The sequence below is a fragment of the Spermophilus citellus genome (genome assembly GCF_964194105.1).
Source record: "Spermophilus citellus genome assembly, chromosome: 13".
NCBI lineage: Eukaryota > Metazoa > Chordata > Mammalia > Rodentia > Sciuridae > Spermophilus > Spermophilus citellus.
Genome location: NC_138193.1, coordinates 47901588 through 48189945, shown reverse-complemented (window position 1 = coordinate 48189945; position 288358 = coordinate 47901588).

The following is a 288358-nucleotide window of genomic DNA, read 5'->3' as shown; positions in this document are numbered from 1 at the left end:
TGTAAGGAGAAGAACAAGTTGCAGGCAGATCTCAGGAATTCGGTTTGCCATGGTCAGTGGGGCAGCTGAGTGTGGCAGATCTCAACAGATCAGACTGCCCTCACCTATGGTTCCTGCTCCCTGCACGTGGGTAACTGGGCTCCTGGAGGAGATGGCAATTTTTCACTTACCACAGTAGTCCTTCATTTGGACCTATTTTGTGCTCGATTTTCTCAATTCACCCCAAACATTTTCTTATAAAAAGAAAATACTCCTCTTAGGTTTCAAACAGTTGGACGGTCCATCTCAAGTTTCCTGTGGTGAGAGAAGCTTTTCTTTTTTTTTTAATCAAGCTATTTCAAAGTGAAATTTAGATATCTAGGAGAGTCAAATATCTTGTCCCAGAAGCACCACCCTACGACTTGAGTTCTTAAAGCATTTAAAACGGAAATATTTATGGAAAATTCTTGGGCCCATGGGATTGAAACAATAATAAAAGCAGGGAGCAAGGAAATAAATCAGTTTTGAGAATCATTTAAAATTTAAAGAAGATTGTCCTTACTCCAAATTTAGAGGGCATTCTAAATGAGAAATCCAGAAAAGAGAGAGAGAGAGAGAAAGAGAGAGAGAAATATTTCCACAAATAATTGGTTGATTATTTTCCTGTCAGGGGGAAAAATGATACTGTCAAAGGAGTAGAGGCTATTAAAGTTCCATAACCGGTTTGAAAAGAGAAGATAATAACCCATTAGTGTCTCTGGTAGTGATTTTGTTAAAATTTTAAAAAGGGAAACCTGGTATGAAGAAACATAATTGCCTCCATGGAATTCAGGGCGTCAATTAAAAGTCATCTAAAGAAACAAAAGTTCCCCAAGGCATCAATGATAAACTAAGAAAAGTGCTTACTAATATAGTCATCTATAGTTAATTAAAACTGAGCATTTCAGTTGGATCCGTCATGTCTTGCTCAAATATCATAAAGTAGTTTGAAAGAAAATATATTCTCTTTGTAGAAGTACAATTAAAATGTGTAGATTCTCTTAATTTTTTTTCAATTTATTTTTTCCTTAGTTTGAAATTTTCCAAAGAAATGTAATATGAATAGAGCATTTCTCCAAAAAAAATTTTAATTGCCTTGAGTGAAATTGTTTTATCTAAAAATAAATTCTGACACAATACCATAACTCTATTGATTCCATTTTCACCCATGTAAGTCTTAATCCTCATCTTCTTCTATATTTTTCCTTCAAGTGGATTTACCAAGCAAACCTAAACTTGTATTATCAGGGGAAAATTGCAACAATCCGTCCAGCACTGAACCCCAAAGAATAACCTCTAAACCCAGTGATAGAAATGACTTCATTTCTTTCCATCTTCATTCACCTGTCTGTGCTACTTTATTACAATACCCCTTACAAAAAGAAAAAGCCACAAAATCTCAAAAAGAAATCTCATTTAATAGCACTATGTATTAGTCCTAAAAACTTTAATTTCTATACTTACTCTTCCTCCCCCACTCTGATTCAAGTTAAATTCTAAATTCAATGGAGATATTCCAATGACTTGGAACTTTATAAAAACAAGAGATGTCATTATATTCTTGTCATTCTTACTTTCTCATCATTGTGTGTGAGAAGTTTTAATTGCTTGTTTGTAATGTTGAATGACATTACCAGGGAGGTATAAGCTAGTTGAGAAAATAATTAATCCTCATACAGTATGATGTGCCATATTATCTTTTTTTATTATTTGTTGTTCAAAACATTACAAAGCTCTTGACATATCATATTTCATACATTTGATTCAAGCAGATTATGAACTCCCATTTTTACCCAGTATACATATTGCAGATTCACATTGGTTCCACATCCACTTTTTTACATATTGCCATACTAGTGTCTGTTGTATTCTGCTGCCCTTCCTATCCTCTACTATCACCCCTCCCCTCCCCTCCCCTCTCCTCCCATCTTCTCTCTCTACCCCATCTACTGTAATTCATTTCTCTCTTGTTTTTTTCCCCTTTCCCCTCACTTCCTCGTATATGTAATTTTGTATAACAATGAGGGTCTCCTTCCTTTACCATGCAATTTCCTTTCTCTCTGTTTCCCTCCCCGCTCTCCACGCTGTTTAATGGTGATCTTCTTCTCATGCTCTTCCTCCCTATTCTGTTCTTAGTTGCTCTCCTTATATCAAAGATGACATTTGGCATTTGTTTTTTAGGGATTGGCTAGCTTCACTTAGCATAATCTGCTCTAGTGCCATCCATTTCCCTGCAAATTCCATGAATTTGTCATTTTTTAGTGCAGAGTAATACTCCATTGTGTATAAATGCCACATTTTTTTATCCATTCATCTATTGAAGGACATGTAGTCTTGTTCCACAGTCTAGCTATTGTGAATTGTGCTGCTATGAACATCAATGTAGCAGTATCCCTATAGTACACTCTTTTAAGGTCTTCAGGGAATAGTCCGAGAAGTGCGATAGCTGGGTCAAATGGTGGTTCCATTCCCAGCTTTCCCATGATTCTCCATACTGCTTTCCAAATTGGCCACACCAATTTTCAGTCCCACCAGCAATGTACAAGAGTACCCTTTTGCCCACATCCTCACCAGCACTTGTTGTTTGACTTCATAATGGCTGCCATTCTTACTGGAGTGAGATGGAATCTTAGGGTGGTTTTGATTTGCATTTCTCTGACTGCTAGAGATGGTGAGCATTTTTTCATGTACTTGTTGATTGATTGTATGTCCTCCTCTGAGAAGTGTCTGTTCAGGTCCTTGGCCCATTTGTTGATTGGGTTATTTGTTATCTTATTGTTTAATTTTTTGAGTTCTTTGTATACTCTAGATATTAGGGCTCTATCTGAAGTGTGAGGAGTCAAAATTTGTTCCCAGGATGTAGGCTCCCTATTTACCTCTCTTATTGTTTCTCTTGCAGAGAAAAAACTTTTTTAGTTTAAGTAAGTCCCATTTGTTGATTCTTGTTATTAACTCTTGTGCTATGGGTGTCCTATTAAGGAATTTGGAGCCTGACCCCACAATATGTAGATTGGAGCCAACTTTTTCTTCTATCAGATGCAGAGTCTCTGATTTGATATCAAGCTCCTTGATCCATTTTGAGTTAACTTTTGTGCATGGCTAGAGAAAGGGATTCAGTTTCATTTTGTTGCATATGGATTTCCAGTTTTCCCAGCACCATTTGTTGAAGATGCTATCCTTCCTCCATTGCATGCTTTTAGCTCCTTTATCAAATATAAGATAGTTGTAGCTTTGTGGATTAGTCTCTGTGTCCTCTATTCTGTACCATTGGTCCACCTGCCTGTTTTGGTACCAGTACCATGCTGTTTTTGTTACTATTGCTCTGTAGTAGAGTTTGAAATCTGGTATCGCTATGCCGCCTGATTCACACTTCCTGCTTAGAGTTGCTTTTGCTATTCTGGGTCTTTTATTTTTTCATATGAATTTCATGATTGCTTTCTCTATTTCTACAAGAAATGCCGTTGGGATTTTGATTGGCATTGCATTAAACCTAGAGAGAGCTTTTGGTAATATCGCCATTTTGATGATGTTAGTCCTTCCTATCCATGTACAGGGTATATTTTTCCATCTTCTAAGATCTTCTTCTATTTCTCTCTTTTGGGTTCTGTAGTATTCATTGTATAAATCTTTCACCTCTTTTGTTAGGTTGATTCCCAAGTATTTTATGTTTTTTGAGGATATTGTGAATGGAGTGTTTTTCCTCATTTCCTTTTCAGATATTTTTGTCACTGATATACAGAAATGCCTTTGATTTATGCATGTTGATTTTATATCCTGGCACTTTGCTGAATTCATTTATTAGTTCTAGTAGTTTCTTTGTAGCCCCTTTTGGGTCTGTTAGGTATAGAATCATATCATCCGCAAAGAGTGGTAATTTAAGTTCTTTTTTTCCTGTTTTTACGCCTATAATTTCTTTTGTCTGTCTAATTTCACTGGCCAGTATTTCGAGAACTATATTGAATAGAAGTGGTGATAGAGGGCATCCCTGTCTTGATTTTAGTTCAGTTTCATTTCAAATATCCAGCTTCCATTTTTCAGTTTCATTTTCTGTTTTCTATTTGGTGACCCTTCTCATAAACTTCTAAGTAATCATTGAGTGCACCAAAAATCACACTATTTACAAATATGAAAGTCATGCTGCAATCAACAAGTGTCATAGCAAGTTCTTAAAGAAAGCATCTATATTTTGATGTTACCACAGCATAATGAATCATGATGCATTTATTGCACCTCTATTATATGAAGATATGCTCAGTGTATGAGCTAGAACCTATACCATAATGTTGTTCATCTTTTATACAAATATTTCTTCCATATAAGTATTTCTGACCAGTTTTGTAGAAGCTGGATAGCAATATTAACAAACAAATATTCCCAGAACAACAAGACACTCAAGACTAAGCCTTGCACATTTGGGCTTTTGTGTTTTTAATTACTTGCACTCTTTTCAAGTAACAGATAAATACAGAAATGATTCTTTAAAAAATATATATTAGAAACCACATTTTACATGAATACCTAATTAACTAGAATCTGGGCAAATGTCTTAAGGTGATAACACATGAATTATACTATATTATAGGCAATCCAAATTAAGTAGGAAGGAAATGTATTAAAAGATTTGAAGTCTCCAATATATTACAATCAGCATTAAAAATATTTAGTATGCTTAATTTTCAGACACAGTTATCTTTAAATTTTAATTATATCTTTAAATTCTAATTAAATATTTATAAATCCTAAAGGACTTCTGAAAAAGTCTATGTTGAGTAAATTTTTCTTAGACCTGATCCATGTGGAGACCAACTGGAGCTCACCTTTGGTCTTGACCAGCTGGATCCTAGCTCACAGTCCTCCAAAGGACTGCCACATTCTAAAACCCTGCCTACCCACTGACTGTTGGTCCTGCTTACAGCTCTGTGAACAGTCACTATTTTATACACAACCTATTTCTATTTTTACAATTTTCCAGATTTAGGTCAATCTTTCTGGATGACTCAATATTCATAATATTAAGTAATATATAGCATGTATATAGTGTAATATTTAATACTAATGGCAAGATGATTAATTAAATTCCCATTTGTTTTATCAGAAATGTCCATTTAAATTCATCAAATGCTTTTGGCATCAATTAAGAAAAACATATTATTTCAAACAATTATCATAAGAAAAAATCCAAAGAAAGCCTGTAAATTAAAAGAAATACAAAATAGATAGCAAGAGGGCATAATTAATATGTAAAACAAGATAAGGTATTAAGTATAAAATATAATTTATTACAATTTTACAGGTGGATTAATTACATATTGGCTTTAAATATTCAAATATTTTTTGTGTATTCATCTGTATAGTATTTTCTGCTAAAATATACAGTTAAAACAATTCAGGAAGATTTGAAAAAGAGTTATATGTGTGAAAAATATTTCCATTTGAAATGAAATAATACCTTTTATGTATTCCTAAATCCCATCATATACTATGCTAGATTCTAGCTATCACTTCAGATATTACTGATCATATCTCCCAAAAAATTATGTTTTTTCAGAAACCAGACTGAGCAATACTATTTTTTCCAAAGCAACTGAAACAGCAAAAGTTACTAAATAGGTGTCATTCACTTCAACTCCTCACCCAGCACACCACTTACCTCCTTGACTCCATCATCAGCCAAAGATCTTGAGTGATTAAGGAAAAAACTGAGTGATTAAGGAAAGTATCCACCCACATAAAGATTTCCGCATGACTAAGTAGCTTTTTATCTAAATATATACATAATTACCATTATGAATACATTTCTTTTCATAAAAAAATACATTTTAAAATTTGAAGATTGTCATACATATTAAACCACAATGTTAAAATGCAAACATACATTTCATACAAAAGTCTTCTTTTTTTGGTCTCAGGTATAGTGGAAATAATAGTAGAAGCATGATTATTACCCCTCAGCTGCCTTATATATATATTTTTAGAAAAAATGATTTTTTGAAAATCTTTTTAAAGGAATATTTATAGGTCCTCAAATATAATAAGACATTTCAGTCAACAAATACACACAAGCTATATCTATGATATTAATCATTTATATTGTTCTCTTTTACTTATTTGGATTTGAAAATTAAATAATCTGTGAGAAGTTATTACTTTTCTCCAATATCTAAATAAAAAGAAGCATCTGAACAAGTTAATAAATAGTATGAGGTATTTGATTATTAGAGAAAAAAGTACATATTTTTCAGTCTGATTATAGAATTTGAGCCGAAAGTAATTTACTATTACTTTCCTCTTCCTTAGTTTATTATTTCAATGCATTTTGTTCTTTTCTCTTTTCAATAGCAGCAGCAATTTACTGAATTACTCCCTATGAGAATGTGTAAATCATTAGAAGAGAGACTTCTCAATCTAATTAAAGGGCAAGCAGAAGTAACCCCAGCTCTCTTGTGACAAAGCGCATACTAGTGCAGGTCAAGTTAATGCAGCCTAAAGAATATGCATTGATTCTTTAGAAAAAAAAAAGCCCATATTTATAGGTAGAATAGGAGCAGAGATTGAAATTAGGTAGTCAAGTTAGTGACTTCATGAATTTGGAACAGACACTGTCTAACAACCATCTAACTATTCCTTTCTACATCTTTCTATCTACTATTTTATTTGAATCATCTGATCTTCTGTGAGTGCCATACACATCATATTCCTATACACTATCAATATATTTTTTTCTGGCGGTGGGGTGGGTGTTTACCAGGGATTGAACTCAGGGGCACTCAACCACTAAGCCATATCCCCAACCCTATTTTGTATTTTATTTAGAGATGGGGTCTCACTGAGTTGCCTAGTGCCTTGCCATTGCTGAGGCCGGCTTTGAACTCGTATTCCTCCTGACTCAGGCTCCAAAGCCACTGGGATTACAGGTGTGGACCACCACACCTGGCCTCAACATCTTTAAAGATGTTTTCAGAGGCAAGAAAGAAACACATTTTTTTTTTGGGGGGGGGGTACTAGAGAGTGAACTAGGGGGAGCTTAACCACTTAGTCAAATACCCAGCCCTTTTTACATTTTATTTAGAGATAGGGTCTCATTGCGTGTCTTCGGGCCTCACAAGGTTACTGAGGCTGGCTTTGTGCTTTCGATCCTCCTGCCTCACCCTTCCAAGCCACTGGACCAATAAAATGTTGTCATCCACTTTCCTAATAGCATAGAAAATGCTATTTTCACAAATGATTATATGAATTAGGAAAATGACAATAGATCAGACTGTGAGTGGAAAATAATTTTAATGGTGTCTTTAACTTATTTTGCTTACATTTTCACTTATGTATGCTCAAAGGGATATATAAATCAAAGTCCATCTGAAGCATTTGAAGAACTACTTCATTAAATTTAAAATAAAATTCTATATGAGAACAATATATTTTGTCAGCACTTAATTACCAATAGTATTGCAGTATTACTGTTTTTTAAAAAGTATAGTATCTTAAAAGTATAGTATCTTAAAACAGAAGACATTTTATATTTGATAAAATGTAGTTATTTATGCTATTTTCCCCAAAAACCTCCCCTATTGATGATGGGGACATGTATGGTTAACTTGCCTGCACCTGACCTCTCCAGCTCCCTACCTCTATAGAAAATTGCTCTAAGCTGTTTTTGCTTGTATTTATTTCTTCTTATCCTTCCACTTGACTTGTGCCTATCTCATCTGATCACATAAATGCTGCTTTGATAATGTAGCATTCATCAGGAATTTTATCATGCAATGCCTCAAAGCCAATAAGCAGACAATTGCTTAGTGCTCATCACCCTATATTTTTCACTTCAAGTTCACGTTATTGGAAAAAAAAAACATTAGCTTTTGTACTCTTATCACTAGATTTTTCTCCCCATAGGGAATTTCATCCATCCACCCTACTTCTGCTTCTACATGTGTGCTAACATCATTAAAATCTCTATCTCATATTTTTTCCACATTTCTAACTTTAGGAGGTCTCTTTAATATGCTAAACTCAGCACATCTAAAGTTTACATTTTAGAAAACATTCAAATGATAAAAAAGTATAGTAGACTTAGATTCAAACATACTTTACTTATATGCCCTTATGCATCCAAAAATTTAAATTAACTGATTTAATTTTTCTTGCAAGAAAAAGGAAACATTAATACTTTGATTTGATTTAATCAATTCAAGTTTATTTTTTGAAAATTTTTATTTGTTATTTTTAGATATACGTGACAGCAGAGTGTATTTAGACAAATTATACATACATGGAGTATAAATTATTCCAGTTAGGATCCCATTCTTGTGTTTGTACATGATGTGGAATTTCATTGGTGGTGTATTCTTATATGAACATAAGAAATTTATGTCTGATTCATTCTACTGTATTTCCTATTCCCTTCCCTCCTCTCTTCCATGAGATACCACATGTAAAAGTGCATTTGAACTGCAAAATACTAGACACCTGGCATTTAATCTGGCATTCACACCCTTCTGTAACCAAAGCTGAAAACTGACTTAATCTCAACTTACTTTTTTTTTCTCCAAATCTCTATGGGATAAACAAAAACACTTTTCTAAACTGACTGACTCATTCATTTCTTCTACCAATGCCCTGATTCAATTAAACATCTCTTGCAATGGCTGAACTAAAACTTTTAAAATTTCTCTTTCTTAAATAGCATATTCCATCCAATTATTTCTCATGCACACATCAATTATCTGTTTTAGTTAATTTTGTATTCATCAGTAGTTCCTCATTTCAGATTACTTCATATTGTCTACATCTTTGTAAGATTCCTAAAACATTCAACTTTGTCCAACTTGTAATTCTTATGCAGTTTAAATATGTCTTACTCCATTGATCTGAAACAATTTGTTATAAAATTCTACACATTTGTTTAAACCCATATTAAGTGCTAATTTCTTCATAAAGTACTTCTTAAACAATCAAAGTTAGTCTCTAAAACATCTTCCTTATTTTTGAAAAGCATTTGTTGATCTTTCCTAATGCCTTTTATTGCATTAATCTTTATATCTGTTTCTCATTCACTAAATTCTAAAATATTAAAGGGCTTCAGAATTTATCTTATTTTTCCCTCCACAGTCTGTTCATGAATAAATATTCTTGTGTGTAACACATATTATACCATACTTTTATTTTATACCCATTAGATAAACATTCCTTCATACCTTTTACTTTAGTCACAAATTGCTTTTAAAAATGACATTGTGTTTCTTTTATTATATATTCACTGGGCTGAAACTGAAATATTACATCCTTAAGGTTAGTTAAATAATGTTTTTATATGACCCGTCAGCTAAGAATGTTTTTTTATATTTCTAAATAACTGAAAAAGATTCAAAAGGAGAATGTTTTATGAAAATCTTATAAAATTCAATTTCCAGAGTCCATAAACAAAGGTGTATTAGAACATAGTCACATAATTCATTCATATATTATCTTATATATGGCTGTTTTTGTGCCACAATGGTGAGCTAAGTAATTATTACAAAGACTTTAAGGGTAGCAAGTCTAAAATACGTACTCTATGAACTTCTATTAAAAAAAAAAAAACTCCCAATATCCCAAAAGATACATATTGCTCAACTAAATTAAATACTTAGAATGGACAATAAATGAGGCCAATTTACTGATGTGCATGAAAAGGAAAATATAGCTCTGTCACTAATCAGCCTTCTTCCTGCCTGTCCTTCCAGCTCCTAGAAGACCCCATTCCCCTACCAGGAACATGCTTGTCCCAGTAAAGAATATTCTCTCGGGGCTGGCTGTCTTCCTCTTTGATTGGCAGTACTGATGGCAGATATTATGCTAATGGCCCCTCTGAACCCTGTCATGGATCTGTGACTTTACATACTTGACTTCAGGGAGAGCTGAACAATGAGGTTTAAGAGTTAGCATATCACCAAGCCAACAGATTTATGATAATGCCAAACATACAGTATAAACTCATGATTAAGATGAAGGTATTCTAAAGTCTCTACTTCCAAATGTTAGCCAATTAAAACATAAAAAAGAATTCTCATTAGTCTCTTCTCCCATGACAGTACTTTAGAACTAGGGGTGTGTCTTACATTTACATGTACAATATGAAAAGGAGAAGCTCTGGTTACAATTTGCTTAACTTAATGAATCAAAAAGAGGCAAATTTAACAAATCATGACACTTTCTAAGTAATGTTGACTGTTTTATGCATACTTCATTTAATCATATATTCTGAATATTGTGTAAACACATAAAGCATAACCTGATTCTACACTTTTTTAATGCAGGGTTGGGAGAACCATAGAAGTATGGTTACTTTAATGAGGTTTATTTGTACAGATTCTTCTAGGCCTCAATTTCCTGTCCTTGATGGAAAAAAAAAATGGTACTGTATTTTTGGTACAGTAAGTATAGCTTTTACATGGGAATTTCATCTTCCATTTTCATAACCAAGAAAGAAGGTCAAAGTGTTCTCTCTTTTTTTGTAACTTGCTATTTTTTAAAAGTTTCTTTAAATACAAAATATTCAGTATTTCAAACAGTACATTGGGGACAGCATGTCCTGAACTACTTCCAATGGAATACAAGTTGGTGGACTTGTGTGTCACAGACGTTGAAGACCCAGCACAGAGACTTTGGAGGACAGAATTATAAAAGCTTATATGTTGGAAAGTATATATAACTATTTTGTAAAGACTATCATATTTCAAATTTATTAAATGAAGGTAGGAGCAGTATGTGGAGAGATTATACCCAAGACAATTCATGGAACTACAAACGTAATACAGTGGCAAATCCCAAGTTCATATCATTCCAGTTGCCATCTGTAATTGTTTCAAATTATAATTCTTTTTTTGTGGCTGTGCTTTGAGGTACTCTTTTATAAACCTTAATCAACATCAGACACTAACTGGCAACTCAGACACTAATATTAAGCTATCATGGGTCCTACAATCAGTTATAGCAAATTCTCAAAATTGACTTTTAGTGACTCCTGGGTTCCATATTAGGAGATGAAAATGTCATGTATCATACTTAAAACATGACCATAGTTGAAGGGAAATTTGTAAATAAGAAGTTAATTGGATTTGGAAATGACCACAAAGGAAAGAGTTGCTTTAGTGAGGTTCGTTAGTACAGATTCTTCTGAGTTTCAAATTGTTTTCTCTGATAGAAAAAAATGATAACAAATGTCACAAATGCAATCACATCAGTCCTCCACATTGTGGATTCAACCAATTAAAGATCAAAAATTCTTAAAAAATTGCATCTTTACTGACGTTGAACATGTTTTTCTTGTAATTATTCCTTAACCAAAACACTATAAGAAGCATCCACATGTGTTTACATTGTGTTAGGCATTATAAGTAATATAGAGATTATCTGAAGTGTACTAGAGAATGTGTGTAGGTTATATGGGAAGTACTAAGCTATTTTATGAAAGGGATCTGAGCATCCTTAGATTTTAGTATCTATAGGGATCCTGAAATCAATCTTCTGTGGATACTGAGAGATGGCTAAAATCTTTACATGCAGCCAAACATTTAATATTTAATACTTAATAGAGAAGTTCAAGGCACAATTAATCCTTTAACTAATGGACTAATGAGATTTGGACATACACATTCGTTTATATGAGAATCATATTTGATTTACAATCCCAACTTGTCATAAGGGGATTAAGGATATTACTTTATAAATGACAACCATTTAAAAGACATAGTTTGTTTCTAATACAAATATCCATTGAACTATCTGTGTATAGTAAGTTATTCAAGCAGCACTATATCTTTCTTTATAAGGAACAAAAAATATACCATGAGAAATATATCTAGCCATCTTTATTGTGTCCTCATATTGTTTTACATGACAGAAATTATTAAATAAGCTAGAAAAAGATGTGTTGCCTGGTTTTGCATGTCTTAGGATAGCTCAGAATATGTAATCACTGGCAAAGAAGTTATTTAAAGGAACTTTAGTAGCTGAATTAATGAGCATTTTTGGAGCCTTTAATCTCTGTTTTGCTTAATACGATGAATAAAAGTCAAGCATTCAGGCAAACAGTAAGCAACATGTTTCTCTTCATCTTGGAAATCCACTGAATAGTCTAGATTGTATGGAACCAGTGAGCGATATCAAAAGAAGTGTTGGATAGCAAAAATTAAAGTCGTTGTGTTCAGTCTCCCATGGAAGTTTTTTGAGACCTTTGAGAGGAAAAGAAGAGCCTATCTCATTGTGGACTATGATCTATTACAGAACATGCTGCAGAGTAACAGAAACTTCAGGTCTGCCTTGGTTTGTGCTTTCCCCACCCACTATGCAAAACAACTGCTTGTTTGTTGTGCTTGTATTTTGTTGTCAAAGATTCATGTTTTATAAATAAAAAATGAAGGAAGTGGGAACATGCTAGAAAGAGTACAAAAAAGCCTTGTGGAAACATTTCCTATAATAATATAAGAGCACATGGGCTTAATGCCAGATCAACATAGCTTTAAATCAGTGAAGCACAAAGTTTAGCATGCAGCAGAATGCTCTGAAAGAGGTCTTCTGTATAGTTTAAAGATTTTATACTTTTTGATAATATTATGAATAACTTCATTTTAATGATCGTCTCCTTGGTTTAGTTGATTTGTTCATTTAATTGATTTGGTCATTTATTTATTGGTACCAGTGATTGATCCTAGAAGCGTTTAACCAATGAGCAATATTCACAGCCCTTTTTTCTAAACTGTTTTAATTTTTAAATTTTTTATTTACTTATTATTTTATTGTTAATTTTTTTGGTATAGGTAGGTTAATCACTGAGCCACATCCCTAGTCATTAAAAAAAAATATAGAGAGACAGAGTCTTTCTAAGTTTTGCAGGGTCTCACTAAATTGCTGAGTCTGGATTTTTTTGAACTTATGGTCCTCCTTGCCTCAGCCTCCCAAGTTGCTGGGAATACGGGTGCATGACCTCATACTTGGCAGTTTGATTTTTATAAACATGTATTTTGTGTGAAAACTTTCCTAACTTTTCTGTAAATTGCAATGATTATATTTTTTTTCTAGGAGATAATCATTAATTATTTACTATAGTTATTTGCAAGTTTTGCAAACAATGGCCACTTTTTGAAAAATCAAGTTGGAGAATTCTAACATCTTTTTCTTATGGTATTAGACAGACTTACTCACACATTAAGTAGTAGTGATTAACTGTAACCTTGCTGTTCTCTTGCCTGAACCCTAAGGCTTTCTTTTACGTGCAATGCCATGGGTAAGTGTAAAACAATTACCAAATTAAAGAACTATTTCAATGTGTTGTCTCAGTAATCTACCTAGAATAAACTTATAGAGGAACTGCTACTACAGGGCCACATCTAACAGATAGAAATATTTCTACCTTAGATTGTCACACTCCACACAATCTGAAATATACTTGGGGTAGCCCATAATGGATTTGACAGCACTAGATACAAAGAATCCAGTGAAAGATCAAGAAGAAAGATCAATCCAAGAAAGATCATTTCAATAAAGACAGATTCTCCTCTGACCCAACTGAAAGCTAGTGCATACCTAGACACACCAAAGATCAATGGCAGCTACTTAGAATTTTATCAGTGGTGAGCTGGTGTGATCAATACCTCCCAACTCAGGAAAACTTAGAGGTAAAGCCAAAGAGTGGTAGACATCTTCTAAAATACAAAATACTAATGAAAACCCAATCAGAAAGACTAAATAAGATATCCCCTACTCAGCATGAATTATCATAAATAATAAAATGTTAATTTTGATTTTAGAGATATTAGTTTTTGTACTGAATTGCTAGGTGTTCCTTTTTTTGTTCAATATTGCAGTGTTGATTGTATTTCTTCTAATGTTTGAAAGATTAAATGAAATTATTCTATCTGTGTTTTCCTAGTCCAGGTTTATGCTTGTTCTTCTTAGTCTCTCTTTTCACTCTTGCATTACCTACCTGTATCTGTCTTAAATACCCCCCACTATTGTTTTCTTCTTTTTATCCTAATTTTTTTTTGTTTTTTTTATTATTTCTTTTCTATTTATTTTACTTTTTCCATTTTTTCTCTTCTCCCCTTTCAAACCTTACATAGTTCAAGAGTGATTTTACTATCTTTAATAACTAATTTCTCAATGCACCTAAAAATATTACAACAGCTCTATACCCAGACTAGACTAGGAGAACTGTGGCTAATAATTTCAATAACTTTTGTCCTCTAAGTTTATTAGTACATAGCTTTGCTCTGAAGTGATTGCAGTTATGAGGGCTAAGTATTTTCATCATTATGGTGCTGATATTGGGCAAAGCAAAATATACACATTGAGTAGAAACATCATTACTTAGAAATTATTCCAGAATAGGGCACTTAAGAGAAAGAAGCTTACTAAATAGTCTCTTGCATAAAAGTAGAATAGATAATCATTCCAGCATATGTGTAGACATACAAACAATATAAAAAATTAAGGTAACCTCAAACATCCCATATCACCTCAAAAATTTATTCAATTAGCACCATGGTACAGGAAATGTCAGATAAAGAGTTGAGAAATTTCATAGTTAAAATTTCCAGTGAGCTCAAAGAAGAGGTAATGAATTAACTAGGAGACAGAATACAGGAAGTAAAATATCACTTCAATTAAGAGATTCTAAAACATAACCAAACAAATACTGGAAATAAAAGATCCTACAAGCTAAATTGAGTATTTAGTTTAAAATATCATCAACAGATTAGAGCACATAGAAGACAGATTCTCAGTCCTTAAAAATGAAGTATATATCTTGAAAATAAGAGCAACAACAAAAATATGTTAAGAAATTGTGACCAGAATATTCAGAAAATCTGGGATAGCATCAGGAGACCAAATTTAATAATGATTATGGTAGATGCGTGCTCTGAAATACAAACTAAAGTACTGAACAAATTTCTCATTGAAATAATATCAGAAAAATTTCCTAACCTTAGGAATTAGATGAAAGTCCAAATACAAGACATATATACAATTATGATGCTCAGGAATATACATTATAACTAAAATGCCTAACACAGAGAATAAAGATAAAATTTTAAAATCTGAAAGAGAAAAATAGCAGGTCACATTTAGAGGTTAGCCAATTCAGATTTCAACTGATTCCTCAATACATACAAATCCCTTAAAGAAAATGATGCCAACCAAGATAAAGATACCCAGAAAAATATCTTACAGAATCAAAAATGAAATAAAAGCTTTCTATGATAAGCAGAAAATAAAAGAATCTCATAACCATTAAGCCTGGACTATAAACACGCTCAGTGAAATAATTCATCCAGATGAGAAATATCAGAGTCAGTGAATGAATAAATCTCACTAGAAAAATAGCCAACTAAAGGAGAATGAAGTCTGAATTAAGCAATAGAAATAGATCAAAATGGCAAAAATTAAAAAACATAATAGCACTGAATGTAAATGGTCTAGACTCTTGAATCAAAAGACATATATTGACAAATTGAATTAGAAAACAAGACCAAACCATATGTTATTTAGAAGAGTTGCAACTTACAGGAAAACATTTATACAGGCTGAAGGAAAAGGGATAGTAAAAGATATGCAATGCAAATGGTGACAAAAAGCAAACAGAGGTAGCTACTCTTGTATCAGGTAAAATATACTTCAAGTCAAACTCAAACAGAAAAGGGGGGGAAAGGTCACATTATGTTCATTCAGAAAATATTCCAACAAAAGATATAATAATTGTAAGCATTGTGCCCCAAACATCAGCACACCTATGTTTATACAACAAATTCTACTCAATATAAAGAATCAAATAGCCATTACAATTACGCTGGCTGACTTCAATAAAACTCTCTCACTGATAGATCACCCAGATTTAAACTAAATATTCTTCAGAATTAAAAGGAAAAAAAATACTATTAATCAAAACAGACATCTATAGACCATCTCATCCATCAACAACCAAATCCACTGCCTTCTCAACAGCACATGAAAAGTTTTAAAAAATAGACCACATTTCAGGACAAAGCAATTCTCAACAAACACAAACTCACAGAGAGATAACCCTTGCATCCTATCAATCATAATGGAGTTAAATTTGAAATTAACAACAAGTTTAAAAAACAGAAACTAGGATGATGGATTAGAGAAAACCTGCCCTTGTCAGCAGTCCCTGAGCTCAAGATTTCAAAAAGGAAAAGACTCCTCAGTGAGGTGGGTGACCAAGAAAATTTACTAAAATCAAACACTGGACAATAATAAATTCATGTAGGCACAGAAATTTAGAAACTTTGAACCTAAGAAATAATACTTTAGAGACACACCAGCTTGGTTGCTGGGAGCAGCAATAACATAAGGACACAGCTGGGGAGAAGGAGAGCACAGGAATAGAGAAAGTAAAGTGCAATGAATAGAATTGGCTTGGAGGAACCAGCAGAATAGAGGAGGAGGATAATCTTCGCTGATCCAGAGATGGTAAGGGAAGTTGTTGAGAAGAAAGCAATTGCTGAGCTGATGGGTGAAGATTCCAGCAAAAAGAGTTGTGGCAATAGGGATTATTTTTAAATGGCTACATGGCAATGAGCAGGGACATAAGATTGGAAACTTATAAAGGAAGTTGACAACCTGATTCAGCAGTATTCTAACTGGGGTCCAGAGTGTGCCTGGTTCAGCTTGGTTGAAACACATGTAGAGGACACTATGCCTAGGGTGATCTAGGCTGGGGAAACCAAAGGGAAAGAGATTCCTTTGTGCTGGTATCCCACATGATTCACTGGAGAGACACCGGAAACTGGTCAAATAGGTATACCTACACTCCAGGTTTGATCCTGGGTAATTCACATCCATGATGGTGAAATGTATGAAGTCTTCAGATATTTAGATGCTTCACCTAGAAAGTAGAATTTGGGGGAGGTCTCTAAGACCCAGACTTGCAGATTGGCATCCCTCTACCAAAAGGGAATGTGGATCAAATATTAAATATCTACCAACAGAATTCCAAAGATCAGCCAAGAATTAATCTCAACTGCTGAAATTTAGTACACTGCAACAGCCCTGGTATGGTAGTACATTACTTGTCAGCACATTTTAGTCTACCTATCCTATTTAGACAAAGACACATTAGGGGGGGAAAAACTATAGACCAATATTCCTGATGAACATATTAAAAAATCCCCAATGAAATATTAAAAAACACATTAAAAAAATATCCTGAAGGTAGCACACCATGATCTAGTAGGACAGAAGGAACTTACCTCAACACTATGAAGTCTATAGTGAGAAACTCAAGGCCAGCATCATACTTAACAACAAAAAAAACTGAAAATATTTCCTCTAAAGTCAGAAACAAGGCAGTGATGTCCACTAACACTACTATTATTCCATATGCTTCTTAAACTTCCTTAAGCTGTAGCCAGAGCAATCAAGCAAGAGAAGGAGAATAAAAGGATATAAATAGGAAATTATCTCTGTTTACTAATGACATGATTCTATATCTTCAAAAAAATTTCACTAGTTTTTTAGAGCTGATCAATGAATTTAATAAAGTAGCATGGTATTAGATCAACATTCATCAATCAATAAATTTCTTATACTTCCATAGTGATTCTGCTGAGAAAGAAATTAGGAAAATTATTATATCTATAATAAGCTCAGAAAAATAAAATGCTTTGCCATTATTCTAACCAAGGAGGTAAAAGATACCTACAATGAAAATTTGAGAACAATAAAGGAACAAATTGAAGAAAACCTCGGAAGATGGAAAGACCTCCATGTTCTTGGAAAGGCAGAAATAATATTGTCAAAATGACCATATTACCTAAAACAATATAGAGATTCAGCGCAAACCTGATCAAAATACCAATGACATTCTGCCGATGTCCGGCTGGGCAAAATAACCAAGAGGTGACAAGCAACTTGAAGGTTGAAGCGGGAACTACTTTATGGTGAGTGAACTCAGCGGGAACTGAGAACTCAAAGTAGCGGGCACCCGAGATAGAGATAGCAGGAGCCGCTTCTCTGCCGGACTGCAGAGGTACATATACCCAACAAATTACACACAGCTTAACTTAATTGACATCATCCAGATACAGCAGTCAGTCATTAAGGAATCCTCATCATCTTAATGGCTCGCTGGCATTGGCTCACAAACACTCCTCCTGGCATACTGCAAGGCGCCATCTTAACTTGGTTGTGGCCCTCAATAACATTCTTCATAGAATTAGAAAAAAACAGCCCTAATATTAATTTGGAAGCATAAAAGACCCAAAATAGCCAAAGAAACACTGATCAAGGAGAGTGATGCTGGAGGAATCATAATACCTAATCTCAAATTATACTGCAGAGCTATTGTAACAAAAGCAACGTGGTATTGACATCAGAACAGTCACAAAGACCAGCAACATGCAACCGAATACACAGAGACAAACCCACGAAGACCAGCAACATGCAACCGAATACACAGAAACAAACTCACATAGATACAGTCATCTGATGTTTAACAATGTTGCAACAAATATATGTTGGAGAAAAGACAGCCTTTTGAACAAATGGTGCTAGGAGAACTGGATGTTCATATGCAGAACAATTAAGCTGGATCCTTTCTGGAACCCTTAACAGAATTCAAATTACAGTAGATCAATTAGGAATTAGAAATTTTGCAACTGCTAGAAGAAAATATATGATCAACACTCCAATGCATTTCCGCAGGCACTGATTTCCTTATCAATACTCAAAAAGCTCAAGAAATGAAACCAACAATAAATGGGACTGCATCAAATTAAATAGTTTCTGTATGGCAAAGAAAATTATTAAGAAAGTAAAGAAACAGCTTAAAGATTGGGAGAGAAATCTTTGCCAGTTAGTCCTTCAACACATGATTGACATTCTGAATATATAAGAAATCAAGCTTAACACTAAAAAAAATTAAACCCACAAATAACCCATTCACAAACAGGCAGAATAACAAAATAGATATTTCTCCAAAAAGGACATGCAAATGGCTAACAAATACATGAAAAAATGTACACCATCTATAGGCATTAGAAAATAAAAATTAAAACTGTACCGAGAGCTGTGTACAATAGCACATGCCTATAATCCCAGCAGCTCAGGAGGCTGAGACAGAAGGATCATGAGTTCAAAGCCAGCCTCAGCAACTTAAGAAGGCACTAAGCAACTCATGAGAACTTGTCTCTAAATAAAATACAAAAAGGGGGGGGGGGCCTGGGGGCTCAGTAATTAAGCACACCTGGGTTCAATCCCTCATACCAAAAAAAAAAAAAAACCTACACTGAGATTTCATCTCACCCTAGTCATAATGGCAATTATCAAGGATAAAAATAATAATAAATGCTAATGAGGATGTGGGGAAAAACTTCCACATTGTTGGTGGGACTGGAAAATTAGTACAACCACTCAGGAAAACAGTATGGAGAATCTTAAAAAATAAAAAATAAATTAAAAAAAAACACTAGGAATGGAACATTCATATGACCCAGCTGTCCCACTCCTTAGTTTATAACCAAAAGCAGTGTACTATAGTGATACAGCCATATCAATATTTATAGCAATAAAGCTGACAATAGCCAAGTTATGGGACAACTCCCAATGCCCAATAGTTAAATGGATCAAGAAAATGTGGTAAATAGACACATAGAGTTGTACTCAGCCATAAACTAGAATGAAATTATGGCATTTTTCAGTAAATGGATGGAACTGGAAAACATTCTGCTAAGTGAAATAAGCAGACTCAGAAAATTAAGGATAGTATGTTTTCTCTGATATTCAGAAACTAATGAGAAATAAGGGGTGGGGTGCAGGATGGCAAAGAAAATTATTAAGAAAGCAAAAAAAAGTTTAAAGAATGAGAGAAAAATATGCAAAGAGAGGGGAGATCAGTAGAGTAGAGGAAGATGATAAAGGTGGAGGAAGAAAGGACAGGAAAAGGGAGGAGATACATAATGGAAGTCACCAAGTTATGCTATGTACATATGTTAATATGCCACAGTGAATTTTACCTTTATGTCCATCTATAAAGCACCAATTTAAAAACTATAAATAAGTAGAGGAAAGATCAGGTGAATAGAGCAAAGGGAACAGGAGTAAGGAGAGGAGGCAATGAGGAAGAACTGGGAACTAAAATAGAGCAAATTATTTTCCATGAATGTATAATTATGTACAAATTAACTCCAATATTATGTATAACAATAATGCTCTAATAACATTTTAATTAGTAAATTCCTCTAGTTAGTAAATTCCTCTAATAACATTTTAATTAGTAAATTAGTAAATTCCTCAATTAGTAAATTCCTTTTTCCTCAGGCTTCCACTCTACCCTCAAACCTCTCTAAAGACAACCACTACCATTATCTAAAGTCAAAATTACAACAAGGACAAGGCATAGTGGTGTATGCCTATAATCCCAATGACTCCAGAGTCTGAGGCAGGAGGGTTGCAAATCTGAGGTGAGCCTCAGCAAGTTAGTAAGGTCGTAAGCAACTTATCAAGACGGTATTTCAAAATTGGAAAATTACCCACAATAAAAAGACTGCGAGTGTAGCTCAGAGGTAAAGAACCCCTGGGTTTGATCCCCAATACGCAAAACAAACAAACAAACAAATAAAACAAATTTAGTTTTAGAATCTTAAATGACTTTTTTTCTTCATCCTTGAGTACAGCATCCCTCAAAAACAGAAAAAAAAAAAACCCATTGGTGCTTCCAATTATCATTGCAATGTAGTAAAGCAACTTTTTTTTTTTTCTTTTTGGTACCAGGAATTCAATCCATGGTGCTTAACTACTGAGCCACATCCCCAGCTGTTTTTATTTTTTATTTTTGAGTTAGGGTCTCGCTAAGTTGCTTAGGGCCTTGCTAATGATCAAGCAATTTTTATGGATGGAAAATGAAAGAGACATAAGGAACCCACTTAATTGTATGAAGCTTAGTGTTTTGCTTTACTTGACTAACCTGACCACCTGCAATTAATTGAAGTTCAGTTGCTATGATTGAATAAGACTCAGATGTTTATTACAAGAGTGTGCTCCTAGATTAGGCTTTCAGTTAGTCTCTGTAGGAAGCCAGTTTGCAGTTTTCCATTTACGAGTTCAAGTAAGAGGCATCTTCATGCTCAAACTAAATTTAATGCCATGAATACGGTGAATTATTTCAGTCCATATTTCATTATGATTATTTTTAAATAGTTTTATTTAGCACCTCTGTAAGGAAAATGGAATTGATCAGGATTCTTCACCCAGATGTCTAGCAAGCAATGACTAAGATATCTTATATAAATAAGAAATGAAAGCACATGAGTAATCTTACATAATCCATGATATCATACTTGGCACACTGCCTGCTTTAGTGTAATCCTGTACATAAACTGAAAGGGATATTCTGTTGCACAGATTGCCCACCCCTCAAATAAAGGAATGTCAGGTCTCCCTGATGGCTCCCTCTGTCTTCTTCAGGCTTCCTGAATCTCAAGTCAATCTCCCTGGGATAGAGCACTGCACTACAGTTGGTGTAGCTGGCAGGATTTGCAGCTGAGGCTCACAATGAAATGTTCTACACCAACAGAGGTGGGTATGGAGGGTGGCCAGCCACACATGTGGTACTAGGCAGGAGCCTCCTAGCTACCTACCTGCCCCCCAAATGGGCAGAGGTTGATGGTACTCCCCCATCCACCTTTTGAAAAAGGTACCATGCCAAATGGGAGAAAGTCTGGAAAAGCACAGTGTGCACACAGCTGCTGTTGCCATGGGATGGGGATTTAAGTTTCTGAGAGCAGAAGTTGATGCAGCTTTAGGAGACACTTACAGCCAAAAATATAGTGTGCCTAGTTGTCAGAGGAAAAGGTCTTCAGTTTTCTTGAAGACGGCCCCAGAGGACATAGTAGGACTTGCTTCTGACTACATGGTGGAACTTTAGCTGGAGAGAGACCTATGTCAAGTGGGATCTAAATTGAATGACTCAAGAAATACTGGGAAGAGATCCAGTATTGTCCATGGTCTCTAATAAAAGTAACTTGCAAATGGAAACTGCTCACCACATGACTTAACTGTTGCTGAGAATCTAGATAAGTGAGTGACTTAGATGAAAGCCAGATATAGAATGAGCTATATGGAGGGGGGTCTTGCTCATCTTGGGGAAAGTGACTTATGTATTAGTAACTTGCTATTTTGCCTTATATAGCTGTTGTGGATTATGAATCTCACCTTTGCCCTCTTCGCCAAGGGACCTTGGTGGAAATATCTGTTGTGTAGATTGAATGGTAAGGAACTCTCAAGGAATGGAATGTAAGGAAAATGCAATCAATCAGTCTTCCTCACCCAGGTGTCTAGGAAGCAATGACTCAGATGTCTTATAAGTCAGGAATAAGAGCACATGTGTAGACTCATATAACCCACAATATCATAATTGCCACACTATTGGCTTTGTTGTAATCCTGTACATAAACTGAATAGGATTTTCCTCTACACAGATTGCCTGCCTTTGAATAAAGTCATGTCAGACCTCACAATGGCTCCCCATTTCAAGTCACCCTACCTGAGATAGAGCAGTTGCATTACAACTCTCTCTCTCTCTCTCTCTCTCTCTCTCTCTCTCTCTCTCTCACTCACACACACACACACACACACACACACACACACACACACGGTAGTTTGGAATTTACAGCTCACTTACCCTAAAATATTCAATAGGCTTACATAATTTTGGAGAAAGTTATGAGTTTCTCCACCTAAAATCAACTTGAAGGGTACTCAGACAGTGAAGTTCTTCAGATGGACTTTGTGTTTAATTTAATGAGATGATTTTACTCTCTTTATAATTTTAATACTTTTACCATTAAGGATCATGTGTTTGGTTAATGAAGTCCTATGGGACAATGTAAGCATGCCCCTGAGCAGAATATGATTGTCAGGTGGGCCCAAGCAAAATTTTCTGTAGCTAGAAATGGGAGAAGAGTGAAAGAAATGTGAAGCATGGGAAGGGCCTAATAGGTTGTTGCCATCTTTGAAACTGAAGGAAGCCACTGAGAAGAAATTTCAGCAGGCATTAAGAATAAAGTGGCTCAAAGTGACAGCCGTCAGAAAAAAAGGGAAACAGACCTACAACCTGAAGAACCTAAATTCTGACAACATGCAATGGCTTTGGGAGTTAATTAGTTTCCATAGCCTCTAGATAAGAGAACAGCTCAGCCAAGATTTAACTTTGGCCTTTTGAGACTGGGCAAAGGATTTAGCAGATTCTTTCTAGATTTCTGACCTAAAAACGATGAGATCATAACTGGTTATTGTTTAGAGCCCCCAGTCTGTGATAATAGAAAACTAATATAAACATCAATTAAAATTATGGTCATTACATCTCATACATCCTGAGTATATCTATTATATGGAAAATTGTGTTAACTGATCGCTGTTAACTGTTAATTGTGTTAACTGGTCGCTGTTATGAATTCTGTTTTCTTTCATATGAAATTTTCATTTTTATTCTGATAGAAAATTTTTAGTTATATATCAGATGTTTTAGTCAGAAATCCATACATTAATCTTTTTTATTTATTATTAAACTATATGTTATTAATTTTGAATGACAGGAATCTATATCAGATGCAAGTGTTTTTTTTGTTTGTTTGTTTGCTTTTTTATTTTGTTTTTTAATCCTAATTATTGAAGCCTGAAGTTCACTGAAGAAATGCTAAGCAACTATTACAAATTTGGTCATGTTGTGACTGAGCTTGCTGTACATGTTACATGAGATGGGAGTAATATCACGCCTTTATGATATTAAGAACATGAGTGTCAGATTAGAGGTATTTTCCCATAGGAATTTCAACATCTATAGAATAGATTGGTTGCTCTCCTCAAATTTGGATATCCTTCTTAGAATCTGTAATGCTGGGGTTTTTTTTCTATATGCATGATCTTAAACTGTCTGTCATGGGCTTGGACTATGTTATGGTATGGATATGAGGTGCCTGTGCGAGACAATACAAGAATATTCAAAAAGGAAATGATTTCATCATGAGAGGTATAAGCTAATCAATGCATTACTCGAATTTATGGATTAATAATCTGAAATGACTACTGTATGGGATGGTCACTACAAGCAGGTAAGGTGTGGCTGAAGTAAATTGTTCAGTAGGGATGTGCCTTTAGGGTTTACATTTTGTCCCTGGCTCTCGGTCTCTACTCCCTGACTGCTCTGTCCTGAACTGCTTTCCTTTGCCTGGCCCTTCCACCATGTTGTCCTGTCTCACCTCGGGCCCAGAGCTATGGAATGTCAGTCAACCATGGATTCAACCTCTGAAACTATGAGCAAAAATAAACTTTTCCTCCTTTAAGTTGTTCTTATCAGGTCTTTTGGTCACAGTGATGCAAAGCTAACAAAAATAGACTACATAGTGCAGTTCAGTGTTCTGACATAGTTGAGCTCCACAAAATTCTCTTCCACAATCACAAAGTTTAGGATATTTTTCAAGGGATACTGTGACTTTCAAAAAAAAATGTTTTATTTGTATGTTTTGAATTCTAGCTTGGCTAGAACTTTTATCAATCCAGTCCTTGTGCTGATTCTTAAAATGTTCTCACCTATTTGTGACAACACTCCTGTTTTACAATTTTTATATAGATGTGTGTGTGTGTGTGTGTGTGTGTGTGTGTGTGTGTGAATGTGTATAATATTTTAGGGGGCATTTAGAAAGGCTGTATTTTGAATATGGAGATATATTTTGAAGAATAATTATTTGTTGCTTTTATTATTATTGCCATACTTATTTGAAGAAGTGTTCCTCTTACAAGATATTAGATATCCACATATGATATATTACCTCTAGGCACTAAATTTTAAATTAACACTTTCTTCCTTATATATATTGCAGATACTTTACCAGTACATTGCTTTTAAAAGTCCTTTTTTGGTTATTAAAGAAAATAAAAGTATAAAAACAATAATAGCTTAGTGTGTTTAAAATGTTTTCTTTTTTCTGAATTGAAGTATAGATTAAAATTAAACTTGCCTGCAGCCTACATCTTATTGATATTTTTAAATGTCATTTAATATTGGTGGAACATACACAAAATAGAATGAGTTGCAAAGATTTCATTCAGCAAAATGTTACTCTAAATAAGATTGACTTTTGAAACATCACACCCAAATATTAATATCAGATAGGGGAAGGAAAAGTGGAAAATATGTATAACTATTTTGAACATCTATATTGAGTTTACTCAGAAAACTTATATTTTTATTGTACTGCTCCCAGATACATTATTACCCATTTCCAACATTACTCTATCTGCAAAAATATTTGTAACTTTTTGGTTCAAATTTCATGTTTTATTTTCTAATTTCAGAATCAGAAAATACTTTTACTTTGTTTGTACCCTATTCAAGAATATAGAAACTTGCCTTTGGCAATGCACCTCCCCTTCTTTTTCTTGGGTCTAAGACAAAATATGTAGCTACTGGATAAATAGCAAAGACAGAAATAATTTCAGATCCTACTGCTATCTTGGGCAATTAGTCAACAAAATTTTCAAACTATCATGCAAATTAATATTGTGAAAAAAGTGACTTTAAATAATCTATTAATTCAATTTCTTACAAGACTTAAATATTAAAGAACAAAGAGCTTACTGCCTATTTCTCTTAACAAATGGAAATTTCAAATCAAGAAATTAAAATTTTGAAAGAAATTAATACATACTTTATGCATTTTATCACCGATTTTATTATCTAACCTTGTACTTCCAAAATATTCATCTGTTTGTATTAGAGGAATGCAAATAAATAAAATCTAATTTTATCTTCTGAAAGTAAATATAATCATTGACATATGGAGTTGGGATAACTAACAGTATGAAATGACTGCAGAGATGTGTCAAAGGAGTAGATATGGCCAAAAAGGTAAGGCTTCACCTCCCCTCTGCTTCCAACCAAAGTTAGTACATGTCACCGTGAGGGGCATATCAACATAAGCATAATGAAATTCCCAAAGAGTAGAGAAAGAAACAAAAAAAAAATCAAAAAATTAATGGCAGGAAATTTTCTTGATATGATGAAAAATTAATCTAGATATAAGAAAATTTTGAAGAATTCAAGTGGGAAAAAATATAAAAGAAAGCCCACATCACGTCCAGACGCATCATGATAAAAAGGTCAAAAGGCAAAGGCAAAGACAAAGAGAATAACTTGAAAACTTCAAGTGATAAACAGCTGTCACAGGCAAAGGAACCTAGATAAAATCAAAATTGATTGAATTCTCATCAGAAATAATAGAGGCCTGAGGCAAAACTATCTTTAATAGATGGGAAAAAAAAAGCATTCCCAGACAATGAAATACTGAGAGAATGTGTTGTCAGCAGACCAAACTTATAGGAAATATTAATGGAAGCAAGTAAACATAGCTGGAAATTCAATATATATACTGAATATATATTGAAATATATATATGTGTGTGTGTGTGTGTGTGTGTGTGTGTGTGTGTGCGCACACGCACGTGTTAGTGTGGTTTATTTTGTTTTTGTTTTTGTTTTTTGCAAATTGGTACTCTGATAAGGGACAATATTTTGCCAGTCATGTGTCTAGAATATAAAGAACCACAAAAACTCAAAAAAAAAAAATTAAAGAAGGTACTCAGATGGCTAATAAGCATTTGAAAAGACATTCAACGTGGTGAACCACCAAAAGAAATACTCCTCCATTCTCACCAGAATGTTTTTAATGAAAATGGATAACAACAACTGTTAGGAGGCTATGGAGAAATCAGGACCCTCATATGCTGCTGGTGGGATCATAAAATGGAGCCACTGCTTTGAGAAAGATTCCTCAAAAAGTAAAACTCAGTATTACCATATAGCACAGCTATTTCACTTCTAGGGATATGCCCAAGAGAAATGAAAATATATGCCCATCAACATACTGTACACATATGCTCATAGCAGAATTATTTATATTAAACAAAAATCAAAACACATGTACAGCTGATGACTAGATAAATAAAATGTGATATATTCAAATAATGGAATATTATCCAACAGTAAAATGATGAAGTATTGACACATTCTGCAACATGAATTCACCTTGAAAATATTTCAAAATGCTAAGAGAAAGAAGTCAATTACATAAGACTAAGTTATATTTAATTTATATGAAATATCCACATGATGAAATCTATAAGAAAAAAAAATAGTTTAGTGGCCTATGGCAAAGGGGGAAAGAGGACTAATGGGTGACAGCTCCAACATGCAGGGCTTATTTTTGGCATAATGAAAATATTCTAAAATTATTATGGCTATAAGTGTATACCTTTGTGGAAAAGCCATTGAATTGTTTGCTTTAATTGTGTGAATTCTATTGTAGATCAATTTTATTTCAGTAAAGCTGTATTTTTTTTTAAGAATGGAAGTAAATAGTTAATAATATTCTCTTAGATACTCCTTTGGCGCAAGTACTGTTTAAATGCTTAACTTAAATGTTAAGTAATGTTAATTCATGTAAGAGTATTGCATATAAGTATTTTATTTAATTACTTAATGTATTTTTCACATTTATCTTCATTTTACATAAAATCGAGGTTAGACAAAAAATGTTTAACTTGCTCATTTGATGTTTAACAGCTAACAAATACCAGGGCAACTTCAAAACCACAGTCTTATTTCTAGAGACTAGAAGTGTATTGCTTTTAAATAACTTTTTTATTATTATTATTTATTATTATTATTATTATTATTATTATTATTATTATTATTATTTTGCTTCCTTTATTCCCCTAAGGTGTGGCTTAAAGCAGTGGTTCTTAAGCATGCAGTGCTACCACCAGAAGGGACTTGAAGACTGTGGGCTTCCACTCCCTACTCCTGGATGTCTGGTTCTATCTGTCTGGAATGGAACTTAAGAATTACATATCCAAGTTCTCAAGGGTGCTACTTAAAAAGAAATCAGTAAATAGTCAAACCATTAAAACTAACTCATAGTTGGCCATGGTGGCACATGCTTATAATATGAACTACTCAGGAGGCTGAGGCGGGGGTATCACCAATTTGAGGCTAGCATGTGCAATTTAGTTAGCCCTGACTTAAAATCTCAATAAGGACTGGGGATGTAGCAATTGTCTACCACGGAAGAGGCCCTGGGTTCAAACACCAGTATTACAAAAATTTTAAAAAAATGAATTATTTATGAATAAATTGCTAAATTTCAGTGAAAATTTATTATTTAATAAATAATTTATTATTTAATATGAAGGAAATAAAAGTACATGACAGCATAACTTAGTGTATTTGTGTACAAAACCATATAATTTTGTAAAGAAAATTTTAAAAAAAGAAAATCCAAATACCTTGAACATCTTTACTCAGATATAATAGAGTCACTATTATATAACACATATTATATCATACTCTAATAATCATTCTACTTATTTAATCTTCACATGAACCCCATGAACTATGTCATATTATTATTCCTGTTTTACAGATAAGGGTGTAGAGCACAGCTCAATAGCTAGCAAACAGAGGAGTCAGGATTTAAAACTTTATGTAGCCCCCTGTGGAATCTGAACTCTTTATATCCTGTCTCTTATAAGAAAATATTTGGTATTATTGATAGTGATGGACAACTGTAGAATATTAACATAACCTACACTTAACAGATGGCCAGTGTAAGAATGAATTGTTTAAGAAGAAATCCATTTGTATGCACCATAATGGCAGAAGGTATTGGTGGAACCATTGTCGAGGATAATTTGGCAATATATATCAAAGACTTTTAAAAAGCTCATACTTTTTGACCCAAAATATAAAGCTACAGGGATAACCATTAAGGGAATATTTAAATTAGTTCATGAAAATATGCACTACAAAAATATTCATTTATTGCATTGTGTACAGCCAGAGAAATGAAAAGCTATGCTACATTTGTGTACAATGAGTTGAAATGCATTCTGCTGTCATGTATAACTAATCAGAACAAATTTAAAAAAATAGGAACAGAGGTTGTAGCTCAGTGGAAGAGCACTTGCCTCGCATGTGTGAATCCCTGGGCTTGATCTTTAATACCTCATAAAAATAAATGAGGTGCAGTATTCTGTCCATGTGCAACTCAAAAAAATAAAATAAAATTAAGAAATGCAAAAAAATCATTGAAATATTGCATTGAACATGAATCAGTAAAAAGATGGCATATGTCAAAAAAAAGGATGACTGAATGACTAAAATTTTCTAGAAAGCCACTAAAACAAATATGTATGTTTCCTTACAGTTATCATCACAGAAGATAAATCATCTTATTTTCCTCTTTCTTTCTTTGTACTGGGGATTGAATCCACAGGCACTTTACCACTGAGCAATTGAGCAACATCCCCAGTTCTTTTCATGTTTTATTTTGAGATATGGTCTTGCTAAATTGCTGAGGGTCTTGTAAATTGCCCAGGCTAATCTCAAACTTGCAATCCTCTTGCCTCATCCTTTCGAATTGCTGGGATTATAGGCGTCCTTACCTTATTTTCTCAAGATAAGAAAACATCCTGGGGCTGGGGTTGTGGCTCAGCAGTAGAGCACTCACCTAGCACGTGCAAGGCTCTGGGTTCGATCCTCAGCACCACATAAAAATCAATAAAGTAAAGGTATAAAAAATTATTAAAAAAAAACATCATGAAGAATATGTACAATGTAAGCATATATGATGTAAAATATGATACATTGAGTAAATTAATTAAAAATAAATCAAGGTAATTTAAATGGTTCATAACCTCCCAAATGTAGAGAATTGTAGCCATAACATAATTTAAGAAACAACAACAAAAAAATGAAAATACAAATTAATTACATAAAACCTCACCTCAGAGAGAAAATAAACACATAAAACCTCACAACATACCATAATTGAAAAGTACTTATTTATGGCAAGTTAAGTATTATATTTGACTCAAAAGACAAAACCCAAGTATTTGTTGTTTTCTTGAACCTTACTTAACACTAAATTTTTCAAAAAGCTAAAATATAGGGATAGGGCAAAGCATTAAAAAAAAAAAAAAGTAGGGCAATACGAATGACAACACCCACAATGGACAAAGTAGAATTCTAGGAAAATAAAATCAGAACAAACATTCCAAATTCACAGAAAGATTGAATCACTAATCACGTGCCAATTTGCAAGACTAGTATGTATTTTAATCAAAGCTCTTAAACAATAGAAATTTGAGTAACTAACATTGTCAATGATTTTTTAGAGTACAGAAACCAAAAGTCACCACTAGAGTAAGATTAAGAAATAGAAAACTTTTTTTTTTTTTTTCCCGGCTTGTCTTTGTCCTCATTGATGCCAGTTGCTGCAGTAGGACCAAACATTCTTTCCGTTGTCTTCAGGTGGCAGTAGACAGTGGGATGTCTCAGTATAGATCTGAAGAAAGCTGTCCTCTGATAAATCAAGCTTATATCAGCTATCCTCTGATAAATCAAGCTTATATCAGCTGTCCTCTGATAAATCAAGCTTATATCAGCTGTCCTCTGATAAATCAAGCTGAGGTAGAGTTAGCTCTACTAAAAGCCTGTAAAGAATGAGTGAAGAATGAGAGGGAAGAAATTACTAAATAATCTAAATAAGTAAAGGCACTTGCATCGTTGTACTAGTCACATTTGCAAAAACCAAAAAAATGCTTATGAATTATACATTTCTCATTACATAATGATGATTGAGCATCACTTATAAGTATTTTGCCCCACAAGTACTCTGTTCCAGGGCTCAAATTGAGAAGAAGAACATCTAGTTGAGACATCTCATTTTTGTGTAAAGGAAAAAAAGGAATAAAGAGCTAGCACAGAATCATAATCCCTTATAGCTTCCACTACACATAGCCATGAAAAAGTCTACTCATATTCTATTGGTTAAAGCAGCTAATAAAACATAACTTAAAGTCAAAGTGGTGGGAGGTCTATTTCTGTGCAAAGCATCACATAGCAGTAGGCAAGGATGTAATCAGCATATTTTCAGGAAAGTAGGAGAGAAGAAGTTTGTTAATTGTGAATGAGGATACAATCTACCACTTTTTTATTTCTTAAGATAACTCTATATCTCTGATCAATAAGATGCAAATATTAAATACTTTTTCTGGTTTTCTCTACCTCTGTCACTCTCCGTTTGTATTTTATCTCATTTAATTGATTATTTTATGTCACCGCTTCTCTTTGTGTTCTACTGTGTTCTAAATGCCTGACAGCATTTTTATTAATTAAGCTGACTCACTGTGCAAATAATCAAAATGGTATTTGTAGACTCAGAAATTTAAAAATACTATTAGTAGATAATCAAGAGAAAAACTAACATTACCATACATGTAGAATGTGAATATTTTAGAGTAAAATATCAGAATTGGCAAAGTGACCAAGTCAGCTTTCTTTAAACTCATAGTCTGTAATTACAAGATCAGTTCTTTTTCATCCTTTGAAAATTCAAAACACACACACACACACACACACACACACACACACACACAAACACCACACTATCTTTCTGTCCCATCCTGCAGCATTTTTCATACATTCATACAGGAGACAAGTTGCCACAGTGATATGCTTATCTTCACAGCAATTGATCATTCCATTTATGTATATGTCCATTGTTTCTTAATCAATAAATTATGAGCTTTGAGCTCAAAGATTTAAACTTTCAAAGAATTACAATAAAACAAAAAAAAATTCCTGCCCAGGAAATAATTTAAGTATTCCTAATAATACAACAAGAAAGAGCAAAGCAAAAGTTTCGAAAATTAATAGCTAAAATGGAACTATAAAAAGTACATGCTCTTAGGAAATGAAAGCTTCCAAATAGCTGTAAATGTTCAAAATGACAGCTTTCTCACAATATGTATGATGCAATTTAGTTTGTAGTTGTCTGTGTGTGGTTGAAATGATCCCCAAAAGAAAATGAGTCTTAAAATTCTGATCCCCAGAAATTCATCAGGGTAAAATTTGTCAAGCTTCTGGGAAAAAAAAAATTTAACTCATACAGAGATAGTTACAGCAGTGGCTAGGAATATGAGTAAGTTGGCAATTCTCAACCTCAACCTACAGAGCAAGCTAAAAAGGCCAGTGACTTCAATCTCTGGTGTGATTAGAAAAAATGACGTGATTTTACACATAAAATACACCTTTACATGTTAACTATGACAAAAAAATTAATCTTAGAGCATTGTCATGAATTCTAATCAATTCTGGGATGCAAGAAAGGAAGCCCCACCCCTACTCACTGACCTGATAGGAGGGCAAAAGTCTGCAACTCTTGGCAATTTACATTTTATCTTCAAGAGTAAGTAGCATTTGCTCTAACTTGCCACACAATTAAAACACTATTATATTCTTCTTTTTTAAAAAGACTTCATTAATTCTGTCAAATTCATTTGTAAAATTATTTTGAGATTTGATGGTCCATATCTAAGTGATATTTGAAAATTTAAGTTACATGAGGTGATTGGAAAAAGCAAATATATACAAACAAAAGTTAATATAATGTGTTATTATATTATTTAAATTATAATTATTTACTCTTATTATATTTAACATTATACTTTATTATTTATATTTATATTTAGCATTATTTTTGTTACTTGTATATTATTATTTACATATATTATACCTTATATATTTATTTTAAAATCGTTATTAATATGTAACACTAAATATAATATTATTTTAATTACTTATATTAATTTATATGATGTTTATATAAACATTATAATTAATACAAATGTTTTAATTTTTTAAAGAACTGAAATAGGTTTTAAAAAATCCCAAATAATGAAATTAGAAGATTTGGCAAGGGAATTAGAATAGCTTATTTTAAATATTACTTAATTCAAGTAGAAATAATTTTATAACAAAATTATTTAATAAGATGATAAATTTAAATGTTTTAAGAAACATATGGAAAATTACTTATTTCAATGAGTAGTAAAAAGCAAAAGAGTGAGAGAGAAAAAGATCTATTTTGTCATTAATTAGGTTCATAATGTTTTAGAGATCCTATACTCATCAAACCATCACCAGTTCATGGATATTTTTGTAATTATTCAAAACTGAATTAAAATTTTAAGTACTTATGTCAGACTGATATCTTGAAAAATATTTCTGATCATGATTTGAGAAGTTTATTCCTTGAGTATTTTCCTTATAGTTTTTTTTGCCGGGGGCGGGGGTGGAGATTGAATTCAAGGGCACTGGACCACTGAGCCACATCCCCAGCCCTATTTTATATTTTATTTAGAGACAGGGTCTCACTGAGTTGCTTAGCACCTGACTTTTTCTGAGGCTGGTTTTGAACTTGTAATCCTCCTGCCTCAAATTCTGAAGCCTCTGGGATTACAGGTGTGCACCACAATGCCAGGGTTTCCTTATAAATTTTTAGAAGCATTTTTTTTTAGTTGTAGTTGGACACAATACCTTTATTTTCTTTGTTTGTTTGTTTATTTATTTATTTATTTATTTATTTATTTATTTATTTATTTATTTATTTATTTTGTGGTGCTGAGGATCAAACCCAGGGCTTGCATGTGCTGGACGAGTGTTCTACCACTGAGCCACAACCCCAGCCCCAAGAAGCATTTTTAATAGGAAGTTAGCAAGTATTTCCCGTCCAGACAAAGCAAGTTATCTTTGTTCAATATGCGGACTGTTTATGTAATATTTGAGCAAACAGATATTTCTAACTTTAACAACAAATCCAGAAAGAAATGTGTAAGTTAAAAAAAGCACATATTTGCTTACAGAAAAATATATTTCCACCAAATTATAAAATATTTATTTACCCAAATATTAAGTAACTATCCTAAATATTTGTCCTTATTTTTAGGTCCACTACAGCATTTGATACTAATATTTGGGGGAAAATGTATGCCATAATATTTGATGAAGCATTTAATGGAAAGAGTTTATATTGGCCTTTTGGAGGCAAGTAATAATTCTTTTTCCTTACTTCTTTCTGTGTGCTTTTTTATCACTGTTGCCTAAATATGGCATAATATTCTGACTGTGCCAGAAATTCTATCAAAATATCATTTCAATAGATATACCATCACTTTCAAAATAGTGTATAATACAATTGAAAATAAACATCCATCAAAGAACACTAAAAATGAGACAAAAAAAGATAAGCTACCCTATTTTTATTTCTATGCATTGGGTAGGAATACAGGATATCATGAAGGACCAGAAATCTCAAATGTCTACAGATATGTTGTAGATTATATTGATTGCTTGGCATTGTTGATACATCATGAATCAGTCAATGACCCAGTTAATGTTTGATGCTGAAAGAGTCATTTGCTAAGAAACATTATGGCTCCAATATTAAGGACATGTTTCAAGTTCCCCTTATAAAAAAATGGAAAAAGTGAGAAGCTTATGAAGCTATATTTTCTCTGTGCTCATTTTATTCTTTTGTAATCCCAAGAGAACATACACACACACACACACACACACACACACACACACACTCACACACACACCACACATCTTAATGCATAGTGTCATTCAACTAAAATTCTTAATTATCTAAATTATACATACTCAACAGTAAAAATACCCATTATTCTCTTAACCCCATCTATATTCTCAAATATAATTTGAGATTTTCACAGATATATGTTGAGAGCCACAGTTTAGTCAGAATGACGCCTGGCATTTTGCTAGAGGGAATGGTTGAAAGGTGACCCTGCTCTGGGATTAGGGTGGATCCTGCTGGGATTAGGGCGAATCTTGCTGCCTCTGGTGCCCACTACTTTGGAGTTCCTCTACTTTTTTGAGTTCTCGCAGGGTTCCGAGATAATTGTCTCCTGGAGCCCAGTGGAGGGAGTGTATTCCCGGGAAGTGTGTGTAGATTGCCGGTGAGAGTTTGGGAATAAAGACTTGCTGTTTGAACCAACAAGGCTTTGTGGTGGCTTGGTTATTTTGTGCCCAGCCAGACTACGGCAGATATATCCTTGAGGTAGTATTTGGGGAAGAAAAGAAAACAGGATGCTGTTATTCAACAGTGTATACATTGTAACCAGACAAATTCAGGGAATTCAAAATTCCTTTCCAAGCTGAGTTTATAATTTTTTTTCAGTTATTAGAGTTAGAGTTCTTTAAGGCCTATATTTGAATCCTGTACTTGAAATTTTTATATCCTAATGAGTTAATAATTCTTCAAATTGGATATAATTTTTGTTATAAAAGCTCTCTTTCCAAGTATTCCTTTCTTAATTGATGAATTATAATTATGCATAATAGTGGAATTCATTATGCCATTTTTCCATGCACATAACATAATTTGATCAATCCCATTTACCAGTACCTTCCCTCTCCCCTTCTTTCCCCTTGATCTAATTGCTCTAATCTACTGCTGTCCCTTCAATTATTATTTCAATAAGTGCATTCAATTTATACATATATAATTTTATATATGCACCATTCATTGTGGTATATTTATATATAGATGTAGTATTATTTGGGGTATTTCATTCCATAGTTCTTTGCCATGCCCTCCCCTTCCCACTCTCTCAATCTCCTTGCTCTACAATGTTGGCTTTCCTTCTATTTTGTGAGATTCTCTCTCCCCACCCCCATCCCAAGTTCTCTCTCTCTCTCTCTCTCTCTCTCTCTCTCTCTCTCTCTCTCTCTCTCTCTCTCTCCCTGTCTTGTTTCCACATGTGAGAGAAAACATTGAACGCTTAACTTTCTAAGTCTGTTATTTTACATAGCATGATGCTCTCTAGTTCCATCAAATTACCACTAAAAGACAAAATTTCATGTCTTTATGACTGAATAAAACTTCATTGTGTATACATGATATACTATCTGTATTTATTTGTTTGTTGTCAGGCATTTAGGCTGGTTTCATAACTTGGCTACATTGAGTTGCACTGCTATAAACACTCGTATGAATGTATCACTAAAGTAGACTGAATTTTAATCCTTTTGGATAAATAATAAGGCTTGGCTTAGCTCAGTTGTATGGTAGTTCCATTCCTAATTTTGAGGATATCCATACTCCTTTTCAAATGGTTCTACTATTTTGCAACCCCACTAACAATGTATAAGTGTACCTTTCCCCACATATTCAAAAGAATTTAATGTTAATTATATTCTGGATGACTTTCATTTTTAAGTGAAGTTTGATGAAATCTCAGTGTACTTTTGATTCATATATCACTGATTGCTAAAAATAATATTTTTTCTCATATATTTGTGGCCGTTACTATTTCTTCTTTTGATAAATATCTATTTAGATTTTTCCCATTAGTTGATTGGGTTGTGAGTTTATTTATTTATTTTTGGTGTTAAATTTCTTGATATAGATATAGATAGACAGGTAGGTAGATAATATTAATCCCCTACAGAAGAGGAGCTGAAATATTTTTCCCATTGTGTAGGCTCTTTCTTCATGTTCTTGTGTCCTTTCCTGTATACAAGCTTTTTAATGTAATGTCAACCCACATATTGATTCTTGAGCATTAAGTTTTATGAAGGAAGTTAGGGTCTGCATCAGTATGTTGGAGTTTGACCTTATGTTTTCTTCTCGCAGTTGCAGTGTTTATAGTATATTTCCTGGGTCTTTGATCCACTTTGAGTTGATTTTTGTGCAGGTTAGAGATAGGGATCTAGTTTCATTCTTCTACATATTGATATCCAATTTTCCCAGCACCATTTTGTTTAAAGGCTTTAATTTTTCCAATGCATGTTTTCGGTATGTTTATCAAAGATCAGATGTTTGTATCTATGCTGCTTTGTCTTTGTATTTTCTGTTCTATTCCATAGGCCTTCATGCCTTTTTTATGCAATACCATATGTTTTTTGTATCTATAGTGCTGTAGTATAATTTGAAATTAGGTATTGTGAGGACTTCAGCATCACTCTTCTTACACAGTGTTGCTTTAGCTGTTTTGGGTCTTTTAGGCTTCCAAATGAATTTTAGGACTGTTTTTATCTGGTTCTGTAAAGAATGTCATTGGTATTTTGATGGGGATTCTATTGATTTCGTCTTTTGGTAATATGATCATTTTGACAATATTAATTCTTTCTATCTAAAAGCATGGGAGACCTTTTAATCATATATAAATTCTTTAATTTTTTTTTAGCATTCTACAATTTTAACTCTGGAAGTCTTTCACTTTCTTAGATATATTTACTCCTACATTTTTTGTTTGTTTTGCTTTGTTTTGTTTTGTGACTATTATGAGTGATTTTTTTTCCTGATTTATTTCTTAAGAGATTCATCATTGGTGTATAGAAATGTTCCTCATCTTTGTTGATCTCACATTGTTTGTTTGGCTAAATTTGTTTATAAGCTCTAGAAGTCTTCTGGTGGAATAATTTTGGATCTTCTATATATATGACCATGTCATTAGAAAACAGATAATTTGACTTCTTATTTTCTTATTTGAATATATTTAAATTCATTCTCTTGCCTGATTGCTCTGGCTAGTGTTTCAAGAACTATACTGAACAGGAATGGTCAAATTGAATGCCATTGTCTTGTTCTAGTTTAGAGGAAATGTTTGCAGTTTATCCCATTTGAAAGGCTTTGGATTTGCCATATATAACCTTTAGGATATTCATGTAATTTCCTTCTATCCCTATTTTCTTGTTTTTAATATGAATATATGCTGAATTTTGTCAAAGTATTTTTTATGTATCTATTGAGATAATAATGTGACTTTTGTGCTTAATTCTATTTGTGTGATGAATTATAATTATCAGTTTTTGTATATTGTACCAACCTTGCATTCCCTAGGATAAAACAAACTTAATCATGGCATACAATCTTTTTAATGTGATTTTGAATGTGGACTGCTAATATTTAATTAAGGGCTTTTGATTCTGTGTTTATCAGGGATATTGGTATATAGTTTTCTTTTTTTATTGTGTCTTTTTTTTGCATCTCTTATTTTTTATTTGTTGTTTTTACATATGCATACATGGGGTGTAAACCATTATACTTTTGATCCCATTCTTGTGATTGAACATAATGTATAGTTACACTGGTTGTATATTCGTATATGAGCATAGGAAATTTACACCCAATTAATTCTACTGTCTTTCTTATTCCCATTCCCACTCCCTTCCCTTCGTTGTGTCTTTGTCTTATTTTGGGATCAATATGATTCACAAAATGAATTTCGAGTGTGCCTTCCCTTCTAATTGATGGAACATTCTGAGGATAATTGGCATTATTTAATCTTTAAAGGTCTTCTAGAACTAGCTGAGAATTCATTTGGTTCAGGGCTTTTCTTTATTGGAAGACTTTTTATTACTCCTTCAATCTAGTTGCTGAAAATTTGTCAATATCTTCATCTACATTTTCTAATTTGTTTAAATATAAGTTTTCAAGATAGACTCTAATGATCCTCTGCATTTCAAAAATGTCTATAGTGATATCTCCTTTGTAACATACCTGATTTGGAGGTAAGAGAAAATATACTTGATGAATAAATAATCCGATACTAAAGGATTTAAAAGAAAAACAGGATTCAAGAGCAAAAGGATGAAGAAAATATATTTAAATAAAAACCAACTTGTATTTTTTACACTCTTGAAGAAAAGAAGGGAAGGCAGAAATGAAATGCAATGACAGAGAAAAGGTGGGAGAAAGGAAGAGAAGAAAAGACAGGAGAGAAAAATGGCACTTCCCAGAAATGAAAACTGGTTGGTATAACTTCAGCTTGGGATGTGAAAGAGAGTAAGAAACTAGAGATGGTTGGAGAAGTTAGTATAAAGCAGAATAATCCTGAAGATTTTTGAACTTTTTTTTTCTGAAAAGAAAGGGGTATCATGAAATATGGATTTTTTAGAAGAACATTGAACTGGCAAATAAATGTTGTTGTTGTTAATTAAGTAAGATGTGGGTATCTTGTGGGGTAAATACCTACAAACTACAGTAGAGGAGTTGCATTGTCATAAGAGGACATTCTACTGCCCCCTTCTTGTTTCGGCTGTGCCTTGTTGAATTGTTGCCACCAAACAATATCAACTCCACAGTGGCCATCAGGAGATTATGAAGGTCATATATAAACTGGTTGAAGGTCATATATAAACTGGTTAAAGTATACACAAATTTCACAAACCATAGTCCTTTTAGCTAAACTGTGTGGCTGGTAAGAAAGAAGGATGAAACTTCTTGGATGTTTGGTTGGGTAAAACAAATGTTATACTTTAGACTGTAATAGATAAATTTCAGGTAATTCTGCTTCCCCAAACAGTACAGAAAATGGGGCTACAGGTATTGGAAGGCTTTCATCCTTAAGGTAGCACATTTTTACAAACTATATAATTTGGGGGGCCTGGTGTGGGACTGAACTGACTGGCACACTGAGGTATTTAATCAACCCAAAGATCAGTAAAAAAGGCACAAGCCCTTGGGACACTAGGCACATCAAAACCTGCTAAGCTTTTGTTCATGAACTCTAGATAGGTTTGGATGGGGTGTATGGCAGTGGGTTAGGGGATATAAGACCTCCATTCTATTTTGGTCACAGTTATGGCAGGAGGGAAGAAGAATATTATAGTTTATTGGAAAAACAATTGTGTGTGACTTATGCTGCTGCTCTTGCCACAAACTCCATCACCATAGAAGCACAAGTCAAGATTGTGAGGGCCTACCCCATCAGTAGATGGCTACCGCAGGTCAAGGCCCCATAGGTAATTCAGATGAAAACCATAATGAAATTAGCTGAATTCTTTTCACAGCAAGACAAAGACACTTTTCCATTAAAACTTAGAACTTCAATAGCTTACCAGGTGTGGTGGCAAATAACTATAACCCCATCCACTTGGAAGGTTGAGGCAGGAGGCAGGAGTTCAAAGCCAGCCTCAGCAAAGGCAAGGCACTAAATAACTCAGTAAGACCCTGTGTCAAAATACAAAATAGGGTTGGGAATGTGGCTCAGTGGTAGAGTGTTCCTGAGTTCAATCCTGGTACCACTTCCCCCCCCGCAAAATAAAATAACTTCAATAGTTTCTGCGACTCATCACATGTGTAGAAAAAAATAATGAAATGTCACCATTATTTATGCCTTTTCTTCTTTAACCAAGATGGTCAACCTCCAACACAAGAGGCAGTCTGGTATACTGATGGATCATCAATAGGAATCCTCCCCTGACCCAGAGTGGAGGGCTGTGGTCTATTAACCAATGGCAAGACTCTGTGGGTGGATAAATGACAAGGACATAGCAGACAGTTGGCTGAATTGTGAGTGGTGTGGATGGTTATTGCTCATGAAAGTGGTCCATTAACTGTCTATTCAGAAGGCTTCCAATGTGGCTGCCTCAGTGGCAATAACAACAGGGGATGATTAATGGCAGGTCTCTGGAGAACACCACTATGGGAGGACATATGACTTTGTGTCCAAACCAAAGTTGGCATAATGTACAATGTGGATGCTCATTGCTCTCTCCAATTTCCAGGAAATGATGAAGTTGAACAACTGGCAAAGATGGGATGGCTGGAGGAAGACCCAAAAGAAGAAATTGCCACTTGACTACATCATATATTAAGGTATGCTGGTCAAAAGACTATATGGGCAGTTGGGGTATGCTGGGGCTGCCCATAAAGATGCCTGATGTCGTTTCTGCATGCCTGCTTTCAGCACTACCCATGATGATTAATACCATCTAGGGGAATATCAAGCAAGGTGATGTCCTCCTTCAGCAATGGCTGAGAGACTACCTCGGCCCTCTCTCATCATCAGAAGGATCCAAATATACATTGACTTGTGTGGACACAGTTCCATTTCCCAGAAAGGTAGACAATCAGAAGGCAACTATTTAAGGGATTGATATAGATGAGTGCTATATATGGCACACCACAGATAACTGACAGTGATCAAGGATCTCATTTCACAGGCCGTGACATACAACAATGGGCTCAAGACCAGAACATATTTACATTTTCCACTTGCCATATACTTCAACAGGAGCTGGATTCATTTAAAGAATGAATGGCTTCCCTCTCTCTCTCTCTCTCTCTCTCTCTCTCTCTCTCTCTCTCTCTCTCCTTTCTCACTCTCTCTTTAAAAAAAAAAAAAAAAAGAATGAATGGCTTGCTGAAATAAGCCTTCAGGACTGAGAGTAACTGTGCAGGACTCAGGAATGGAAAAGCTCATCTGCCTGAGGTATGGAGGACATTGAATTAAAAACCCAGACATAAGCACCCTTCAGCTATCTCTGTGGCTGCCAGCACTAAGGCTACAGATAAACACTTCCACTGAACATCTTCTTAAACCAGACTGGGGCACAAGTAACAACTTGATACTGCTGACTCCTCAATACATCGAAGACAATGATTTTAGTTGTTCATGGACTGCCCAAGTAAGCCCCCAACAGCTTATTGCCTTACTGAACCTTTGGGAGGAGGGAGAATGCTTAAATTTACAAGTAAAGGCTGCTGTGTTGGGAACCTGGCCCTCAAAAGTACAGATGAGGTTAGCCTTGGGTATCAACACCCAAGGAACAGATAGTATCAGTTTTAAACAGTTACATGTTTCAGAAGTGTTTCATTCTATCTATACCCTAAGGGTGAACAAAATGGTATGGTACACTTGCCCAGGCAAGCCTACTTTGAAGGCTATTTAACTAACACAAGATGGTTAGTTGTGTTATAATATAATATATACCATATAGTATACCCTGTGTACTGTCTCATGGAGCCTATTTGCCATTATTGGTTCCTATTAGGCATTTGTCATATTTTCCATAGTTTAGTAACAGATAATCTGTTCCTGGAGTGGACAACAGAAATTACACATTTACTAACCAGACTGACTGTTGGATCTGCTTAGAGTTCTCTGTTACTGAGAACAAGGACTACTCTGGAAGCCTAAGTTGCAAATTAGAAGGGATGGATATGCACTCACAAAAATGGGCATCATATGATTACACTAAACAAAAATATTTTGCATTGATTAGAGAGATATTAAATAGCTGCCTGATACATAAGCATACCTATGTGTGGAATGGGCTTTCCCAGAAAATACCAACTCAGGTTACAGTTAAAAGAATAACTTTCTTTTGCCTCACCCAGTATGGTCATGGTAGTAAAATAATAGACTTTCAGCCTGCCTCTCTATGTGAGACCACAGTTAACTCAAGAGATGTCTTCATCCTATTACCCCATGTTACTCACAGGGTTTCCCCCTTGCCATGGGGTGCACTGTGGCTATGTGGGCCTTCTGGATAGCCTCATGTACCTTACCCCTGGATAGGATGATGCACATGGAGATGGCCATATATTCCAACCAGGGTTCTGCCTTTGTTTTTAATCACACATACCTAGTAATTGAAATAGTGTAAAGGCAAGTTACATAAGGTCCTGCCTGGCCTCCTAGTGGTCCTATCCATTAGCTATTCTTTCCCTACAAGGTGCAGTGAATGATGCAGAAACTCAGGTCTCAGCTTTAGCCTCCCAAACTGCTTGGGACTAAACGTGCCATAGTATGCCATGGAATTCCATAACATGCTATAACTTCATGAACTGAGGAAACTACTCAGTTAAAAAAAAAATGGTTTAACAAAACAGGATGGCACTAGATAGGATTGTGGTTGCCCAAGGTAGAGAATGTGCAGTCTTAGAGACAGAACATTGTGTGTGTGTGTATATATATATATATATATATATATATATATATATATATATATATACTTGTTAATAAACACAATATTTCCCATGTATTACACAATTATCTAAACAAATTACTGGTACTGACACCTTTTTGATTGATCTATTCTCTAAATGATTAACCTTTTCTTCCCTTGACATGATGCCATATCACCTATGCTGTATTAAATGACCCTGGCATGCACACTGATAAATTCTTTCTGTTTGTATTGCTGTTATGAGGTATGAATGCAACATGCCTCCAGAGCCCTATTGATAGGATCTCCTGGAAGCCTAGGGATGGTCTGAGATTGTGAGAGACAAGAAGGGGTTTCCAAGGCACTGAAGGGGTGAAGTGTTGAGTTAAACATGAATCAGTGCCTAGGAAACTTGCAATAAAGTAAGTGAGCTGGCCACTTCCCTTATCTCCAATCTTTGGGAGAAGATCTAAACATAGTGACCTGGTTGTAAAATAAAGGAATAATGCTCATAAGACATCTGAGGAAATCCACCAGCACAGTGGGCAGGCAACCTATTCTTTGCATTCCCCCTGCATGTAGGCATGAGGAGGCCCTCCATTTTTATCCCTGCCTGTATCTGCCAAGGACTTAGTAAACAATAAAATGTCCCAAACCTCTCCATTCAGTTCCCAGGTTCCTTCTTTGGGACTGAAAACAGTCTGCAGGTTTGTTTGCAACCCTGGGGTTGAACAGGGGTTCATGATGTGGATCAGAATGATTTCTTGGATGTGACCTTAAAAGCATGATTAACAAAAGCAAGAATAAAAGTGTGGCACGATATTAAACTATAAATATCTGCACATCAAAGGAAATGATCAGTAAAATGGAGAGGCAGTCTATGAATTGCAAGTATGTATTTTCAAACCATATTGTCTATAAGGGGTTGATACATAAATGGCCAACAGTTAGATAAAAAGATGATCAATATTTGTAATCTTTAGGGATTGTTAGGATGCCTATCATCAAAACAAAATAAGAGACAACAAGAACTAGTGAGGATATGTAGAAATTGGAGAACATGTACACAGGGGCACCAGGAACAACTTGATGCTGCTGACTCCTCAATCGTTGGATCATAAAATGAAGGACCAATGGAAAAACCGTATGGAATTTTCTCAAAAAATAAAAAGTGCAGCTACTATATGATCAAACAATCTCACTTCTAGGTATGCATTAAAAATAATTGAAATCAGGACCTCAAAGAGATATCTTCACTGTCACGATCACTATAGAATTATTCACAAAAACTAAGGTATAGAACAACCTAAATATCCAGCAGTTATGGGAAGATAATGACAACGTGGTATATATACATACAGGTCTCTTTATCTTTTAATATAGGGGGTGGTATTGTATTTTGTCATAAATAATTGTAAATTGGTATACTTGTGTGTGTGTGTAGGTATCTCTGTGTATATGTTTTATTGTGATAATTATGCAAATTTATAGTTGCTTTTAGGTAGCATGAATAATTTTTGCCTAAAACTTTGTCTACTACTAATGAACATTTACTTTTATTTTGGCAATTTTAATACCTGCTACTTTTTTTGTATAATCATCTTTCATACACACATATATGTATATAGCAGTTATATATATATAAGAATATTATATATTATTAATATAATACACATAAGAATATATAATATATAGTACAAATAATATATAAGACTATTATACACTATAAGAATGTTATATATAAAATATATTATGTATGATACATTATATATATTAATATACATATTATGTATAAGATTATTATGTATTAAGTATATATTTTTTTTCAAATTTATTTATTTATTTGTCCTAATTTGTTATACATGACAGCAGAATGCATTTCAATTCATAGTACACGAATGGAGCACAATTTTTCATTTCTCTGGTTGTGTACAAAGTAGAGTCAGAACATTCATATCTTTATACATGTACCTAGGGTAATGGTGTCCATCTCATTCCACTTTATACCCTTGACCTCTCCCTGCCCCCCCCTTTGCCCTATCCAAAGTTTCTTCATTCCTCTCACGCTCCCCCACCTGCATTATGGATATTCTTAATTAAAAGATGATAAGATGATTATCAAAATGCCAGGACTTCACTTTTATTCTGTTTTTACCTCAACTGGTGTAACATCAAATGTGGATACTGAAATACAGTTCTGATACTAACCAACCAATGTTAGAGTTCCTCTGGCTGGCAGGCTACAAATATAGATGCTTTAACAGTCCCTGCATATTCAATAATTTGCTAAAACAACTTACAGAACTCACTGCAATTGCTATACCTACGGTTGTGGATAAGATGAGGTGAGATCTGGTAGGTTTCCCAACACAGAGCTTCAGAGACATCTTCCTGCGGAGTCAGGACATGTCACTTTCCCAGACTCCATCAGTATTTCCCAAGCAGGTGATTTCATTCACCAGCCAGGAGGTACTACTGAGCTTTTCTGAACTCTCCAGAGTTTTATTAGGATTTCATTGTGCAGGCATAATCATATTGGCCATATAATTGAGCCTAATAATTAATAATTAATTCTCTCTCTCTCTCTCTCTCTCTCTCTCTCTCTCTCTCTTTTCCCCAGGAAGACTGGAAGCTGGAATTTTCAGCTCTCAAGTCGTATGCTTGGTCTTTCTAGTAACTGTCCTGTTCCAAAATCACCTAGGAGCCCACCATAAGCAATATATTAGCCTAATAAAATCCTTTCATTTAATAAGAGCCAACAGTGTTTGAAATTCTATGCCAGAAAATAATGGGAAGAAAAAGAATGATATGTTCTTTGTCATACTGTGTTTTTTCCCACTCATTATCTATCCCCTTATCCCACCAGGAACAAGATTATTGGTTACCTCCTATTTACATCAAGAGCAAACAATACAGAGTCAAATAACACTGGGTAGGATTTTCTGGGCTTCTTACAAATCCAATCCTCATTCCTTGAAAATGTCTACCACCAACAACTTTATCAGTTAAAGTCATCGACTTTCTTAAATGACTTCTAATCTCCCTCGAACTAGATATCACATACACATTCTAAAGTCTAGCTATAGCCTCCTCCAATGTCACAAATATCATCACGTTTACTTTTATAAAGTATACTTTCATAAAATATACTTTTACAAATTACATTTCAATGATTTTTTTGTTGTTGTTTTTCCAATCTTACCATATTATAGCAAATTGTAAACAGAAACTATGTCCATTTCCAATGCCATCCCTGGGCCATGAACCTAAGTGAGATGAATGAGATACAAGAACAATGAAGGCAACAGAGCCTCAGAATTTAAAAGATTGTATTGATCATACAGGAACCATGACATGGGAGTCAAGTGTTGCCCAACATTTTTTAAAGAGGAAAGATGGGAAATTTGATCTGTTCTTCTTTCCTTGGAGTTTTGCTGCAAGGTCACCATGGCAACTCAGAAAAAGACAGCAGAAAAGATATTTGATTTAATCTTCCAGAAGCCTTTCTGAATCCCTTGAAATTACAAGCAATGTATAATTTTTAAAAATTCTTAAACAACTAGATTGTACATAATAAATAGGGAAAACAATATTGTTTTTTTTTTGTTGTTGTTGTTGTGGTCTGTAACCTTGCACACCTAGTAACTCTAGCTAACCACAACAAAATATTCTTCAAGAATTGAATGGTGATATCCTCAAATTAGTAGCTAGGATTGGGAAGAATTACATAAAATCCAATTTATAAATATATAGTATTTGAAGAAATATTCTCCTTAAATAAATAATGTCATTCAGTAGAGAAAAGAGGATAAGATATTTAAATTTTCTAGCTTATGGAATATATTCTAAATCTACTGAACATTAAACCTCCTTTTAAATTACTGGTAGGCAAATCTAGCATCAGACCTCTGAATTCTTAGTTTATTAATATTTTTAAACCCAATGATTCCTAAAAACTCTCAACTAAGTACCCTTAACACTTTAAATAACAGGGCAAGTGAGAAAATATAAATCACTGAGCCATCTAGAGTGAGGTTCAAATTCACTCAAAGGGAAGAGAAAAATCCCTATAGTTTTTAATAATTTGCCTTAAAATGCCAAAGTGTTTTTAAAATTTGAATCAATAACAACATGGTTTATTTTGCTGTTTTAAAAAATGGTTTTCGAGCTGGGCGTGGTGGTGCATGCCCATAATCCCAGGGGCTTGGGAGGCTGAGGCAGGTGAATTGTGAGTTCAAAGCCAGCCTCAGCAAAAGTGAGGTGCTAAGCAACACCTAAATAGGGCTAAATAGGGCTGGGGAATGTGGCTCCTTGGTTGAGTCTCAGCCCCTGAGTTCAATCCCCAGTACACACCCCCCAAAAAAATGGTTTACAAATGTCTTGAAATGCCTTGCCACAAAATCAGTTGGTGTTCCAGGACAATGTGTGTTTCTTTTCTGTTGTTTGACCCACCTTATGTATACACTGTCAGATAATGCTGAAAACTACCAATACTTATGTGTTAGAAGGAAATTAAAAGCCCATGTTCTTCAGAAAAGCATTCATCATAGCTAATGTTCTTTTCTTGAATGAGAAAGATATCATCTCATAATAGGCAACTCTCTAATGATGATAATTCCGTTTTGTTTTAGACATAACCTGAACAGTGGTGAGTAGGCTAATTTGACATGAATAATTCATTTGTATTGTCTGGATCTCTTTGAGGAAACTTTTATTCTCATTTTTCATAGTTTATGCCTTTCGTAAACACTGATTTCTGAAAGGAAGCAGATTGGAATTGTCTAAAATGTAAAAGACAAGATTAACAAGTGACCTGTGGCATTGACTTTGGGGTACTCAAGTACCTGAAAGTTTTTGCTATATCTAAAAAGAACAATTGGAGATGCAAAGGAAAAAAAAAACTTACAAGGTGTTTATTATCCATAATCATTTTGGTATGGGAATCACATTGCAAACAGAAACTACAGAAAAAAGTAGATGGAGGGTCTATGAAATACTTTAAGCAAAAAGAAAAGTATGTTAGCTTGAAAGAAGAATATTAGGCACCCAATAGTAGCAGAAAAAAATATATGCATTTATTAAGAGAAATTTTAACTCTTACAATGAATTTTATAATGATGCAAATGAAAGAAAATTAATAGAGGACAGAGGGATTTATCTTCTTGTAAATATTCATTCTAGGAGAATATTTGAAAAGAGGAAGAGGATCCAGGGGCAGATAGTCAAAGAGAATCATATTGGTGAGTAAGCAAAGGAAGGATTCAGAGTGGCTAGGCATAGGGTTTTGCTGGAATCCAGAAAGAATTACACAGAGGAGAGCAGAGAAGGTCTGGCAGAGAAGGTAGAGGTAGGCCTGGCCGAGGAAAGCCATATCAGAATAATACTCAAAAGCATTCTTGGAACGGAGAAATTGATTTTTAAGAAATGATTGAGAATTTCTCCCTTGATGATGGAAGAATTACCACAACAATCATAACAGCCAACATGCAGTGAAGGATCACTATTTAGTGAGCACTGTGCTAAGGCCTTGGCCTGCTTTATATCATTTAATCTTCACAGAAAATCTATATGCTCTGCAATCTTTACTGATTTCCTAGAAGAAAGAGGCCATTGATCAGCTTTGAGTCTTAAAGCTGACTTTCATGACCTCTTTAGTAGAGTAGTCTAGAGAAAAAGGATTTTCTAAAATGTATCATTCTGACCTTTATCACGAAAATAAAGGTAGTCCTGACTAATAGGAATATACTTGGAAGTGGGAGGAATGGTCCTAACCAGACTCAAAGGATTTGAAGAAAGCCAGAGCCCTTTCAATAGGTAGATTGTGGGAGGAGACAGGAGGCATCAACAAGGTCAGACAAAAGATTTATGCTTCCAACCTGTTAAGAGGACTGAGCTCTCAGGGACAGCAGTAGGAGGAACTCACAATATGGGAAACCTGAGAACTTTGAGGGTTACTGGCCTACTCTTAGTCCTCTATAGAAAATTATGCGGACTTTCAATTTCTCAGATGTTCAGGGTAATAGAACAGTAACTTAGGCATTTAAAAAAAAAAAGCTAGATGGATGAGTCAGAAAACAGGTCTGAATCTCTACATACTGGGAGTTGTGAGACAGGGATCTAGAAACGTTTATGTGACCAGCAAGGGGCCATATATGTATTAAGAAAACCATGGGTCAGTAGAGGGATGGAGTTAAAAAGAAGCATGTTTGTGAGTTGGAGGGGCTTTAGATCAAGAGGTAAATAGCAAAGATCAAGACTGTGGCAGTAACTGACAAAGTACCTGCAAGTGGATATGGATGTTTCACCTCAGGAGCTACCAGTCCAGGAGGAACCTAGATCAGACACCCTTGAGACAGTGCTGCAAGTCTACAGAAGACATCATTTTAATACAAACATCTGAAATTGATTCAAAGTCGCCAGCCCTTTCAAAATATGCACTCAGGAACTTGGAGAGTAGAATCAAAAAGGAAGAGGAGAAAAGCAGATTATGAGAGGCAGCATTTTTTCCAAGAATAGCTGTTTATAGAAAAAAATTGATTATATCTCCTGCTGAATCTAAATTTACCAAAATTCAAGTAAAACTTAGATGTCCCAGTTGCGACTGCCCTAAATCAACAGTATGGGGTGGGACTGCTTGTGCAATGGGTGGGGTTACCATGATATTAGATATGGTCATTTGGATTTGTGGTAGGCTTTTGCATTAAAAATCATGTCTTCACCTTCAAAGGGAAATATTATTTTGAAATTATCTATTATTCGAGATTTCATGATTCTACTGCAAAACTTCATTGACTGTCTCTTTGTAATTTTTTTTGATTATTTGACAGTTTAAAACAGAAATACTTGGTTACTTTTATAATCAAGTTTGAGTAAATTTTGATATTGTACTATTCTCGATGAAACCATCATCTAAATTTAGTTTCAACAGTTTTCTCCTTATTAATTTCCTTAATTTGCTGAATATTTTATTTATTTGTCAATATTTGAGTTGAACATTGTATTTTTCTTGTTTTTTTAATACACATGTTGGGTTATTCAAATAGGTCTCCAAATTTAATGATTTTAGTGAGTATTTGACTTCTTTTTTTTGTTTGTTTGACAGCATTTAGAACTTTGCAAGCATGTAGTTTTAAATCAAGGAGGATACATATCATGCTATTCAAGGACCTAGGTATCCTCTAGTGAGAATAATAAGTACTCTGAAATGTGTGAGTTATTCGATTTGTCTGTCAGAGATCAGGATGGTATAGCCCAAGATTTAAACATGCTTTTAAAGACTACATAAACAGATATTATGTGTTTACCTTTCTAAGGAAATTGCAATAATTCAGTAATTGTAAAATTTGATATTTTCACATGAGTTTCCAAAATACATTTTCATTTATATTTTTATTTCCCATTTGGATGATGTGCTAAGGGATTCAGAGCATTGGCAGTGTGGGCAGGTAGTTTTCTCTCTCTGTGGTTTCTGCTGTATTTTGGAGGTGCAGACTTCCAGCTATGTGCTACAGCTGCTATGGGTAGGTATCCCACTTTTACCATTAGGTAATCAAATAATCTGGGGGACTTACAATTTGGAAATATCCATGCATTCCCAAGAGAAAACTTTAATTGATCGTGTCTACTTATTATTATTTTACTAGATTGCCAAAATACATTTTCTGGTATTTTATTTATTCCTTGTTTCAATAGGTGGTTTTGTAGCCAAAAACTTCTACTCTACTACTAACATTTTATTTTTCTGTGTTTGTTGGACTAATCCAAGTTTATCTAGCACTTCATTCCCTTCCATGGTAGGCAGTAGACTCTCATTAGAACTAAGGGGGTCACTTTATTTAGAAATCTGTGTCAACCAAATGCCTACTGGATATCCACAAATAACTTTTCGTTATGTTTCTTAAAATTATTCCCAGCACAGATTTCTCCCAGTCTAACTAGTCCATGAGAAATCACATCTATGTAAATATTAGATTCACTAATAATACTGGTATTTTGGAAATCCTATCTGTATTCACCTTTGTGCTATTTATTTTTCAGAAATCAAAAATTGAATCAATCAAATATCATTTGAATTATAGCAATATAATTGTGACCTCATCTCCAAAATATATCAAATCACTGCTTATCTTTATCCCTCAATTTCAATTCTTTTTGTTATACTACCTTCAAGAAATGTCTTTTAAGTGTTCTCTCCTTAGATGCTTTTACTATTCTGAAGTGATGATAGAACAGTTTCCTACTGATTTTTCTTTAATATTTAAATAAATTTCGATCAGAATGGAAAATTAAATACTTTGGCACATCATGATGTTAATTGTGAATGCAGCTCCTTTTCCCAAGGGGTGCCAATCATTTAAATAATGTGTGACAATTTAGTATTGCCCAAGGTTATTTTACATCCATATATGCCTATACAATGTGAGAAGTGGAGCTAAGATAAACATTTTTCAAGCACAACTACCATCTAGTTTTATTGCTCTTCGATTTTCAGTAAAGCCTCTAAGATTTAACTATAAGAATGGATACACTGATACCTACCTCTCCCTTCCATATAAAAAGATCATAAACTGAACCAAAATATCTCCATCTTATATCCTTTCCCTCATTATATCCTAAACAATAAAGCAATAACAAAATAGCTAAATGCTTGTAAATGTCCTCCTTTATAACAGCTGCAAATCAGTTCTTAACATATATTTGACCCAAGAAAATCAGTTGGAATTATCTTGTAATACTAACAGTATAAAACAAAGCAATTTCTCTTGTTGAAATAGCAGCATACAAATATCTCCATGGTTAATTGAATCTTTTTTATTGGTTCTTTTTAGTTGTACATGACAAAAGGGTTCATTTTGACATAATCATAAAAGCATGAAATATATTTGTTTTCTAATTCAGTCCCCAGTATTTTCCCTTCCTCTCCTCTCTTCCCTCCCCTGTTTCCTTCCCTCTGCTCTACTAATAGGTCTGCTATTTATTTATATTTTTTAAAAATTCGTTTCTTGTGGATGTACACGGTGGTCAGATTCACTCTGGTCAGATTCACTGTGGTATATTCATACGTGTACATGGATAAGTTGGTCAGATAAACTTCACTGTCCTTGCCCATTCTGATCCTCCTCTCTTTTCTTCATTCCCTTTGGTCTAATTCACTGATCTTTCTTCTATTCAATTTTATCTCCCTACCTTATTTTAGATTAGCTTCCACATATTTGGCTTTTTAGGACTGGCTTATTTCAGTTAGCATAATAGTCTTCAGTTCCATCCATTTAATCTAATAATTATTTTAGGAAACATAATGCAAATAAGCATTCAGTATGTACAGAACTTTTTCCCCCTCTTTTTACTTCTTTCTACAATTAAGATCAGTAAGTTTGAGTACTATTTATATTGAAATAATTACATAAATGCATATAATATATTATGCATGCTTTTCATATAATCTCTTGTATTAGTTTTCTAATGCTGTATAACAAATTCCCACTGTTCTAGGTGGGCTAAAACAATACCCACTAGCTATCTCATAGCTTCCTTGGGCCAAGAATCTGAGTACAGCTTACTAGACCTGCTCTGGGGGTTTCACCAGGCTGAAATCAAACTGTCAACTAGGGCTGAAATCTCATCTGAAATTTGGAGTTCATTGTAAGGTCACTTGTTTGGGACACAATTTTAGTTCCCTACATTTGTACTGCAGAGTCTTCCAGTTCCCATAGACTGCCCACCATTCCTTGCCAATATGATAATCATAGAAGTAAATCCCCTCATATTCACAAATCCCACTTGCACACTCAGGAAAGAGGATCACACAGAGCCACATACTGGGGATGGGAATCTTGAGGACCATCTTAGAATTCGGCATACAACAACTATCTAGACAATAGGATCAAAAGTTTTCATTGATTACATGAAAATCACACACAAATTAACCTTAGAGGAATATGACTTAGATTATAGGTATGATTTTTTAAAAAATTCTTCCTGTATTTCAGGAACGGTGTCCTGTGACCAGGGACTAACTGAAACTTCTCAACAATCTTGTTATCTCTAAAGTTCAGATGGGTATTAATGGCTGTCCAGAGGTCAGATAGCAACTTCAACATCATTGCTTCTTCTGTATGAACTATCTTTTCAGCCCCAATCAAGCCCTTCCTCCTTGTAGCTGTAGAGGTAGGAGGGAATCAAATGGGGTCATAATTGATTAGAAGCCCTCAGTCTTAGGCATGGGAACAATTCAAAGAAGATTCTAAGGAAGGTAACAGCCTACTCAAGAGCAGTAAATGCTGCCCTTATAATGTGAATATTGGTTGTGTGCACCAGAATTGAGGCAAGTGGAGAGACAGTGATGCACTCTTCACCTCATGAGGATAGATTCCTTCTAATGGACTGAGCATCTGAGCTTTGGAACATGTTGTTGCACTGAGAGCCTGAGACCAAGGAGGACCCATAGCCACGTGTGCTTTGGGTTCCATTACTTGGAGAACAGACCCAGATTCAAATGTTTGAAGATGTGTGTTGTGGTGATCATTTCAATGGTATGGCCAACACTAAAACCAATCCAGACAAATGTGCCATTCTATAACACCAGTAACACGTCATATTTACCTCTCCAAATACCACAGTTGTATCAGAAAACTTAACAACTATGCAAAAAAAAAAAAAAGATAGTACACCAGGCAAATCACTGCAAGCACACAGAAATCTATGCATACTATTACAGACACAGAGACTACTTCAGAAATGTTCACTTTCCACACGTTGAATAGCTCAACATATTGACAATATGATGCACAGTGATGAGTCTATAGATATCAAACTCTGAGCATCTTGATTTTCTTGCCAAAATTGTCTGATAATATACTGGGAATCACTTGCCCAATTCAACTGAAATAGGGAAAAGAGAAGCAGACTGAAACTTCTTTGAGGCCTAGTCAGATCAATTATTGTGCATTTTGGTACATGAGACACATAAAGAAACATCTTCAAGGCTAATTGCTCTTATATAGATACTGCAGGCAAGGAAGTACAATTAATAGTCACAGAAAAATTAACTTTAATTAGTCAATAAGCATGATTCTGAAAGGTGAGAAATTATTAAGGATTTGCATGAAGTATATGCATTTTTGAGCCTTTGCTTAAAATTTTCTTTTAAAGTCATCTTAAAATTTCTATGAAGCATTGACTTCACTCTCCCCTTTTGAATTTAATAAGGGGAATGAGGTTTGATAGGTCAATCTTTTGTAATAATCTCCTTATCCTTCTCAAGCCTATATTTAGTTTTAGATATCTATCAATTGCTCTTTCAAGAATTTAATTATTGGACTTCATTTTGAGAATATTGAATTTGACACTTGTTTACAATGGAACAAATAATTAAATAGCATTAAGAATGTATTCATTTCTATGAGAGTGAATATGTAGCAGAAGTTACTTTTCTGCTTTTATTTTACAACAAACTGTTTGCTCCTAGTGTACCAGACTTTGTGGAAACATAAGAACTTTCTTTTAGGGTCAACCTACTTCTCCTACTTTATGATTGCTGGTTCTTTAAAATAATTTGCTACAATATAAAGTTTTTTGGCTTGTACAGTTTCTTTTTTATCCTGCTCTTTTCCTGCAACAATTTCTGAAGACCATGCATCTTGTTAGATGAGTGAGTTCTTTAAATAACATTTTGATTCTAAGCCTAATCCCAGCTCAGGTCAGATGACAGAATTGCTGTGGATGGTCCTGAATGTCAGGTAATTTCCTGAATCTTGTTGAACTGTGTCCTAATCACTGCCTTTAGGTGGTCTTCCCACACAGCATGTCATTCCATGACTCCACTGATTAATCTTAAGGTGACAGTGTGACACAATTAGAATCAAAGGTTGTAATGAGACTTTTATTGCATGTGTGAAAATAAGCATGTTCTGTTATGACTAGATTTGGAGTTGGGAAGAATTTAGGACTGCTGGAGACTGCTGAAAGGTAAGAATGAAGATAACAAAAAGAGAGTGCAGGGTTAGCAACTGAAGACTTGATTCTGAAGGCACCCAACCTGAATCAGGCCCCAAACTTGAACTTTTCTATTTTACGGACCACTAAATTCTCCTTCTTTCAGACTGAGTTGGATTATCTCAATTAAAAATAGGAAGTTGCCTAAACAGAATTTACTGACTGTAGCAGAGGAAATGCTACAACATTTCCAGTAAACCTATCATAAGTTGAAAATATCATGAGTCACAAATACCTTTAATATACTTAACCTACTAAACATCACATCTAACCACATGATACATGGTAGAGCATCAGTTATTTATCTTCATGATTGTGTAGCTCACTTGGAACTCTGGATTGGAGGGCTGCCCATCACAATGAAAGATTATTTTACTACCTATGACTATCCTGGAAAAATATCAAATTAAAATTGAGAGTACAGTTTCTACAAAGTATGTATCACTTTTGCACTAACGTAGTTAAAAAAAATTGTAAGTTAAATCTCTGTTAAGTCAGGGACAGTCTGTATAAAAGATTGCAGTGAGAATTCCCATTTTAAATTATAATCTTTATTCTTTTATCACAGGAATAGGTTAAAATTTGAGCACAGTTGAATGAATATCTAGATAAGTAAAATGCAGATTGATAGGGAGAGGTAAGGCATATATCAAGTAGGAATATCAGACTCCTTCACAGTCTACGTATGTTTCCCCGGAGAACCCATGTTTTTGCTTAAGATGTAAAAATATTTAGAATTTTCAGGTCAAGTCCTATAAGATAATATATTAATCCAACCAAAGGTGTCTACCTTATTGATTAAAACTATGTCAATGAGAAATTGGAATTACTTTTTATTATTACAGCATTAAAATATGAACAGATGAGAAAAGAAGCAGAATACATAGTTTAAATTTTCACTCCTAAAATCATTTTTCGAGATCTTTCATTTCCATGGAGTATTCACATCTATATTATCTTACTTCTCCTTTAATAAACCTCTTGAAGAAAGGCTTTATTATCAATCTCGTTCTAGAAATGAGGGAAACAAAGTTCAGAAAAGTGAAATTTCTTATTAATTTTGTCTGTAGCTGAGCAGGGACTAAAATAAATACATTCTATTCAAGGCAAAATATATTGAACATCCATGGTAATAAACTGGAAAATAGTGATGCTAACAGGATTAAAAGGCATTCATTCCCTTTTGCAAGTAATGTAACCTCCTATGGGTCAGGTCTAGGAAAGGCATGGTCACCTGCATCCTCATTAACACCAGGGTTGAGCGCCTGGTCACTCAGGCTCCTCAGCCAACACTCCCTGCCCATGTGCCCTTCCCAGTACTTCTGTTTTTTGGGGGGCACTTTATTTTTTTTTCATGTTGTCTATGTGTCTTCCTTTCTTGCAGTGTGGATCTGAGATATTACAATTTCTTCCCTATATTCTTATAGTACCCATGCAGATTGTCTGTACCTCACCTTGAGGTACAGATGTTGGGCTTCCAGACCCTGCTGGTGTCCCTCAATGGATGCTACTGCATCCTGGATCTGGGGCCTGCATAAGTTGGAGTGGTTGGATCTGGGCCTTTGGGCTTGACCTCCCATGGTAGTCTGCTGGTCGGAAGGGGTGGTCCTGCATCAGAGGCTCTGGGGAATGTCTGCCCCACCGGGAAAGGGGTAGGCCCAGCCTGCTGTGCACCTGGGACCCACAGAGGCCAGTGTGGGTGGATCTGGGCTGCTGGGCTTGACCTCCTGCTGTAGTCTGCTCACAGGAAGGGCTTCCCAGTACCTCTGGAAGCTGCAACCCAGAACATAGAAGTCATAGACTGTGGAAGCCAACAACTCCCCATTTGTCTCACTGAAGCACTAGGCTTTACACATAATATCAAGGGTTGGAAAGATAGATCATTTCCATTTCCTATCAGATTTTCTGTTTAGGATTGTGTGTGGGTCCCAGTAAGCTACATTGTGAGACAACCACACAGAACCAAGTATTCCATAGGAAACATTCTTTGAGAAGCATCATCCTGAAAGTCTTTTTCATTTTATCAGCCATTTGCTTTAGAGAAACTAAACAGCAACATTTGGGAATAAATTAGCAGCCGGAATAAAGAAATTAGACTAAAATTTTTTAACATGGTTCATCAATGGCCTAAGAAATAGATAGATTCATGCTTTAAAATAAAACGTGAGCATATTGCATAGGCTCTTTTTCATTTTCTCAATCACAAATGCCTGAAATTAGCTAACGCATTGCTTTTACATTTTAGGTAGGCACATCATCAGGCAGCAGTTATCACAGAAGACTTCACTTCTTCTGAAACTTGCCTGAAACTGCATCCACTCAAACAAAGAAAAATGAAATATCACAAATATCACTAAAATAGCAATCTTCAAACAAGACCACCTGTGTTTGTTTCTGAACTTTTGTATATATAAAATATGTGCACCAGCTTCTGTTATATACAGAAAGTACCACAAACATGCACCAGAATCCTTGTATATTTCATAACAGTGTTCGTTTACTAAAATTGTTGTTTATGTATTTTAGAGCCATAATTTAAACTCAGTCAGTAAATTCTGGTTTATTTCCACTTATTTGTGATAGCATGAAAGGGCAGTGATTTACCTGGATGCTATCAGTATAAATTATCTGAGACAGGACAGAAATCTAAGTACTAACTATTAATCCTTTTTGTGTGCATGTCAATGGCATGCATTTTGATGACACATTTAAAAGCTAACGTTTAGATGTGAATTTAGAAGTTAAAAATCCATATCTGAAAAAAACACAATAAAGCATTTTAAAAAATAGGTAAAAGTGAAATAGTCCCTCTCAATTTTATTATGTTTCTTATCCTTTCAAGGTTTAAATGGCTTTCGATTGAGTATCACATGTTTACAGAATATTCCAAATATTTATAATACTTTGTCATTCTATCTCTGACAGGGCCACTTAAACATTTCTCTCCATATCCCCATTCACTTTTATTTGTTTTGTGTCATTTTATAAGGTCATTCAGTTGCCATAAGCTACTAAAAATGTCAGAAGATAGCAGAAATAAAAAATTAGAACCTGCTTTTTTTCTCCCAAGCAGGCTTACTATTTTTATTGCATATTTAAATAGTCAAACCCTTTTATTCTCTTTTAAGTTGAATGCAATGATCATTAATATCTAAGTAAAACCATAATTTAAATCAAAATTAAAATAATAATCTATTTTTTTCTTTCTGTGTGGTTAAGACTTAAAGTAGAAAACAAAAGATACATGCTGATCAGCAGTGAGATGAACTCTTTCCCCACCGTTAGCAAGATTGGTTTTCAGTTTCATTAATCACTTTGTTGTTAACAACATGGTGGTTAAAAGGGACCAAGAACCAAGATGTCCTTCTTGTTTACCAGCATAAAGGTTAGAAATTTTCAACAAGTTGCAGTATCCTAGAATTTACTTTCCAAAGGAATGAACTCCAATAATTGTACCATTAGATCACATCAGAATATAAGCAAATCAACTAATGAAACCATTCAACAACAACAAAAATACAGGAAAAGTTTGCATTTCTGAAAAGCCATGTTTCCTTTCTCAATGGTGTTGTTGATCTGAGAGATGATCATCAGACATTAACTTGGAAATGTTCATAGTGATTTTGTTAATGGTAACATCTCTAGGATATGGGCTTCATGGAAAGCAGCCAGAAGGAGACTTATTAGAGAATGTTCTTGTATCAATACATGTAAAGGAGGAGTAGAGAAAGAAGGAAAACCCTGGAGAAATCGAGCTGAGATGGAAGCACCTTAGCCAACCATCCATAAAGAGCTCCCAAATAGGAAATCACTTCAAGGTTGCCCTGTGCCAGGTGAATGGAGCCAGGCCTGTATGTGCCTTTCTGACTGGATGCTGGACAACTGGGAAACAGGTGTAATCCATGCCAAAGCAACTTTTCAATTCAATTCCTTTAGGTATCAGGTAGAAGAGGTGTAGTGCTGAGTGTCAACGGCTTCTTAAACCTGGGAAATACATCTTTCCTTTCTGAAGGAATGTTTGAATAGAGTATCTACCCTACACCAAAATTCAAGTTATATGCAAATGATTGTGTATACATATATAGCCCTTTGACACAAAGCAAGTTACTGTAAAAGAGGCTGTTCTATATCTCTGTGTATACCTTGCACTGTATTTTAAGCTGAACAATTGTGTAGTTTGAAAACCAATCTTTTAGGGTCAATTTTCATCTACAAAAATAAATTTTCAATTAGAAATTGGATTAATAAACTTTTATATAAATGGACAGACAGTAAACATTTTTTTGTGTGTGTATGTTATGTAATCTTTGTCTCAATTTCTCAACAGGCTTCTGTAGTATGAAAGCCGTCAAGATTTTACAGTCACAGACTAGATGTCTCTACTGTATTTCCAATCACTAACATTCTACATTTTTATAATTTCTTTTCAGAATTTGATAATCTTTTTATAATTATATACATTACTATAGTTCTTTCTAGAAATAGATAGTAAAGAAGTAAGTTTTCTTTTTTAAAAAAATTATGTTTTAACTGTAGTTGGACACAATACCTTTATTTTATTTATTTTTATGTGGTGCTGAGGATTGAACCCAGGGCTTTGCACGTACCAGGCACACACTCTATCACTGAGCCACAACCCTAGTCCAAGAAGTAAGTTTTCAAAATTTGGAGTGCTTTAGTATATTCATTCCCAATTTTAATAACAAAAAGTATTTGTGAATTGATTTCAGTCACAAATAATACTTACAAAATTTATCCAATAGCAAATTGAGTTTTAAAATCTGGTATGTTGGCCTTTTCCACAGGTAGCAAAATTTTTAAAAAGAGCTCCTTTAAGGATGTACATTCAGAAAGCCCTGCTTTTTCAAGCAAGACATTTCCAGAAATAATTCAGTGTTGTTTTTTTCTTTAAGTCTTAGATTGTGCTGGAAAGGGAGAAGGCCATTTGAGTGGTCTGTGAAATCAGTACCCTCAAGTGCCTGATGGAAAACAAAATTTCAATGGAGCTTAAGAGAGAGCCTAGGTTTATTAGTCTCTCTTGACCTTAATTGAAAATTTAAGCTCCTTTAAGCAACTATTTGAACATGAAAGGACTGATATTTTGGAAAACATAAACATGTCTTTTCTTTTGCTTTTCTAAGTCTATGACCTTCTCTCCATTTGGTTCAAAGCATTAACCTCAAGTATTACAAAAAGCTCCTAACAAAAGGGATGCAGTGAGATAGGAAGAATAAATATTTAGTTTCTGACATTAAACATAAAATTTTTCAGCAAGATTAGAGTCTTGTAATATGGGATACTCTCTTGAGAAAGAAATTGCTAAATTCCTGTTTATCCTTCTTTATTAAATCAAGAAACAACAATGGAAGACATAAAAAATAGTTTTATCATTGCGATATAAAGATTACAATTTTTTGTTTGGTATTTTTGAAAATAGTATTTCCACATTAAGAGAGCTGGTATGAGGTTCGTTGCTATGTGAAAGGATAAATACAAACAACAATGACAAAATCCAACACTTACATACCACAAGAAGTCTTCAACAAACTAAAAATAGAAGGAAAACTACCATATGAAAAAAGAGCCTACAAGAAGACTACACTAATGATATACTTGATGGAAAAGATAGAGTGCTTCTCCTGTATATTAGGAAGGAGACAAAGATACCACTGTCATCACTCTTATTTAAAATAGCACTGGAAGTTCTAGTTTTCTCAAAAAAGGTGTCAAAAAGAAGTAAACCAATTAGAAAGGAAAAAATACAATTGTCTTAATTTATACATCATGTGATTTTCTACATAGAAAACACCAAGAATCTTAAAAAAAAAAACACCTATTGGAAGTAGTAGGTAAATTCAGAAAGGCCACAGAATGCAAGATGGACACACAAAATTGCTTTGAATTTCTTTATATCAACACGAAGCATGGAAAAAAAATAATAACATAATACCATTTATAATTGGTCCAAAATGAAATTATTACATGTAAATTTAACAAAATATGTATAGAATCTTTTACCTGAAAATTAAAAAAAAAAACATGAATTCAAGAAATGAAATAAAACCAAATTAATTGTGATACACATCATCTGTACAGATCAAAAGATTTGACATAGCTGAAATGTTAATTCTCTCCAACTGATTTATGGGTTCTATGCAATTCTTATGAAAATCCCAGTAAACATTTTTTTATAGACAAGCATTCACTGATTAAGAAATTTACTTGGAAAAGCAAGGGATCTGTGATAAATACAACATTTTTTGAATATTTTTTAGTTGTGAATTAATACAAAACTTTTATTTTTATTTTTTAAAATATTTATTTTTTTAGGTATACATGGACACAACACAATGCCTTTATTTTTATGTGGTGCTGAGGATCAAACCCAGGTCCCGCCCATGCTAGGGGAACGCTCAACCACTGAGCCACAATCCCAGCCCCAAAAACTTTTATTTTTATGTGGTGCTGAAGATCAAACCCAGTGTCTCACATATGCAAGGCAAGCACTTTACCACTGACCTACAACCCCAGACCAAATACAACATTGTTAATACGAAAATAAAATAGGAGGACTCAGACAACGAAATGTTAATGTTTACTATATTAGCACATTAGTCAATATGGTGTTTTCTTAATGGAGAAAGAGACATGTAAATCAGTGGAATAGAATAAGAAAAAGAAGAAATGGAACTGCAAAAATATGCCGCCCCAAATTGAACAAAGATAAAAGAATAATTCAATACAAGAACAAAGAACAAGCTTTTCAACAAAGTGTGTTGAAACAATTTTAAAACCGAGAGAAAAAAAAACCTCAACATAAAACTCTTACTTTACACAAAAAAAATTCAAAATGCACCAAGAATTTTGAAATGAAATATAAAATTATAAATGTTATTGTAAAAGAAAATAATTGGGACACAATATAAGGCAAAGTTTTCTTCAGATGATACCAAAGCATGATTCATAAAAACAAAATTTAATAATCTCTTCAAAATTAAAATTCTTAAATATGCAAAAACCTCTGGAGAATATGAAAAATATGTTTTACACTAGATGAAAACACTTGCAAACTACCTATGTATATCTAGAATATGTATATATATTTCAGAATTAAATAATAAAGATTTAATCTAATTTTAAAAATTGGCAAAAGATGCAAATAGAGGGGTGGAAACATGAAAAAATACAGGAAAAGATATTCAACATCATTATCATTAAGGAAATACCAAACTCAAGCAAAATGTGGTATCAGTGTACACACATCACCTGCCTAAAATAACACAAACAAGCAAAAATAACACCAAATTTTGATCAGGATGCATTATTCATATTGCAGCTGAGAATAGGAAATGACATAGCTACTCTAGAAGAAGTCACTTTTATATAAAACAAAGCTTGCACTTACCATAAATCCATTATTGCATTTATCTAAGAGAAATGAAAACCAATAAATCAGTCCACAAAGGTCAAATACTGCACAATTCTGCTTACGTACAGTATCTAAAGTAGTCGGAATCACTGAAGTGCAAAGTGGAATAGAGGCTGCCAGGATGATAAAGGCTCAGAAGTATGTCTACAACACTGTACTCACATCTAACAATACTATATGACACACTTGGATTTTTATTAAGATGGATATCACATGTCATGTGTTTTTTACAACAATAAAGAGCTTGATTTTGAAAGAAAGTAAAAGTATCAAAAAATGCCTAGAGTTAAACAGGCAGAATTCTAAATGTCCTCTTCAAACCCCCATCAATGTTCCATCCCTTAATTGCCAGGTACTGTGAACAGAAGGAGATATTACTCCTACAATTATTTTATGTGAAACAGTTGACCTTAAAATAGAGGCATTATCTGGGTGAACTGATCTAATTGTATGAACCCTTTATAGTAGACTATTTCTCCGGCTGGGAATAGAAAAAGACATCAGAGATTCAAAGCATGAGGGGAATTTCATCTGCCTACTAGTGGATTTAAAAGACCACAGCCTAAGGAATGCAGGTAACCTGTAGAAGCTATAAACTGACTCTGTGTGAGCAAGGCTATGGGAGCTCAAGGGTGAGGAACTGAGTTCAGTATACTATTGAATGAGCCCGAAGGGAGACTATTACAAAAAAACTCCAGAAAAGAACCAAGTCAGCCTATATCTGTATTTTACCCTTAAAGAATCCAAGGAAAAAAAAACATTTAACTTTCTTACGTAAGGAAAATTTATTATTTTAAGGCCCTTAAATATGGAAACTTATCATTCAATAATAGACAATGCTGTAGGGAATAGTGATAACTATAGGGAAACTCATATTCCATTAGAATCTAACTTTACTTGGAAAGGGACTCATGCTTGATATTTTCACTGGTGCATCTCAAGCACCCTTAGCAATACCAATACTTGACAAATTTCAGATACAATGCTTGAAAAATTTCTATTTAATGAATTAATAGATCAAAGAAGAACTTTTTTTTGATCTACATATATGTCAAGGGAAGAGAATTGCCAAGAAAGAGGCACAAGAAAACAGTGATAATGTTCGAAAATTTGAACTAGGGCAAGATAAAATCCAAAGGAACAGATAGATAAGTGATTAAATGTTCTACCATATGATTGTGTTTAGGGAAAGCAAGAAAGGAGGTACTTGATGTAAGACTCTGGTTAACATATTCAGAACAGGGACTTAAAGTGACATTAATATAAGAAGGGAATTAAAGAGATCTTATACACACTCATAAACTATTTCATATACTTTACTACTTTCTGTGAAGTAGTACACTATGCAATTCTCTCTCTGATAGCTAAAGTTGGAGGAAATGATTTTGAGGGCTTAAGAGCTAGAAAGATGAAAAGAATATGAATAATGTATGATATACTATGATTTAATATTTCAAAGTTATTGCAATTCTTGGTAAAGAAACAGCCCATAGAAAAGCTTCAGGAAAGGGTGATTAATATGTGTTTAGAACCAAAATATCAAAGGGAATGCATAATTGAGTTATTAGATCCTGGAGTACCTACCAGAATGGTAGGAGTGGATGTGGAATGACGACTGGAGAAAAGAAAACAATAAATGGGAACTGAAAGACTTTATGAATACAGGCTCAGACATTGATAGAAAATAGGCTAACACACAGATGTAGGAAGTTGTGTTTGTTTGATACCTGTTCCAAAAAGATAAGTTTTGTCCTTTCCATTTGCATGTAAAGAAAATGACTGCAAACCTTACTAAGGTAGAGGAACTATGAATGCTACCTGTGAACTTAAGACACTGAGACATCAAAGACTTTTGTCCTTTGCAAGGGCAAGGCAGGAAGAATTTGTAGACAGAGCAGAAAGAGAGACAAGAGGATCAAAAGCATGAGAGAAGACTAAAGCTTTTTTTTTTTTGCCTACTGTGCCAAGCTTTTACTTAATATAACCTTAATGATTATATGTACAAAAAAAGTTACATGTTGAATGGTCATTTGCCAACATCTGTTTGAAGAAAATGAATGATCTGCCTCTGAAAGTAAATATATGTTAATGAGCACTATGAAACTGCATATTTTTAAATACATGAAAGTTTTAGATATTTCACTTAGAAACATTAAAATTTTCAAGCTGTTGAAATTATATCAATTTTAAATTCCTTAAGTTGTAAATAAGATTTAGACAAACTATGAGATTTCAAACTTGAAATAAAAAGTCTGAAATGTTGATATAAATTAAAATTGTATAATAAATAAAATTCTGTTTCATTCCAAATTCTAAGAAATGAAGATGAAGCATACTATTATTAGACATACACTTATTCTTAAATAAATTATTTTTTCTTTTAGTATAGAAGCATATTTTAAAGATATAAATTATGTTTAAAATGTAACTATTTTTGAAGAGTTCTCTTTTAAACTCTACAAATACATATTTTCCCACCTCCAGATTGTACTTTATAAAATCATTTAATTTGAATCTTTGTTTTTAGAAAAAAAAGGTAGACTTGAATAGAAATTAAACTTGGAACTCTAACAGAACTTTTATTTTACAGAAATATAAAGATTTTTAGCTAAAAGTCTTTATTATGCTGTTATCAAAGCTGACTGCCAATTTTTCCATTTTTACATCTTGAGAAACTTTATGTTCTTTTTCTTTGATAACATGTTCATTGTTATAGAGTGTAATATATAGAAATAATTTTAAAATGCAATTTTTGAAAATATTATTTTCAGTGTCTTTTAAAAGAAGGAATAATGCAAGTAGACCAAAGATATATGTTACTTTATAAGGAAAAGCACCAAATACACTGGATAAATAATAAAATTAATATAATAAGAACTATTTGTCTTGAAGGCAAGCTTATAATTATATCCATAATCTATGTTATTTCTCTATAATCACTGATAATTTATATACTAGTGCATAAAGTAGTTCAATGCCTTCCAGTTTTAAATTGTATTTCTTTAGTTATGTTTGAAGTAGCACCTTCAGTTATTCATTTCAAAGGTAACTGTACAAAATAGAATTATTCATTAATGACTACATTTATTGAAAATTTACAATATGTCAGACACAGGTGTTGGAAAATCCATGATGTGTACCATAGGTCAGGTCTTCCCTTCAGTGGTAAACACACTCCTGGACTTTAAGACTAAAAGAGAAGTAAAATACAATCTGAAGCCTGGAAGGATGGCATGACGGGTGAGTAAGTTGAACCACAGCAGAGTACCAGATCTGGAAATGAAAGGGTGGTATCCTTATAGAGAAGAGAATCTTAAAACTACAAGATATAGAGACAAAGAGAGGAGCTAAAACTGAAGGGGTGAAGGAAATACACATAGGAACAGCTTGTATTTAGTACATATTTATGGAAGGGAGAAATGGAAGGATAAAGAAAGGCAGTGAGAGAGGAAGGAATGGAAGGCTAGGCATTTTCTAGAAATAAAAATTGGTAGGGATATCTACAGTAGAAATGTGAGTGAGAAATAATAGCAAATAAATAATACTGGAAAAGTTTGCATAAAATTGAATGGTCTTATTTGCTGGTAAATAGATAGAATCGGAAAACATCAAGCTAACTGAAATTAGCCAGACTCAGAATGTCTAAGGTCAAATATCTTCTTTCTCACATAGAAGCTAAACCCAAATAAGGCGGAAATGGTGGGGGGAGGAATCTCATGAAAAATAGAAGAGATATCAGTGCAGTAGAGGAAGGGGGTGAGGGTAGGGGAGGAGATGGGAAATGGGAATGAAATTGACCAAACTATCCTAAGTACATATAAGAATATGCCACAGTAAATCTCACCTTCATTTATACTTGTAAGGCACTAATTTACAAAAAAAGACTATAAATAAATAGAAGGAAATTCAGTAGAGGAAAAGGAAGAGGGAGTAGGAGAAGGGAGGAAAAGGGAAAGTACTGGGGATTCAATTGGAGAAATGCTTATATAAATATAGAATTTTATATGTTTTCATAAAATTAATTGAGGTGCATTATACATTTTTAATCAAAAGATAGGCATAACACTATTTCTAGAATATAATTGATGATAGGTATATTAAGAGGTATTTCTGCATTATTCAAGTGAGAATTATTTGCTGCTTCTACTTTTGCAGGAGTTTAGTGTACAGAGCAAACTTTTCAGATTTGGCAATAAGGACAATGGAGAGGACATGATAAATGAATGAGAAGAAGTCATATTAGCAACTGACCAGCCCCAGACTTCTGGCTCCAATAACTTAAGTTGTGCTCTTCACTAAGCTGTAAAATACAGATGACAGAGTTTGGTGAGAAGATTTGAGTCATGTTAGATGAAGTTCCTTTGGCATTTCTACAGGAAAATTGAAAAATCTGTGAAAACATTCATAACTTTCACATTTGAAGAGAAATTTTGACTGATGGCGTGAGCAGAACCAGCTCACAGGCCTATGACCTCTAGAGTGCTCACAGCTCCCTCCTCCAGAAGGCCTGTATGTTGAGTTAATGTCTTGTTGTTGCCATCTTGAAATTCTCAGTACTTTTATTCTGAATTTATGGTTTGTCAATGAAGCCCAATGGGATAATGGAGCACTCATGAGAGTAGAAGGATGTATAATATGTGGTCTGCTATATCTTGTTGCCCACTGCTGTTCTCATGAAGCATTTATGATGCCAGATAAGCACTGAATTCCAGTAGAAACATAATGTGTAGGAATTTAGCAACATTCAAAGAAGTACAAAGTAAGCCCAAATACGCTGACCAAAGATTAAGCAGAGGTGCTAACTGCACTGAAAAACCATACTGTATATTTAACCTTAGCTTTCTTCTAACACAGGAAGGAGGCAGTGCTAATCTTAGGGACATGAATGCCCAAAACCTTAATATAGCCTTTCTTTTTTATATTACTGCCTATATTAGGCAACTACTTATGTTGAAAGACAGAGAAGGAAAGGGGAAGTTCATAAGTACAACAATAATTCCCTTTTCTTTTAAGTCATTTCTTATTCATCAGCAAATAAAAAAGTAGAGAGTGTTAGTAGAAAGTGTATATCAAGATATTAGAAACGAGTTAGTTTTGTGTAATGTTTCCACAGTTCTGGTAAGAACAAAATGCATATGCATGTGCAAGCTATAAAACAAATTGTGTAATGGTCATTAAGTATATGCATTGATTTCTCTTGTATTTGCATTTAAAATTGGCACTGCACAATGTGAAGATGAGTGGCTCATTAGAATTGTGCACTATTTCAACATACCGGGTAAAAAATGAATATTCATTCCAGACAGGTAAGAAATAATTGTGCATCCAGAATTTGACATATATTTTGAAAAATGCATATAGAAAAGTGTTTTATGTGTGTCTAAGTAGATAATTGAATTTTTAAGCTGCTATTTTTAAGTATATGATAAAAAACAATATTAATGTTTTCCCTTAAAATAATAGAGGCATTTGAAAAAAAGACAAAATATCTTTTCTTCCAGCCCACATTTTTTCCTCCATTTCTCAGGCAAAAAAAAAAGAACACAAATCTAAACGTTCTCTGATAATGTGCTAAAATTATCTTTCAAAGTGATAATAAAATACTTGTCAATTTCATTTTCTCTTAATTTATTCCTGTCAAGTACCCTAGGAAAAAGTCAGATAAAGAGAAATGTTATAAAAAGTGTTTAGTGGGCACCAAATAGATAAGATTTGAAAAAAATTACATCAACTTTATATATTCTTTATTTTTCTTGAAATGAAGAAATATACACTATTCACGTCTTCTGCTATTTACCATTAATAATACACATCAATTGGATTCCCAAAAGTCTACCACTTTCCATATTGATGACTGAAAGAGTCCTGGATGTTTGGGTTTATTATTCTCAGCCAATTTTCTAATCCTGCTTGATAAACTGGAAATGCATAGGAATTATATAGATAAGTAGCTTGAATAGCATAGGAAAACAAAACAAACCTGAAGGGAGATGATCATAACCGAATGAATATTGAGACAAAATATGTATATTAATAGGTAAACAGACTAAGTAACCATTATTTGACACCAAACTCTGATAAGTGTATAAGAAATAATAACAGAACTAGGCCAAAACTAGTATCATTCCAAATCTTCTATGTTTATTGCTGATGTTTGCAGAGCAATATTTCTGTTTTCTTTATATTGCCTCACAAGAACAGAGCACATACCTCTAAACTTAATATTAAGACTAAAATAGAGGTATCACCTAAAAAGGAAAATTGTGAAGAGAAATATGCCTATGAAGTGCTTCTCACAACAGAGCTTAGATTTAAATCTGCTATTGACAATGAGTCTGGTGACAGTCCCTTTAGCATAAAGTCACTGTTATACCCCTAGAACCATCCTCCTATAACTAATGTAATGAAAAGTTCGTCTTTTAAATGAAATATTGTCGAACTAACACCACTATTTGCAGCAGTAAGGAGAAGCAGTTTATTGTTGTTTTAGAAGCTGTGGACCTGTTCCTGAAAATCATACATGGCTTTATTTTTCTGTCTGGATTTAAGGTCAGTGCTGCTTTTCTGATTTTAATGACTAAGTCATATTTATTCCCACTCAATAATACACTCAGTGCCAAATGACTTGGAGAACTACAAAATCTGAAATTAACATAGTTTAATCACTTGATTAAGATATAGGGCCCATAAAAGCAATTTATGGCTATTACTACTATAATATTTTTTTCACTAGCTCTATCTCTATTCCAACAAATCATGATTTCATAAATTAGAAAATAGGTAGGTGAACCTCAACCTTCACATACTCAGTAATCCATTAAATTATTTTTATATTCTACACTCAACCTCCCTTTCAAAGTTTCTAAATAATTACTCAAAATATCCATTACAAAGTGTGTCCACCTCCAGGAAATATCCAACAATAATGCATTGCATTTTTATCAGAGCTATGGCAGATGCATGATTATTTGCATGTCAAAAGATGACTCCAATAATGAAGGACAACTATGTTTAATACAGCCGGTTGCTTTAAAATGAAATGGTTACTGTATTCAAGAAAATGGATGATGAGATTATTTTACTAAAGAATTGGAATCAATCTTGAAAAAAAATTATGTAATTGAAACTCTAGTAACAGCATTACAATCCTGGATTTAGGAACTCAGTATATATTTTTAAATCAGCTGATTGGACAGTGCTGATAAAATTTACAGTGAAGGAAAAGATAAGGCTATATGATATATCCAAATTGATGCCTGGGGGAAAATATAGATTAAAACAAAGCAAATTAAGAGGGCATAAGATGCGCGCGCGCACACACACACACACACACACACACTTGTGCACACATGCACACACACATATATACATGTAGTCTCAGAAGGAAAAGAAGTGAAAAAATAGGAGAGAACTATATTTTAAAGGAAAATGACTAATATTTTCATGAAGCAGATGAAGAACACCAAGCCTGGTTGACTCCAAGTCGAATAGATGTTTCTTTTTAAAAAATAACAACAAAGCACACCATAGGAAATTATTAAAAACTCAGATAAGGAAAACAGTAATAAACCTATAGGAAAAAAAAGACTCAATCTTTAACTGAATAATAAGGCATAAAAGAATACCTGTGCAGGGATACCTGTGAGGAGGCACACAAAGAACAGACACAAACACAAATAGGGCAAGCAGACAGACAGGATGGAGCAGAGAGAGTGAAGTGGTGGAGAAGAAGTGCAGAAGTGAAGGGTCCGCTCCTTCCTGCCTGGGAGTTTATTAACTCAAAGAACACATACCTCTCCCGTTACCATGACTATATTTTATTTAGTACTTCTTTAACCCTAAGTCCCAGCTAACTGAGATAAGGTCAGGTTATAATAAGCATGGGGCCCCAATTCTCCAGGGGCAACACCATGGAGACCAAATAGTGCCTGCATAGTTGTCTTATTAGCTCAGAGGGAGGAGGCTGGGCATCCTAGGTCTGGGAAGCAAAGTAAACTTAAGAAGGACAATGCTATGGCAGCCAGACATCCTGTGCTTTTACACAGGAGTTTTCCAGTCCCCAGGGGTTACCTAGCAAGCAGCCAGGCATTCTGTGTCTTTGCACAGAAAATTCCTAGTCACCAAGCATGTCGCAATCATGAAGTTTGAAGACCCCAATCCCAAATACAGAATTCTTACAATAAGGATAACACAACTTTTTTAATAAAATGGGTAAAAAGTGATGCAACAAAAATTAAATGTATAATAACCAATTGTTGGTTTTAGAAGATTGATGTGTTCACTTTTAGTTAGACTAATTAAGGATAAGAAAATTACAAGTTACTCATATTAAGAACCTACCAACAAAATCACAACAGATCTTAATGACATTATAATTAAACATACCCCAATTGATATAAAGTAAAATCTTTAGAGTTTTATATTTAGTTAAAAATTAATATATAAATAAAAAGTTTTCTATAAAGAAATCTTCAAATTAAATGAATTTGGTGAATTATCTCAAACATTAGAGGAAAAAATTTTACATATATTTTTCAAAGAATAGAAAAAGAGAAAACATCTTCAAATCATTCATGAAGAAAGATTAAACCATGATAATCAAAATTCTGAGGGCTGGGGATATAACTCGGTTAAGTACTTGCCTGCATATATACACAAGGCCCTGGGTTCAATCCCCAGCACTACCAAAAAAAAAAAGTCCAAAAATGTGGGCAAGATGGTGACATGGAGGCACCAGCACTTGAGGACTTGCTCCTCCAATGGATAGAACAAAAGCAAGAAGTTTGTAGCTGCACGTAGAGAGGAGTGGCTGGGGGAGAACACTGGAATTCAACAGTGAGAGATAGATGTCTGGTAAAATCAGGAGAATAGGATTACTAGTATCCAAGAGAAACAGAGTCCTAGCACCTGCCACCTGGCACCAGGCAGGAGGAGGGAAATTATTTCCTCTGAGAGGTAAAGGTGAAAGTCCCAATTAGGTGAGAAAGCTTGCCCCTTGTAGACATGCACATAAATAAGAGTGCTGCTGTCTGAATAGCACGCTAGTTGCAGAGAAAGAATTTACTGTACCTGTCAGAGATTCCCCATAATGATATAGCCTGGAGACATCTAGAGAAGGATAATAGTGTCCAAGATTGTACTGCTCTGGGGGTCAGAGTCTCCAGCAAACGCCTGTCTCTGGGACCCCACAGATACTCTGCTGCATTGCCTAGGCGGGTGATAGACTCACCAGATAGTCTTAACACAAACCCACTGAGAGTTCTATGCTGAGGGGGGAGTGTGAGCCACAACACGGCAGCGGGGGAAGAGAGGGCACTGTCCTATGGAACTGGGGATTGGGAAATCTGTCCTCTGAGATGGGGGCATGACCAGTTGTGTGTGATTTCACAGGAGGGCTAAGACTGCCGGAGCCAGGACAGAGGGTAGTAGACTGTAATATTCCTTCTACTCCTGCTATTTCCCCTAACACAGAGCTTTTGGTTTAATTGCCCTGTATCTACAGAGGCATCTGGAGACCTGCCATAGCCACAGCTCTTGGCCATCCCCAGATGTTCAGTTTATAAGAAGCCTGGAAAAGAATATATACCCAGAGCACCTGCTTTTCTCACTAGTCATTCTAGTGTGGGATTTAACTGAGGAATTTTAATAAGCTGCTGCCATGGGTCACTCCCACCAGGAACCTGGCAGGTACCACAAATGAAAAATGGGGGTGAAGAAACCCTGTACAAATTCTCTGTTCCTGGGTCACAGAGCCAAAAATAATAGTGACAGAAACTTTTATTGTCATAGTCCATGATTATTCACTTGACTCAAGCACCCCAAGTAGAAGGAATTTCTTTCTTTCTTTCTTTCTTTCTTTCTTTCTTTCTTTCTTTCTTTCTTTCTTTCACGTTTTACTATTTTTTGTACAGTTTTTTTAGTTTTTATTTTTACAGGTTTTTATTTTTCATTTTTTTCTTTTTTCACTTTTGCTTTATATGGTATTGGGGATTGAGCCTAGAACCTCATGTTCATTAGGTGGGTGCTTTGCCACTGATATACTCTCAGCCCAGATGGGATAAATTTTACCTTGCTCTAGCCATTACCTAGTACTGTATAAAGCTTCACAAACCCTTTTACTTAAAGACTAGAAAGGACATAAGTGCATAGTTGTTAAACCATCCCCAGGTGGACACAGTGTGTGGGAAGTCTGAGGTTCTGCTCCTGTGAAAACACCTCTCAACATAACAGCAGAGGAGAAAAAAAAAAAGACCATTGATCAAACTGAACCTACATGGGTCCCGTTATATGTGTTACAAACGCATTGCTGACAAGACTAGAGAATTCCACAGTGGTAGCTGGGATTCTGCCCCCTCCCTCTCCCCATGAAGTACCTGGATATCCAACAGCATCCAGTCAGAAGACAAGAGCTTCAGACCTCTCACTGTGCCTTAATAATCAGAACCAGAATCATTTTCAAGTAACAAACCCAATATCAACAGTGTCTGTGGAAACCCCCATTACCTGATAAGAGCTACCACTCTCATTGTAGGAGTAACCATAGAGGGTACAATCCACATAATCTACTGCCAACGCCACACCGGCCTGAATTACCTGAGTGATTGAAAGGCTTTCTGAGATAGCAGATCTCTATGAATACAATAATAAACACTGTGTCCAAACACATGAATTGCAACACTATGGGATCAGTTGAAAATAACCTCAATCGTTATATGACAAAACAATACCCTGATAAACACTCTCAGGATAAACCAACTTAACAAGAAGACCATCACATAAAACTGGAAGAGATATTCATCCCAACATGCTATGCAAATTTTGACACAGAAAGAGAAATGCAAATCAAAACTCCTCTAAGATACCATCTCACTCTAGTCAGAATGACAGCTATTATGAAGACAAATAACAATAAGTGTTGGCGAGGATGTGGGGGAAAAGGTACACTCATACATTGCTGGTGGGACTACAAATTGGTACAGCCAATATGGAAAGCAGTATGAGATTCCTTGGAAATCTAGGAATGGAACCACTATTTGACCCAGCTATTCCTCTCCTCAGTCTAACCCAAAGGACTTAAAAACAGCATACTCCGGGGACACAGCCACATCAATGATTATAGCAGTACAATTCACAATAGCTAAACTGTGGAGCCAATCTAGATGCCCTTCAGTGGATGAATGCAAAAAAAAATGTGGCATACATACACAATGGAATTTGCTCAACAATAAAAGAGAATAAAATCATGGCATTTGCAGGTAAATGGATGGCATTGGAGAAGATAATGCTAAGTGAAGTTAGCCAATCCAAAAAAAAAATGCTGAATGTTCTGTCTGATATAAGGAGGCTGACTCATAGTGGGGTAGGGAGGAGGAACATGGGAGAAATAGATGAATTCTAGATAAGGAAGAGGGGTGGGAGGGAAAGGAAGGGGGCAGGGGATTAGCAAGGATGGTGGAATGTGATGGACATCATTATCCAAAGTACATGTATGAAGATACACATTGGGTGTCAACCTACTTTATAAACAAAAAGAGATATGAAATATTATGGTAGATATGTGTAATAAGAATTGTAATGTGAAAAAAAAACCTGAGTATATGTATGAAGATATGAATTGGCATGAACATACTTGATATATAAAGATATGAAAAATTGTGCTCTATATGTGTAATAAGAATTGTAATGCATTCCACTGTTGTGTATTTAAAAAATAAAATCAATTAAAAAAGAAACCCAAGAAATATGAAAAACTAAGGCAATATGGTACTAACATGCACAACTTTCTAGTAACAGATTCCAAAGATATCAAAGTGAGATGATGAATAATGAATCACTTTTAATAAGTGAAGAAATTCAAGAGACTACAAGCAGTTGAATGAACTAAAAGACAACATAGGACATGAATGAAACACTTTTAATGAGATAAATATTTGGAAAAAAAGAACAAAAAAGAAATTTTGGAAATAAAGAATTCAACAAGTCAGATTAAAAAAAATTGAAAGCCTCAAAAAAGACTAGATCAAGTCAAAGGAGGAAAATGATAGCCTGAAGATAAATTTTTATAAATATTATATTCAAGTAGTCAATAAGAAAATATTCCAGTTCACTAGCTCAATTTTAAAGGATTGAATATTTAGTTCATTGGCATACTCAAGGAAGAAGAATTAAATGTTGAAGGCATAGATAACCTACTCAATAAAATCATAGTAGATTATTTCCAAAATCCTGTGAAAGAAATAAAAATACAGGTATAAGATCATTCAGAACCTGAAATAACACAGTCAGAAAAGAACCTCTCTAAAACACACTGTAGTTAAATTATCAAAAGTACAGGATAAAGAAAGAATATTAAAATCTGTCAGAGAGAAGCAACAAGTCATATTTAAAGGCAAACCCACTGGACCAAATGCAGATTTCTGAACAGAAATCTTAAAGGCCAAGAGGGCATCAAGCGATGTATATTTTAATACCTGAAAGAAAAAAAAAACTGCCAATGAAGATTATCATACCCAGCAAGGCTGTGCCTCAGAATCAAAGAAAAATAAATATCTTCCCAGATAAGCATCAACAAAGGCAATTGGTAAACTAGCATTACAAAGATGGTTGAAGAAATCTTACACTCAGAATAAGAGGTAAAGATAATCCCATCATGAGAGCACATGAAATGAAAGATCTCATTTTTAAAAAAGTAGGTAGACAAGTGAGAAATAGGAAAGAATCAAACATTAGCAAAATGGTAAATCAATAAACCTCAGAGATGAACAATACAGGACAAAATAAATATACTTGAAACAACTAGAAACCAATTTTAAAAGTGACAGGAACGAGTCCATGCATTTCAATAATAACTGAGAATGTAAATGTTCTTAATTCTCCAATTAAAAAACACCGACTGGCTGAATCATTTGAAAAACAAATCTCAACAATAACCTATAAAGATGTACAGGACAAAAGTAAAAGGATGGAAAAATATATTCCAAGCAAACAGAATTGAAAAACAATTACAAAAAAAAATGAGCTTTAAGAAAATAATGTCTTTTTCAATGTCTTTCTTTAGTGTTCTGTATATACACACACACACACACACACACACACACACACATACATACACATATATATATACATACATACACACACACACATATATATATATATATATCACATATAATATATATCACAGTTTATATATATATATATATACACACACAGTTTATACACACACACACACACACACACACACACACGACTATTATTCAGCATTTAAAGAGAATAAAATTATGGCATTTTCAGGTAAATGGATGGAGTTGGAGAATATCTTGCTAAGTGAAGTAAACCAATCCCCCAAAACTGAAGGTCAAATATTCTCTCTGATAAAAAGGCTAAAAATAGATAATGAGGGGGGTGCATGGGAAGAATGGAGAAACTTTGGGCTAAGGGGAGGGAGAGGAAGGGATGGGATGTTGGGGCAGAAAAGACGGTAGAATGAGGTGCACATGGACATGATTACCCTGGTACATGTATGACTGTACATTACATACAACCAGATAAATGAAAAGTTGTGCTCCATTTGTATACAATGAATCAAAACACATTCTGCTGCCACATATAATTAATCAGAACAAATTTTAAAAATAAGGATGTCACTATATATTGATCAAGAACTAATTCATCAAGAATTATAAATTTATATATACCAAATCATGGTATGCCCCGTTTTATAAAACAAATAGTACTAGATATAAAGGCAGATATTGACCCCAATACAATAACAGTGGGGGACTTTGTCACCCATAGATGGGTTGTCACAAGAAAAATTCAACAAAAAAAATTAGAGATAGATCATACTACAGGTCAAAACGTCTTAACAGACATTTGCAGAATACTACATCCAACAGCTGCAAAATATACACTCTTTTCTTCAGCGCTTAGAAATGTTCTAGAATAGAACATATATACATTAGGCCACAAAGCAAGTCTTAACAAACTGAAATCATTTCTTGTATCTCCTCTGATCAAAATGGAATGAAAATAGAAATAAACAGCAAGAAATACTAGAAATGTCACAGACACATGGAGATGAAACAAGACACTTTCAAATAATCAGAAGGCCCATGAACAAATAAGAGTGGCAGTTAAAAACTTCATTGAGTCAAACAGAAATGAAAACACAGCATATCAAAACCTAAGTCATACAGAAAAAAAAACAGTATTAACAGGAAAGTTTATAGCAATAATTTCCTATGCCAAAGCAATAATCTAAATAAGCATCTCAATGTCTTAGTATAGCAAGAACAAACAAATCCCAAATCAGTAGAAGAAAATAAATAATAAAAACCAGACCAGAAAAAAATGGAAACTGAAAAGACAATACAAATTATTAATAATTGGTTCTCTGAAAGTATAAACAAAAATGACAAATCTTTAATTAATCTGATGGAGAGAAAAGGAAAGAAAAAGGTGAGACGAATAAATCAAATTAGATGGAAAGAAAAAAGAAACACTAAAATATACCAAAAAAATTCAAAGGACCATTAAGGATTATTTTGCCAACAAATTGGAAAACCTAAAAACAATCGACAGATTCCTGGACACATACAACCTACCAAAATTGAATCAAGAGGACATAAATAACCTGAATAAAATAACAAGTAATGAAATTTAATCAATAATAAAAAAGTCTAAAAACAGAAAAGCCCAGGACTGGATGTCTTCCCTGCTGACTTTTTTTTAACTTTTACTTATTTTTTTACATGAGTATTATTATTATTATTATTATTATTATTATTATTATTATTTGCATTACAATTCTTAATACACCTTTATACCACAATTTATCATATCTCTGTATATATGTTGACAACAAATTCACATCCTCATACATGTATTTTGTAGAATGATGAGGGTCTGCTTCTACCATCCATGGTATCCCCTTTTCCCTCCCTTTCCCTCCCACCCTGCTGACTTTTATAAAACTTTAAAAAAAACTAGTGTTTTCCTCAAAATATTTTATAAAATTAAAATGGAAATAGCCCTTTCAAACTTATTCAAGGTCAGCATTACTATGCTATTAAAAACCTGAGAAAGACTTAACAAAACAACAACAAAATAAAATAAAAAGAAAGAAAGATAAAGAATGTTATAGATCAATATTTCTGATGAGCACAGATATAAAAATCCTCAGCAAAGTACTTTCAAATCAAATTCAATAACACATTAAAAGACTATACACCAGGAAAGGGGTGATGGTACACATCTATAATCCTAGCAACCCAGAAGGATCTAAATTTGAGGCAGAATGATTATGAATTTGAGGCCAGGCTCAGCAAATCAGTGAGATCCTCAGCAATTTAGCTAGACCCTGTCTCAAAGTAAAAAGGACTGGAAAAATAGTTCAATGGTTAAAAAAAAAAATGCCCAGTTCAATCCCCAGCATCTCAAGAAAAAGTTTAAAATAAAAAAAAATTAATAAATCATACACAAGGATAAATTTTGTTTCATTTTAGGGATTCAAGGATAGTTTAAAGTATATAAATCAACAACATAATACAACACATAGATAGAATTAATATAAAAATTACATGATTGTCTCAATAGATACAGAAAAACATTTGATAAAATCCAACATCCCTTCTAAACATCTTGAAGGATTGCATATGGAATGATAATAATGCAACATAATAACTATATATAACACATCTATTTACAACATCATAGTGAATGTGAAATAACTGAAATGATTTCCTCTAAGATCAGAAATGAGGCAAGGGTGTTCACTCTCACTATTCTTACTCAATATCATTCTAGATATTTTAGTCAGAACAATTAAGAGAAAGAAATAAAAGATATGCAAAGGGGAAGGGGTGAGTTTAAAATATTCCTGTTTAAAGTGGAAATGATCTTATGCAAAGAAAAAACTAAAGACCCTGCAGAAAGACTAATAGAACAGATAAATTCAGTAAAGTAGCAGAACAAAATCAACATGCAAAAATCATATAGCTTTCTATGTAACATTAATGAATTTGCTGAGAAAGAATTCAGGAAAGTAATTCTATTCACATAAGACATACCAAAAATAAAAAATAAAAAACATGAAACAAAGCATAAAACAATAAAAAAAGGAATAAAAAAATGAGAAATACTTAGAAATAAACTTAACCAAGGATGTGAAAATGTCTACAATGAAAATCATAAACACCAAAGAAAGAAATTGAAGAAGATACCAAAAGATGATACTATGTTCATGGATTGGGAGAATCAACATTATTAAAGTGTTGATTTCAATAGAATCCCCTTCAAAATATCAATCACTTTGGGTGTGGTGGCACATATCTGTAATCCCAGTGGCTCAGGAGGATTGGGCAGGAGGATCATGAGTTCAAAGGCAGCCTCAGCAATTTAGTGAGGCCTTGTCTCAAAATAAAAAATATGTTAAAAAAGGGCTGGGGATGTGGGTCAGTGATTAAGCACCCCTGGGTTTAATCCGTGGTTCCAAAAGGAGAAATAAAATCACATGCTTCATAGAAGTAGGAAGAAAAAACCCTAAAGTTCATATGAAAACACACACAAAAAAAGCCAAAATACTAAGTAAATCTTAAGCAAAAGGAGCAAATTTAGAAGCATATCAATAACTGATTTCAAAACTTACTACAGAGACAAAGTAGTCAAGACAACATGGTATTAGCATAAACACTGACATGTGGACTAATGCAAAAGAATAGAAGACCCAGAAACGAATCCACACATCATCAGCCAACTGATTTCAACAAGGTTACTACATACATACATTGGAGAAAGGACACCTTCTTCAGCAAATAGTGCTGAATATCCATGTACAGAAGAATAAATATCTACCTTCTCACCCTGTACATCAACTCCATATGGATCAGAACTTAATGTCTCAACACAGTGGCTCACACCTATAATCTAAAAGGTTGAGACAGAAAGATCACAAGTTCAAGGTCAGCCTCAGCAACTTATTAAGACCTTATCTCAAAATAAACAAGAAAAAAAAAGACTGTGATATACCTCTGTGGTAAAATACCCTGTGTTCAATCCTGAGTATAAATAAAGTTAAAATTAAACTTAAAACATTTTAAAAGAAATAAAGTTAAAATTAAATTTAAAACATTTTAAAAAGAACTTCACGTAAGACCTGAATCTACTAGAGGAAAACACAGGGAAAGAGGTTCAAGATATTGACACAGGCAATATCTTTAATTATTTTCAACAGAAAAAAAAAACACATTGTTTCCAAAAGCACAGGAAACAAAATCAAGAATTGACAATTTAAAAACTCTGAACAGCAAAGGAAACAATCAACAAAGTGAAAAGACAACCTACAGAACAGGAGGGAAATATTTGCTAGTTATTAATCTGAGAGAGGACTGATATCTAGAATATATAATGAACTCAACAACTTAAGAACAACAAGTACAATTATCCCAATTTAAAAATGGCAAATCACCAGAATCCAATAAATATATGGCATGGCCCAATATCTGTATCCATAAGGGAAATGCAAATCAAAAGTATAATGAGACTCCATCTGATCTTAGTTAGAAAGGCTATTATCGAAAATTAAAATAAAATAATACTAGTAACGACCTGGAGAAAATGAAACTCTTATATACTGTTGGTAGGTAGGGTTAAATTAGTATAGCCACTGTGGAAAAAAAAAAAACTCATGGGAGTTTCTTTAAAAAAAAACAAACTAAAAATAAATCTACCATATGTTCCAACTACCAAACTCCTGGTTATTCCTGGTTATATATTCGAAAGAAATGATATCAGCATACAAAAAAATACCTGCATACCTATGCTTATTACAGCAGTATGTGTAATAGTGAAGATATGGAATCTGCTTGTGTGTTTGTCAACAGATGAATAGATCAGAGGCATTTGGTAAATATACGTAGTCTAGTAGTATTTAGCCATATAGAAGAATAAAATTCTGTCATATTCAGGAAAAAGGATAAACTGGAGGACATGCTAGGGAGAAATAATCCAGACACAGAAAAGTAAATATTGTAGGTTCTCTCTCAAATGTGGGGATGGACACACACACACACACACACACACACACACACACACACACACACAGTTCTGAAAGTACCAAGAGTAGAAACAGAGGCTATTAGAGGCTGAGAAGAGGGAAGGGCCAGAAGAAGGGCAGAAAGGGAAGAGAAGGGAGTGGAAAAAAATGGGTGAATGTACATGATCAGTGCACTATATACGTATGTACAGAAATATCACAGTGAATCCTATTACTTTGTAAAATCAATGTGTTAATGATTATAGTAAAAATATTTACAAGACTATTACAGGGGAAAAATACAAGCAATTTCTCTCATCAACATAAAGCTTTCTATGAATTAAGTTAGCTAATTAAAAAGTATGAAGTAAACTGCATACTATATCACAACAAAATTAGGTTTAATCTAAAATACAAGGGCTATTTAATATTAAAAAATAACTGAACAGTCACAATAGCTACAATTTAGAATCTACCACCAATGAATGAGTTGATAAAGAATAGGTTACACACACACACACACACACACACACACACACACAATGTGGAAATTATTATTTAGTCATAACAAAGCATGAAATCTTTTCATTTGCAACAACATGGATACATCTGGAGAATATATGTTAAGTGAAATATACTTGGAACAGAAAGATAAACTCCATATGATTTCATTGATGAGTAGAATCTAAAATAGTTAATCTCATAGAAGTTGAGAGTAAAATAGTATTTGCAGAGACTGGGGAGAAAAGAGAAAAGGGGTAATAGGGAGAAACCAGCCAACAGGCAGAGACTTATATAGTGAGACAAGAGGAAGAAGTCGTTCAGAGATTTGGGGGATAGGGGACACAGCAATGTAGAAAGGATTTTGAATGTACTCAAAAAAATGATGAATATTACCCTCAGTTGATCATTATACAATGTGTGTGTATGTGTATATATATATATATATATATATATATATATATGAATCAAAACATCACATTATACTTCATAAATATGTAGAACTACTATGTGTCAATAATAATAAGATTTATAAATATGAACAGTACTCAATGCAATTTTGCAAATTAACAAACAAGAATATATATATATATATATATAGTTCAATGCATGTGGATAGGCAAGCAGATTTTTTTTTAATTCACTGAGGAGGAAAAGTTACTTTTATGGTATTCTCAAGAAAAAATAAGGAACACAATTACATCATTAAAAATCATCAATGAAAACCAGATTGAGGGGCAGGATTCAAATTAACTTACTAGTGTTCTTCAAAAAAACGTTAAACTCATGAAAGAAAAGGAAAAACTGAGAAAGAGTCAGATGGAAGGAGACTAAGGAGACACAAAAAAATAATTGCAATTCTGAATTGACTCCTAGAACAGAAAAAGCAATATTAGTGAAAACATTTTAAAACCCAAACAAAATCTAATTTAGTTATTAATTTCATACTAATATTAATTTTTTAGTTTGATTTTATTTCCTATGGTTACATATTATTAGGGAAAGCTGTAATAAGGGTATATAGAAACTTTCCTGAAGTACTTTTGTGATTTTTCTATATATGTCTCAATTACTTTAAAATAAAAAGTTTTAAAAATGAAGAGAATGTTTTAAAATGAAGAGAATGTTGAAAGAATACAAGGGAAAGATACATATTGAGATAATATATGTACATTATATACCTTAAAGAAGGAAGTCTTTGGTATTTTTTTTTTTGAGAGAGAGAGAGAGAGAGAGAGAGAGAGAGAGAGAGAGAGAGAGAGAATTTTAATATTTATTTTTTAGTTTTCAGCGGACACAACATCTTTGTTTGTATGTGGTGCTGAGGATCCAACCCAGGCCACACGCATGCCAGGCGAGCGCACTACCACTTGAGCCACATCCCCAGCCCTGTCATTGGTATTTTATACTCAAAATTTCAACAAAATTAATGAGAACATAGACAATCCACTAAAGGTTTGAACAGCCATTTCACAAAATAGGTTACTCAAATAGCTAATGTATGTGTTAAAAATTGTTCAACAACATCCAATAACAAGATAATGCAAATAAAACCCACCATGATGTAGCACTACAAACCCAGTAAAATGGCTATAACTCAAAACAAACAAACAAAAACCAGACAAAACTATTAAAATCAAAAAATGACAAGGAAATGAAGTAACCAAGATACACATGGATGGTAGCAATAAAAATCGATTTCTGCACTTTGGAAAATTCTTTTGTAAATTCTATTGAAGTTTGGTATGATTCTGCCTTATGTCAATTAATTCTACTTCTAAGAAACTCAGATAAATGTCTATCAATAATTCAATGAAAAATGTTATGTAATTATTTATTTTATTTATGCAACACTATAAAACAAAGACAAGAACAAAACTACTGTACAAGCAGCAATAAAATGGCAAATGTCACAAACAACATTGAGCAGAGGATCTATAATCGCAAAATAATTTAATTTAAATAAACATAAAACTAGGCAAAATTGCTTTTTAGTGACAAAAATCTGAATAGTAGTTACTTGTGGGAAAAAGTATTTAGACACACTCAGAGGTAGAACACTCATTTTGTGATATTTGTATCACTCTACCTGTGCACCTGGATGGTGGTAGAATGGGTGTGCACATTTTGTGAAAATTTAAAATGCTTACACAAAGGATAGTTATAGAAATGCTATAAAAGTGATAATTTTAAATATTATATATCAAAAAAAACATTATTAACAAATCTTTATTCTGTGATCATAAAAATTCATATTTGCAAAAGTGAAACATTAATATAAAATGTAAACTTTACCATTAAAGAAATTATCATAAAGCACAATGTATAACCCAATTTGTGTGCTATACAGGGAAAACATTTGACTGAAAAAACACAAATTAAACTAAAATATATGTTTTACAACCATATATATTGCTTTAAAATTAATAAAATATATAGAGCAACTATGTTTAATTGCATTCATTATTTGAGCATCTTAATTGGATATGCTGTCACATTAAGTAAAAATTAAATAGGACCTGGTGGCACATGCCCATAATCCCAGCAATTTGGAGACTGAAGCAGGGGAATTGCACAGTCAAAGCCAGTCTGTACAACTTAGTGAGACCCTGTCTCAAAATTAAAATTAAAAGGATTATATTATAGCCTGATGTCCATCAAGGACTCCTGAGTTCAATACCATTGCCACAAAAATAAAGATTTTATTAATAACTGATTTCTAAATTGTTTTCATGTGTCATAAAATTTTTTTGTAAGTGTGCATTTGTTTGTGTTTATGTTGGTTGTTTTGTTCTGGTTCTATGTTGATTTTTTTTTAGCATGAATTGAACATATTCCTCCTTTTATTGACCTACCTTTGTTAGGAGCACAATAAAATAACAAGCACACAAAGGCTATGCTATTGATGGCTTTCAGTGCTCTGATTCATTATATATATATATATATATATATATATATATATATATATATATATAATTTATTTGCATATATATATATATATATATATATATTGAGTGGATAGATAGATAGATAGATAGATAGATATTTGGTCATGTTGGTCATGTTTTTGTTTGTTTGCTGAGGATTTATTAGGAAATTTTTCTATGATTGGGTTTATGCAATACAAAATCTCCATTTTCCAAAAGTAAAGCATTCAGTTGATGACTGGTAATTGACATCCTTGTGGGTTTTCACAGCCATGAAATTAAACCAAATTCAGGAGCTGATTGTGCATGGTTACCAAAGACATAAATGTGCACACATTTACACGGCTCTGTCATGAAGTGTTGATAGCCCTTGACTGCTCAACACTGTTGTCAGCATTACATTTTTGTTTCTTTTCCAATTTCAAATCAAGTCAAATCAGTTTTCTCTCTGCAGGGTATGAACTTTAGCTACTTTATTTGTCACGATCACATATTTGATTTATTCTTGCCTAGAGATATCTCTAATTTATTATTATTTTTTGTTTTTATCCACACATTTTAATTCCAACACAAATTCTTGAGTGGCTCTTCACAAAATGATGCTTATCAAGTTCTTATTGAATTCTATAACTCACTGATAAGTACCTTGATGTGTTCTGATGGAAAAAACCTACCACATTCCCCTAACGAGAGAACCTTGGTGGCCTTGTAAAGGAGAATGTGTTATTTCTTTACTGGTACTTCATATCAACAAGAAATAAATAAATACGAAGGCAAAGTTTTAAGGACATTTCCACATATATTAGTTGCAACACTTTTTTACTTCTGTAAAGAATTAAAAAGCTAGAATATACTTTTTTAGTTTAAATCTCTAAACTAGTGGCTTTCAATTAATTTCTGAAGATTGAATTTTTTCACTTATACAATTTCTATGAAAGAAAGATGAAATTTTTAAATGTACTTATTTTAAAACCTTAACAGAATGTTTCATGCCTTCAGGATTCTAAATTGCCAAAATAATACATTTAAATTTACATTCTGTAGAAGGACTATGCATATTAAGAAAAAAAAAGTAATGCTAATAGGACCTTTATAGAAATCCTGCATTAAAATAAACTTTAGGATAGTTTGTGGTATAGCTCAGTAGTTGATCATGTGCTTTTGTTCAGGTGGTTAACAAGAATGTGCACTTCAATTTTGACCTCTAGTTTCTAATGAGAAGACAGAGGTCATTTGAACTGTCATTCAAGTTTCTGAACAACAAAATTTGAACAACAAAATTTTGAACTGTTATTCAAATATAGTGATAGGTAATGAAAGGCTCATTTCTCTCTGGGTGCTTTCAGGATTTTTTTTTTAATTAAAGTTTCAGCAGTTTGTTTATGTCATGTCCAAGCATGAAACTGAGTTTGTCTATTTGGGCTGGTTCTATAAGTTTGTGATTTTTTTTGTCACAACTGGTAACTTTTAAGCTATTATTTCTCCAAAAATGTTTTTCAGTCTTATCTTTCTTTTATTATTCTTTCAGAAACTCTGATGACACAATTATTAGGTATTTTTAATTGCTACACATAATTTACTGTTCACTTCTTCAATCTGTTTTTTTTTCTGTTGTTCAAATAAGATAATTTTTATTGGTAGGTCTATCTTCCAGTTTACGGATTACTTCCTCTGTCATGTCTATTCTGCTTAAACCATTTAATGAGGTTTTTATTTTGCTTATTATACTTTTTTTTTAGCTCTAAAATTTCAACCTGCTACTACTTTATCAAGTCTTTGCCAAGACTCTATTTTATTTTAATTGTTCATAGTTGGTTGTTGACCATTTTTATCACAGCTTCTGTTTAAACTTAACCTGGTAATCCCAACATATATGTTACTCAATTTTGCTCTCTTAATTATCTTCTCACATTCAATTAGAGACATTCCTAGTTTTGGATTTGACAAACAATTTGGGCATGTGTCTTACATTTTTTGAGATTTTTTGTTTTGAAACTCTGATTTCTATTTAAACCTCCTATTTTCTTAGAAGGTAGTTAACCTATTCAGGTTCAAATTGCATTTGCTGGCCAATTATTGTTGGTGATGCTTCAATTGTCAATTTAATTATACAAAGTTTTGTGTTGCTATTCTGTTCAGTTCTGCTTATGTGCTACTGTAGGTATTCTGACCATGGAAATAGACAGGGAAGTGTTCCCCTGGTGAGCAAACTCTCAGGGGGTAACTGTTGCCCTGATTCCCACAATTGGAATGCCCAGCAATTCCCCATTGAGGCTATTAAGATAACTGCAAATGCACTACCTGGTTTACATTATGACGTCCTTTGAAGGAAAGAGGTTCTGTATTTGCATTAACCTGGACCTTATCTCAGTTAGCTAGCACTCAGGATTAAAAGGAATACTGGCTAAAGTGTAGTCATTGGTGGTGGATAATATGTAACTTTTTGGATTATCAAAGATGACAGCAGAGAAGGGTAAGCACCTTTTTGTCTGCCATCCTCTGTCTGTCTGCACCTTCCCTGTGTGTCTGTCCTTTGTGCACCTCTTTCACAGGTCTCCCCACACAGGTGTTCCTTTACATACTACACAGAAGAGGACAGGTATCCACCCACACAGCGTCCAAAGAAGCCAGTGAGTAGAGGCAATATCTTTGCTCTGCATTGTGCAGGGTAGAGATGTTTGTCAGGAATTCACTTTGCAGTCTCATTAGCCACACTAAGATTAGGATTGGGAGGGACACACCTCATTATCACAAAGCAGAGATTAAAGACAGGGCTCAATCTACAGACTCTACCACAGCGTGAGGTCACCCCTTATTTAAGGAGAAGATGAAAGATGATATGACAGTATTCTGTTCCTAATATCTGTAGCTAAAGTGTTTGATTGGAAGGAGAGGGATGCTGTCAATCACCTTTGAATTATTACAGTGGTCACTGTGAACTGTCAACAGATATCTTAAAAATGAATGGGTCCTTCAATAGCTGTATTTATATGAAAAAATAGGTGGTGAGTGATTCGGAGTTCAAAAGTACTGAGTTGAGCAGACAGACCAGGAGATTTTGTAAGATACATGACATCATAGCTAGAGCTTCATGACCTAAGACTACAAAAAGACATCAAGACAAAAATATGGTTTCCTTGTTTTGGAAATGTACTCAGTAATGAATGAGAAAACATTTTTGCATTTTAACATCTTTTATTTTCCAAAGAATTGTTAATTATCTTTTCCATTGTCAATTTTGTTCCCTTGCTTACTCCAGAATTCTATATGGATTGCTGTCCTAATAAATACAGATCCATTCATTCTTTTTACATGGACTCTTTTGCAACACAGGCACAAAAACAGTATTACTATTCTCCATTTTATAGTCAGTTGTGGAGGCAAAGTTTTGTCATAAATAGGAAATGGCGACTTTACATTGGCAGTCTTATTAATCCTGAATTAGAATTCTTTTTGGTAGTTGCCTGCACAACTACTTTATTACAAGCTCATAGAATAGTGAGTTTAAACATTTGAGTGACTCCATCAATCAAAGATATGGTTTAAAAATGGTTTTAAAATAATGCATTCTATTTGTTTTTTGTTTTGATCAAGGAAGAGTGATAATACCTGTGCAAAGTTGTGGAAAGTAAAAGGACTTCTTAAATATCTTAATATTCTAAGAATCAACTTAAGATATTCTAGAACACTAAGAAAAAGAGATGATCTTAATCACAACTCATATGATATTTCAAAAAGTTCAAAACATATATGCAATGCTTAAGGAATTGAAAATTTTAATACCACCCATTTTCCCTTCAGGTTGTTTAAAATTGGATCACACTGTCTTTGCAATGTTTAAGAAAACAAAATTAACGCAGGTGTGGTAATCTGAATATTTTCTTCTTAGCAGGAATGTTCATCATCCTCTCTGCCAGAGAAAAATAGTTCTCCATTTTTTAAAATAAAGAATTATAAACACAGAAAAGAAATTATCTGTCTTACTCCCTGTTGCTATCAAACTATTTTAATTATACTTGGCTCATTTTTAGTATTTTCAGCCAAAAAATTCATTCAGACTCCCTGAAGCACATTTCTCAGGAGGAAAGAACAGATTTCTTATTATTGTATAATAGCATTTAATATATTAAGATGACATTTGAAAATGTCAAGAGGAAGCAAATGTAACTATGTGTTTTTATGTGCATATGTGTATGCGCACACACACACAAACACACACACACACAGATGTCAAAGCCTGAAACTCTGAACACCTACAAAGTAAATCTTTTAAAAAATTATTACTAGCAAGTTTCAATAATTTTAAACATGATGAAATAAGTAGCTCATAAAATTAACTAACAAGTTAAAAACATGGTTCCTTCAGGAATTGTACTAGTGTTTTTAAAACAGTACTATATTTCATCTTTTGTTTCAAAAGCTAAACAATGAGAAAGAAAGAATACAAATTCAAATTCAGAAAAACTGTTTTTTATGGTCTCTACCAATTTTTTATTTATTTAAACAAATGTATATTTGAATTAATCTATCATTCAAGTGTTTTATTGAGCAATCACTATTCTCCAGATATTATTGTAGACCACAAAGGCAATGGAATGCAATGCAATATAATTTACAGAAGAAATAAACATTTTGATTATTCACAAAAGATTCAGTAGAGTGATTAATCCTTTTAGACCTGTGTCATTTTTTTCTCATGAACCACTGTGATCATGAGGTTCACTGACCCTTCTTTAAAAAAACATGCACTAAGGTTTTCATATCTGTAACATTATAAATAATTCAACAATAGTTATTAGAATTAACTCCTAGGTTATGTAAACATTTATTGTAATGTAAACTATACTTTTACTATAAACGTGTTAATGAATATTAAATTATTATTTCAATTTTATAGATACTTGCTAAAACACTTGAGAGTCTTTTGCTAATCTAAAAATCTCCATACATCGCTTCCAGAATTTTACCTTATTAACTTGCACAAGCACCTACTCAACTGCCAAAATAGAAACCTCAAAAAGACTTCCTGCTCTTTATGTTTGCTGACTTTGAAATCTCTATTTTTTTTTTCTACAGGAGATAATTGGCTACACTTTTGCTTATATTTCCATCAGGAGCTAGTAAAATGCAGTGGTTAGGAGCACAGACTGTGGAGCCAAAGTGCATGGTTTCCAAACCCAGCTTCTCCACTTCTGGCTGTGATGTTAGACAGGTCATGTCATCACTTTGGGATTCAATTTCAACACTTAAAAGATTAAGATAAAAGTAACTGCATCTCCCTCATTAAGGATTAAACAATAATACATGTAAAGTGCCTTGTATGCTCAGCATCTATTACTTCCTGATATCTTGGGTTTCTCTTTTTCTTTCTTTGATAATCCTACTAATTTCATCCCATCCATCTACTCTCTGTTGTTCAGGAGTATTTTCCATTTCCTAAAATCTTTGTAAGTTAATGATATGCTTTTGTATTTTCCAGCAAAATATGAAATATGATTTTCTCAATCCTACTTGTAGGTATATTCTCAGTGGGCAATTTTGAACTGATTTCCCCTTTAGAAATTATTAGTATTTTGTGAATTTCCCTTTTTTTTAAATTTTTTAAATTTAATTATTAATATGAGACAGTAGAATGTACTTTGATACTTCCTATGTATAATGGAGGATGATTTCTTACTCTTCTAGTTATACATGATGTGGAATCCCATCGGTCATATAGTTGTATATGTACATAGGGTAATAATGTCCAGTTCATCCTATTATCCTTTCTATACCCATACCCCTCCCTTCATTCCCCTCTACATAATCTAAAGTAACTATTCTTCCTTAGAACCCTTCCCCCTTATTGTGAATTAGCATCTGCATATCAGAGAAAACATTCAGCTTTTGGTTTTGGGGGATTGGTTCATTTCACTTGGCATGATATTCTCCAGCCTGTGTTCCTATCATTTTATGCCTAACACTTTCCTAAACCTGCCCTATAATATTGCAGTAACTATGCTTCTCCCCTTCCCTCATCCTGATATTTAAGCAACAATCTGGCTTACAATAGGCACTGACTAAAACAAGTATTATTTGAATTAATATTTTTTTTCAGAAAAAGAAATACCGAAATAAATATATATTATCTTCAACCAGCAAAAAAACAACTTCTGAAAAATGATAGTCCACCATACACTTTTAGTGATGATGGATGCCAGATACTTTTAGAAAGAAATAAAAGGAACATGTAGGAAGACTGTGCTAGTTAATTTACATTCATCACTTTCTTTCTATCAACTGACTCATGAGATAGATCTCTTTATCTTCCTTTTTCCAGGTAAGGCATTTAAAGTTCAGAGAGATTGTGATGCATCTCCATTAGGTATTTGCCAATCAGTCCTTATATAATCCACTGTTGCCGGCTGCCCACGTTGATGATCCTGTCAAAAGGAGCTTTCCGGGTTTTCAAGATATCCCTAAGCAGCCTTGTCTTTGTTGTATTAAAAGAAGAACTACCCTTAATAAGAACAGGTTCTTTTCTCAGAATATGTCACAACATGGTTTTAACTGTGGAAAGAAATGAAGACGGCTCAAATGTGAACTAGCAAAGGATTTTTTTTTTCAGAGCTTGCTTTAGCAGCCACAGGGGAGATATAAAATAGTGTCTGAGTGTACTGTTCAAAGATTATGGTATGGATTTGCATCTATGATATAGCCCAAATTAAATTAATGAATGCCCAAAGAAGGAAAAAGAAGTGGCTCTCAGTAATGAAATTTACAGAACTTAGAAAGGTGGGCTACCATGAGGAAAGAAAATCCAGTTCCTCTGTTGAGTAAAAGCATGAACAAACCCATCACTTTGATGAATCCACACCTTCATCTTGGGATTTCAGGTAGAAGTATGAAGAAATTATCATCCTAACAAGCAGGTTCAGAAGCATTAGAAGGCAGCTATAACTATGCAGAAATGAAGGGAGATAATTCAGAGGCAACTAAGGGGATAATGGTTAGAGATGAATAACAGCAATCTTGGAAGTTCATATAGTGAATGACACAGACCGGTGATTAGTGACAGGAAAAAGTGGTTTGCACTAAATCCCAACAAGTGAGGGGCAGGGGCTGCTGAAATGCTCTTCAGTCTCACTTGAACAGGAAACAACAGAGTCCAGTCTGTGAATTGAAAATCAATAGTAGCTCAGCTCTGGCAAACTGGAAGGGTGACATAGGACAATAAAATCATGGTTGAAAATATCCTCAATATCCTCCGTAGCAACTGCTTCTAACAAATTTTATTATTCCTGAGTAGAAAGCATGGTACCATTTTTTTTATAGTCCCATTTTTGACATACCAAAATAGTGGCAATTGTCATGTCAAAATGCCAGCATCTCTGATTTGGCCACCAATTAGCCACTTGGCTTTGAGTATTTTCTGACTTCTGCAAATATAAAAGCTATACTACATCTTCTCTATGATTTCATGAGTCAACAGATCAGCCACAGTCACTCCTAGTTCCATTATTTATTTGAAAGTACCATATGGTCCTTATTTAGTGTAACAGCAAGAAGTAATCAAAGATACTATTGAAAAACTCAGAAATTCAAAGGATGATGGAACTCAAATGACCATGAGGCCAAAGAAATCATCTGTGTGAGAAGAGAGGCACAAGACAATAGCCTGCTGAAATGTAATCTGTTAGCAAAAGAAGCTTGTGTTATTGGGTCTTGCTGCTTCTTTTTCTTTTATTCTAACCAAAACCAAATAATTTAGAGCCTTAGTGAATAAAAGCATTGCAAGAAACAGACTGGCTGTGTGAAACATTGGGGGAAACAGTAGACAAAATTCTTTTCATGCAATTCTTGTCAGGATGGAGTTTTTAAGGCAGAACTACTCTAAATTGTATAACTATAAGCAAATGTTTTGTGCGTAATATAGAACTGGAAGAAAATAAAAGATTTTTTTGCTTAAATCTAAAAATAATATTTTCTATGAATGCTTGCTTTCCAAAGGACTCTTTGAGCAGAATTCTCCTTTTTAATGCTCTCTCTCTCTCTCTCTCTCTCTCTCTCTCTCTCTCTGTCTCTCTCTGTCTCTCTGTCTCTCTTTCTCTCTTTTTATGGCATGAAACCACATTAAGTAAACATATATCACTCAGAAGAAGAATAGTCAACAACAATTGCATCCATATCTTTCCCCTGAGGCTAATTCAGAAAATAGAATAAATTGCCCAACAATCAACATATCATTACTGGGTCTTCAAATTTTAGGTTGCTTTTGGGAAGTGATGAAGTTTTTTTTCTTTGAATTTGCAATGATGTGGTATTATTTCTTATTGAATCCATTAATCATATTTTCAAAAGGTTGTTTAAGTCATCATTACTAGCTGTTTAGTAGTAAAACTATTGCAAGACATGACACTGAAATCCAAATTAAGTTGGCCCCCAAACTGAACAACTGATTAGTAAAACAATTGTTTTCTATTGTTTTGCATTTACTAAAACATCATGATTATTTTGAAGTAATTTACCATTTTTGGTCTAGTGTCTAACATATAAGATGCTGAATTTGTACCTGTACACATAAATATATGTTGTATAAATACATACATACCAAATTAAAATTGATATAAAATATACATCTTTGTATCCAGTATTAAAATGTAACATTTGGTGGGGGGGTGGGGATTAATTTCAGAGGCACTCAACCACTGAGCCACATACCCAGCCACCCCCCCCCTTTTTTTGTATTTTATTTAGAGACAGGATCTCACTGAGTTGCTTAGCACCTTCCTGTTGATGAGGCTTGGTTTGAATTCTCTCTCCTCCTGCCTCAGCCTCCCGATTGGCTGGGATTACAGGAGTACACCAATATGTCTGGCACTGTTTTTAAATATTGACTAATTTAATCTAAACCAAAGAATCAAACCAATGTTTTATTGTTTTGTTTTTTACAAAGTATGACAAAATTTTCTTTAGGTGAGTTTGTTTCATAATTTTATATTAAGATATAAAGTGAATAATTTATAAAGCATTTAAAATAGAACAGGAAGATAAATTACAAGTTTAAAATAATCTTAAAATATCAAGTTGTTATTAAATATTAAGTGAAATTTGTTATGTAGAAAGCTATGATATTATGACTCTTTCTACTTAAAATAAGCTCTTCATTGTGCTGAGCTTCCAGGCATCACTGTAAAATTGATCACTTCATATGAATCTTCAGAGGATATTGGGGTAGCAAAAAATGGTGTGAATATTTATTGCTTTAAGTGTGAAAAAACATATTAGCTGACACTGTGAAGAAATGAACCAGTATTATGGATTCCACAAGGGGCTCTACTCTGACTTAGGCACTCTGGGGATGGAAAACCCAAGAGCAAGTAAAGAACATCCCTGAGTGACCACTGAGAACCCTGCCATTGACAGCTCCATCAGACAGAGGTGGACAGACACACAGGAAGGGAAAAGCATCCAGGAGCAAAGTGAGGATGTCAGAGGCCTTTCCCAATTGAGGAGGGAAACGCCTTTCAGAACAATATACTCTCTCTGTTGTCTGGGATTATCCAAAATGGGGAGAAAGCACAGACCAACTGAGACATAGCTACACTTCCAATCCAGACATTTATGACTTGACACAGATTTTATTGATTTAAACAAATCCATTCAACTTATCCAACTCAAGTGTCATAGAGAATTTCATGCCTCTAACACTGGGAAGATGGAATTTTGACTGAATGTTTTTCTCTATTCATAAAGCTTTGATAGAATTAAAAAAATTCTTAGTAAAATTGCTCTAATTGACTGAGTGCCTGCTTTGTGTCAATGATGTACCGTTAACTGCAGCCTTCACCCATCCTGCAATACAGGAAACAACTTTATTTTATTAGTTTCAGAGAGGGTTCTTGTTATCTATTGCTGCATAGCAACTCATCCCAAAATTATTGCTTTAAAAAACATCATTCACTTTTTTTCTCTGAACTGATTTATTCATAAAGAGGTCCTGTGGGTGGTAACAGTTTGGGTGCCTCATCTAGTCAAAGCAAAATGATGGCTATAAGTGAGTGTTATTGGATGCTAACACTGGGGTTGTCTGAGCAAAACTTTCACCTTTTGGACTCAGAGAGTTGGCGCCTATGATTCTTTTTGTACACCAATGCGTATCAATTTAGACTTCCTTATATAGTGCCAGTGAGGCAGTGTCATCAAACTGCTCACCTGGGAGGTAAAACTTTCAAGAGTGAGTCTTCAAGCAGACAGTATAGGAACTGGGGTGCCTTTGTGTGACCTGCTCTCAAAAGGTATGTGGCACCATGTCACTTCTATCATTTCCCATTCCATTTCCAACATCACAAAATATGCCCATTTTCAAAGGGGATAAGATATATAGATACCTCCTATTGATGGAATGAGTGTAAAGGAATCCACGACTATGTTTTAAAAGCACCACACATAATGCATACAGCATTCAGAGAAATTGGTCTATGAAAACTAAGGGCTCTTCCAAGCCAAGGACTTCTCAGTTTCCAATGTGATCAAGTAAGATCAAGAGACTAAGTGAAAACTCTAAATGAAAATATCACTTTTTTAATAATAAGCCCATTTTCCTGATCTTATTAAGTTTTTTTTATTTGCTAACAATAGTGCCAGCTGCAGAAATAACACAGTATTACATAATCAAGTTTTGGCTTTGTTTTCCAAAATAATATATTAGAAATTCAATACAGATGCCCCAAATCGCAGAGTAATTTATTATAACTTTTAACACAAAAGGTCTCAAAATATGTGTCCTTTTCTTCCCGCCTTTGTCTAGTCCCTATTCTTTCCTGTTGTGCATTTGGTTTCCTGCTTCTTTTCAGGGCAGAAGAGACACACCATTGAAATCATTCTATTCTATTCTCTGCCTTTGTGATTAATGGTAGTGTAAGGTGGTACACAGCCATAATAAGTAATAGAATATAATTTCACTATAAATTTTTAAATTGCAAAGGTGAAACAACAGAAAGCCCCCTTTGTGGGAGAGCAACGTCAAGCAAATGAATGATTTCTGCACAGTAAAATGTAACTCAGCCATGAGTATTTGTCACTTCCTGTCAAAGGTGGGCATGTGAGGCATTCAGGCATAATTTACAAATCCGCTGGCTCCTACCCATTGTGCACTGACTACTCCCTCAGTCTCTATCCGCCAGCTAGAACAGCACAATAACTTCAGCCCAGTCTCCGTAATTCCCTTCTTAACTACCATGCATATAATTATCCGTATTGTAGCTTTCTCTTGAGACTCTGTTAGTTTTTCTTCCAGAGAAATCATATGACAGTGATTTTTTTTGTTTGTTTTCTGCTTTTCAACTTTTTGGTTCTTTATTTGCAACCTATCATGCCTCATTATATTTCAACCCTTGATTATTTATTCTTGAGAACTGAGTCACCAGATTCAGAGTTGTCATCCACTACTTGGAAGACACAAAAATTTTATTCAGTTAACAAAAACAGTCAAGACTACACAGAATATGAGGAAAATATTACATCAGGCCAGGCGATAAAAACATTCAAAATATTTTTCTGTATTATGTCAATCATGTAAATATATATTTCTGTATTATAGTAACAATTATTCTCTTCTCTCTCTCTCTCTCTCTCTCTCTCTCTCCACACACACACACACACACACACACACACACACACACAAACACACTCACACAGACTAAAACATGAAAAGCAACATGCAAATTTGAAAACAAGTTTCAGGAAGACAGTAACAATCTCACATTTTTCAGATAAGGACTTAATTACAAAGAATACAGATAGGACTTTCTATGATATCATAGCACAAAGTTATGACTAAATACAACTCACAATAAATGTATGATTTTTGTAAAAAATGCTTGACTCATGGGGATATGACCCTATTTTGACAATAGAAAATTAAAGATCAGAGATTCAATTTATGATTAATGTCAACACTTCTCTTGTTGTGCTGATTGAGGATTGCATATCTTTACAAATCAGTTAACTTTTCCACCCCATGTGATTCTATTCTTTTGGAGATAACAGGGATTGAAGCAATGGGCACTCAACCACTGAGCCACATCCCCATCCCTATTTGGTATTTTATTTAGAGACAGGGTCTCACTGAGTATCTTAGGGACTTGATTTTTCTGAAGCTGGCTTTGAATTTGTGATCCTCCTGCCTCAGCCTCCTGAGCCGCTAGAATTACAGGTGTGTACCACTGCACACAGCCACCCCATATGTGATTCTTATTGTAAGTGGGGAGAAATGGAAAGGAGGGTAATAATGACACACATTAATACAAACAGAAAAGATAGAGTATGAATGCAGGAAGCGAGTGAGAGGGGTACTTTCAAACACAAAGAATTATGAATAATTGCACCTTTACTTTACAAATATAAGAATCCTGGAATTAGAACATCACTGGGAATTATGAGTAGTGGTATAAATTCCTACTCAGCAATAATAATTTTAAGACAAAACACTGGGTATAGGAAGGAGTTGTGTAACTCAGCTTTTAATTCCAATGATCAAAACACCTGGCAAGAACAACATAGAGGAGCAAAAGTTTATTGTGACTCAAGTCCAGCCCACAGTATGCTAGAACATCATGGCAGAAGGGTGTGACAGAGTATAGCTCCTCAGCTCATGGTGACAAGGAAGTAGAGAGAGAGAGGGGAAGGGGACAAAGGGAAGATAAACCCTCAAAGGGCACACTCCAAGTAAACCACTTCTTCTAGCCACACCCAACCTGCCTACAGTCACCAACCAGTTAGTCTATTCAAACTAGGGTGAACTGATGAGGCGACAGCTCTTACAATCCATTCATTTCACCTTGGAACACTTCTGCATTAACATAGGAGTTTATGGGGGACACTTTGTATCCAAATCATAACAAAAGCATTATGCCATGAACATCTTCCAGAAACAGTTGTTACTCTAAGACACATGACTAGTCTCTTGATCATTCTGCTTTATCATAGTTACTTCTTTTTAGAGCCATCCTAACTCCACATCCATGGGATACAGGAAATGGTAAATTGAGAAGATGATTCCGGAAAGCAAATGATTCTGTTACATACTCACATGTGGGTATACATGTGTGAGTACACACACACACAAATAAGGATAGATTAACTTTTCAATGTTTTAATTTAAGGAACAACCTGCATTTTACAGTAAATATATTTTGCATCAAAAATCCCCAAATAGAAATACCTTAGGTATATTTAAATACCCCTTAACCAAACAATCCTGTTAGGAAGAAGCTGGATTATTTTTTTGGTTTTGTATATCTATATCACCAACATATAGAATATATAATTATATGTATTAGCTATTCAGGACACAATAACTGAATTAAAGAGTTCCCCCACATTTAAATTTATGCATTGAATTCCACTTAGTGTAGAATGATTCACCAGAATAAATTTGAAGAGTATCAAAAAAGATCTGTGGATATATTTTAGAATAAATATAGTGGGATCACAGGTATTTCCAATCTGTGTATCAAACTGCATTACATATGTATGTGCACACATTTAATGTTGAAGACTTTTTAAAATTCATTTGCATTTCTGTTAGAAGCAATTGGATATATAACTACTATGTGATGCTCCACATTAGAAAGCATGCCAAGAATACAAAGAAAGAAAAAACACTGGCAAAGAGGAGAAGAAGAAGGAGAGGATCACTATGAAGAGAGAGGGAAAAAAAAGTCTAGAGAGAGGCCCGCCCCCTCCACCACACCGTGGCCTGGAGATCTGCAGAGAGGCCCATGAGCCACCCACCACCTACTCAGTTCCAGTGTTCCTTATGCAGCAAAGCATGGCTCCATAGCCCACCATCAGGGTATATATAGGCTTGAGGCAACCACCACCATAAAACTGGGATATTCCTGTTTCTATCAAGGGACAACAATAAGGACCTGGTAAGATGTCAACAAGGTCCCTCCCTATGGGTTTAGCTGCACCAGAGGTTTCTCTACTAGGGGAGATAATATTTATTTTGTTGCTGAGGTAACAGGAAGTCTTGCATGGGGTTGCCTACCTCTTGTTTCTTCTACTAACGGCCAACTTCTATGATTGCCCTCTCATTAGTCATATAATCTAATACCTCCATATTCTCACATCCTACCTCATAAACATCTCAGCCAATCCCTCAGTTCTCCCTTCTACCATAAGAAACTGTAAACCATTATGCAAACCTACTGACTATATAGTAGAAGATAACCAAACTCATCATTTCTGATTATAATGACAAAACTATAAATGTGAAAATAGAAGCTAACTGATATAAGGCTGCATGTTGGGTACATTGAGTGCTATAATATTGATCTCTCCCTTAAAGGTGAGATATTGGTAACCTATAGGGACACTATAAGACAATATGGCAGAAGATGTAATACCTTTGATCTACACTGCAAGAGAGGAAGATACATAAACATCACGAAAAAACAAGGGAGGAAAGTTCCCCTAACAAACCAAGATACCGCAACAATAGAAACCATAGATAGCACAGTAGGAGAAATGTTAGAGGAGTTCAGAATATGCATAACTAAAATGACTTGAGAATTCAAGAATGACCTAAGTGAGCAGGTACAGGCAAAAATCGATCACACCAACAAGGATATAAGAGAGCAAATACAAGTTGCAAGAGATTACTTCCAGAAAGAGATAGAGCTACTATAAAATAAATAAATAAATAAATTCTTGAAATGAAAGAAATAATAAGCCAATTAAAAACTCAATAGAAAACTCAATAGATAACATCACTAAGAGACTAGATCACTTGGAAGATAGGACCTCAGACAACAAAGACAAAATATTCAATCTTGGAAATAAAGTTGACCTCACAGTGAAAATGGTAAGAAACCATGAACAGAACATCCAAAAATTACGGGATACCATCAAGAGATCAAATTTAAGATTTATTGGGCTAGAGAAAGGTTCAGAGATTCAAACCAAAGAAATGCACAATCTCTTCAATGAAATATATCATAAAGTTTCCCAAGCATTAAGAATGAATTGGAATATCAAATACAAGAGGCCTATAGGCCAACAAATGTAAAAAATTACAACAAATCTATATCAAGATACATTATAATAAAAACACCTAACATATAGTATAAGGATAGAATTTTAAAGGCCACAAGAGAGAAAAATCAGATTACCTAAAAGGGAAGACCAATTCAGATTTTAGCAGATTTTTCAACCCAGACCCTCAAAGCCAGGAGATCCTCGAACAACATATACTGAGCTCTGAAAGATAATGGATGCCAACCAAGAATCTTATATCCAGCAAAATTAAGCTTCCAATTTGACAATGAAATAAAAATCTTTCATGATAAAAAAAAATGATAAAATAATTTTACAGCAAGAAAGCCTGCACTACAGAACATTCATGGCAAAATATTCCACGAGGAGGAAATAAAAAGCAATACAATGAAAATCTGCAAAGGGAAGAACTACAATAAAGGAAAAGCCAACCAAAGGAGAAACCAAGTCAAGCTAAATACCAAAAATAAACAGAAATGACTGATAATACACAATTCATGTCTCAATAATAAACCTAAATGTTAATGCTCTAATCTCACCAATCAAAAGACATACTCTGGTAGATTAGATATTAAAACAGATCCAAAAATATGCTTCTTTCAAAAGACTCATCTCTTAGGAAAAGATGCCCACAGACTGAAGGTGAAATATTGGGATAAAATATACCATTCACATGGTCTACATAAACAAGCAGGAGTTTCCATATTTATAACACATAAAGTAGACTGTAAGACAAAGTTAATCAAAAGGGATAAAGATGGTCATTTCATACTGATTAAGGGAATCATACATAAACAAGGCATAACAGTAATAAATTCCACCATAAAACTTCTAAAACTAATAAATGAATTCAGCAAATTAGCTAGATATAAAATCAACACCCATAGATCAAAGGCATTTCTGTACATCAGTGACAAATCCTCTGAAAGAGAAACTAGGAAACCCTCCCATTTACAATAGCCTCAAAAAAAAATTGGGGATAAACTTATTATTGAAAGACCTCTACAATGAAAACTACAGCATGCTAAAGAAAGAAATTAAAAAAGACCTTAGAAATTGGAAAGATCTACCTTGTTCTTGGACAGGCAGAATTACTATTGTCAAAATAACCATACTACCAAAAGCACTATACAGATTCAATGCAATCTCAATCAAAATGCATGACATTCCCTCATAGAATCAGGAAATTCATCTGGAAAAATAAGAGAACCAGAATAGCCAAGGCAATCCTTAGCAAGAAGAGTGAAGCTGGTGACATAACTATTTCAGACATTAAACTATACTACAAAGCAATAGTAACATAATCAGCATGGTATTGACATGAAAATAGACCTGTAGACCAATGGTACAGAATAGAGGACACAGAGAATAACCCACATAACTACTGTTATCTTATATTATACAAAGGCACAAAAAACATACATTGGAGAAAAGATAGCCTCTTCAACAAATGGTGCTGGGAAAACTAGAAATTCATATGTAAGAAAATGAAATTAAACCTCTGTCTCTCACCAGGCACAAAACTAAACTGAAAGTGGATCAAGGGCCTAGGAATTAAACCAGAGACCTTGTATCTAATGGAAGAAAAAGTAGGCCCAAATCTCCACTATGTCATTATGTCCCAACATCCTTTAATAAGATTCCTATAGCACAAGAATTAAAACCAAGAATCAATAAATGGGATGGATTTAAACTAAAAAGCTTCTTATCACCAAAAGAAACAATCAGTGAAGTAAATAATGAGCCTAAAGAATGGGGGCAAATCTTTACCACAAGCACATCAGTAGAGCACTAATCTCTAGGATATATAAAGCACTCAAAAACCTTAACACCAAAAAAAACACAACAATTAACCCAAACAATAAATGGACCAAGGAACTGAACAGACACTTCTCAGAAAAGGAATATACAATCAATGAACAAACATATGAAAAAAAATGTTCAACATCTCTAGCAATTAGAGAAATGCAAATCAAAACTACTCTCAGATTTCATCTCACTCCAGTCAGAATAGCAGCTATTAAGAATACACACAACAATAATTGTTGGCAAAGATGTAGAGAAAAAAAAGCACACTCATACACTGCTGGTGGGACTGCAAATTAGTGTAGCCAATATGGAAAGCAGAATGAAGATTTCCTTGGAAAACTTGGAATGGAACCACCATTTGATCCTGCTATCCCACTCCTTGGTTTATACCCAAAGGACTTAAAAACAGCATACTACAGGGACACAGCCACAGAAATGTTTATAGCATCACAATTCACAATAGCTAAATTGTCGAACCAACCCAGATGCCCTTTAGTAAGATGAATGGATAGGGAATCTTTGGTATATATACACAATGGGACATTACTCAGCCTTAAAAGAGAATAAAATCATGGCATTTCCAAGTAAATGGATGGAGTTGGAGAATATAATGCTAACTGAAGTAAGTCAATCCCCAAAAAACAAAGGCCAAATATTTTCTTTGATATAAGGATGCTGATTCATAATGGTGAGGGGGATGGGGCATGGGAGGAATCCAGAAACTTTAGATAGGGCTAAGAGGAGGGAGGAAAAGGGAGGGGGTAAGGGGGTAGGAATGATGGTGGAATGAGTTAGACATCATTACCCTAAGTACATGTATGAAGACATGAATGGTGTGAAAATACTTTGTGTACAATCAGGCACTTGAAAAATTGTGCTCTATATGTGTAATATAAAATTAAGTGCATTATGCCATCATGTATAGCAAATTAGAATAAATAAATAATATAATTAAAAAAGAGAAAAAGAAGAAGATTGGATATAATAAAAAAAAATCATATACAATTGCAAACATTATTGAGTCCACCCCAACCCATGTCCTGGCAACTGAATTTGATGAAAGTTAATGGCCACTATCCATACACTCTCACTCTTTCATTTATTTCACTGACCAGAAAAAAGCAATAAAATATTTTCTCCAATAATACTAATTACTGGCTGCATGTCTCCTTTTTTTTTCATTTTTACACTTGGGTTGTTTTATTGTTCATGTTTCAATCAGAAGAGCTTTGGAGTGTCCTCTTTTCTCCTCATGTGACTGAAGGTCTCCTTGATGTGCTTTGTTTTTGCAAGAGTATTTCTTGAGTGGATGCCATAGGGTGCCCTAGCCCCCTTCCCCTAGTAATTGTATGTGACTTGCAAATCTGTCAGCAACTATTACAAACCCAGAAGGCTATTTACCTATAAAACATAAAAATGTACTTAGTTTGCTGGCTGAGTCTTTAAGTTTGAAATTGTCCTGTAATAGCCTAAAAAGAAAAAAAAACTAGAACTTTTAAAATTACCTGAACATATTGTTGCTTTTATCCAATTTGTTTTTGTAAAGTGTCTCCTGTAGACCGGTCAACCAGTCTTACCAAGTAACAAAATTTTGTGTTTCTGTGAGTCTGTGATAAAGCAGGCAGTTTATTATCAACTTTGAAAAATATGCAAATTTCTTCCCAGTGTTTCCTGACAGAATTTGGGGCATGAAACATCTTCATCATTTCCATTTCGCTGGTAAAATTTTATTATTTACCATAGGGGTCCAGACTACTGCTGAGTTTTATTCCATAATTAGACATGTGTGAAGTAGAACAAAAACAAAAGTCTCCTTCAGACTATATTTAATATTTCCTCTGATGGAAAGTTCACCAAATTAAGGGTCTCACCCTTCAACTACGAAAAGTAGAAATTGTGTTTTAGCACATTTTGCAAACTAAGAGGAGGATACAGGGTGAAAATTGAAGACTACCATAAAATAGTTCATGACCTTCTGTCAATTTAGGAAAAAGTTAATAGTTCTAAAGTAATCTTGTTTTCTCTATTTTTTCCATGATTGTTCATGATTAACATATCACCCTCACGTTTCATGCTATCTTATATTTTAGATTGGGTTTGGAAGTCAATTAGGCTACCTTCTACAAGAAGTATAAAAAGGGCCATGGTTTGATAACCTAGAGCTTGAAATCTGGCCTGTAATACATCACTACCAGAAACTGGGATTATGAAATTCAATATAATACTCCAAATAAATTCTCAAGGCTGGTAAACAGGGCTGTAATCTAAATTTTATTTTGTGAATTGAAGATGTTGGTTTTAACAGGAGTGGTACAGTTGTGTGACTTTGAAAAGACAATTAGTCTCTCTGCACCTCAGGACCTTATCTATAAAATTACTTACCTCATAAGGTCAATGTGAGAGTGAAATACAGTAATGTTTCTAAATTGCTTATCTTAGTCCCTAATGTATAGTAAGCAAATAGTGTGAGGTATAATTATTTTTAATTATTATTTTTTTTAATTTAAAAGTACCCAGGAATAGGGTTCCATAGAGGAATAAAATGCATGAAGAATGACATTTAATCACAAGTCAATCTTTATAAATTTGAAAGATTTTAGATATAATTTATTATTTTTACCCTTTAGATAAATCAATCCCAATGTTTCACTGCACCTGCTATATATTTGCACATGTCCTAGATACAGTGTAAGCCAAAGTTCAGCCCGTACACTACAGTAGTTCTAAAAATGTGTGTTACTTGTCTACAATGAAATAGGAATAAAATTGAGAACTATTTTTACAAACATATATAACAACCTAATGTCCCAACAACCAATGTGTGATTAGTGGTCTTGACTTTTGAAGTATTTAGTAAAAATAGCAATCTATAACATATTGGAAAGTAAAAAACAACAACAATAACAAAAAGAAAACTGATTCCTCACCACAGAAATTTGAGAAATATTGCTCCAGAGTAGATAGAATATATTGTCAACACCTTTTCCAGAATGTTTACACCTGGCCATGACCTTATATATGACATAGGAAGCATCTCAGACTGCTAAAGAAATAAACTAAAATCCTTAATTTCATCTAACCTCACCTTCCCATATTATAAAGAAGGTGCATCAAAGAGCCAAAATTATGATGATCCAATATGTCAAAGGGTGATTATGTGAATCAGTACACCAGTAGACAATTCAGAGGAGAATCACAAACTACTACAGTTGGGTTTCTATCGAAGTATGATAAGCAATCACTTAAAAATCATAAGATACCAAGGATGGGAATGGAGATGAGTATTAATAAAAAGTTCTCAGAGACTTAGGCAAAATTTCAAAATATAGTATTAAAGAGACAAGAGTTCTGAATCCACAAGTGAAGAACATAAATACATTATTAAAGTGGAGAAGTAAATTGGCAAGGACCTAGGAAATTCCTAAAAACTTTGCTATCAAGGGCTGATAGATACTAAAGTGCTGGGAGTCTGAGTAAAGCATCTGCTACCACTCTGCAGCTAAAGTGATGGGTGTTTTCAGCAAAAATGTGCACTTCACCTTAGCAAGTAAGAAATCAATTTTCTTTAGTATCTCCAAAGCATGCAATTTCTCAGTTCTTATAGCTCTTTTTAGATAGACTTCAATGGCCAATACACCTTGTTCTTTCCAAGCACTAAATTAAAACTCATTCTTTCTATGTTCAAAGATATGATTGGAATGTTTTAGTAAGGAAAGTAGATGTGAAAATTATGATTTAGGCAATATAAATGGATTGAAACTGTAAATCCTGGAGTTCTTATTTAGAGGCTCCAGATAGAGGTCATTCAATGACTTTTCTGAAATGAGGTTCTTAGGAAACTAAGTCTCCAGACTTATCTTAAAAAATCTCATCCTATATTTCTAATTTTTTGGAGATATGTTTGAACTACTCACCAACACCTCAGGTGCTTAACGTATTTAAAACAATCTGCTATTCACATCCCACACACATCTTGGCTCTCCTGAATTTCTCATTTATAAAACCGACTTCCCTCTCTGCTAAGCATCAAGAATGAAAGTTTCCAAGCCTTCTGTTTGCTCTTTCACCATCCCCCCCCCCCCGTGTCTCAAAAGTCACAAAGAGTGTCTTTTCTTTCTTAGATATCCATCCTTTGTTCCCACATCTGCAACAATACCCTAAATTTAGGCTCTTGTCTCTCTGGACTTGTGCCTCTTTCCTGGAGCAATAAAGTTCCTTGCCTTCTGCTGCCTCTTTATAATGAGAAGTTACATTTTTTTCCTATTTTTGTGCATGTCTGATGAATGAATTTTGGGAATGTTGTATCATATTAAGGTGATGTCTAGTCCATGAGGGACCTGTAAGATGAAGCCATTAATAACTAATATTAAAGGCTTCAGTTTTCTACAGCAATGAAATTAATTCTTAGTACAAGAGTCTCAGAGAAGATGAAAATAGAAATTGAAAAGATGGACCTTCTGATACTCAGGAGGTCTCAGTGTCACCCATCATTGGGAGAAGAGTCCCTTTGTCCAAACAGAATAGTTCCTAACCAGAGTGTTCCTTTATCAACTTATTAAGGATTATTACTGATTCTTAGTGAGGGATAACAGACACCAAAATGTAATGCATATCTTTTATTGGTAGTTGTAAATTATTTTGAATAGTAAATGCTATAATTATAGGTATATTTATAGTCATAATTATATTCACAGTCATAATTGCCATATATTTATAATTATGATTAAATTTATGATTATAGTTACATTTATAGTTCTTGTTAAGCTTCCAACTCCATGCTGTGATCTGCAACTTTAACCACTAAGGTTCCAGCACCGATCTTAGCACCTGGAACATAGTAAGTTATTCACAAATATATATTCAACACAATAAACCTCACAGTATAATTTTGCTAGTCTCTAAAATGAAAATTCATCTTGAGATATTTAGGAAAATTTGCTACCCCGAGAAAATGAATCCTGCCTTGTCAATTTAATTCTGACTTTATGGTCACCCTATAAATAATTTGGTCTTACCAACATCTTTCACAGTAAAAAGGCTACATTTTTGCCCCCAAATCTTAACTTTTCTTATATGCATCAGGATATTGAAAATCATTAAAAACATTTAAATGAACAAATCATAACACCAATGAAATGATAATATAAATATCATTTATTAATCATATATAATATGGTTTCCCAATGTAAGGTAACAGGCACAATCACATGTGTATTCTTGAGATTTATTTGTTTCTCGTTAAAAATTCTTATACCTATTCATATGCTCGCCACTATTAATCTTTCAACAAAGCAGTCCTGCTCTAATGATATTCCCTAAGCCTCAATTAGATAAGAAGGCAACATGCCTCATTGAGGATAGTTCTACAACCATGTGTCTGGGTGCGATGCTGAAGGCCTCATTCTGACATGTGTAGGGGTTCTGTATTTGGGATTGAGGTCTCTGATAGCTTCATGACTGTGGCATGCTTGGTGGCTAGGAAGTTTCTGTGCAAGACACAGAATGCCTGGCCGCTGGGAAAACTTCTGTGAAAAGACACAGGATGCCAGGGAATGTAGCACAGTAGTAGAACACCTGCCTCGCAAGCCCAAAGCCCTAATCCCAGTATTTTCAAGAGCATTAATGTGAGAATTTAAATTTATTATATTCCAACTCTTTCCAAACTTTCCAGCACTCCATGATATCTCAAATATATGCCTTCTTAATACTCATGTACATCTAATATATGAATCCACTATATAATCTTATGTCATAGATTTAGCAGGGATAAATTTTACTTCACAAATTTATGAGTGAAAAAATAAATATTATGTTACTTTGCTTCAATAAAATCAAATAAATCTGACAATGGGGCTTCCTCCTTTTAGAACAATGGGTTGTCAGAATTTAGTCATTTCACCCTCCCTGAGGTCACCTATATGGGCCTAACCCTTCACAGCGGCTATAGAAATCATCCTTGTCTAGGAATACATTGTCAAAGATATCTTCCTTGTCTAAGGGGCTGTGCTTCCATAATGAGCACAAATTTATGATTTTGCTTCTGGGTGCCACATGCAAATAGTTCCTTGCACTTTATAAAACATACTTCCTTACCAGGACCCTGGACCTGGCATATAGATTTCTTTGCCCACAGAATTTGAAGACCTCTGTTCATGCCTTGTCACTGGCAATCTAACCACTGCATTTCTATCTATTTTCTTCCCTCCATAAGCATGATCCCTGAGCCCTGTCAGACCTGCCCATTCCTCCCCGGCGAGGATGCCAAAAGTACCCATCTGTCATCTTGATAGGAAGGAAAGAGAACTGTAAGAACAAAAAATATACACATTAATATTTCAGTAAATTATCTTCCCACATTGCAATTTATCATATGGATAGGTAAAATAGTCATTCCTCACCTTTCCTGAAACAGAGGCAGTGAGGTATCCCAAGAAAATACAACATTTTTTTGCATGAACTTATTCAAGAGAAGGAAGAAAATGCAGATTTCTGGGACTGTATCTTTACCACAAAAGGTTTTAACCAACAGAAAAGGGGAAAATTCAAAAAAACCAAGAAATTCAGTATTTAGTACATTTTAGTTCTTATCCTAGCTAAGAATGCTAGTTAAAAACAAAATAACAAAAAAAAGTAGAGAGAAGAGACACCCGCTTTTCATCAAAGTTCATCTATTTCTATATTAATAGTAATTCCTCTCAAAATCAATATTTCAGCTTTGCATTAATCAGATTTCCATTGCTGTGATGAATATCTGTGAAAAATTACTTAAATAAGGAAATATTTATTCTGGCTCATAGTCATTGAGGTTTCCTTTTTTCAAAACATAGAGAATTGGACTTTATTTCATATTAGTACATTAAAAGTTGACATTAGAAAAACTCTTAAATAACTTTGAGTGTACTGGTTATAGTCAACTTAATCACAAACACTTGAAATTTGTCCTTCACGATTTTTTTTGTTTCTTCTCTCTCTCTTTTTAAATTTGTTCTAATCAGTTATACACGATAGCAGAATGTTCTTTAATTCATTGTTCACAAATGGAGCACACTTTTTCACTTCTCTGGTTGTACATGAAGTAGTGTCACACCATTTGTGCAATCATACATGTACCTAGGGTAATGATGTCCATCTCATTCCACCATCTTTCCTAGCCCCATGTTCCCTCCCCTCCCCTTTGCGCAATCCAATGTTCCTCCACTTCTCCCATACCCTGCCTCTATTATGAATTAGCATCCACTTATCAGAGAAAAGTTAACTGCATGAAGTTTTCTGAGGTTTCAATCAGTTTGGGCCTAAGGTGATCCAGGCATCATGACTGAAGGGCAACACAGAGGAAATCTTCTAAGATCCTAACAGCCAAGTAGCAGAGAAAGTGGGAAAGAATGCCCACATGCAGTAGGGGCCAAGGACAAGAAATAACAAGGACAAGACATAACCTACCAGTGCACAACACCTGTGTTGTGCTTTCTCCAACTAGACCCCACAGCCTACAGTTTCCACCATCCCCCCAAAATGTCATTCAAATTATTAATCCCTCAGTGAGTTAATCCATTGATAAAATCAGAACCCTCGTGATCCAATCCTTTCCCAAGAGTTCCACCTCTGAACTGTGCTGCATTGGAGATCAAACCCTCAACAACTGAGCCTTGGGGGAACATTCAGATCCAAACCATAACAAGTTTTATAATATAAATATCATTTTCAAGTTTGTTTATATTACTCTCCTAAACTTTCTTTTTGATTAATAATAGTGGTAGAACTTAAAAAAAATGAGTGTTTTCTTATCTTTAGGGAGTGTTGCTGAATATGCAGTGATGAAAATTCTATTTTACTGGAACAAGTAATAACAATATTTGTTAATTTATGGTTTAAATGTAATTGCCCTGAGATTTTTAACTTTGGCTAGAGATGTCAGCATTTCTGTGCAATTGGGGAGATACTGAATGCTTTCAGTTAACCAAATTATATTTAATTTCATATTGGGATAGAACTGTGGTTTGGCAACTACTTTGGTGACAATGACAAACTGGAGGAATATGGCCAGCTACAAAATTGCCACTTACTAAACTCCTTGTCAATTTACTTCTGCATTCTTTGAAAAGAGTGATTTCATAGCTTTTTCTCTACAGCCCTAATGCCCTTTGTAAGATAAATACCCTCCTAAATGATCACATCTGCTTTCTTTTGGCCCACAAACTGCTTAGTCAATGAAATAAGCCACCATAGCTACTTTCCTCACTTGACATTAAATCAAATTTTGTGGCAAAGGAACATTGAAGACCAAATTGTGTGTGCTAGTCATATAACTTATTTTGCTTCAAAAGTCATTTAATTTCCTCAAGGTCTTTAAGAACAGTTATCTTCTCATTTATTTATCCATTTATTTGTTTATTTTTGAGTTCATTCAAGAAATATTTATTAGGTTCTTATATATGCCAAGTATTGTGCTAAGCTGTTATAGACTAATAAGTCACAGTTTGGGCCCTTAAAGATTTATAGTCTGTTGTAGGAGACAAAAATAACCAAAGAATAAAAAATTAAATTTAGTTAAAGGGATAAGCTGGGGAGGAAATAAAAAGTGTCATCAGTTCTGCTACAGTCTGGGAATATCTGGGAAAGCTTTGTAGTTAAGTACCATCTTGAGCAGAGTCTGAAGGATGAACTTTTAAGGCAGGAAAGAAATCAGAAAGGAATTTTGGAATTAACAGGGAGTTTTACATAATACAGATGGAATGTGAGAGAAAATGTAATCAGGAATTGATGATGAATGAGGTTCAAAAGATTTGCAGGTGTAGAGATACTAAGGTTGTTCAGATGCTAAGGTGTTCAGATTCTGTCCTAAAAGAGACCGAAAATTGTTGGAGGGTTTCAGTGGAGATGCAGTGCAGCCTGATTTGCATTTTGACAAAGATTATTCTCACAGCAGTATGAAGTTTGTAGCCATTCTAGACTCAAGGAGAACAGTGTCCAGTCTTAGATCTGTGGATTCTTTCTAGTTTTTACCTTTTGGTTTCATTTCTATGAAATTTGACATTACTTTTCCTTAATAAAATTCTGTCAGAGGGGATGGGGCTGTGGCTCAGAGGTAGAGTGCTCACCTAGCACGTGCAGGGCACTGGGTTCAATCCTCGGCACCACAAAAATTAAATAAAGCTATTGTGTCCAACTACAGTTAAACAAAATTTAAAAAAAAATTCTATCAGATTCGATAAACCATTCTTTTGAGTCTCATCTTACATCTCAGCTATTTCTCATTTTTACTCAAATGATTTCTCTAATATTGAATATTTTTAAAAATAATGAATGTAAATATAATGGGAATATTAAATATGAGGAAAGAGACAATAAAAAGTCATCTTTATAATAATCAAGTAAATGACTTGTGGAAGTTAGTTGCATTATGTCTAAGAATGAGAGAATTTTTATCTTTGCGTTTTATAAACATTCAGCTTTCATAATTGGCTTTTAGATGATAAAACATCAAGGAAAAACAATTTAGTTATGGGTTAAAACATAATTTTATCGAGATATGTTTTTGTTTGTATTGCAAACAAAAATGCACCAGAGAAGAATTAATACATTCAATTTTTGTTGGTATTTTATCTATTGCATGTCATTTTCAAGATAATTTATGTATAACCATAGGCATTTAGTTCCTGTAATTACAGTAAAATTGAGAAGTATATTGATTGCCTCAGTCTCTAAACATCGATGCCAATAGAAGTTGATTGTGACTAGCTAATGTAGGGTTCCTCCAAATAAAGGACATCTGACCTTATAAAATAGCAAACCCAAAACTTTTTTATGAATTTCATGAAAGCAGAAATGTTAAATCATTAACTTAGACTGAAATTTTGATTTTATTAAATACATGTGAGATGTTAAAAAGTATTACTCAAGATTTTTATGATGCTCATTGGACATCCTTCCTTATTCTAGCCTAAAGCGAAGTTATGAAGCAAAGAATAATAATTTTATGTGATGCAATATGACTATTTCATGGATTTTAAAGTTTTTTAAAACTGGAATATTAAATTCCACTGTCTTTTGTCTGATTCTTTACTGATTGTCTCACTAATCTTTTATATGTATAAAGGAAAGAGGGAAGATAGATTTGGCTAATTAAAACTAAAAAACTGTAACAATAACAAAATAATAAATTAACAAGTAACATATTCAAAATATAATTGGGAAAACCTTTGCAATTAAACATTTAAGCAATAAAATGTATTAAGATAAACATTATGGTCCAAACATGCAACATAAAATAATTAATATGACCAAAAAGTATTTGACACAAAATATTCAATATCATGAATAATCAGTTATATAAAACATACAATTGCACTTTTTGTGAAAGAGTTATAGAGATGTGAAAGAATGGCATGCTCTTAGTAGCTCAACACACAACAGGTTGGATTAGAAATTGATACGACTTTCTTGGTGAGAATTTGACAGCAAATATTCAAAAGACTGAAAAATTCCCAAATCTCACTCAATAATTTTATTTTTTGAAAATTCACCTTAAGGAAAAATTTTTACAACTGCTCTAAATATATTTAAAGTGATGGTTTTTATAGTTATTTAAATACAAGACAAAATAGCTATCTGCTATGGTTTAGATATTAGGTATCCCCCAAATGTTCATATGTAAGATAATACAAGAGGATTTAGAGGTAAAATGTTTGGGTTATGAGAGCCTTAACCCAATCTGTGAATTAATCCCCAGACAGGATTAACTGAATGTACCAATAGGCAGGTAATATTCCACTATTAACAATATTAGGCAATATAGTTAATATTTTTATATGAGTTATGCATTTGCTTGTGTTCATTGACATCTGCCTTTTATTTCAATTATTTTTTAGTTTCTCCAAATTAGACCCCATTTTTTTCCTTTCTATTTAACTTAAATTTATCTTTTGACCAATATCTCCCCATCTCTTACCCTTCATGAGTCCTAACTTCCACAGATTCAACTGGAGGAGACAGGTCTCTGGGTGCATGACTTTGGGGTTTATGCTTTGTGCTTGTTGAGCAGAACTCTCTCTCTGCTTCTTGGTGTGATGTCCTGAGCTGCTTTCCTCTGTCACACTCTTCTGCCATGATGTTCTGCCTCATCTCAGGTCTCAAGGAATGGAGTCAGATATCTATAGACTTAGAGAAAGAAAAAATTTCAGGGGTCTCAAACTTATCTTGTTGGGTATTTTGGTCACAAGTATGAAAAGGCTAATTAAAATACGACATGAATTTAAAACATTAGATTAAATGAATGATTATATTCTACAAACAATAAAAAATGCTGTAGATATGTGGTAGTTCTTATGGTCACTTGTTATTTCTACTTAGTAAATAAAACTATTTAACAAGTCATGTATGGCATAAACTCATCAAAATTTTTTGGTTGGTACAGTGGCCTACACCCATAACCCCGGAGGCTCCAGAAGCTGAGGCAAGAGGATAGCAAGTTCAAAGTCAGCCTCAGCAAAAATTCAAGGCTCTAAGTAACTCAGTGAGACCCTGTGTCTAAATTAAAATACAAAATGGAGCTGGAGATGTGGCTCAATGGTTAAGTGCCCCTGAGTTCAAACCCAATACCACTCCCCCAAATTTTTTTGAATGCATGCAAATTTGTAGCTACAGACAAAATTTTGATTAGGTATGAATTAAAGTACAACAATGGTTATACATATAAGTTAGTGATTTTTTAAAATTACCTTTTCTTCATTTTTCTTATAATTTTCTGTAATGGTTATGAAATATTCATATAATTTTAAAGAATACCAGAAATCATTACCACCCCCCCAAAAAAAAAATAAAAGAAAAAGAAAAAAATACATATTGGAGGGAGAAGCAGAAAAAGGCTATGACCAAGGTGTTAAAAGCATGCCTAAGAACATGTTTAGGACTATCAATGGAAAATAGATTTTTAAAAAATTATAAGAATCACACTAAAGACCATAAACCAGACAGAAAATTATAAATATGGCTCAAAGATAACATATAGCAGTGATTAGAAAAAAATGTACCATCTAGGAAAAGGTCATTGAAATTCCCATATTTACAAAGAACTTGATTACTCAGGAAAAAAAAATGGACGTTAGTTAGAAGTCGAATTTTCCAAACAATGAGAGCTTTGAAAAGGGAAGTTATGAGAGCAAAGATCAAAATGTCTCTTCCAGCTTTGTCCAGGATGAGGGCACCATGGTTTGGTAATGAAGTGGGCTGCTCTTTGTGACTGGTCATGTACCAGTACTGTATCACTGAGAACAGGAAGAATGACAGCTATCTTAAAGAGCTATTATATGAAAAAAAGGAATTAAATCAATTCTTACAGTTGAAGGGAAAAATAAATAAATGTCAAATATTATTATAAATGGAACATTTACAAAAATCAACACTAATATATAATGCAATGAGCTCCTTTTTGAGATTGTAATTTTCATCTTGGTGAGATTGTGTTAGGGTAGAAGGATAAATATTTTTGATGTTGCCGGACATTTTTTTTAGAGAAGAGCATGTATTGGATAATTTTTACCTTTTCTTCAACTTTGGTAAATTACTTGACTCATTGAAACATAAAGAGAAAAAATCCAATCTTAGATTAAGCTAGAAGCTTAACTTTCTTAGATCAGTTTGAAAGAGCATACAAATCCACTCTATTAGAGTGTGTAGACTATAAAATCCCTTTTTTATCTCTTTATGAAGAGCTACAGCAGTGCTTGTAAATAGAAATATTTTGGTCACAATGACCAAATAACTTTGGTCACGATGTAATCATAAACACTCAATAGTTATTTTTTTTAAATAAAAGGAAATACATTCAATTAATTTTAGTAATATATTTTATTTATTCCTAAATACTTAAACTATCATCAAATCAATAACTAATCATTAAATAACTACCAATGAACTATTTTGAAAATTTATAAGGTAAATAGTTCATTTGTAGTTATTTTCTGGTTAGTTATTGATTTGATGATAGCTTAAGTTTTTAGGAATAAATGAAATATATTATTAGTTAAAGAATACTTGAATTAAATACTAAATTTTAATTGGAAATATTTGGTCGGTATTTAGATTTCACAAATTTACAGTTTAAAAAATAGATTCACATACATCAGTTGTTTCATAATTGAATTTAGCATTGGCTTCTAAACTTAAAGTAATTGAAATGACATAAAACTCAAACTTTTAGCATCACTAGCCCAATATCAACAACTCAGTCACTACCTGTGATTAGTAACTCCCTTTTTAGACAAAGGAATCCATGATCTTAATCACTGGCTAAAACCATGGAAAATTTCCCCCAGTTGGGTTACATTGAAAAAATTGAAAAGAAGGATATTTATAGAATGAAGCAGAGGTGGGAACATATAGTCAAGAGATATTATTACACGGAAAGTAACCCCTTCTGCTATCTTCAAAATGTTGTTCTATGTCTTTTATCTCCAGATGATTTATAGTCCTATTTATTGTGGAGATATTAAACCTAACCATATTTTCTATACAGGAGTTATGAAATCCCTGATTTTGCAATATGTGCTACCTAAAAACAAATATAAAAATATTTATTATTTATTATTAATATTCAGCACTATGTGACTGTTATTTCTTTTAATATGCATAATAAACCTGTGAAGTAGAACATAAGGAAATAGCAGCAGAGCAAGGTTAAGTGACTTAAGGTCACATGCCTAGAAAGAACCAGAACCAGAAATCAAAACGAGGTCACTATGACACTAAACTAGGTATAACTAGACCCTTGATCAATACTGTGTTATGATTTATACTGTGCAGATCATTGATCAGCCATGACCCACAAGAGAAGGTAATAGAATAGATCAGGTCTAGAGAATAAACCTCTCAATTTTCTCTATTCATAGCACTGTGAATGGTGTTGACTACCCACACAAATAAGAATTGGGGGATGAGTGAGATGGTTAGAAATGTTCTTAAACCAACACCTATGCTTGCACTGTAATAATAAACAGTTAACAGTGACATCTGTAGCCTACGAAGTTTTCTCTTTTCTTTACATCTCCCTGATAATATGGCTCAAGACAAAAATAGTTCAAATGAGCTGACCTCTTTGCAGAGGAAAAAAATTTTAAAACTGTTATGTTATATATTCCTCCTGTGATTTTTTCCTTCTGCAAATTAGATTTGTCTCTAAAAATCAACAGTACAATTATATCAATAAAAGAAAATAAATGGAGCATTTCCTTCTCTTCTGTTCTTGTCCGGTAGCCCAAAATGCCATATGGGGATTTTCCTTTGGAAAGAGCTCTCAGTTATATATTTCTATTTCACACAAGCAATTCATATTGTTGGGTTTTGCCTAGAACCATCCTAGGAAAGAAGACATTATGGAGGTGGAGGGGAGGCACAAATATACAAGTCCACCCAGAGGGCCAGATAAAGTTGGGGCTACATGAACAGAAAATAATGACAAGACCTCAACCATTTAGGTTAGAGTGTGTTCTATGATCAAGTGGACTATTTTGGAGCAGAAGCAAATATAGTATACACAAGGACTGGCTCCAGGACCTCTTGTGGATACCAAAATCTATGGATGATCAAGTTCCTTACATAAAATTACATAGTATTTGCATATAACCTATGAAATCTACCCATATACCTTAGATAATCTATAGATCATTTATAATATCTAATACAATGTAAATGTTATATAAATGCTTGCCATACTGTGTAGTTTAGTAAATAATAATCAGGAAAAAAAATATACATGTTCAGTACAGACAAAATATTTTCCTAAATATTTTCTATCCTCACTTGAATCTTCAGATAAGGTACCAGCAGATACAGAGGGCCTGCTGTAGCAGTTATGTGTTAAATATTTAAAATAATGTGACAATTTACAAATCCACATGAACCAGGCAGAAGGTATTTGGGGCTGTGTGTGTTATACAATATCTGTCACAACTAATTGACTCTGTCTTTGTGGTATGAAATCAACCACAGCCACAGACACCATATGAACGAAAGGTTATGACAGTGTTCAATAAAATTTTATAAAGTGATATGCCTGACATATGCATGGCACTGGATTCAATCCTCAGCACTGCAATCAATCAATCAATCAATCAATATGTCAGACTTGAATCAGCCCATCGTTAGCTGACATCTCTTCTAGTTTTTCAGGATCCTGGCATCTTTCATATACACATGGTAGAGATGTTCTAAACTCACATGAGATTGTATTATTTTCTAAAATCCACTTTTTGAGACTTCATGTTGGTAACTTGAAATTGGCTATGGTGGGAATATGTACACCATTCAATTTAGCAAAGCTATATTCAGGTATTCTATTTCCATACAGAAACCTTGTCATCGAAAATATACCAGCACATAATACTTATCCGTGGTCAGGAAAAAAACTGCCCATTGTTTAAAATGGTAACATAGATTTTAGCTATCATGGTGATAAGCACAGATACCAGTGCAACAAAGACTTGTGGTAAGATAGAAAGATTAGACTCAGCTCCACCTGCTGGACAAATGAGGATTCATAACCTAGGAGAAAGGATAGTATTCAGGGGATGGAAAATCACTAAGAGGAAACATTAAGGGCAATAGGTTCCTGGGTAAATTTACTTGGTGAGATTATTACAGAAGGCAGGACAGATGTTAAGATACTGGAATGTGGGCAGATACCAATGGTGACTTTTCCTAAACTGATGCAAGCAAGATAGAGAAGGAAACCCAGGTTTGGGCAGAGTGAATCAAAGGGTTTAGAAGAGACTTACTTAATTTTTGCTCAATGGAATTTTTCATTATTGCCACCACCAACACCAATATTGTTGATAAAACTTGGAACAAGAAATTACTGCACTTCTAAGAAGTCTATTTCTCCCAGGGCATCTGTTGTGCTGTCAAATAGCAGAGTTTCGATAGGAGCAGGGAAGGCTCCACATACCTCTTAGATCAATGATAAGAATATGTTTAGCATATTCTTATTTTGCAATGTATAGTAATGTTAATATTCAAAAAATATTTGAGTACTTCTTATATACAACACATTAGGCATATATCAGCAGAGAGGCTATATTAGTGGATAAAATAAGTGCTGTGATGGAAACACAGTGAACAAGGGAGAAGTGGAGTGCTTTTAGGTGGATTGAAGTTTTAAATAGAATGCCCAGAAAATGTTATGCTTAAAAGTAACCTTTGAGCATAAGTTTTAAATAGTTGAAGGAGAGGTATATTTGAATGAGGATGAGAAGACTGAATAGAAAATTTTAGGCAGAGTGAATAGCAAGCGCAAATGTGTAAGTCAAGTTTCTTCAATAAGAACAAGGTGGCCAGTGGCTGAACGCGAAGTGAGTAGGATGTCTGTGAGGGCAGAGGAACCAGCAATGGGAGGTTACATAGGGTGTGTGGGCCACTGGTGGAGTTAATCCTTCTCCTTCTTCCAAGTTCAGAAGCCTTCAGTACATTCTGAATGCCAGCTTGATCTAACCTGGTCTACCCAAAAAAGAACTATCGGAGGACTGGGAAATGGGGAAGGATAGAATAGATGTAACAAGATTAGCAAAATGTTGATAAGTGTTGAAAGCTGGTGACAGAAATTTATTATAATATATTTTGTAGATGTTTGAAAATAAAATGAAAGATAAATATGTAAATAAATAAATATTGTGTGATGAAAGAGAAATACTCGGAAATGGTGTTTACAAGGAAACCCGTGGAGGCCTATTGCAATGATTCTGGAAAGAAATGATCATATCATAGACAAGATCTGTGAATATAGATATTTAAAATAGATCCAGTTTCTGGAAATATTTTAAGCATAGAGCAAATAGTACTACTGAAGGAATTAAATGTATAAAAAATATCGTTTTCTCAACTTCAATACATTCCTTATTACTGATATCTGTACTTTTTATTTCAGAATTTTCACATTACTGAAACAAAACATTGTAACTTTAAATAGATTTTTAAAGCAAAATATTTGTCTTTCTCTTTTTTTTTCTTTGACTTACATGGAGCTTATTTAACCTTTAGCAATGTGACTGTCATTAAAGATGTTTTATGTACCTGGCAGTCAATCAGTCTCTCTCCTGTCCAGGTTTATGAGTTCCAATCACTAGGGTCTCATTTGAGCCAAGAATCTCAGGCTGTCACTACTCTTGAGAGAGAATGAGTGTCTCACTCAGCATTTCTCTCTGCTAAAATAATGCCATCTGCTGTTAGCCAAGCTGTAACAAGAGTCTCACCTGCAAAGAAGGATGTGGAGTCTTGCCATAAATTCTGCTCACTCCTGGTTGTGTTCCAGCCTTCAAAAGGGGGAGGGGTTGTTTTGCATGTTGGTGAATCTGAGCAGAATTAGGTCTGTGGAACAAATAAAAAACATGCAGCTAATTCATTTCCCCTATTTAAAAGTGCAGTCAATTTATTAGGTAATATATTTCTCCAAAAGACTATTTACTTGAATAAAATTCACAAGGGCAGGATAAAAGATATTCCAGTGTAGAAGGAGGCATTGATATTATGTCTTGGATATTCTCAGGATAAAAAAAGAGCATGATGTAAAAGTAAAATCATAAGAAATCCTGAAGAAATATATCACAAAAATATTTAAAGGTATAGCTAACATCCTAAGCAAAAGGGGAGATTATAGAAAAAAAAAAGTCTGAAGAGGTGAATGGTAATCACATGTGCAAGAATGAAAATTTACCCTGTGACTTCCCACTGAAGGGAATTATGTAACTCAGGTACTTAGGGCTGTGGTCTCACTGACTAGTGTAGGGTTGATAGTCAGAGATGCCTGAACAAGGCTGGGCTATTGCCAATAGGGAAATAGAATGAAATCCATCCTCCTGCACAGGATGATGATAAGGAAAAGAATCTATTTTCAGATTCTGCTTGGTAAAAAGAAAACTAGATGGGCTGGGGTTCTGGCTCAGTGGTAGAGCACTTGCCTAGCATGTGTGAGGCACTGGGTTCGATTCTCAGCATTGCGTATAAATATATAAAATAAAGGCCCATTGACAACTAAAAAATACTTTTAAAAAGTTTTATAGTAGGCTTCAACTTTAAGAAAAAAGAAAGCTAGAGTTTCCCTCCCCCAACACACAAAATCCCCCAGCTGTGCAGCCATCAGACTTGGGAATAATTTTGTAGCAGCCATGTGAATCCAGAATCTTCAATATGAGAAACCAACATGATGATGAGCTCTAGGTAAGTAATGTTCCCAGGGTGCTTGCTAGGAAGCTTATCTATAATTCAACAGAAGGGGCACTTCCCGACTCCTTCCAGAGGGAATACCACTCATCAAAATAGGAGAGAGAGTAGCAAAATTACCCTAGGAAAGGGAGATGATTTTCTGTGATTGAGAGTCAGATACCATAGACAGGTAGGATGGGAGATCTAAGAGCATCAGATAATAGAGCAGATATCTTAAGCAGGACATAAAACATGAATATGGACACTTGTTCAAGAGCTTTAAAAGGTAATCAATACCCTAAAAAATAAGCTGAGGAAAAAATACAATATTTGAAAAGAAAATAGATAATAGAGAAGAAAAATATAGTTATTAAAGAAGAAAAAAATAACTGGAAAGGTAATATACAAAAGGAAGCGTTATAGGACATAGAATATGCTATTGTTTTTGTAATGACAAATAATAGGAGGGACAAACTTTAAAGTTATAACTCCTGAGAATTTTCCAGAATTGATCACCAACATACATTTTAAAATTCTCTATGGACATTTTTCTGAGCACTATGAATCAAGTTAACATATCTGAGATATTATATAATCAAACTGAGGAATCCTAAAAGAGATTTTAAAAATGAATGACAAGAAATTCAAGATATTTTGTCTAAAAATGAAAGTTAGACCAATCACAGACTTCCAGTAATAATAGAGCCCAGAATAAAGTGGAATAAGATAAAATGCTGATGAAAAATAATCAACTTTGAATTCTAAATTATGCATATAAATTATACACAAACTAATATTCATAAATTATTTTTGAAGAAAGGTAAATCCAAGATCAAAAAAGTGGAAAAAGAAAAAAACACACACACACACAAAGTACAAGGAGCAATGTGGGTTTTTCTTTTTTACTGTGCTGTTTTTTTCAAAATTTTTCAGATAAAGCAAAACTTTATTTAAAAAGCAAAAATATTTTCTCTGATCACCTAAACATAAAAAGGACTGTGGCAGTAGCTTGGAAGAGTGTTTTGATATCTCATGGAAGATTTCACTAATGCACATCACGAGGAGGAAAGACAATAGGACCTATCCAAACTCCAGCAGCAGAATAACTCTACAATGTGATATAGCTCCTCAATTCTCTTTTACTTTCTCCATCTGTTCAAAATTTCCAGGTGACTCTGTATCAATTGTTAATGACTGGAAACTCGTAGGAATGGAGACCCATTTCTATAATAGGAAAAAATTATTTTGAACCAATTCTTTGTTCCATGAATTTTCTATTAAACTCTACCTTTTACTGCTTGGCACACACATTTCTTCCCCTACATCTCAACATGCCCTCACTTAAAATATGCTGCGAAACACACTTGCTATCTCTGTAAAAGGAAACAATCCCAAATTATAGCTGAATGCCAAATCCGGATTTGTTACCAAGGGAACTCTTGTCCCCATTCAGCCTTTGAGAACAGTGATCAGTCCCAGAGGACTCAGTCTTTACCAACCAATGTGACTCTGTACTTTATTTTGCAAAGGACCACTGATTCAACATCGATTTATTTATATTGAGCGTTTTTCATGTCAGGCAGTTATCAATGTCTAGAGTACATTAAGGAACAAAGTTTTATGTTCTATGGAAGAGAAAAGTAATAAATATTAATTGTAAAAAGGTAATCAATAAAGCATATTAGAATTTGATAGCACTTGGAAAAATATAGAATAACAAAGGGGCTTAGCAATGCTGGAGAGGAAGGGGCAGCTCTCATTTTTTTTTTTTTCAGGTGGTCAGGGTAGGTTCACTGCAAAAGTTAGATTGAAGTAAAAAATAGGAGGAAAGCAAGGTTATTAGAGACTGCCTGTCTTCTGAATGAACAATGCTGTAAGCACAGGCAACAGTCCATGCAATGAACTTAAGTAAGAGAGTGGTTAGAGCTGACGGAATGGGTTGAAGGGTATAGGCTGGAGGGGTAAGGGAGATTACAGTCATGAAGTACCACATTAAAGTCACTGGAAGGATGTTGGCTCTCTAGTCTGCGTGAGAACACCAAATAGGCATTATGAATTGAGAACTGTGTTCTCACAAAATTAATATACCAATGTTGTAACCTCCATAAGCTCAGATATGATCTTACTTGGAAAAATAGTCATTGTGGATGCAATTAGTAAGCATGAGCTCACTAGGGTGGCCACTAATCCAGGTGTCCTTATAAAAAGGGAAAATTTGGAGTCAAATACACAGAGGAAGAAAGAAGATGAAGGCAGGGTTTGGGTTGATGCTTCTCATGCAAAATGATGTCAAACATGATCAACAAACCAGCAGAGCTAGGAGATAGACATGGAACTGATTGTCAGTCAAAGCCCACAGAGTGAATCACAGCTGCTGACATCTTGATCTTGGACGTTTAACTCCAGAGCTGATAAATTTATGTTGTTTAAGCCTCCAAGTCTGGGGTAATGTGTAATGGCAGCTCTAGCAAACTAATACAGGAAGTAGCGAGCTAAGGCTTAAAGGACTAGTAAAATTTTAAAAGGATCACTCTGGCTATTATGTTGGATCAGGGAGGCAAGGATAAAAGCCAGAAAAACAGCAATTTCCTATAGTAATGCCAGCAAGAAAGCTAGAGCTGGGGTTGCTGAAAGCAGCACTGAGATAGTAGAAATTTTGAAGGTGCAGTCAAAAGGATTTCATGATGGATTAAAAGCAAGTTGTGAAGACAAAGCAAAATCAGGATGACTCCCACATTTCTAGTATGTGCAGTTGGAAAGACGGAGGTGCCATGATTTGTTGTAGTGGAGAGTAAGGACTGAAATCCAGTCTCAATTCTCCCTGATTCCCAGAACATCGTCACCCTTGGAACTCATACTGAGAAGAAATAACAATAATATATCATTCTCTTGATCGTGTACACACATACTAGTGTCTCTTCTTAAACTCTCTATGTGGTCACCAGAATGTTTTAATCCCATAACATCATCTCCTTTCATCTCCTTCACTGCCCTATGTAGAAACAAATTACCTCTTCTGTTTTAGGTAAACATATTTCTTATTTCTTCCATTTGGTTTAAAAGGACTGCAATAAATGAGAATTCCTGTTCTTATCAATTTGTCAGCATGCAAGGGAAAATCCATACTCCTGAATGTTCTTCATATTTTTGGACTATAAGTATTCTATGCCGTATAATTTTTTTTCTGATGATAGGACTCTACTCTGGAAAAAAATGATCAGTGATATCATCATAAACAATAATAGAAAAAGCCTGAGTATGGTGGTGCACACCTATAATCTCAGTGACTTGGGAGGCAGAGAGAGAAGGATCACAAGTTCCAAGGCAGCCTCAGCAACTTAGTGAGACCCTGTATCAAAATAAAAAATAAAAACGGCTTGAGATGTGGCTAAGTGGTTAAGCCCCCCTGGGTTCAATCTCTTATACAATGAATAAATAAATAAAAGAAAAGGTTATGAAGTAAGTGAAAGATTGACATATGTGGGAGGAAGTCCAAAATACAGCCAACACTTTCCATGACAGGTTATGGTAGTAGACTCACTGTCTGATATTGAGGTTATCAATACTAAACAACAATGTCCTCTTCACTTCCATATTCTTCACTATGTCCTGCAAAAAATAAAATCCTCTAAATATTTGTGTTTTCTGTAAATATCCCATACCCACAGAGATATTATCTCATCTCTAGTATGGAAAGGAAAAAAACAAAGAAGTTTACAAATGAAGTTCATATCAAATTGCCTCCAGATCAGAATCAACAAGTTTACCAGGTATAAACATCACAGCTATAATTACAGTGGTCGTTACAGTCATTCATGTGTTAATACTTAAAAATAAAATAGTGACTCAAGACTACTAAAGACCTGTAAGAAATCATGCTTCTGGGCTGGGGATGTGGCCTGGCATGCGTGCGGCCCGGGTTCGATCCTCAGCACCACATACCAACAAAGATGTCTGCCGAGAACTAAAAAATAAATATTAAAAACTCTCTCTCTCTCTCTCTCTCTCTCTCTCTCTCTCTCTCTCTCTCTCTCTCTCCTCTCTCACTCTCTCTTAAAAAAAAAAAATCATGCTTCCCCAGAATAACAGAGGTCTATTTGTGTAACAGAACTGGGAAGAAATAGTTCAAAGTAGTGACACAAATATTTACTTCCCTGGATGGCTTTCATGGCTTTTATGCTAGAAAGTTTGCATCTCAGTGCATGGAACAGAGAGATTTTCCACAAAAGAGTGTGTGGTAATATTCATAACAAGAGGATAAGGGGGAAAATTGGCAAATAATGTCAACTTGTTGGCTATAGTGCTGATGCTGTACTTGAATTCTCTGGGAGTGTATGGAACCTGTTGAGAAGCCTTTGAACAAAGACACACCATGTTGAACACAAAGAACATGCTGTATAAGAAAAATTGATGGAATTAATTTCACTGTACAGTTAGATTTGTCCCCCGTACTGCAGACTCTTGAAACCTCAAATGAGTATTTCTTAGACTCCCTTAGAGCTCCAACTCTGCACAGGAATATGTTTCTACAAATGAGGTGCTTGCATAAAATCAGAAAGGGAGAATAGGCCATCTGGCAGTTGTTTTTACAACTGCTATTGAATAATAGAGACGGGGAGGCACTGGGTCTTTCTGTAGCAGCATTTCAGTGACTATTTTTCTGGGAGTCCAAGGGTGATTCAGCAACATGGTATCAGCAGTGAGAACAGCAGCAGTAGCAGCAGCAATAGCTACAAAAGCACATTCTAGAAAGCAATAGGACTGTAGCTGTACTTGGATTCCTCCTTCTAGTTGCTCTGGTTGGCTAGATGCTAAGCTGGGAATCATTTCTGGATACTGCAGCAAGATCCTGTCATTTTACTCATGGCAGGGATTTCATAAATAAAATTTTCCTTCTGTTATCTGTAGTTCCACTTATCCATGGTCAACAGTGGTCTAAAGATATTGCTATAGTGCAATGATGAATTAGCTTATCTTTTTTGGCGGGTGTTGAACCCAGGGGTTTGTGCATGCAAGGCAAGCACTCTACCAACTGAGCTATATCCCCCGCCTGAATTAGCATATTTTAAGAGAGACAGAGATAGAAGCAGAAAGACAGAGACAAATAGGAACCACATTCATATAATTTTTATTAGTACTACTCTATTGTGAACTATTGTTGAAAATCCCTTACTGTGCATAATTTATAAATTAATCATTGTATGATTGTGTAGGAAAAACATAGTACTTACATGGGTCAGTACTATATGAGGTTGCAGGAACCCAGTGGGGATTTTGGAATGTAATACCCCACAAATAAGGGGAAACAGGAAACATATTTATTTCTATGTATAAATCACTTTCTACTTTGTCTTTTGTGCAATAGAGTATCAGAATGTGTTCCTCCAGAATTTAACTACAACTCTACATCTCTTGGCCAACCTGTCTTTATCCCTAACCATCCTCCTCAGTATGTGGTTACCACTCTTCTACTGTACTCTCTACTTCTATGAGATAGGCTTCTTTAGAGTCTACGGATGAGAAAGAACATGCAGTATTTGTCTTTCTGTACCTGGATAATTTCATTTTATGTAATGTCCTCAGGTTCATCCATGTTACCACAAAAGTTAGGATCTTATTTTTCATGGATGCAATATATTTCATTTTATACATATACATTTCCTTTGTCCATCCATCAGTTGTAGGACATTTGAGTTGATCTTGACTATTGTAAGTAGTTTACAATAAACAAAAATATCCTTAATATACTGATTTCATTTCTTTGGACAAATAATAAATAGAGGGATTGCTGGTAATTCTATTTTTAATTTTTTTGAGAATTCTCCATACTGTTTGCCATAATGACAACACTAATTTATATTCCCACCAACAGGGTATAAGTGTTTCCCTTTCTTCACTTCCCTGCCAGCATGTGTTAGTTTTTGCCTTTTTCATAAATACTCATTCTAATAGGGACAAAGTTGTATCTTATTGTGGTTTTTGACTTGCAATTATTTCCCTGATGATCAGTATATATTTTTCATATATTTTTGACAATTGATATGACTTATTTGGAGAAATGTGTATTATTGTTGTTTCTTACCCATTTTCTAACTTGGGATGCAATCAATGAAACACAACACATCATACTTGCAGAATAATGAAACAAGAACATATGATCATGTCAACAGATGCAAAACAGCATTTGACAAAACTCAACATCATTCATCGTAAGGAGCATTCAACAAACTAGGTACAGAAGGAATGTACCTCATAACAACAGAAGCCAAATCTGAGGAAGCCACATGTGATAGCAGACTGAACAGAAAAAAAGGTTGCAAGCTTTTCCTTTAAGTTCTGGAACAAGATAAGGACGCACATTTTTGTTACTCCTTTCAACAAAGTACTGAAAGTCCTAGTCAGAGAAACTAGGCACAGAAAAAGTAAATATATCCAAATTAGAAAGAAAGAAGGTAAATTGTACTTGTTTGCAGACACTAAGGCATGTATGCAAAATCCTAAAAATTCCACTAAAAAGTACTGTTGGAATCAATCAAGAAATTCAGTAAATTTGCAGGAAACAAATTTCAAATGCAAAAATTGGTAGTATTCTGTACACTAATGAGCACTATTTGAAAAAGAAACCAAGAAACCAATCACATTGAAAGTAGCTAAAGAGAAAGATCTTAGAAATAAATTTAACCCAGAGGGGGAAAGATGAAGTTTTCTAAAACAATCCAGGTATGGGGAAATTAAATTGACCAAATTATATTGTTATATTTTGTGTATGGAGAAATATGTAACAATGGGTTCCACTATTACCTATACTTATAATGCAACAATGAAAAAAGAAAATTTTAAAAATAAAGCAATTCAGGGATCATAACCTTAGAACAACCTGAACAAACACAGGATCTTAAATTGATATTTGGACTCCAGAGGATCAGAGTGGAGCTGAGCTCTGCTGTAATGGATTTAGCCAGTATCTTGCATCCTGATGGTACATATACCCATGCTTCTGTGTCAGGGGAAATACTTACACATGGTTTGGATGTGAGGTATCCCCAAAAGCTCACATGTGAGAGAATGCAAGAAAGTTTGAAGGAGAAATGATTGGGTTGCAGCCTTAACCTAATCAGTGAACTAAACGTAGCTAGAAAAAAGGAAATATTTCAATAGGAAACTTTACCCTGTGTTCTCATTTCCAACCTGAAGAAAGCCATAAATTTTCCCTATTATTCGCCCCTTTTTTCCAAAATTAGTTGTCACCTTGATACCATAAAATAATGAAAAAATGTATTCTTAAAATTTACTCATAAAATAATGGAAAAAATGAATAAAATAAAGAATGAAAAACAGGCCATCTGTGTACTTATTTATCTGAGGCAATGAATGCGTCTGATGAATAAATGAAAGTTTGAAATGATAGGCTCCAAGAAAAGTGTCACACCCAGGTATGGCATATTGATTAAAAATATAAATCCCTCAAAAGCATGGCAAAGTTAAATTCCCATCTAAGTGTTCCCCATAACAAGACCTATTTCACTCCAAAGACTATAATTCTTCTTAATAGCTTTTATATTAAACTTTAATTAATATTTATTAGTTGACACATTTCCCTGAGGCAGTTTAATAAAAAGTGCATGTTGAAAGTGCTCATTTTATTTTATATCATCAAGCTTAAAGTAAAAGAGAGAAAAATTCATTTATATGTAAATATATATATATATATACATACATATATATGTATATATATATATATAGCATATTCTTTCAAAATACTATCAAACTGTATATTTTTCACCAATCATTACTTCTTTTTTGGTAAAATCAGCAATAAATATGCATATTCTTTTAAACATAATTTTTGGGACTGAGTATATCAGAGTACAGATTAAATAATTTTAGAAATCATAAACAGAAAACATTTATGCAATATGAGACAGTGATGAAATTAAATTGTTTTTAATACTCTGAGGATTCTTTACTAAATCAATTTTTTTAAAAAATAAAAATATATAAAAGGATTAAATAACTTATCACTGTCATATAAAATAGACATTAACATAGGTGACATACTGAATGATAATGATCAATTTAATATTCCTATTAAATGAGTAGTATCTTAAAATTGGTAGCACTTGAAGATTATATGTAAAGAATAGAAGAAATAAGCAGCATGTTAAGGCAGAAAAGCATGGGAATCAACTGGCTGATGAGTTTGCAGGTCTCCATGTGCATAGTTTCAATTCACCCATATCAAATCCTTTATGGTAAGGGTATTTTTTTTTCTTATTTTCAAATCCCAAAATTGAATTAACAGAATAACATGAATAGTTGCCAATTATTCATGATATTGATCAAAAAGAACGATAAAGCAAGAATGTAAACAAAATTCATACTTTTAAAACGAATACCCTTTCCTGTGAATTCTATTTTCTTTTAGTACCATGTTAATCATTAATTATCTGTGTGATTTTGGACACCTGGCTTAAATTGTCTAAAAGAATTTTTTCACCCGTATGATTAACAGGAAAACTACACAAGGTAGGAGATTGATATTTTTTTATGATTGGGGACTTTGAATTGAAAAGAGAATGTAAGAGAGGAAAAAATATATATCTTTTTTGAAGATATTTGTGTTTCTCTAGTATTAGTATTTGAAGACTGAGTAACTTCCATGTCTATTGGCCTTATTGGTTTAGTCTCTAGGAGAGTCAGGTACAGATAGCAAATCAGCAAACCTGGACCAGAGGAACCCTTGTTCAGACCAACCTGAGTTAGATCAGATGTAGGAGAAGAACACACCATTTTAACTTCAAGTGATTAATCTCATCAGAAACTGGACAAAAGAGATTATCTATATTTTTGACAATTTATAAAAAGAGTTAAGTTTATGGAAAAATAAAGATGAAAAATTAAGGGAAACAAAAGTATTATTTTGAGGATCCTGTGCATTTGTCACAAAATAGAGAAAATAGTCTGCTACAGAAGCCAAAAGTCAAGTCTGTGTGAGAATTAGAATGTCACACTACCCAATACAATAGAAACCAAAGAGACAGGGACCAAGATATAGACAAGGGAAATTGTTATCAGGATAACAAAATAGAATGGGACAAACTCCAGATCAAGCAGAGGCAGGTACTTGAGCAATTTACTCAAAAGGCAGTTAACATAAGCTACTTAAATTTATGGGCGTGTGATTTGATTATTTATATGCTCAGGTTTATATAATAGTTCAATGTTAGTTATACAAAGAACACACCATTGTTTTCTTTACATCATTGCTATATTTATTCAAAAGATTCAAATGATAAGTATAAAAAATATTTTTTCAAAAATTTTGCAATACAAATCCCCTTGTAGTCATACTTTTCATAAATAAATCTAATTTGATGCTTATTTTGCACAGACTAAAGTATGACACAGAGTAGACAATTAATAAATATTTTAAAGAGTAATAAAAAATATAAATCATTACATAGTTAGGAAAAGAGTATTGAAGTGACTCCAAATAAATTCAGCACAATTCTAGGAATTTGGTAATTCCTGGGATGAATCCCAGAAAGATTTGAAGAGCATTCAACATACAGGAAATTCCCATTACAATATTTTAATTATCCCATTCATCAGAAGGATGAAATATTTGTTTATAATAAAGCTTCTAAGAAAGTTAATTATGCTCTTCTTTGTTTCTTTTGTTTCTGTTCTTTTTAATAAAAGACTATGAATGCTAAGGAATGAAAAGGCAATAGTCTACAGGTGATAATAAACTTTCCTTCTGACTCTTACCATGAGAAATTGAATAGCCTAATTAGATCCTGTGAATGCCAAATCCCTTATCCTGGCGGGAGACCCCTTAGCATGCTCAGCTGAGTTCCATGGGATTGTATGTTATTAAACATCATCTTTGTCAGTCACCTGCAACAGTCACTTGCTGGCACACCGCGAATGAGTTGTGAGTGCCTGTCTCTCTTTCCAGGTAATAATGCTTATTGCCGTTCCCAAGGAACATAAAGGAGATGTCTCTGTTGTGGTATCTTAATAGATCCTGTAGTTCCCACACATTTTGGTAACTATTTGATATAATTATTGTGTCTCATAAAAAATAAATTTTATACTGCAATCCTCTAGCCTGCTGTGCTGCTTCACTTCAAAATAACTTATGGCTACTAGATTCCCTGTACAATATTGGTCCACAGCAGTAATAAAGTTGTCATCAAGAGGCGATGATAGACCACTTTGCATTGTTATAACTGCCTTTTTGTATTATAACTGTTTGCAACTTTATGAGGTCTTCATAAATGTGATCAATGGCAATCATAAAGTTGTGAGGCATTTGTGGCAGCTTGTTTTTCTCTGCTTCAAAACAGGAACTGCCTTGCTTGTTGGTCTACTGTCTGTGACTGCAGTGTTGACTGTGGGTAGAGCTCTGGGCTATGACAGGAACAAGCAAGTTAGCTTCTGCACTTGCTCCCTGGCTTCTGGGCCCTTCCAGGAATTTATTCTTGTAACTGCAAAGCTGTCAAGTTCAAGCAGTAGAGGGATAACTTTTGTGTCTCACATAAACTGGGAGAGGGAAGTCAAACACTCTGTATGAAAACATTTTTAGTTTTTAATCAATATTAGGAAGTTATAGATCATGTCATTATTCCAATGACTTACTTGAGATTATTGTTTTTCATTACATGGATAATATATCACATTGTGTTCATTTTCTTTACAGTAATATGAAATTGATGGCAAAAAATAATAATGTGGTTAAATGTGACATCGCCATTAAAAATATAGCTCTATACTGGTTGCAGGAAGAAATACAGTCTAATTGTTTTTTAACTAGGTGATCCTCATGATATTTGAAATGTTGCATATGATAAATAAGAAGTAAATAGTCCTTCAATTATTTTCACAGCAGAGGAAGCATAGTTCCCAAGAATGACACTGATATTAAAATAAAATCTCAAATGCAAATATATATCTATAATTTATAGAATCTACATTGCTCCTTTTAAAACATTTTCATTCCTGAAAATAATGCAGGTGATTTCTTTCTTCTCTTCCTTTGTTAGAAATATTTTACTCCAAAACCAGGTCAATTATTTATAAAGTAAAAGAGTGAATTGCATTTTCAAGATATTTGTACTGATTCATTCATTAAAAAACAAACATACAAATCAATATTCTTTTTGAGAGGCATCAGAAATTAAATATTGAATTAAATAACATATAAAAGCAGTTATACTTTATAAAGTGATGTACTTCTGATTTCTATACAAAACTTTACATTCAAATGAGTTAATTAATTTTAGTAATTATTTCATATATTCATTTGCAGGGATTTTTTTAGTTCATTATAGATACAGATAAAATTGAGGTTCACTTTGACATAATTATACAAGCATGGAATAAAATTTGTTCCAATTAAATCCCCAGGTCTTCCTCTTACTCTTCCTTCCACACTTCTTATTCCCTTTCCTCTACTCTATTAATCTTTCTTTTATTTACAGTATTTTTATTAATGCATTATATATAACAGTGAAATTCACTAGGCTCCTTCCTCTTTAATCCCCTTTCTTTACTCAATAGATCTCTCTTCTGTTTTCCTGGGTTCCCTCATCCTTTTACATTTTTTCCCATGTTTTGATCTCTCTTTGTCATATGAAAGAAAAAAAATTTAACTGTTCATTTACTATTTATTGAATCTGGCTTATTTCACTTAGTACGATGTTCTCCAGTTCATCCATTGATCAGCACCTGACATAATATCGTTCTTCTCTATGACTGAGTAATATTTCATTGTGTGTATATACCACATTTTCTTTATCCATTCATCTGTTGAAGGGCACCTACTTTGGTTTCATAGCTTGGCTGTTGTGAATTGTGTTGCTATAAACATTGATGTGGTTGCATTCCTATAGCAGGCTGATTTCAGATCTTTTGGATATACTTAGAAGTGGGACAGCTAGGTCAGATGGTAGATCCATTACTAGTTTTTTTTTAAGGAAGATTCATACTGCTTCCTAGACTGATTGTACTGATTTGCAGTCCCACCAAAAATGTATGAGTGTACCTTTCTCTGCACATTCTGACCAACATTTATTATCATTTGTATTCTTGATAATTAGCATCCTAACTGGAGCACGATGATATCTCATTGTATTTGATTTGCATTTCCTTGATTGCTAGAGATATTGAAAATTTTTTCACGTATTTGTTGATCTTTTTCTTCTTTTGATAAATTTCTCTTTAGTTTTTTATCCCATTTCTTCCTTAGATTATTTGTTTTGGGGGAGTTAAGTTTTTAAAATTGTTTTTTTTAAGAGAGAGAGAGAGAGAGAGAGAGAATTTTTTTTAATATTTATTTTTTAGTTTTCGGTGGACACATCTGTTTTTGTATGTGGTGCTGAGGATGGAACCGGGCTGCACGCATGCCAGGCGAGCGCGATATCGCCTGAGCCACATCCCCAGCCCCTTAAAATTGTTTATATATTTTTGATAGTAATCCTTTTTCTGAGGAGCAGGTGACAAAAATCTCCTCCCATTCTGCAGGCTCTCTCTTCATGCACTTGTTTAATTTACTCGCTGAAGATTTCTAGTTGATGCTGACCCCCCTCACTGATTTTTTTTTTTTTGTACTGGGGATTGAACTAGGGGGCACTTGACCACTGAGCCACATCCCCAGCCCTATTTTGTATTTTATTTGGAAACAAGGTCTCACTGAGTTGCCTAGCACCCACCATTGATGAGGCTGGCTTTGAACTTGAGATCCTCTTATCTCAGCCTCCAGAACCGATGGGATTAGAGGTGTGAGCCACCATGCCAGGCTCCCGTCATTGATTGTTGATTTTTGTTTCTTGAAATTCAGTGCTATTGTTAAAGAAGTTCGTGCTGACTTCATAGAATCAATTTGGCAGTATTCCCTCCTTTTCTATTTCATGAAATAATTTGAGGAGAATTGGCATTAGTTCTTCTTTGAAGGTCTGTTAGAACTTAGCTGAGAATCCATCTGGTCCTCCGCTTTCCTTTGTTGGAAGGCTTTTATAGCTGCTGCAGTTTCATTACTTGATATTTCTCTGTTTAAGTATTCTATAACCCCATAATTCAATTTGAGTAGGTCATATGTCTAGGAATCTGTCAATATCTTCAAGGCTTTCTACCTTATTGGAGTATAAATTTTCAAAATAGTTTCTAATGATCCTCTGGATTTTAGTAGTGTCTGGGGCAATGTCTACTTTTTCAGTATAATTTTATTAATTTGGATCTTGTCTCTATTTCTTTTGGTTAACTTGGCTAAGGGTTTATCAATCTTATTTATCTTTTAAAACGACCAATTCTCTTTTATTGATCTGTTGCATTTTTTTATTCTCAATTTTATTAATTCTTGCTCTGATATTAATTATGCCCTGTGTTTCACTGATTTTGTCATTAGTTTGTTCTTTTTCTAAGGCCTTGGGGTGTGACATTAAATCATTTATTTATGTCTTTCTATTCCTTTTTAGTGTAGGGATTCAGTCCTATAATCTTTACTCTTAGAACTGCCTTCATACTTCCCCCAGAGATTTTGAGAATGCTGTATCATTATTTTCATTTCTTTCTAAGAATATTTTTCTTCCCTGATTTTTTCTGTGATCCATTCCTTATTTTAAAGTGTATCATTTATTTTCCAGTTGTTAGAATATTTTATGTTTTTTTATCTTGCTGTTGATTTCTAGTTTTATTCCATATGATCTAGTAGGATGGGATGAATTATCTCTATTTTTTATATTAAAAATATTTGCTTTTTGCCCTAAAATATCATCTATTTTAAAGAATGTTCCATGTGCTAATGAGAAGAATATTCAGTTGTCAATATTTACTATGTATATAAATATAAATATGTGACATATAAATATTATATGGATTCTCAGGCCATTTGATTAATAGTATTTTTAGTTGTAGATGGACACAGTACTTTTTTTTTTCTAATGTGGTGTTGAGGATCAAACCCAGTGCCTCACATGTACAGGGCAAGTGCTCTACTGCTGAGCTACAACCCCAGCCCACAAAGAGTCTTTACTTAGTTTTTGTCTAGATGATCTATTTAATGAAGAGAGAGGTATGTTGGAATTATCCAGTATTTGATTCATTATCTTGAGATAGATTTATTTAATATATGTAGATGACCAGTGACCAATGCATAAATATTTATACTTATTATTTCTTGTCATTGTAGGAGTTCCTTAACCAGTATTAAGTAACTTTCTTTGTTTCTTCTGACCAATTTTTTTCTTGAAGCCTACATTTGCTGATATGTGAGTACTCTTTTTGCTTTTGCTTTCCATTCATTTGGTATATCTTTTCCCATTTTCACCTTTAGTCTATGGATGTCTTTGTAAGGAGGTTGTGTAAACAAAAGATGGTTGGGTCTTGTATATATTTCAATCAGACAATCTGTGTATTTTGATTGAAGAGTTTAGACCATTTATATTCAATATTATTAAAGAGATATGATTTTTATTTCCTGCCATATTTTATTTATTTCTAATGCTTAATTCAAAATTGATTCTACTTTTAGGAACTAATATTCTAGTGGAATTTATCCCTATGCTGGTTTTCATTTTATTTTTATTTCTTCTGCATGAAGTATTCATTAAATATGTTTTATTCTACAGGCTTAGTGGTTATGACTTATTTTCTGCATCATGGAAGGTTTTTATTTCATCTTCATTTCTGAATGGTAATTTTGCTTGATATAGTAGTCTTGGTTGGCACTGTTTTCTTTCAAGGCTTGGCAAATATTATTCCAATTGAACCTTGTATTTAGGGACTAGATTGAGAAATCAGTTGAAATCTAAATTTGTTTAATGGTAAGTATAACCTGCTGTTTCTCTCCTATGACTTAAAATTCTATCTTTATTCAGTATATTATTCATTTTCATTATAATGTATCTTAGGATCTCTTTTAATATTGCTTTTTTGAGTGCTATATGACTCTTATATTTGTATTTCTATCTATTTCTAAGATTTGGAACTTTTTCTATTACTTTATTTAAAAGATTGTGCATCCCTTAGTTTGTATATCAGAAAAGAGGGTTAAGTTGAACAAGTGGAAATATGAGTAAAAAATCAAAGATACAGAGAATTTTTCTAATTAATGCTTTAAAACATTAGAAGAAATACAATCTAATGGGTTGAGGGCACAATATTGAATACTAGTGTCACAACTATCAAATCAAAATGAAGTGTCATATACATGTAGATATTGATCAAAGTTAACATTATAGCTATTTGTATCAAATCTTGCCAAGGGGAAGAAAATTCTTATTCAGTCTAGATTTCAGAAGAATTTGGAACCTGTAGAAGATATCCATCACTCTTTGGCTTTCATTGTGCCAGAGGTACTGGGGCATAGGAGCCACTCCCCCACTTGCTATAGACTTCCATTCAGTGGGTTCTCATTTATTAGTCCAGGAGCCTGACTCTGGAAACTCTGTTGCTGTGCCTGTTGGATGTGGAGCTCAGGATGTGGAGAGGGAGAGGGTTCCAGTGACTTTTGGCTAATAGTTATTCCTCCACGAGTTCTTTCTAGATGGATTATTGAGACCTTCCATTGCAGGTGTATTCCCTCCAGGAGTATTTGTTCTATTTGAAGGTGAGGAGATGCCATGTTAATTTAATTTCTTCTAGGTTGGCTGACCAGCTATGGGCTCCACAAATTGGCTGCCATGCCCAGGATGACTTTCTATCTGCAATTTGGGTTAAACTTTGTCTCCTTCAATGATCCTACTGCCCCTGTCACAGTTTAATTCGATCTACTTTTCTTTCTAGCTATTTTTATTTTTAGCTATGTTGCCCCTCCACCCACCCTGGCCTGGGTTAGGGTTTAAGGACCTCATCTTTATTTTTACTTCTGGTAACCAAACTTCAAGGCTCTCTAAGTCTAGGACTGTCAAATTTTGTGTTTTAGAGCATTTATATTGTCACCCATCTCTCCTGTCAGCTGTTCTTTCACTGTATTTTTTTTTCTGTGCTGTGAAAGGGTAAGGGATCACCCTTTCACTCCACTTTACCATCTTCTCCATTTCCCTGTGGGAGCTATCTTAAATAGCAATTCCTCAACCCCAAAGATTCCCATTGAGAATTTTTAAGGTGAGGTCCAGGAATCAGTGAGCCTTGGTTTCATTGCATCTCATTCATCCACTGCAGTGTTTCTCACACTAACTTCTGTGGCCATATTGCAGCTCCAGCTGAGGATCCCAGTACTAGTAGGTCAACTCCACAGCTACCTCGCCATGCCCTCAGCTGTAATTTAATGAAACAACTGCATAATAAAATAGGAAAGGTTTAATGTATGCACAATTTTCACTCAACAAGAAAAATACTTGCAGCTCACAATACATTTATATTGCTTAACTACTGTGCTTTCTAGTAAGACAGAAGACCATCCATGGGCAGCTTGGGAAAGGGTCTTAAAGAAGAAAAGGAGGAATAGAGGATTGGGAAATCAAGTTTAAAACCCCAGCTATTCCTAGCTACTAAGACAGTTCCTTAACAGCCTCTAGCTGTGATCAACTGGAAAAGGTACTTACTCTTTGGCCAATAGACACCCCTCCTTCTACCCTTGTGATAATAAAGGTTTATGAATCACTTTTCTTCAGATTTGCTGAAAAAGACAAAATCGGGAGAGTTGATTGGACCCTTTCTGAATCCTACCATCCCAATCAAGTCTAGTGATAGAGCAAGCCCATAAAAACCCTAGACAACAGATACCCACTGCCAACCCCCTCTGGGGACCCCTCCCTCTTCAGGGGCTCTACTTTCTTTCTATTGTTTGAATAAATGCTGTTGATTTGCTCTCACCCCTTTTTTCTGTGGATTTCATTATTCAAGTTCATGAGACAACATCCCCCCCCCCACAGTCACATTCCATGGTACACTATGTCTGTATTTTTATACCATACAGTGTAGAAATGAATTGAAAAAAAATTATATATTTCAGTTTCAAATATACATTTATTTAATGCCTCTAGACTTACCAAAGGATTTTAGCAGGAAGTTACACATTTAATAGGTAACTTTTACACTAAGAAAACACAGTTTTGATTTTTTTTTCTTTAACTGAAAGCTACACTTTTTAATTAGTCATTTTTAGTAAATCAGGAAGTTGTTCATGATTACTGTCCTCTGACTTCTCATGCAGTTTTCTGCATTTTGAATACACTGACATTATATGATTGCAAGATTAGAACAGACATCCTGGAGTTTTCTAGTATTCATATAAAACTAAAGCATGTAATAATTGCCTGGGATTATGGGTGAGCTATTTAATTCCTTGTGTGCCAAATGTGAGAATTTAGACAGGCTATCCAAGGGTCTGATGTATTTCATACAACCATGGGATCATTCTCAACCTTCTTCCTTTATCACTGAGTGCTACTTGCAAGAAAAAAGTGGATGGGCACAAAGTAAGGAATTGGTTTTTGATAATTTCAGCCAATTCAAAAGGAAATGGAGTGCTTTGAAAGGCAAGAAGTATTTCATCACTGATCATGCATAATAAACGTCTGAGTCACAACACAAAAAAATGTGGCGAGACTGAAAGGAGATAATGCCCTTTTCCTTGTGAAGGTTCTCTGATTGGAGGAGACAGAGTGCTCCTCCCCTCCATTAATCATTTCTCATTCCTCATCATCTTCATCTCATACACTCTACATCCTGACCTCCTGCTATTGCAAATTATCAAATTATTTCAAATAGATGATAAATCCAAAGGTAGAGGGCAAGTGAGGGAGAGTGAAAAATTACTGTGTTTTACATCATTTTTATGAAATATGGACTTTTACAATCACTGTCAAAAGAGGACTCAGTGATACTTAATTTTTGCTTTAATTATCTCTATAGATTATGCTCCTTCACAAGCTCTACAAGTTCAAGGATACAGATACTTTGGAGACAATCCAGGAGTAGGCAGTGAAAATGATTAAGATGCTGGGAAATTGGCTGTATTTTAGAGAGAGAATGAATCAGATAGTATATGCAATGACAATATGTGTTTTCAAGTAAAATTTAAAAGTACGCATAAGGCATATCATCAGCTTTGCTTAATAACCCACAAGAACAGGCAAAGAAAGGCTCAATTAAATTGATTCATCATTTGAAGTACACACTAATTTTAAAATCTGAATAAAAATTGGATATCAGAATAAATAAATTAGGATGGTAGACTTAAAAGAGTGTATCTAAAGAGCAAATATATCATTTATGACTTGGCAAAGATACTGCAGGCAGTAGAAATTAATATTAACATTTTAGGAATGCCTTCTAAGTGAAGAGCAAATAAAAAGAAAAAAAATAATAAAGCATCTCCTCTTGAAATAGTCATTTGAATCTCTGAATATATTTTTTAATACACATTACAACCCTAGATAATTGTGTTTTCTGTCTTTTGAACCTGTGTTTACATGAATGAGTGTTTGATTTATACATGCATTTATGACAAACAAGATCAGAAGGCCAAAGGGGTGATTGTGACTACATTATACCAGTCTATGGGTATGCTTTCTTCCCTCCACAAACTATTGACCACATGACTGTGCATTTAAATTGCATGTCGAAATTTAGAGATTGGAACATCACACATAGGTTTTTGTGTTTTCTGGGAAATTTTAAAATCTGGGATATGGTGACTGTGGGTCTGTGTCCTCACCTGGAAATGGGTGACAAGAGCTGAACAATAGTTTCTAACCTTGAGATGAGTCATGTGTGACTTTGCTCACCACAATTGTCTCCATTGCCCATTGTTGAATCCCTCTTGTATTTCAAAGCCTCCTAACAAGTCATTATTTATCATCTGGAGCAGTTCTATTTTACAAATTTGTCTATTTGTCTCTGAATTTATTTATTTGAAATTATTGACCTAACACATTTGTTTTTTCACATAGCCTATAAAATAATTCAGCAACAATCCATCTGTTCTGGTTTTGAGTTGGAAAGTTCTTGTCATTAGACATGAATTTGTGGATAAAAATGAAATTCAAAAGGTCAGTTAAAATATACTGGCATTTGAGGCACAGAGGGATTAGAATATTACCATACTACAGGAACCTGACAAGTCATTATGGATTAATTAATTATCAGATTAGCTTTTTGTCACCATGCATTCTCAGGTCATGTGGCAACTAGGATAATCATGCTGCATGTCTTCCCTGTCATGTTTTCATTATTGCTTTTCCTTAACATAATTTATTGAATAAATACCATTGGAAAATCTACAACAGACAAAAATATAAAAAGAAAGAAAGCTACCAAGCAATTCTTATGTCCACTTTTCATAATTTAATATGTATAATTGTAATGTGGTTTAATTATTCATTTTCCTTATCTATGTTTTTTAAACCTATCCTTTTTTCAAAACTTGTTAAACAAATATCTAATGAGCAATTACTAAGTCACATCATCTTCTAAGTCCTGAGCACAAAAGCATGAATAAAACACTCTGTCTTCATGTAAATTTTATTCTATTGGGAAGGATATACAATGACCAAGGTAAATCAGACAATTACAGAAATTATTAGAAAATTTTAAGAGCATAGGAGAAAAAATCAACTTGGAAGAATAGTGTCATAAAATATCAGAGCAAGAATTATAATTTTACATAGGGTAGCTGGAAATAATCTAACATGAAATGAACACTTGGATCAAGATTTGAAAGAATTGAAGGCAATCATTTTCTTCAGATGATACCCAATTATGAACTTATTCAATATTGCTTCATATTATACACTGCTGCATGTTTTGTGTGTATTTACAAAATAGAGCACTGTGATTCATTTTGCAATGTCTTATTTTGTTTAGTATTTTTTTAAAAAAACTATTGAAATTAGTGAGATTATCACTAGGTTATAAATTGGGATATTAAGATGAAGATACGTGAATAAGTTTGCCCAAAGTACCAACTACAAATCAATGCTGAGGATACCGAGACAAAAAACAATGCATAACTCTTCACAGATCCAAAAAACAATGGATGAGACAGATATGAACATTTCTATTAATTAATACTTTTACATTAGATACTATCTTCTATGGTTATGACATGTTTCCCTGTATTTTACCTTGGTCCAGGGATATTTGAAAATAATGACATCAAGCAATGATTCTCAAGTGTTTTCCTCTTGTTATTTTATTATTTTTATGTGTATTGAGGATTCTAAGGAGCTTTTGTTTATATGACTGTTATATAGTAATATTTGTTATATTAGAAATAGAGTTGAGAGTTAAAAAAAGTTTACCTATAAATTTATTTTTAAATAATACTATAATTTATTATTTCCTTACATAAATAAGCTATCCTATTGAAAAAATGCTTATGCTTTACAAAATAACCACCATGGAATGAATAATATTGTTCTACCTTTTGGTTAATTCCTTTGATATTGGGTTTCTCAAATATGACAAAATTCTCATATATCTGCATTATTCATTGCTTCTGAATTCACTGTGCTCTAGTATCTTACACCATAGCTTCAAGTAAGTTCCACAAAGCAGATGAAAGAAGGAGTGAAAGGAATAAGACAATTTTACTATAATTGGACAAATGGTTTTGACCTTGAGAGCCCCCTGAAAGAAGGACAACACTGAAGGACTGCTATTGTCAGGAAAACTATGAGAGCTAACATGGAAAGAACCCTTTGAAAAAAAGAAGGAAAGGTTTAATAAATATAATAACATGTGCTGTTTGTACAGAAAAGGGGCTACTGCTGTCAAGAGAAGTTATCATGAGACTAAATCAATTTAGGAAATCTATTATTAATTATGTCACCTTAGATGCATCACAAAACCGGGGACTTTTAATGTAAAAGAACAAAGTGGGACTTTCTTAAGATCCCCATATTATAAATATTCTATCATTTTTTTAAAACCATGGTATTCTTCAGGCTTCTTCCCACATTATCCCGAATGCTCATATATAGTAATTGAAAGCTAAATACCAAAATAGTGAAAAGTTAGGGAGAATAATTTTTTTGTTGTTCACATCTGAAAATTTTGGGCCTTAATCAGAGAAGATTTCTGGGAACAGAGATCTTTGAAATGAAAAAAGGACAATAAAGAAATTTGAGATCCACCCTCAAACTATGGAACCAATGTAGGTTCCCTTCAACAGATGAATGGAAAAGAAAATGTGATATATACACACAATGGAATATTAGTCAGTCATAGAAACTAATAAAATATTAGTCATTTCCCAGTAAATGGATGAATCTGGAGACTATCATGCTAAGTGAAATATGTCAATCTCAAAAAAAAAAAAAAGTCAAAAGTTCTCTCTGATTATCCAGATGTTAACACATGGGTGAGGGAAAAATATAAGTTCATTGGACTAGACAAAGGGAGATGAAAGGAAGGGATTGGAGATGAGAATAGGAAAGACAGTAGAATGAACTGGACATAACTTTCCCACATACATATGTGAATATACCACAGTGAATCTCCACATCATGTACAGCAATAAGAATGGGATCCTAATTAGAATTATACTCCATGTATGTATGTCAAAGTACACTATACTAGAAGAGATTTATTGCAGAGATAGGATTAAGAATTAATTCACTTTAAAATTTTTTTAGTTGTAGATGGACACAATATCTTTATTTTATTTACTTATTCTTATGTGGTGCTGAGGATCGAACCCAGGGCCTCGCATACGCAAGGCAATTGCTCCACCACTGAGCTACAACCCCAGCCCTAATTCCTTTGTTTATCTTATATTTTCCCTATTAAAATGAACACTCAGTTAGAAATATCAAACTACATAGAAGGTAATAAAGTGCCAGCCCCTCCCATCCCCCTCTCTTTAACCTCTCTTTTTGAAGTAGGCACCATTAACCTCCTCTTGCCTTTCAGAATGTTTTAATTTGCTATTATTTTATCTTCACTTAGTTAAATAAGTGAACCTCCGTTGAAATATAATTCTTATTGTTCCTTATCATCTATGAATGTTGCAGAGGCAGTCAAGTGTGTTTTTAACCAGTAGGGGCTCTGAAGTTAGGCTGGAAGGGCAATATCCTGGTTCTACCATCCATTAATTGTGAGATATGGGCCATTTTCTCAACATCCTATTCTCTGGTTTCATTTGTAAAATGAGGATAGTCACAGTAACACTTCCCCTAGTTAAGTTGGGAGTTAAGTAAGTTAATGAACCTTAAATATGGTTAATAAACTGGATGTTATGGCTTGAATCTTACATGCCCCTGCAAAGACTTATGTGTTAAAGGCTTGGTTACAAGTTTATGGTGTTGCTGGAAGGTAGTAAAATCTTTGGAAAGTGGGGCCTAATGAAGGGAGAGTGGATCACTGGAGATGTACCCTGAAAGGGAATATTGGGTCCCACTCTCTCTCAGTTAGCTTCCCAGCTGCCATGAGGTGAGCAGCTTTGATCTACCACATGCTCCCCGTCAAGATGCTTTCCTTTGCCACAGGGCCATGTTATATGACCAAGTAGCCCTGGCCTGAAACTTTTGAAACCCCATAGACTCTCTAATACTCATACTCCAAGCCATTTTTCCCCAAAGTAGGAGAGGAACATTTCGGAGAGTGTACAAACCAATCCATTGGCATTTCTAAAAGATAACATTAAAGTTTACATTTAATTTTTTTATTTAAAAAGTAACACCAGCATTAAGCTTTATTAATATTTTGTGAGAATTTAGACACTATTTGCACACTTGCAATGTAAGGAGGCCATAATCAGGAATGTAGGCGAAAGTGTCACAAGAGAGAAACAGAAGATAACCCTATTGAGGAGGGGTTTAACAATGGAGCTCAATGAGCACAATATAAGCCTGACTCAATGGATCTACAGATTGTGTGATCCTTTTTAAGAAGTCAAAACCTCAAAAATAATTAAGAGGTAGCTTGCTTGGAAAGTATCCTTCAAGGGAGCTTCTAACGGAATATAATATTAAAGATGCACACAGGAGAGAATGAAGAGAAAATGACTGAACTGATAAGTTCTTCCTCCGTCTGGGTATTAGGAAACAACAATGACCACATAATTAAATCCAAAAAGCAAAGGAACTTGAACTATCAAGATGTTAAGATTGAGCCTTGTCCTGATCATACAATACCTTTGGAAGTAGGTGATAATGGTTGAAGTACACACTAGGGAGTAGCTGGGATCTGTCAACCAAGCATCCAGATCATGAAGACCAAGTTCAACAATTAGATTTACTCAATGATTTCTAAGTTATCTGATATTCAACTTGAAAAACAAAACTATGCTTCATTTGTGATTTACATCAAAACAAAAGATAACACTTGTATATTTTAGTATATTCTTGATTTCTGCAATCTGAAATAATAATCAGGAGAAAATATGGTGGAAATGAAGACAATATTTAAAGGCAAATATTGATAGAAGAGTCAAAAACAAAGATACAAAGTTAAAAACCCCAGCTAGAATCTAGAAGTAAGAAGTGCCATACCAATCACAAAATGTGGAAGGTTTGTCTTATAGTTGAATAAAAGTATAAATATGAATGATTAACTGCATCTTGGAAGCAATAAAAGAAAGATTAACAAGGAAAGTATATTCACAACAGTAAGGGATATCGTTAATGAAAATATTATGAGAAGAACTGGGTGTTTCTAACTAAAAACAATTCATTGAATAAGATAAAATATTTTGGGGGGGCTAACATTAAAATGTTTTAACACAAGTAGAACTAATTTGGAAATCCATTACAGGAATAAAGATGAAGTCACAGGTACATGAAATGCTTAGTAGTTATTTTGGAAAATGCCTAAGTTTAGCAAAACAAAACCTTTTAAATACAGCAATATCTATAGCACTCTGAAGTGAAGTTGGGTTAATCATGACATTCCTTCATAAAGCACAAAGTTTACTGGTATCTCATGATGTAATGTTAAAGTACTGTTCAACTGAGGATGACTTGTGCTTTTTTTTTTCTTTTATAACAAAGGCCCAAGCTCCAAATTTGTTGCCCTTTTCTGTGCTGACAAGAAGCAAGCAGTCACATTTTCCCCAGAAGATGTCTTAGTTTTAGATTTTCACTTGGAAATGATTTTAAGCTCATATAAAAGTTGAAAATGTGGTGCAGAGAGTTTATGTATAACCTGGATTTACTTTTTCCTAATGGTAAGAGTTTTCATAACAATAATTATCAAAACAACAAAACAACAAAATAAACACTGGTACAATGTTGTACTACATAATAGCATTTTGGTCAGTGACAGTTCATAAATATAATGATTATTTTGTAAGATTAGATGAAAAATCCATGTTGCTTGGTGACCACATAACCTTTGTAATATAACAGTGAAATTGCAGTACTCACTTGTTTTTGATGATGCAGGTGTGGACAATTCCTACTTTGCCATCAGTCATTTATAGCACACACAATTACGTACAGGTCTTAATTAGTGAAAACAATAATAAGAAATTACGTTGCTTGTGTACATATTTACTGTACTGTATATTATTATTTTAGAGTGTACTCTAATTTACATTTTTTTAAAAGCTATTATGGAATGGTATATAGTATTATGCCAAAAATAGCTTCATACATTTCATGTTTACCACTAATTATATCATGTTCTTCTGTGCTTGATATAATTTCATGTTGCTTTGTTGATCATGGTCCCCAGAACAATAGGCTTTATGAAGTATGTATGTTGTGCATGTCTATATTGTATGTGTTTGTGTGTATGAATTGTAGCCTAGGTGTGTAGTACAACATAATATAAAAGTTTGTGTAAACACTCTATATGATGTTTACACAACTACAAAATCTAAATATCCTCAAGCTTAAGCAATGCATGACTACATTAAGAAAACCATATATTTTATTTGAATTTCACTATCTTTCTTTTAATAATATAGTTATGTTCTAGCATACAATCTAGGATATGACATTGCATCTGGTTTTCATACATCCTTAGTCTCTTCCAAGCTATTACAATTCTTCATCGCCTTTTATGACTCTTATCTAGAATGTTAGTTTGAGGTAGTCCAATATTTTCTCATGATTCTTCTTTTGTCAAGAATACCACAAACTATGTGTGTCTTTATTAGGCATATTTTATCAACCAGTGTTTATTTTGCATGTGATGTTAATTTTGATCACCTGGTTAACACAGTTTTCCTGGTTTCTATACTATAAAGTTAAGGTTGTTTCCCTTTATAGCAGATACATATGGTTTTATATATTCACTTTGAGACAATATGGATATTATTTTCCTCCTTCCTTTTTTTTTTACTGATTTGGCAGGTTCATCAGCAAGTCTTTCTTGTAACAATTATTACTGTATTCTACACATAGTGAAATCAATCAGACTCCCCTAAATTTTTTTATTTTATTAACTGGAATTCTTCTGTATAGAAGAGCTGTTAGTTACCATTTATTTGTGTTATTTGTATAGTTATTTATTCAATTATTTATTGATATAAGTATATACTCATATTTATATCATAAGGATATTTATTTATTCTTCGGGCTATGATCCAATACACTTATTTGTCATCTGAGTCATTCAGTTTGTATTCTGTGTTCCTTGGATATGACCCCATTTTTTTCTGGCTTGCTTTAATTTATAGAAGATATATTGGCAAATAAAAACATTCATCTAACATTTTCTCAAGTTAAAAATGAAAGACTTCACCACATAGGAGAATAAAACTATTTTTAAAGAAACACAATTTGTTGAAAGTTTGCAAGTGCTTGACAATCTTTTCATTTTAAATGATTTTGTTACCAAAAACTACACACCCGTGTCACCTTTAAAAATTCATGTCTATGCATTTTAGTTAGAAACAAAAGATTCGACTCTATTCAAAATGTTCCATTGAAGTTCCTAATGATAAAATTCTACCTTAGTATCAAAGCTACTTTGTAAAAACACAAAAATGCAACATGTTTAACTTGTATTACAAGCTTCAAACAGCATTACAGCAGCATTCAAAACTGATTTTTACATAAAAGTTTAGATAATAAATAGCAAAGGATAAAGCTAAGTAAATAAGTGTATTAAGTAGTACCAGTGAAGTACTTTTCTCATTTAGACCCATGTCCCTTTATGAACTGTCATTTTCAGTTATGGCATATAATAAAATCATGTAGAGAAACTAAGTGAACTTAGAACCAAATAATGGAACAATTGTACCTTAATTCATCCAATAAATATTTTTCACTTACAAAAAAAAAAGTTTCATCAAATTCCTCACACTAAAATTAATAGTTTTGTCATTTAAAAAAATACATAGGGAGATTCAAAATCAGATTACAAGAAGGCTGCATTTCCAGGTCCTCCATGGCTCAGGATTCAAACCCCAAGAATACTGCTTCTCAGCAAGATGGGTAAAAGAGGGAATAAACTAAAATCAATATTGGACACTCAGAGACTCTCAAGAGACTAAAAAATTCAGTTGCATTAAATGAACAGGAAAGAATATTTTGGAATCAAACTGGTAGCAATATAAGTCAGTCATCATAGAAGAGAGGGTTAACACAAACGCAGAGAAACACAATGGACAAGTTTGGCATGGAGAGTCCTTTAGAACAGGAAAGCAGTCTGGACTTGCCTGACCTGGAAGCTGGACAGCAAGCTGGTGCTTGAATAGTGCTCTGTGCTTTTCAACTAGCAAATAGGGAGCTGAGAACCCTCTTGAGGAGGTCACATTGCAGCTTGCTGCTGCGGGATTCCAGATCATAGAAAATATTGCATACTGTACCAGGAAGCATCTACTGCATGGCCTAGGCTGTGCCTAAAAGAACATGATTGAACAAGGCACAGAACTGGTCATACCCAGAGGGAGTCAACTTAGAGATATGGAGGGGAAGGCAGCTCACATGACCATCTGAGGTGGGTAAGGAAACTGAGTAGGTTACATATAACACAAGGAGTCTGAGCATCAAAAGTTGGTATTCCTGGGTGGTAGATTGTAGAGGGCTGCCCTATAAGTTGAATTCTTAGGAAGTCCCTGAGGTCCAGATGCCCACAGAGATCAACATCTGCTTAGCACTAGGGGATGTGTTGATCTAATCTCTCCAGGGCAGATTCAACCCCACAAAATCCCAGGCACCTGATTAAAGCTAAACTCCAGCCACCAAAACTTTCCATTTTAGAATAGGACAAAATTAAACTTTAGAAATAAATTAAAATGGGAGGAATTAATAAACATCTCTCTATAATAACACTGAAGTAAAGGTCTTAACTCTCCAATTAAAATACAAAGACTGAATGGGTTGAAAAATAAGGCTCAATTGTATGTGTATTGTTTGCAAGAGACTCACCTTACAGCAACAACCTGAAAGTGAAAGGAAGGAAATTGATATACCATGCAAATCTAGCCCCAAATAAGCAGGAGTAGCTATAGATAGAAAAAAAATGACATCCACCAAAATTAATCAGAAGAGATGAAGAAGGTCACTTCATACTTGTAAAGAAAACAATCCAAGAATAAGATATAATGATAGTAGGAGATTTGTAAAGTTTATGTCTGCATGACCTTAAGTATTTATTAAGACTTTTCAGACTAAATATATATATATATTATATATATATATATGAATGAAATGAACTTAAAATTATAAATTAAATGCACTTCAAAGACATGTAAAAATATTTCATCTAAAAATAGATGAATTTACTTTTTTTTCTCAGCTGCTTATGGAACCTTCTCCAAAACAGACCATATTTTCAGCCACAAAGCAATTCTTACCAAACACAAAAAATTCGACATAATTTCTTGCATCTTATTTGATAATCATATCAAATGAATTTAAGTTAGAAATCAAAACAAATAATACTACAGAAACTATATAAAGCCATGGAGCTAGAACAATACACTCTTTGAGGGAAGAATAAGGAAAAGAAGAAATCAAGGGAGAAATTTAAAAATTCTTAGACTCAAAAGAAAATAATGATATAACATATAAGAACCTCTGGGACACTGTGAAGGTAGTTCTCATTTTTTTCCTTCTCCCTGGGGATTGAACTCAGAAGCACTTTCCCACTGAACCCCCCAGCCCTTTTTATATTTCATTTTGAGACACAGTCTCACTAAGTTGCTTAGTGCCTCACGAAGTTGCTCATGCTTTTCTGGAACATATGATCCTACTACTTCAGCCTATGGAGTTACTGAAATTACAGGCATGTACCACCACATGCAATTTGAAGGAAGTTATAAGACAAAAGTTTATAGCTATAAGTGCCTACATATGAAAACCAGAAAGATATCAAATAAACAACCTAATGATGTATCTTAAGACCCCTGAAAGACAAACCAATTCCAAAATCAGCAGAAGGGAGGAAATTATTAAGATTGAAGCTAAAATCAAAAGTAGAGAATTTTAAAAATTACAAAAATTAGTGAAGCAAAGAATTTATTCTTTGAAAAGATAAAGATGATTGATAAACCTTTATCCAAACTAACCAAAAGCAAAAGAAAGAAGACCCAAAGTAATAAAATTAGAAATAAAAAAGGACAAATCACCACAGATATCACAGATATGCAGAGGATCACTCAGAACTACTTTTAAAACTTACACTGCAATAAATTGGAAGATAAAGAAGAAATGGATACATCTCTAGACACATAAGACCTGTCAAAATTGAATTAAGAGAACATAGAAAATCTAAATGGACCAATAACTAATAATAAGATAGAAGCAGAAATAAAAAGTGTTCCAACCAAGAAAAGCCCAGGACCAGATAGATTTTTAGGTGAATTCTACCACAGTTTAAAGAAGAACTAATCCCAATGCTTCTCAAATTATTACACAAAATAGAGGGAAGTTGAAATCTCCCAATTTTATTCTATGAAGCCAGTATCACTCATACAAAAAGCAGATAAGAACACTTCAAGGAAAGAAAACTACAGACTAGCATTCCTGAAGATGAAAAACAATAAAATATTAGCAAATCATGTTCATAAAACAGCATATTAAGAAGATTGTATATCATGACCAATTGAGCTTCATTCCAGAGTTGCATGGCTTGTTTCACATACACATAACAGTACATATAATTCAGCACATAAAGAGAATTAAGGGCAAAAATTGCAGAGTCATCTCAATATATGCAGGAAAAAATGTTTTAAACCCAATACCTACTCATGATAAAAACATAAATAAGGGGTAGAAGGAATTTATCTCAGTATCATAAAGACAAAGCCAAAGTCAACATCATAATGAATGAGTGAAAAACTGAAAGCATTTCCTTTAAAATTTAGAAAAAGACTAGTCTGTCCATTATTCAGCATAGTACTAGAAATTCTAACTAATTAGGCAAGAGAAGTTAGTGAAGGGGACAAAAATAGGAAAGCAATGGATCAAATTATCACTGTTTGCAGATGATATGATCTTATATTTAGAAGATCCAAAAATTCTACCAGAAGACTACTAGAGCTAATAAACAAATTCAGAGAAGTAACAGGTTGTAACATGGACATGCAAAAAAAAATAGCTCTTCTATACACCAACAGTGAATTTGTGGATAAAGGAAACAATAAAACAATCCTATTCACAATAGCCTCCAGTAAATAACTAGATAGATAGATGATAGATAGATAGATAGATAGATAGGAATAAATCTAACTAAGGAGGTGAAAGACCTCTATAATGAAACTATAGGACACTGAAGAAAGAAATTGAAGAAGATTCTAGAAGATGGAAAGTCCTTCTGTATTCATGGATCAGCAGAATTAATGTTGTTAAAATGGCCACACTATCACACAAACTCAATGCAATCTCCATCAAAATACCAACAATATTCTTTACAGAACTCAAAAAAAATAGTCCTAAAATTCATTTGTAAGAATAAATGTTCCAAACTAGTAAAATTCTAAACCAAAAAAAAAAAAACAGTGCTAGAGGAACCACAATACATGACTTCAAATTATACTACAGAGTTATAATTACAAAAACTACATGGTGCTGACATTAAAACAGACAAATAGACCAATAGAACAGAATAGAATGCACAGGACAAACCCACATGGATATAATCAACTGATCCTTGAAAAAGTTACCAAAAACATATATTGGAGAAAAGACAGCCTTCTTAAATAGTGTTGAGAAAACTGGTTATCTATGCATATAAAAATGAGATAGATCCTTATCTCCAATCCTGCACTCAAGTCAACTCAAAATTGATCAAAGATACAGGAATTAGACTGGAAACTTTCCAACTCCTAGAACATAATTCAGTATCAACACACCAACATCTTGGCACAAGCAACTATACAAGCAACTCAATATACCTCTCAAACTCTGGAAATAATACCATGAATTCATAAACAATAAACATAAAATAAAAATGCTTCTACACAGCAAAGGAAACAATTAAGAATCTGAAATGAGAATCCATAAAACAGTAGAAAAATTTTTATAACTACTCCTTTTTCAGAGAATTAACATTCAGAATATATAATGAACCCTCCAAATAAGACAATTAATAAATGGGAAAGTGAATTAGACACTTCTCAAAAGAACAAATACACTTCTCAAAAGAATGAATACATGGATGAAAAAAAAGTTTAGCATCATTAGCAATCAGGGAAATGCAAATCAAAACTTATACTGAGATTTCATCTCACTCTAGTTGGAATGGCAATCATCAAGAATGAAAGCAATAATAAATGCTGGACAGGCTATGGATAAAAAGGAACACTTTTACACTCTTGGTAGGATTGTAAGTTAGTACGACCAATATGTAAATTAGTTTGGAGATTCCTTAAAGCACTAGGAGTAGAATCACAATATGACCCAGCTATATCACTTCTCAGTATTTATCCTGAAGTGTTAAGGTTCACTAAAGAATTACTAGAGTAATACATGCATACCCATGTTTATAGTAGCACGATTCACAATTGTGAACATTCACGATTGTCAAACTCTGGAACCAGCCTAGGTGACTGTCAATGGGAGAAGAAAGAAAGAAAGTGTGATATATACATGCAATGGAGTTCTATTCATCCATAAAGAAGAATGGAATTGTGTCATTTGCAGGAGGAAGGAAGGAATGAATGAAGGAAGGAAGGAAGGAAGGAAGGGAGGGAGGGAGGGAGGGAGGGAGGGAGGAAGGGTGCATCTTATGAAAATTGAAAAGAGACCAGTAGAGGAAAAGGACCAGGGGAGGGAAGAGATGAATAAAAGGGGAACAATTGGAGAACAACATTGACTGAACTATATTGTTATATTGTCTGCATCTATGAAATATGTAACAATAAATCCCATCATTACATATATGATATGTATCAATTAAAATACAATATAACAGAGATTTCCAAATATCATGAACTCACACTGAATATGCTTAATAATGTAATAAAATAACAGAATAGAACCTATATAACTCATAAATTAAAATATGTGCTCCAACCTTTTAATAATGGGATGCATAACTTTAAAAATTGAATAATGATCCAATCATAGTTTGTACTACTTGAAAAACTACATTTCTCCACATAAGATGTGGGTTCTTGTTCTCTTGTCTTCAGTAGAGCCCACTATTTGTGGGAGCTGTAACCCAAAGGGGAATTTTGAACTCAATTGCTACTTGGCTCCTGTGCCCTGGCAAATTGTGTCCTGGGAATTGGGTTTCTATGTAGGAATGACAACTGAGCAAACAGGGGACACTCACATTGTAACTGATTCCCAGAGGAATAGTTACTCCACCTTCTGGAGTTTGGAACCTCAGAAAATATGATTTACAATATCAGTTCACAGGAGGGATCATTTCAAGAGAAGCTTCTATAAGGAAACATTCTTTTTTTTCTTGTCTCTCTTTAAGAACCACATGGCTTATTTGTTTTTTATTTCAATTTCTCAAATTATATTGATCATCAGTTTTATAGTTTATGCCATACTTGTGTTGTTATAATGGCTACTGTCTGGCTTTCAGTAGAATTCTAGGAATAAAAAAGGGAGAATAAGCCATTGTAGGAAGGTGAAAGAATGGAGCAATGGGAAGGTATATTAACGTTTCATTGTTTTCTGAAAACATTTTCATTATGTTTGTGCAAAGTTAATTGTTCAAAGACACACAAAAGCTTTCCAATCTGAGATGATCTTAACTTTATTAAACTAATTGAAAAGAGATCCCAAATAGATTCATTTCAGTTTATATTCAGAAAATAAATGACAAATTTTCTAGAATAGACATATTTTTTAACTTCAGAAATCATCAACTACAGAGAAAATATTCACATCATAAATACCAAGATTTTACATAACTGCATTCACCTTTTCCTTTTAAAATTCATCCTACCTGCTTTAAGAATTAATAAAGATGAAATATTTATATTTCAATGAGCATTTCTCCCTTCATCCCCTTTCATCTTTAATTTGTTCCTGCAGGGTGAAAAATGCTTTGAGCTATGGTATAGATCTCTGAACTTCATAGAAGACTGATATTACATCATTGTAACAAGAAATCCACTCCAAACATCAAAAGGCATAGAAATATACCCCAGGAGAAAACTCCAAATATCAGACCCAAGTTGGAATGAAGAGTAATTCAATTAAAACTTGAGTTTTGTAGACATCTGTTAACAGATGGCCTGGGAAATGTGTGGACTATTTTACCATCATTTGTAGGCCCATCCTTAAGCAAAATAGGAAGTTAGAAAATTGTCTTAGGTCCCCTCTGATTTCTTCCTTTATGTTTTATATTTTCCTATTCAAATGTCCAATCCTCTGAACACCTTATTCAAATATGGCTTTTTGTAGGAAGACACTAATTAGAATCCAGTTTTTCTTATGATATGAAATTAACATTGAACTGGAATGTATTTGTGCCCAAATCACACATATTATTACGTCATGTAAACACTGCTTTGAAAATTTTACCTTCAAATTTTAATGATAAAGAGATTAAAACTCAAAATATTAAACAATACCTTTAAAAAAATCATTGTGCTAAAACTACCATATCTATGCAAAGATGCAGCCTCAGTTTCTCTTTCTCAAATTCCACAATATGTTTTTACATCATTTTGACTGAATAAAATTTGGGGAAAATATTTCAGAATTATGGGTTCTAATTGGTTTGTCATCAAATAATAAGAATGTAAGTGGAACAGTTTGAACATTTTAGCATCTCAACACTCAAATTTCAATTTTAGACTTGACATATCCTAGTTCTGTGAACTTAGGCACAGTTGACTCAATTTTTCTACTTGTCATATTCTTAAATAAGAAAATGCATGTAAAACATAGTATTACACTTAAGGGTTTACTATGAGAATTCTAAAGTAATTTATGTAGAACACTCACTCACAATATCTGATACATAGTAATCAACCCAAAATCATGAGCTTATTTGATTTATTAGCCTGTAAGCTTTATTAGAAAGTTTCAACCGCTGTAAACTCATAACTTAACACAGCCCAGTCACTGGCATAAAGGAGAAATGCAATGGCTATCTATGTACTTAACAGATGAATGGATGAATGGATGGATGAATGGAGCACCTTGACAATATGAGCTGCTTGAAATAGCGATGAAATTGCATACAAATTTGAATGATTCTTTGTCATGGGTCTATCCCAGATGTTTGAAACATATGGCTGTTTAATAAATATAATTTAAAATGCTGAAGCTGTGTTTTCCGTGAGGAGTTAACAGACTTTCAACATGGGTATTCCATTATTAAAGCTTGTAACTTTCTCCTTCACCTAACACAGACATCTATCAGGAAGGATATAAGGCTGTTTTCAACTTCCATTGAATTTTATCCATCTCCAGTGAACTAAATAGAATTGGTAACAACTAAAGTCTGTGTGTTATTTTTATAATCCTGATTAATAGCATTTTATAAGATCGGCACTTGAATATACCTGAGCATCCATGCCAGCAGCAGTAGTGTCCTAGCAGATCAAATAATAATGTTAAGTAGTATGAAAGACTGCATATTTGAGAAGCCTCCTGTGTTTAATTTTTTATTTTGAGTACTAAAAATTCCTTTTGGATAAACTGGATGTATGTGAGCCTGTTACTACCCATAAAGAAATTTTCTCCAGGTTTATGATGTCATTTTAATATCATAATAATGACATCATTTAGCAATTGGCTAACTCTCTAAAGATACAAATAGATGACACAATAATAATAATATTAACATTTTGATAGTGCTTAAAAGATACTGCCTTATGCAATTTTTGTAAGAGTTCAAATCATACATGAATTTATGTAATGATGTCCCTGCCTCTTTTCCTGTTTACCACCACTTAATTTAAATATAATTTGAATTGGAAACTTTGCATAATTCTTTTCCAGGTTCTTACCAAAAAACTGAATCTTCATTCTCATACCTACCCAATTATACAGAAAGTCTCTTTATCATCACACTAAGACCAAAGTCTTAATATACCTCACCATATTATTTGTTTGGTTTGTTTTGATCTTTGAATGCTAACATTAAATTTACAACCCATGTCTTAAAAGTAAACAAACAAAACTCACAAAAATATTGGGCACTAAATTTTGTTTATCTATTTTTGTAGATTTTAATATTACCTAATTTTAATCTATTCAAATAGACCAATTTTTCATCTATCTAGTTATATTTAGATTAAAACTACATGCTATTTAAGTCTGTATATCACACACATACACACACACACACACACACACACACACATGCATTCATCTTACAGGTTACAGGAAGTTGTGCAATAACAATGCTGTCCACATTTATGTTACAACTTTATTTCTAGTGACATTTTGAATGAATCCTAAGCACAAAGAAGAAAAGAAGGAGAATTTACTTCCAAACTGGCATTTTACAGACAAGGCATTTGTAATTCCTTTTTTAACATCTTTCTTTGCTTTTGCTTCTTGCTCTTGCTAGGAAATAAATTTTTATTTGAGTATTCTCAATACTGCCTGAATATCATTTTTTGTTTCAATTTATGTTTTTTTCTAAAGTTTTCTTAATATTAATAATGGTAGTTTTCAATTAATATCTGAAAGTAGTTGTTGTCTTGCGGCATCTTAATTTGGGACTTAATCAGTTGTTTTGTCTTTTTCTTTTCAACTGAATCTTCTTAAAACCTCAATCCATATTCTATTTTCTTCCCTGTGCTTCATTACAAACAAAGAACCGTGTAGGTATTTGACAATTGCAGCAATAATTTGTTTAAAGTTTATTATGTGCCAGGTACTTTGTTGGGTGTGATGAAAACTATCACAGATGAGCCCCCTCCTCTCAGAGTTTATAGTCTGGAGTAAGAGACAGATATAAAGTAAATAATAATAATAATAATAATAATAATAATAATAATAATAATAATAGCAAGATTCAGTCATGTATACAAGAAATACAAATTGAATATCTAACATACGCCAATCATTTTACTAATCATTTGGGATACAGTCATCAAAAATTAGGGTTTTAAAAACCTGCTATCATAGAGCTTTTGTTCAAGTAGAGCTTTATATATTATGAAGCAAAATGATAATAAGTTATAGTGATATATAGCTAAGAAACATGACCTTGTCTTTTTCTGGACATTTGAGTTGTGATCTGAAGCATGAACATTATTATTAGGTAAGCACAAGAAAGGATGAAGTTGTGTTAAGAAGTTAGGATTATAGATTCCAAGAAGAAGGATGAAGGACTTATAGTAGATAGGAAAGTGAAATTAAAAAAAAAAAATAGAAGACACTGGGTGGGGCTAGAATGTACTGAGAGGAATAGAGACATAAAATAAAATTCTGAAGAGTTTGGATCAGATCAAATAATGCAGAGTTATACAACTATGTTAAATTCTTGGCTCTATTCTAAAAGCAATAGGAAATTATTAAAGACTTCAACTGAGCAAACAACATGATTATTTTTAAAATAAAGCACTATGCCAACAACAGACAGCTGTGGTCTACAAAGAATGCAAGCTGATGTAGTGGAGGAAAAGAAAAAAATAATAGAGCTTCTACTTAGGTTATTTTATTCTTTGAAATTTCTGTGTCATGTATTTTTAAAATAATTAGTTCATAGGCATATAATGAGGTGTTGCTCAAAGTAATTTTCTATAAGGACTAATTATTAAAGAACTGTGTAGGTATTGTACAGATGGAGAAAACCCAATGCAGCAGTTACTTTATTTGGGAGAGAGTTTATGGTGTCTCATATTATGCTGCTGGTGGTTAAAGTAGAATCAAATGAATGAACAAAAGATATATTTAATTATCTTTAATAAGAGACACTTCCTGAGTATGGTCAAATTAAAGTGGACTATAATAGTATCAAAATCTCTAATAATAGCAAGCAAAAGCAAAAATTGAATTAAAGTTCAAGAGTGTTACTTATGGTAATTTGGAAGTCAGAAAAGATGGGAAAATTTGAGACCATAATTCAAAAATTTCATAAAGTTAATAGTAATCTCCCACCCCAACAAAAACACTCAAAAATTATTTTTGAGGCTTGCAACAACAAAGAACAAAGATGGCAAGTAACAATCTAGCTAAGTTACAAGTAATGATAGCTCTAAACTGTATTAAACTATCTCCTTCTTCCCACTACATTTCAATTTTAGACATATTTCTTAATGGCAGTCTTGGCTATGTACAAGCCATTTGTAGTTTAAAAGGTTCTAATATCTCAAATTGCATAGGAACCTCAAAATGTTGTGATATCATCCCTTTCCTTAAAATTTCTTTAAAAAAGTCTACCATTTGACATCAACACAGTTATGTTTCTTAAAAAACTCCAGAAGATAAAGAGATGTATTTTAATTTGTGATGAATGATAAATTTTGACCTGTCTTTTTTCTAATTTACTTTAAGTAATTTATGTTGATTTACAATGTATTGTTTTAATCAATGTATGATATGTTATCATGCAGAATGAAAGAAGTTAGATTTATTGATATCTAAAGCATTATAAAAAGAAAACTATATTGACTATAATGAGTCTAGTTTTATAGTATTATGCAGTATCATGGGCAAAATGAATTCTATAGATATAATTAATTTATGTCTAAGAGTGTGCTTTGGGGAAAAATAATCACAGGTAACAAAAAACACAATATTTGAAAACACTTTTATATTCTCAGTCTTCCGTTGATCAGTATCTCAGTTTTATTTGAAGCTTTGCACATTAGCTTTTTCCATTCCTTAATTTCATGAATAAAACAAGAAAAAAATAAAATATCCTTTAAAAATAATCATCTTATTTCAGGAAGTACATTAACTCTAGAACTTCTCTCCTTATCTATCATTTTGATAGAATGAAAACTGCCTTATAGATAAAGATTAAAACTTTATTTCATATCATTTTGAATCCATCATCCTCACAGTAAAATGTAACACAGAAAATTCACATATAGGATACAATACTCCTGAATTATATTTGAAAGCATATTTAAAATTCATGATAATAACACATTTTCAGAATGTCAATTAATATTTGAAAAGTTTTTAAAAGTCACATTTATAGTTCTTACAGAAGTACAAAATCTAAGTATTAAGTATATCTCAAACTTCAGTTCTCTTTATGAAAATCAATATGAACAGAGAGATAAACTACATTTCAGTAACAGGCTAGAGATTTGTCAGTGAAACTTTTCAAACTATTCACATTATTTTCTGATGGCAAAGACATCTCAAAAGAAGCATGATACAGTCTATGAATACCATCAAACCTCCTCACTATCTTACATTCATCAATAGATGGTAGATTTGCTTTTTATGACAAGATGAATATATTTCAAATGCAGCTGTTATGAAAGTAGCTGACATTATGAATAAGAAATGGGAAGAAGGGCATATCTGCTAGAGCTAATTTTAGGAAACTAGACAGGCATCAGTTATTACACCAAATAGTCAAAGATTATCTGAAAATTCTAATAGAGATTGTGTTACCACTACCAAGAACCCCCTTATTACCCGTGGCTGTCCAGGGATGCTGGATTCATTTTTAAAAGATGGAAAACAGCTCTCTCACAGAAACTTGGAAACTTTCTTGAGCTCATGCTGGTTGCCAGAAGTATAAGAACATGTAAAACAAGGTGTCAAGCTCTAGTAACTATGTAAAATTTGAAAATAATACAAAATATAATATACACTCATTCACAGAATATTTTTCCAGACCCTTTTCATACATTATTTATAACCACTGAACATAGTCCCATAACAATCAAAGAGCAAGCCTTTAAGTTATCATGCAAGAGCTTATTATTCTTACAAATTCCAGGTCAAAGGTGTTAGTTAAGGTAGTGTTGGACCCAACCCACTATACTGAAGGCTTGTTCCTGAATTTGTCCAATTTTTTCCTCAAAGACCCTACCTATATAGAAAGAGTATCTGGTTTTGGACCAAATAGATTGCTCATATTAATGAATTACATATCTTAACATGAAGATAAGGACTTACAAGGGACATAGAATAAGAGTATGATACATTTGAACTCTGAATAAATAATTATAAAAATTATAAATTAGTCTATGATAAAAAAGAATACATAATAATAGAGGAAGGCAGATTACATTTCATTAAGACATTATCCAAAGAGAGACACATAAAGTGGTGTTACTGCTAATGTTCCAGTCAAGTGCATGCTGTAGCCTGTTCACTTGGTAAATCAAGATTACTCAGAAAATTTCCTCTTACATACTCCATTTAAAAATTCTAACCCTGATATTTTTATGTTTTAGTTACAATTTTTTTTCTGGTACCCTTAACCTTATAGCACATACAATCATCTAACATTCTTAACCTCATGAAGCCTGCAATTAAATCTGCCATTCACTATCAGAAAAAATTGCCTAAATATTCAATGTGGAATACTATGGTTGTGTGACTGCTATGTGACTCTGCATTTATTTTCCTTGTTCCTTCAAAATAGTATACACAAGAACTGCTTCCAAGGTGCAGGCAAGACTCATTAGTAGTGTAATATGAAACCTTAGCAAAACAAAAGCTCTTCACCTTTTCAGGAATGTGAAGGAAGCCCTAAATACACATTTTCAAAAAGGCAGTCCACAAGAAAGCACACAAAACTCTTAAAAGTTTATTCCAGCAATCCAACTGTGGTTATGTTGACCAACCTCCATCCTTCCTCTTTCTGCCCTTAAATACTCCATATTTTAGTCAGCTTTTCTCACTGCTGTGACTGAAAGGACCTGACCAGAACAATTGTAGAGGAGGAAAGGATTATTTGAGGACTCAGGGTTAAAGAGGTCTTAGTCCATAAAAACGTAGGCTCCAATCCTTGGGGCTGGAGGTGAGAGGGACATCATGGTGGAAGAGTATGGCTGAAGGAACCAGCTCACAGGTTCATCAGGAAGCAGAGAAAGACCCTAGTCTCCAGATACAAAATATATATCCCATGGCCATGCCCCCAGTGAACCACTTCCTCTAGACACAGCACCTGCCTCCAGTTACTGCTCAGTTACTCCCATTAATTCACTGACTAAATTAAGGCTATAACCCAATCATTTCTCTTCCAAACCTTGCATTGTCTCACATATAAGCTTTAGGGAGACATCTCACATCCAAACCATAACACCTCAGTTTATTGTAAAAACATTCTACATTCAATTTCTATGAGATCACCTTTTTCAAAGGATCATGTAGTATTTATCTGTCTATATTTAACCAATTTATATATACAGATCATGTCATGTGAATAAAAACATATAATGCTATCTGCCAATTAAAGCACACAAACACACACACTGTATTATCCTTAAAGAAAGGAAAACAGGCAGCACACATATTAAAATTGGAAGGACACAGAGAAGATTACCATGGCCCCTGCTCAAGGATGACATGCAAATCCATGCAGTGTTTCATATTTGGAAAAAAAAAAGAAAGAAAGAAAACAGTAATATCATATCCCTGAAAGGATCCAGCCAAGGATCCCAAGGATCTAGCCAAGCCAGGGAACTTCGAGAGCCTGCTCTGTGCTAGAATGCCTACATAGCTATTATCCAGGCCACTGACTTCTCTCATGTATGCTGGGAACTAGGACATGTTGGTGTTATCTGTAGAAAGCTGCTTTCTTCCATGCACTTCAGGGTAGAGGCTCCTTGGAATGCTGGTCATACAAGGACCAAAAAAAAAGTAAATTAATGATATCATTGCTTCATTATAAAACTTTTATAAAACTCCTTTCCCTGAAGCACAGCTGATTCAGATCAGAGCACCAGGGAAAGAGATGTGCTTATTCAGGCAATTGCCCCTGGACAAAGGGTTGTGAGGGATAGAAGGCACAATTTTCTGATGAAAAACCCAGAGGCACCTTGCGAAACAAGTGCACCTAACCAGCCTATTACCAGTGAAACTTCTGGAGAAGCACCTGTCCAGCCCATTGCTATTAGATCTTCATTAGCTATTTTCAACAAACCCTATGTCTTTTATGCTGGCTCTGGGTATTTTCTTTGATCTCTTGGTAACTTATCCTGCTGCCCTAGCACAACTGGAGTATAAGCCATCACACAGACATAGATGCATACACACATATATGCATACACACACACACACACACACACAGAGAGAGAGAGAGAGAGAGAACTGCTATACCATGTAGCTAAGGTGCCCCACATATATTAATTATAAACTTGCAAGCAACTGAGAAAAACACTTTCTGATGACTCTAAAGACTGAGAACCAGAGTTCAGAGTCATAAAAATATAGAAGATGCAACAAACAAACAGGAAAAGTTCTCTTTTTTAATGTCACCGTGCCCTGAAGACTCTAGCAGTCCATGGCAAGAATACAAAGTCACTAAAACTTTGATTTAAAAATAACATGCCCTTTTTTCCACTGCAAAACAATGAAAGAAGTCTGTAGGAACTAGGTTTAAAGAAAAACAAAAGAAAAAACCAAACATGAAACAAAATCAATAATAGTAAATCAAATTTATCCTAATATTTGACCACACTGAGTTCCCCATATATGAGGTAAGTTGCTAACAGTAATTTCTGTTTATATTCCAAAATGATTTGATAGGCAAGAGGTATGAAAATGTGACCTTATACTCAGGAAAATAATAATTCACAAGTGCATATCTCAAGATGATTTGGGTGTTATGATTATCACAAAATACTTTATAGAATTTAATATGACTATGATCAATGAGATCAAGATGAATTGAAGCACTATCTCAGAAATCAAATATATGAAAAATTTTAAAAATTAAGTTTTAAAATTGAAACAATATTTGAGATAAAAATGTTCAGTAGATAGGTTTTATAGCACTATGTTGAGGAAAATCTTGGTAAACTTGAACACAGATTAACAGAACTTATTCAACTTGAGGAAAATAGATTGAAATAAAAATTGGAAAATATGAACAGAGGTTTAAGGATCCTTAAGATAACATTAAAACTTTGATAGAATATATAATTCTCTCTCTCTCTCTCTCTCTCTCTCTCTCTCTCTCTCTCTCTCACACACACACACACACACACACACACAGCAACAACAACTCTAGAATTGACATATTTTTACTATTTCTTAATACTGAACATATGTAATTATTGTGATATGTCTTTTTGGTCAGTATGATAAGTTCATCAATTTTATTATTTCTTCAAAGAATCAGATTGAATTAATGTCATTTATTACTTTCTGTACTCAATTTCTTTCTGAATTTATATTTCTCATATCCTTTATTATTCCTTCCTTAGATTTAATTTCCTTCTCTTTTTCAAGTTTCTTTTTTTTTTTTTAGATTTTCCACAAATAGGATTTATTTTTTTAGTTCCTATAGGCTTAAACATATGTGTGATTATTAAATTCATATCCTTCAGAATGATACAACTCAACAGAATCTGTTATTAAAATTAGGATAATAAAACAAATAAAATTTTCCCTCATAGGTATAACTAAATGCAATTAATCCGACCTGACTTTTTACATAAATCATATAATTATGATATTCAGATATTGTAGTAAGACATACCATATATATCTGTTTTTCTTACAAGCTTCTGTGAGCCAGCTGTGGTTTTTTGTATCTTCTATGGTTAAACCCCCAAAATATTTCTTCTATTCATGCCTTAAGGTAGTTACTTATAAATTTAAACAGATTAAATTCAAAATTTAAAAGTAGGGGAATGCTGGAAATGTAGAGTCCTTATGAAACTAGAAACCTTTATTCTACAGAGATTACCCAAATTTCCACAACTAATTATAACAGAGTTGGAATTGTATGCACCAGAATTTTTACAAAGGATAACATTGTTATCTATGTTTTGGAAACTTATTAAATAGTTTTTTCCTAGCTGAAGAAGACATAAAAGAAGAAGTTTTTGTTGTTGTTGTTGTTGTTGTTTTAAATCTGGTTTGTCTGTAAGCTGTTTAATATTTCCAATGTTTATTTTATCCCTTGCCTGATATGTACACATATTCATTCTGTATTTATACTTCATAATTAATGAACATTGTTTGCCATACTTGCAGTGTAAATGAATCTGAGCCTTCTTTTGAAGCAACCAGAAGGTAGTATTTCTATTTTAACCTGAGTTTAATAAGAATAACTTCCTTCCTTGGTCTTTACTTTAATCCCTTACTCCTCGTTATTGTTCATTCTGATGACATACAGTTCTTTTTTTTTTTTATTGGTTGTTCACAACATTACAAAGCTCTTGACATATCATATTTCATACATTAGATTGAAGTGGGTTATGAACCCCCAATTTTACCCCAAATGCCGATTGCAGAATCACGTCGGTTACACATCCACAATTTTACATAATGCCCTATTAGTAATTGTTGTATTCTGCTACCTTTCCTATCCCCTACTATCCCCCCTCCCCTCCCCTCCCATCTTCTCTCTCTACCCCATCTACTGTAATTCATTTCTCTCCTTGTTTATTTTCCCATTCCCCTCACAACCTCTTATATGTAATTTTGTATAGCAGTGAGGGTCTCCCTTCATTTCCATGCAATTTCCCTTTTCTCTCCCTTTCCTCCCATCTCATGTCTCTGTTTAATGTTAATCTTTTCTTCCTGCTCTTCCTCCCTGTTCTGTTCATAGTTGCTCTAATTATATCAAAGAAGACATTTGGTATTTGTTTTTTTAGGGATTGGCTAGCTTCACTAAGCATAATCTGCTCTAGTGCCATCCATTTCCCTGCAAATTCTATGATTTTGTCATTTTTTATTGCTGCATAGTACTCCATTGTGTATAGATGCCACATTTTTTTTATCCATTCATCTATTGAAGGGCTTCTGGGTTGGTTCCACAGTCTAGCTATTGTGAATTGTGCTGCTATGAACATCGATGTGGCAGTATCCCTGTAGCATGCTCTTTTAAGGTCTTCAGGGAATAGTCCGAGAAGGGCAATAGCAGGGTCAAATGGTGGTTCCATTCCCAGCTTTCCCAGGAATCTCCAAATTGCTTTCCAAATTGGCCGCACCAATTTGCAGTCCCACCAGCAATGTACAAGTGTACCCTTTTCTCCACATCCTCGCCAGCACTTGTTGTTGTTTGACTTCATAGTGGCTGCCAATCTTACTGGAGTGAGATGGTATCTTAGGGTGGTTTTGATTTGCATTTCTCTGACTGCTAGAGATGCTGAGCATTTTTTCATGTACTTGTTGATTGATTATATATCCTCCTCTGAGAAGAGTCTGTTCAGGTCCTTGGCCCATTTGTTGATTGGGTTATTTGTTATCTTATTGTCTAATTTTTTGAGTTCTTTGTATACTCTGGATATTAGGGCTCAATCTGAAGTGTGAGGAGTAAAAATTTGTTCCCAGGATGTAGGCTCCCTATTTACCTCTCTTATTGTTTCTCTTGCTGAGAAAAAACTTTTTAGTTTAAGTAAGTCCCATTTGTTGATTCTTGTTATTAACTCTTGTGCTATCAAGTTTCTTAATGTGAACATAAACTGAAACCTGTATTCACTACACATATGTTTTTAATGCTATATTTTTCTAATAATGACACTTTCATAAAGTACCTTCATTTTTATTCAACTTGAAATATTTAAAATTTTTCCTTGTGTTCTCTTATTTGATCCATGGGATATTTGGAAATGTATCATGAATTTCCAATATCTGGGCACTTTACAAGCATTTTTATGTTATTGATTTTTTAGTGTGACATATTTTAATATGAGAAAACACCTTGGGTTGGTGAATATTCCACATCAACTTAAATATGCTGAGCAATTTCTGAATAGAGAATTTTATATATGTTAAAATATTGATTGGTGGTGTAGTTCAGGGCTTCTGATGTCTTACTGATTCTTTATGCTCTTGTTCTATTAACTACTGAAATATGATTATTGGTGTGTGCAAATATAATTATGAAATTGCCTATTTTTCAATTTGTATCATATTTTGAAAAATTGTTCCTTTTGTTTTAATGATTAATATATATATATATATATATATATATATATATATATATATATGAGAAATTGATTTCTTTATTAGTATGTAATCATCCTTTTTAGTCACAGTAATATCTTTCATTACAAAGTCTATTTTTCTCATATGAACATAAATATTTAGCTTTTTTATTAGTGCTGAAATTGCATATTTTTCATCCTTTAAATTAATCTGCAACTTTGTATTTAAATGAATTTCTTGTAGATAGCATACAGATGAATCTTTCCTTTTATCTAACTTGAAAATGTGTCATTTTATTGATGTTTTTAGACTATGTATTTTAATGCAGTTCTTGATGTAGTTTATAAAAATCTACCAAATTTCTAGAGATTTTTCAATTAGTTCTATCTATTTTTTTCTGCTTTCTTTTGAGTTATTGGGGGTATTTTTATACCTTTTGTTTACTGTACTATTGGCTTAACGTTTTTTCACTTTTGAAATTATTCTATGTCTTACCATATGCTTTATAGTACACTTACTTAATTATTAATAGTCGTTCTTAAAATAAAAGTACTGCATCTCCCATGTACTTTAAGGACATTTTGTGGCTTTCAGTTGCAGCATCACAGTTTACCACACACTTAGCAATTTGAAACAGCATCCATTTATCTCATAGTGCTCAATTCAGAAGTCTAACTCAGCATAACTGAATTCTCTGCCTAGAATCTCCCAGTCTAAAATAAGTGTGTTAATTAACATTGTGAACTGATCTCAGTCTGGGGGGGGGGGGTCATTTGTGTAGTTAGAATAATACAGTGGTGCAAAGTTTTTGAATTGCTAATTAGTTCTGAATTGGAGACCATTCTCCATGCCTAGAGCTATCCACCATTTCCAGTCATGTGGTCTTATCTCCAGCCTGGACATTTCACACCTTCAAGGCTAAGAGGAAAGTCTTTCTTTCTTTTAATGTCTCCAGTCACTTTATAAGATTCATCTGATTATGTAAGTCACACTCCCTTTTTATTTTTCTCAAAGTCATTAGGAACCTTAAATACATTTGCAAAATTCCTTTTGTCACAAATTGGGACAAAAACATGGGAGTAAAATCTCATCATATTTACAAGTTTCTCTTATTCTCAAAGAATATTCAGGGTTGGTACACTTGGAAGGGACAAGTATCAGGGGGACATCTTACCACCAATAACTTTTGTTATTTATATATTCACATTTATTTTCTCCCATCACTTTTGCTTTTTCCTCATATGTTAGAATTTTTTTTCTCAATTTGAAAGCTTCTCATAAAAGTAAATAAGTGCTTTTTATAATTCTTCACATAGAGAGTAAATAAACATTTTTATATTTACTCCAACCTACCGCATTCCTATGTGATAATAATCTATGAAGTTGATTATATTCTCAGTAATAATGATATTGAGTAAATCATTTTCCAAGATGATTTGTGGAGTACCCAGAACCTCAAAAATGATACCTTGAGAATGATTTTGTATAAAATCTTTTTATTAGTTCCTTGGGGCCACAATAACTGAGTACCATGGAGCAGGTGGCTTAAACAGCAGAAATTTATGATCATGTAGCTCTGGAGACTAGAGCCCAGAGGTCAGCACTGTTGATTCCTTTTCAGAGCTGTGAAAAAGAATCTATTCCATGCCTCTCTTCCTGGTGTCTTCAGGAATTGGCTTGTAGGTGTCGTTTTTCTTGTGTATTAACATTATCTTCGTTCTCTGTGTATTTCCATGTCTAAATTTGCCCCTTTTTTAAAGGTATCAGCATGTTGGACTGAAACCCACTCTAATGATCTAATTGTAACTTACCTGTAAAGATCCTGTTTTTTAATAGTCATGCTCTGAGCTATTGACAGTTAACATTCCAACACATCACACTTAGAAGGACACAATTCAAACCATGTCTCTTCCTGGTATTGTGAGAGAATTTCTTTGTTTCTAAGAAATAATTCAAATGGAAGAAATGTATACATTTGAACTATAAAATTAGTACTATAACATAAACCCAATTTATAAAACACATTTTATTTTTTTTATTATTGGTTGTTCAAAACATTACAAAGCTCTTGACATATAATATTTCATACATTTGATTCAAGTGGGTTATGAACTCCCATTTAAAACACATTTTAATATATTGTCCACAGTTCTCTTCTTTGCTGTGGTTGTGAACCATAATTTAAACAGAAAAATAAAATGAATCAAAGCAAACAAAAAGAAGAAAAAAGTCCTCAAATTATTTAGCAACTTTAACTTAAATATCAGCCTGTTTACTAAAGAAAAGCAAAAAATTCTCACTAATATATTAAATTTTTCTATTACAACACTTGCTGCAAAACCATCCATACCTATTCAAACAATTTTGGCTCAAAAATAACAACACTTTTGGAAGTTTAAAACTCGACATTTCCCCCCAATGGCATGATTTATTTATATAAGGCACTAGTTAATCTGAACAAATTGGCTCTATATGTACTGACTCACTAAACAAGGGTTGATCACAGCAATGTCCCGGCTTCCAGGGAAATAACATTCTCACCTGGTAAGTTTTGACCCCTGCATAGAAAGGGAAAAACTTGTATTCTTACTGCTGCAGTCCAAAACTTATGAAGAATTCGATCTAATTTGTTTCCAGCTTCGAGTTCTATTGAAATGTTTTTCATCTACAAGGTACATAATGCTCCAAATGTCCTGTTGTTACTTTACTCTGTAGGACGATATTCCTTTCAAAGCATTTGTAACTAGCCTTCTTATTTTTTAACATAAAAAGGAAATGAAAAATCATTAAAAGGAAAATGTACAATTTACTTTTTATCATTTTACTACCAGAGATGTAATGGTCTCTTTGCAGTCAGCTAGGCATCACATGGATTCAATTTCAAGTTTAAGCTGGAGTTTACCAACCCAGCTGGGCTGCTTTCTGAAACCCCTTCTCCCTCAACATAGATGTTCCAAGTTTGGATGTACAAACAATCGTTGATAGAAGAAGGGAAGAAAAAAGAAGAAGGGAGGAAAGGAAGAAATTTCAAGACAAGAGAGGACAGGAAGGTATGAACTCCAGCCCTCTCAAGCAACCCACCATCAAGCAGTGCAACTCTTTTCTCTTAGCCTTCTTCCCTGAAGTTGCCTCCGTAGTCCCTTTTTGTTCAATAGAATACTTTTTATCAATTGGAAGTTATTCAAATAAAAACCTACTTTTGTTCATTACCCAAATAGTTGCATTAATGTCCATTCTTGTATGGAGAGAAAATCATTTTAACAATCATTTAGCCCCAGTTGGGTTCTAGAAGATTTGATTCTTGAACCAAATTAAGGGGAAATATGAATCTGAAGGTGTATCTGTTCTACTTGATGTCATTTGTATGTTTGACAAAATTTTCCACCCCATCCAAGAAATATTAAAAGACTCCCAAACCAGGATCAGAAATGATGTTTATTTAGTGAGACAGAAGCATATTGCCCAGCTTCTGGTAGAACAAACTGTTTCATGAATTGTCACTGGGTATCAAATAATCCTGCAGAATGCTCACTTTATTTTCCCCAGATGGTAAAATCAAGGTTATTTTTAACATTTTTACCAATATATGAGTTCTGCCAGAAACACCTAAAGTCTTCCTAAAGTTTTAGAGTAATATAAAGGGAGATAGGAAACACACTGCTCCCCAAATCCTACAGATCTCATGATACTAACTGGTGCAATAAAGGCAGTATATTTAGACATCTTGCAGAAGATTAAAAAGCAACAAAACTTTTAGAAAGGCTAACTCATTTTTCTTAAAGAACATGATACTATACTGGTTATCAATTCAGTTTTCTTGTACCCACCTGAATCCTAAGACCTATTATAATTGCATAAAGGAGAGCCCGAGCTACTACAACTATAACCCAGTTGTCTCACATCCCTGATCTCATGGTCTTTTAGGAAAGGGTTGTGACAGAGCATTGCACTGATGCGGGAAACAAAGTATTTTAAGGATTGGGCATCTTCAGATAGGAGGATCTGACTTCTCTCTTCACTGGGAGACTTAGATGAAACTTTTCCCTATGAATCATAAGATCTAGTTATTCTAGAAGCTACAATAGGAGAATTAGTAACTTGGAGGCACAGTGGAATTAATGTAGCATAAGTCAAAATTTGACCAATAAAAAAATGGAAGGAGACTTGAAGATAAATCTAATTTCTTTGTTTCCTTCACACAAACTGAGCCAGTGATTGAGGAATAGTGCATAACTTTTTTTAAAAATGGCTCACTTGAACTAGCTAATAGCCAGCTTTTCTTGTGAAGATACTGTAGCTAACTTAGTAAGGTTACATTTATTTTCCCTGCTGCCCTCCCTCACTTCCCTTTCCCATCTCTGCTTCTCCCCTTTGAGGGTATCAAGAAAGCATTAGCATATAAGTTTTGCAGCACAGTAGTAGAAATATTGTTAACATTTCATAAATAAGAAAACAGAAGTAGGAGGTTGAAATTTCAGTTAGAAAAAGATCAAGCTATAAAGCCTAAGTCTGTGGACTTTTTCCTTAATGCCCTTTCCTTTACATAATGCAGCATCTCCATATAGATGAGCAAAGGAGTTCAAGCAAAAAAAAAAAAAAAAAAAATCTAACCTATATTCTAACTCTTCAATTCAATATATCATGTATGTAATTGTAATGCCGGATTTGTGGGACCCCAATAGACCTCCAGGAGCCAAATCCGATGCAATCACACAAGAGTCTTTATTGCAAGCTCAACCCTGGACTCACAAACGTTTCCAATGCAGCTGTCCCAGGGAGTGAGCCCCAGTCCTTTGTTCAGTGAGATTTTATAGGATTTGGGGGGATACCCTGTGCATCACAATATCACACAGCAAATCATACCATACCTTGGGAAAATCAAACAACGACTCTTAACATTGATTATCACATTCACTGGCGGGAACAAGTTGGGTAGGGGTGATTGGTTAGTACAAGAAGGGGACTCCTTTGAACTGATTGGTCTAGGCCATGAGGGGTATACGTGCTAAACTACATGGTTTCCCAACATGTTATCAACCACCATAAACTACTGGGGGTCATCTGACATCCCAGGTATTTTCCCTGTCTCATGCTGAATGGAGGTTGCTAGGGTGTTGCTATGGGTCGTCACCTAGCTTAACTGAGTCAGGGACACCTGGCAGCTACAGATCTCTCCTATTATTTACAGACAAACAACTCAGCAGGGTGGGTATGTGCCTAGGAGTGCTCTGTGGGTTTTTTCCAGGACAAGGGTCACACCCCCTTCCTTAGGACAGGCCTTGAGGTAGAAGCTGGTTTCTCAAAAATGGAGTCACATCAGTTTCTCATAAGCACCTCCACTGAAGAGAATCAAAACTCCATCCTGCTTCATAGGTGGGCACAGTCATTTCCTATTTCATCAGCTTAGAGGTGCATAAGTCCATGCATATCCTCCGCTGGTGGTGACAGCGGTATTCATACCTAACATAATGAAAATGAAGACAGGAACGGGAGATGTGCAGTTTCTTCAGGAATATAAAGTAGGACTTCTGTTTTGTTGTTGTTGTTTTGTTTTGTTTTTGTTTTGTTTTGTTTTGTTTCATTCCAAGGACAATAATTCCTTCCCATGATCTAATGGCTTCTCCTACTCTAAGGTGAATAGAAATGCAGCCTATAGACTTAAAAAAAAAAAGTCTCATGTCAGCAAAACTCCAGTTTAGTTAACTGAATGTAACTAATATATATAAGAACATCTTATAGTACATTCCACATTTTCTAGCCCTGACTTTGATTTCACTAACAAGTGTGATGTATATTTACCACAAATTCAATAATATTTACTGCTGATTTTTTCCTAATTGGATTTTACGTGCTTGATTTTGAGATAAGTAAAATGTCAAAATCAACCAACCTCATTGTGATATTTGAAAGGATTCTATTAGTACAATACCATAATTTGGATTTAGATACATTCAATTTTAGGGGGGAAAAAGTGTCTCCTATATCTCACCAGTTTGCTGATCCATAGCCATTTATGTTACTGTCTGTTTGCTCATTTATTGGTTGTGACTAAATTTTAAAAATAGTTTGAATAATCAATTCACCTCTATAAATATATTATAGATGTGTTTCCAAAACTTTAAAAAGTGACCATTATAACCAAGCACCTATTATGCACCTAGCAATCCAGCATAGTATTTTGTATTAGCCACATAAAATCCTTTAAAGAATATAAAGCCTGAATACACAAGCCACACATATGGAACAATGAATAATTTCGTAACAGCAATATTTTTTTTTCATCACAATGGGCTATGCTAACAGATAGTGTCCTCCTGTCTTCTTCTGATAAACATATGGAAACTGAAGCCATCCACAGATTCAGGTATTGAAATATGTCTGCTTTTTGAGAGGTAGATTTTTATTTCCTAGAATTATTCCTAAACTATGTAATAAATAATCAGTATAAATAGTTCTATAAAATCTTGGGCTAATGCAGTGATTTAGCATTAATGCAGTAATCTTTATTATCTTCCACTCTTGATTTTTTTATTTTAATCATAATTTTTATTAAAATCTTGGAAATCTTGTGGGAACAAAACTTTTCTAATATAATTATAAATTTTCTCATAGAAAAAAAGCTGAAATGTTTTTTTCAGATACATGAACCACATCAAAATGATGATGATGATATGATGATGATGATAACGATGATGATTCCCAAGGACAACTTCTTTCCCACCTCCATCTTGTAGATTACTCAAAAGCCAGACAACCTCCAACCTCCGTGGTCTTTACTGAGAGTTTTTATTTGTCTGTTTGTTTTATTTCGTTTTGGTTTTCAATTTACCATAATAGCTTATGGTAGCACTTCAAGTGTATGGCACAATGTATTCATGTAAATGTATTTGGGGGTCTTAGTAACATAAGAGAATCTTGTCAAAGTCACTTCAAAATATTTTCCAAGAATACTTTTCAACTTGTCTGCAAATATTAACTCTGGTGGCTAATATTGTATCAACTTGATTGGCTGAAATGATCCCTATGTATTTCGTCAGTCCTTGTTCTGGATATTTCTGTAGGACATTTTGGATGACATTAACATTCCAATCAGTAGACTGAGTAAAGCAGATCATCCTCTCTGGTGTGGGTATACATAATCCAATCAGTTGAAGAACTGGGTAAAACACAGACACTCTTGTACCTCCCCAACTTAAGAGAGATTTTCTACTTCCTAACAGTCTTTGAAGCAGGACATTAACTTTTTCCTGCCTTCAGAATTAAATTGGAACATTCACTGGGTCTTGAGCCTGTCCTCCTTCAGACTGTATTACACTCCAATCTCTCTTAACTTTTTCAGCTTTCTGACTCACACTGTAGGTTATGAGATTTGCTAGTTTATAACTGTATGAGCCAATTCCATATAATAACTGGCACATGTCGTGTGTGTGTGTGTGTGTGTGTGTTTCCCTGAAAAATGCTGATTAGCACACTATTCCTTGGTTCTGCTCTGAAAGACAATATAGTAAGTTTCTTTCTAAAAAATTCTGTAGATAAATAGTTAAAGAAAATACATAAATACACAATAGGATATATACACAATGGCATATATACACAATGGAATATTTCTCAGACATAAAGAAAAAATGAAATTGTGGCATTTTCCATTTAATCGATTAAACTGGAGGATATCATGCTAAGTGAAATAAGCCAGTCCCCAAAAACCAAAGGCCAAATGTTCCATCTGAAATATGGATGCTAACACAAAATAAGGAGGAGGCAAAGGATAGAATTTTCTTAGATTAGACAGAGGGAAATGAAGAGAAGGGAGGGAGGATGGGTATAGAAAAGACAGCAGAATGAATTGGACATAACTTCCCTATGCTCATTTATGAACACACAACCAATGAATCTACACATCATCTACAACAGCAAGAATAGAATCTGAATTAAAATAACTTATATTCCATGTATTTATAATATGTCAAAATACACTCTACTGCCATCTATATCTAAAAAAATCCAAATAAATAAATAAATAATAAAACACATTTTGGCCCGGTACCATCTAATATTATATAACATATTTTTCCAAATGTCCATTAAAGCATATGAGTTTATTTTTAACTGACAACATAATTGTCTTATAATTAGTATTAGAAGGTTAATTTCAACTCAAATTCTTCGCATAAATAAGATCCAAAATTTGACAAAATGCCATGCTTCTTTGCACTTTAGTTGTAGAGGTATTCCATATGTGCTCAGAGTTGCTAATGTGTCCTTTCTTTCTCTCAGCTTCTATGCTATACAAGTACTTTTATCGAGTATATATATATATATATATATATATATATATATATATATATTTCCCCAAACTATTTTATTTTCAAAATCCCTATAAATTATGAAAAGTATTTTCTATCCCCCAAATCAGAATGCATGGCCATGTGCCATAGGATCACAGTATGACTTTCATCAGCAATCACGTCTCTCAGTCTCTAAATGTCAAATTATAATTGGCATTTAAGAAAATTGCTTCAGGATATATATCACATATCTTTTAAGATACTGGTTGGTATTTTTAGCCATTATTTCATTACTGCTAAATTGAGTACTAGTGTCCAATTAGACATTAATTACCTGTCTAAATATGGCTAATGTTCTAACCAGGATGTCACTAGGCATTTTAATTTTGCTAAATTAAATGCAATGAAATTTAACTTTGCAGGTTTCACAATTCAAACACTCCTTTAATTACAAAGGTTTACTTGAATGGAATAGAACAAATGCTCTCTAAACTTAAAACTCTGGAAAAATCAAACATGATATTTAAGGGAATCATTACAGGAACTCAAGAGAAGAAAGGCTCATTTGAGATCTTGAAAGAAATGCCCCACTCAATCCCATAAAAATCTTACCATGTTCCTTCCAGCCCCTGCTTCAGTGGCTACAGAAAAAAGTGTTCTAAGTGTTGCAAATGTCTTCCTTTTATTGAACAAAATATTCTCACTATAATTTCATCCTTTAATTTTATTTCCACCATTTGGAGCACAGTAGAATAAATTTATTGTACCTTTCAAACATTGGATAACAGCTACTCTATTACTCCCTTGCATTGCCTGCTAAGGGTAGCTGAATATATTACAGTTCACCTTCATCATTTTCGTTGCTCTCTCCTGAGCAATCAATGTCCTTCTTAAAATGGGGACCTCTGATATGTGAATGACATATCTCTAAAATCCTCTCAATTCACAGTCTCCTTGTAAATATAACACACTGCATGATCCAAAGAACTGCCAGACATATCTATAAAAGCAGGCTTTGGATATTTTGTTTTACCAAAACACACACACACACAAACAAACAAACATATAAATAACATACATATATATATATATATATATATATATATATATATATATATATATTATAATTGCTTCAGGGGTTTCTAACTTATAGTCAACAATATACTGCAAATTCATCCCTGTCTCAAATTTTGAGTATAAATATTGAACTAATAAAATGGGGACTTGAGTCAAAATAAAAAATTAGCAAACAGAAGTCAATAATTTACTGTGTCCTCATAAATCTACAAACTGTATCTAGAAAATTTACAGTTTATCATCTATTACTTAGCCTCATTTTCCTTTATTTAAATATATTTTTATGTTAGCAGAAACAATTTAACATAAAGATATGTTTTTGTGCTTTTAATTTCTTTTTCTTGGGCTCTTACTAATGGCTCTTATCAAATATACACCAATAAGGTTTATTTCAAGTGAGCCACATAGAGAACATATTTGTAGAGACGCTTTGTACATGAAAGTTTTATTATTCAGTTACTTTCAGCCAATTTGAATAAAACAGAAGAAAAAACCCTAGACTCATAAAAATATTCTTTAATTAGTGGTGTCAGAGCAAGACCCCTACTGTGAAAAGAGCTTGTAAGAAGAAGCAAATGAACATTTAAGCCACATCCACAGTCCAGAGGATGTTTTTCCATAAGGGTTGAAAGTCATATAGCTACAAAACATGACAAATCTAAAATCAGGAAAGTTTTCGCTGGTAGGAAAACATAAGTACAATATTCAAAATTACAACTGACATGATGAATATCTTCATTTTTTAGGGAAAAAAACTAGACTCAGAGAGTGAAGATAAATATGAAGTAGAACAAACAAATGGAGTTAGGAGCCAAAAAATTCAAAATATGGACATTATATTTGAGAAAGAGATAAAAAAAAAGCAGATAAGTACACATTCTTACCTGGAAGAAATAGGTTATTTCTATAAGCCAGACTTAATGCCAGAGGCTTGGATGAAACATTTCTGACTGAAATATCTTTTAATTTCAGGATTAGGGAAGTAATCCATACAAGTTCCCAGAATAAACAGCAACAGAAACAAAGTAAAAGACTGAGCACAATGGTTGAAGAGAAAACAAAGAGTCAACCTGGAGCCTACCTGTTAAGACTGAGAGAAATACAGAAGCAAATAGGTGTGAGCTAACATGTCTCCACCAACCCTATCATTATTTGCATGCAAAAACTATAGGAAGACAGCATATTATTTGAGTATCTTCTCCTGTGAATTACTCACCAGGACTTACTGTTCAAGCCCCTATTCTGTGACATGCATATAAAATCCAAGAACTCTGGTGGGAATCTCTCTGCTGTCCCTGATCTTCTTAAAAACTCCTAGAAGCATGTGTCATCACGTGCTGATTTATTCTGTTCTGCTCTAATTAAGTTGAACTCAAGCATGAGGAATACATACTCTTCTTAATTCTAAAAATTATTGGATGGTTTATTTAAAAAGAAAAATATACTTCTCCCCAAAATCTTCTTTGGATGAAATATGATAATTTCCCACACTCTAGCTCTTCTTATAAAACCATTGCCAAAGTCAAAGGCTGTCATGGGATCTATGCAATGCTTAGGAATGGCGTTTGCCTCTTTAATCTCCCTTATCTCTATGAAATCTACCAAAAATAAACATAAGATTTTTATTATGTTTTTTGCTTTATTATACAATGTAACTGAATTTACAAGAAAAATTCTCTGTCTGCCCATATTTAACCTTCTACTGTGTTTCTCACTTTTTTCTATTTAGAAATTCAGGCTTGCCACTGGTAACGTGTAACAAATTCCACACTTTCGAGGATGGCTAATGTAAGCTGGGGCTCAATGCTGTGATGATAGTTTCAGAAAAGACCACTGGGGCCTGCAACACCAAGTGTAGAGGGCAGACTAGCTGCTTCAAAGAGACTGAGTGAACCATAAACTAAACCTTTGGATTCCCAAGAGTGAGAAATCCATTAAGGTAGCAGCCCAGTGGGTGCAACCTTCCGTTCCCATCCCATGGTGAGGCCTTGACGTTGGCTGCTGCAGCAGTAGCAGGAGAGCAAAAGCACTTAGAAAAGTTGGTTAACCTCACAGAGAGCAGCTGGGAGTGTGTGAGATGGAGCTAACAATGTATCACATCTATTTTTGTTATAATAGGTAAATCCATATCCAAAGACAATAGTTCTTATGAATTTTAAATGAAAGTTTTATTTCACTCTATCTTAACACATACCATATGCTTCAGACCATTTAAATATACATGTATATATACATAATGTGTGTGTGTGTGTGTGTGTGTGTGTGTGTGTGTAGAGAGAGAGAGAGAGAGAGAGAAAACTTAATATTGCTAATCACATATATACCAGTGAAAACATTACACTCAGAACTAGATAGTAACATGGAAATATCTTCTATATTTGGCATAAAAATCTCTTCTTCTTCCTTGCTATTGTTTTATGTTTGAACCCTTCTAGATTCTTTCATATACTAGAAATGGGGTCCCCAATGCAATGATAGAGAAGGGTGGTAAGATCTTCAAGAGGTGGGGCCTTGCAGAGTGTGAGGTCTTATGCTACTGGATTAGTTCTTTCAAGCATGGATTGTTATGATGTGAATACATTACATATGGTTGATTTCTTCTGCACAGAGCCATTTCCCCTTCCACTTCTTCACCATGTTGTGATATAGCCCAGGGATCCATGCCAGATTCTAACCCCATGATGTGTAGACTTTCCAGCCACCAGAATTGTGTCAAATAAATCTCTTTCCATCATAAAATGTCTGTCTTCAAGTATTTTGTTGCAGTAGCACAAACTGGACTGACATTCATTCCTCTTGGTGTTCCATTTCACCTCCTCTAACATTCCCTATTGTTACTTCTTCAGGTGGTCCAGTAATTTCTTCTCCAAAAGTCATTTTCAAGAAGCACATCCTGGGCTGGGGATGTGGCTCAAGCGGTAGCGCGCTCGCCTGGCAAGCGTGCAGCCCGGGTTCGATCCTCAGCACCACATACAAACAAAGATGTTGTGTTCGCCGAAAACTAAAAAATAAATATTGAAAATTCTCTCTCTTTAAAAAAAAAAAAAAAGAAGCACATCCTATCTATTATTCCTTAACAGAAGGGCATTTACAAGATATCTAAGTTTCTTTTTCTACCTTATCAAATATCTCTAAGATGCATTATATTATGTACAGAACACATATCTCTGGGGGGATGAAACCCTTTTAAAATATTGTGGGGAAATTAAAAAATAGTTTTGTTTTATTTCAAATCATACATACAAGCCTTTCTATAAGCAGCCAATAAATCTTCCAAAAAGGTAATGGCACTGCCTTGTGTTCCAAATTCCAAGTCTAATACAATAAGGATCTATACTGCTTTGGGGTCTCTATGTTTCCTGGTACCCCAGGAAGAAGCACGACCAGCCCAGGGACCAGGCACAGCTCATAGCTCTGGACGTGGGAGATCTACAGGGATGTGAATTGTACTCCATTCTCACCCACTCCCGCCACAATTTCCAATTATATTTATATGCCCAAATAGCTCTTAGCTAAATAGAGAAAAATTTCAGAGAATTCAAAGATTAATGACAACTTCAAATATCAAAACATATGGAATATCCAACAAAGGAAGATAAAATCTCACAACTCTCAAATTGGCATTCACAAGGGTAAGAGAGAAAGAACTTTAATAATCTATTGTAGGAAGTGCAATTTCCACAAATCATGTTGGAAAGCAACTTATAAACCTCTAGTAAAAATAAAAATGTATGTACTTTATGGCCAGAAATTCAGCTTTGATGTTTGAGTCCTGGACAAGTACTTTGCCCATTGGAATAAAAGTCACTATACAAGAATATTTATTGCAGCAATCTCTAAGCTGATAAATCACAAAAAGAAGGAGGAGGAGGAGGATGAAGAGGAGGAGGAGGGGGAGCAGGAGGAGGGGGAGGAGGAGGAGGAGGAGGAGAAACAAACTCAATATCTACTAGTATAAATACATGCAAAAGTAAATTTTGGTATAGTCATACTAATGGATTGTTATGCAGAAACAGAACAACTGAATAATATTTACATGTGTAACTATGGATAAATTTTAAAAACTTAACATTGAGTTATCACAAGAAATTATAAAATTATATCTTTTATGTAAATAATTCAATAACAATTTGTATCTTAGAGAACATACTCTGGCTAAGGTATAGAGAAATTAGAGACAAGAGAGGCAATAAATATATTGAAAGGCAAAAAAATATATGAAGGTGGCAAAGAACACACTGGAGGAAAAGGATATTCAGGAGGAATTCAATGGAACATAAATCTATTTGTCAAATTAATTTTAAAAATATCTGTAATAACTATAGGGGAAAAGTTTTATTTTTTTTAAATCTGAGCAATACTTTCTTGGGTGTATATTATCCCAGAGTGTAATTTGCATCCTTGAAGTATTGCATTAATGTGAAAGAACTTGCTTGCCTCATGTGGACAGCCAGCTGGGTTCTCTGATAGAATGTGACTCCTGGGCCTTGCTGAAGCTTTGATGGGCAGGAAATATGTCCTAATATCCCTTCCTCTACCCTACACACTGAACTAAGGATGACTTTACTTTCTGGATTCATCATTACCATTATGGGCCTGGACATATTGCAACACATTCTTCTGTTTCTTTAGCAATCAATTTTATTGTTTTAGCCTTAGAATAAATATTGTCTCCCTAAAGGCAGAAATTCTAAGTCCCAATATGAAATTGACTTATAAACCTTATATCAAAAGTAGGCACTAGTTCATTTTTTCATATTTATTTTTATCTTCTTGACATACCTTATTTCCAGGTTGGCTTCAGCCTAGGGTTTTAGCCAAATATGTATGTGGGACTTTTTGATGTATTCTGAGAAATGTTCTTGCTCTTTAAAAGCCCAACTTTCTAATTAATGAGAATATGGTAATTTAATAGCAAAACCTATAACCCATTTATAGAGTCTAAGGAAAAGCCCATACAAATGCAATGTGCTGGAAATAGCAAGAAATATTCAGTGTTTTGTTCTCCAGGATTTTCAAACTTACCATGTTGAATCATCTCTTCCTCCAAATATAAAGTCATTTTTATTGAGGTAGAACCATATGTGGCAAAGTTGGCTTCACATTGAAGAAAGTTGCTAACTATAAAATAATACATTCTAGATATTTAAAATCTAATGATCAAAGTCCTACAGTATAGACAGGGCATTTCATTTGAAAAAATGTCAAGTCAGATTCTCAGAATGGTGTAGGTAGTTAATTATAAAGCTGAGATTAGCACATAGAATCTCTTGGTTACCTAGTTATAAAAAAGGGGCTGAAGTAATTTATTTGCTGTTTGAACATGTAAGTTGACATTTACCTTCATTTCTGTGTACTTTCTACTCTTAACTACAAATGCAATTGCCAAGAATAGGAAATTCAAAGTAAAGTTCGATGCTGATCTGGTTCTCTACTTACCACAGATAGAAATCTGACAGCCCTAATAGCAAGTGAAACAATTCCTAAAATTGAAAGTGAGTGCAGGAAACTGTTTTATATTTAGAACACAAATTACTCAAGAATTGGCTACATCCCACCCCAAAGTGGATTGACAATATACCTCCTCATTAATTGATTTCCCAGAACATTTTTAAAGAGATGTGCTAGTATCCCCTACAAATGCCCTGATGCTTTCCATGCATGTCAGTTAGAAACTGAAAGCTAGTATTTCAGGTCATTTAGAATACTCCAGGGGCTCGTAACCATTCTGGCTGTAAGAATTATGGTCAGCAGAAGTATATGAACAGTTTTTGAAGCTAGAATAAGAAAAATGAATTGTTATAAAATCAACAAGTTCGACTTATACCACCACTATATTATTTCAGAGCCCCAGATGTAGAATGAGAATGATGGACAATGCAATGTGTAAAGAAAGCCAAACATAACTGGGCCACATTTTTTTTAAGAGAGAGTGAGAGAGGAGAGAGAGAGAGAGAGAGAGAGAGAGAGAGAGAGAGAGAGAGAATTTTTAATATTTATTTTCTAGTTCTCGGCGGACACAACATCCTCGTTTGTATGTGGTGCTGAGGATCGAACCCGGGCCGCACGCATGCCAGGCGAGCGCGCTACCGCTTGAGCCACATCCCCAGCCCCTGGGCCACATTTTTTGACACTGAAAAATTTTTTTAATGTCTCATTGCTGCTACTTTTGTTTTACATTCGAACAAAACCCAGCACAATGGAAAACTCACAAAAATCATAAACATCTTGGGAATGGTTATGCACAGTTTTACAGTTTTCTGAATCTGTATCTTCTGTCAGATCTCAGCACAACATCAAGTCAACTCAGGTGACATCTCCTTGATTCTTCCTCAGCCACTACTCCTTTAATTCTTTCCTTCTAAGAATAAGTGTGATGTGCATGGCTAAATATAAAAAAATTGGTATTTGCTTAAAGGCTAATTTTGCTAATTTTTTTAGTTATATAAACCCTTGTTTCTTTTGGAGAAGAATATGGAAAGTAGTATCACATAGTACTTAAGAACATGGTCTAAAGCACTTAAGTACTTAGATTAGATCCTATCAGATTACTGGCTTAGAAAAGTGACTTAAGTGATTTTTTTAATTTCCATCTTGTTAAAAGTCATATGGAAAGAATGACAGTATGAATTTTGTACAGCTGTTTTAGGGTTTAAGTCAGTGGTTGTCAAGAAGTTAGAAATGTTTCCTTGCAGACATTTGTCAATGGTTGCAGATGTGTTCATTCCATGGCAGTGGGGGTTGGTATTGGCATCTACTTGGTGAAGGTTAAAGATAAGGTCAAACATCCAAAAGGCACATGGTAATTCACCCCAAGAAAGAAATATTACCCAAATTGTTTGTAGTACTAATATTTAAAAACTCTGACTTAAATAAATTAATTCATATAAAACAACTAGAAAAGTACCTGGCATGTAGTAAGTGCTCAATGCCTAATTCACAAGTATTATTTGATTATTGTATTGTTTCAAACCTCTAAAAGTTTCACTGTGCTACATTTTATATTGTATAATCAGTAAAACTATCACTTGGCTTTTCTTCCTATTTGGCATTTTCTAACAACACACACATCTCATTCTACTTCTTGCCATTGAATACTTTTATTATCTCTATATACTTGGTTTTCATTTTATTTTTTCTTAGAATTAAATGTCTTCTCCTAAACAAAAATAAAAAAGAACCTATCTCCATGAAACATTCTCAACTTGGGAAAGGATCAAACTAAAGAAAGCAATAGCAGGCCAACACAAGATATCACAAAGCCTCTTTTAAAGAACAAACTGTCATATCCATTATTAAACTAGAGGATCGAGGCCTGATATGTCACAGCTTTAAAAATAGGGAATACAGTGCTTTCATGAGAAACAGGAGACAAATATTAAAAGGTATTCCAAAGTGTATTAAATATCTCTCTATGTGTCAAAAAGTTTTAATTATAGGCTATAAGCCTTTTGCATATATCAGTTATTCTTATAATGTGGACACCTATAAAAATATAGAATATTAAACTTTTTGCACATATTCACCTGTTTGGTTATCTTAAAACTATTTGAAATATTAATCTGCCATAAAAATAGCAAGCCTGCAGATAAAAGAATTGAGATTGGTAATTATAATTATTACAGTAAATTTGCCTGCAAGACTACAAAAAATGGTGATGGTATGATTTTCCTTAGGAAACTCATCATGACACACTCTCTGAATTATCCTAACATTGATATGACTTCACTCAATTCTACAAACATTCTCCATATGTCACTCATCAGTTTTCTTATTTTTTAAAAAGTAGATGCTTCCAAGAAAATATCAAACTCTTTTTCATTATCATAAAGGACAGAATGAAAGAAAGTGAGAATATGATCTGCATTTTGAGAGAGTTAGAAATTGACTTTCTGAATGTAACTGATGAAATCCACTTAAATCATTAATTACATCATCACCCTTTAGCAAAATAATCACCCTAATGACTTAACGAGTGATTAAAATTTTGAAACAAATGACACGGGACCTGAGCCTACAATCAATCTACTTAATAATGAAACTTAATTTGTTTCAGAAGTGAAACAGAAACAAATATTTATTCACATTTGTCAGCAAAACATAAAAAAAATAATTTAGTCAAAGTCCATGGGCCTGAAGTAATATATACATATTGATTTCTATTCAGTTGGAGGTTAAAGCCAGCAGACCACTAAAGCAAATCTGTGTTTCCATGATGAATAACAGCAATCCAACATTAAAGACTCCCCATCGTAACTGCTAGTGATCCTCCTCCATCTCACCTCTTCCTTTCTCTCTTCCACATCCCCTCCTACCCACTTCTCTTTGTCCTACCTCTTCTCCTTTTCCTTCCTCTTTCTTCTCTCCCAGTCCTGTGTGTGTGTGTGTGTGAGTGTGTGTGTCTGTGTGTGTGTGTGTGCTCATAGCCTTGAGAGACATACTATCTTCATCTCATTGTCAACATATTCAAAAGCAGTACTTTTGAAATTTACATCCTAGTAACTTGCCTTCTCCTAGGTCCAGCAATCCTTTCTGTAAATTTATCAGTAAGACCTCAGCAATGCCCACTTCGGAAGCATTCTTTCAGAGAGGATTAACTTTGATTTTTGTCTATAACTCCCCGATTTAGTGTCATTCTCCTCCCCACTGATTTTGACTGGCTGGACAGGTCTTAGGTTCATCTTCCAATTAACACCATTATCTCAGGGGTTGTCTCTCTGCAAGAGCAGTGTCATTGAGGGAAACTTCACCCTGACTGGATCCTGTGTGTCTACATGGGCTGGCCTCTTCTGATCTGGCTCCAGCTGACCAAATGCTCCATCTCTGCACCCAGCATCCAGCCTGGCTCCCAGGTGCTCCCATCTGGCATCTTGACACTCCTGTACTATATCCTGGACATCTAAAGCCCATCTCTTGACTCCTCAACTTGGATTCTCAACAACTCCAAGCCAGGTGACATCATGTTCTTATGCATTGGCCTGGTTGTAGGAGAGGGATCCCTGGAGAACTCTTCCACCTTAAGAGATATATACCCCTGTTCTCTAAAACTCATTCCATCTGGGTCATAACATCCACCTCTCGATTTCTCCACCTTCGTTTACATTCGTATGAGGTTTGGCAGTTTCCCTTTTTCTTTGGTTTCCAATGTGTCTCCCTGTACAGAGTTTCCTTCCCACTAATTTATCAAGACCACTCATTTAAATGTCATAAAGATAACCAGTTTTGCCACCTGCAGTGTTTGATTCACAATGCTCAGCCTCGTCAAAACCCTCCTTAGTACTCAACACATTCTTTCCTCATTGAAGGGATTCTGAAATTGGACAACAATATTCTCACAGAATCTTTCCTATCTCACTGGCCTTTCTCTCCTTAAATACATGCACATACACACACACACACACACAGATATGGAGATTACACACACACACACACACACACACCACACACACACAGAGATATATGGAGATTACACGCACACACACACACACACACCACAGAGATATATGGAGATTATACACACACACACACACACACACCACACACACACACACACAGATATGGAGATTACACACACACACACACACACACACACACATATATATATATGCACATGTGAACACATTTGTGTGTATTTCTATTTTTCTGACTAGATAGTAAGTTGTGTGAGGGCAGAAACATTCCCTGTCTTAGTGAATTCTTTACCTCCATGGCTTACCTCAGTCCTGGCTCATAGTGCAGAGTAAATTCCTATCTTTTAAATGATGAATAAATAAAAACACAATCATCATGAAGCATGATATGCCAGAAAATAAGAAAAAAAATAAGATAACATATAATAAAATGTTAATACCAAAAATTATGGTGGGCATAGTAATCCCCCCAACTCTAATTTTAAAGGTAATATGGTTCTTTATATTGAAGGCACCTACATAAAACACCTTTTCAAGTGTATATTTTATTATAGTAGAATACCGATAACACCTGTACACTTGGAAAAATGAGAATTCATACCCCATTTGATTCAAATGTATGATATGTCAAGATCATTGTATTGTCATGAGTAACTAATAAAAAAATACCCATAACATACAATTTATAATTAGCAATGTATTTTTATTTTGTGTAAAATTCATTAAAATAAGTGTATGTATATATATATATGTATATATATATATACATATATATATATATGATTAGGTGAAAACTTAGTACAATAGTAAGAAATACTGGTATACTTATTATGTACTAAGTATTAATATATTTAATTTTACCTTGCCAAAAATACATTAATGTGCTTAAAATGTTACAATTTTTTTATAAACCAAAGCACAAATTAAGCTTCATTAAATGATAACAGTTTGATGGATGTTATATTCTGTGACCATAGCAAAACTGATTAGCAATGAATAATAAAATTCCAAACAAAACACATAAAAATCAGAGCAAAAATATCTAGAAGTTAAATAAAAACAACTTTCTAAATATACAGCAGGACTAATTCCAATTACATAGTACTAAGAAAAGAGGAAAGCTGAAAAGAAAACTTATCAAAATATACACAAGGAAAACTTTGATTTTTTTAATTGTGAAATAAATGAATTTTAAAACATGGAATCAAGTTTTTAAGTAATTAAGAATAAAGCTGGAGAGGGTTAATTAGCTTTAAAAACAGAATAACAAAAGGAATACAGTACTGTGAGAGAAAGGAAATAGTAACAGCAATCAGAATATAATTAATTAGAAAGCAAGAAACAAAGCAAAATGGGCATACATTTTCAAGAGCTATTTCTCTGTTTGGTCACACTTTCCTAAAGAGGGATGTTTCCAGATAATCTAGTCACCCCAATACATTGGATCAGTGTTTAATAATAAGTTGATATGGGGAAAACCCTACATTGAAGGGCAAAAAGAGACACCCCCTATTTATCTATTATTTTAGCCAGTAAAATTATGTAAATTTATAGTATACAACATTTTAAAAATATGTTTACATTGAGGAATGGTCTAATCCAGCTTATTCATATTTGCATTTTCTCACCTATCTTTCCTTATGTTGAGGACACATACAATTCTTTAGCAACTTTCAAAAATATGATACACTGTTAAAACTGTAGTCACTGTGTTGTAAAATAAATCTCTTGACCTTATTCTTTCTAATTCAAATTTTATTAATTTCGGTCAACATCTATCGCCCCAATATCTCACCTTCACACTTGCTAGTCCCTGGTAACCACTGTTTTTCTGCCCAGCTTGTAAGTATTCAATTTTCTTTAAAAAATATTATATGTTGTTTTCAGTTATCATGACAGTAGACTCTATTTTGGCATATTTATACAAACATGGAGTAAATCTTATTCTAATTAGGATCACAATTTTGTGGATGTACATGATGTTGAGATTCACTGTGGTGTATTCATATATGTACATAGATTCATTCCACTGTTTTTCTAATTCCTATCCCCCTTCCATTCTTTTCATTCTCCTCCTTCTAATCCACTGAATTTCTGTTTTTCTCCTCTTCCTCCTTTGTTGTAGCATCCACATATCAGAGAGCACATTCTACTTTTGGTTTTTTTTCTTCAAATTCACTTAGCATGATAATCTCTAGATCCATCCATTTACCAAATATCATAAAGCCATTCTTTTAATGGCTGAGTAATATTCCATTGTGTATATAAACCACATTTTCTTTATCTATTTATCTGTTGATAGGCACCTAGGTTGGTTCCATAGTTTAGATAGTGTGAATTGTGGTGCTAATAAATAAACATTGATGTGACTGCATCACTGTTGAATGCTGATTTAAGTTCTTTGGAGTGGAATAACTGGATCAAATGGTAGTTCCATTCCAAGTTTTCTGAGGAATAACCATGCTTTTTCCAGACTGGTTGCATCAATTTGCAGTCCCACCAGCAATGTATGAGTGTCCCCCTTTCCCCATATACTTGCCAACATTTATTGTTACTTGTATTCTTGATAATTTCCATTCTGACTGGGGTGAGATGGAATTTCAGTGTAGTTTTGATTTGCATTTCTCTAACTGCTAGAGATGTTGAAAATTTTTTCATATTTTTGTTGACTATTTGTATTTCTTCTTTTGTTTATTTAGTTACTTTACCTACTTATTGAAATAGGTTATTTGTTTTTGGTGTTATGCTTTTTGAGTTCTTTGTACATCTTGGAAATGAATGCCTTTTCTGAGATGTGGATAGCAAAGATTTTCTCCCATTCTGTAGGCTGTCTCTTCAGTCTTGATAGTTTCCTTTGCTCTGAAGAAGATTTTTAGTTTGATACTATCCCATTTACTGATTCTTGATTTTACTTCTTGTGTTTCAGAAGTCTTATTGAGGAAGTGGTCCCTAAGCTGACATGCTGGAGTGTTGGGCCTACATTTTCTTCTAGTAGGTGCAGAGTTTCTGCTCTCATTTTTTTAGACTCCTTATATAGGGCAGATAATGCAGCATTTGCCTTTCTGTGCCTGGTTTATTTAATGTAGCATAATCTTCTCCAGGTTCATCAGTATTGCTGCAAATGAAAGCATTTCCTTACACTGAGTAGTATATTCCATTGTGCATATATGCCACATTTTCTTTAGCCACATATTATCTAATAGACACAGGTTGATTCCGTATATGACTATTATGAGCAATGCATTTTTTTCTCCTAGTTTACAGCTGCCACTTTACAATGCTATGCCTTATGGTAGAAATGAAGTCTTTTCAGAATTTCAATTTACTGCAAGACACCCTACCCTCCCTTTGAGAATAGTATCGAGACAAGCAAAAGAAACTTCCAGAGCCTTTGTTGACACCCTCCAAAAGTTGAGAATTGTTCTGGAGATAAAGTGCAAAATTAACTAATGAAATTTAGCAATTAAAATGCTCTTGATTCACATTAGCATACTTTTCTCCTTTCCTACTATTTCACATTAAATTAATTTGTATCGTTTTTATTTAAAGTACATTTCTTGAAGGCAGCAAAAAGTTGATCTTGTTTTTTTAAAATCCGAGCTAAAAATGTGTCTTTAATTTAAAAAAACCAGATACCATTGTCCAGTACAATGAGTCTGTCCTGAGGGCCAAATCCATCCAGCACCTACACAATTAGAGTCATCTATGACTGTGTTTGAAAAGCAGCAGAAAACTGAGCTGTTGCCATATGGTTTGTGTAGGCTAAAATTTTTGGTCCTTTGTAGAAAAATGTTTTCTGACCCCCTTGGTTTACATTCCATTTGATTCTTGAAAGGATTAGATTTAACTCTAATTTTGCTATTTGTTTTCTATCTTGCTTCCTTCTTTTTATCCACCCCTCTTTTGTTTCCATTTCTTCCTCTGTTATCAATTGGTTTTATGATTCCATTTTGTCTTCTTTCTTGGCCTATTAGCCATAAGTCTTTGACTTGCTATCCTAACAGTGCTTACAGGTTATTATATATGAGACTTAATGCATGAACACCTACTTTCAAGTGATATTAAGCAATTTCACTGATTGTTTGGATCCATATAATAGAATACTTTTACTTGTCATCTTCTGGCTTTTATGCTTTATAAATTTTAAACTTCATGATATATCATTATTTTTATTTAAAAAGTCAATTACCTTTCAATACTGAGATTTACTAAGAAAAAAATGTGCTAAGTTTACTCACATGATTATTATTTCTGATGTCTTTTGATATATACATATTTCTAACAAGGATAATTTTCCTACTGCTTGAAAGATGTTCTTTAAGATTGAATTAAATTTCTTGTACTGCAGCTTTGTGAGTGATAAGTGTTTTCTACTTTGGATGTCTGAAAAACTTTTATTTGACAAAAGATATTTTTCCTTAGTACAGAATCGAAGTTGATACATTTTTTTTCTTCTTCTTCTGGAACAAGATAAAGTTGTTGTACTTTGTCTTATTTGAGTTATTTCAGATGAGAAATCTGCTGTCCTTATCCTTGTTGCTCAATACATAGCATGTTCTGTTTATGGCTATTTTTAAACTTTTCTCTTTTTCACTATATTTGAACAATGTTTCAGTTTCCATGGAATAGTGTGTTTGTTTTTTTTTTAAGGTTTGGGGGCTTTTGGTCACCAAACTTTCAGGATCTTTGATTTTTCTCTAATTTTCATCAATTTTGGAAATATTTGTGGCAGCATTTTTTTCAAATATGTTTTCTGTCCTCTATTCTTTTTCCTCCTTCCAGGTGATCAGTTCACATGATGTTAGGCTGATTGGCAGTGCTCTCTGATACTCCTTTTTTTTTTCAGTCTTTTTTCTCTTTGTTTCATTCAGGCTACTTTATATTGTTGGGTTTTTATCTTCACCTAACTCAGTTATTTTTCTGCAATGTTTAAATTTTGATTAATTTTATACATTAGACAACTTATCATACACGTTTTAATTTTCACCCTTAACAATATAATTTGGGTCTTTTTATATTCTTCATACCTCTATTTAACAGTTTTTTTTTCTCTAGCTTATTGAATACATGAAACACCATTGTGAGTAATGTTTCCTGTGCCTTTTTCACTAATTCTATCATTGATGTCAAACACGTACCCTGTTTCTTCTTACTGAGTTTTTCCTTCCTCTTACATCATTGGTCATTCTTCGTTGGATGGCAGACACTGTGAACTTTACCTCAATAGATGCTTGACAAATTTTAATTTCCACAGTTATTCTCTAGCTTTATCTCTGGATGTGTTTAAGTTACTGGTAAAAGTATGATCCTTTTAAATCTTCATTGTAGGATTTTTGGGCAAAATGAGAACAGCATGTAGTCTAGAGCTATCTATCTTCCCCCGACCCCCATTACTAGGATAAGATGCGTTTTAGCATTCTAATTGTTCTGTAGATTTTGAGTTGCCTCCTATCTGGCTATGGGTAGTATTCCTAGCCTGGCCTCCTATCTGGCTATGGGTAGTATTCCTAGCCTGGTCTGATCATGGAGACTATTCTATCTACTGCTTTCAGAATCTTTTGCCAGGCCTTAAAATATGTTCCTTACAGACATGCTCTCCTCTTCATTCAGCTGAACATTTAAAGAGGTTTCTATATGGGTACCCAGAATTCATTGTCTGTGGACCTTCTTGTGTTCTTGTCTTTGGTATTCTATCATGAATTTTTGATGCCTTGGCCTCTCTAGATGCCCAACTCCTATGGAGACAACTGGGCTAAGCCTGAATTTTCCCACCTCCACACTATATTCTGGAAAACCATTCCAGGTAGTGAGCTAAGGCAACAATGTGGGCTATCTCATTTATTTCTAATTTTTCAGAAATTACTAAGCTTTGTTGCCTTTGATTATTTGGTTGAGATAGATAGATAAATTATCCATCTACTTATCTATTTAGTTATTATAGGCAAGAATAAAAACATCTCTTACATATCATTTAATCAGAGCTAGAAAGTGAAAGTTTCCTTCTTCATTTTTATACTTCAAGGGTATTTTTGTTCTTTTTGCCATCTATATCTTCATATAAATATTAGGATAATCTATGTTCAGTTTAACAACAAAAAAAGGAAACAGAAATAGACAGCATTTATTAGAATTTCATCAAATCATTAGATAAATCTGAGCTACATTGACATCTTTGCTATATTAAGTGGGACCCCTATTCGCAACGAAGCTTTTTATTCAAGTGCTAGCCACCTGCATTGTGACTTTTCTGGGTTTATCTTGGGCCAAATCCATGAGAAAAAAAAATACCAAGAAATTTCACCCATGTACCACTTCCACAAGCTTTGACTCCCTCATTCATCCTGTTTTGTTTTCCACTTTTCAGAATCCTTAGGTAATTTATTTATATTTTTTCATTTTGTTCAAACTTTATGAATTTAAAAGTCCAAAGAGATGCTTTGAAAGATATTTATTTAACCAGAATGATACCAAAACTTTATTCATTTAATTTAATCTGTTTCTTCATATTGAAAGTGAAACTTTTAGATAGCATGCAGTTGAATATTTTATATATATTCTGAAAATCTATGCTTGAATTGATGTATTAAGAAATATTTAATGTAATTTTTGGGGGATAAGTATGCATTTGCCTCCAATTTTACGGTTTTATTTCTGTCTTTTGCTTTTGGTTCCCTCGATGTTTCTCATTATTACCCTTTATTATATCCGAATTTGATTTTTTGTGTACATTTTATGATCCTTTGTATATATTTCATAATTCTGTTTATTGTCCAATAATCACTCAAAATATCTATTTTTTATCATTTAGGATTAAATTTATTTTTTTATCTTTTCACAATCTTTCTACTGGTAATATTTCCCTAAAATGTAAAAAGTTTACAACTTCATAGATTGATTGCCTGCCTTTGTTCTCTTTATGAACTACTCCTACAGACTAACAAACCTTATTAAACAATGTTATAACTCATAGTTTTAAGTATTCATATGTATTGTAAATAAAATCACACAAAAAAAATCATATTTGTGACTGCCAAAGCTTTCCATTCTTTTTTGAAGATCCAGGCTTCCATCTGGCACAATTTGCTTTTATTTGAAAACTTCCTTTAAGATTTCTTATAGTGCAGGTCTCTTGACAACTCATTTTCTTGGTTTCCTTTTATCTGAGGATATCTTTATTTTGCCCTCTTTCATGAAATATATTTCATTGGATATAGGATTTTAGCTTGACAGTATTTTCTTTTCTTTCAGAACTTTAAAGATATTGTTGTACTTTCTTTTCTGTTCATGGCATTTGGAGAGCAGGCAATTTTTAAATGAATCTCATTGTTTGCCATGTTAGGAGTATTTTTTTTCTTCCTGCTTTCCATCATTTGCTCTTTTTCTTTAAAAGTTTACTGACTCCCTTACCATGTTTGTTTATACTGCTTGGTGTCTGCCATTCATATAGTACCTCTAGGGTTCTTTTTTTTTAATCTATTTGTTTTTTAATTTGGGAACTTTTTTGGTTCTCTTTTTAAATACTTTTTTTCTGCCCTAAGTTCTCCTTCCTCCCCTAGAATTCCAAGTCTAAGTTTGTCAGATTGTGTGTTGCTAATATTAATCTTCTTATGGATTGATTGTTGTGTCTCCTTAAGATTCACATATTAAAGCTCTAATTCCAATGTGACTATACTTTATAGATGATAGATAAACCAAGTCATGAAGGTGGGGTGCTAATCCAATGGGTTTTGTTCTTCTGTAAGAAGAGAGATTGCAGTGTGCTCTCTCTTCGGGATTCTGTGAGGACACAGGAGAAAGCAGACTTGTACAGAGCCCTAACCAGAAACCACCCCTGCCAGACCATGATCTGGGGTTACTACTACCCTCTGGAACTGTGAAAACGTTAGTGCCTATGAATGAAGTCTCCCCATCTATGATATTTTGTTATGGCAGTCTATGCTGACTATAGACCTAGAACTGTGTTTCTTTTTATGTTATCTTTTTTCTTCTCTCCATTTTTTTATATTAAATATTTTTTATATCTATATTCAAGTTCATTAGTTTTTCCTTTCTAACATCTATAGGCACATCAAATACATTCAGTGAATTTATTTAATTGTATATTTTTTCCATATCAAGAACTTCTATTTGTTTATTTAAAAAAAATGGATAGCCCTTCTCAGTTTATCATCTCAGGTTTGATCTCAGTTGATTTTATCTTCTGGTAGTTTACTATACTGTCCTTCATATGTCAGGTAATTGTAGGTTTTTTTCTTAGGTTTGTGTTATTTTTCTCAGAACAGACTGTTTCTTTTTACCAGTCCATTATTTTGGTTGAATTTGAATTGTACACTCAAGTTTCATTGTTTTGCTTCCAAGATCATTTGTTTTTAGCTGAAATACCCTGCATCATTTCTAGGTCTGTATTGTTCTAATGCTAGAAATGTAGGTAGGAAAACCTTTGGAATCCTCCTTGTTATTAATTTTTTTCTGAGATCTCTTTATTATCTCCTCCAATGGTTCCAGTTTTCTAAATTAAATTTTCTGCATTCTATACCAAAAACATCTGTGCTAAGGCTGAAATCTCAGAATTTAACTCACTTTGTTCAATTCCTCCCTCAATTGTGTCCTCCCCATCTGAGTCTGTTCTTTCTCTGGTACCTGTAGTAGTTGATTTTGCACTAGGTTCAAAAACTGAAGTTTTGTCTTAGAGTAGTTGATCCTTAGGTACTTCTTCTGTCATTAATGGCAAATGAACTTTTCTTTAAAGTGTAACACTATTTTGAATTTTATTTCCTAAATTTTTGTTGTTTTGTACAAACATAATTTACTTATTTATATTATATAAATTTGCTCTTTATCTTTAATTAGTAATTGTTTTGCATTGCTTTTAATTTCTTATTTTAGTAAAAAGTTATTTAGGAGAATATTTTGCATTTTTGATTGAACATTTTCCTTATTTATGTGATTGCTTAAGTTTCTCTTATTGGTTTTAGTACTGTGGAACTGTATATCCCCAGATTATAATTTATAAAATTTATAAAATTCTTCATTTGGAATTTATTTTAATGTGTAGGATCAAACAAAATAATTTGCAGATGCTGCATGAGTAAATAAAATGTATTCTCTGTAGTTAAAGTTCAAAATTATTAATATGTTAATAATAATAAGTTATTAATGAAAGTTTTCAGATCTTAATTTCTGTGTTAATATTCCTATTAAATGAATTAAAGGCTTGGAATACTTTTGTGTTTCTATTTGATTAGTTACATCTTTATTAATGATTCCATTTACTTTGTGGCATACACTTGTTTGTTCAACAAGTATTTGGTGATTATCCATAAAACAAGAAAGCACTGCTACATATATGACTAGTGGCTAAGTAGATTTATAAACAAGAAATTTCCTATTTTTTCTGTTTCTTATACTTTTCTTGATTCTTTTCTTCTTTTATTTTTGCTTTTCAGTCTCTCTTCACCCCCCCTCTTTTGTCACTCCTGAAAAATAAAGATACTTAATTTTTTTTGAAAGAGAGAGTGAGAGAGGGGAGAGAGAGAGAGAGAGAGAGAGAGAGAGAGAGAGAGAGAATTTTTAATATTTATTTTTTAGTTCTCGGCGGACACAACATCTTTGTTGGTATGTGGTGCTGAGGATAGAACCCGGGCCGCACGCATGCCAGGCGAGCGCGCTACCGCTTGAGCCACATCCCCAGCCCAAGATACTTAATTTTTAGCTTAAACTCAATCATCTGATATTGAATCAAGATTTATTATTAGTAGTTTATTTTTACTTTTAATCCTAATTCACAGCCCTTAAGTATATTACAAAATAAATAAAATTTCAGGCTTTGATTATATAACCTATAAATACTGGTTCTTATAAGTCAGAATATTTTAATAAACTATCAGTAACATTACTTATTAGACAAAGAATTTTAATTCAAGATTTGAACTTTTATTTTATAGCTTTGATTTATCTATTACAGAATTATTGCACTACATTTTAAATAGAGAGAATTATTATGGCACTATAAATAGACCATTAAACACATTTCATGAGTATAATAGAAATAAAGTTCATTCAGAATTAAATACTTAGTGTTCTCAGTTAACAACCCTTTTTCATCATTTCTATAAAACACTGCAGAAACTGACCCTTTAAAATTACATAATGACAAAGATCGAATATATTGGCCAAAATGAAATTTCAAATTAAGATACAAAAGTAGTTACTAAAGAATTTGAAAAGAACTAATCTATTCAAATACTCTATTATCCCAAAATAAATGCTTTTATATACATGTATACATATACTTCTCTCTGAAGTTTTAACAGAAATATCCCTTATATTTTTCCTTTTGTACATATAACCACTGTAAATGTATTCTTAAACCATGCTTAAAATTTGTATTAGAGACAGCCAGAGGGGGGGAATGAAAAATTATAGAAAGAAATTCATTTTGAGGTATTGGCTCACATAATTTTGGAGTTTGAAAAGTCTCTTGATCTGCCACCTAAAAGATATAGACCCATAAAAGCCAGTGTTTGCAGTTCAAAGTAAGATTAACTATCAAATAATCCACTTTTCCAATCTGAATCCTCCCTGATACTGCTAAATAACATATTAACAGATACTACAAAAATACAACTAACCACTTCAAGAAATGGTCAGAACTGTATGATGAAAAGTATTTAGGGACATGAGAATAGTTTTGAATGAATTAAGTAATTTACTAATCTCTTGATAAGGAAGACAAGGTTGAAGAGATATTTTCTCTTCTGAATTTATTAAATAATTTCCAATAACATTTAAAATTCCAGTGTATGAGTCCTTTGGGATTTCTATATCAAAGTTAACACAGACAGCATGGCTTATAAACAACAAAATTTTATTATTCACAGTTCTGGAGTTTGGAAGTATGAAAACAGGCACCAGTTTGGTTGGGTCTTGTGAGGACCCTCTTCCATGTTGCATATGACAAATATCTCATTAAATCTTCACATGGTAGAAAGACGACCAAAGATCCTTCTGGGGTCCTTTATAAAAGGGTGCTAGTAGTATTCATGAAAGCTCCACCCTCCTGACAAAAATCATTCTCCAAAATTCCATTTTTTAATATCATTACACTCAGAATTTCAAAATATGAATTTTAAGGGCACACAAATATCCAGTTCATTGCCGAAAGTATGTCTTTAAAATTTTATATATTTTGGGGAGATTCCAACATGGGGGCGGGCGCGGAGAGATCAAGTCTCTGACCTCTTCAGCTGTGCAGGCATAGGGAGTCGTAAACAATCTAAATTCTGTTTGCTCAGGATCACTAGGCAATGCTGAACTGATGTGGATCTGGGGAGAACAGTTTGGGCCTCTCAGAACACACACTGAGCCCGGATTGGCTGAATTCAAGCTCCCGTTTGCCTGCTTCCCGCAGACAAACAGCTGTGACTCAGCACTAATCCATCCGGCTGAAACAACTGGTCGGCCCTTCTGTTCCTACAGAGGTAAATGCCAACCGAGCCTTCATAGGTAGTGGCCACAGGTTTGAAATGGGGCTTGGAGAGACAGTAAGGACCCACCCGTTGCATTGGTCACCCAGCAAAGGGAAACGAACTGTCGCCATATGCAAGAGATACCACCATGGCAGAGAACTGACATCACCAGACTACGGAGGAGGAGATGACTTCATTGAAACCTGTGGCTACAGGTGTGTAATTCCCTAGCCTTCCCTCTCCACACATCGGGGAAACCTTAAGGGACCCTCCCAGCTCTCCCGTGAGCACGATAGCCAGACTGAGGGAATCAGACGTGGTGCGGGACCCGCGGCGCGGAACTCCCGGCTACCGCTCCCACCAGGGCTGACAACTGAGGTCTCTAGCACCAGCTACCAGGGGCATGGCTACCGGAGGGCAAGTAAAATTCGCTGAGGATTCTCAGCCCCAAGCTCTACAAACTTAGGGTCTGAGGGAATGGCAAACAGGGAGAGTGTGCCCAGTCATTTATGAAAACAGGGCTCCCGGGAGCAGCAGACCTGGCGTGTAGCCAGTACTGTGGTGAGCGGCACCCGTGAGAGGGGCCTGGCTAGAGGAAAAGTGGGGAAGTGACTAGACACAAGAGGAGGCCCTAGGCACTCAGGATTGGAGACTCGCCCAGTCTGGGAGGAGGACCTGCTGCACAGTGATTGGTTCCCGCATATTGACAGGAGAAACTTGGCCTGGTGGGCACAGCGCCACCTACTTGAAGAGAAGTTAATCAAACGCTAAGACTGCATTTATTAGTTTTTTTTTCTCTTTTTTTTGATTTGGGTTTTTTCTTTCATTTTCATTTTTCTTTCTTGTTGTTTTTTAAATATTTTTACAATTTTTTTTTAATTTTTTTCTTCTAATTTTAATTTTAATTTTTTATTACTATTATTTTTTAATTTTTTTTCTTTTCTTTATTTCCTATTTTTTTTTCTTCTTTCGTCTTTTCATTTCTTTTCAATTTTCTTATTCCCCCTTCCTTGAATTCTACCTGCTTACTCTCATTCTCTTTAGTGACTTGTTCCCTTCCCTTCTAATACCTTTCCTCCCAAGCATCAAATAAATTTATAGGAGTAAACAGTAACTCAGCAGTCAAACAGAACAAGAAGTAACATGAGCAGCATGAAAAAGCAAGGAAGAAAAGGAGTACAAACAATGCAAGACAGCCTAAATATTCAGGAGGACCTAGAGTCATCAGAAAAATGGTCATATAAAGAACTCAAGGAACACCTTAGACAGATGGAATGGAACCTTAAAGAGGATACGAGACAGCAAATTCAAGCAGCGAAAGAACACACTGAGAATGAATTACATAAACAGATAAAAGAAGAAGTTAAGAGTCTTTATCAGGAGATAGAGATTATAAAAAATAATCAAACAATAATTCTAGAAATGAAGGAAACGATAAACGAAATTAAAAACTCAATTGAGAGTATCACTAACAGAGTGGAGCAAGTAGAAGCCAGAACGTCAGATAATGAAGACAAAATATATCATCTTGAAAAGAGTCTAGCCAACTCAGAAAGGCTGGTAAAAAAATCATGAGAAAAACATCCAAGAGTTATGGGATAACATAAAAAAACCAAACTTACAAGTCATCAGGATAGAAGAAGGTACAGAGATTCAAACCAAGGGAATGAGTAACCTGCTGAATGAAATAATTACAGAAAACTTCCCAGAAATAAAAAAGGAAACAGATATACAAATTGAAGATGCATACAGGACACCGAGCACACAAAATCACAGTAGACCAACGCCAAGACACATTGTTATGAAGATATCCAATATACAGAACAAAGAGAAAATATTAAAAGCTACAAGAGAAAGGAGACAGATTACATTCAGGGGTAAACCAATAAGGTTAACAAGGGATTTTTCATCACAGACACTGAAAGCAAGAAGGTCATGGAACAATGTATTTCAAACACTGAAAGACAATGGATGCCAACCAAGAATTCTGTATCCAGCAAAATTAAGCTTCAGGTATGACAATGAAATAAAAATCTTTCATGATAAACAAAAGTTAAAAGAATTTGCAGCCAGAAAATAAGCATTACAAAGCATTTTGAGCAAAACACTACACGAGGAAGAAATGAAAAACAATAACCAAAACCATCAGTGGGAAGTGCCTCAGTAAAGACAGAGGGCGAGGGGAAAGATAATCATGGAGAAACAAACTAAATTTTTTTAAAAAAAGGATAAATAATCAAACATGGCTGGAAGTACAAACCAAATGTCAATAGTAACTCTGAATGTTAATGGCTTAAACTCTCCAATAAAGCGACATAGGATGGTATCATGGATTAAAAAAACAAATCCAACAATATGCTGCCTCCAGGAGACACATATGATTGGAAAAGACATACACAGGCTGAAGGTGAAAGGATGGGAAAAAATATACCATGCACATGGTCCTCATAAGCAAGCAGGGGTGGCCATCCTCATATTGAATAAAATCGACTTCAAGACTAAGTTAATCAAAAGGGATAAGGAAGGACATTATATACTGTTAAAAGGAACCATTCACCAACAAGACATAACAATTATCAATATTTATGCACCAAATAATGGTGCTGCGACATTCATAAAACAAATTCTCCTCAAGTTCAAGAATCAAATAGACCACAACACAATAATTATGGATGACTTCAACACACCTCTCTCACCATTGGACAGATCCTCCAAACAAAAGTTGAATAAAGAAACTATAGAACTCAATACCACAATCAATAACCTAGACTTAACTGACATATATAGAATATATCAACCATCATCAAATGGATATACTTTTTTCTCAGCAGCACATGGATCCTTCTCAAAAATAGACCATATATTATGCCATAGGGCAACCCTCAGTAAATATAAAGGGGTGGAGATAATACCATGCATTTTATCTGATCATAATGGAAGGAAACTGGAAATCAATGATAAAAGAAGGAAGGAAAAATCCTACATCACATGGAAAATGAACAATATGTTACTGAATGATCAATGGGTTACAGAAGACATAAAGGAAGAAATAAAAAAATTCTTAGAGATAAATGAAAATACAGACACAACATATCGGAATCTCTGGGATACAATGAAAGCAATTTTAAGAGGGAAATTCATCGCCTGGTGGTCGTTCCTCAAAAAAAGAAAAAACCAACAAATAAATGAGCTCACACTTCATCTCAAATCCCTAGAAAAGGAAGAGCAAAACAACAGCAAATGTAGCAGAAGGCAAGAAATAATTAAAATCTGAGTGGAAATCAATGAAATTGAAACAAATGAAACTATTGAAAAAATTAACAAAACTAAAAGTTGGTTCTTCAAAAAAATAAATAAGATCGACAGACCTTCAGCCATGCTAATGAAGAGAAGAAGACAGAGAACTCAAATTACTAACATACGGGATGAAAAAGGCAATATCACAACAGATACTACAGAAATACAGAAGACAATTAGAAATCATTTTGAAAACCTATATTCCAATAAAATAGAAGATAGTGAAGACATCAATAAATTTCTTAAGTCATATGATTTGCCCAGACTGAGTCAGGAGGATACACACAATTTGAACAGACCAATATCAATGGATGAAATTGAAGAAGCAATCAAAAGACTACCAACCAAGAAAAGCCCAGGACCGGATGGGTACACAGCGGAGTTTTACAAAACCTTTAAAGAAGAATTAATACCAATACTTTTCAAGTTATTTCAGGAAATAGAAAAAGAGGGAGCTCTTCCAAATTCATTCTATGAGGCCAACATCACCCTGATTCCGAAACCAGACAAAGACGCCTCAAAGAAAGAAAACTACAGACCAATATCTCTAATGAACCTAGATGCAAAAATCCTCAATAAAATTCTGGCGAATCGAATACAAAAACACATCAAAAAAATTGTGCACCATGATCAAGTAGGATTCATCCCTGGAATGCAAGGATGTTTCAATATACGGAAATCAATAAATGTTATTCACCATATCAATAGAATTAAAGATAAGAACCATATGATCATCTCGATAGACGCAGAGAAAGCATTTGACAAAGTACAGCATCCCTTTATGTTCAAAACATTAGAAAAACTAAGGATAACAGGAACTTACCTTGACATTGTAAAAGCTATCTATGCTAAGACTCAGGCTAGCATCATTCTGAATGGACAAAAGTTGAAGGCATTCCCTCTAAAATCTGGAACAAGACAGGGATGCCCTCTCTCACCACTTCTATTTAATTTAGTCCTTGAAATACTAGCAAGAGCAATTAGACAGACAAAAGAAATTAAAGGCATAAAAATAGGAAAAGAAGAACTTAAATTATCACTATTTGCGGACGACATGATTCTATACCTAGAAGACCCAAAAGGATCTACAAAGAAACTACTAGAACTAATAAATGAATTCAGCAAAGTGGCAGGATATAAAATCAACACGCATAAATCAAAGGCATTTCTGTATATCAGCAACAAAACTTCTGAAACGGAAATGAGGAAAAACACTCCATTCACAATATCCTCAAAAATAACAAAATACTTGGGAATCAACCTAACAAAAGAGGTGAGAGATTTATACAATGAAAACTACAGAACCCTAAAGAGAGAAGTAGAAGAAGATCTTAGAAGATGGAAAAATATACCCTGTCCAAGGATAGGCAGAACTAACATTATCAAAATGGCGATATTACCAAAAGTTCTCTATAGGTTTATTGCAATGCCAATCAAAATCCCAATGGCATTTCTTGTAGAAATAGATAAAGCAATCATGAAATTCATATGGAAAAATAAAAGACCCAGAATAGCAAAAGCAATTCTAAGCAGGAAGTGTGAATCAGGAGGTATAGCGATACCAGATTTCAAACTATATTACAGAGCAATAGTGACAAAAACAGCATGGTACTGGTACCAAAACAGGCAGGTGGACCAATGGTATAGAAAAGAGGACACAGAGACTAATCCACAAAGTTACAACTATCTTATATTTGATAAAGGGGCTAAAAGCATGCAATGGAGGAAGGATAGCATCTTCAACAAATGGTGTTGGGAAAACTGGAAATCCATATGCAACAAAATGAAACTGAATCCCTTTCTCTCGCCATGCACAAAAGTTAACTCAAAATGGATCAAGGAGCTTGATATCAAATCAGAGACTCTGCATCTGATAGAAGAAAAAGTTGGCTCCGATCTACATATTGTGGGGTCCGGCTCCAAATTCCTTAATAGGACACCCATAGCACAAGAGTTAATAACTAGAATCAACAAATGGGACTTACTTAAACTAAAAAGTTTTTTTCTCAGCAAGAGAAACAATAAGAGAGGTAAATAGGGAGCCTACATCCTGGGAACAAATTTTTACTCCATACACTTCAGATAGAGCCCTAATATCCAGAATATACAAAGAACTCAAAAAATTAGTCAATAAGATAACAAATAACCCAATCAACAAATGGGCCAAGGACCTGAACAGACACTTCTCAGAGGAGGACATACAATCAATCAACAAGTACATGAAAAAATGCTCACCATCTCTAGCAGTCAGAGAAATGCAAATCAAAACCACCCTAAGATACCATCTCACTCCAGTAGGATTGGCAGCCACTATGAAGTCAAACAACAACAAGTGCTGGCGAGGATGTGGGGAAAAGGGTACACTTGTACATTGCTGGTGGGACTGCAAATTGGTGAGGCCAATTTGGAAAGCAGTTTGGAGATTCCTGGGAAAGCTGGGAATGGAACCACCATTTGACCCTGCTATTGCCCTTCTCGGACTATTCCCTGAAGACCTTAAAAGAGCATGCTACAGGGATACTGCCATATCGATGTTCATAACAGCACAATTCACAATAGCTAGACTGTGGAACCAACCCAGATGCCCTTCAATAGATGAATGGATTAAAAAATGTGGCATTTATACACCATGGAATATTACGCAGCACTAAAAAATGACAAAATCATGGAATTTGCAGGGAAATGGATGGCATTAGAGCAGATTATGCTTAGTGAAGCTAGCCAATCCCTAAAAAACAAATGCCAAATGTCTTCTTTGATATAATGAGAGCAACTAAGAACAGAGCAGGGAGGAAGAGCAGGAGGAAAAGATTAACATTAAACAGAGACATGAGATGGGAGGGAAAGAGAGAGAAAAGGGAAATTGCATGGAAATGAAGGGAGACCCTCATTGCTATACAAAATTACATATAAGAGGTTGTGAGGGGAATGGGAAAATAAACAAGGAGAGAAATGAATTACAGTAGATGGGGCAGAGAGAGAAGATGTGAGGGAAAGGGAGGGGGGATAGTAGAGGATAGGAAAAGTAGCAGAATACAACAGTTACTAATATGTCATTATGTAAAATTGTGGATGTATAACCGACATGATTCTGCAATCTGCATTTGGGGTAAAATTGGGAGTTCATAACCTACTTCAATCTAATGTATGAAATATGATATGTCAAGAGCTTTGTAATGTTGTGAACAACCAATAAAAAAAAAACCCTTGCAGTGTAAAAAAAAAAAAGAAGAAGAAGAAGAAGAAGAAAATCTGTCAAAAATAGAACAAAATGCCACTGAATTATAGGCTGCAAATGTGTTAAGATGGCAAATTTTATATGTGTATTTTACCACAATTGGAAACTAAAAGCTAAAAGCAATTTCAAAAAAAAATTATATATTTTACATTAAAACACACACACACTATATATATATATATATATATATATATATATATATATATATATATATATTTCATGGAAATACTTAACAGGATGTACAATATGGAATTTTGAAATGAAAAGTAAAATATAGTTAGTGTTATTGACAGTTCTTGACTATAAATGGTTTAAATTTTAAAAAATTAAGATAATGTGAATGAAATACACATTCAGTAAAAATACAATACTTTGAATTTTGACTTCTGATCCTTTCCCAGTATAATACTCTCAATGCTTGGTGGGAGCAGCAAGAGGCAGCTCTCAGCCAGCCATGTGATCTCAGGGTAAATAATCATAGTGAACTCTGTGGCTAAGGAATAATATTTGGCTGGTTAGGATGTATTTATTGCATTTTTACTTGTAATATTTTTGAACTAGAATGTGTTTATATTGGTGTATCCCTATCATAAGTAGTTGTTCATCTGTATTTAAATTATATTGTGTAACTATATTTTAGTGATTTTAAAAACTGGTAATTTTACCAAAAGCAGTCAATTTAGCATGAGATAATAGATATCCAAGAAAAGATCTCAATCCACCCACCAATTTTCATGTTGTCTATAATTACTTTGATGAAAAAATGACATTTTCTTTTAAATGGCATTGAAACTCTATGACATATTAGAAAATAATAAAATACACTTTTATCTTATGAAAATAAACATCCAGCATAATTAATGTTAATATGTGAAAATATAACCCTATGTAATATTTTGAAATAAATATAAGTGAAAATAAACATGTTAACTTGTGAGACAACAGAGATGGCACCAATATGTGTATTTGTATATTTATATGTTAATGTATACACATACATATATGTGTTGTAATAAGTTTGATAGCCAACGTATATTTCTAGCAACTTTGTCTAATATCAGATAACTGTATCTATGTTGGTTTGCCTCTGTGTCCTCTATTGTGTTCCATTGGTCTTCCTGCCTGTTTTGATGTCACTACCATGCTGTTCATTATTGTAGCACTGGTAGGTCTGGTATTGTGATGCCTCCAGCATTTCTCTTCTTGCTCAGGATTGCTTTGGCCATTCTGGGTTTCTTACTTTTACAAATGAATATTAGAACTGCTCTTTCTTGTTCTGTGAAGAATGTCATTGATGTTTTGATGGGGGTTGCATTGAATCTGTATAATGCTTTTTGGTATTATGGTCATCTTGACAATATTAAGTCTGTCTGCCCAAGAACATGGGATGTCTTTTCATTTTCTAAGATCTTCAGTTTCTTTCTTCAGTGTCTTGTAATTTGTAGAGGTTGTTCACTTCTTTCATTAGATTAACTGCCAAATATTATTTTGAGGTTATTGAGAATTGGATAGTTTTTTCAGCATTTCCTTATTGGTGAATCAGAAAGCACTTGATGTACACATGTTGACCATGCATTTTAATACTTTAGGTCTTCTAAATACAGGATCATGTCATTAGCACATAGTGGTAATTAATTTCTTTACCTATGTGTATCATTCATTCCCTCTAATTTTCCTCTCTTTACTGATTGCTCTGAGTGTCAAGGACTTTGTTAAATAGGTGTAGCGAGAGAGGATATCCTTGTCCTATTTTTGTTTTTAAAGGAAATGGTTTCAGTATTTCTCCAACCAATATGATGTTGGGTTTGGGTTTGTCATATACAGACTGTAGGATGTTGATATATGTTCCTTTTATCCCTTTCTTTAGTGTTTTAAACATAAATTGGTGTTGGACTGTGTCAAATGCTTTTTTTTTTTTTGCATCTATTGACATAATCATATGATTCTTGTTCTTAACTCTTATCTATGTGGTGGATTACAATTACTGATTTCCATACATTGAACTAACCTTGCATCCTTGGGATGCAACACACTTGATCATGCTACACTATTTTTTTAATGTATTTTGAAAATGATTTGCCAATATTTTACTAAGAAATTTTGAATCTATGTTCATCAAAGATATTGGCCTTAAGTTTTCTTTCCTTGATGTGTTTTTGTCTACTTATGAGTTCAGGGTGATAACTGGCTTCATGAAATAACATAGGCTGGGTTCCCTCCTTGTTCATTTCACGGAATAATACCTTTAAAGGTCTGGTAGAATTTGCTGAGAATTCACTTGGTCCTGCACTTTTCAAGGCAGCTTTGTAGCTGCTTCAATTTCATTACTTGATATTGATCTAGTTAAGTTTTCTGTATCTTTATGGTTCAATTTGTGTAGGTCATTTGTCTTTAGAAATTTTTCAATATCTCCAAGATTTTCTACCTTATTAGAGTATAAATTTTCAAAACAGTATCTAATAATCCTCTGCATTTTTCTAACATCCAAGGTGATAGTGCCTTTTTTATCTAAGTTTGTTAATTTGGCTCTTCTATAAGTTTCTTTGGTTAGTTTGAATAAAGGTATATCAACCTTGTTTATCCTTTTTAAAACAAACAAACAACCCTGTTTCATCAATCCTTTGTTTGTTTGTTTTTTATTCTCAATTTCATTGATTTCATCCCCAATTTTAATAATATCCTGTCTTCTACTGATTTCAGTATTACTTTTTTTCTTCTTTATCTAGGAAAATGAAATGTAATGCTAGATTATTTATTTTGTTCTTCTCTATTTTTTTAAGGTACGAACTCAATGCGAAAACCTTTCATGTTAGAACTGCCTTCACACTGTCCAAACGATTTTAATATGTTGTATTAGTATACTTATTTGTTTCTAAGAATGTGTTTATTCCTCTCTTATTTTTTCTGCTATTCATTTATCATTCAAAAGTGTATTATTTAATCTTCAGGAGTATTTTCTCTTTTCATATTGTCATTGATTACTAATTTCATTCCATATGATCTGAGTGGATGCAGGGAATTATCTTGATTTTTGCATTTGTTAATACTTGTTTTTGACCTAAAATATGATCTATTTTGGAAAATGTGCAGTTAAGAAGAAGGTGAATTCAATCTTTGATGGATGCAATATTCTATAGATGTAGGTTAGGTCCATTTAATCAATAATACTTCTTAGTTCTGAAAAATCTTTACTTAGTTTATGTCTGTATGATCTATATATTGGGTAAGAGGGTTATGTTGAAATCTCCCAATATTATTGTATTTTGAACTATTTATTCTTAATGTTGAGAAATATATATATATATACATCAATCATTCAATTCTTTTGGGCAAAAATATTTACAATGATTATATCCTGTTGTTGAATGATTCCATTAACCAGCATGCAATGACCTTTATGTCTCTTGTGATTGCAGCTTGGAGTTCACTTGTTCTGATATGAGAGTAAGTACTACTGCTGGTTTAAGGCTATCATTTGCATAGTATATCTTTTCCCATACCTTTACCTCATTCTGTGGATGTCTCTGTGTTTAAGGTGAGTCTCTTGCAAATAACATATTGTTGATTTGTTTGTTATTCCAATGTTCCAATTTATGTTTCTTGATTAAAGAGTTTAGGTCACTTACATTCAATGTAAATATAGAGACTTTTTTTGTTTCCCACCATTTTGATTTCTGTATAATGCTTAATTCAGACTTGATTCTCCTTTAATTGACTATTCTAGTACAATTCATCGTCATGCTGGTTTTCATTTTTTATTTTTCATTTCTCTTCATGAAATATTTCATTGAGTATGTTTTGTAATATAAGATTTGTGGTCACAAATTATTTTAGTTTGCGCTTATTATAGAAAGTTATTTCAATCTTCAGTTCTGAAGGATAATTTTGTTAGGTACAGTAATCTTGGTTGGCACTCATTTTCTTTTAGAGCTTGGTATACATTATTCCAAATCTTCCAGGCTGTCAAGGTGTGGGTTGAAAGAGCAGTTGAAATCTAAATTGATTTACCTCTAAATATGTCCAGTTGTTTTATACTTGCAACTTTTAAAATTCTATTCTCACTCTTAAAGTAGGATTTTAACTGTAATGTGATTTGAAGGTTTTATTTTTCTATTTGGAGTTCTAAGTGCCTCTTATATTTGAATTTCTATCTCATCCATAAGATGTGGATAAATATTAGGTTCACTTTTTTCATTGAAAAAATTGAGCACCCCATTAGTGAGCCTTGATCCACTTTAGTGATTCTTAAATTTGGTCTCTTGATTGTTATCCCACATTTCTTGAACATTCTGGTCATGGTCTCTTAAAATCTTTGGTTTATGTCCAACTTTATTTTCAAGATAAAATCCTTTTATTCAAGGCCTAAATATATGTCTTCAAAATGGTCTAATCTACTAGTGATGCTTCCTATTGAATTTTTAATTTAATTTATTGATCATTTTCCTTTTTTCTTTTTATCAGACTCTCTGTTTATTGAAATGATCTTGCACTTCCTGTATTTTGTAAGTTCATTTCTTTTGTCGTTTTTAGGTCATTGAAACTGAACTTTATTTTTTCTCTGACATTTTCTCCACTGTGGTGTATATGTGCTCAGTTGTTGAAGTATTGTCAGCTGTTTGGGGTGGTTTGTTCCCTTGATTTTTCATACTGCTTGTATATATAGCCATCTATTGGGATGATTATTGCTTCTTGTTTTATGTAAGGGAGAATTCAATGAGTCTCTTAAGAGCCATGAGCTGGGCAAATACCCGGGTATTGATACTTTTACTCAATGTGTGCCCTCTGCTATTCCCAGTATCAGAATCACTTTTAAAGACACCACTGAACTCTATTTACTACCATTATTTCTGAGCAAAGTCACATATTATTCCACTTTATGAAAAGCAAGAATATTGTTGATACTGTTCTCCACAGTTCCTATAATCCAGTTATAAACTTATGTTAAAATTCTGGAATAGATTCAAAAATTAGTTACTAAATATTGTATAATTGCCATAACATTACACAAGGATGAAAGGAGGAAGAGAGAAAATTAGGCAAGAGAGAAAAAGAAAAAAGATAGAAAGGAATAATACACACTAATGTAAAAAATGGTGAAAAAGATAGATGGTGATAGATAGATTAGAGGCAATAGCAGATAATATAAGAAGGAGTAGGATTTAGAAGTGAAAGTATGAACTAGAGCTAGGAAAACAAGGACAGAATGGTTTCAATTAATGATTTAAGCCATTAGAAGAAATATGCTGAAATAGGTGAAGGCATTCCATTGAATCTTCAGGTAACAACTATGAAATCAAGGTAAAGAGTGATATATATGATCAATGCTGGTGTTAAAGATTTGTATAGTAAAACATGCCATGGTGAAGAAAATTCTTATTGATTAATTTTTTGAGTTATGTGTATACTCTGGATATTAGGGCTCTATCTGAAGTGTGAGGAGTAAAAATTTGTTCCCAGGATGTAGGCTCCCTATTTACCTCTCTTACTGTTTCTCTTGCTGAGAAAAAAACTTTTTAGTTTAAGTAAGTCCCATTTGTTGATTATTGTTATTAACTCTTGTGCTATGGGTGTCCTATTAAGGAATTTGGAGCCCGACCCCACAATATGTAGATCGGAGCCAACTTTTTCTTCTATCAGACGCAGAGTCTCTGATTTGATATCAAGCTCCTTGATCCATTTTGAGTTAACTTTTGTGCATGGAGAGAGGAGGGGATTCAGTTTCATTTTGTTGCATCAACAAATGGGCCAAGGACCTGAACAGACACTTCTCAGAGGAGGACATACAATCAATCAACAAGTACATGAAAAAATGCTCACCATCTCTAGCAGTCAGAGAAATGCAAATCAAAACCACCCTAAGATACCATCTCACTCCAGTAGGATTGGCAGCCATTCTGAAGTCAAACAACAAGTGCTGGCAAAGATGTGGGAAAAAGGGTACACTTGTACATTGCTGGTGGGACTGCAAATTGGTGCGGCCAATTTGGAAAGCAGTATGGAGATTCCTGGGAAAGCTGGGAATGGAACCACAATTTGACCCAGCTATTGCCCTTCTCAGACTATTCCCTGAAGACCTTAAAAGAGTGCACTGCAGGGATACTGCCACATCGATGTTCATAGCAGCACAATTCACAATAGCTAGACTGTGGAACCAACCCAGATGCCCTTCAATAGATGAATGGATTAAAAAATGTGGCATTTATACACCATGGAATATTACGCAGCACTAAAAAATGACAAAATCATGGAATTTGCAGGGAAATGGATGGCATTAGAGCAGATTATGCTAAGTGAAGCTAGCCAATCCCTAAAAAACAAATGCCAAATGTCTTCTTTGATATAATGAGAGCAACTAAGAACAGAGCAGGGAGGAAGAGCAGGAGGAAAAGATTAACATTAAACAGAGACATGAGATGGGAGGGAAAGAGAGAGAAAAGGGAAATTGCATGGAAATGGAAGGAGACCCTCATTTTTATACAAAATTACATATAAGAGGTTGTGAGGGGAATGGGAACAAAAAACAAGGTGAGAAATGAATTACAGTAGATGGGGTAGAGAGAGAAGATGGGAGAGGAGGAGAGGGGGGATAGTAGAGGATAGGAAAAGTAGCAGAATACAACAGTTACTAATATGGCATTATGTAAAAATGTGGATGTGTAACCGATGTGATTCTGCAATCTGTATTTGGGGTAAAAATGGGAGTTCATAACCCACTTGAATCTAATGTATGAAATATGATATGTCAAGAGCTTTGTAATGTTGCGAACAACCAATAAAAAAATAAAAACACTGAAAAAAAAGAAAGAAAATTCTTATTGAATCCTGATTTGAATTTCATCAGGATTGGGACATTTAGAAAATATCCATGATCCTTTTATTTGGATACTTCCAGAGGGGCTAGAATACATGAGCCACTCCCCTACCAGCTGGTTCTGTTTTGTCAGCTCAGGGGCTTGAGGCTGACTGCTTGGAGGGTATAATGTTGTGGCTATTGGTTGTTTCTATTGCATGCAGTTCATGATGCAGGGCTCTAGGCTGTCACTGATTGCTATGGATCACCATATACCTGTTCTCCTCTACAGGATCCTTTTCAGTGTAGCATAGACCCTCCTGACTTCAAGCACAGTCTTGTGGTTGTGGATTCTCTGTGGGTGATATGTGGTGCAGAAGCATTCCTCCTGGCCACCATGGCTCACTGGGGTACTGTCCTTACTATTGAATGAAAAGACTCAGTTGGTTTACTTGGGATTTGGTTTCTACTGCCTCAGCTTGTAAATGGCAGTCACCACTTCGCTCTGTGGATTGACTGAGACAGCATCCATCCAGTGTCCAAACACTCTTCAGCTGTGGTCACAGGACAGACTGGGTACTGTTGCAATCTGCTACCTTGGACCCAGATAACTTTCCACCTGGACTGACCTCCTCCTGGCTATAGTCATGATCTGGATTTAATTCCCTACATCTCAAGCAAGTTCTCTCCATGAATCTTCTTCCCTTGACTACTGCCATGGAGAGATAAACCCTCTGTGCAACTGGAGATCCAGACAGCTTCCTACCAGATTAGGTCTCACAGAATGTGGCCACAATAGGTGGCAGTCCCTCTAGGCTTTCCAAGACTCAAGCAACTTCCTGCCAAGACACGCCTCTGGGTTCCTGCTTCACAGATCCAGGTATATGCCCCCATACTTCCAGGAAGACACAGTTTTCCATTGTGGTGTGCCTGTGCCAGTGCCTGTTGTGTAACCCACTCCATGCCTTCCATTACCTCTCCCTGGGACCAAAACTGTCTTGCTGCTTGGAGATGAGCTATCACTTCCTGCTGCCATGAAGGATGGTTGTCTGCTCCATCTCTGTAGTCAGTCATCTGTTCAGTCTCTGCCTGGGCTCCTGCAGAAGCTGTTCAGAGCTCTGGATTGGTCAAGCATTACCCAGGAGAGGCAATTCCATCCCACTCCCCTTGTTCATGGGAGTCAGTTGGCTAGTAGTGATCTTTCTACAAGTTCTTTCTAGATGGATTCTTAGGAGATCCCATTTCAGGCATGCAGCTGACTGGAGGTGAGGAGATTCCGTGGGTGTTTATTTAAAGGATCAGCTGTGGACCTCAAAAAATGGGTGTGGCATGGCTTTCTATTCACAAATGGGTTTTAAACTGCTAGATCTGATCCCAGGACACCACTGCTCCTTCCACATTTTAATTTCATCTGCTTTTCTTTGCAGTTGTTAAGGAGATGTTATCTGTCTCTCTTTTCTCTGTTGACCCTCCCCTGCTGGGGGCTCAGGATTGGGAATTCTGCCCTTATTGTCTACTCTGATAACTGAAATTCAAGTCTCTCCAGGTATCAGGTTGCATAATATTGTGTTAGAGCATTTATTCTGTCACCTAACTCTCAGATCAGCTGTCCCTTCACAGCCTCCTTTCTGTATTATGGGGAAATTAGGAATCACTGCTTAGCTCTGCTCCTCCTTCTTCCACTTCTGACCCTCTAACCTATGAAATATCAAATGATACCAGAACTCTCCTTCAAATAACATCACTGATTATATTTTTTTAATATATTTATACCTAAATTTGTTACTCTTGTTCTTTTAGTTTTACTTTATGTCATAGCATCAATAGAAAAATATGAATGAGTCAGGCTATAGCCAATAATGAAGAGAGATTCTTCAATAAATACCACATCAAGAAAGGAAAATAGAAAAAAGTATTACATTAAATAATGTGATTTTTTAATACTAGACAGATTATTAAATGAGGTTTTTCACTTCTGGATAATCTATCGTGTGAAAATGAAAAGTATTTATTTAATATATGCTGTACGGAGAAAAACTGGGGAATGATATTGGCCAGACTATATTGTTTATATTCTGTGCATGTATAATTGTGTAACTTCAAATCCCACCATTATGTACAAATATAATGCACTAATAAAAATATATGGAAAAAACAATATCTGCTACAATAAAGTAAATTTTACATAAGGATCTTAAAGAATAGAAGATGAGCACCAGTGGAAAATAAAGAAATGAATACTTGTTCAGAGAAGCAAAACAAAGTGGAAGCACACATTTCCCTAGGAATACCAAAGGTTTATTATTATTATTATTATTATTATTATTATTATTATTATTCATACTTTAGAGAAAAGTATATGTTAGCAATAAGGAACAGAAGAAGAAGTAAGGCTTTTGGAAATATGATGAATTAAGTAATGAGTTCATTAAATTTTAAATGCCTATGGATAATTTATAGGTGGATTTTACTTGAAAATACAGATACAAAATTGGTAATGAGGTCCAAGATCAAATACATAATTAGAATTCCTTCACATATTGAAGACAACTGAAGTTTTGAAAGGTCTGAAACCTACAGAAGGCTGAAATTTTTAAGTTTTAAGGCAGAGACCACCCTCAATGTAAATTAATACATAGGCCATGTGATATCTGTCCTGGTTCTATGAGTCTGGTACTCAAGGATAAACTGTTTGCCATGTGCTAATTAGTCAGATTGTTATGATATTCTTTCCGTTTTACTTTACTAGTATGATTCACTTCAATACTATTTATTTTCAGTATCTATTCAGTTCTTATCTAAAAACATAGTTCTATTTTTCTTTAAAACCTTTAAAAATACTGCAAGTCCCAGTCCATGTGTCCAGCCTCCTGCACAACTCTTCTCCTCATACTGCTCTCTGTTCTTTCCTTCCATCAGCTTTGAATTGCCCTCCTAAGTCTGAGCTCTTTTTTTTTCTCTTCAATCCATTGACATTCCATGCATGAGCTAAAGCTCAAAAACAAATGTTATCCTCTCCTCCTTACAATTTAATTGCTTCCTTGTCTCTGTCATCATGAACCATTTGCAGAACTTACTCCTTTCCAGAGTATATAATCACCAGGTATCTGTTAGAGGTTGACCTTCTCGTAAGACATACATAAGTTTTATTTATTTTTGTATCCTCATTATCTGTCATAATATGACATAAGGACAATACATAATATGTAATTATAAGATTATTAATTAAACTGAATAATATTGTGTGTAGGTTAAAAGATCCTTCACTGATTACTATTGGTTTGAACACACAGGTTGGACACACAAGTGTTGAGTTAACTTTCCTTGTATCTCTGTTGTTCCTATTTTAGTGCTTATCACAGGTAAAGTTCAGGAAGTCTTTTACTAGCTGTTCACTGTGGACTCTACTTAAGAACTATAGAGTTACATTCTCAACTAGGCCACTAAGACTTAGTTCTTGGTCAAAATTTCATGTGATAAAAAGCATGATAAAAATACACATATATAATTTTAAATGCAACAAGTTCATGTTAAATACAATACCCTTTATTCTGGAAGAGTTTTTATTGAAACTTACCCTAAGAGAAACAAATATAATATCTGTTCTCTAATCCCTCAACATATTAAAATGAGGAAAATAGTAGAAGAGATTGACTAGTATCTAGAGATGACATGAGTACTGAGAAGTGACAGCCCTAGAGCAAGGAAAAAAACAGTGCTCTGGGACAATTTATAGTATGATAAAATAGTCCCATAAACCTCAATAGCTCCTGGGATTGTCACTGTGTTAATGTGGCACAGACCAATAATAAATGTTTGTGTTTAGTGATGAGACATCTAAACAAGATAAATTATACTTCTGGGGAAAATGACAGCTTGAAGGCAAGCATTTAAATCCTCTCTTTCCCAAACACTGACTGCTAGAGAAAAAGAAAAATATTAAAATGGATAAACCCTTAGAGGGTGGTTAAAAACTGAAGCATAAAAGGATAGAGAGGGGATGATTATTAACAGGAAGGTGTTGCAAAGGGATGGGATAAGTAACTTGTAATATTCTATAGCATGGTAGGATAACTATGGTTGACAATTAATGGAATAGTTCATAATATGTTTTTTTTAATGTTTCCAAGACAGAGAAATGATGAATATCTGAATTGATAGATAGGCCAATTACCATTACACACTGTATACGTGTATTGAAATGTCATACTGCATCCCACAAATTCCTACAACTACTATGTGTCAATTAAAAATAAAAATAGTCAACAAATAAAACCCCTGAAGCATAATTCCATGTACAGAGTATACTTTGAGCCTTTTTAGAATCAATGAGGCCAAATGCAAGATGATATTAAAATGACTTCCAGCCTCCAACTGTAATATGAGTTTTGCACTTGATAGGAAGTCAATAGAGAAGATCATGATTAAGCTCTACTACAATCATTAATTTTAGATATCAGAGTGAGCCACTTCATAAATGGAGACCTCTTATTTTAGATCTCTTTGCTGAAAAATCAACAGAATTTGAAAACCCTAGGACAAACCTATCTCTATCAAATAGAATGAATCTGATTTCTTTCTGGCTACAAAAAAAAAAAAAATGATCATCATCTTAATCATTATCATCATAATCATCAACATCATCCTATTATGAATGGAGTTTAAAATCCATACCAAAAAAGTAAAAGCTGAAGTGGAAGAGAGGAGGAGGAAGAGGACTAGCAGAGGGAGGAAAATGCAAAATGTGATTCAGCAGCCTCAGGGAATAAAGGGAAATTGCCCAGACAAAGGTTCCTGCTGGGTATTTTGGCAGACTTAGCTTACACCCCCACACTTCAGAGAACATGAATAGGGACTTTTAAAGATCAAACACTGTGATATGAAACAAATACTAGACTTAAGACTATAAGAGGCACATTCTTTTTATGGTCACACCATCCAAATAATCTCCAAATTTAAGCAGTGATTAATGCTGCACTCTTAAAACACCAAGTATTGGAAAATAAAAATAAGTAACTTATACATTTATATTTTTCTTAAAAGGTATAATATTGCTTTTGAAATACAGATGTAACAAATGTCAGCCATCTAAATTTTATATGCAAAATAGTTATGATTCTTTGAACCAATTATTTTATACAAATTGTAAGGGTTCAGCGGAGCGTCGGAGAAAGAGACCACACAAGAGACTGGCTCCATGCAATTGGCAAAAGGGGATTTATTGGGGATCCATTCCAGCACGCTGGGGCTCTGTGCTCACTCAAGAAGGGAGAGCAGCCCAGAGCCCAGAGCAGAGGTCAAGCAGAGCTTAAGTACACTTTTTGGAGAGGGCGGTGGGCTTTGCATACATCAGAACAAATCATCATGGGGTGTGGGAAAATTGAACAACAATTCTGAGACATGATTAGTCCATTCATTGGCGGGAACAGTTTGGGCAGGGGTGATTGGTCACTTCTAAACGGGGTACACATTTAAACTGATTGGTTCTGGGGCCTATATGCTTACGTGCCATGCTACCTGGAGCCCTTAGCTATTAAACAACCAGGGAATCAATGGAGATATTTACTGGGCAGTTCCTGCATTGTCCTAACAACTTTACAGAGATTACAGGTTCCGGAGATAGCAGAGGAATTGTAACAATAGACTTTTACCTTGTAGCCCAGGCCTTGTAATCTAGAGCTTTACAATGCCCTAGTCTTTTACACTTTAACTCAGACTTTTGCAGCTTAGAATCAGCTTAGAAATTTTACCTTTACAAAATAATATTATTAATTATGGTTTTCCATTGCAAATACCAGATGTGGTATCTGGTTTGATATTGGAATAAGGAAAAATCAATATTCATGAAATTGTATCATCTCTGAAAGTATAATTATAGAACAAAGAAATAAAGTGTAACGATATTAATAAAAATGTCTGGATAATGATTTGTTTTGTTTTATTTATTCATTTATTTTAATTAATTTATTTTCATACTGGAGATTGAACCCAGAGTACTTAAGCATTGAGCTGCTTCTTCAATATTTTTTATTTCTTATTTTGGAACAGAGTCTCACTAGTTTGTTCATCCTAGCCACAAACTCTAAATCAAAACTCTAAATACAAAAAACAAGTCTGGGGATGTGGCTCAGTGGTTGAGTGTCCCTAAATTCAATCCCTAGTACCAAAAAAACAACTTGAAGATTTCTACTAGATTTCATCATTTACCAGTCACTAGTGTTGAGACAAAGAATAAATAACTATACCTACCCTACCACTATAAGCCTACACTTCTTTATCTGCATAGCATGCATATTAACAGTATCTATACACAGCATTATAAGGGGAAGTAAATCATGATGAATGTGAACTGATGCTGCAATATCTGCAGGAGTCCGGAAGACTGGAGATTCATGTTTCAGGTAATTGACTGGCAGGTGGTGCACACCTGTAATCCCGGAGATTCCAGAGGCCAAGACAAGATGATTGCAAGTTCAAGGTCAGCCTTGGCAACTTGTGAGACTTTCTCTCAAAAAGAAAAAGAAAAAGAGATGGGAACGTAGCTTAGTTGTAGAGAACCCCTGGGCTCAATCACTAGTAAGTAATGGAAAAGAAAAGAAAAAAACAAAGTAATCAGCATTTTCTCTTTTCTCCCTTTCTTGTGTCTCTGTCTCTAAACACACACACACACACACACATTCTTACACATGGTCACAAGACAAATTAAAGTGCTGAATTTAATAATAATAAAAAACAACATATAACAATATTGACACAGGGAAAATAGAGAAATTAACTCCAATGCAGGCAGAATCAGTGAAGCAATAAAGGTAACAGCAGAAATCACTAGTATTTTAAGGGAAAAAAAATAGAAAAATGTTACTGAAAGTGAAACTTCTTTGATCATCATAATAAATCAGTAATGATAATAAAACAATCAAGATTGAAAAAACTAAGCATATAAAATCCTGATTATGAATATTTGTAATGAGAGAAGAAATTTCTTAGATCTGAAAGCTATTAGAAAATGAATAATAAAAAATAGTAATGTATCTATGTCAATAAATTTTGATACCTTAATTGAAATAAAGAAATTCCTTAAAATACATGAACTTCCATAGTTCACTCACTAAGAATTTGATAACTTCTATAACACCATCTATTAAAAAACTGAGTTCATGTTTTAAGACTTTCAGGTTCAGATGGTTTCATTGTTAAATGCTATCAAATATTTTAATATTTGATAGCAATTAAAAATATAAATTCTACAATTCTGTAGAACTTTTTTTGAAAATTGAAGGAGAAAATTTTCTCAATTTAATTTTTGAAATTAGTATTATTGTCCTATTTTTTTTCCAGTACTGGGGACTGAACCCAGAAAAGCCATACCATATACTCCTGAGCCATACCCCTAGACCGTTTTTTATTTTGAAACAAGGTCTCATGCCATGGCTTAGACTCAGAAATTCTAAATGAAATATTAGCAAATCAGCTAATATACTACTGGTAATTATCAATTATAATATACTACATATAATGTAATTATATATGGTATTTTATATATCAGTATATATAGTATTATTATATATAGTATAAACATATATCAGTATTCATTAGATTGGTCTATAGCAATTATATTATACCACATACAATATTTAATGATAAGTGAATGAATGACTTTCTATGACCAAATATATTGTGTCATCATTTGTATTCAACATCATGCTGGTAAACTCATCATGCAATGAGGCAAGATGCTTCAAAAAAGATATAGAGATAAGAAAAGAACAAGTAAAATTACAGTTTCAGTTGGTTATCTTAAAGAAATTCCAAGATAGCTACTAAAATTGATAAATGAATTTACCCAGGGGTCAGGCACAGTGGCACATACCTATAATCCCAGCAGTTTGGGAGGCTGAGGCAGGAGGATCATAAGTTCAAAGTCAGCCTCAGCAACTAAACAAGGAACTAACCAATTTAGCGAGACCCTGTCTCTAAAATAAAATGTAAAAAGGACTGGGGATGTGGATCAGTGGTTAAGTGTCCCTGAGTTCAATCCCTAGTACAAATAATAATAATAATAGAAAATAAAAAGATGTAAATAAATCAAGGAGTCATAGATTAGAAGGCCAAAAATTAAGTTGCTAATTGTTTCCAAGTGGATCTGTAGCTCAATGGCAATTTATATGTGAAAATGAAGAACTTTAAATAGCAAAAACTATTTCTTAGAAAAAAAAATCAAGAGCTTACACCACCTGACTTACAAAAACATTAAAGTAAATAAGGTGATATGGAATTGGCATAAAAAGGGACATGTGGATCAATATATTACAAAGAGACATAAAATATATAAAAACTGTGACTTATTTGGAAAATTTTTTCTCATAATTAACTAATACAATTTTCTTCTGAGTAGTAGTAGCTGTGTCATTGTTATTCTTGGATATTCTGAGTATATATACATATTGAGAACAATTAGAAATTGTTTTATATCAACATTTTAATCCTTTTTATACTTTCCTAAATGTGTTGACTAGCACCTGTGATATAATGTGCAATCATAATTAAATTTTTCTACATCCTTATTTTCACATTTTTCCTTAGTGAGAGTGTTTTTATTATATTAATAAACATTAATTACCATTTTATAGAATTATGTGAGCATATATGCATATACCTTTATAATATTAGGAAATGTCATTTGTTTCTTTTTTATCAACTGTCAAAATTATTGTTATAATTAATCAGATATATTTCTAGATACCAAGAAAATAATATTTTCAAAATGTATTACTATGGTAAGATAATTTTTCTAAATTTAAGGTGTTTTTGAATTATTGGAACCAAAAAAAGTCTTAGATTCTTCCTTTAATTTTTTGTCACTTTAGTTATTTTTATTTTTATGTACTGACATAAAAATAACCAAATTGGAGACTGGACTGGTATATAGTTTTTGTTTTACAATAAAAACAAGGTTGAGTTAACAAGACAATATATGCCTCATAATTATTTCCTTTATATTCTATGTATAGGCCCATATTAAAAATAGTGGGAATCATCTGTGCTCTGTTCAATCATCAAACTTTTATATATTTTATTTATTTATTTTTATATAATTGAAAGTTTTGGCTCTCTGACAGTTTTTTTCTTAATTCAAAAATTCATCTGTTTCCATTTTTTCTCTGGATTTAAAAAAATTATCCATTCTATCCAGGTTTTCAAATTATTTTGCATACAATTGAAAAAAAAGCCTCTTTGTGACTGTTTCCTATTATCTGTGGTTATTTTCTATTTATATTTACTTATCTTGTTATTTTACATATTTCTCCCCAGCCTATTTCCCAAGATTAAATTAGTGCTTATCAACCTGTTATGGTTTGGATGTGAGGTGCTCCCCAAAGAAACTCATGTGTGAGACAATGCAAGAAGTTTTAGATTATGAGAGCCTTAACCCAATCATGGAAATAATCCCTGATGGAATTAACTGGATGATAATTGAAGACAGGCAGGGTGTTGCTGAAAGAGATGGTTTCGTGGTATACATTTTGTATCTGGTGAATGGAGTCTCTCTCTGCTACCTGATCATCATCTGAGCTGCTTTCTTTAGCTACACTTTTCTGCCATGATGTTCTTCTTCATCTGGAGCCCTGAGGAATGGATCTAGCTGTCTATGGACTGAGACCATGAACCCCAAAATAAACTTTCCTCCTTAAAATTGTTCTTGTCAGGTCTTATGGTCACAGCAGCATAAAGCTGACTAAAATGCAACCTATTAGATATTGCAAAGCTCACCTTTTTCTTGCTTTTGAATCTATATTTTCTTTTATAATTTTTGTCTGTCTTTATATAATGTGTACTTTCAAGTTTTGTACTTTTTTCTAAATATTCCATCAACTGCTTATTTCAGTTGTCTTTATTCCTCTTGTGTTTATTAAGATGAGTAACTTAGACTATGAATATTCTTTCAATCACAGATTAAGCCACATCCCTTAGTTACAAATATTTTCTTTTTATTTTGCCTCATTTTACTAAGCTAAAAATTGTTTGAGAGAGAAGTTTTCCAAATATGTTTAAAATCTAGATAGAATGATCATTTTGTTTGATAATTTTTGGTATTAATTGCTAAATTAATTACATGATTTCTGAGAATGTCTATAATTATATATGCTCTATAAATGTGAATATGGAATTATAATGTGATATATAGTGGTATATATATTATCATTATTATTATGATTATGTAATACTATAATTATTACCTTAGAATATTTCATCTGTAAGTCTCTAAAGTAACGTGAGATATTATCAATCCATCAAAGATATACTGAAATTTTAACTGGCAGCTTCATTTATTTGAGTTGACTTTTTTTTAAAGGAAAATGAGGCATAGTTTATCTCTTTTCCGCTTGTACCATCTGTTCACATTAGCCACAAAGAAACACCCTTATAAAATTCATTAAATTTACACGTTATAATTCAATGTGGTAATAAGTCTTTAACACAGTGTATACAGTCGCCAAATGTTGAGTTGACTTTTTGTTATACAAAAGAAGCAATTATTAATCTACCAACTAAGAACATAAAAAAGGTCTTGCTGACAGTTACATCATAAAATTCCTGAACAGTGCTCACACAAAGCCAAACTGCAACTATGTTTACAATAAGAAAGAAGCAAAGACACTCTCCAGAGGAAGAAAGAAAGAAAGAAAAAAAAAGACTAAATATTCCTCTGGTAACAGAATTGACTGCTGCTCCATTAGCAGCGAGAATACTCATTGAATGTTAATCCTCCCACCTCCTAGACTTAATGTGCTATGATTGCCTATCAGATGGTTCCACTTCTTGACATTGTCCAATCAGATTCCACTCCACTTACCTTCCTTAATCCATACTCAAGCACCATCTAGCAGGGACCCATCTCCTACATAAACTGCATGAAGCCCCTCTCTTCTTCACATGTTTAGGTGCCCTCATGTCTCTGTGTCACATTACTCCCTGTGGCAGAAACTCATTAAGACTTTATGTGAAAGTAAATGCAATTAATGAAATAAACATACACACATTTCAAATATGAAAAATGAACAGAGGTTACTCATAAAAAGGAACTCTGATCATATCTAGAGGAACCGTTAATAGAAATAAATATTTCTCAATATAATTTCACAATATAAAACAATATAAAAGAAATATAAAATATATTTTATATTGACAATATAAAAGAAAGAAAAATATCCAAAATACTTTGATCATAAATCCACTCATATAAATTCTTCCAAGATAAATCACAATAATTTAACAAGGACTTTTACTTTTTTATATTTTAAAATATGAAATATTTCCAACAGTAGACAAATAATTGAAGAATTATGATGCATTTCTTATTGGGAAAGCAATTCAATAATTTATGCTAATGTAAAAGCATACAGGATCACATGGAAATTTCTTCCTAATATATTTACTACAATGCAGGTCACAAAGTAATGCGCATAAAATCCCATTTCTGAAAAAAAAAAAAACTTCAAAAACATAGCTGTATGTTTGTTAGGAAAAAAAAGAAAAATATATACACCAAACTATTATGACTAGTTAAGATAGGGATGGGGTAATTATTATTATTTAAACTTTTTCTGGTGTTTTTTTCTGTGTTCTCTTTTCCCACAAAAACCATGAACTATACTTCTAATATAAAACACTCACATGCCCTCACACACACTCACACACACAAATCCATGCAATGGAAAAGTGAGATTTCATCATGATAAGTGCAGCATATTACTGATTAACTTGCCTGAGATTGAACAGAGGTGAGGCTGTCTTCATTGAGGGATGATGGCTGTGTCTATTACCTGACCTATTTGAAATTCTTTCTCGATAGACACAGCAAAACACTGAACGACTTGCATTCGCTTGTTATGTAAAGTAGGAAGCATTGTTTTTCTGTTTCATAAATTTCAGCATTAAAGTAGAGGATACTTTATACTATTAACTGCGACCTATGCTGAATTATATCAATTGAGTTCATGTCAACCCACCTTAAGTCTCCATTGGTTTTGTTTACCATTAAAGCATTGTAGCAGCATGGACATTGTTTTATGTCTCATACATAAGATGTTGTATATTCCTGGTAGAAAAAAAAGTCATATCTTGGAAAATATATACCCCTTCAAATCAATAGGAATCTAAGTTGACATGGAAACCAAAATTGGCATCTCATTGGTACTTGAAACAGTCACAGATGTCTTTTAACAAGGCACTGTGTATTTCCATTTGGGAATTCCATTACTGCGATCACTTTTATGAATAATTAAAAATAAATCTGTGATGCCTGTAATTATAATAAGCCACGCCTGGCTTTAAAAGAGAAATAAGCTCCCTAGAAAGATAAAAACTTAACCATGTGATAGATGGAAGATTAGGAAAATAACCTAGGTTTTCCTCTAAAAAATGGTAGCACTTTTGTGTGGTACATTTAATGAATTGTTTCACACAGTCATTTTTTTTAAATGTTTTCATTTGTGTTCATTTTTCATGGCTTCTGAAATTTACATATATCATGAATAATTATTTGGGAAAAACAGTCTTCTAATAATTGTGTTAATAAATGTGGATTACACTACTAGGAAAAAATCATTTTTAATTCTGCAAAAATATAATGCCCTGGGCTGGGTATGTGGCTCAAGCGGTAGTGCACTCGCCTGGCATTCGAGGGGCGCTGGGTTTGATCCTCAGCACCACATAAAAATAAAAAAAATAAAGATGTTATGTCCACTAAAAAATAAAAAATAAATATTAAAAACATCTCTCTCTCCTCTCTCTCTCTTTAAAAAAAATTATATAATGTCCTATATTTGGAAGGGGATCAATCTCTAATATTTATATATTTATATGCATAGAGAAGCATCTTTGTAGACATTTCTCTAAATTTCTGCTTCAAGTTAGGTGGCAACATTAAACAATGTGCTTCCATTCAAACACACCTTCCATGGTATTAGGTTTTATTCACATCATACAGGTTGGCTTTACAGTGTGAAATTAACTTACCACAAGAGGATTTTTAAATGAGAACTGTAATAGCCATAAAGAATAAACCATTAAATAAAGGATGGCATTTTAGGAGAATTTTATTAAGAATCATAAAAGATGGTGAATAAAAATTCACCAAGGAAAATGGTATGGTACAATTTAAAATGTAAATTCTCTGATATTTAACATATGTAATAGCACTAAACACAATACTATATTGTATTACCTTTTATATAAAAAATAGATACCCTACAGATAATTTTAAGTACCATATATTTCAAATTACTGAAAGAATAAGTTTTCAATGTCCTCACCACAAAAATAAATTGGCAAGGTAATGGATGTTAATCAGTTTGAATATTCCTATAATGTACTCATAGGTCAAAACATCACATTATACCCCACATTTTTTTAAAAAAAATGACTTTAAAAAGGAGTAGTGGAAAGGAAACTGAACTACAAATCATAAGACCTATAAGTTGCAGCCCAACAAAAATGATTCTTTATAATCTTAGATAATTTTCCTGAGCTTCACTCAGTTTTCCATTTATACAACTAAAGTATTACACTGGATGACTTCTTGTGTTTTCTTGTATTTTCTGTTTCTGAGATTTCAAATCTTATCTCCCCAATAAATTTTCAATTCCTTAAAAAATTAATTTTGCAGTTCACTTATATATATATAAAATCATTTTATTTGTTATAGATGTCCTCTGTAATTGTCTGCTAAATCTAAACAGTAAGTGAAATGATGAATAACCCATTATACTTGAAGATAAGGATAAAATATCATAATTAAACCAATTGTGACTGCTTAATGCATTCATGACATGATTTTTAAGAAGATAACTTCAAGATGAACTCTAGATAGGGCAGAGGGGTGGGAGGGCAAGGGAGAGGGCCGGGGGTTAGCAAGGATGGTAGAATGTAATGTGATGGACATCATTATCCAAAGTACATGTATGAAGACACAAATTGGTGTGAACATTCTTTATTTACAACCACAGATGTGAAAAATTGTGCTGTATATGAGTAGTAAGAATTGTAATGCATTTTGCTGTCATTTATTTTTAAAAAATCAATTAAAAATATAAAAAAATAAAAATAAAAAAGAGGTTACAGGCATGCAAAAAGAAAAAGAAGTTAACTCCATAACCAATATATGAAACTTGTGAGAGACTTATAATTGTTTCTGTAAATTCTGTATTTCAATAAATATTCAGTATTTGTAACCTTTTTTCTATTCTAGGGCACACAATAAACAGATATAAAGAAAAATGATCTGTGGAAATTAGTAGTCACATGGATGGTTGAATTATTTTTGTTATATGATTTCCATGGATATGTTCATCTCTTTTCTTCAGTTTATCTTCAATAAAATGAGTAAAATTATACCTTTATCATATGACATGTGGAAAGTTAAAAGGGGAAAATTTTAAATTCTTATTCCAAAAGCTGACATATGCTAGGCCTTAAATTAATTCCATTTTCTATGATGATTATGCCTCTCTCATGAGATTAACTTCCTTCTACCAATTGATATACTTAATGTTTATGATATATTTCAAATTCCCAGAAAGGAAGATTTATATTTAGTTCACTTTCAACCCCTTATCACATATAAAGCATGATATAAGAATTTGTTGAATATACATTTGTATAAACCATAGTCCTTCATATTCTTCGTGATTCAGAGAATGAAACAATTAAGGTATATAGTTCTTCCCTTTAAGAAGATGTATTTGATTAGTCCATTATTTATCAATTGAATAGTTCATCAAAAGTGATTAACAATCAATCATATTATTGCACAATTTTAATATTAAAACAATTCAGGGGGAAAAAAAGCTTTGATTACTAAGTTCCATGTTGTGTTAGCTTTTTATCAATGTGACCAAAATACCTGAGAACAACCACCACAGAGAGGAAAGATTTATTTTCTCTCATGGTTTCAGAGGACTCAGTCTATGGCGGATAGCTTCAGTACCTTTGGTCTGAGGTATGGTAGAACATCATGGCAGAATGGCATAGCAGAGGAAATTTGCTCATCTTAACTGGAGAGAGAGAGAGAAGCTAAGGAGAAGATAAATCCTTACAGAATCCACCCCAGTGCCCTATCTCTCCAACTATGTCCCACCTCCCAGTAACCCACATAGCTATAAATGGATTAATCCATCAAATGATCAGAGCACTCATGATCTAACGATTGCCTAAAAGCTTCATCTCTGAACTTGTTGCATTGGGAACTGTTCTTTCAACACAGGATCTTTGAGAGGACATTCCATAGCTAAACACTAACACATACTAACCAGCTGAGTTACTTGAAGTTTTCTCGGTTCAATAATCAGTAAAATGGGAATAGTGATATTTCCCCAGAAACATGCTGTGAGGGTAAAATGAACTAATGTATATGAAATAACAGACATATAATTGAGTTTTCAGCAAAGCAATGAGAGAGCTGAAATGTTTGACCCTTGATCCTACTTATACAAATTAACTAAACACACATGCACTCATGCATACACATACAATATTTTAAAACCAGTTTTGGGATGAATTCTTATTTGTGTCTTTGTAGGAAAAGCAATAAAAGTTCCAGCAGCAAGGTACCCCAGGAAAGGAATACTTGTATGATTTGTCAAACCTGCAGGAGGTCAAGAGTTAATATAATCTTGAATAATAATATGTACGATTTATAAATTATTCACTCCCTGCCAAGAACTACTCTAAATGCTTGGAATGTAACTGCTCATTTAATCTTCACAACTGTACCATGAATATTTTTAAACATTTTTACTTCAACAGATAAGAAACTAGGTACTAATTAAGTAGAGAAAGGTGAAATCACACTCAGCCATCTGGAGGCTATGTCCACACTCATGCTACATAGCCCAGCTATGCAGTGAAGCATAGTAGATCACAGGGAAACATTGTCCTGTATGCTTATAACCAAAGAACATTTTTTAGCCTAAAATTTAAAGGGTTAGAAATGCATAACTAGAATTAATAGACTCTTAAAGGCCAATAAGGAATGAAAACCAGAAAGGAACTCATCCTGGCTGAATTTCTACTTTAATCTGCAGTAGTTTCTGATAGTATTTTGTAGACCCTTATAAGTGACAGAAGCTACTATTTCAATTCTAAGAATAGCAACTTTAGTGTGAGTTTTACACACTCTGCTCTCTACACCATATCTGAACTACTAGAAATGTGTCTTTTTTTTGGACAGTTTACAGACACAGTAGTTTCTCAAATTTCAAAACTGTATGCACTGAGTCCAAACTCAATAATCACAGTCAAAGAAGCTATAGGGAGACTTCACTACAGTGTCTAGCTGGAAAAAAAGAAAAAGAAAAAACCAACATTGTAAAATAGCTGATATTCCAAGACTCTTTGCAAGAAACCTGCTTAACTAGGATAATCCCATAAAAGTCACAGAGATCTCTGATTCAAGAAATATGAAAAACAATGTAAAATGACATCTCCATAATATAACTCCCTAGTAATAGATTCAAAAGAGATCAAAATGGATCAAATGTCTGATAAAGAATTAAATACAATTTTTTTTAATTTACTGAGATCCAAGAGGATAGAGTTACATGAAATTAGGAACACAATTCAGGATAAGAATGACAAATTCAGTGAAGAGTTAAAGATTTTTTTTTTTTTTTGTACTTGGGATTGAACTCAGGGTTACCCAGCCATTGAGTCACATCCCCAGCCTTATTTTATATTTTATTTAGAGACAGGGTCTCTCTGATTTGCTTAGCGCCTCGCCATTGCTGAGGCTGGCTTTGAACTCACGATCTTCCTTTTTCAGCCTCCTGAGTTGCTGAGATTACAGGCATCCACTGGGAATAATTCAAGATAATCAACAATTTAGGAGATTCATCATCACCAGATCAACATTATAAAACATGCTTAAGACAGTCCTATGTCTAAAAGTGAAAGAAAGATAATTACCATTAGGATGGTATGCGAAAATACAAATTCCATGGAAAATGTATATACAAAAGATAAAACTAGAAAACAAACATTATCCATACAGTAAACCAGCAAATCTACAAAGATAGATAAAAAGGAAGAAAACAAAGAATATCCAAAACAACTAGAAGAAAATTGACAAAATGATGGTGATAAGCCCCTTTTTCATAACCTTGAATGAAAATGTACTGAATTTTCTAGTTAAAAGATATATACTCACCAGGTGCGATGTCATGCACCTGTTAATCTCAGTGGCTCAGGAGGCTGAGGCAGGAGGATTGTGAGCTCAAAGCCAGCCTCAGCATTAGAGAGGTGCTAAGCAACTCAGTAAGACTCTGTCTCTAAATAAAATACAAAATGGGCTGAGGATGTGGCTCAGTGAATTCAATCCCTGGTACCAAAACCAAACAAACAAGCAAAAAAAAAAAACACCTTAATTTTAACAAAATCCAACAAAGTGAAGGTGAAAAATTATATTTCAAACAATTAGCATCCTGAGACAACAGGAATAGCTATATTTATATCTGATAAAACGCAATTAAGAAAAAAACTGTGAGATAAAGTCACTATACAATAGTCAAGAGATCAATTCATCAGGAGGATATGATAATTGTAATTTTATATGCTCCTGATATTCGAGTACCAAGTTTTAAAACAGATAATATTTAAACTCAAAAGAAGAGATAGGCTCTAACATGTTAATAGGGGATGTTTCAATATCCTACTCTCATCAATGGATATATTGGACATAAGCTATACAAGTAATCACATAAACTTTCAGAACATGCCAACTAACAACAACAAAATAAATGGAATTTTTCTAGAATAGACCACTTATTAGGTCACAAAACAACACTTAAAACTTCAAAAATTGAAATAATTCCCTGTGTCTTTTCTAATCATAATAAAATGAAACTAGAAGTCAACAACAGAAACTTTAGAAATCATAAACGTATATGAGGGCTGAACAACATACTTTTTGCACAGTGTGTATTGAGGAAGTCAGAAAAGAAACTAAGAAAATTCTTAAAACTAATGAAAATAGAAATATAACATACCACAATTCTGGGCTGCAGTAAAAGCAATATTAAAAAGAAAATCTACAACAATGAATACCTACATTAAAAAATACAGAAAATTTTCAAGTAAAAACATAACTGTGCATCTCAAGTACATAAAAAAGAACAAACAAAACCCCAAATCAGTAAAAGTAAATAAATAGTAAAGATCACAACCAAAAAATGAAATGAAGTCTAAAAAGACAGTACAGATAAAAATTGGTGTGGCTATACTAAGTATACAACCAGAGATATGAAAAATTGTGCTCTATATATGTAATAAGAATTGTAATGCATTCCACTGTTATATATAAATTTAAATAAAATAAAATAAAAACAATACAAAGGATCAACAAAACGAAGAGCTGTTTCCTTAAAAAGATAAACAAAATTCAACTACCTTAAGCAAGACTAATGAAGAAAAAAGAGAGAAGACCAAAAATAAATGAAGTTAGAGTTGCAAAAGGGAACATTACAATTGATAACAAAGAAATTTAAAGGATCATTTGGAATTATTTTAAGAAACTGTAATCTAATGAATTGAAAAATATAGAAAGAATGATTAGATTTCTGTACACATATGACCTACCAACATTGAACCAAGGGGATATAAAAAATAATAATAATGTTGGGTACTTGTTCAACTCCCAGTTACTCAGAAGGTTGAGGCAGGAATATTTCAAGTTTGAGGACAACATAAGCAAATTAGTGAGATCCTCTCTCAACACCAAAAATGTTTTGTTATGTAACATGGTGATAGAGCACCCCTGAGTTCAATCACCAGCACTGAAAGAAAAAAGAAAAGACCAATATCGAGCAATTATATTGAATCAGTAGCAAAATGTTTCCCAACAATGAAAAGCCGAGGACCGGAAGACCTCACTGCTGAATTTTATCATATAAAGAACTAAGCCTATGCTTCTCAAAGTATTGAAAATAATTAAAAGAGAGGCAACCCCTCCAAACTTAGTTCATGAGGCCAGGATTACTCTGTTATACAAGCCTGACAAGGATACACACACATACAAAAGAAAACTCTATACAAATATCCTTGATAAATGCAGATGCAAAATTTCTCAACAAAAATACTAGCAAATACAATTCAACAGTATAGCAAAAAGATCATATATGACATTTTTAATTTTCATTCCAGAGATGCAAGATGGTTTAGCATATGCAAATCAATAAACATAATACAGCACATAAATGGAATCAAGGATAAAATCCACATGATTATCTCAATATATAGAAAGCAGCATTGGACACAATTCAATGTTCCCTCATGATAAAAGCCCTAATGAAATTACGTATAGAAGGCTCATACCTCAACATTTTATATATATATATATATATATAGAGAGAGAGAGAGAGAGAGAGAGAGAGAGAGAGCGCGAGAGAGGATTTACGGGAGCATTTATGCTAGGATCAGGAATAAGACAAGGGTGTCCTCTTCACCATTCTTATTTAATATGGTGCCAGAAACCTTAGGCAGGATGATTAGGCAAAATAAAGGAATAAAATAGAATAATAGGATGTCAAGTTATTCCTATTTGAAGAGGATATAATTCTCTACGTAGAAAAAAACTAAATACTCCACCAAAAAAATAACTAGTAAAACTGATAAATGAACTTATATATAAAGGAGGAGGGTACAAATCAACATACAACAAACAGTAACTTTTCTAATCACCAATAATGGATATTCTGAGAAATCTTAAAAGCAATCCATTCACAATAGACACACACACACACACACACACACACACAGAGAGACACACAAATGCCTATAAACTGAATTAAGGAAGTGAAAGTCTTCTACAATGAAAACTGAAAAACACTGAAGATAAAAAATAAAGAGGACAATAAAAGATGGTAACACCTCCCATATTCATGAACTAGGAGAATTAATATTACTAATATTCATAGTACTGAAAAGTATCTACACATTTAATGAGATTTCTATCAAACTGCCAAGACCATTCTTCATAGAACTAGGGGAAAAAAATCCTAAAATTTATATGGAAGCACAAACAATCCCAAGGAGCCAAATCAATCCTGAGCAAAACTGGACAGATCTCAATAACTGGTTTCAAGACATACTAGCATGTTGAGCATATAACCAAAACAGCAAAATATTGGATTAAAAACAGCTGCACAGCACAATGTAACAGAAGAGAAAATGCAAAATAAATCCTTAATTATTATTAAGAAAGTTGACCAAAAAAAAACTCATTGTAAAAAGGACATATGCTTTTCTATATGAAAAAAAAAAGAATATACTCTTCAAACAAATGCTGCTAGAAAAAGTGGACATTCACATTCAGAAGACTGAAACTTTACTTCTCTCTCTCACCCTGTATAAAAATCAACTCAAAATGAGTTCAACATTGTAATATAATACCCAAGTTTCTGACACCACTCGAATGAAACATAAGAGAAAGAGTTCAAGGTATTGGTACAACTGATGATTTTGTGAACTGGACCCCAAAGGCAGAGGAAACAAAAGGAAAAATTGACAAATGGAATTTCACAAAACTACAAATCTTCTGCACAGCAAATGAAACAATTAACAGAGTGAGGGGCTATCTTACAGAACAGGAGAAAATGATTGCCAGCTATTCATCTGAGTTAATATCCAGAATATATAAAAAACTCAAAAAACTTGATAGAAGAACCTATAATCCAATTAAAAATAGTCAATAAATATATAAAAAATGTTCAACATCATTAGTCATCAGGGAGATGCAAATCAAAGCTACAATGAAATAGCATCTCATGACAAACAGAATGGCTATTATCAATTTTTTTTTAAATTAACAAATGCAGGAAAGGATAAGGACAAAAGAAACTCATATACACTGTTGGTGGAAAATTAAATTAATACAATCACCAAGTAGAACACTTTGAATGTTCCTCAATAAATTAAAAATCATTGAAGATAAATATTTTTACTTTGGGGCAGAGAAAAGTATTTTAAGTAAGACAGCAAAAGAAAAAAAATCTTGCCAAACACAGTGGTGCACGCCTGTAATCCCAGCAGCTTGGGAGGCTGAGGCAGGAGGATCTGGCATTCAAAGCCAGCCTCAGCAAGGGAAAAGCACTAAGCAACTCTGATATGCTGTCTCTAAGTAAAATACAAAATAGGGCTGGGGATGTGGTTCAGTGGTCTAGTGCCCCTGAGTTTAATCACTGGTACCAAAAAAAATCTTTGCAGAAAATAATTGTGATGTACACCTATAATCCCAGCAACTAGAGAGGCCAGACATGAGGATTGTAAATTCCAGGCCAGCCTGGGCAAGTATAAAAAAATACAATACCAATATAAAATATAAAATGTGTTAAGAAGGTATGTAGCTTAGGGGTGAAACACTTGCCTAGTATGAGAGAGACCCTGTTTTGATCCCTAGTAAAACACACACACAGGATTGGGATATTTTTATTTTTAAAAAAATAAGATATTCTTGGCTGGGGGTATAGGTCAGTGGTAAAGTACATGCTTAGCAGAGGCAAGGTCCTGAATTTAATCACCAGCCAAAAATTAAAATTAAAAATAAATAAAAGAGAGAGAGATTGAGAGAATTATATAAATAAAAAAATTCTGGTCATACAAAGTATAAATGGAGAACTGTCAACCTGGAAAAAAAATGTGTGCAATAAAAAGACAAAGAATCCATACTTTAAAAATATATAGCTCCTGCAAATCAATAAGAAAATTCGTGAAAACATGAAGATGAGATTCAGTTAATCATATGATAAATTTAAAATATGACTTAACAGTCCAATAGACCTAAAATGAATTAGTGGATTTCTATTGTAAATGGTTGTTCACACAGGGATACTTTAAACCTATAATCATGTCGGTTTTCAAAGAAACGTATTTGATCCTGTACATTGGAATTGGAATATGGAATTTATGAGGGATTGAAAAGAACAGGCAACTGATACTGTAAGAACAGGACATAAGAAAAGGGGTACAAAGCTCTATATGCTCTTTTCTAAAATTATTATCTCATTTTTCTGGCTTAATCATTTGAGGAGTCCTACAATTCTGTTATGAATATGAGAACAAGATCTGTTTAACTCTCTTCTACATGCTTCCCAATCACTATTACTTCAATTTTTGTTTTTTTTTTCCATTTTAGTTTTATTGGTTTATTTGATGCCTTATTTTACTATGTACATAGACTGACTATTAGCCAATTATATACTTATAAATTACCTTCTGCCTTGGGCTAGGGTGTGGCTCAGTAGCAGAGTGCTTGTGTAAGGCCCTGGGTTGGATCCTCGTCACCAATAAAAAGATGAACAAATAAAAATAAAGGTATTATGTCTATCTACAATTAAAAACTATTATTTTAAATTTTTATTATATTTTAATAATCATCTATAGTTTTTTCATCATTTTAGATATTTGGCATTTTTATTTATATTTTCTATTCTACATATACAAATTTTGGTTCTATTTTAGTAAATAATTTGGAAGAGCTAATTTAATTACATGATTTGGACAAATGGATACTTTTCTTAAAATGATTCATGAATTGTACCACTTGTTTCTGTTTTACCGATGGTGAACCTATAGTCAATATAGTTGAAATTCAGGTTCTTTATCAAAATTCAAGGAACATAAATTATATAAGGGTCCTCTCAGAAAACCTATTTTACTGGCTTATTTACCATTATCCTCATCTACTTTCCATAATTTTTGATGAACTCTTAATTTTATATCATTTATTTAAAAAATATGTTCGATATTTGTATTGTTTTCATAACCATATTAACACAAATTACAATGATGTTTATGACACAGTTGCTCATTACACTTTGTTTTATAGCATATCTTATACATAAGTGGGATCCTAATTGGCATTCATTTCTTAACAGCAAGAATCACTCAAGGATGTGTACAGCGCTTGCATGACACATAACCCTGTCCACTATTCCTTGCAAAAATCATACACTGGACTTATATTTGTAAGTCTGTTCATGAACTTGCTCCCTCAAGATACTGTATATATTGTTCCATTATTTTATGAAAATTCTATATAAAACTTTCTGATATTAGTTTTGTTTCAAGTTTTAGGTGTCTTGTTTATGTGATTGCCACTTTTTTCCTGCTTCATTTTCCATAAACAACAGAGAATTGACTCTGCTATCTATGTAGAATTCTCTAATCAATGAGTCTTTTAATTATTTAGAATAAAGAAAAAATAATTTCTGTGTGTTTCTTGCAATTACATTATGTAACTGGAGAGCATTTGCTTTGATTTCTTGGACTAATCTTTACTTGATATCTACATTTTCAGATTGCATGTTCTTGTTTCATTTTGCTATTTTCTCATTTTAAAAAGATATGTTTTTATACTGTGTCGAAGATTTGGTTTGAATAGTTGTAGGTGAGAAACATAATAGACCCAAGTTTAAAACATTTAGTCCCAGATAAATGTATTAAGAAAAATTCATAGTTTCTTTAGCCCTATTTCTCTAAATTATTAATCGACAAGTGTATATTTTAGGTGGACACAAATTGCCTACTACCAGTTTTTGCAAATAAAGTTTGCTATAACATATAAGAAATCATCATTTATTTGTTCCTGTGGCTACTTTTGCATTAAAATAGCAGAATTAAATAGATGCAGTAGGCCATCTGACTTTATAGTTGCCATTTGGTTTTTATATAAAAAAATATGGATTCCTGCTCTTAAGTATAGGTCCATTTGTCTTATGTCATTGGACAAACACTACCAAAAGAATAATGATGCAGTAGATACTTCACCATTTTGTAAGTATTTTCTCTATACCTAGTGTTGAAATTCTAATCATGAAATGCAAACATCCTTTGTGGGAGGCCTCCACGTCATGTGACCAGCGTTTTCCTCTCCTGATTGGTTGAGACCCTGTCACTTCCAGTGATCTGGCCACATCAAAGTGGCTGTAGACAATGGCTCAGACCTCAGATCTTGAGAGTCCTAAAAATGTTGCCAAATGTGTCTTCATGTGTGGGAGTGCCTTCCTACATTCCCAGGGATGGAGTTACCTTACCTGTCCTTGTAACCCTGCTCCTCTTGACCTTTTTTGGATGGAAATTTCTAAAAACAAGAGTCCCCCCCAATAAAAGACCACTCCCGAATGTGCTAGCTCTCTCTCACCAGCCTCTCATGACATTCCTCACTCTCCCATTTGGGGAACTTGAGGCAGAGGGCAGAGGAGCTGTCGGGGGCTTGAATTTAGAGGTAAATTGTGTGTCTGTGTTTTATCTGATACCTTAGGAAATTCACTCAAGCAACCTCTAGTTTAGCTGCCCGCACTGGGCATAGGCAGTTATCCATCTTTGAATGTGGATAGCCCCACAGAAAGCCACCACTGCAGTGGCTTCAGCATTACTACTCCATATGCCATCTGCATCCGAGCACACCCGGAGAACTCACCTGGAGCTCTACTACCATGAGACTGAAGCTACATTTTGTATTTTTGTTAGAGAATTCCTCTATTTTCTTTATAAACATAGGCTTGTGGGCTGCTAAGACCTGTGCCAACTAACCCCACCTCTATTATATCTTAATAATCATCCTTAAGTATTTTTGCCCTCATAATATAAATTTATCTGCTTTCCAGTCCAAGCACAGTTATTCTTTATTTGGTGCACAAGATTTTGGTCTTTCAAACTACTACTTAAACTTGGTACTTAAATAAGCAATTTTACAGAGCTTATAAACATTTTATTATGAGGACTACTGTAACAATATTCTTACCAAATGTTGCCATAACAATAAAAAGTTTAAGACTCAATATATTTGTGGAATAATTAATGATAATTGTTAGGCACTATGTGGAAAAAACAACAAAAAGGAATAAAAGCATGGCCTTTTTCTTTTAACCATTCCAATCTACCTCTGAAAATAGAATTAATACATAACAAAAGTAGATTACTGGGTCGTTAAAAGAGCAGCTAGATTTAGGAATCAAATAGAAAGATATGAACTAAAAACTAAAAATGCCACAGACAATGTAACTGCATTACATTAAGACATTGACTCTCCAAGTTCTTGACTTTAACTTGAATATCCTTTGGAATGTACACTTTAAGAAATCTAAACATACAAGGTAGTTTAAACTCTTCCCTGTTTTATAGTTCTGGGAATCACCCCATGAGATTTGAGTGTCCTATACATCACACCAGTGTCTGCTTTTGCAGCCTAACTTTACCCAGAACCCCATTTCTTTATGTATACTTCTTTTTTTTCTAAATCTTCATTTAAAAAAATTATATTAAAAATGATCTCACCTCTTTTTCACCTTCTATTTCTCACTTTCCAAAGCTTCTGGGTTTCAAACCTTTATTTCACTATTTTACCCTGAGGAGATTTGAAAGTCTAGGGAGGATGTTTAGAAAGTTGAAAAGTCCCAGGTTCCTTTAGTTTGGAGAGACATGAACATCCATGATTACCCCTTAGTTTCATTTTCACACAAAATATTTAAGCAGTTCTTTAAAACAAAAATTCAAGCACAATGAACAAAGACTAAGTGCACTGTTCTGAGTTCAATGCACTGGTGTATCCCAAACAGGAAACTTTTCCACATATAAAATCCATGATATCTGTTCACCTGTGTTATTATGCAGATTAAAATTATTTAGCAAATTTTAGTGTATTTTATGTTCTAGGAGCTATGTTAAATGTTGAGAGTGAAAATAAGATACAATCTCTGTTTTAAGTACTTAGTTTCTATTACTAAATACTAAGAAAATAATTCCTATGTACTACACAAGATACTAAGAATTGCTATAGAATGGCATATGATATAAGAACATATAGAGGAGATGTGTGATTCAGGTAGAAGCCAGCAGAACAGGGTTTTATGGCATAGGTAACTTAAATTGATTCCTGAGATGAATTAGAATCAGAAGCAAGGAAACTTCCTTTCCATGTGAAACACGGTAAAAAGGCCAAAATGGGATCTGATATAAACGAAAAAAAAAAACAACATGTATAAATTTCAAGAGAAAAAGCCATCAGGTGACAGGTAAATAGGGGACAAAACATGAAAGAGGTGATTTGGCATCATTAGTTGTTTGAGCTTGGGCCAGACTTGCATACAAAAAATGTCAATAGAGACCAGAATGGAAATTTGATTTTGTGAAGTTGGCAGTAGTGATTAGCATTGAATAGCAGACTGTGAACAACTGGAGAGCTAGCTAAAATCTTTCTAAAATTCACCAAGTTCAAAGTAGTTTAAAGTATTGTGCTCATCAATAAAACTCTCCTTGAGCCAGATTTGCCCAAATGTCAACAGACTGCAATCCCTGTGTCGGGCTCTAGATAGCCATTGAAGAACAGTATCAATGCCAACAACACCTGGACATGATGATCCTGAGAAGTGTACATTTCCACAATCACTGCTTTGTTGTTTTAGAATGTTATTCAGAGAAGGTGAGGCAATGAGACAATGTATGTTAAATGTTGAGCACTGTACCCGACACATGGAAATATGCAATAAACAATAATATCCTACCTCTCATCTCTTTGGTCAATAATTACAGAAAAGAGGATCAGCACAAGAGGAAATCCAGATTGACAGCAAGAGTTTGCCATGGCTGCTGTAACAAATTACCACAACTTCATGGCTTAACACAACAGAAATACATCACCTCCCAGTTTGGAGTCTAGAGGCATAAAATAATTTTTACTAAGTAGAAATCATAGTGCTGTCAAAGGTATGCTTGTTTGGAAAACTCTAGGGAGAAATCCATTACTTGACTCCTCTACATAAGGTGACCCCCTAACAATCCTATATGTAACTATATCATTCAATTCTGTCCTGGTCACATAGTCTTCTCTTCTTCCTCTGCTTCCCTTTTATATGGAGATAAGATATGGTAATTGCTTTTAGAGTCCACTCAAATTAACTTAATCATAATGTATGTGATGTGAGGTGAAATTCATAGGTTCTAAGGATCAGGATATGGATATCTTCTGGAGAGCTGACATCAGCCAATCAGATAATAAATCACTTCTTGGATAAGTTTTTTCCCTCAAGTCTATTAGTCAGCGTTTTCCAGAAAAACAGAACAATGAGCAAGAGACTAAAAGACTCTCAAGAAATTGGTTCACTGTTACAGAGATTGAGAAATTCCAAGATATTCAGTTGGGAAGCTAGAGACTGAGAAATGATGGTATAGTTCCAATGCATGTCAAAATACCTCAGAAGCAGGAGAGCTAATAGTATAAATCATGGTCCAAGTCCAAGTCCAAAGGCAGGAGACCAATGTCCCACCTCAAGGGCAACCGGACAGAGGAAGCAAGTTTTCTCATGGTATTATTTTTGTTCTAATGATACCTTCGACTAGTTGGATGAGGCCTACATATGCTGGGGAAGGCAAACTGCTTTGCCCAGTCGACTTATTCAGATATTAATCTCATTGAGAAACACCTTTATGAACACACCCAGAATAATGTTTAACCAAACATCTGGGCACCCCTTGACCCAGCCAAGTTGACATAAAAAAATTAAATTTTTTGGAAGTCAAAATTGTTATTTTTAGAGGCTTGTAACACTACTTATAAACTGAGTGACTATTAAATTGCTATGTTTCATCTCATCACTTGAAACATTTTTATGTATAACTATCTTAAATGCCAGCTATAAAGATTAAAGGAGGGAAAGGGGAGGGGTGCAATATGTTTAGCATATCATTCCAAACCAGGCACCATACATTATTTATCTTTGCTTCCTCTAAGAACAGGACTTATGGGAGAACTTAGAAATACCAGTTTGGAAATAAAATTTAAATAGAGTACAGCTCAATTGTCAAATCTTTTCCCTACCCTATTGGTGAAATTAAATTCCTTATTCTTATCTCATTGCAGCCTACTCTTCTTCAGTCAGCTATTATAATATCCTACTTTTCCAACAGAAAATGATCATAGTACTGGACTTTAAAAACAAAAACCTATTTTTTTCTACTGCTAACATTTATTATAAGATACAGATATCTTTGAAGTCAGAAATTTGTAGTAACAGTACTTAACCACATTTTGCAAGGTGTCAACTTAAGCATTTTGTGATAAAAATAAATACTACAGTTGCCTATAAACATTTCTACATAACAAAATGCTCAAGGTTATTTGCAACAACAGTAATTTACATCTTCCCCAGTTGTGATGTTCTGAGGCTTCCTTGACAACTCCACCACATGGTGCTTTAACTAAATGGACCATCTGCTTGTTTTTCTCTAACACAATTGTGGCAAGGGGCCCTTCTCTGCATAAAACATCAAAACTTCCTAACCTGGTCATGGAGCAAGTGCTGAGAACTTAGGCTGCTTTGTATGCACAAGTGTGATTGTGTCCTCTATTCCCCACTTTATGAGAAACACTGTGGTTGGGAGTTTTACTAAACAATGGGGAGAAAAAAGCAGTGCCAAAGAATCATAGAACCCACGTGATTTATAGAGAGATTTAGGAAAAGCTGCAAGTTGAAATTATAGGTAAAATGAAGGAAGTGTTTTGAAGCACTCTTTCCACTAACATTTTATTAAAAAGTTTAGTATTGCAGCTGCCCAGGAAATCTAATTATTCCAATCTCTGCAGATTTACAAAACATATATAAATAAAATAAGGGAAGCAAGCAAGTGGAAAGACAGTAAAAGACAAGCATTCTTTGTTCTCTTCATTCCAGACCAATAATAATAATAATAATAATAATAATAATACCTTGCATCATTTAGACTTATACAAACCCAATGAGGAATTAAAAATATAAAATTCTGATTCCAGTATCACATAAACCATCTTACTAAATAAAAGTGTGTAATTATCAAAAAGTGTGCAATTAAATATCACACTAATATAATAATAATAATGGAAAAAAGAAAGATGCAGAACAAAAATAGGAAGATGAGAGGAATTTAAATTTGTATAACATCATTAAGATTTAGAAATCATCAGCACCATAATTACATATTAGAACTGACGTAATTTATTACAACACATGATATATAGGGTCATTTTTATAAATGATTCTAAAATGATTTCAATACATTAATGCAAAAAAATGCCAACATAATAGACAAAGAGTTGCATAAAATATGGTTTTATTGAGTAAAATTTTTTATAACATTTTAAGTAATTTGCTTCAAATTTAAGTACAGTCTTGTCACTTATGTTTAGTGATTTTGCAATAGGAAAAATTCCTGAAATTATTTAAAATGATATTTTTTAAAAATAGGATAAAGATTTGATAATTAAGCTTATGCTTTTTAAATTTTATTTCTAAACTGGTATTTCTCATTTCTCCCATATGTCCTTATTTATTTGTCATGTACATGATTCAAATCCCTTTATATCATCATGATTCAAACCCCTCTATATCATCAAGCAAAAATGATCTCCTTGTTTTTCAGTCATCTTCTTATGGACCCCTAAAACTGCTCCTACCATATGATTCACCCAAACTTTTTAAAAAGTTAAATGTTGCAGAAATATCCCCTCAAGGACATAGGAAACCAATAATACAAAGAGAGAGGTTTCCATTCCTGGTTAGGGTGTGAAACGACTTGAAAGATTGTTAGTCCTACTGAAAAAAACAATAAGCTACCAGAAAAACAAAGAAATCCATTTTTATTCTAAAACCAGTGACAACCTGAAGAGTCAAGAAAACTAAAATGGGGCTGGGGATGTGGCTCAAGCGGTAGCGCGCTGGCCTGGCATGCACCTGGCGCTGGGTTCATCCTCAGCACCACATACAAATAAAGATGTTGTGTCCACCGAAAACTAAAAAAAAAAAAAAAAAAATTAAAATTCTCTCTCTCTCTCTCTCTCTCTAAAAAAAAAAAAAAAAAAAAAAAAAAAAAAAAAAAAAAAAGAAGAAGACTAAAATGAAGACCAAGAAGTCTAAGTCCATTTGTGCTCCAACTGACTAGGGACCCTTTTGGACCCAGAGGTAAATGCTGAGGTTGGGGCAGGTATAGAGAATAATAAGTCCATCAAAGAACAAGCCAATGGTCTACCGATGAAAGAGACAAATGGTTGATATTTATGAGTTTGCCATCAGATGTGCAAATGTCCTAAATGACAAAGGTAACCTCTCCAGCCAAGTAATGATTTTACAAAGGAATTTGACAGAATACACAGAGGCTGAGGCAAGACTGAGAAGCAGAATAGGGACTCCCTGTCTTGGACAATCTATACAGCTGGTGGAGACTTAGAGTCCTCATATTCTTGAGTTCTTGTGGTTTTGAAGCCCAGCAACCTTGATAAACATGGTCTTGGGGCCCATCTGAAAACGGAAGTTGGAAGCCCTGAACTCACTCAACTTCAAAGCATTTGAGGCCAAAACTGAATTGAGTCATCAAAACTATAACTATTTACTCAGTGTATGCTTGGGGTCTAAGCTGACAAATAGAGAACTCAGAATTTGAGAAGTAAAATGTTGTGGCCCTTATAGGAGAAAAGTAGTCCTTCAAATGAATAGCACAAATTCCTCAAATTCATGACTTACTAAATTAAACACTGAAAAGTGAAAACCTGAATATCCCAATAACTGTTAAAGAAATTGAATGTGTAGCAATGATAATTATAAAATAAAATTCTTCACAGAGAAATTTCCAGGCCCCATAGTATAATTAGTGAATTCTTAAACCTTAAGGTATGACTTCTGCCAACCTTACACAAATTCTTTCAGAAAATGAAGGAAACTCATCTCAACTTATTTTGTGACTTCAGCATAACCATGATACCAAAATTAGACAGACATCACCAAAAATGAAATTACAGAACTGTATATCATTAATATATGGTGAAAATCGACAACAAAATACTAGTAAATTGAATTCAGCAATGTATTAAAATGACATGGGAATCAATTTAATCCAGCAAATTAGCTGAAAAATGGAAAGAAATTATTTGATTATCTAAATAGGTACAGAAAAAGCAAATGGCAAAATTTAAAACCCATTCATAATAAACATTTTCAGCAAACTATCTTTAAACTGATAATGAGCACTAAAGAAAAGCCCGCAGCTGGCATCATAATCAAGGCCAGCCACATGGGCCTTGATTTAATAATCTGCTGTTGCTGTCTTGAAATTCCTGATCATTTCTGAACATGGAGCCCCGCATTTTCTTTTCTTCTTTAATTGAAAAAGACTGAATTCTTTCTTTCTGAGGTCATGAAGAAAATCCAGATGCCTGCTCTCCCCACTGCCATTTCAGAATTTTCCTGCAGGTCTTATTTGATGTAATAATTCAAAGAAGAAATGAAAGGTGTAATCTAGGTGAGGAAAAAAAAGCACTCTCTACTTGAATGCAGAATGATTATTTTGATAGAAAAGACAAAGAAATCTATTCTAAAACTTACTAGAATTATTAAGTCAATTATCAGTCTGACATATAAAGGTCAATATACAAAAACCAATTGCTTTTCTATACACCAGTAATAAACAGTTCAAAAATGACAATTTTTTAATTGCTATTGTATGGAACATATTTACCAAAAAGTTAAAAAGAGGTATAAATCACAGAAAAAACGCACATTATGTGGTAAAATTAAGGAAGCTCTATGTAAATGAAAATATATGTAAGAAAAATAAAAGGAGACACAGAGTTACAGATATATACTATGTTTTTGAATCGTAAGCTCAATGTTGCTACAATGATAATTCTTCTCAAACTGATTTATGGGTTAAGAACAGTTCTAATTAAAAATCTAAGAAGTTCATTTGTTTTCTCTTAGAATTTGGCAGACTGACTCTAACATTTATAGAAAATAAAATCTATGAAGTTCAAAACAATTTTTAAAATCATATAGGATTTGCACTACTTAAGCTTAAGACTATGAAGCCAAAGACAATATGGTTTTGGTACTAGGAGTAATGAATGTAGAAGTATACAATATTTTTAAGAAACAGGAAAAAAATTAATATTCACTGTCAATTGTTTTTAATAAAACTACCAAGGCAATACAATAGGGAATGGATAGTCTTTTTCAACATCTGGAAATCTGCATATGGTTGCAGAAGGGAATCCTTAACCTATAATTCACACTCTTCAGAAAAAAAAATCAATGACAGTAGAAACCATCAATGGAGAGAGACCATAAATATTAAAATAAAATTTTAAAAAAGATATTTTTTTTAAACACAAGAAAACATCAGAACATTTTTATCACCTTGAACTAGATCACTGTCAAAAAGAACATTACTCCTAAAGGAAAATGTGATAAGTTGAACCTTGCAAAATTAAAAACTTCTACTAATAAAAAAAAAAACAGTGTTAAATAAATTGAAAAACAAGTCAAAAAGTAGAAGAAATTATCAGAGTAAATAGAACAAAGGAATTATTCTCAAACTACATAAAGAACATCTACAACCCCCAAACAGAAAGACAAAACAGCTCTAAAATGGGCTGTTTTAGGCAGCTTTTCACTGCTGCAACTGAAAGACCAAACCAGAACAATTGTAGAGAAGGAAAAGTTTATTTGGGGGCTCACAGTTTCAGAGGTCTCAGTCCATAGACAGCAGGCTTCATTCCTGGGAGATAGAGGTGAGACAGAACATCATGATGAAATGTGGCAAGGGAAGCAGCTGACATAATAAACAGGAAGCAGAGAGAGAGACCCCACTCTTTTTAGAAACAAAATATTACCCGATTGCCATACTCCCAATGAACCACTTCCTCCAGCCACATCCTACCTGCTTCCAGTTACCACTCAGTTAATCTCATAAGGGATTAATTAGGTTAAAGCTACAACCCAATCCTTTCCCCTCCAAATCTTCTTGCATTGTCTCACACATAAGAATTTTGGGGGACACTACATCTAAACCCTAATATGGGCAATATACTTAAACAACTATTTCATGGAAAGGATATATATCTTGATCATCTGATGATTTTCTAAAACTCATTAAATTATACACTTAATCCTTATAAAAGAAAAATAACCTTTCAGTCCCACAGCTGAAATAGTTAGATAAATAAATTAAAAACTTCAAAAGTATTTATATATTTTAGTTTTTTCCAAATCTCATTACATGTCTACCTTACTTGCCTAGCTATAAGTTAATTTTCTACTATTACTATAGATACCTTTGCTTTGTGTTTTGCTTTCCTCTAGTTGAGAAGGAAAGTATTTTTTTATCATTTTGCTTTTATTTAATGCTTTCCACTACTAAGAATCATTGCTACCATTTGTAGCAAATCACTCATTTTCCTGGAAATATGTAAAATAATTTTCATGCATTATTCAATTTTTTTCTCTTATGTGAATGCTAATTCACAATAAGGGGAGGCTAGAGAAGAATAGAGGTACTTTGGATTAGACAGGGGGGAGGTCATCTGAGGGGAGGAAGAATAATAAAATGAATGGAACATTATGACCCTATGTGTATATATGATTACATGACTGGTGTAATCATACTTCATGTACAACCAGAAGAATGAAAGTTATACTCCATTTATTTATGATGTGTCAAAATGCATTCTATTGTCATGTATAACTAATTAAAACAAATTTTTAAAAATTTAAAAAATATGAATTTGCCTCCAAGTATAAATATGTACACTTTTTAATACTTTAGGACACACTATTTTTAAAAAAAAATTTTAGCAGTACTGGGGATTGAACCCAGGTGCCCTCTACTACCTTTATAATGAGCTACTGAATTCTATTCCAACCCTTTTGTTAATTTTGACACAAGGTTTTGCCAAATTGCCCAGTCTGGCCTCAAACTTGGAATTTTCTTAACTAAACCTTCCATACTGTATTCTTTTTTTAAAAAAACTTGCTCTAGTTAGTTATACATGACATTAGAATGCACTTTGATACTTCATATATAGATGAGTATAATTTCTCATTCTTCTGCTTGTACATGATATAGCATCCCATCGGTCATACAGTTATATAAGTACATCTGATTCATTCTACTGTCCTTTCTACCCTCATATACTCTCCCCTCCCTATGCCCCCCTCTACCTAATCTAAAGTACCTCTATTCTTCTCTAGCCTCCACCCTTTACTGTGAATTAGCATCTGCATATCAGAGAAAACATTCAGCATTTGGTTCTTTGGGATTGGCTTATTTCCCTTAGCATAATATTCTCCAGCTCCATCCATTTACCAGCAAATGTCATGATTTCATTCTTCTTTAAGGCTCAGAAATATTCCAGTGTGCATGCATACCACAGTTTCTTTATCCATTCATCTTTTGAAGGGCACCTAGGTTGCTTTCATAGTTTAGCTATTGTGAGTTGAGCGGCTATAAATATTAATGTGACTGCATCACTGTAGTATGCTGATTTTAAGCCTGTGGGTATAAACCAAGGAGTGGGACAGCTGGGTCGAATGGTGGTTCCATTCCAAGTTTTCTAAGGAATCCCCATACTGCTCTTCATAATAGTTGCACCAATGTGCATTCCATACTGTATTCTTATTCTTATTTTCTTCATATTTTAATATGAAGTTCCATTTTAATCTCAATACTTTTCAGAAATTATAGAAACAACCATTTTATTTGTATCAAATTCCAAGGGGTGGCATATTAGCTAGAATTCATAATTGTAGGTAATAGAATCTCCTAGCTAGTTTTAAAAGCATGAAATACATGAGAAGACATAGATTATAAGATTATTCCAAGGGATAATATAAAGGGATGAAATAAATTCTAAATGAGCTTCTGAAGACAGACTTCTAAGACACTTATCATAGAACTGACCTATGATGGTGTGGGTTTGCGGAATTGCTACCACTGCTTCAAGCTCCAGGTGACACTGCCACCGTACCAAAGTGAAACTGTCCCTGCTGCCATTGACTGAAGAGCATAACCATAAAATGAACACTGCTCCCTGATTGGATTTTCTCATGTTAGTTTTTCTATATCAAAGTAAATGAGCCCATGAGTACATCTGATTGATGGAGACTAAGCCATAAATGTGTATTCTGATGACAAATAAAACTAGAGATACAATAGTCTGTGCTTTATTTATTTATTTATTTACTCATTTATTCACTCACCCTCCCATTCAGTTTATCATGCAGGGAGAATTTATAATATACTATGAATAATATATAAAATGCTGTGAGAAAGCTTAAAAAGTCCAGGCACTCATGAATAACATATGTTCAGTAGAGCTGGATATTTATTAAGTTTTTCCCTTATTTTCTGTTTTAATGCATTTTCAAGCAAATCTGTTTCGTTCATTTCTTTCATTTTATAATTTATTTAAGGTTTTTCTTAATGACTCATGAATGAGTAACCATAAGTTCTACAAAAAAAAAATGTATATGATCTTTCTCAGGCGCAAGGTTTTATATACATACTGACAACTTCCTAATCTTTTTTACTTTTTACTATATCACTTTCACAAAGCCATATTCTGACCAATGCCTTCTGATCATGAATTCTAATGGTTTTCATTGTTCATCAGCTGCCTGGAATTTTGCTTTTTTTTTTCTTTTTCCTACTTAGATTCTGCTTTTCAATTCTATAATCCTATTCTTGCATACTCCCTCTACCCCTCATTGTACAGCTTTCCATCTGGTGTATTCACACAGTAAAATCTGAACCATGGTTAAACCCACCTATTAATTCTGTAATTGTACACAAGCAGCTGAATCTATCCGGAGAAATACTAAAAGCAACATGACAGATCTCACTTGGAATTTTGGTTCATAAACATTAATTGGGCTCAAATTCAGCAATTCTACATTGAATTCCTCATTGATTCATTCCCTCAATATCCCAGATTGCTATTTTCTAATTTTTGGTACTCTCAGAGGATGATCTCCAATACAAGCATTAGACTGAGAAACTAGAAAAACTCAGGGGAAAAAAATGTAATATCTTACAACTTCCAAACCCAGAAGCATTCCAATATCCTGCCCTGATACTTTCATACGGCAATTAATATGCAGACCCACAGCACCCCCATCTTTTTATTTTTTACTGTTGAAAGCAGCCAATGAATTCTGGTCCATGAACTAACTGCCCAGAGACAGAGGTGATGCCTTTCTTGGGAATTTCTTAGTGCAAAGGCACCAAGAAAACCATCCAGTTGTATGGTAATGCCCTGTTCAAGGGGAAATTCCAAGGTTATCACAAAATTTATCAGTTCATGCCCTAAGGTTCAAATACCAGCTGCCCTGGTTGGGGCAGAATTGTGGGCATAAGCAGATGACTGTAATTGAGCTGTTCAAACTTTTAGCCTGGGTTCTGTTTTAAAGCAACTTTCTTACAATGAATCCCTTTGATATTAAAACATATAATAGACATGCTGAGCCTTCGTATGGCCATACGAAGTTTGGTTTCGTCTACCCAGTCCTGCTTTCTCTATATTGGTGTCTGCTTGGTTTTTTTCCAATCCTCTCATGGCCCCATTTGGTAAACTGAATAAATGTCGTGTGGACAGTGACATTTTATTTTTTGGAGGCACTAAAGATTGAATCCAGGGGTTCTATGCCACCGAGCTACACTACCAGCCCTATTTATTTATTTATTTATTTATTTATTTAAGACAGAATCTCACTAAGTTGCTCAGGCTGGCCTTAAACTTGTGATCCTCGTGCCCCAGCCTCCTGAGTCACTGTTATTTCAGGTGTGCACCATCATTCCTGGCTTCTCCTCCCTTTTAAAGGCAGCCTGTTTCTTGCTTCCCTTAAAATGTTTGACAGCTGGAACATCTCTTTTTAAACTCCATCATCAATTTCTCCCTTTCTAATGGGTCATTTCTAGATGCTTATAAACATGTATTGTATCTCCAATTGTATTATAAAATGAAACAAACTGACTCTCTCAGATGTACCCCTCTAGTGATCCCAAGCGTTCCTTTACTCCCTTTCAAAGTGAAATCCTTGTGAGTGGTACCTAAATTTTCTGTTTTAGCCTAATCAGGATTCCATTCCCACCACCTTATGGAGCCACTCTTGACAGAGATGGGTATGCTGTCAATCTAACAAATTGTGTCAGATTCACAGGGCTTTCCTCAGCCTCTGTCATGACCTGAGACAAAGGCATATGTTTTCACATAGGCATAAGTTTTTGCAAAATTTGCAAGAGAAAAATAAGTTTACAGCAATTGTTGGATCAGCTTTCTTATTGGACTCTGGCTTCTTTCTGCTAATTCCCCTGGAGTCAAGAGGCTGCTAGTAGTCCAAGATAGGTTATTGGTAAATGTGTTATTTTACTGCAATGCAAGAAGACCTCTTAGAGCAATTCACAATGCAGATGGAAAGTAACAGACTTCTCAGTAACATATGTCATCTTTATATGTGTTTATTGAAGAATTGAGAACATTCAGATAAAAATTAACAGAAGAAAAAAAACAGTAAGATGAAAAGAGAAATAATAAAAATCATCAAAAATAGCTTTCAGATCATAACAAAAACCATAATCCATTAAGAGTTAAGAGGAAGTAGCTTGCTATGGTGGCACATGCCTGTAATCCCACCTACTTGAGAGGCTATGACAGGAGGATCCCAAATTAGAGTATAGCCTAAGCAATTTAGTGAGACCCTACTTCAAAAATAAAATGAAAAGGCATTGGGATATAGCTCAGTGGTGAAGAGCTTGCCTAGCATGTACTAGGGCCTCTGTTTAATGCTCAGTATAATAATCATCATAATAAAAGAAAGCCCAGTAGAATTAATATGTAGGTTCTTAAATTGTTTAAAAATACAATCAATGAATGACTTTGCCTATAAGAAAAACCAAAATAAAACTCCAATCATCAATGAAGAAGAAATCATGAATACATTAGAAAAATATAAAATTTCATACTGAAACAAAGCATGGACTTGGTATAAAATTAATAATAAGCCAGACAAGCTGAGCACAGTGGCACATGCCTATAATCCCAGTGACTAGGTAGGCTGAGGCAGGAGGATGGCATATTCAAGGCCAACTCATTAAATGGTTATTTAATGAGGCCCTCAGCAACTTAGTAAGACCCTGCCTCAAAATAAAAATAACAAAAACTGGGGATGTAGCTCAGTGGTAAAACACCCCTAGGATCAATCCCTATTACTACTACTACTACTATTACTACTACTACGACTACTACTACTACTAATAATGATAATAATAATAATTCAGTAAAATTGGGACATCTATATCAAACTGATTAATGTGTGTGCTGAATTAAAGAGTGTGTAACATTATTAAGCCCAGTTCATTTACTTGTCCTGAGATATGGTGGAATTTTTCCCATATTTGACAAGATTTTAACATATCTCATGACATCAACAATGAATTATGCAACTGCAAGAAACATTTTTTGAAAAACTATCAGTCATAATTACATTTTGATCAACAAAAACTAGTTGAAATAAAACAATACTTTTGTTTCATTCCTAGAAAATGAATAGTGTAGTATGAAGAGGTATCGTATATAGCCTACTAACATACATAGGAAAAAAAGGATTAGATCTATATTGAGAAGTTATATGTAACAATTTTATTATTATCCCATTCCAGATTTGATGAGGCCCTTTGTATTTTTCAGCTTTTTAAAATATGTAATATACTTTTATTTATTTTTCTTATTCTATATATTACTCACTTTCCAACATAGGTTACACTTATAATTTTATATTGTTATGTGTAGAATCACCTGTGCATTATATAAGCTTCAGGCCTCCTAAACACTATCTCTTTAATTTCTCACCAATATTTGGCACACTTAATCACTCCTCCCTACTTCAAACTCTTTAAAAGAAAATGATTCTAGACCCCTACCCTACCATATCCAGATGTTCTCCATCATTAGCATTGCAGTCATTGTCCTCTGTCAGAAGCTTCTCCTCTTAGACCTATGGGGGTCTATTACCTTCCCTCCATTCCTCTCCTCTTCCTTGATCTGTTCACTTCTCTCACTGCATAAGGTTCCTTATCCACCTTGTGGCTTTATATATTGTCTCTGTGTAGAAGATAATCAAGTGAAAATTTTACTCTAATCTACCACTTACTGATAAAATTTTCTCTTATATCTCCATTTGAGAAAATAAGAGGAATCTCAATTTTAGCATATCCTAAAATAAATGCTTAATTTTCAAAGACCCTGAAACCTACCTGCCACCAGTTTTTTTTTTTTTAATCATCTCAGGTAACAGTATCTCTATTTTATCTGATCTTTTACTTGTGAACAATGTAACTTAAACTGTGTAAACCCTTTGTAAACCCGTAATTGCTGTTGATGTGTAATGAAAATCTCTTTTTTAGCCATGAAGTTCTTATTTAAATACAAAACATTTACATTACATTACATTTTCTGAAGAATTTTGCATGCATCATTTTTTTTGATTTTCACAAAAATTCTATAACACAGGTAGGAGAGGTTTCGTTTTCTCCATTTTTCCATCATAATTTTTTTCCTTTTCTCATACCTCACATTAATGCCCCTATTTAATTTATGTTTAATTTTTAAATATATTTAAACCTGACAATACCATAGAACAGTTTATTGTTATCATAAAACATAATATCTGTCATTTTTAATATTCAATTACATAATACATTTCTTCCATTAACATAGGAGAGTCATAAATCAAGAAAAATATTTTGGCCTCCTCATAATTTTTCTAGATTTCTACCATCTGCTTTTAATTAATAAGTAAACAAATGCAAAGTTAATATTATTGACATTAAAAAATTATGACAATTATTATATGTATTTGAAGTGGACCCTTTAATCAGAGTGACTATAAACTTCCATGAATGGGATTAAGGTGACAAAAGAACAACTGATATCCTACTGTCCATGTGAAAAAAAGAGATTCAGAACATGGGGAACTTAGAGTTTGTGCGGAAAATAAGAAGTCAATGAGATAGTGCTCACACACACACACACACACACACACACACAACCTATACCACAAGTAGAAAAGGTCTCAATGACATGCATGCTATCCATCATTCAAATCTCTCATTGATGATAAAGTGACTCCAACATCCCTTCTACCACCTGCTCCTTATAGAGTCTTGATTTAACATCTGAGCAGCAATCTTAAATGTTTACCACCACCTTATAAGTTTCTTTCCTGTACTTCCTCTTACCCAAACTTCCCCCATCCCCATTAGTGACCTACCTCATGGAACCATAACCCTAAACCAATCTCAGAAGGACAGGATCCCTTGACTCTGGAAAGCCCATGGTACCATTGACCCAAGCCAATCCCATACTATTCCCCATCCGCCTAGCTCTCACACAAGCACCCCCAGCCTATCCCATAGCACCACAACTACAACTCCAAAGCCCTACCCCCCAAAAGCTGAACACCTGAACATCTCAGGACCTCTCTCTTCTCCATGGTGAGATGGCCTCTATTTGTCAGCTTTGACAAATAAATCTTTGTGTGGATCTCTGCCTGGTCTCCATCCTTCTTTCTCGCTAGCCTGTCTCTTGCTTTCTCACTCCTAACCCTGTGTGCTTGGGCTATCTTTGCTCTTCCATTCACTTTGCATTTTTATCCCATTATTAAACATTAGAATACATCCATTTTGCTTTCTAAAAGTTAATAAATATAAAGAATTTAGTCCATTTATAATTTGTATCTTCACTACATACATTTTGGTCTAAACTGAATTTTTCTACTTTATTATTTTTCTAGTCATCTTCTGTCATGTCTTTATTCCATGTACATATGCTTCCTTTTGCTTTAATCCTCTTTTTTCCTTCTTTCACTCCATACATCACATTAGTCTCTACTCTTAAACTGTTTTAACCTTTGTAAACCTGTAGTCACTGTTGATGTGTAATAAAAATCTCCTGTTTAGCCATGAAGTTCTTATTCAAATACAAAACATTTACATTATATGACACTTTCTGGAGAATTTTGTGTGTATCATTTTATTTGATTTTCATAAAATTTCTATAGTACAGGTAGGAGAGGTTTCGTTTTCTCCATTTTGTAGATGCCTGGCATTCTTAAGCTTCATCAAACTCCTCTCTTCTCATCACGGCTTTCCTTCAACCACTTATCCAGCTAAAACCGAGGGAAATAATGGCAGAATGCAATCCATGGAAAAACCATTCTTAATTTATTAAACTATCACTTACACACTTATATCTGTATTATAATTTGTTGCTTTAAAAATAAGTCAGCTCTTAGTGGCAGTCCTGCTTCTGATGTGACTTTAGTTAGAGGGCTGGTAGAGGAAATTACATAATCACAGTGAAAAGGGATCTCAAATTAAATTATGATGGAGTGCTCAGGATAAGCAGAAATAGGGCTGATCCTAGAAGTTGATAATGGATAATTTTGTCATTAAGTCATTTTACTTACTTACTCTGACACATTCTCTGACACATAATGCAAATTGGACTTCAGTTCAACATATTTAGCTAGAAAAAGAGTATCAAAGGGTGTTTGAAGGGAAAGGCACATATCTTATAGACACTGTGTTTTAACATAATTTTTAGTAGAATCTGATATTTCAATTTTAGATAGTGATACAATTATGAATGAACCATGATTATAATAACTAGGGTCAGATCAACAATGCCATTTTTTTATTCTTCTTTCACTCAGGTAAGAAGGAAATTAAGCAGCATTTATTGAGTGCCTGTGAATGCCAGTTAAAATATGAAGTACATTTATACATATTTTTATGTAGTTTTGTCCCAGCAGACATTTTTATTCTATTCAAAGTCATGTGGTGAAAGCTTTGATGAAAGAATATTTTTAAATGGCCAATGGCAGAATGCACAGCTACCATAATATTTCAAATCACTTGCATCTTATAGCATTAGACTGACATAGAAATCAGAAAACTTGCATTCAATCTGTCCTGTTATAAAACAAAATTCAGTGTAGAAAACCATAAATCTCCACTGGTGTAATGGTTTCAAGTGTGCTGTTTGGTCAACAGGGTCAAGATCACAAAGGAACTTGCTAGAAATGTATACCAAGCCAGCTCCATGGCATACCTGCAGTCTCAGCTGTTCCAGAGGCTGAGGCATGAGAATCTTGAAGCAAGGATTTTGTGGCAACATGGGCAACATAATAAGACCCCCCCCTCCCTAAACAGACATGAAACAAAACACATATTACTCAGTCTCGTCTCAGTTCTACTAAATCCAGCGATTTTGGTTAAAGTCCTCTAGGCCATTCTAGATGCTCTCACTCAGATTTGAGAAGTACTGCCTACTCTTTGCCTCCCTTTTTTATATTTTTCTTTTATGCTCCAAATAATCTTAGCAAAATCTTCCAAAATTCATAATTCTTCTCTGAGGATTTGATATGTTTTTTGAATTATACTTTCATCTAAATGGTGTCTTGATTTTTCTAGACCTTAACTTAGCCTCCATATATTGGTAATTTCTCACTCCCTCAATTCCACTTATTGAATGCCATTTTTTTCTTCCTGATAGCCTCAGTTCATGGGCTTAAAATGTCTGTTATATACACTTTTGTAGTATCGGAGAAAGCAGAGTGGACAGTTAAGAGAAAGCTCAAATGATCAGCCATGCTTGCTGATATGACTTTTTCAGTTACTTTCAATACCTTCTTCCAGGGATGAAAATGTTGGTCCTCTTTTTTCCTCATGAACTAGAGATGTCTTTCTTGGGATGTCTTGGAATCCTTTGGTATCTTGGAATCCTTTTTAACAAAATTAATTGTGGGGGATAGATGTTGACTTCCACCTCATGGTATTTGCATAATTGTGTAATCACCTTCTTGAAGTACTTTGGGCAGGACCTGTGACTAGCCTGTAGCCAATGGAATACAGCAAATGTGATAGAAGTCACTTCCATGACTAAGTTTGTCAGACAGGATTTCGTTTTAGCCAAGTAGAACTAAAAGCTCTCCTTGCATACTTGATGAAGTAAGTGGCCATGTGGAAACGTCCCATGGCAAGAAACTATAGGCAGAGTCCAGCTAACAGCCTGTTTATTAGAAGCTTCAGTCATACAGTAGGAGACAAAGCAATTTTACCAACAATTTGAATGACCATGGAAAATGATTCTTCCTCAATCAAAACTCCAGATGAAAAAGTATATAAACCAACAACCATCTTGCAGATTGTGAGAAGGACCCAGTAAAGCTGTTCTCCCACTCCTGACTTACCAAATCTGTAAGGGAATCATATCCAAAATTATTAAGCTGCTAGGTTTCAGCCCAATTTATTACAGAGGAACACAAAACGATACAGTATTAGTCTCTGTTTCCATCCATTTCACTCTTTCACTTTCTCTGGGCACATGTCTAAGATGTGAAAAGTCAAAGAGAATTGAAAATTTGGACAACATTTTTTTAATAACCTCCTGTCTCTCTTTCCTCTAGGTTGCCCAGATTGCCATAGATGACATGTTGTTCAAATTATATATTTAATCTAATTTTTGTTTAGTCCTAATTTTAGTAAAAATACCTACCTTTGAGAGATCACAACTCTATTCATGGTTCTCCCATTTCCTCATAGGGAAACAAATCCTAACCCTTGGAACTGTCCTGCCTGCCAAACTGTGGCAGTGAGAAGGACATGTTTTTATTCAAGAGTTTTCAGGTCATTTCTTTTGATTTCCTAATCATTTCTTTAATCTGATTTTCTCCAAATATAAAACTTTTATGAGATTGAACCCCACTAGCTTTTCTTCACACTCCCGAGAAGGCTGATATAGAAACTGGGCCTTGATTGTTGCTATATTTTATCTCTCTTTCCTTGGTTGCCACTTTTTAAAAATTATGGCATAAGATTGTGACCATTCATTAGTTTCAATAATGTAGGTGTTGTTTGCTAGTTTCCATCTTACTTTACATTCATTTTTTAGAAGGGATAATGTTTTTTGAAATATTTCATGTCCTGAAAATCTTCCTGCCCTCTGGCTTCCCTCCCATTGAATCAATGAGTTTCAGTGCTGCAAGGGAAGGATGAATTACCAACTAGAAAAACAAAGCCATTTCTCAACTTTGACTGTTATTTCTTCTTTACTCCTTGCAAGGCAATAGTTTTGAAAGCCAGGCTTTGTTTAAAAGAAAAATGAGTTATACAAATTCCTTGGACTACCACTAACCTATCAAGAGCAATGTTTATGAGCTTGGATGTCATCTTTTTATAAGTCAGTACTTCTCACAGTGTGGTTCTGACACAGGTTCCTGATCTCATAGCATTGACTTTACCTTGGAACTTGTTAAAAATGTAAATTCTTGGGTTCCTGCTCAGAGGAACTCTTTTCAGATATTTGGGAAGCAACTCTGGGAACGAGGCTTATCAATCTGTGCTTCATCAAACCTTCCAGGTGATTCTGACACGTAATAAAGTTTGAGAACAGCTGCTATGAAGACAAGTGATGATAAGTGAACTAAATAGAAATAAGTCATTATGTGGCTTAGAAAAAAAATTGGTGAAACATGCAAAAGGCACAAATTGTATCTTTCTAGTCTTCAGGACAATGGGAAGGAAACCTGAAGAACTGTAATAGCAAAAATACCTAGATATATGTGAGGATTGTGAAAATATTGGACTCAGTGTCTAGCTATCCTGGGAATAGTCTGGAGTTTGAGTGGGATACAGTTCTTAGGAGAAATTTCACATTTCCTTAAAGCCATGTTTAAAATGGTATCAGAAGAATAGAACATGGCTGGCCATGGCTTAGTGATAAAGATCACCTGGGAAAATGAGCTGGCCTTTCCATGGCTTGTGTATGACTAGTACAACAGTCTGGAATTTATTCGTGTGCCTCACATAGAAGACAGGGAAACATGGAGAGGATAGCTAGAGACCTGGGCTGGGAAGAAGATGCTGCTGTGTATAGAACTCAATGACAGGAGAAAATGCCAGACAATACAACGTCAATTGTCAGCAGTGCTGGGCTCCAGCACATGCCCAAAGGCCAGACAGGATCTGGTTGTCACAAGAAGAGCCAGTGCAGGCAGTGCAGGCAGAAGCTGCCATCCAGAGATACTTGGGCTGGGCCAGCTCAGTAGCAGCCCTGCAGAGAAACACAGGGGTTTTACTCCCTTCCTTCTGCCAACATTGACCATGAGGGCACATTTTCTTTGCAACCAGACATCAGATGTCAGATTGTGAAAGAAGACAGGGAGAGAAATTCTATTTGAAACATTTATTAAATATATATATATATATATATATATATATATATATATAATTATTTCAACTGAAAGAGATATTGAAACCAGTGCTCCTTGATTTATCATTGAGTAACAAATTTAAATGTACCCCACAACCTCATATCCTGCCCCCAATACTAGTGCAAATACATAAAAGCAATATCAGTTATAGAAAATAAAATGATATTTTTCTTTAGAAACAATATACCCAAGAGTTAAAATTATTATCTTGTTGGATTTTTTTTTTTGAGAACTGGACATTTGGGTTCAATTTCTTTTTGCCATTTTACAGTGGCTATTCAAATATATCCCTTCATTCTGCCTCTTGGGAACAAAATTTAAAATTGATATGTTTTCTAGGCAATTTTTTTATATTTTATTCTAGATAAAGTATTTTTAGTCTTTTCCAATGTGATACACTTGATTTAGTTTTAGTCTAAATTACAAAATTATAAAAACTAATTAAATTGTATACTCTGTTAATCTGATTATATTTATCAAATTATTTGAAAATATTCATCACCAAATTAAATTAAATTAAAGATTGAGTTGCAAATATTTCCTCTAGACTTTTTATTTAATGTACTTTCTGTAGATTTTTCTCTAAATAAAAAAATACATAATATTACAATGTCTATATATAGGTGCTTTTATGACAACATTGATTGTTGTAGAGATATTTCCAAATAATGATGAGATAAATTACCCCTCTCCATTCAAACATCAGCAAATGCTTTCCAGGTTTAGCATGGAAATTATATCATTTGATTTTGAGTCTTAAATCTGTAGGTACAGGTATGATGAATGTGTGTGGGCTGAGAGAAGTTCCACACGTAATTATGGGAATGTGAGCAGAAAAGAATGCTGATTTCATGTGCTTTCTTCAATTAAAAACTGCATTTTAAATGAATGTTTTATCCAGTTCTAAGGTTTAGGAATTTCAAGATGGGAGCATGAGTGTAGGAAATGGTAACTACTCTCAAGTAAGCTGCTCACAATGCAGATCAAAAGAAAACATGTAAACTACAATAAGCCATAATTGCTAAAAATGGTTGTATCAGAGAAATACACAAACTCTGTCTTATGTAGTCACAGGGACTTTGCAAAGAACGCAACATCTGAGCTAAAATTTGGAAAAGGAAAACTTGTGAGGGACAAGCAGAAGATCATCTCCAGGAAGATAGAGCTTTACTCTGGATATTCTTCTGAGAACAACTAGAAATTCAGGGTACAGTCCTCAGCAGAGCTATAGTAATGAAACTGTAAGAATCGCAGTTGTTAAATCAGGGAAGCAAAGCCTGAAGGATGCCAGTTGGTTGATCTACATAACTAAAATAAAGACAGTAGAGTTGTGATTAGGGTTAATTAAAAAGAGGACCTAGTCAGATATGGTTGGTAAATTCTGGAAAGGATTGTGGAGGCCATTCAATATCCTTCCTAAATATAGACCAAGCTGCTTTTGTGGATGGTCTGTTAAGCAGAAACAGAAACAACGTGACAATTTTTAACAGAGTTAGAATTGCATTTCTGGGATAGCCATCAACCCAAAAAGTAAACCACCTTCTTCTGAATATCAAGCAACAAAATAGTCCTAGCACTAATAGAATTTATAAAGAGTATCTTATGATATCAACCAGTGACAACTGCAAACCTTTACATAGGTATCAACCTGTGTAAATGAAGATGCCCTCTGTTCTTAATAAGCCAGAATTGAAAGAGCTATTTGTGATCTGTACTAATGGTTAATAAATTTTCAAACATAATTATCCTTCTTTGAAAATCAATGACAAACACATGCTATGTGAAGCCTACACTGGATAATGGCAAAGTTGATCTCACTTGCAAAATGTTAAGTATTCTACATTGAACTTTACTTATCTCCATGCAAGTTTCTACCATAGTTCCTATTTCATTTATCTTAGAAACAATCTTGGAAGCGCCAGCCAAGTGGCATTTCTCCAAGTACAACCAGCTCTGCTCCCCCTAAGGGTCACCAATCCTGTCCAAATTGCCAAATAATCTACAAAAGTCTAGACATCATCACCCAAAAGTATGCTATCTTTCTTGCTCCTCACACTCTTTTTCTTTCATAAAAATGCTAGTTCCAATAAAGCTTTGTAAGGGAAAAAGGAAAACACTTTACTGGAGTTTAATAAAAGCTCATTGCAACTTCATAGCATATTTTGATTGGTGATACCAATCTAAATTCTATTTCCTATAACTTTATTTTGGGTAACAAGCCTCATCACTTAGTATTCAGACAACAATTTTTTTTTTGCTATCTTTACGTGCAGTGACTAAAATTCACATCCTATTTAACTCCATACATGTTTCTTTGTGTATTTTCTTTCTTTTTGTATGCACATAAAATAGTTATGTTCATATGTGGAAACAAAAAACAAAAACAAAAACAAACAAACAAACAAACAAAAAGACGACCTGAAGGTATAACAGGAACTATTATGGAAGGGGAAGGGAAATGGAGGGAGAAAGAAGAGAGGGGATGAGGAAAGAAGGTAGTAGGGAGGACAGGTACAATTAAAGCACAATATTCACATGCGTGGAAATGTCACAGTAAAATCCATTCATTTGTACAATTAATATGCATCAATACCTATAATAACAATAAAAAAAATCCTGGACGTGGAGAACAAACACACTATTTGACTTGAGCCTTCAAGCTCAAGTAGAATTTGCACAGAGAAAGATACCATAGAAGGACCAGCAAGCAGAGAGGGCAGCATGAGGGAATCAGAAGCAAGGAAAACATAAGGAACTGATTTTAGATTCACTTTTATTATAAAAGAAAAAGTTGTCTGTACAAATCACCTATTCTTAGGGATCTTTTTGAATCATGGACATGTTAAAAGCTTCTCATTTTGATGAATTCTTTTTCTTTTATCACATCGTTTTCCTCTGAGAATGGTTTATTTTTTCCTATATATTGGTCTATCTGTGAAAAAAGCAAAAAATGATAGCTCTGTGTAAAAAAAATAGTTTTGTTTATGTATTCTAAGTTGACTGATCTTTAGTAGTATGGTTTCCACAAGCTAAGTGACTATTAGTGTCAGGAAAATCGTATCTGAAGATTGAAAAATTTTTAATCATTAAAAATGGAACAAAAATACAGGAATTGTTGTAAAATATATCCTATAGCATTGTGTTCTATACATGCAGGATGAAAGTACATAAAGAATTTGAGTTGGCATAACCTAGAATGAAGGACATTTGTCCTTGCTTAAAGGGATGACTCTATTCTCTCATCCTGTTGTGTAGAAACAGATTTAGGAAAGACTTTGGTTCCCAAAACACATGTCTTATGTTGATGCCAATATTTGGTATGCAATTTATATGCATATCACTCTCTAAAAGGAAGACCATTTTTATACATTCTAAATAAAATTAACTCATTTGTAATTCTGACTATTCTCTGATACCTATTACATTTCTGAGACTTTCTATATGGCCTTCTATACAGATGATATCTATGAATGTCCAATGTGGTTAAAAAATAGAGTACTTTATGGGCATGGTGGTACCTGCCTGTAAATCCTGGGATTTGGGAGACTGAGGCAGGAGGATCTCCGGTTCAAAGCCAGTCTTAACAACTTAGTGAGACTGAGGATATAATTAAGTAGTTAAGTGCCCTGGGTTCAATCCCTGGTACAAATAATACAAAACAAAACAAATACAAACAGAGTGCTTGCTCTGCATCTCATATAAGATCTATGTATCTGTATATCCATCTATTCATTCTCTATCTTTACACATACTTTCTTTTCTAACTCCACTGATAGGATACTATGTTACACTCAGTACACACCCTCATAACAAACATAAAATTTCATTTTCTTTTGATTGACATCTCTTTTTTCTGACAATGATCAAAAAATGTAACATAATTTTTGATTTATCTATTTATTTCTATATCATTGGCTGGTATCATCTTATAATGCTTTTTACCTTAAATTTTACTCACTCTGAAATTCACTTTTTGATCCAGGCTTTCATTCTACTGCAGTAATATGTTTCCAACTATTTATTTTTAAATTTTGGAGTCATTTTTATTTAAAGTTTGTTTAAACTATGAAAATATTTACTCTTGTGGAGTTGTCCATTCAGAATGTATTTCCACTTTGGTTGTTAAGTTTAAGGCACTAATTGTATGTTATCATTGTTTTATTAGGATGTTGCTGCTGTTTTCAATCTTGGCTTTATATTTTGTAAATTTTCATTTACTACTTTTATTTTCTTCTTTTCAGTTTTCAATTAGATACAATGAATTGCTGGACATAAAATCATTCATTTCATCTCATTTTTCTGTCTTCCCTAACAATTCATGCTTGCGTTTACTTTTTTTCAATCCATTTCTTAAGTATCTATAATATTTCTCTATAAAATAATCCCTTAGTACACTCTTAGCACTCTATTGCAGTTCTTGTTGGTAATATATGAATTTTAAGTTCTAGAAATAGAAATGGATATGAGAACAGACTGAGGTAGGATGAATAAAGTTTCTAATTGGATTGTTTTTCTTCATTCCTTTTCTTCTACCCTTTATCCCACTATCTCAGTACATCAGAAAGACTGTGTTTCACTATTGCATTTCAAAGATAGTGAACTAGGCATAAAATTTTAGAATATTATTTATTTTCTTCAAAACTTTAGAACTATAAATTTATTTCTTCCTTAAGGTCAGGATTTTTATGAAGAAGGCTGAAGTCATTTTAGTTCCCATTTATTTTATTGTGTACTGCTCTCATCTTTAGAAAAACTTCACCAATTTATTTTTGTCTTTGATGTTTTTACATTTCACTATAATGTGCAAGCATGCTAATTTTTTTCTGCTATAAGATGTCTAGAAATCTATAAACATTTTAAACCTGATTTACTTAAAATATTTTTGTGGAAAGTTCCTGATAGTCATTATTTCTTCAAATTTATCTTTTTTCATTAAATTTCTATTATTATTTTTTCAAAATTACAATTCTTTTTCTCTGTATATTATTTTTTTAATTTAATGACTTTAATAGTAGAATTGCTCCTTTGTCAGTTCATTAGAACAATTCATCTTTGGTTAAGGCCATTCTACTTTGTAGTTATACTTGAGATCTTATTTTTAACTACATATTTTTCATATGTTGAATTTCCACTTGATTTTTATTTATAACTACTTTATCCTTATGCTTTAAAAACATTCAGTGTGTTAACTCTGCTCATGAGTTCTACTTCCCCTTGTATGAATTATGCTTCTAGATTCCACAATTTCTTTTACCCCGGCAGAACACATATTTCCATGGATCACCTTGCCTGGGCATGTTTTCCCAGGGAAAGGGGCTAAAATCCCAAGCTTACCTCACAGGATAGTAAGTTTATATTTAATTTTATAAGATAGTGTTTTAGTGTTTCCCAAAAGGGGTATGATATATAACATTCCCTCATAATATCAAGGAATTCCAGTTCCTTTAGGGAGTACTAGTATACCTATCCCTCATCTCCATGGGAGATTGGTTTTAGAATTCCTAAGGTTATTAAAATCCATGGATGACCAAATCCCTTATGAACATTATTTGCATATAACCAATGCACATCCTCCCATATAATTTAAATCATTTTTAGATTACTTACACAGTACAATGTAAATAGTAATTATACTATATTGTTTAGGGGAGAATGACATGTAAACAATATATACATGTTCAGCACATATACAATTTTTTTCCCATTATTTCCCCATCCATAGCTGGTTTAATCAGCAGATTCAACGGATAGGGAGGGACAATGGCAAGATCAGACTCTTGCTTTGTTTTGCTTGCTAGTTTTGTTTGTAAATTTGTTTTTTGTTGCTGTTGTTGTTTTTAATTTATGTAGTCTAAAGGATGTACAGTACACAGATATGCCATTGTGGTACTAATCTGTGTTTACCTAATGACTAATGATGCTGAGCATTCTTTCATGTGTTTAATTGAATAACCATATGAATATCTTCCTTGTTCATGTTTTTATTGGTTTGAATAATTTCTTACTGAGTTTTAAGAATGCTTATATTTTCTTGTCACAAATTTGTGTGAATATATATATATATATATATATATATATATATATATATATATAATCACACAAATATTTTTCAACACCCCATATTTCTTCAGCTGGGTGTGCTGATACATACCTGTAATCACAGCTCTGGAAGATCAAGGCAGGAGGATCACAAGTTTGAGGTCAGCCTGGGAAATTTAGAAAATTTAGTAACTTGCCTCAAAATAAAAACTAAAAGATGACTTAGGATATAGCTCAGTGGTGAAGTGCCCCTGGATTCAATCCTCAGTATTGAAAAAAAAAAAAAGAAAAAAAAAGATTTTCCTTTATTCGTCTCCTAGAAGCTTTATTTTTTATTTTTTTTCTTTAAGTCTATGATCCCTTTTGAGTTTTTTTTTAATAAGGTGATGCTGTTAAAGTTTATTTTCTTTGGATTTTTTTTTATTGGTTGTTCACAACATTACAAAGCTCTTGACATATCATATTTCATACATTAGATTGAAGTGGGTTATGAACCTATCTAGTCATTTCATCACTATTTTCTGAAAAGACTATATTTTGGCCATTAGAATTCTCTTGTACCTATGTTGAAAATCAACTAACCACTTGTGTGTGGGTATATTTCTGAATTTTTTGTGGCATTGATCTATTGATGTCTGACTATTTTAGTTAATAGTTTCTTTTCTTTTTATTTATTTATTTATTTGTTTTATTAGGGATTGAACCCAGGACCCTGCACATGCTAGACAAGCACCCTAACGTTGAGCTACATCCACAGTCCAGTTTCTTCATTATTACAGTCAATCTTAAATTCAGACAGTATATTATATCCTTATAATTAATATTCAAAGTCATTTTTAACTATTCTTATTCTTTCCCTTTAACCCTAAAATTTGGAATCCTCTTTATGATTTCCATAAACAATTAGCCTGAAATTTTTACTGGGATTATGATAATTCTGCACATCAACTTGGAGGGACCTGACAGCAGCACTGATTTTCCAAATCATGACCATGGTATATCTCTCTATTTATTCAGTTAATCTTTGATTTCTTTAATAAACACTTTGTATGTTTCAGCCTACAGATCCATCACACTTTTTTAGGTTTAATTCTTAAATATGTTTTACATGCTATTTTAATTAATGCTTACTTGTAATTTTTAATTTCTGATTGCTAGTGTTAGTTATATAAGAAGGTACTTAGCTTTTGTATATGGACTTCATAGACTACACCTTTGCTAAACACAAATATTAGTTCTAAGAGATTTTTTTATAGATCCTTGGAATTTTTCTATGTAAAGAATAATTTTGATCATCCATTTTCTATAAACCATATGCATTTTATAATTTTTATTAGCTATATTAAATTGCATTGAGTGTACTGCTGAATAAGAAGTGAATGCCATCTTCCTGATCTTAGGTAGAGAAGTTCCCTGCTGATTAGTAACATCTCAGCTCTTGTTCCCATGGCTTGTGTTCAGTATTCAGTTGCCTTCAGTCATAGGAAATAGCTTCTCACTGTGGCTTTGAGATCTCTCTCCAACTATGAAAGCAGTACACACCCCCACTAGAATCATACGTATATTCTTTTATTATTGACATTAGCCTTGCTATCTGTTTTAATTTTTAAAGTTTTCCCAGTATTCTGTAAAGGCAGTGCATTAGTTTAGTATTTTATATTGCCAAATCAGAAGTTATTTTCCCCATTTTACAGGTTAGGAACCAAAAGTCTAGTACTTGATTTTGGAAGAAAGAGAAACTGAGAAACATGCAAATCTACCTGATCTATTGTTCTCTTCCTTGTAGTTCTTGAGACAATGTCTATAGAGATACAGGTGGACATGCTAGGTCAAAGGAAGAGGCATGGCTTAGGCAGTGTGTCTAATTTAATCAGAGCTCTTCAAAAGTACTTTAGCTTTATGAGAGGGTGAAAATAAAAATTTGTTGAAACATGTTTTTAATCTGCTAATAATTTTTACCTGTATCAACTACAAATTAATTTAATGGTAACATCAAAAATAATACTGAAGGCAAAATGAATGGAAGGGATAATAAAATCGAATGATTAATAGACTCTTCTAATTAAATAAAGAAAATTATGAATGTATATAATAATGTGGATAAATATTTTCCCAATGACCATTTCTTCTGACATTTAGTATTTTACCACATATGCTCCAGTCAGCTATAGTTAGGACTCTCAATTGAATTTGTATTTGAAAGGACACCAGCTTAATTTAAATATTAGAGAAGAAACAAATAAATTATTCTTGTTTTGCTTGCATGAAAGACAACTTTACCTATTTAGATAAAATAAGTGTCTACTGCTAAATACATATCACTTGGATTATTAAATCCATGTTATTTGTTGCCTTGTGATGAAATTCAGTGACATTCTATTTTGTATTGTGACATTTAAAGTGGTATAAATTTCAAACTGCCCTTCTGAGGACTATACTTCCAAATATTTTAACACCTTAATGACTTCACATTGAACCATAAAAATATTTATACATTCATATTTCAAAGCATTTAGATTATGGGAAGCTTATAATAAGATGCAAAAAAACCGAATTGTAATTACTAAAGCATAATTTCTCCATGTGTCTATGTTGCATAATGAAGGGAAGGAAAAATGTTTCACCAAAGTGACTTCTTATATATAATCATAAAATGGAAGGAAATGAAATAATTAATGAGTTCCTCCCAGAGTGATATTTATACAAACATCTTGACAGGATGAGGCAACAACTCTACCTAGCCTCAATTTGTGCCAAATGTTTTCATATGGTAATGGATGAAATAACTATAGATTTAACAAATATTCAGATCTGCTACTTTTTATGTCTCCAATATTTTCCAATTGCTTTAGCAGTCATCAATTTATCTTTTATCACCTGAGTGATTAAAGATGGGTATTATAGTTAATCACGTTTACCCCATAGACTGTTCAAATTGTCATAATAAACATCGAAAATGGCCTCATGTAGTGTCATAAAGAGAGCCAAATGAGGATTCTGAAAATTTACTCTGTCCTATAAATGCTAAAGCAAGGCAGTCTCATATGTATTTGGATTAGGTAGCCACCTAAGCGGGTTTCAGAGGCACTTAGGGAAGATCTCTGCCAGCAAAGACTTTGTCAGCTCTTTGACACATTGCCTGGGGTTGCATGTTTAGGATTCCTTCCTTAGGTTTTAACTTTCTAAAACTCCCATTTTTAGAATACACATAACCCTGGACATTAGAGCACTATTTCCAAATATTGCCACTTGGCCATTGTTGTTTACAGGTCAACTGATTTCGTCATTAGTGACCAAATTCCATCATTATTGAACGTTTTCCATGTGGGTGCTGGTGGCCCTTTGTTATCTGACTCTCATAGCTCCATTAGTTAATTGATCCATTACTCATAATGACAGAAACATTTATTCCTGTGATAACTGGTGCTATCATACTGAAAGTATGATTTATGTGGATCCTATGAACTACTGAAAATAACCTGATGCCTTCATATCTCCAGTCATGTTAATCCCCTTCAGGCCATTTATTTTTTCATATCGTTTTTTAAATTCTAAATACAAAAATGAAATCACTCATCGGAAGCATGTGTGCATTTAGTGAGAATCATGGAGCTCAGTTCATAAACATATAAAACAGAACACAACTTAGTCTCTGAGTACCTATATGATTTCAGGATCACCACTTGCCTTATGTTAAGATGGATATGTATACAGGAGGGTGGCCACTATTAGGTTTTGTCACTAAAGATTGTCATATGATAAAAATTTGCTAACAATGCCTCATCATTTTTATTCTGGAAAAAATCATTAAAAAGGGAAATTTTCCATAAATTTAGAAATAAATTCCCCCTATGTCCACCTTGGGTGAATGATATTGGAGAGGTAATTCCTTGACTATTTTGTGATTTTTTTTATCAGAGCAGCAAATTTTCTTGTTCATCTTGTGTTGCAGGGAGATATATTTGGTTATGAGATAGTATATTTTATTCAAATTTGTATATATTATTCTATTATATATTTTAATACCTTCTATACCTACAAAGTTTATGTTTTAGATGATTTTTCTTATGATATGCTGTGCATCTATCTGTGTATGTTCAATGTTTCCTAATTCTGGGTTTTAAACTAATATCAGCAAATATATTTCTTTGAGATTAAATTGCTCCATCATTTTCCCGTTCATATTAGCAGCTCCATTTGCTGGAAAGGATGGGATATGCCAAGGTGTTAAGAAACAAGAGAAGAGGAGAAAAATGCTAATAGGAAGAGGTTGAGCCATGGATCCTTTCCAGTTTAATTTTCCATTGTGCCACCATCAAACAGAAAATTCTGAATGCTAGCTCTCTCACACAACTGTGCCAAAATTGGTCCTTGATGAATAATAATGTATTGAAATTGCAGATACTGTAAAAGAAGAACTTGCAAATATGATGAGGACAAATGTTTTTGAGAAAGCCAAATATTCCAAGGACAGCTTATTTTAAAAATTATTGTTAAAAATATATAGCATTTAAGTCAGTGATCATTTTGTGAAGGGTAAAAGGAGCAATTTCACTGCCACATTTGCTTTTATCTCCATTGCCTTCTTTTATAAGCAGTATGATTGTAAAGATAAAGGTAATAGCCCAAAATTTGGCTTTTATTCTAGTTTTGCAAGTTCACCTTCTTAGAAGAAAAAATAAGTTGCTCTTTTAAAAGTTACATTAATTGAATTAAAGAAATCATAAAAACATGAGTATAAATGGTGAAAAATAATTTTAGTGAATTATTATATCCTTTTATTTCCAAAATAATCATTATTCAAAAAGCATTATTTAAAATTATAAAAAAAAAATTTTTCCAATCATTTCTTTCTATTAACACCTACAATGCCCTTGGAACTCTTCTTGAGTCATTCTTCTCATTTACTCTTCACAATGTTTCTATGATGTTGATACATTATCATCACTTAATAATAAAATTTTTCATTCATTCAAAAAACTTTGATTCCCAAGAAAGTATATGACCTGGGCAAACCAATAGTTTGAGTTGAAATATAAATCTATTTTAATTATAAGCACAAACCCATTCATACTACTCATACCTTACAAATATAGAGAAAACATATGCAATTAGCATATTTATGTCTTTCAACTTGATTCTCATTTCTTACATGAACATCACCAACTTTTTATTATTTGCATATCAATTGTACAACATTTAGAAAATAGAAAAACAAAAATGAGATGATATTCAAATTAATCATAATGCCAGGGTCAACTTCATCCTTCCAGTTGTCCTTCTGTGAATATTTCAGGGAACTCTGCTGAATTTGGAACAGACTCCATTTTAGGTTTCTAAGAATTTACATGTCAGGTGTATTTTACTTAATTATTTCTTATAGCTCTAAGAGAAAGGCATTACAATTATTCACAATTTAAAAATTAGACTACTGATATGTTTTTCAGTTTTATCTTATACATTTATTACCCTCAAACTTAGATCCATAATTTCTTTCAGTGGACAGTTTGTCACTTTTAGTGACAAGTGATGTTTGGAGACTTCAACATGAGCATCGGGGTACTCATTCCTACTATGGTGGTCACTGATTCTAGATCTTTTCATTGGACAAGGCTGACAAATAATTTTTAAAAATAACACAAGAAGCTTCCCTTGATAGTTCTACTTCAAATGTATCGCATCTAACAGTCTCAAAATAACAAAACCAACAAAATAAGACCCAGTGTTTTATCTTATTTTCAAAGTTCTTTTTTCATTTGGAAATCTTGCAAGAATGTATAATTAAAATGCTACTCTTTAAAATTACATGGAATAGTTCACCTCATCACTATGCAAATTCCACCAACTAAATAAATATTTAGACTATTTTTCCCACTCCTTATTTAGACTATTGATATTTAGGCTTTTTTTTCAATAGAATTTTGTTTTTTAATTGCATAAACTATTTTTAATAAATTTTTTTAGTTGTCATTGCTTAACGTAGGTAGTTGGCTGCCTTACTTTTTTAGTTTCATAATATATTATATAATTTGTGTATTATATTTTATTCAGCCTCTTATTGATGATATTTGGCTTGCTTCCAGTCTCTTACTACTACAAATAGTACATCTATTTTTTTTAATTTGTTTTTCTTCTTTTTTTAACCTATGTGGGTTTGGGTCGGGTCGAGTTCCTAGAAATAAAAATAAATAAATAAAAAATAAACTAATTGAAGTATAATAGGTAATTGAATTAGATATTGCTACATTCCTTCCTAAATATTGTACCACTTTGAATTGCTGCTAACAATTTCATTTCTCCCACAGTGTTGCTAGCAGCATATGTTGTAATTTTTTTTTAATATTTGCCTTTAATATGTGAGAAGTGTTATTTCCCTGTAATCTTATTTTGCATTTCTTTTTTAATGTTCAAGGTGATTATCTTATTAAATGGTTAATAGCTGTTAGTATTTTTTTCTCCATGATATATATAACCATAATTCTTATTCACTTCTAATAGAAAGATACAGGGATTTTTTTTCTCATTTATTAGAAGTGCTTTGTATATTATAAGTATCTAAATTTAAGATAAATTAAAATGTTTTCCAAGTACATAACTTTTTTTTAAATTCTAATTATATATGTGTGAATACATATGGAACCATGACAACTCTTTTTTTAAAATTTATATGTGACAGCAGAATGCATTACAATGCTTATTACACATACAGAGCATAATTTTTCATATCTCTGATTGTATACATAGTATATTCACACCAATTCGTATTTTCATACATGTACTTTGGATAATAATAATGATCATAATGTTCTAACATCATCTCTAACCCCATGCCCCCTCCCTTCCCCTCCAATCCCTCTGCCCTATTTAGAGTTCGTCTACTCCATCCATTTACCTGCAAATGCCATGATTTTATTCTCATTTATTGCTGAGTAATATTCCATTGTGTATATATGCCACATTTTTTTATCCATTCATCTATTGAAGGGCATCTAGGTTGGTTCCATAGTTTAGTTTTTGTGAATTGTGCTGCTATAAACGTTGATGTGTCTGTGTCCCTGTAGTATGCTGTTTTTAAGTCCTTTGGGTATAGACTGAGGAGAGGGATAGCTGGGTCAAATGGTGGTTCCATTCCCAATTTTCCAAGAAATCTCCATACTGCTTTCCATATTGACTACACCAGTTTGCAGTCCCACCAAAAGTGTATGAGTGTACCTTTTTTTCCCCACATCCTCGACAACATTTATTGTTGTTTATCTACATGATAGCTGCCATTCTGACTGGAGTGAGAAGAAATCTTAGAGTGGTTTTCATTTGCATTTCTCTAATTGCTAGTAATATGAACATTTTTTCATATATGTCTTGTTTTATTATATATCATCATCTGAGAAGTGTCTGTTCAGGTCCTTGGCCTATTTATTGATTAGGTTATTTGTTTTATGGTGTTCAACTTTTTGAGTTCTTTATATACCCTAGAGATTAGTGTGCTATCTGATGTGTGAGGGATAAAGATTTGTTCCCAAGATGTACATTCTCTATTCACCTCACAGATTGTTTATTTTGCTGAGAAGAAACATTCTAATTTGAGTCCATCCCATTTATTGATTCTTGGTTTTAATTCTTGCATTATAGGATTCTTATTAGTCTTAGTAAGGAAGTTGGGGCCTAATCCCTCATGATGGATATTAGGGCCTACTTTTTCTTCTATTAGATGCAGGGTCTGGTTTTATTCCTAAGTCCTTGATCCATTTTGAGTTGTGTTCTGTGCATGGTGAGAGATAGGGGTTTAATTTAATTTTGTTGCTTATGAATTTCCAGCTTTCCCAGCACCATTTGTTGAAGAGGATATCTTTTCTCCAATGCATGTTTTTGGCACCTTTATCTAATATAATTGCAATTTTGTGGGGCAGTCTCTGTGTCCTCTATTCTGTACCATTGGCCTACCAGTCTGTTTTGGTGCCAATAACATGCTGTTTTTGTTACTATTGCTCTGTAGTATAGTTTAAGGTCTGGTATAGTGATGCCACCTGCTTCACTCTTCCTGGTAAGGATTGCTTTAGCTACTCCGGATCTCTTATTTTTCCAGATGAATTTCATGATTGCTTTTTCTATTTCTGTGAGAATGTCATTGGGATTTTGATCAGAATTTCATTAAATCTGTATAGTGCTTTTGGAAGTATGGTTTTGATAATATTAATTCTGCCTATTCAATATTCTAAGGTCTTTTTTGACTTCTTTCTTTAAAGAGAGTTCTGTAGTTTTCATTATTTAGATCTTTCACCTCTTTCTTTAAGTTGATTCCCAAGCATTTTATTTTTATTAGGCTATTGTAAATGTGGCAGTTTTCCTCGTTGCCATTTCCAAGGATTTATCACTAATATACTGAAATGCCTTTGATTTATGGGTGTTGATTTTATATCCTTCTAGTTTGCTGAATTCATTTACTAGTTCTAGAAGTTTTCTGGTGGAACTTTTGGTGGTCTTCTAGGTATAGAATCATATCATCAGCAAATAGTGCCAATTTGAGTTGTTCTTTTCGTATGTGTATCCCTTTAATTTCTTTCATCTGTATAATTTCTCTGGCCAGTGTCTCAAGAACTATGGTAAATAGAAGTGGTGAAAGAGGGCATCCTTGTCTTGTTCCAGGTTTTAGAGGTAATGCCTTCAATCTTTTTCCATATAGAATGATGTTGGCCTGGGGCTTAGCATAGATAGCCTTTTTGATGTTGAGATATATTCCTGTTATCCCTAGCTTTTCTAGTGTTTTGAACATAAAGGGGTGCTGTATTTTGTCAAATGCTTTTTGTGTGTCTATTGAGATAATCATATGATTCTTATCTTTAAGTCTATTGATGTGATGAATTATATTTATTTATTTCCATATGTTGAACCAAACTTGCATCCCTGGGATGAATCCCACTTGATCGTAGTGCATGATTTTTTGATAAGTTTTTGTATTCGATTTGCTAGAATTTTATTGAGAAATTTTGCATCCCTGTTCATTAGAGATATTGGCCTGAAGTGTTATTTTGTTTGTTTGGGTTTTTTGTTGTTGTTGATGGTGGTGGTGTTTTTTTTTTAATGTGTCTTTTCCTGGTTTTGGAATCAGAGTGATGTTGGCCTCATAGAATGAGTTTGATAGTGCTACCTCTTTTTCTATTTCCTAAAATAAATTGAAGAGTATTGGTATTAGTTCTTCTTTAAATATCTTGCACAACTCGGCTGTATATCCATCCGGTCCTGGGCTTTTCTTGGTTGGTAGACTTTTGATTGCATCTGCTATTTCATCACTTGAAATTGATCTGTTTAAATTGTGTATATCATCCTGATTCAATCTGTGAAGATTATATATGACTCTAGAAATTTGTTGATGCCTTCTATCTTTTCTATTTATTGGAGTAATTTCTAACTATCTCCTGTATTTCTGTAGTGTCTGTTGTGGTAATTCCTTTTTCATCACATATGTTAGTGATTTGAGTTTTCTCTCTCCTTCTCTTCATTAGCAAGGCAAGGGTCTGTCAATTGTATTAATTTTTTCAAAGAACCAACTTTTTGTTCTGTCATTTTTTTCAATTGTTTCTTTTATTTCAATTTAATTGATTTCAGCTCTGATTTTAATTATTTCCTGTCTTCTGCTGCTTTTACTGTTGATTTGTTCTTCTTTTACTAGGGCTTTCAGATGTAATATTAAGTCATTTATTTGTTGATTTTTTCTTCTTTTAAAGAATGAACTCCATGCAATGAACTTTCCTCTTAATATTGCTTTCACAGTGTCCCAGAGATTTAGATATGTTGTATGTGTGTTCTCATTCACCTTTAAATTTTTTTAATCTCCTCCTTGAAGTCTTCTGCAAGCCATTGTTCATTCATTAGCATATTATTTAGTCTCCAGACGTTGGAGTGGATTTCCTTTCTTATTTTATCTTTGATTTTTAATTTCATTCCCTTATAATCTGATAAAAAAACAGGGCAGTGTCTCTACTTTTTTATATTTGCTAAGAGTTGCTTTGTGGCATAGTATATGGTCTGTTTTAGAGAAGGATCTATGTGCTGCTGAGAAGAAAGTGTATTCTCTCATTGAAGGATGATATATTCTATATACATCAGTTAAGTCTGAGTTATTGATTTTATTATCGAGTTCTATAGTTTGAAAGATCGATCTAGTGATGAAAGAGGTGTGTGAAAGTCACCCCAAATTGTTGTGTTGTGGTCTATTTGACTCTTCAACTTGAGAAGAATTTGTATGAAGAACATAGATGCTCCATTGTTTGAGGCATATATATTTATAATTGTTAAGTCTTTTTGGTGTATGGTTCCCTTGAGCAGTATGTGGTGTCCTTCTTTATCCTTTTCATTTGACGTTAATTTTAAGTCTACTTTATTTGATATGAGGATGGAAACCCTGCTTGTTTGTGCAGTCCATGTGAGTGGTATATGATTTTTCCCAACCATTCACCTTTAGTCTGTGAATGTCTTTTCCTATGAGTCTCTTGGAGGCAGGATATTGTTGGTCGTTTTTTTGTTTTGTTTTGTTTTGTTTTATCCAATATGCTAGTCTATGTCTTTTGATTGGTGAGTTTAGGCCATTAACATTCAGGGTTATTATTGAGACATGATTTGTATTCCCAGCCATTTTTTTTTTTATTTTTGATATTTAATGTGACTTGGTTTCTTCTCTGATTAGATTTTCCTTTAGTGTAATCCCTCCCTTTGCTTATTTTCATCATTGTTTTTCATTTGCTCTTCTTGGAATATTTTGCTGAGTATGTTCTCCTCTTGAAATATTTTGCTGAGTATGTTCTATAGTGCAGGCTTTCTAGTTGTAAATTCTTTTAACTTTTGTTTATCATGGAAGGTTTTTATTTCATCATCAAATCTAAAGCTTAGTTTTTCTGGATATAAGATTCTTGGTTGGCATCCATTTTCTTTCAGAGCTTGGTATATGTTGTTCCACAATCTCCTGGCTTTGAAAAATTTGCTGAGATATGAATTGGTCTCCCCTATATGTGAATCTGATTCTTCTCTCTTGCAGCTTTTAAGATTCTATCCTTATTCTATATGCTAACCATTTTCATTATAATGTGCCTTGGTGCAGAACTGTTGTAATTTTGTACATTGAGTGTCCTGTAAGCTCTTGTATTTGGTTTTCCAATTTGTTCTTCATGCTTGGGAAATTTTCTGATATTATCTCATTGAAGAGATTGTTCATTCCTTTGGCTTAAAACTCTATGATAGATACTTTCTCTATCCCAGTGACTCTTAGATTTGGTCTTTTGATGTTGTCCCATAATTCTTGGATGTTGTGTTCATGGTTTCTTACTATTTTCACTGTGTGATCAACTTTATTTTCCAGATTGTATACTTTGTATTTATTATCTGATGTTCTTTCTTCCAAGTGATCTAGTCTGTTGGTTATGCTTTCTATGGATATTTTTATTTGATTTATTGTATCCTTCACTTCAAGGCTTTCTGGCTGTATTTTTTTTTTTTCAGAATCTCTATCTCTCTCTTGAAGTAATCTTTTGCTACCTGTATTTGCTCTCTTATCTCTTTGTTGGAGTGATCAATTTTTGCCTGTATTTGCTCATTTAGGTCATTCTTTAATTCACAGATTATTTAATTATGAAATTTCTGAACCTCTTCTCTGACATTTTCATCAACTTCGCTGTCCATGAGTTCTGTTATTATAGTATCCTGATTTGTTTGGGGCACTTTCCCCTCTTGTTTTTTCATGTTGTCTATGTGTCTTCCTTTCTTGCAGTGTGGGTCTGAGATATTACAGTTTCTTCCCTATATTCTTGTAGTACCCATGCAGACTGTCTGTACCTCACCTTGATGTTGGGTTTGTAGACCTTGCCAGTGTCTCTCAATGTATGCTATTGCATCTAAGGTTAGTGGCAGCAATAGCAGAGGTAACTCGAGATTATTTTTGAGGTGCCCCAAGAGGGAAGCAATGTCTTACAGAGAAGGAGCTGCAAGAGTGGGCCTCACACTCCCTTTGGGATGCCTGCTTTGAGATGTAGCTGCTTGTGTAGCTGCAGTGTCCCAAGATGAAAGTGAGTTAGGCTTAGGCTGAGGGGGTTGGGAGAATAGACCTACCCTGGACCTGAGTCCTGTGTAAGTCAGTGTGGACACATATGGGCAGGGTTTGACTCTCTTGGTAGTCTGCTGGTCAGATGGGACAGTCTTCTGCCAAAAGTTAGGCTCTGGTGGGTGTCTGCCCCACTGGTGGAGCAGTGGACTAGGGCATACTGTGCGCCTGGGTCCTTCACGGACTGATATCGCCAACTTTTTCTAATGTTTACAATCAAATTTATCTTCATGACTTTATGAAATTTTCTCCACAACCACTTGAAATAGGAATTCACTCGATTTTCATTTATGTGTGCCTTTATTTTTTTATATTTAAGTTTCCAATGAATTTGAAAATTGTTGTACAAATCCTATATACAGAGTAGGTATTCTATGTACAGAATCCTATGTATAGATCAGATACAACTTTATCTGTTTTTAATATGCTTGTCTAGTGAAAAACTTATTTTTCCCTCACTGACTTGATTGCAGCTTATCACTTAGTACAAGTGCATTTGTAAATGGATCTCTTTCCAAATGGATCTCTGTTTTCCTCTCTAGTTTGTATGTGTCCTATTAGTTTTATGTGCCAATACTAATATCACAGGATTTGTATATGATATATGATAATGTTAGACACTCTACATCATGCCAGCTTTGTCCTGAATTTTCTCCTGTCCATTATTTCTTATTTGTTATTTCTAACAGATTTTGTATGCAATTTAACTAGCTTCACTAGAAAGCAAAGCTAACAATGTTAGAGTAGGTATTTAGATAGACACGAACCAATAGGATAGGGAAAGAAAATCCAAATCCATCTCTAGGCAGCTCAAAACTTGCCATTATACACACCAGGGAATGCCTAGTGTTCACCCAAGAAGTGCTTCTTGCATTCAGACAATTTCCTGTCATTCTGGAGAAAATGGATACAGTTAGCCTCCAAGGAGCTGGAACATGTAGAGAAGTACTGAAGTACTGTCATTTGGGTGAATCTGGGTTTACTATAATACCATTTGCAATGGGTTTTACTTAGGTGTTGATGGGAAAAGTTCCAACATGGCATAATTGACATAGATGCACCAACCTTAGGCAGAAAGCAAGTGCAACTGACACAAATGAATAATTCATGAGGAGGGAGGAATCAAACCAGGCCCAAAAATCCCACAAGGCTAAAGTGATGAGGCCCAGCCTGTCTCTCCACATTCTCAGGCATATACTTCAATTTTGTTTCACCTAATTAAACCCTTTTTCCATACTTACTGTGTCTCTCAACTAAAATATTTTAGGAGGAGAGCAAAAACTGAGAAAAATCTGCTCTTTGAAAAATATATTTTATAAATGGTAGAATCTCTTACAATAAATTTTTTAAATGTTGGAAAGTTTAATGTCACCATTTGGCAAACACCTAATTAATTTGTTTTAGCCTAGAATCATTCATGTTTGATAAAATTAGTGGACTAAAAACTCATGATAAACAGAACATTCACATAGCCTCAAAATATCTCCCCATAAGCTATCTAATATTTCTAATGGATAAATTAGTAAAGCAGTATGGAGACACCATGTTCACCAATTGATCAATGTTCACATTGTCACAAATGATAAAAGTCAATATCATTTGCCTGTCAGTGTACTGAACTGAGTACACATTGTCACTTCCATTTTTATTCCTACCAAAGTGAATAGTATGACCCTAATAGTGAGGATATAGCCCACAAACCCAAATTATACTTCAGAACCACAGTAACAAAATAGCTTGGTACTGGCATATAAATAGGCACATGAACTAGTGAAACAGAGGACAGAGACAATCCACATAGATAAAGTTATATGTTTGATTCTTGACAAAGGTTCCAAAAACTTCCATTGGATAAAAGACAATATTTTAACATATGGTGCTGGAAAAATTGGATATCCACATGTAAAAGACTGAAATTAGACACCTATCTCTTACCCTGTATAAAAGTGAATTCAAAATGGATCAAAGAGATCCAACATGGCCGCCGGTGAGGAAGCAGCGATTCCAATGTCTCCACATTAACGGGATCAGAAAGACCCATTGGAACAGCGGCAGTCTACCTACAGAGGAGCTTCTAGCAAAATTCCGTTAAGAGGGGACCTGCCGGGAATTGGTAGGTTTATTAGAAGTGTCAGTTTGTCCCAGACAAGTGGATCTTGGCCGGCCACGCGGGCGCGGAGGTCCAGTCCTGCAGCCACCAGCCGCTTCTGCAAGCACCCGGCGGCCCAGAGAGGTGCGGCCCGCCCGAACCCGCAGACGCCGCCCGCCATCCCGCCGTCCCGGGGAGGCACTGCTCTCGCTCTGCGAACGGCCACCACGCCTGCCAGGCTCGTAGCCACGCGGCCGCAGCTGCCCGTCTCTACAGGCGGCCCCCCGGCGGGTGCAGAGGTACAATCCCGCGGCCACCAGACACTTCAGAAAGTGGCCGGCGGCCCCGAGCGGCGCGGACCGCCCGAACCCGCAGACGGCACCTGCCATCCCGCCATCCTGGGAGGCCCCGCTCTCGCTCAGCAAACAGCCACCCCGCCCGCCCAGATCTTAGCCATGCAGCCGCAGCTGCCCAACTCTACAGGCAGCCCCCAGCAGCCTGGCGCAGCGAGAAGTGTCCCCGCCTGACCCAGCAGACAGCCCGTGCCCTCCCGGCTCTACTAACAGCCCCGCCCACCCGGCGAACGGCTCCCCCCCAGAGACAGCGTGAAGGGAATCTAACCAACCCTTTAGGAAATAGCGAACTGGGAACTAAAACCAGAGATTGTGTCAGACCAGAGACAAGCCAGTTCCATCCCTCCCTTCGGACACCCTGGCAAGGAGTCAGGGGCCCGCCATAGCAGAGAGGGGAAGTCACCAAAGTTCGGCCAAAGAGATTCCTTCCCAGCGGAATCTACTTTAGCAGGTGTGTGACTCCCACCCACACCAGATACAAACAACCGGGAAACTTCAAAATCTCTCCGTGGGCGTGACCATAAGGGCCAAAGGACTCTCGACCCCCAACTCCCCCTACTGCCAGTGACGAGGGCATGACTGTAGGGGCAGAGGGAAGCAGAGAAGACTCCCCACCCCCAAATCCCCCAACTGCAAACTGAGAGGGTGTGATGGTAGGGGGGGAGGGAAACAGAGGACACTCCAGACCCCAACTCCTCCTACCGCCAGCAGTGTGGTTGTGACTGTAGGGGCTGAGGGAAGTAGAGGGGATCCTCGACCCCCAACTCCTATTACCACCAGCAACAACACCAATGGTCTTAGCTGCCAGATTCCGAAGGTGTGCCCACCAAAGTGGTCCGGAAAAATTAAACAATTGACTCACAGACCACAGCTCCACAGCACTGGGGCTTAGATGAATGACAACGAGAGTGCTCAGTAGTTAGGGAAATAGAGCACTCGGTGGGGCTGAAAGTGTAACCAAATCCTTGGGGAACTGCCTCCGGTGAGCAGGACCTGGCTGGCTGGCAGGAGGAAGGGGAGGAGGGGCCATAGAAGTGAAACGGCTCTGGACCAAAAGGACTGAGAGACTCCCAGGAACCGCCTTACAGGGATTGCTGTTGACACATTGAGGGCAAAACTCAGCCCGGAGGGCACAGCTTTGCCTACAGGAAGAGAAGAAAATGGATCTCTAAGACCTAATTTTATTTCCTATTTCATTTTAATTTTTTCTCTCCCTTTTCCCTCTCTCTCTCCCCTTCCAAGTTTTACTGCTCTTTCAATTCTCCTCTATGCTATCTATCTCCCTCTCCTTCTTTCTTTTCAAGAGCACCTACCTTCCCCTTCCCCCCAACTTTCATCCCAAGCATTACGTCCTCCATTTCGCGTAACTGTCTAAATACAAATAGGTGTGCGCCCTCCCCCCGCGCCTGTAAGGTAGGTGGACCTGCAACCCACCAGCAGGTCGGGCCCAGCAACCTGGGAGTGGCAGAGCCGCCCCACGTGCCTGCAAGGTAGGTGCACCTGCTACCAACCAGCAGAACAGGCCCAGCGGCCTGTCGATGTGGTAGGAACAGTGCCCCAATTGGAGGAGGAGCAGAGCCCCTGCCCGCGCCTGCGCGGGAGACTTTGCAACTATACAAGAGTAATACAAATATATAGGGGGAAATTCAACAACACAACAGTCTCAGTAAGCAGAAAGAAACGCGAACAGTATGAAGAGACAAGGAAAGAAAGGACCACAAGCAATGCAGGTCAACTCAACGTTAGAAGAGGTAATATCTGCAGCAGATGGAATGTCAGATAAAGAATTCAGGAGATACATGCTTCAGATGATCTGGAGTCTCAAGGAAGATATTAGACAGCAAAATCAGACAATGAAAGATCTCTTCAACAATGAAATACATAAACAAATCCAGGAAGCAAAAGATCAACTATACAGGGAGATAGAGGTTATAAAAAACAAACAAACAGAAATCCTAGAAAGGCAGGAAGCAATAAACCAACTTAAAAACTCAATTGAGAATACTACCAGCAGAGTAGAACACTTAGAAGATAGAACATCAGACAATGAAGACAAAGTATTTCAACTTGAAAAGAACATACACAGCTCAGCAAGACTGTTAAGAAACCATGAGCAGAACATCCAAAAAATATGGGATAACATTAAAAGACCAAACTTAAGAGTCATTGGGATACAGGAAGGCACAGAGCTCCAAACCAAAAGAATGAGCAATCTATTCAATGAAATAATTTGAGAAAAATTCCCAGACTTGAAGAACAAGACAGAATCCCAAATCCTAGAAGTCTACAGGATGCCAAATGTGCATAATCATAAGAGATCCACACCTAGACACATTATAATGAAGAAGCCCAACATACAGAATAAGGAGAGAATTTTAAAAGCTACAAGAGAAAGGAAGCAGATTACATTTAGGGGTAAACCAATCAGGATAACAGCTGATCTCTCAACACAGACTTTGAAAGCTAGAAGATCCTGGAATAACATATTTCAAACACTGAAAGAAAATGGGTTCCAACCAAGAATTGTGTATCCAGCAAAATTAAGCTTCAAGATGGAAGATGAAATTAAAACCTTCCACGATAAACAAAAGTTAAAAGAATTTGCAGCAAGAAAACCATCTCTCCAAAAAATCCTTGGCATAATATTACAGGAAGAGGAAATGGAAAATAACAATGAAAACCAACAGTGGGAGGTAGGACAGTAAAGGGGGGAAAATAATCAAAGAGGAAAACAAACCATATTCAGTAACATAAATAAACAAATATGGCTGGAAGGATAATCCATATCTCAATAATAACCCTAAATATTAATGGCTTAAACTCACCAATTAAGAGACACAGGCTAGTATAATGGATCACAAAACATGACCCAACAATATGCTGCCTACAGGAGACGCATTTGATAGGAAAAGACATACATAGACTGAAGGTGAAAGGTTGAGAAAAATCATATCACTCATATGGACTTCGGAAACAAGCAGGAGTGTCCATACTCATATCAAATAAAATAGATTTCAAGCCAAAGTTAATCAAAAGGGATAAAGAGGGACACTACATACTGCTCAAGGGAACCATACACCAATAAGACATAACAATCATAAATATATATGCCCCAAACAACGGTGCAGCTATGTTCATCAAGCAAACTCTTCTCAAGTTCAAGAGTCTAATAGACCATCATACAATAATCATGGGAGACTTCAACACACCTCTCTCACCACTGGACAGATCTTCCAATCAAAAGTTGAATAAGGAAACTATAGAACTCAATAACACAATTAACAACCTAGCCTTAATTGACATATATAGATTATACCACCCAACATCAAGCAGTTACACTTTTTTCTCAGCAGCACATGGATCCTTCTCAAAAATAGATCATATATTATGTCACAGGGCAACTCTTAGACAATATAAAGGAGTAGAGATAATACCATGCATCTTATCTGACCATAATGGAATGAAACTGAAAATCAACGATAAAAGAAGGAAGGAAAAATCATGCATCACTTGGAGAATGAACAATAGATTACTGAATGATCAATGGGTTATAGAAGACATTAAGGAGGAAATTTCAAAATTCTTAGAGATAAATGAAAACACAGACACAACATATCAGAATCTATGGGACACATTGAAAGCAGTTCTAAGAGGAAAATTCATTGCATGGAGTTCATTCCGTAAAAAAAGAAAAAACCAACAAATAAATTATCTCATACTTCATCTCAAAATCCTAGAAAAAGAAGAGCAAAATAACAGCAAAAGAAGTAGAAGGCAAGAAATAATTAAAATCAGAGCTGAAATTAATGAAATCGAAACAAAAGAAACAATTGAAAAAATTGACAGAACTAAAAGTTGGTTCTTTGAAAAAATAAATAAGATTGACAGACCCTTAGCCATGCTAACGAAGAGAATAAGAGAGAGAACTCAAATTACTAGCATACGGGATGAAAAAGGCAATATCACAACAGACACTTCAGAAATACAGAAGATACTCAGAAATTATTTTGAATCCTTATACTCCAATAAAATAGAAGATAGTGAAGGCATCGATAAATTTCTTAAGTCATATGATCTGCCCAGATTGAGTCAGGAGGATATAGACAACCTAAACAGACCAATATCAATTGAGGAAATAGAAGAAACCATCAAAAGTTTACCAACTAAGAAAAGCCCAGGACCGGATGGGTATACAGCAGAATTTTACAAAACCTTTAAAGAGGAACTAATACCAATACTTTTCAAGCTATTTCAGGAAATAGAAAAAGAGGGAGAACTTCCAAATTCATTCTACGAGGGCAACATCACCCTGATTCCTAAACCAGACAAAGACACTTCAAAGAAAGAAAACTACACACCTATATCTCTAATGAACCTAGATGCAAAAATCCTCAATAAAATTCTGGCGAATCAGATACAAAATCATATCAAAAAAATTGTACACCATGATCAAGTAGGATTCATCCCTGGGATGCAAGGCTGGTTCAGTATACGGAAATCAATAAATGTTATTCACCACATCAATAGACTTAAAAATAGGAACCATATGATCATCTCGATAGATGCGGAAAAAGCATTCGACAAAGTACAGCATCCCTTTTTGTTCAAAACTCTCGAAAAAATAGGGATAACAGGAACATACCTCAACATTGTAAAAGCAATCTACGCTAAGCCCCAGGCTAGCATCATTCTGAATGGAGAAAAATTGAAGGCATTCCCTCTAAATTCTGGAACAAGACAGGGATGCCCTTTCTCACCACTTCTGTTCAACATAGTTCTCGAAACACTGGCCAGAGCAATTAGACAGACGAAAGAAATTAAAGCATAAAAATAGGAAAAGGAGAACTTAAATTATCACTATTTGCAGATGACATGATTCTATACCTAGCAGACCCAAAAGGGTCTACAAAGAAACTATTAGAGCTAATAAATGAATTCAGCAAAGTGGCAGGATATAAAATCAACACACATAAATCAAAGGCATTCCTGTATATCAGCGACAAACCCTCTGAAATGGAAATGAGGACAACCACTCCATTCACAATATCATCAAAAATAATAAAATACTTGGGAATCAACCTAAAAAAAGAAGTGAAAGACTTATACAATGAAAACTACAGAACCCTAAAGAGAGAAATTGAAGAAGATCTTAGAAGATGGAAAAATATACCCTGTTCATGGATAGGCAGAACTAACATCATCAAAATGGCGATATTACCAAAAGTTCTCTATGGGTTTAATGCAATGCCAATCAAAATCCCAATGGCATTTCTTGTAGAAATAGAGAAAGCAATCATGAAATTCATATGGAAAAATAAAAGACCCAGAATAGCAAAAACAATGCTAAGCAGGAAGTGTGAATCAGGTGGTATAGTGATACCAGACTTCAAACTATACTACAGAGCAATAGTAACAAAAACAGCATGGTATTGGTACCAAAACAGGCGGGTGGACCAATGGTACAGAATAGAGGACACAGAGACTAATCCACAAAACTACAACTCTCTTATAATTGATAAAGGGGCTAAAAGCATGCAATGGAGGAAGGATAGCATCTTCAACAAATGGTGCTGGGAAAACTGGAAATCCATATGCAACAAAATGAAACTGAATCCCTTTCTCTCGCCATGTACAAAAGTTAACTCAAAATGGATCAAGGAGCTTGATATCAAACCAGAGACAAGGCATCTGATAGAAGAAAAAGTTGGCTATGACCTACATACTGTGGGGTCGGGCTCCAAGTTCCTCAATAGGACACCCATAGCACAAGAATTAATATCTAGAATCAACAAATGGGACTTGCTCAAACTAAAAAGTTTTTTTCTCAAAAGAAACAATAAGAGAGGTAAATAGGGAACCTACATCATGGGAACAAATCTTTACTCCTCACACTTCAGATAGAGCCCTAATATCCAGAGTATATAAAGAACTCAAAAAATTAGACAATAAGATAACAAATAACCCAATCAACAAATGGGCCAAGGACCTAAACAGACACTTCTCAGAGGCGGACATACAATCAATCAACAAGTACATGAAAAAATGTTCACCATCGCTAGCAGTCAGAGAAATGCAAATCAAAACCACCCTAAGATATCATCTCACTCCAGTAAGGTTGGCAGCCATTATGAAGTCAAACAACAAGTGCTGGCGAGGATGTGGGGAAAAGGGTACACTTGTACATTGTTGGTGGGACTGCAAATTGGTGCAGCCAATTTGGAAAGCAGTATGGAGATTTCTTGGAAAGCTGGGAATGGAACCACCATTTGATCCAGCTATTCCCCTTCTGGGTCTATTCCCTAAAGACCTAAAAACAGCATGCTACAGGGACATTGCTACATCGATGTTCATAGCAGTACTATTCACAATAGCAAGACTGTGGAAGCAACCTAGATGCCCTTCAATAGACGAATGGATAAAAAAAAGTGGCATTTATACACAATGGAGTATTACTCTGCATTAAAAAATGACAAAATTATAGAATTTGCAGGGAAATGGATGGCATTTGAGCAGATTATGCTAAGTGAAGCTAGCCAATCCCTAAAAAACAAATGCCAAATTTCTTCTTTGATATAAGGAGAGTAACTAAGAACAGAGTAGGGAAGAAGAGCATGAGAAGATGACTAACATTAAACAGGGATGAGAGGTGGGAGGGACAGGGAGAGAGAAGGGAAATTGCTTGGAAATGGAAGGAGACCCTTAGGGTTATACAAAATTACATACAAGAGGAAGTGAGGGGAAAGGGAAAAATAATACAAGGGGGAGAAATGAATTACAGTAGAGGGGGTAGAGAGAGAAGAGGGGAGGGGAGGGGAGGGGAGGGGAGGGGAGGGGAGGGGAGGGGGGATAGTAGAGGATAGGAAAGGCAGCAGAATACAACAGACATGAGTATGTCAATATGTAAATCAGTGGAAGTGTAACTGATGTGACTCTGCAATCTGTATAGGGGTAAAAATGGGAGTTCATAACCCACTTGAATCAACGTGTGAAATATGATATATCAAGAACTATATAATATTTTGAACAACCAATAAAAAAATGGATCAAAGATCTAGGAATAAGACCAGATACTTTGCAATGGCTAAAAGAAAACATAAGGGCAACACTCCAACGTGTAGGTACAGGAAATGCCTTCCTCAAAAAAAAAAAAAAAAATTCTGAAACTCAGGAAATAAGAAGAAGAATCAAAAACTGGATGGCTGTTGGGAGCTGCCACATAGGAACATTGCAGTCCTTAGCCTTGAGTGATGAGAATGTGGAGATGTAGCAAAAGCCAGCCATGGCCTATGTGTAAATTATGGGCATTGAGCGCACAAAGTGGACTGAACTGACATTGCCCCTCTGTTTGGGTGGGCCTCACTCTGGTCTCTTTGCTTGTTCTGCCATGATTCCAACACAGCTCATGAGATGGACATGGCCTCCTTAGATATCAGTCAATCTGCTGACAGCAGACATCACATAGGTAGACTCAACCCCCGAAACCCGACCGCTTGCCTCATTTGAATGGCTTCTCCTCCATAAAAGGGTTCTGCATGTGTTCTCGTTCTCTCTCTCTCTCTCTCTCTCTCTCTCTCTCTCTCTCTCTCTCTCTCTCTCCATGTACCCCTAAGTTCAGAGAAGGCATCACAGGACCCAAACAAAAAGGCATCTCTGTCTCTTGTTTAGTCGTGGAATGCAACAGATGGCATCAAACTAGGAAGCTTCTGCAGAGCACAGGAACAGTGCAAAGAGAGAACCTAGAGAATAGGAGAGAATCTTTGCTATCTATTCCTTCAACAAAGGATTAGTATCTAGAATACATTAAGAACTCAAAAAACTCTCAACACACACACACAAAAATCTCATTCAATAAATTGGCAAATTAACAAAACAGACACTTTTTAAAGAAGAAGTACAAATGTTGTAACAAAGCTAAAACAGTAAACACTGAATTCTCTCTTAAAGAAGAAAAGGAGTAAGAGGAACAGATGGACAGATCCAGGGACACACATCTGTAATCCCAGAAACTCTGGAGGATGTGAAAGAAGGATTCCAAGTTTGAGGCCAGCTTTAGCAATTTACCAAGACCCTGTACAACTGAACAGTCACTTCACAGAAGAAATACAAATGATCAACAAACATATGAAAAAATGTTCAACATCTCTAGCAATTAGAGAAATGCAAGTTAAAACTACACTGAGATTTTATCTCTAATTAGAATAACAATTATCAAGAATACATGTAACAATAAATGTTGGCGAGTATGTAGGGGAAAAGGTACACTCATACATTGCTGGTGGGACTGCAGATTGGTGCAACCAGTATGGAGATTCCTTAGAAAACCTGGAATGGATTTGTCCCAGCTATCCCACTTCTCTGTTTAAACCCAAATGACTTAAAAATCAGCATATTACAGTGATGCAGGCACATTAATGTTTATAACAGCTCAACTCACAATAGTTAAACTATAGAACCTTTCAACAGATGAATGGATAAAGAAAACATGGTAAATATACACACTGAAATATTACTTAGCCTTAAAGAAGAATGAAATTATGACATTTGCTGGTAAATGGATGGAGCTGGAGAATATTATGCTAAGCAAAATAAAGCCAATCCCAAAGAACCAAAAGCTGAATGTTTTCCCTGATATGTGGATGCTAATTCACAATAGGGGTAGGGGGAGCTAGGGAAGAATAGAGGTACTTTGGATTAGATAGAGGAGTGTTGAAGGGAGAGGAGAGGGTATGGGAGTAGGAAGGATAGTAGAATGAATTGGACTTTATTACTGTTTATGCATATATGATTACATGATTGTTGGGATTCTACATCATGTACAACCAGAAGAATGAGAAGTCATACTCCATTTATGTATGATGTGTCAAAATACATTCTACTGTCATCTATAACTAACTAAAACAAATACAAAATATTTCTTAGAACAAAAAAATATGAAAAATAGAAAAATGACTGTGGATGTTGCTCAGTTATGAAGTGTCATTGTGTTCAATACCCAGGTTTTTTTTTTTTTAAAAAAAAAGTACAAATGGCCAACAATTATATGCTGGCAAGGATGCAACAGAAAGGAAATCCTTATACACTTTTGGTGGGAAGGGAAATTAGTACAAACACTACAGAAATCGGAATGGAGGTTCTGCAAATAAATAAAAGTGAACTAGTATCTGATTCAGCTATGTCACTCCTCGTTATCTAGCTAAAAGAATTAAAGACAGCATGATTTAGAAATACATGAGTTAGGGCTGGGGATGTGGCTCAAGCGGTAGCGCGCTCGCCCGGCATGCGTGCGGCCCGGGTTCGATCCTCAGCACCACATACCAACAAAGATGTTGTGTCCGCCAATAACTAAAAAATAAATATTAAAAATTCTTTCTCTCTCTCTCTCTCCTCTCTCACTCTCTCTTTAAAAAAAAAAAAAAAAAAAAAAAAAAAAGAAATACATGAGTTACCATGTTTATAGCAGCACAATTCACAACGACAGCCAAGTCATCAAACCAGTCTGGGTATCATAGATGCATAAAAAATTATTGTATATATACACAATGAGTGTTTTTCAGCCATAAAGAAGAACAATGTATGGACAAGGGGACTATGAAATTTATTCAATTATGCTGCAATGAAAACTACTATTTTGTAAAATTAAGAAGAGCCAATAAAGATATTTAAAAATAATTTATAAATATTAATAGATCCTGAAACACAAAGAAAGAACAAGGAACAATTCCATACATTAAAGGGAACTCAGTAGACTAAATGGAACATGTGATTTGGATTGCATTTTGCACCCGAAGAAAGGAACATAGTGGTAGAATTGGTCAAAATAAGATATAGACTAAATAATGTTATCGTATCAATGTTAATACCCAGTCTTTGATCATTATGGTGTGTTTATGTAAGATACTGGCATTTGGGGAATCTATGTACAGGCAATATAGGAATTTTTTCATATACTCATTCATGTCTAAATTTTCTTATATTCATACACCTAATATTATCTTAAATACACTATGACAATATGTTATTCAGCAAAAATATTCAGTTTAGAAATGATGTATACAATATACTAAAGGAAAATCACATGAGATAAAATGAGCAAACAGAAGTTGCTTTTATTCTGAAATTCTTGCTGCAGTACAAAGAACACAGACCAAGTTTGTATGCTCAGACCAAATAGTGGAGAAGTTTGAATAGCTGGGCTGGGGAATCCTAGGTTACATGGGCTCTCTAGTTGGTTTATTCAAAAGAAAATAAACTAAGTTTTGTTGTTGTTGTTGTTTTTGGTGTGTGTATGTGTACTCCCATGAACTCATTTTATTTTTTTTTAATTTTTTATTTGTTTTAATTAGTTATACATGACAGTAGAATGCACTTATATACTTTGATATATCATACATAGATGGGATATAATTTCTCATTTTTCTGAGTATACATATTGTGAAATCACATTGGTCATACAGTCACATAAATACATAAAGTAATAATGTCTGTTTCATTCTATTATTTTTCTTATCCCCACATCCCCCGCCTTTCTTTCCTTTCACTTCCCTCTACTTAATCTAAGGTAACGCTATCTTTATTTTTTTATTTTTTTTGCCTTACAATTCTTAATACACATATATACCACAATTTTTCTATCTCTGTTTGTATATAAAGTATGTTGACACCCAATTCAAGTTTTCATACATGAACTTTGGATAATAATGTTCATCATATTCCACCATCATGCTAATCCCCTGTCCCCTCCTTTTCCCTCCCACCCCTCTTCCCTATCTAGAATTCTTCTATTCCTTCCATGCTGGGCTGGGATTGTAGCTCCATGGTAAAGATCTGCTAGGTTTAATTCCCAGTACCACAATATACCCCAAAATAAATACAGTGTTCTGAGAAAATGGGGGTTAGGGACCTAGAACCAGGAAGAGGACCTTCCAAAGTTTAGTCAAGCTGAGGGGAGAATTAAGGCAATCTTAATCAAATATTTTATCACACACACACACACACACACACACACACACACACACACACAGTGTGTTGCAAATGCAGGCAGGGTCACTTACATGATTTTTAAGGCCTAGTGTAGATAAAAATAAAACCAAGTTCCTGTGTATACGATTTATTTAGAATTTCAAGACAGCATCAGGAGATGATTAAACTAAGCTCAGGGCCCTTCTGGGTGTAAAGGCTTTTGCAACTGCACAGGACACACTCCTGAGCAGCTGGCCCTAAGGGTAAGATCTGGAAACCATATGGCTGACTTTTGGGCATAGAATCACTGCCTCTCCAATTACTGGGGGACTTGAGCATTTTGCTTAATCCTCCTGAGCTCCAGTTTCCTCCTGTGACTATTATGGAAGGAGCCTGAGGGAGTGACTGGTCCTGTGAGTAGAAAATAGTTGCTGTAGTTCATATAAAGTTTCCAGAAGAGGAAGCAGCATCCAGTGAGCATTTAAAAATTGTTAGTTTTCACTTTGAAAAAGAAAAATACATGAACCTGTATTTTCTTGGCCTCTGCCCACCACTGTTTTCTCTCCAAGAAACTCTTTACTCAGTCATGCTGTGCTAATATTTTACTACTTTATGAAATATAATTTGCCATTGTATAAAATAGAACTCCTAAATTAAAATTGTTATTCGAAAATCCTCACTTTGTTATTTTGATCAAATTTAATAGTTTCATAACTGAGAAGTTTTGTTTTTATATAGTTATAAACTGCTTAAATAATAACATTCTCTTCTTTAAATCTTGCTAGAATTTCCCAGCTAACCCACATATTTTAATGATAGTTCTTAAAAATTCCATGATGTCACCCAGGTGCAGTGGTACATGCCTGTAATCTCAGCTATTCAGGAAGCTGAGGCAGGAGGATATGGTGTTCAAGGCCAGCCTTGATAAATTAGTGAGACCCTGATACTATGGGATATAGGTGCGGAGTCCTGCTTCCTCACATGTTGAAGTATAACATTAGAGAAGCACGCTGAGGCAAGATATAAAAAAAGGTTTATTTAAAAAGGAGTAACAAATTCTCCCCAGAGGGAGAAGGGGGCCATAGCTGATATCCTGGTATCCCAAGGAGTGAGAACATTCTGCCTTTTTTATATGTCCTAGGCTTTCTTTGTTCTCCTGCTCTCTTCCCCTTATCTCTAGCCTTTCTACGCACTTGTCTAGGCCCAGGAGATGCTCTGGTGGGATGGCCAAAAGGTGAGAAGCAGATGGACAGGGGGAAGGGACAAATGTAGCAGCCCAAGACACATTAATTAACAACTTCTATAACTCCCTGTAGGGAGGGACAATTCCTGAGACAGGTTACCTTAGCAACAGGTTGGAGCAGGAGATTGATAATGGTGGCAGAAGGGCTCTGAAGGCATTAACATTTCAATCCCTCTCCAACTTCCCAGACCCAGATTGGCCTGCTTTTTCTGGGTCTGACCCTTGCCTATCTACACTGACTGTTTTTAATTCTGGCTTCAATTCTATCTCAAAATGAAATTTTTAAAGGTCTGGTGACATAGCTCAATAGTAGTGTGTTGCCTACCATGTGGGAGACCCTGGGTCGCTCCCCTAAATTGCGTTTAAAAAAATTATGGTGTCTGAAATACACCATACAGCCTTCTTAATAGTGCTGTATGTTCACTTATAAAAGTATCTTTCACTTAAATTTTCTAAATTATTATCAAAAGTACGATTATTGCTATGCTTTTTCTAAATCAGATTTCAAATTTATTTCTCACTTTAAGGGCATGTTTAAGTTTTATTTTCTCTATTCTTCCCTTGATAATATCTGAAGGAAATAAATTTTATTTAACAACTATTTATCTCTTTAAAGAAAAACCTTAAATTTATTAATTAAATTACCTTAATTTCTAAATAATTTTCCTAGGAACAGCAGGAACCTCCATTCACAAGAGGTTTTCATCAAATTTCCTTGGTTTTCCTGAGGATAACTTCTAAATATCTAGTACTTCAGGCAAAATAATCTATGATATCTCAAAAGTACTGTCCTCAGCATACTGTGACATGGGTAGCTTTTCATTCCAGGGTAGAGATTTTCAGGATATACTATGTCACAAGCAATACTCACTAATTGCTGACCAGGCATTGTCTGCAATTTCAAGGCTGCATACACAGTACATTTGTGAGAACATATTTGTGAAGATAAAGTGAGGACAGAGGCAGCAACAATCTTCCCATTGTCCCAATTTATAGCAGAGCATGGGAGTTGCAGATAAAGATAGGGCTCCTGCTTTTTGATTACTGCAGTCCTTGGTAATTTCCAAAATCAACATCATGATGATGTTTTTCCAAGCTATCTCTATTTCAAGTAATAAAGCCAGGTAATACTAAAAGCAGAAGACTGAATGGGCTCTAGTCTCAATTCTGCTCCATAATTAGCAGCAATTACTTTTATCTCTGAGTGTTTTCCTTCAAAGCTCTTTTGTTTTTCTGTCTTTCAGTGCCACCCTGGATGATCCAGCCAGTGATTTTGAATGAATGCCACTGGAGATCACTGGGCACATACTCTTTGAATGCAGAATCAACAATTGTCTATGAAGAACAAAAGGCAATGATCTTACTATTCTAGGAAGCCTTCAAATTAAACAAATTATTTGAATCCTTAGTAGACAGTCCAAGTGACCTTAATAAAACCTTTTGCGGGTAGTTCTTCCTATGAACTCAACTCATTTTATTCACTGGCTTTTTTTCAAGCCTGGGTAAAACTTCTACATTTGAAGTTTTGATTTGATGTCAGTGGTTAAATTTTTTTCACCCTGAAAATGATTATAGCAATCTTCAGTGTTCATGAGTGTAAATTTCACTTATTTGTGGCTCAGTAACTCTAGTTTCAGTTTCCTACCCAAAGCTACAAAATCACTTTGAAGAGCACCATATAAGTAAATTAAGCCATCAACTCATCAAGCTGGGAATGTCACACCCAGGAGGGTACTTCAATGCTTATAGCTGCTACTTTGGGGCTCTAACAAGAATTTCCCAAAGCCAAAAGCATTCTGAGACTCAGAGAATTCATGGAACATAAACCTTTACTTCAAAAATAAACTTTGTATTTTGAAAACAAACCATTTATTGTTTGTATAAGAGGTCCTTACAGTTTTGTTAGGAAACAATTTAATGACTCCTGTTTATAAAAGTGCTATAGGACCATGATTACAAATGTAACCTTTAAAAGAACAGAAGTGACCTTGGTCCTTTTAACATTTTGTCACTTGGCTGGTTGCACAAAGCACCCAGTTGGGCACAATTTCCAGAAATATAGATTTTTAACAATAATAATAATATATATATTAATATATATATTTAATAATACATACATACTTATATGTATAATTTCTTAGATAACAGCTCTTTCAACATGGGAAGAATGATATGCTTATACATGCATGGACTTTAGTTATAGCTCTTTTAGAATAAACTTGTAAATTACCATTGAACGTAATTTATCACATAAAGAAAACCTTTATTTCATAATTAATGGGGTTCAAATCATGCCACCATAAAATATCACTATTGGAGATCAAAATATTCCTCTTGGGCAAAAGGATTATTTTGAATGAGTTATTTTCAGAAAATGAAGGGATTGAAAACCTTCTGAAGAAATTGCATTTAGAAAGAAAATCAACATTTCCAAGGGTACTAGGAAGAGAGTGATGAGTAGAGGGAGATATCATGAATTTAAATCTGCATAACAAGCTGCTCTTGTTACCACATGTGTTCCTGGCCACCTCCCCACCAGGGGACTTTCCTAATTCCTTTCTTTGATTCCAGGGTATTTTAGCCTAAAGATCAAGGCAATTCTTTGAGATTTACTCTAGATTTTTCCTCATTTCTCTGCATACAGGGGATATTCATGTTGCTGAACTTTTATTTACTTTTCTCTTGTCAATCTGTTCCAACAAAAACCTGAGAAACACTATCTCCTTTTACCAATTTTTTGGGGGGAGATATAGAATTGAACCTAGGGGTGCTTTAACACTGAAACACTTCCCCAGACATTTTATTTTTTTATTTTGCAACAGGGCCTCTCTAAGTTGCTGAGGGTTTCCCTAAATTGCTGACCCTGGACTCAAACTTGAGATCTCCTTGCTTCTGTCTCCTGAGTCACTGGAATTACAGGCATGCATCACCACCTGGACTCTCCTCAGTCTTCTGAATACCTCCACTCTTAGGTTTCCCTCTTTGTCCTTGCAGAATGCAGTGTGAACAAGAATCCTGCTAAATTAGTTTAGTGGAAATACGGCCCCATTGGCATCTCACCATTCTCCAGTATTTTCTCCCGCTAACCTGCCTTCAGCAATAATCCTATCATGTCAGTTTAGCAAGAAACCCTTTCTTCTTGATGTTTCCTCTTAGAATTTTCCATCCATTGACCTACCTTGCTCCTTGGTTATAAATCCCTATTTATTGTTGTTGAAATAAGGTTTGAATCTAATCTCTCTCCTCCACTGAAAGACTTCATTGCAGTGGTTCTTAGCCAGTCAGGGTACCCTCGCCCCTTAAATAAGTCTGTGTTATCAACCTTAGAAAGTGTCATTAATGTGTGTGTGTGTGTGTGTGTGTGTGTGTGTGTGTGTTTTACAAGCTATGCAGAGAAAAAAAAAATTTCTACTGATCAACAATGTATACGGTGCACTCAATATTGAGAACAAAACCTAAATTTCTTAAGATCTTTGATGATCAGGAGCAATTAACCTTTACATAATGATTCCAGATGGCTTCTACTATCTCTATAAGAGGGGTTCCTTAAAATTGTCCTTCCTTCTTTCTGCCCTTCCCCTCTTCCATCCCCCCCCCAAATCTATTGATTTCAGGGAAGCCCCAGCTAGATGTTAAGTGGTCAAAATCCATTGTGATGGTCTGGAGAGACTCACAACCTGCTGTAGAAGACCCTGCCCAGCCTGCAGACTCACTGCCTCCTTCCCTCCCTGCAAAAACCTAGTCAGGTGCAGTGATACTCACCTTTAATATCAGCAATTTTGGATGCTGAGGCAGGAGGATCGTAAGTTCAAGCCCAGCCTGAGCAACTTAGTGAGACTCTTTCTCAAAATTAAAAATAAAAGGGGATGAAAACATAGCTAAGTGATAGAATACCCCTGGGTTCAATCCTTAGGATCTCCTTAAAACACAAAACAAAACAAAAACAACAAGAACAAAATATCTTTTATGCCCCTGAACTCAAGAAGATAAAACTTTGAGGACACAAGCCTCTATCTTCTGCAAGGCCTACCAGTGCTAGTCACCTGAACATTGGCACCTAATAGCCTGGACGTTTGATTCT